Source organism: Accipiter gentilis, chromosome 23 (genome assembly GCF_929443795.1).
Source record: "Accipiter gentilis chromosome 23, bAccGen1.1, whole genome shotgun sequence".
NCBI lineage: Eukaryota > Metazoa > Chordata > Aves > Accipitriformes > Accipitridae > Astur > Astur gentilis.
In genome coordinates, this window is record NC_064902.1 from 376193 (window position 1) to 664550 (window position 288358).

The 288358-nt window shown below is 42.2% G+C and overlaps 4 protein-coding genes and 1 long non-coding RNA gene across 43 annotated transcripts; 3 read left to right on the forward strand and 2 right to left on the reverse strand.

Moving 5' to 3' along the window:
- Window positions 1-8227: 8227 nt before the first annotated feature.
- FGD3 (FYVE, RhoGEF and PH domain containing 3) lies at window positions 8228-122278 on the forward strand. Of its 8 annotated transcripts, none has more exons than XM_049826279.1 (19): window positions 8228-8559; window positions 68623-68793; window positions 76545-76713; window positions 77864-78461; window positions 86010-86099; window positions 87322-87458; window positions 89211-89367; window positions 93381-93519; window positions 94355-94413; window positions 97359-97505; window positions 98076-98168; window positions 98635-98714; window positions 99128-99158; window positions 99660-99761; window positions 103751-103813; window positions 109834-109956; window positions 111923-112075; window positions 114509-114649; window positions 120871-122278. In XM_049826279.1, exons 1-19 carry the CDS (start codon window positions 8412-8414, stop codon window positions 121093-121095), a joined length of 2826 nt encoding a protein of 941 aa, XP_049682236.1. In that variant the 5' UTR covers window positions 8228-8411; the 3' UTR covers window positions 121096-122278. The 8 variants fall into 8 exon arrangements, with proteins under 8 accessions (XP_049682236.1, XP_049682238.1, XP_049682242.1 ...); XM_049826281.1 differs by lacking the exon at window positions 120871-122278 and adding an exon at window positions 116186-116338; XM_049826284.1 differs by lacking the exon at window positions 8228-8559 and adding an exon at window positions 34344-34358.
- Window positions 122279-163043: 40765 nt separating this feature from the next.
- Window positions 163044-198554, forward strand: SUSD3 (sushi domain containing 3). 8 transcript variants are annotated; one of them, XM_049826300.1, is made up of 10 exons: window positions 163448-166275; window positions 172768-173320; window positions 174375-174492; window positions 175498-175808; window positions 180970-181158; window positions 182685-182832; window positions 184653-184700; window positions 185743-185910; window positions 186425-186573; window positions 197603-197792. In XM_049826300.1, the coding sequence occupies exons 2-10, from the start codon at window positions 173317-173319 to the stop codon at window positions 197674-197676; spliced, it is 1209 nt and encodes a 402-aa protein (XP_049682257.1). In that variant the 5' UTR covers window positions 163448-166275; window positions 172768-173316; the 3' UTR covers window positions 197677-197792. The 8 variants fall into 8 exon arrangements, with proteins under 8 accessions (XP_049682252.1, XP_049682254.1, XP_049682253.1 ...); XM_049826299.1 differs by lacking the exon at window positions 163448-166275 and adding an exon at window positions 166285-167248; XM_049826295.1 differs by lacking the exons at window positions 163448-166275; window positions 172768-173320 and adding an exon at window positions 163044-163372.
- A 686-nt stretch (window positions 198555-199240) lies between these two features.
- Window positions 199241-205579, reverse strand: LOC126049621 (uncharacterized). Its single transcript, XR_007509276.1, has 4 exons — window positions 205430-205579; window positions 200858-200914; window positions 200165-200310; window positions 199241-199704 (listed from the first exon to the last, which is right to left on the reverse strand). It is a non-coding gene; the product is annotated as an uncharacterized LOC126049621 (long non-coding RNA).
- A 373-nt stretch (window positions 205580-205952) lies between these two features.
- Window positions 205953-232476, forward strand: CARD19 (caspase recruitment domain family member 19). 11 transcript variants are annotated; one of them, XM_049826306.1, is made up of 9 exons: window positions 212731-213586; window positions 213957-214057; window positions 214442-214705; window positions 215617-215715; window positions 216442-216584; window positions 218558-218711; window positions 223074-223133; window positions 224928-224999; window positions 226691-232476. In XM_049826306.1, coding segments are annotated over exons 3-9 (642 nt in total). In that variant the 5' UTR covers window positions 212731-213586; window positions 213957-214057; window positions 214442-214704; the 3' UTR covers window positions 226804-232476. The 11 variants fall into 11 exon arrangements, with proteins under 11 accessions (XP_049682267.1, XP_049682268.1, XP_049682264.1 ...); XM_049826307.1 differs by lacking the exons at window positions 212731-213586; window positions 213957-214057 and adding an exon at window positions 209637-209686 and having other exon boundaries at window positions 214449-214705; XM_049826305.1 differs by lacking the exon at window positions 213957-214057.
- On the reverse strand, window positions 216602-259773 carry NINJ1 (ninjurin 1). 15 transcript variants are annotated; one of them, XR_007509274.1, is made up of 8 exons: window positions 243451-243737; window positions 241799-242092; window positions 241143-241189; window positions 234140-235238; window positions 233238-233316; window positions 232471-232605; window positions 229602-229725; window positions 223140-224126 (listed from the first exon to the last, which is right to left on the reverse strand). XR_007509274.1 is itself a non-coding variant. In XM_049826316.1 (4 exons), the coding sequence occupies exons 1-4, from the start codon at window positions 259688-259690 to the stop codon at window positions 242071-242073; spliced, it is 483 nt and encodes a 160-aa protein (XP_049682273.1). In that variant the 5' UTR covers window positions 259691-259773; the 3' UTR covers window positions 239122-242070. The 15 variants fall into 15 exon arrangements, 2 of the variants coding, with proteins under 2 accessions (XP_049682273.1, XP_049682274.1); XR_007509273.1 differs by having other exon boundaries at window positions 234140-239596; XR_007509267.1 differs by adding an exon at window positions 216602-218611 and having other exon boundaries at window positions 223957-224126; window positions 234140-242092.
- Between the last annotated feature and the right edge of the window lie 28585 nt (window positions 259774-288358).

The window sequence follows — 288358 nt, forward strand, 5'->3', positions numbered from 1 at the left end:
CCTCTGGTAACTCAGCCTGGTTCTTGAGTGTATGCCATTTGTCAGTATACCACATAATCAACTATTTTGGGCTTGCACTGGACCTGCCATGACCAGGAACCTGCCCTGCCTGCTATTTTTAATGTGTAGTAGGAGTGGGTTGGAGGCCAGCAAAAGCTATGCTTCCAGCTGCACATTAGGTCAACAGGCTTGATAGAGTGGTTGTCAACCAGCAAGAGCTCAGCCTGCACCTTCCACTTTGCCTGTCCTTAATCCAGAGTTTGAGAGCACTGTTTCAAAACAGCATGGCCAAGATTTCATCACAGGTGAGTACAGCAGACTGTGGCCAGTTCTGGGGAAGGTGGTTGCAAAGAAGTGAGTACTTCTACATATTTTCACCTTACTGCTTACTGGCATTACCAGTTTGTGCAGGGCCTTTATGAAAGGTAAGAAGCTAGGCAAGCACTGTAGAGGGTCTTGCAGCAGACCCATTGAGTGCCATTGTACAGAGAGCAACAAAGCTAAAACTATTGAAATAAATCATAAATCTCATTACCTAATGGATAGCCTGGCCACACATGCATGGCAGATAGAAGGAACTTAAATGTGGAATTTTATAGAAGCTGTCATGCTTTGGCTCTCTTCCTTGTCATGCCATCACTGTTTGGGATCTCACGCTATTTTTAGGAGTCAGAGAACTAGGAATCTGCTCGTGCTTTGCAACTGATCAGGATTAGAGCTAATGGGAGAAGTACATTGGGCTTCCTGTCACCCCCAAGCTACTTTCCATTAAGAAGCGGTGGTGAATTCCTGCGTCTCTGGTCTCCTCATTGGTCGTTTTTTGATGTTTCTGTTCTAGCTTGCTTCAACATACATTTTGGGAAAGGTGTACCTGTCAAGTCAGGACTCTGCCATGCACTGAATCATTCAGAGATAGGATAGCTTTGCTTATGGGATGTTATGTGCTTTGGTGCTTTGGTTTTGGTTGTGTGTCCTACTCATTATGCTTTCAATGGCAATTTCCTTACACAACTTTTTTTCCCCTTTTTCAATGACTGCAGGAAAATCCAGTGTCTGGTCGCAACATGATCAACTAGCCTGAAAAGTTATGAAGAAAGATGTATCTAGCCAATTGCTCTCCTCTGTACTGGACCTGAAATCATGGTGTACCTTTTTGGTTACTATCACTCTTCACAAAAGAGAAATAATGCCGTACATGCTTTTACCATCTAGTTAAAAAACAACCCCCAGTGCCAAACAGCCTGTCTCTGTGATAAGACTGAATGAAATCTAGACTTCAGTGGGGAGCATTAAGGTATGAAGGCAAGAAAAAAGGGGATGGAACTTTGCTACTGAATCATGGTAAGATGTGGATGCCCAGAGATGTGGGCAAAAATTGGCCCAAGATTGTTCCAAGGGAATTTGATAAATACACAGAAAAGACCTAAATTCAATGGCTTGCACTGATGCTGCCATGCTTTCTTTTTTTAATGGTTCAGTCTTCACAGAGGCGGAGTCTTCCTCTCTTTTGCAGAAAGGATTTACACACAGACAGGTTTTGTTCCTTTCTGGATACTGGTAGAGAAAAGTCTGAGATGGGTTACTCAGTTAATAATAATGGGAAGAAAAAACAAAGTTGAGCAAACTGAGGTCTAGGTGACTGAATTCTAAGTACCAAAATAAAAAGCCTATTTTCATTAGTTTATGAAGTTTTGCTGCCTACTGCTAATGTAGAAACTACAGTAATTAATTCCAGTGGCATATCTGCTAAAATTGGTGTCATTTCTCAACAGGAGATGGACCTGTTATATCAAAAGTAGTAAATAATTCTATTATTTAATCCACAATTAAAGGCTAACAGAGCTCCAGGAAAGACTTGATTTTTCTCAGAGATTTAAAGAAACTCCACCAGAAACTCCACTCTTGGGTCTGTAGTTCATCTTCCATTGTATTTTTTCCCTCGCGAGTAAAGTCATGTGGTAGAATAGTTGGTGTATTTAGGCCTCGCAAAGTCATTTGGCTAAGAAGTCGCTTGCAGATTCTTACTTTCAAGGAAGTAGAGGCTTTATACAAGTATATAAATCGGATTAGATTTTAAAAACTGTTGTTGAAGAGGTCACATAACATGCTTATGCTAATTCAGTCTACCCGATAAATTCCATGAGAGGGTTGGCTATCCGACTTCTTGAAGACAGGAGATGCAAACTGACTGTGCTTTAATAAATCAGATTTACCTGCTTTCCTGGGGACATATGCGGCACAAGATCTTCTGTGTGACAGAGCATAGGCACATCATTGCAAGGCAGGAGCTATACGTAGACCTTTCTCTCCTCCTCTGCTTTATGACTTAGCTAAGCCCAATCATGGGCTGAGCAGAACTGTAATTATCGCCATATTAAGATGTGGTTGTAAGGCCAGCTTTGAGGGCTGCAGGAGTAAGTTGTGGGTAATTCTTGATACTGTTGCATTCATCAAGATCCTGATAACACATAGACTAACTCTGTGAGAAGAGCAATCGACGATGGCTGGTTTGAAACTTTTATAAATGATCATTCAAGAATGTTATTGTACGAGAACCTTTTAGTAGTTTCATGAAGGGTCAAAGATAATCTATTTTTAAAGGATATATGTTTGTATCCTGGATGATTTAGTAATAGATTACATAAATATTGTACTAACCATTTTGGTGATTTATTTTTTTCAGAGTAAAGAGGTTTACTAAATATTTTGGCTTCAACTGATTTGCAGGGCCACCCATAAGTCACGGAATAATTACATAACTGCTATGATGTATTTAGAGTAAAAAAGATATGAGAATGCCTTTATCAAAATTCAAAATAAGTCAGTGTTTGTTTCTGAACCCAGACTAACAGTGACCAGGATGACAAAAATAAAGTGCCGTAATTGTCTCTTCCTGTGTGAAAGCTAAACCTTATTGTCTGCTAGACCATTGTGGTGTGTCTTAAAAGTCAACGTTTCTAGCCTCTTTCAGGCCGGAGCTGGAGTAAATTTCTAATCTGATGGTGCCCAGAAAAATAGTATTTCCCTCTCTTGTTTGACAGAGATTCCAGTTTTAGTACCTCTCTAATCAAAGCAACAAACTGACAGAATCTCAGTTTGGCTGATTTTAGGTTACTGAAAACTTTGGGTTAAGATCTACAATGCCCTTTAGATTATTTAAATATGTAACTAATAATTTCTGAAAAAGCTTAACCTAAATCCCGCTTAATGCTAAGAGCATTTAGGTACCTGTGTTCTTTTCCTTTTGAATAATGGAGCTTATGTTCCTGAAAGACACTGTTTTTGAAAAATATCACCCTCAATGCATCTGTGCCATGTCAGATGATTCAACTCATAAAGCATATCTTGGTTTTGAGGGTAGTATGGAAGTCAGTGTTGTTTGGAAATGTTTAGTTGAATGGTGACAACCTATAACTCCTCATTTACTTTATAATGTGATAGAAAATAAATTACGAAGATGTGAGTTGAAAGGACCTTCTGGGTCACTGAGTTCATCCCCAGTTCTGCAGATGAATATACACATCTGACAAGCCTACAGCTTTCAGTAATCTAAAAATATAAATGCAAACCCACAGTAAACAGAATCTAATATATGCACAGAGGTCTCTGTAACACTACTGTGTTCTGTCGTAAGTTTAGCCATGGTATTCTGGTTGTGGCTAGCAAACAGACACTCTCTAAGAGATCAAGAGACTGCTGGCTGCCACGCATGTTAGCTTTTAGCTAAAGAGGTCAGTAACACCTCCTCGTTCTCATCACCCTCTCCTGTAAGTGTGGATAGTAACACATTAAGTGTAGCTTTTCTGGTTGGGATATTAGGAGTCCCCTAATGATCTAGGGTACTACCCTCATTTTACACCAGAGAGACAGAAGAAAGCAAGTGGATCCACTGTCCTTGTAGCTCATTGTTGTTAGTCAAGTACAAGCAACAGCATTATTGTTTTCCCCAGCCCAGCATTTAAAAGATGAAGAATGGCTCTGTTGCCCTCCTTGGGGACTCCAAGATGAACATTTTTAGTTGTGAAGATCTGGCTCTGGAAAGAGGTGACACACTCTGTTGATTCATTATCTGCTATATAAACCTACTTCTGCTTTCAGAAAGTCAAGATAACAACTTTGATGTATACTACCTTAAGAAGATCTGAATCAATTTATATGGAAAAACTGTTAAGCCAGTGTATAAAGAACACCAGTGAAATTAGAAAGTCCAGGATTTGAAATGCCTCAGTGTTAAGGAGAATTAACATTGATTCAGAATATAAGCCCTAGTAAATATTTAACTCCTTTATGAAGTGGGGATAAAATACAGACTATTCCACTCTGCTATAAAAATCTTATGCCAGAGCATAAAAGCTGCTACAGGACTTGTGTCCTGAATGGAGGACTGCTTTACTTCTATCTGCAGTTCCTTATTTTTGTCTCTCTGTTGTTCTGTGTTATTTTCCCTCTGGATTCCTGGCTGCTCTGGTAACTGGTGTTGGTGAATATGGAATAAACTTGCTTTTGCCTAAGGTATCATTAAAAAAACCCAAACCCTACCTCAGCAGGGTTTCAGCTTAAAAATATTTCCCCTTAAAAGCTACCTTTGATGAATCATTTTTTCCCACTTTTTTGCAAATTTAAAGTGCAAGCAACAGAATCGGTTTCAGTGCTGCCATAAATTTTAATTTTTTTTATTGCAATTGCTAGTTTAATTTCATTGTGAGTGAGAAATAAAGCAGTACTTCTTTCTCTGCAATTGAAAAGGCTCGGTTTCAAATTCACGAAAATGACATTGCATAAATACTCAAAAGACATGTTACAGAAATCTTCATCTTCAAATGAAGAGTAGTCTCTTCAAAGGAAAAAAAAAAAAAAGCTCTGATCAAAATTCTGAGAGTTATAAATAAGGACTCCGTACACAAAGGAACTTTGTATATTCAGTAGAGTGTCATATGATGGCAAAAGCACATGAGGGTCACCCTGAGGATTACATCATCCGGAAGAGAACACAACATGCATCTCTTACATGAAAAGCATGTCAGACAAAACCCATGTATTTGCAAAGCCTTAGCTTCTTGGTCTCCAATGTCTCATTAAATCTATAAGAGGTTATTTTTACCCTCTTTAGATTTATCTTTCCTGGACATGCAATGGTAATCCTTATTTAACTGCAAAGCCTACCATGAGGGAGAATTAATTTGTGTTGAGAGAGCTCTTCTTGTAAAAGAATTTTAATGTGATATGACAGGCAACTTTTTTCTTTTGGGGGGAGAAAGAATGAGTTATTTGTGTGAGCTTTACTAACTGCTTACACTGCATTTATTGACCCTTTTCTCTTACCCTTGTATACATGTGCATTAGACATCAAAGGTTTGAAAACAATAAAAAATATCCCACGATAAAGACCACATTCAATGGACATTGCCCAATGCTTCAAAGCTTAAGGGACAGAAGTATATTGTACTGGGTACAAAGTGCAATTTGCATTTGCAAATAAGATTTAATAAAACTAAGACCTTAAGGTTCTCAGAAGGATCCAGTTCAACGCAGAAGACTGCCAATCAGTTTCTGTTCTATTTAATAGAAGCTTTGACTTCTTTGCGATTAAGCCTGAGAACAGCAGAAGTGACAGAAATGTTGACAAGGTGGACTTGTTCCTATTATGACTTCCTTCATGAGACAGTGAAGGGAAACAGCTTGGGTGCGTGAGATAGTCAGGTTAGAAGGAAAGGGCTTAACAGAGATGGATATGGATCTAGAGCCTGCAACTCAATTACAGGTTAAGTCCTATGCTTTTACTCAGGAGTCATAAACCATGCCACAAAGCACAATCCCAGGTGGTGTTCCTCACGCTTTTGAAGGATTGGATGCCACTCAGTTCAGGGGGAGAAAAGTTACAATATTCAGAGGAAGTGTCCCAGCAAACACCTTCCTGTTCTAAAACCAAATCTGTACTGTTCTGTTTTTTTGCTGGTAGTGTCAGCCTACCTTCTCACTAGATTTTATTCCTTCAAATGCCTAGTAGAACTGCAAAAAAAGAGCCCTTCTTCTCTTTGTTGCTTATCTACCGAAACTGCTCTCTGACTCCAGATTACTTACTTGGTTGAAGAAATGTCTTATTCTTAGATGTGAAGAAACTTATACTGGCCCTTTGTTATGATCTTAGCTGGCCAAAAGTAATAACTGCAATTTAATGTTTACTTAAATTGTAAACTCCCTCCAGAATTACTCAACTCATTCTGGTCAAAGATACAAATTAAATACTGCAAATGCCCAGACTGTAAGAGTTGAGAGCACCTATGATGAAAAATGTTCTAATGTTCTAGAAGAAAAACAAATGAAACCAAAATGCTGTCTAGGGTGGGGAAAGAATTGGACGGGAAATAAAACAATCCTTTTAGAGAATGCTGGTTATTTGGTGTTCTGGTGCTACATCAAATATGCTTAAATGCTTAAAATAAACAGTTGTTTGTCTTAGCTTTATACTTTATAGCCTAGACCTTGCCTTCTTGAAAGCAAAGAACCCCAGGTAATTTTCAACAATCTTTAAGTTTGTTTCTGCTGCTGAACACCCATTACATCTATCTGATAACCATGTAGCAATAGTTGCTAAGCTCAGATCTGGCCTGGTGAAAGTACTTTACAGATGATCTGCCTCATTGTCCTAAAGGATACAACCGATTTCAGGGAGCTATAACCATTTTGTACAGCAATAAATACAGGGAGTCTAATCTCTGAAATAGTTACTTGTATATTAAACTTTTAATGCTTTGAGGTAGGATTTTGAAAGTAACAGGATTTAAAAAGTAACATCAAGAAATTCAGGTAGGTTCATTACTGATAAATCTGCTTTCTTACTCTGGTTTAACTAGACCCTATTCATAGAGTTACTCTAGAACAGCTACTCCTTTTATTCTGGAATAACTAGTCCAAATAAATCCATTTTATGAATTTCATTACAAAAATATTCTTCCCTTCCACCACACTATTGAAGTTACCCATAAGTGTATTTCCATAATGGGGTCTACATCAAAGCTGGACGTTTCAGGGGAAAGATAAGGAGCAATGACCAATTACTGGGTAATGAAAAATAGGCTAAAGCCCAACGTAGTTAACTTTTGAATTTAGTGGTGTGCATCTTTTCCTGAAGGTAAATGCCTTTGTGAAGACAGTTTTACACGGTTTTGTTCTTCCAGAGCTAGATTGCTTGATACACGCTTTTCAGCTTAATACATTTGTTTTGCTCAGTATTATTTAATCCTGGTGATGAGGAACCGAAGATCTTAACTCTCAGAAAGCCCTCCTTTAACATGTACCTTGCCTGAAAAGGCAGGGTTTTACCTTGGCTGCAGCACACCCTCTGCGGAAGGAGCCCTTCACCGGTGCCACGCCAACGGCTGCCGCCCGACACGGAGAGCATCGCCCTTCGGCTCAGCTGCGGTCGCTCCCGGCGAGTCCTGCTGTCTGAGGCACCGAGCAGTGAGTCGGGAGGCACCTCCTGGTCTGACTTTTCAAGAAGCCCTGAAAGACCTTGTGGCTTGGGGTGGGTTTCTGGGAGGTGGGGAGAGGTTGGTTGCCTGAGGGGACCAAACAACGGGCCTTGCATCCGACTTGCTCTCGTCTCTGTCAAGGAGGACAGAAGGCTGCTCTGGGGAGCGATCCACCGCCCTGGGACACGCGGTCTCGGCCGGGCCTCACCACGTGCCCTACAGCCACCCCCCAGCAGCTGCACCCAGGAGCTTGTGGCTCCAAAGGCAACAGCTGGCGTGGGAGCTTTTAGCCTTTTGAAGCCTCCCTTTCTGTTGCTTTTGACGTGATTTCGGGCTTTGCCCGGGGGACGCCTCCCCGTCCTTGACGAACGAAACAGGGAGAGCCCCCTCTGTGGCGCAGGCGGGTGTCCCCGTGGGCCTGTGCGCCCCTTTCTCCCCGCTGGCTGTGTCCAGCGGGCCAGGCCTCCGGTGGAACCCACCCGGTTTGCCTGAGGGGAGCGGGACGCGGCCCTCTGTCAGCACGGGGCTTTTTTGGCGCAGCGGGAGCCCCCCCCAGCGCTGGCCCCGGGGGCTACGCAAGCGGTGGCCGTTGCTTTCCCCGGAGCCGCTCGGCAGGCCGGGCGGGAAGGAGGCAGGGAAGGGGAAGGGGAGGGGGGGGTCTTCCCCTCCCCGCCACCGCGGCCTGCAGCGCGGCCCCCGCCTCCCGGCCGTAACCAAGTGCTAGGCCGGGCGGGTGCTCTCCTCCTCCCCCACCGGGCCGGCAGCGGCACCTGGTCCCCCGGCAGCCGGCGCGGTCCCTCCGGGCGGGTCCCGCTGGCCGCCTGGGCCGGGCCGAGCCGAGCCGGGGCGGGCGGCGCGGGGCCGAGGGGCGGCGGGAGCGTCTCCCGCCTCCGCCGCCTTTGGGGGCGCCTTGTCCCGCTCGCGGCGCCTCATGGCGCGATGCAGCTGCAGTGGGAGGGAGAGGAAACCCACCCCCCTCGCTCGGCGGCCGCCTTTGTAACCGCTCAGCCCGGCGCGCCGCCCGGCCCAACTCGCGGCAGTTCGGCGAGCGCCGGAGCGCGGCGGCGGGACCAGATGGAGCCGGAGGGTAAGGCTGCGCTGCGCCGCGCCGCGCCGGGCCCCGCTGCCTGCCCGGGGGGCTGCCCCGGCGGCGGCACGCCTGCTGCCCCTGGCCCCCCCGCCTCGCGCCCCCGGGGAGAGGTTTCCGTGCGCGCTCCGCGCCCGCCCGCCGAGTTTTGTCCTCAGCGGAGGCTGGGGGCGACCGGGGGCCGCGGGGAGCCCGGGCGGGGGTGCTGGCGGCGCGGCGATCCGCGGGGTCTCTGCGGCGGGAGGCCGGTCCCGGGGCCGGCCCGGCTCCAGGTGTGCGAGGGCCGGAGGGGCAGCGCGGCCCGCCCGGGCGCCGCGCTCCCCCCGTCCGTCCGCCCCCTCCCCTCGCCGATCGACGGGCGCTGCCCCGCGCGGTCTCGGCGGCTGCGCCCGGCGCCAGGGCCCTCCTCTGCCCGCTCCTCCCCGCCCGCCCTCGCCCCGCCGCGGGGAGCCGGGCGCGGCGGCGGCACGGGCCGGAGCGGAGCGGCGGGGCCGCGGGGGTCGGGCTACCGCCCGTGAGGTGGGGGCCCGGCCTGGAGCGGAGCAGCCCGGACAGATCCGGGGCGACGCTCAGCTCTCTGTGTGTGTGTGTGTGTAGTGTTTCTCTTTTTTTTTTTTTCTTTTTTTCTTTTCCCTACCCCCTTGAGCGGGCTGGCGTGTTTCTCAGGCAGACGCCTTGTCAGCGGGGTCCAGACCAGCCCTCCCGAGGCCTGAGCGCTTCAGCTGGGGCTGGCAAAGGCTGCTGCCCTGGTCTTCCACCTTCGTGGAGGCGAAGCGTTGGCTGCGGGCAGTTACAGCGCGGTGCTTCCCCTGCGAACTTCGTGGTTGTCTGCAGGCACCTCGTAGAGCCTTGTCCCTGCACGGCTGACAATGCTCAGAGATCGCGCGTTTGAGTAAATATAGCACTAGCTGCGTAAATACATTTTTAGTTCTCCTAAAACCACATAAAACCAGTTCTGTTAAACACTTATTTTGGTAAGACTATTATTAACTGCATAGATCAAATTTGTTTTCTGCCAGTCCATATTTAGGCACTTATGAAATGCTAAGGTTTTTCTCCACTTTTTCCTTTTTAAATACCTTTTGGAGCTGTTAGTACTTATAATGTAAACCATTTCTAGTTGCAAATTGGAAACCTCTGAGCCATAATGGTCTGTTGCATTTAGCTGGCTGTTTCTTGCAAGCCCTACATTCTCATGCAAAAAAAGAAAGAAAGAAAAAAAAAGCTCTAAAAAACCTTATGAGATTCATGTTTAGAAAATTGGCTGCATACATCGTAGCTGTTTTTTAAACCTCAGTATCTAAGTCACATTTTCCATTCCAAATATTAAGAATGGTTGAACTATGTTAAAGGGATATGCTCTACCTTAGTTCCCTTGCAAGCTTTAGGGAATTTTAACACAAAGGAAAATGGCTCTACAATTTAAAGGAATCTGGGACTAACCACTACTTGCAGTGCCTGATACGCAGCAGCACCAAAGAGTGGAAGAGACTATTGGCGATTGTTAATGACCAGAATTGGTGTTGTTGTCCAAGCAGAGAAGTATGCAGAATGTAAATGGGATATGTATGGTGACAAATACATTGATAAAAGGATTCTTGCATTCTTTAGAATAACTTTATTTTTAATAGGAGGCTAGTTTTCACAATGCTATTAGGATGTTTTAGTTCTACAGTTCATATTCAAACTAGCAGAGCTATGTTTATAAAATCATACCCTGAAATAAGCAAGCTGGTTTTGTTCCTGATTTAGCTCATTTATGACCCAGTTCTTTATATTGTATATCTCCTAAAATTAATAAAGCTAGGAAAAAATGATAAAAATGAAATTTAGTTTAAAGGAATTCCTTCGTTTGAAGAAATAAATCCTTATTTTTAAAAAATGGAAGTTCTCTGCCCTGCTTCTTGGGTAGGTGAAGGCTGGATCAACCCAAGAAATATTACGGTGAGTTGCAGACCTCCTGAGGTTCCCTATCCGCCCTGAATCCAGGCATATTGAGACAATCTGACTTCTGGCACCTCCGGAACTACTCAGGTACCAATCTTCAGTACATTAAGTTTGGAGACAGATCCTCCCGCATGGATTGGAGCCTGCAGGAGCAGGAATACCTATGTTAGCAGCCTCTCTCTCCATTAGTTATAGAAGGAGCTGGGGCTGTCATGTTAGATGCTTGTGGATAGGTGCTGTACATATCCCACCGTACGGGTGAACATGTAGTTTTGTTGGCACTGGTTGTCTTCAGTGAGTTATTTCTGTTTTCATACTTATGGCACCTAGAGTGGTGATCTAACAGAAGTCTGTAGAGGCTAAGCTTGCTTGCTGTTGTGACTTTGATCAAATGTGTCCCGCTTGCATAGTCCTGGCTTGAATCGTTCTTGAATGGAGCTGGAATTGCCATTGTCCAGTCCCCTTTGGTGCAGCTCCTTGCATTTAAATATATGTCTAAAACTCTTGCTGAAAATGAAGCCAGGACTCTCTTCCCGGAGGAGCTCTGCCTCTTTTCCAAATGTGCAGATGCAAGCCCTGTCAGGTATCTTCCACAGAGATGGGGAAGAAAGACAGGGGGTTGATGCTAGGTTGCCCTTTTCTTAAGGAAATCGAGTGAGGTGTAGTAATGCCACAGGAAATACTGACCCGCGGAGTTCTTGTGGATGTCCCCCAAGCTCCAAACGTCGACTGAGGTGATAATGTGCGAGGAGGTTGGGACTTCAGAGCTTGTTTGGTCTTGAGGTGTCTCAAGAGAGGATGTTTTGTTCAAACCAATAAAAATAGTGGAATCAAAATACAGTGGTGATGGTCCTCGTGCCTTTTTGTTTGGGATGAGCTTCTGTAGCCTGATCCAGAACGAGGAAGACCATCTTAGGTCAGCAGCAGTGAAAGTGGGTTGTCAAGACCCTGGGACACCAGGAGGGAAAGACTTGGGAAGTCGGAATCCAAGGTGGAGATTTTTTACTTGCGTGTTGTTTGCATTGCAGTGTTTTCAAGACAAGCTTTGTGGCTGGGTTTTTCAAAGCATCCCAAGTTTTGTACACTGAGCTCCCTGGTCAGGTTGCTATGTGGTTTGGTTTTGGGGCAGCCTTGTTCTCAAACTAGGTGTGGGAGGTGGGGTGATTTGGGGACCAGTGCCCTCTGCAATGCTATCTCAAATCCATGTGCTTCCCACTGATTTTCAATGAAAAACGAACAACTGACTGTTGTAGGAGGTCTTTTGGAACAGCTTTGTCTTCCCATGTGTCTGTAAAGTGTCCAACTCAATGGACAGCGGATGTTCATGACTGAAGCTTGTCTGTTGCCACAGACCCAACTCAATAATAATGAATGGATTTTTTTTTCAAATTGTTTGTACCTTTTTTTGGTTTAGGGATCTTGTTAAGATTATTGGACATCAGTAATATTGGTGCAAATGGTCCTGCTTTGGTTGGTGAGTGTGACCAAATGGTCTGTATGAGAATTGAAAGGGCAGAGAGTGTAAATGCAACAATGATGTGATGAATGCTTTGTTTCCTCTTGGACTGTACACAGGTTTCTACTAAAGCTATAAACTTGTAAAATGCTTTTGAGTAAGATTAATTTTCTTCTTCAAGCTGTTTTGTAAACATTTTTCATTTACTAAATACTGAAAACTCAAACAATTTGAAACTATTTAAAAGAGGTGGCTGGTAAAACCTAAGTAATAAATACTTCTAGTTCCCAGGACTGGATACAGATACTGTGTGAGAGATTTGAGCTGTTGATTATGTAGATGTTAACTTGTCTGAGTGGACAAAATAGTGTGGCAGATTAAAAGTAGTAATAACTATTCCAGTGTTCATTTTTGTCAACATTATCAAACTTTAATGTGAAAATGAACATTTCGCTTGAGAGACCTTGGTTTATGATTCTTGCATAAAGATGAATATTGATACCATTTGCAAAAAATGTCTCTTGTTACGAATTCTCTGAACTAGTTGAAAGTTCCTTTTAAGTAAAAAAATAACTTCATTTATTTTTCAGATGTGGAAACAGAGAATTTGAGATAGCCTGAGATAAGGTGGACTAAGGTACAAGTGAGAGAGAGGAGAGAGAAATTATGAGGGAGTATCATTGAATTCCTCAGCTAGTTCTTTCCACGATGTGGCAGCTCTCAAGCCATGCTGTGTACCCACCAGCAGCTCTCAGGTCTCTCATTTTCTTGTCCTGTGCCAATCCCTTTGAACTCCCCACTGAGCACCGAGCCTGGTTCCCCTGAGCACAGGACCCCAGACCTCCACTGTGAAAATCCATGTGAAATTGGGAATAGATGTTTGCAGATCAGTGTTGCATTCTCTGGAGCATACGGTAATTGGAAGGCAGTCAGTCACCGCATGAAACTCTGGCTGGTTTGGACGTTACGAGTAGTGAAATTTGAGAAGGCCTTTGTTGGTGGAACAATAGTAGAGGTACACTGGAAAGTGCTTCCAGTGAAACTTTTTGCCCCTCCCTCTACTCTCCCCCTCCTATTCCCCAGCCATCTCCTAAAAGCGAGGTTTAGTATAACTATGTTTGCATTTTACACTTTGCAATGTCTTAAAATTTTATGGGTCTTTGAATTTTATTTCATGTTTTGTGGCTTTTCACTGTATCTGCACTGGCTGTCATTAGGAGTTTCTGGTACTAAAGTACTGTGTGTTTGCTTTACCTTGATTCTGGGCAAATGCTATACCAGCCAGCGCAGAGAAGAAATGCTAATGCATGGTGTCGTCTCCTGCATTGCTAATGGAGGGAAAGACAGCCTGATGTTCATCTCCATTCCCTCAATGGTATGGCCATTACTTTTTCTGGCAGTAGTTACATGTACTTCTATGAGAAATACCTAGGGTGTGCAGTTGTGACCTGGATTCTCAGGGTTAAGTTACTGAGTTTAAATGGCATTATTTAAAGCACGTTGCCTCTGTGGTCCCTGACTGCTACCTCTCAAAACTCTGTTCTCCCTACTTTTTCTTCTGGTGTCAGTGACTTTTGTTGCTGTTTTTGTCTTTCTGCGAAATGCAATTGTATTTCAGAGTTTATTGGTATTGCCTGCTTCCTTCTTTTCTGGGTTGCACTTTTCTTATTATTTGGCAAGGCATAGATCCTGGTGTGGGACAGAAAGCCTCCCATGCTGTGGGAGGACTGCGTGGGGAATTGTGCAGGCAGGTTGGGGAGAGGAGGTTGTTTACATAGTATAACCTCAGTCATCTCATGCAGGATTCCCTGCAGGGTCCTTGGGAGGCTGGGAAAGGTGATTTCATCAACTCGCCACCTCCAGAAGCTCCATTAACAACAGAGGGTCAAGGTTCCTACCTCAGAGCCGTGCTGTCGGAATAACCCTTCGGATATCGTCAGAATACTTTTCTCCCTCTGTCTTTCTTCTGTCCCTCTTAGTATGATTAGTGTTTCGGTTATGAACTCTAAAAACCCATGGCTCTTTGATAGTCAACTGTCAGCATAAAAAAGATGCAGAAGTGCTAACATGGGATTTTTCTTCTGCTTTAAGACACTTGGTACTGCCTGAATGATGTAATGTGCATTGGTGGTGGGACTGGGAAGTCTGGGCTTACTGTCACATGGCATCCCTGAGAGGCTGGTCAGACAGACCTTCATGAGTCCCACTCTGTGCTTGTGTTGGGCAGTAATAGCCTGGAGAAAGAGCTTTTTTGTCTGGAAGAAATGTGTCAAGCGTTACCAACTTCTGTGTCTTTCTTAAATGCTTAAATTCTTAAAAATCTTGGAAGTATTGATTGCTGTTCTGAAGCAAGCTCCTGACGTTGGGTAAGAAGGTGTCATCAGACAGTGAATGGAGTAATGTACAATTCATGGTCTTCAAATCTGTTGTTAGTAGTAGGAAAAGGCATCTCTTGGGATGACAGAATCTTCAAGGTGTTAACAGAGAGGGACAGAGCAGACCACTGGCAACTGCTGTGAGAGGTGAGGAACTGCTAAACATTGTAGGTATGGCCATGAATAATTATATTAGTGAAATTATATGTTAAAATGCTGAAGCATTGCCTTTTGAAAGATAATTCTGGTTCTTGAATTTCTTCAGAGATTGATTTGATGCTGCTGCTTAGAAATTCTTTGGCTTAATGAAGATTCAAGGAGATAATATTTTTATGCTGGACTGCTGAATGAATCAATTTTGCATTATATTTACCATTTTTCTCTCTTCAAGCCTTTTGGATATTCTGTTGCTGAACTATACAGAGCCACTGCTTTAAGTGTAGCTACCTCTACTGTTAATTCATGGTACTCATTGAGCTGTTTAATTAATGTGAAAGGCTAAAATACTGACACTTTGGACTCTGGTTAGATGTCAGCCTGTTATTGGAAGCCCAACCTCTATCCTTTGGATGGAGTGTTTGGGTACAGTGTCTGCATGCAGCATACACATCTGTACATGTCATTGTGACAATCCAGATGGAGATTTTTGGAGGCTATCAGCCTTCATATTAAAGAATCTGATTTCTAAAAGTCCAAAGAGCCCAGTAGTACCAGTATTTTTTGGAAGGCAGGGAGACATCTAAATATCACTTGGATATCAGAGGTTTCTCCTGTTTATTTTAAGACTTCTGAAAAGCAGGCAGGTATCTGACTGTAATGAAGGAATTTAACACTGGGCTCTAGTTTTCTTAAACTTTTGGCCTCTTTTTATTCATTCTTTTGAGCTTGCGGGCTCTGAGCAGAAATTCTCTCTTGGTAACTTAACCCTGAGCAAATATTTACATTCATGAGATTCTTGCTACTTCAGCAATCATTTTGGGCCTTGAGGTTGGAGCAGGGTGAAAGTTACTGCACCAAACATTGGGGCTGGGGAAGGAGCAGGGAAAGGAAGCCTGAAGAAGCCTTCAAATATTCTTTTACCATGTTTGGTAGCAATCACCTGTTCAGCATATTTTGGTTACGGCTCCACAAACATTGCTGTATTCCAGAATGAGATACCGTATTTCCTGCCACTGGCCCTATCCATATGATGGGTGCTTGTGATTTGAATTTCACCCACGTCTTCAAAATGCTGAATAAAAATGTTTGTGTAAAAACTGAAGTGAATGGAGCAGTAGAAGGGAAGACTGAAATGGAAGAAAAGGAATAAGCAGTGAGTACAATGCAAAAAACATTGAAAGGGGTGTAGGATGAGATTTTGAAGAAAGAGGGTTTTAAAGTCAAAATTAGTTAAGAAATATGAAATTTGTAAAAGAGGAAACCTGTACAAAACACTGTTTGAATTTAAGCTGTGCACACTGCAGAAATAAAGGGAAGGTTCTGCAGGGTACAGAACAACAGAAATCTGAATAAGGCAAAGGAGGGAGTGATCTCCCTCAAAACCAATGGACGAAACCACCACCAGATCTCAGCCTCCTGTGTTTTTACTTTATAGATTTTACCATTGTCATCCAACAGCGTGCCCTGTGCTGGCTGCACCGTTTCTGGAAAAGAAAGAGGATGACAGTAAACTCCATTCTCACACAATTTGTGGGAGAAATAGGCAGGTTTCTCATGACGGTTCTCAGCAGAGGCTGAACACTGATGTAGCTTCCTCTCCCAGGCCGCCTCTGACGCACTGCTCGGGGCTATGTTTGGAGCCCCACACTAGTGGTCTGGCCCTGGGGCTAAATGCTGCAGCTGCGATGGTGCTGATGGCAAGCTGCTGGGAGCACGGGAGAGCACACGCTCGCGTAGGAGACCTGAACGCAAAAGCTAGTGCAAACTGTGTATTGTGTTCCCTCTTATATTTGACAGAAAAAGGGGTTGTGCCCCTGCAGCTAAATTTGTACTGTTGGTTGACACGGTTCTACTGGAGCTGTGGCTGAATCTACAATAACTTATGCTGATTAAAGGTCTAGCCCCCAGGCTGTAACAGCATATAGCTACATGTTGGAACTGTTACGGTTTGCATTGAAGTAGTATATATGTTTTTTCTACTTAATTTTTTCCCCCTTTTTTCCCCTGTTTGTTGAATATCTGCAAAGCCCCGGATTGGGGGTGGATGAATTTTGCCTGGAGGAAAATCTCAGACGTTCCAATTTCCTGTTGGAGCCAGGTGTGCCACCTCCATGCATTGCTCCCACGGCTGCTGTAGTCGTTCACTGGGGGTGAAATTTCCCATGGAGGAACAAAACTGCTGCTTGCTGAGCCCTCCTGGATCTGTTTTACTAATTGCTATTGAAATCCTTACAGCCTGTTTCTCGGCTGTAAAAGTGCAGAGCCAAATATCAAAGTTGGGGGGAACAATCCCCCCTAGTTATTATGCAGTTCAGGAATTAATTTCTTAAAATTTTTTTCAACTCGAGCAAGTAAATGTCTTGCCTTGCCATTCCTAGGGGATGCTCTCTAATGGAGGTGCAAGTGTTCACAGCTAGGGAAGAGTAAGTTTTCCTCCAAATAGTAAAATTTAAAAAAAATCATTAAAAAAGCCTGTCTCATCCACACTGCCTGGAGTTGTTGGTATGGGGTTGTTGGTCTGAGTTACGGCTGCTTGATTTTGATGGTTGCGCAGTAGAAAAAGTTGCTTCACTTGGAATGCAGAACAGATGCTTTACTTATTCACTTGAAAGGATACTCTAAGGGGTTTTTTGTATTTCCCAGACCATGCAAGTCCAAAAGTTATTTCAAAAATTGCTAATCCTCTTGTTTCGACAAAGAAACTGTGGAAGTGAATTTTGAGGGTAAAGGAACTGTGGTGTTAATTGTCCGTCTAGTCCAGGGTTCAAGCTCTGCCCTGGCCACAGCCTCTGCTTCAGCCATGAAAAACTTTGTAGCAAATGGTTATGGAACAGCTGGCACAAAGTAATAGGTTGGTTGTTTTTTTTTCCTTCCCCAGTCTTCACCCCATGCCCAATTGTTTAAAAATTGGGTTTTGTCTTAAAGCAGGAGTGTTCATAAACTCACAGAACTCATGTCCTCCAATGAAATAGAAATTATCTTATGGCTGGTAACAGATTTAGTACATATTATAAAAAAAAAAAAAGAGTTCATTTCTAGTTGTTGCATAAATATATAGAGTGGTGCCACTGTTTTACTTGTATGTTCACAGTGTTAAAACATTGTATTTTGACAATAAACTGAGGGAGGTGGGGGATGTTCAGCCATTCTGCTGTGTGCACAGGCAAAATGTTGCATTTTGCATTTAAGCTGACTCTCCTAAAGCAGCAAGAAACCTGCAGATAAGTTGCCTCCAGCTGGAGCACAGTGTGCACCATTTTGATGCTCCCTTTTCTCTCCTCCCTCCTTGTTAAATTAGGTTTCAAACAAAACCACTTTTGAAAACTGAGCAGGATCTTGCTTAATTGATTATCTATGGCAGCGGAGCCTCCACTTGGTCATACTGTGTTTTCTGTTCGACGGTCAGAAACCCAGGACCTGTAGGTGGTGCCTGTAATTTGGGAATGGCTTGGTGAACTGCTTTTAAAGATCTTAAACCTTGAGAGCACAGGTTTTAAACTTGGCTATGTGATTTCCACTACATCTGGTTTTGCACCTGCATTGCTTGGGTCTCCCAACCACACAGGCATCAGTTGCTAAGAGTATATTCTAAATCTGCCAAACACATTAGATTATCCCATCTCCTGTTTCCTGATTTATTCTGTCAGCTTCATTGGATGAACCTCAAACTCCTGTTGAGTCCTGGTCACTTGTTTGTCCCACACCAGGATGACTGAGGAACCCTTGTGTGCTATTGCTGAGGCCCAGCATCAGCCTCCCAATTGCTTTTTCCATTTCCCACTGTTCTTGGTCTCTTACCTCTCCTGACATCTTGCAGTTCTGTGGTACCTTCAGGATATTCCTGACGACATCTCTTTGCAAGATATGTTTCTATTGTGGCAACTGCTTGGCTGACAGTCTGTAATAAAAATTAATAAAAACTGAGTTGCTACAGTTATAGGCTAATTTAGCAATGATCTTCAGATCCTTCTGGTGGCCAGATTGCAAAAATGCACTTTTGTACTTTCAGCCCTCTGAAACTTCTGGTTTTAAATCCAAACCCTTGAGGTTTAGATAGATCATGTGCATGCAGTTTTTATAACTGCGTAATTGTGCTGCTGTTTCCCTGTTGGGGTTTTTTCCCCCAAAATTCATGTTCCTCTACCGTGCGATGGAAAAACCGATCTTATGTATTAAATCAAACTTTTGAGCATGTAGACTCTGGGTGTAGCTTGCGGAATTCTGGGTGTGGTGATATGATAAAAAAGGAAATTGATCGTCATTGTCATTCCCTAGAACTGTGCATCCTATAGGGAATCCCTTAGGCACCCTACCAAGGAGGCGCTTCACACTGAAAACTGGTTATTTTTTTTTATTTCATCAGGTGGTGGGGGAAAAAAAAAGGCGAGGCTTCATCTAATATCCATTTGATTAGTAAATCAATATCTCATACTGATCCATCTTTTGAAATGTGTTAAAAGATATCTAAACATCATGTGCTTTAGTTTCTAAAAATATTGCAAAATCATCATTTGGACTGAAGACCTTAAAATACTTTTCTGTGGAATGTAATTGAAGTTTTGCTTTTTAAAATGTTGATTAGGATTTTCAAAGGGAGCACAGCTATGAAAGGGGAGCAGTTCAAATGTGACTTGATTCTGTAACTTCCATTTTGGTTTTGTTTGGTTTTTGTCTTTTTAAGACTTGAAAATCTGGTGGTGGTTTAAGTTTGGGTTTTTTTAAGTTGATGATCGTGACTGCAGTGGTGTCCCCTTGCTGAAAAGGCACATGGCAGACCTTAAAATCAAAATTGTTATTCTTCAGTCTGGCTTAATAATGCAAAAGAGAAGACTGTCATTTATTTCACTTAGAAGCAGAGTATGCTGAGTGCTCTGGTTTTTAGTTTTTCAGCAACTTTGGTGTTAAAAGACATGAGCCAAAAGAATTTTACATTTTTACCCCTGGCGCTTCTGCTGCCAGATATTGAGGGGAGGTCACACTTAAAGGGATTAACAGTGGATGGAGCAAGACAAAGCCTTGTCTGAACAGCCTGAGTAGGCAATACTTTGCATGGGTGTTGATTCTTCTTGGATGTCTTACAATGTCAGTGGATGAACAGTACAGGACTAGAGTTGATCAGCCATATTACATGCCTAGAGATTCCTAGAGAAAGGGAACCAGTTTGAAAAATGCATATCCAAAAGGGAGCCTGGACTGAAAACATTAGATTTATATGCAGAGTTCTGCTTAAAATGATGCTTCTTTATTATATCTATTTTCAGGTGGTGTTACAGCTGGGTAATAGACTCATGGAAATGTGTCTGTTGAATGAATGTGTAATTAATGCTGTATATTATGTCCAGAATAAAAGAAATGTAGTTCACAAGATTTTTCTTCATAAGGACTGCATTTAGCAAAGAGGTTTGATTTTTCTAGGTTAGGAAACTGGATGTAGATTGTTAGGCTTTCTTGTTTTGGCTCTTTTACTGGTTTTGGTTTTTAGTGATGATTTTTGGTTGCCATGTCTTTAGCTGACTCTTCAACTGACTCTGAATTTGTCCCCACTCCCTGTATGCAGCTGGCCTATTCAAAATGGTGTGTAGAGACTTCATTTAAACTTGCTGGTATTGATTGTACTGTTGTGTCTGATCTTTTTTTTTTTTTTTCTTTCTTTTCCTCCTCTCTTAAAAATACGTTAAATGTATTTTTAAGAGCTCCATGCTGGATCTCACAATTGCAGGATTTGAGCTAGTTTGTTTAAACAAAAAAAACAACAAAAACTGGAAGTCAGTATTTTTTCTGCATTGTTATTTTTACGTTTATTTAATGGCAGTCACGATAAAGTCTGATTTATGTAGGTTGTAGCATAGACTCAGCTGTAGATTTATGCAAGCAGAATTTTAGAGAGCTTAGAAGTGTTTGTAGAAGTTAGATAGTGACAGTATTTGGTGCTGTGCCCTGGCTGAAATATGTATCATATTAAGTAAATATATCGACATATCTGGTCTCTTATTTGGAGCTGGTCTAAATGAATCAGTGTCACTGCTTTCTCTTCAGGCCCACCCATTAAATCTATTCTCCATGTAGTCCAAATATAAGGGCTAAAATCAAGTTAAATGCATTTTCAGTTTTTGTTGACTATTGAAGTTAAATCTCGTGTGGTTTTTGGTTTGGGTTTTGTAGTTTTGTTTTGGGTGTTTGGGGGTTTTTTTCATATTAACTGCAGCACAATCCCTTCTTGAGAGCCATCAGGAATATGACTTCCTTCCTTCCGGGCTGTTTTTCAGTGCTGACACTTGTCTTCTAAATATTTGGTCAAAACCAGCAGATTCACACTCCATCAGGCAGACCTGTTTCCGAATCCATTCCCAGGGAAGTAACTTTTCCAGAAGGTTAATTGGAACGCTTACAGTTTCTTCCTTTCCTCAACTTCTGTCATACTGACCATGTAAAAATAACTATATGTGTTTAAATTTGAATTGTTTCCTTTTGCTAGTCTGCAAATTTAGGAGCGCTCCTTAAGCTCTGCTAAACCAACTGGTAGGTAGTCAGGACCTGGCTCTGGGGCTGAACATGTATGGCTGGGGTAGCTGAGGGTCTGGTGGCTGGCACGATAGCAAAATCTTTGTTACAAGTAGTGGGGTTTGGGGGGTTTTTGTTAGGTTGTTTTGGTTTGTTTTTTTTTTTTGGGGGGGGGGGGGGTGTTTTTTAAGAAAGCCTTCAAAGTTAACATCATCCGTTATACACATGATGAAATACTCCATCCCAGTTGAGGCAAACAGCAGATCCTTGGCAATATGAGCTCAGCTTTAGTTTGCATTATATGTTGCCAGATCCTTGGATGGATTTGCTGCTAGAAAAGGAACATGATCTTCTGAATTCAGGTTGGCTAACCCACTATTAAAAGTGGGCTTGCAATGTTTGTAAGCTAGGGCATGCTATAGTCTTAAATCATGTAACCAGGATTATTATAAACAGTGAAATGCTTTCTACTCTCTGCACAGTCATGTTTAGTTTCATGGGTTTGGGAATGATGCTTCAAAAACAAGCACTGATACTCCCATTTTTAGTGCTGTAGGCGGCCTACAATACTAAGCAGACCCAATAGAGCAGAAGATAAAACATTTACCAGTATCTTTTCACGGAGAAAAAGGATTCTTGTGAGTTCATGGGGATTCAGTATATTCCCTTGCAATTATATCCAGCTTTGTAAGAAAATTGGTATTATTTTTTATTATTGCTATTTATTTTTCTCAGGTTTAGGTCATAAGTATGCTCAGAGATCTGAACCAAATGAATTCCCTGCAAGTCATGGCATGGGTTTTCTCTCCTTCATGTTCAAATGTTGGGTAATCCTTAGATTATTTTAAAAAGTGTTTGAGCATACAGCTTGTAAAGTAGTGTCACTGTTTAAGATCTAGGGTGCTTAACAGTTAATTATTTTTTTCAACATATCAATAACATTAGGAAAAAAACCCAGGCTATTATAAGTTGGTTTTCTACTATCTTTTCCACTCTCTAATTACAGGTTTAATACATGTTTTATCGTTTTGGTGGTGTGACGGACTTTGGTCAATAAGAGCAGGAAATGACAGGGACAAATGTTTACTGTCTGCTACACCCCTTTGTTCCAATGGGAAAATAAAAGTAGGAACAAAACTTCCCCCCCCCCCCCCCTTCATTTTCCTATTTGTCAGATGGGGATGCGTTCATTACAATGGAAATTAGTTGGAAGAGGCACCATTTGCAGTTCTGCTTATGAAGAACATGGGCACATCTAGAAAGACTAGATTTCTTTGAACTTGGGAGATGAGGAGAAATTGCAGCAGTCAAAGGTATCTGTCATTCTTGTAGTGAGCATAAGATGTTTTGTGATCAGTGGCTTGGGGGTTACATATATGCTTATGAGGGCAGAAGGAAAAGTAAGATGCTGGATGCTGAAAAGTGGGGGGATTGGGGTTCTGTCAAAGAAAGGAGCTTTGCAATGATCACATTCAATGGGGAACACTCCAAACTGTTGACTCTGCAGCAATTCTGGGTGTCTTGCAGGGAGTCACAGTGGTAGCAGAGATTGTCTTGGCATCTTATAATGGATAATAAGTCTAAGAGAAGAAAAGCATTTTCTGCATTTCTGCAGCTGTTCACCGGTGCTCCACTGATGTTGCAGGAAACTCCTAGTTGTTAATATTAGTAGGAAAGCTTCCCCTCCACCCCGCCACATGGCAAGCCTGAGTTACTACTGTGCTGTCAGACAGCATACTTGGCACCAACAATAAAGGCAACACTAGGAAGATGTGTATTTAAGGAATCTGTAAGATATATGTCAGGAGAAGATTTCTTTAGCTGGAAGCTAATGCCACGGTGGAGTTACGTCTGTTTGTATTGAATAAACTGGCATTTAATTGAGTTTTCAGAAGACCACAGATCTCCTCTACTGGAAAAAAGTGGGTGTTGTAGGAAACTAGATATAGCCATGCTAATTCTCGTAAATCTCTCAGCTTCTTTCCATGCCCCTAAACATAGGGTTTGTAATCCCTAATGGGGTATGAAGACACTGCATTGAAGTGGCTTTACTTGGCGCTGCCTTAAGACATTCTGGTGCCTTGAGCCGTAACACAACTTGATTCTGGCACCGTGGCTGCACTGCAGTTCATGGAGGAGGGCTCCTCTTATCATATATGCCGAGTTAGGAGCTTTTTATCCTCCTAGGGCTAATAACAAGACCATATCTTCACCTTGGAGCACCAGGGGGGTACATGCATGGGGCAGTATACTGATTATTATTACCTTTTTTTTTAAAAATAAATATTTTAACCTCCTTAGTTACCTTCTGTATTTTTAGATTTCACCCAAAACAACTGGGCATGGAATTAAGAGGTTACTGGGAGGTAAGGTGCTGCTTGAGTGACTACTCTTTCAGCTTTTTCTGCAGTTAGACCATGTTTTGAACTTAGTTGCTTGACAGTTTTTAATCAGGAGAACCAGAAACTTCTCCTGTTTGAAGTACTGACTTACACTGTCTAAGACTGAACCTTCAGGTGTTAGTATACAGTACTTGCACTTTAATCTGACTGTGAATCAGTTACCTTTGAATTGAGCCTTGAGGTAATGCTTTTTGGTCCTTGTCAGCTCAGCTGGACTTCTGACAGCTATTGAGAAAGTTGAGAAGAGGATTGACTTTGTTTGCCCTGATCTACTGAAGCTTTTTGTCTCTTCCTTACCTCATCTTGAGGACTTTATTTGGAGTCTGAAAAAAAGAGGATTAGGTTATTTGAACTGACTGGAAAACACAGCTGGACTTGAGAGGTTCAGCTTTAAGGCTGCCCAAAAGTTTGGGTCAGATCTAGGCCAGCTTGTTACCAGCAAGGCAGCTCTTTCCACGAAGAACTGGGGCTGTTGGTGTTTTGGATAACCTTAAGGTTTCAACTTGATGCAGGGTGTGTAAACACATAGTCTCCCTTGCAGCCGGATGGATCAGATCCATGGCATTGGCTGTACCAACAGCAGCTGTGACTTGGGATGCGGAGGTGAGCAGTCCCTAACAAATGTTTTTCCAGTGGGTGCTGCCTGTTAGAAATCCTGCTGAGAAGCTTGTTCTCACCTCCTCCTGAACAGCCTGGACTTTGTTTAGAAAAAACACTGCAGTGGTTGTCTTCTCTCTTGTGTCAGGTTTGGGGGAAGACTGGATTTGGCTAGTAGGGGAGACATATAAACAATTCTTGGAGTATTTTTGTTCCTGATTCAGGAGTGGGAAGCAGTTCCAGTTGGTATTGTCCCTGTTAGGATGTATTCTTAGTTTTTAATGTTTAGCAGTAGGTTTTGCTTAAGTAAAACGTTTACTTTTTAGGTTAAAAATACCAAAGAAAGGTACGCATAGCCAACATAAGCTATTTTTCATCAGCAATAAATGCAACCTATAGAAGTGGATCTGTGGAAGGAAGTTTGTTGCTAAGGGCCCTACATCTGCCCTGTGTGTGTGTTTGAAGGGCTTTTACCTTTTTTTAGGTAGGCCCAGTGGACCGAATGCCTGTTAGCTGCTGTTTTGTGCTAGATGTACTCATTGAATGCCTCTTCCAATTTCATTTCCTCTGAAGGGAGTCCAGGTCATATGCTCTGAGACTGTGCTGAGCTACAAACCAAAACGCAGAAGGGTGAGGTGAGTTGGGAGACTGGCTTCAAAGGACCTCTCTGGTCAGAACTAAAATGGGGATGGTGGCACATCCATCATCAGCCTTGCTGAAACCTTGCACAGTGGAGTTGGACAGCCGGCTTGGCAGGGCCATGCTCCAAGGCTTAAATTGAGTCTTGGCCAGTATTCTCTGTCCAAACCTTTGATCCCACACAGTGGATTGATTCTGCATCCAAAAGGTGTACTTTGCTCAAGGTAGCTTTGGATTAATACTTGAACTTGATGGAGTGTAACTTCTGTAGATGTTGACAAACGGAGCCATGTTGTGGAGGCTAGGTTGCCTTCTCCGGCAGTCAGATTTTGCAGTGGTTTCAAACAGTTAAAGGTTGTTTTAGTACCATCAATAGCCATGATCTTCCACAGCAAGTGATGAAATTGTTTGAAAGGCCAGGAAGATACTGCTGATTCGTCTACCTTGTAACTTGATTAACGCTCTTCTTCTTTCTAAAAACTTGAGTGTTTCCCGAAGATAGCTGCCCCATGGTTTGCTTATCAAGTTCGCTAAATAAAGTGTTTCAAAATCAATGTCTTTCAAGTCATACATTCCTTGTGGGGGAGTTACTTTTAGAGCTGAAGCATTAAAACTGATAGAACCACCATATTTTGGTGGTGATCCTCACAAAGGCTTTTTTTTCAGGGTTTTTTTTTCTCTGTAGCTTTGTTAGGAGTTTGTTGTACTTTCTCTTCTTGGCTCGGTCTTTTACTTCTCTTCAGTGATAAGAAAGGAGATGTATATTTTTTAAAATCGTGATGTCAGACATAGTTAATACTGGTTTAGAGAGAGAAGACCAGAATGTGTTTTGAAAAGGCACAGAAAGAAATAGGAAGTTTGGTTTCTAGTTAAGTATTTGCTCTTTTAGTTAAAGAATTGCAGCATGCTTGTTGGCCTGATTTTTTTAATGTTTTTTTTTTTTCCCCACTATGAGGGAAAACAGTGTGACATATCATGAAAGGTGACTGTTTTCCTTTAAAGCTCTAGTTCCAGATTCAGATAGTTACTTATAGATCTCAGATTACATTTTAAAGAAAAAAAAAAAGTAATTTGACTACAACTTTTTTTATGTCTTTGCTGGAGACATACAGGTTTTTAGTAGCTTTCTGAATGCTTTTTAGTAGCTTTTGGACAGTAGGTCATAAATAACTCAAGTTGCCTGGTTTTCAGTGAGGTAAATCCATCAAATCCCCAGATGTGTTATGAGAGTCTTACGGCTCATCCTCTTGTAAACACCTGCACCTGATAGAGGTTTGTATGTCTATTATTTGCATCTCTGAGGTCATAGGTAAATATTATCTCAGCTTTGTTTATTTTCACTTCCCTAGTAAAATCTGCTCTAAGGAAAGGTTAGTTTCCGTGCAGTTCTGTGTCAATCCACCAGATGACACTTGATGCTTAAAGATGAAAAGATGAGTGGTCTTGCATTAAAAATTCTGTATTCCTTTGTTGATTTAGAAAGGAGGAAAATTCAGAACATTTTATTTCCAAAATGTTTTCATATGGTACTTGTAAATTTTAGGGGGGGGGTGTATCAGAAATGCTTTTATGCTCTATTTGGGCATTTCGTATGTACCCATAAGAAAAAAAAAATGAGGGGAGATGTTTTTACAAAGGCTTTGAACAAAAGTGTGCAGAAGATAAAACCACAATCATCATTGCCTTCGGATGAACTGTTATTAGAAATGATACTCTTGTTGAATGGTGGGAGCAAAGACACTCAGAGGAATGTATTCTTACACTGTTAAGCTCATCAGAAGGGGAGTGTTTTTGTGATCCATTTGTGGCATGGAGTCCTGGTGCCTTTGCAGGCTTTACTACAACATTGACAGTAATTACAAATATGTAAATGGTTCAGACACAGCTTTGTCAATGCAAAATGTTCTTGAACACATACCTGTCTGTGCAAGCCAAGCTGTGATGTAAAACCAAGGGAAGGTTGTTCTGTTTTGAACCAAGGCAGAGCTGAACTCACTGTACAGCAATGGTGTGATAAAACAGAGGATTAAAGTCTGGTGTTAGCATACATCTCCTTTGTGTATTTTTGTGTGTCTAGAAAACAGAGTAGACAAATGAGCCGGAAAATTTTGGTGTAGCAATATTTCTTTTCTTCAGTCATTAAAATAGTATGTTTTAAAGGGTTCTGGGTGATGTTTTTTATCAACCTGGACTCACAACATCAGATACCGAACTTGGGGTGAGCACCAGAAGGCTTGCAAGTGATGAGAGAAGTGGGGCTCAGTCCCTCTGCAGCAGAGCCTGGAAGCGTGTACATCCGCAGCTTCGCGGTCGTACCATATTTATCTCGGCAATACTTTTGTACACGTGTAACAGTTTCTCACTGCTGTTCATCCTAAGAAGCAATTCATAATTAGAGAGAGGGAAGTACAAGATGGGTCGCATTTAGCTGCTCCAGTTCAAACGGTGTGGTATTTGGCAGGCTTATAGATGTGTAAAAAGGGTTGATGGCTGGTTTGTGAGTAAAATGCATCATTTTATATGAAGTAATCCCCCTCCCGCCGAATAGCTTGCTTTGTTGCAGCTTTTGCTCTTTTCATGTCTTTTTCTTTACCCTCTGCTGAAGATACTAATAAGGTACTGTGCCTAAGCAATGTGATCAATTACACCACGATTTTTGAAGTAACGTGCCTCACTTAAGGCTTTACAGCTTTAAGATTAGTTTAACATTTTATTGATACTATCTTTGAAATAATACAACTTAAGTAGCTAGCACACGAACTATGTTTCTTCTCCCAATGGAAAACATAAATCCGCAGCTGTGCCTTACTTGTTTTCCAAGGTAACTTATTTGTATTTCCTTTTTTATTTATTAAGCAGCTGGTTTGCCTTGCTCAGCAAAGTGTCTGCTTTGAGGCCCTCAGTCCCGTGAAGCACTTCTGCTTTATGTGGCTGTGACCAGGCATTAGCGGTTCAAGGGACTTTCTCCCAGACACTTGACATTCTTGTCTCTTGATGCCATTCGTGGTGATTAAAGGAGCCACAGTGTGCACAGACATTTAACAGAGGCATTTTCAATCTGTCAACATCGGGGTATGGTCCCAGGATTTGGGAATTGTACTGGATTGAATGAAGTAAAAACTGGGCATTTCCTGATGGGTTCCTCCCCCGCCCCGGTTGGAAAATACCAAATCATGGCACCTGACATAATTCCTCCAAAATGCTTTGCACTTAAATGTGCTCAGCATCCAGGGTGCAGGCAAGGGGGTGGTGGCAGCACCCATGGAGGTCTCTGCAGACCCACCAGGCAGGGTGACCTCCAGCACCCCCCGGCTGCTGGCTTCGCTGCTGGAGCTGGGAGAGTGTGGACTGTAGGGTATCCTTGCAATCTTGAACACTCAGTGCTGGTTTTTGCTCTTTGAAATCGCCTTTTCTGATGAGCAGTATAAAGTCTGAAGAACTTAGTTTTATGTGGAAATTTTGAAATCTCAAATTCAGTGCCAATATTTTTGTTTGTTTTATTTTTTAGTAAAAATAAATCAACACCACCCCACCCCACACCCCCACACCTGATAAACCTAGTCTACCTTGTCTGTTTTAATGCAGTATAACCTATTACTCTCTCTCTGGACAACTAGTAAAGGGCAAAAAAATCTGTAGAACAGAAGTGAAGGGGAATGATATTTCTTGCTGAAGACCTGGGAATCATCTGCCTAGCAGATGTTTAAAATAAGTCTTGCAACTATTCTGCTTATAGATGTGTGTGTGTAGCTCATGGATTTATGCACATTCTTGATATAATGACTGAGTTCCCCTGATAAAATCCGTGGTCAGTTAGTGACATTGCAGTATATATGTTGGCAAGTCCAACTGTGTTTGAAATCTGTCCTAACTTAATCTTGGGAAAATTGGGAATGGGTCATTTTCATTAGTGGACCCTTGCTCAGGAATTTTGTTCAGTCTGCACAGTTGGAAAGATTGGGTTGCTTGTCTGTTCACGACTGCTAATTTTAAGGAGCTGCAGATTTATGCTATGTGGCCCACCCTGTAGGTTTCCACTGCCTCCCCCCAGCCCTTAAATTGAAGAGAGTACAGAGAAGGCTTGGAGAATTGCTTATGGATATTGAGCTGACCTAGTGATAGGTTTCTTTCTAAATGATTGGGGGGGGGCGGGAAGAGGAGGAAGGACTGGACACATGGAACTGCAGGCACCTCCTTAGGGCAGACCAGAGTGGCAGGATGGGTGTCTTCTGGAGAGTTGCTTCTTAGAGCTGGATTAAGAGCTGCTGGAGCTGAAGGGAGGTGTGCATGGGTAGCAGCACTGTCTGTCAGCCTAGCAATTCCTTGAGCTAAGGTCCAGGTTTGTCATGTTCAACATAAATGAACAATATTTTATTTATGGTTGCAGGATTTAAGCTGACTTTTGCAAGTCTACAATTCTACATTTTTCAGGTGATATACATTGTCTTCGGCCCAGGCAGAAGTACAAATGTTGTCTAATACAGTCAAAGGGTCAATCTGGCATCAATTTGGAAATACAGTTAAGAACGGGTCACTTGTAGAGCTCTGTGACCTATCTGGGTGAGATGCTACAAGACCTGACTGTCAGGGTACCTCCATTTAGATGAGAGGTGGACGGCCCTAAACACAGCTTGGAAAGCTCTTAAATGACAGGAGGAACATTAAATTTGTGTTTGGAGGGTTAGCAAAATTGAATTAAATGTTCGGTACCCTTTGTAATTTAAATCTGAGTTTCCCTTTGTCTTTTATCCTGTGCACAGACTAAAAACACATCCTCATCTCTTCCCGTTTTGCTTCTTCCACCACTCATACCTGGGTAGTACATTAAAACAGAGGAATTCCACATCTGATTGCACAAAAGCTCAGCTGGGATGAAATAGTTTACAGTCCATGGTATGCATTTGTCATGCTCCCTGCTGCCCTCCATCTTCCCTTTCCATCTGTTATCCAAATCCTTTGTTTTTCACTTTCACTCTTTTTTCCTTTCTTTTCTTGTAATGTTTATGATCAACTCTTTTGTTACTCTTTTCTTCAGTTTTGTCTCAAAACCCTATAAAAGAATTATACCAAAAACATGAAGCAGTTCTCAGAGAAGCCAAACTTCTAAACTGTGTGTTCAAAGGAGGTTTGAAATTAGGCAATGGGAGTTTATGCATCCCTAATTAGAAGCAAAGCTAAGCAAGCATGACAAATTTATTGATGATAAACCTCAGGTCTGATTAAACATCTGTTGAAGCTCAACTTAATAAATTACAGCAGATTATTGCTGCCTGAGATGCAGTTACTGGGTGTTTGTGGGGGTCTGGAGGAGCCACATCACAATGTGTTTGTGGGACCAGCAATGGTAATCCTGGAGTTCTGTCCACTGTGCAAGGCTTGCTGCAAGAGTTAAGAAAGCCCCTTGTCCTTCTTAAAATCAAAGCAACTTGTTTCACTTAAAAAAACACAAACAAAAACCCACAAACAAAAAAGCCCCCTCAACCTTCCCCCCCCCCCCAATCTTCTCAAGGTGAAGGGGACAAAAGATAGCGCATAAAACTTAATTTTCTTTTTGATTAAAGAGGATCTGAACAGATCCTGAATGCAGACAGAAGGCTGTAAAGTTCCAAGGGCAACAAATTGTTTAGCTTAATACGAACTTGATCTTACTTGTGTGGAAAATCGTGTTTTACAGGTTGGAGAAGAGTACAGCAGGACAACAGTCACAAGGTGTTTCAGTGAAGCTCTGGTTTAGTACCATTGGAAATAACCCAGGGGCATGGGTAATTTGTTTGACTCCATAGTGCTCACTGTGGGAAACCTGGGTATTTCTTGAATATGGTGTTTTGCCTTTCCTTGCTTCACTTGTGCCCTACTTTTTTTTTCCAGTAGTCCAACAGGTTCAATTTGCATTTTGCTTTGTTTGTAACCAGTACAGTAGTTTTCCACCTTTTCCATAAAGGGATCCTCTTTTTTCATATTCATTTAGCAATATGGAAAGATATTTCCTCGAGAAAATGGGTTTCTTGAGCCAAGAATGCATTGCCAAATGTTTGTCTAAAGCATGTCATTAGTATGGATGAAACAAACGATAACCAGCCCAAATCCAAACCTCTTGGCAGCAAGCTAGAACAAAGAACTCTTTCGACTGTCTTGTGCCAGACATTTAAACCCATGCAAGAGACACTGCTTAAAAGAACAACATTCAAAATAGAAACCCTGGGTGCCATAAAATAGGCAAGTTAGTGCAAGACAAGCGGGCCTGGTAATTTTACTCCTCAAGCCAGGATGTAGTTTTATGGCTATTTGAAAAATAAGAGAACAAAAGTAAATCCTTCTGCAAATACTGAGCTTGTTCTGGGCCCAAAGCATCTCAGGCCAGGCTCTGGTCATGGAGCAGCGCTCTTCCAAACAGTTGTGCTCAGCACCCCATAAGGATGCTGTGACATAGCAGCTGACAAAAATTAAAGAATTCAGTCTGTTGATTTATATTTCATTGTCTGTTTCCCTTAAGCAAAAACCTGCTAAATCTCAGCTGGGAGGTGATTGATTTTCTGTAATTGATATATTATTCCATGTCAATAGAAATGTTACTTCATGAAGTGCTTTGGGATTTTTTTTTTTTAAAGTCTTTTGTATAATAAGATTATCATTAAACCTGATTAATTATGATTGAACGCATTCCAGAATCCAAGATGAAGGCTGTAGAAACTACAGGCTTGAGTTAATGCTAATTTTACAGATCTTTGTACAGACGCTGATTTTTGATTGCTGCAATACAGAAATTACTAGGAATGCCCAGATTTTTTTATTTTTTTTAATTTGTGTCAATACAGTTTTAACTTTTCCCTTGGTGTAGCAAGATGCACTGATTTGCCATGCCAGGCAAGTGTGCTGCTGCTGGTTCCTGGCAAGGAAACTAGGTCATTTGTACCTCTTAAGCCTCATAGAAATGAGCAATTGAGTGAATTGTAACCTTTCTTTTTACAGCAAAGGATAAAATGAAGGGGAAAATTAAAAAAAGACTTTTGCTTTGTTTTACGTGAAAGCATACACATGTACAGATAATTGCAAAAGCTGCAGAATAAAGCTTTGAATGCAAAAGCTTTTTTCATACATCAGATGTAGAGTAATAGTCCATACTAAAATTTCTAATATAATCGTGGTCTCTTTGTTACTGAGCAAATTTCCACAGAGTAATTTGTCTAACACCATTTTTGTTGTTCCTGAATCAATTTGTAAACAGAGTTAGAGAAAGCAGAAGACCTCTGGGTCCGGTTGGGTATTTCATTAGAGGAAAGCAGTGTAATGTTCTGCCTGCCCCAGCAGGAGATGCTTGTGCCGAGCCTGAAACCAGCGCAGAAGAGAAGACTCTCCTGTTGCGGGGTTCTGTCACCTTTACTAGTGAAAAATAGCTGTTAATTCAATTAAACCTTTCAATTTCTTTGGCTAAAACTGCTGTATTTTGGCATGTGGGTGAGAATCGGTCCCTGTTTAGGGCATCCCATATTTACATATAGATCCTTATAAAAATACGATTTCTGTTCTGTATAATACTACTTTGATATAAATCTGTATATGAGCCCACCTGCCTCTTTCCAGGTGCCAATGGATACCTTTAAAAGAAATTTTTAATAGAGTTGTGAAAGTAAATCCATGCGCTTCCACTTCTGGAGAACAAGACCTTTCAAATGTTAAATCTTGTAATGGCAGCTGTGGAATGACCCTGCTTCAGCGTAGCATGAAGAGGAAGCATGTTCTTTGCAAGACTTGAAGTTTTGCTAGGAAGCACTAATTTAAATCTTTTAAGAGAATGATTTCTTTGCAAATATACTTACTGCTCAGTGCAAATGAATCTGTATGGTAGAGTACTATGTTCTTTTTATTACTTCTTGCATGCAATGCTATTATGGTACTAACTTCTTTGCACGGTGTCTATTCTCTGCATGCCCCTTTACTTTTTTTTTCCTTCAGAATTGCATATTCTGTTTGCGTTGGACCATGACTAATGTACGGATTTGCTTTCTGTAGTGCCAGTGATGTTCTGCCAGTGTTTTAGCAGGGGATTCCCACAAGAGTTTCCCTGCCTCTCCTATGTGCCAGTGAGAAGTTGCGTGCATCAAGAATACACGTACATCATTTATTTGCTTTGGGGAGTGGGAAAACAAAGGCTCCCATTTACTTTTTCTTTTTCCTGAAACGGTACTACCAGCTCAATAGCTGGTGCTGGAGGGGGAGGCAATCCTGTCACGGGAGCCGGATAGGATGACCACTGGCCAGGAGTCCATGCTACAGTTCTGTTCCTGCTGTGAAACCTTGGCAACACTTTCCTTTTTCTTTTTTTTTTTATTTCTTTTCTTTCATTTTCAAGCATTCTTTGTTTGGACTGTGAACAAAGACTGTTTTTAGTAAGTATTTGTACACTGCCTATCTTGCTGTGCTCTGCTTTCCTTTGGGATTGTTAGGTGCTTTTGTAGTAATCATAAAATTAAAACTAGACACTGGTCAAACAAGCTGCTCTCAAAGTGCTCTCACCAAGAGCAAGGGCTGCCATTCCCCATCCCAGATCTTCCAAAAAATGTATGAAATCCACAGAAATGCAGACAACGGGTTACCTACACCATACGTATACACGTATTTAGCTAGTGGCAGAGATTCGTTCTCTCCACTACCCCTTCCCTCCCTTCGCCTCCCCACACCCTCCTGCACCCCTTGAAGCACATCCACCACCACGTCCAGCTGCAGCGCTGCGAGGAGGAGACCAGCCGCCCACCGGTGCAGAAGGCTCAGGGGAGACTACCTCTGCGTTCTGTGGGTGGGGGGTTATCTTCCTTTTTTTTTTCTGTGGGGAGGATGATATGCCCGTGAGATCCTGCAGGACCGTGTCAAGCATTTGGCAGGAGGATGAGTAAAAGTAGCTTTAGAAAATGCAGCCTCTAATGGAGGTGTCTGCTTGCAGTTTGCCCCATGAGCTGTTTTGGGAAGGACCCATGGATTAACTACCCCTCTTCTTACTTGGCAAAATATGTAAATGTAAGTGTTTTTCAGCTTGTCTTTACTGCTGGACTTTTTTTCTAGTTCCAGGATGATTTCAGAACTTCACAGACGTGAGCACTAACAGTGTGCTGCTGTCTCGCACTATCTGCTATGGCAGTAGAGATTCAAGTTTTTGGAAGAAAATTGTTCATTGATGTGTTTTTGCGAAAGTTTTTATTCCTATTGCTCTTAAAGAGATGATGCATAAAATTAATCATGAAAAATTACTGTAACAGCAGTAAACTAAACTACCTCTTTGTAGTTATTAAAGGGAATGATTGTCAAGGTTTGTATATATATAGACATATGTATAATACATGCATGCATGTGTGTATATATATAAAATTAAGAATTATATGTATAAAAATTTAAAAAGAATTGGCCTGGCTCATGCTCTTCTAAAGATGTTCAGTGTTATGCACCATTCAAAGTACACAACTGTGGTTCCCCTTCTACAAAGGCTATCTTTGTTTTTCCTGTGAAGTCATGATCTATTTAAACCTCTGTGTTTTAATAATTAATTTTGCTGGAAACTGGAGGAAATGAGTCCATGGGCTTTTGTCCTGATAAAAACCAAATTGGAAATTGCAAAGTCAACTGTGAATAAATATGCATTTCATGTTTTACTGTTTCTGCTTTCCAGTTTTGTTCCTCTTTTCTAAATGTTTTGGAAGAAATTATAAAGCTCATATCAGTGACTTCATACAAGTAAGTTCTACTTACTTTCAAAGCATATGCTGACCACGGAAATAAAAGGAGAATGGAAAAAGACACTTCACATCTTTTGTATTTGTTTCTGATAGATTTCATTTAATTGTACTTCCAGGACTAACCATGCTCCCCCCTTTCCCCACTTCTTGCTGGCTCCATTCTTGGTTTTTTCCTGACACTCCCTGACATGGTTCTAGAGTAGAGCGCTCTGGTGACATGCCACCCTAGGCTTGAAGTCTGTCATAAGTGTTTGTTGCTTAAGGTAATTATTAGCACTGCCTGTCAGTTGTTGTTGATGATGACGATAATAACAATAATAACTTATTACTAGTACAACGAAATTTAATACACTTACTGAATATGTGATGTGAAATGGATGTATCAAACATTTCTTATATAAAGACCCGTTCATCTAGTTTTATTGCTGAAAAATTGTTTTCATTTTAGAAGAAAGATTAGCAAACTTAAGTAGCTGAAGTTATTTGGGTATTTAACCTTGTTTTAACACCAGTTACACCCTACAAGTGATTGAAACTTCTCTTTTTCTTTTTCCTGCAGGATCTTAAGGGGAAGTGTCTAAAATAAGTTGCAGAAATGCGTATGATCAGGGCAAAATTTTCTGTCTAGTTTGTTTAAGCCTAAAAAAGTAAAGATGCTGAGTTCTCAGAGGAATGTATTTTGGCAGCAGAGGTGACTGACAGCAAAGCTAGTTCCATTTTCTCAAAATTTATTCGCTTTTCAAAAATTTATCTTGCAACTGAACAGTGATAAAACCCCATTGCTGGCTTAGTGCCACCAAGGAAACTGCAAGTGGATTGGAACAATCATGCTTTAAAGTTGCAATGCCCCTGTAGTAATTGCAGATTCAGGGAGGGGAAAAAAAAGATAAACACTGTTTCATAATTATTTTTTTATTGACATTTTAAACCAGCCTTCGTTTTTACAGTAACGTCTGTAAGCCTTATTAGTGCATATGAGGAATTTTTCTGCTGTTGTATGAGAAGGAAATGCTGGCCATCAGCAGAGATGGGTTTTAAAATGTTGAAAACTTAAGGAGGGCTTTGAAAAGTAATCTTTTAAAAAATCACTTCAGCTTCCTTTTTAGTGACTTGGACTAGGTTAGAATATGTGGAAAACCTGTATGGTTCACAAAAAGCATCCTGAATTGTCTGTCTGCCCACACAGTGAGCTTTACGCAGGAGAAAATTGTAAAAATACATTCCGCAAATCCCTGTATATAACAGATATCTCTATAAATCTCCATTTTCATGAGCTGGTGTACCATTTCAGTTCTAGTTATTTCACTTGGGAAGCTGTAATGTATTCACACAGTAAGCTTGTATAGCTCTTGGACAAATTAATAATTGTGTAAAATTTTTGTTGGTTGTTTAAAAGTTATTACTCCATTCAAAAAAATGGCTCTTTTGCATAGTGTTATCATATGGCTTGAGCGATTATTTGCATCTGCTGGGGTTTTTGGTGATTTTTTGCTGCATGCAACTACTGATACTATTAATACACAGCAGTTCAAGTGTCTGCATCAGATATATAGGTGTAGCAGTTAGGCGAGCTGACTGTTTTCCTTCATTTCATTCGCAGGTGAATGTAGTTGTCAGAGTATTAAATGAAGGGTAAACAAATAACAGGTATCTCCTTGTTCCCTGTCTTGCTGTGTACATGATTTGAAGTGTTAGTTTATCCTTAACGATGGCCTCTTTTTTTTTTTTAATTATATCTCTATTTTCTTCTTCCAGCAAGAGGTTATCAGTAATCTAAAAGCTACCAGCAACCAAGAGATTAATTCTTCATTTCTTTGAGTGTGAACAATTCTAATAAAAAGCTTCAAGAAGATTACAGGAGGATCACATAGTAATACATAGCCATTCACTTGCCATTTTTGTTCTATTTATTCTTTCTCAAGACTAAAGTCTGTTTTTTTCCTTCAGCTTTGCACATCTGATATCTTGCCTTGTTACTAGGAGACGTGGTATGATATGTATGTTACTTTCCTCAAGCACAGTGGTGTTAGCCACTTAATCACAGGAATGCAGGCTGGTAAGGGTCTATTGCTATTTAGCTGTTAGAAAGTCTAAACCAGTAATGCTTTTTTATTTGTTCAGGGAGTCTTTGAAGAAACCTCCTGGCTATGCTTTCCAGACATACTTGGATATGTGTGAGTTTTATATACCTATAAAAACATATATATTCTTTTTGGTAGTCAATATGTGCTACGCCTGCAATTTCTTGGCCTTCTGCTGTGCCTCAGTTGTTACCTTTGTCTCCCCCTGGCAGGCCACCTTTTAAACAAAAGAATAATACATCTGAGCTGCTCCCATGTGAATTCCCCTGGTCTTGCTGAGCTTCCTTGGTAGTCAACAGTGTGGCTTTTTAATCTGGTTTCCTGCGGAAGTGAGGTTTACGCAATGGTGTTGTCTGTCCCTCGCTGCTCTTGAGACTACAGGCTCATTTCAGAGCAGGTTGATAAAAGGGTAAAGAGCTCCAGAATAAATTTTCAATCTTTTTTTCCTTTCAGTTTTTCCAAAATTCATTAGCAAAATAGGTCCCTAGAGAGGAGGAGACGAGTGGGCAAAAGTGAGGTTGGCAGCTGCCAGCTGGGCAATGGGCACGTGGGTTGCTCCAGACTAGGCCCATCCTGCGCTGCGCTGTGCTTGCTGGGGCTGTGAGCGGGGCGCAGTGGAAAGCTGGCATCAGCGTAAGGGAGCATGGCCAGAAACGTGTAAGATTAGGCTAGGTGAGCCGTGCAGAGCTGCTCCTTGGCTTTTGGCTGCAGCTGTAGCTGGGCTACTCTGGTTTCTGGCTGTTGGGATTTTTAAGCATTTTTAGCCCTTCCCCATTGCTTGTTGTAGCAGTTGGTGTTTTATGGTGTTTTGCTGTGTTTGCACTGGCAGATTTAGTTGTGCTTTTCCTCGAGTTTGCATAGGAATTGGGATTTTGCTATGAGTGAAACTTTGCTATTAGTGGTTATAAAGACGTGACGGTGGGGGCAGCTGTAGGAGCACAGGAAAGCATGTTGAATCACGGTCTGTGTAATCTGGGTACCATTTAATCAGCAAAACTTATTTTTAATGTGATGCCATAAAATAAATAAGATTTGCATTTTATTTGTATTAGGCTTTTTGATTTGTGGCCTAGTAAAGAAACGTTGAAATCCTGTTTGGCTGGGGAGGAAAACAGGTAAAAATATGTGGATTAGGCTGTTTGCTCTCTGCTTCACAGGAAGATGGGACTACCTTCTTTCTGGGGTTTCTCCACTCCTGTACCAGCAGTATGTCTTCTACAGATGGTGTATGTATAAATGTAATGCTACTTCATCTTCCTGCTGCAAGATGTTGTTCGGGAAAACATTTGTTTGTACTTTTTTTTTTTTCCTTCTCTCAAAGAAAGGGTGCTCTTGCACAAGCTGCATATTGTCAACTCAAACTGAGGCAGAAATCGCTGCAAGTGAGAGGGGAGTTAGAAAGGGACCCCGTTTAGGATATTGCTGTCACCAGTTCTCCCCTGGCCCCACACGGGTGGGATCTATCAGCCACCTCTTCAGCGGCGCTGGGACCCTGGTGGTGTCTCCTTGTCCCCCACGTGGGAAGCGGGGGGATGAGGAGGGGGCTCCAGGGAGAAGGCAGCTGCTGCTGGGGCTCCGGGAGCAGCTGTGGGAGCAGCCACTGCTGGGGTTTTCTGCAGAGAGACTCTTCAGCTGGACGGGTCTTGCCAGCCCTGTGCCCAGCTGGCTTGTAGCTGTTCTCACAGTGCTTTCACCTCAGCTTGACTCCATGTCTGTCCTTTTGTATGGCCCACAGCTCTGTTCCCTGCTCTCTTCTTGGCTTAACTTTTTAAACAAGCCTGCTGGAAATGATAAGTAAACATGTAGAATCTGGAGTGGATCGCCTTTAGCTGCGCTGCTTGCAAACCCAGAATGGTCTGTTGTGGAACGTGGGCTTCTTGGTGTCCTCTGAGAAGAGAGGAGGTCTGGCTAGTGTGCCAAGGTGGAGCTCTCTATTTAATAACTATTATTAAAAAACCTTTAGCAATTCCTGTGTTCAGAGACAGTGCATGGGGACTTTTTTCACATGCAACATTTAAATTCATTTAAATACATTAGTAGTAGTTAATGGTAAACTGATGACTGTGGAAGTTGCTGTTGCTTTGTGGCAAATACTGGACAGTGAATATTGTGCTTCGGTCAGAAGCATTGCGTTAATGTCACTGTACCTAGCAGCTCTTGAATTGATGCAAACTAAATTTGTATCAAATTTAATCAGTTTGATGAAATTGTACTGATCGTCCTCGGCAGGATTTTGGTGCCAGTCTTCAGCCTACCGTGGTATTTTGGTTGACTTTTAATGGGAAGTCTGACAAGACCCAAGGAGGGGGAGCGCGGTGTTGGCGTGAAGTCAGGGTCTTGCTGGAGGAGCAGCCATGGAGCGGTGTGTCGCAGTGCCCGCCCTGCTTTTGCTGATGGGCTTTTCTCAGTTCTGCAAACAACAGCAAAATCATTGAGGTGATGTGTTTCATACTGTGCATGATAATTGTCCATAAGAGACATGCTACCCTGCATTTTAACGATAAGCTGATGCTCCTTATCAAGCCTTCCTGAAACTAGTCATCCTTGCTACAGCTTCAGCTGTGCAACAGGCTCATCCTTGTCAACCAATTTTTAAATGCAATTGAGCATTAATTCCCATCTGTGCAAATTCCAGTATGTAAATAAAGTTCCAGTTCTCCGGCTCCTCTTTGGAGGGCTCTTACAGCGCACTTGTTTGAAACGGCAGCCCCCCAGTGTCTTGGAGAAGTTTCATGCTTTTCACCTATGTGAAATTTGGTGGAAATGAAAGTAAGTGCAGGCAAAATTAAAGTGGTAGTAGTAAACCCCATTTTCTTCTCCTGGTTTAGAGTCCCGTGCAGCCTGGCTTTAAAGCATCTCCACTGTGTAGCAGCATTACCATCAGCGAAGCCCCCTCCCCTTCCCACATTTATTTCCATGGTAACCTGGGGAGGGCATTCTGCAGCCTCAAAACTACTTTTGCTCTTTCATCATGCAAGCTGGCATTGTCAAGGGCTGAGTGTATTCCTACAGCTTTGAATGAATATAAAAAAAAAAAAAGGCAAAAAAAAAAAAGGCTGAATTTGGATGGGCAGTTGTTATTTGGGAGGCCCTACATCAGGAAAGAACGGGCAACCTTCAAGTGACCTAGTGTCCGTACGTTGCTATAGTAAGGAAAAAACAGTCTTGCTTCATTAATTGATTAACTTGGAGGGTGGGGGTTATCAGACTTATCCTTCTGTGAAGCGAATGTGGCGATTTCCTGAAACAGCTTCGAGGTGGGGGGGACAGGGGCAGATGGCTGGCCAGGCTGTGCTGGCGAGCTGCTGGTAAGCTTGCATGCTGTGATCTGTTGCAAATCTTGCTTTCTCATGGAGTCTTTAATGTCTTTTCAGGTATCGTTTAGAAAATGGTGTCTTAACAGATGCCTGCTTTTTGACTGTATTATGCATTTGCCTTTTATTGGTGTAGAAGTGGGGATCTTTAGCGGCATTTGGCAATGCGTGCTCTGTGTGAGCAATTTAGAAGCTGGTAGTGAAGCGTTTGCTGTGTTTCCGGCCGTAATGAGCTGGATTGATTTTGTGATCTCTACGGTGCATGCTTTCTAACATCCATATTTATGCAGCATTTGCGTGTAGATGTTGAGAGGATTTTATTATATTTGAGCAGGCTAAGGCTATTTGATTGCTATGTGTGATAAGAGTAGCATGTGGAACTGGTAGTACTTGGTAAAAGAAAACCAATTGCTTGCAAACCATGTCTGCAGACGGGGAAGAATGAAATGATGTTGTAAGTAATTATTTTTTAAATATTCTGAAAACAGAAACCTGTCTGATACAAGCATGGTCAGAAACGTTTCAAAGGTATCCTCATCTTGTATGATAAATGAATTGGACAGATTATTTTTAATTTTCTGCTTATGTCTGTTTACATGTTGTCTGAGTACATGAATCACAGTGCAGTAATAGTATTGATTGAAATATTTCAGGGGTGCTGCCTGATCAAAGGATTGGATTGCCATTTGATTGGCTTGTGACAAGCTGGCAGGATTATTTTTTTTCCCTTCCTTGCATTATTTGGTTGGGGAGGGGTAAAAACGTAGCTTGCTTCTAAATGTGTCTGAAGTACATAATGGCTGTGAAGTCACCATGACAACACTGGGACCTGGATCAGATTTTTCCCTCCATCCCTTTTCTGTTTTGTTGTTTTCTAAATATTTGTTATTTATGCATTCTCTGAGACGTTTGAGGGAGTATCTTACAGCTTCTGTTGGTATGGGACTTATAATGATACCCAGCTCTTAAAGTAAATTACGTTTGCATGGTTTTCTTTGATTAAGCACAGGCCGACGTATACAATTTGCTGTACAACTAAGGTGGGATCTAAACAAGGACATGAGCACCTCCACCACGAGATAAGAGTCTACCTTCCCCGCGATTCTGGTGTTGCAGTCCTGAAAACTTCTGCTGAGCTCTTGCATGGTCCCGGGGATTCTTGTATTCTTGTGGCATTGCCTTGTGGGATGTGGAGCCTGGGGACTTCTGCAAGTTATGTATGAGCTAAGGTGTAACAGCATCTTCATTCAGGCATGTCTGGAGTTTGGGGCAAGCTTGGGGACAGCGAGAAAAAAGTCTGATCACGGTCAAGAAACAAGCAGTTCTTCTACCCTTCTTTGCTAAGGGGTGCTGAATGCACCTCCCAGTTAGGAAGACGGTGGAAGTTTTTGCAAGATATGGTGCTAGCCGTTCCTTCCCACTCATTGGGATTTACTAAAAACACACTGCCTGGGGTGGATCAAGATCTGTGTTTAGTTCCCCTCTCAGTCTGAGGCACTCAAATATCACCACTCACAAATTTTTCCAGACTGCCAAGGGTTAGACCATACAGGGTGCTTCAAGCTCTTCTGAAATGCTGACACTGTTTAGAAGGGAATGAAAGACTCACCGGGTTAGAGAGGGTGTGCACGAAAGGCAGTGGCTGCAGCAGAGTGGTTAAGAGGCTTTGTTGGGAAGTGCTGGTGGGAGAGCATCTGGCTTTTGGTCTCCACTGCCACAGCTGCAGGCACATGCATGGAGTTAGGCAGGTGCTTACTTTGTGGTTAGTGTCTCGGGGTGATGCGACTCAGGAATCTTCTAGGTGAGTATTTACTTTGGGGAGTAGACATCTTACCTGGAGATCTATCCCTAGTGCTATCTTCTGCCTCCTCTCCGCAAGGTTTGTAGGATGGTAGGGAAGGTGTTTGTTTCATACTTGTAACAGCAACCTGTGTAATTTATAGTGAACTTAGTGGAATAATGAGTAGTGTTAGATGTTCTGTGGAGGTGACGTTTCAATGTCAGCAGAGGAAGGTAATTACATACTTCTAAGCTATCATCATACTTCTTGACAGAAAAAAACCATTGTAATTTGGGTAAGTGGAAGTAAAAATCATTGCAGTTGTCACTTGTGCCTCTGTAAACCTGGAGGAGAAGTGTAGTATCTGTGACATTTTCTGAGAACATATGGATTTACTTGCCCTTGTGGCAAAGTTGTGAGCATGTTTCAGTATTGAGGCAATTGAAAAGCAACTACAACATGCCAGTGACTTTTGTTTTTGTCTTATTACCCTACATGCTTGACATGAGAAAGTGAAGAACCAGACATTTCCCTCTCCACTCCCATCAACCTGAAGTTTTACTTGCTGCCACATGAATAATATAATGACTTCTTTTTAATTTGGAAAAGTGTTGAGTTCTGTCTAATGCTGGGGCTGAAGTTCCAAGTAATGTTTAACAGGAATTATCCAGAGCTGGGTAGGATTGTGTCCTTTGAAGAACTGCATGTCTACACGACAACAGCTATTTCCCCTTCTCCTTAATGTTACCTGATGTTATCATTTCGAATATAGCAACTGTGCAGAAAATCCAGTCCTTTGGAAATTCATGTCAGATATCTGAGAAAAGATTTCATTTGAGCCAGAGGCTCAAAACAATGAGATAAATCAGTGATGAGCATAACAAGTAAGAGCAAAAGTCTGATGGAGTTAGGTTATACAGATTTTTGTGGTTACATGCCTTGCTTTCAAGATCCTTAAAGTTAGGAAACATACCATAAATGCTAGAGGCAAAAACTTGAGAGTCATGAATTTAGGAGAAGTTAAAAAACCAAAACAAACCTAAACCCACCCCCCATGTGCTGGTTTTCGCTGAGATAGAGTTAATTTTCTTCATAGTAGCTTGTATGGGGCTATGTTTCAGATTTGTGCTGGAAACAGTGTTGATAGTTGAGGGATGTCTTCCTTACTGCTCAGCAGTACTTATACAGAGTCAGGGCCTTTTCTGCTGCTCCCCCCACCCCACCAGTGAGCAGGCTGCGGGGGGCACAAGATGCTGGGAGGGGACACAGCCGGGACAGCTGACGCCAACTGACCCCAGGAATATTCTAGACCATAGGATGTCATGCTCAGCCTATACAGCTGGGGCAAGAAGAAGGAATGGGGGGGACATTTGGAGTGATGGCGTTTGTCTTCCCAAGTCACCATGACACGTGCTGGAGCCCTGCTGTCCTGGAGATGGGTGAACACCCGCCTGCCCATGGGGAGTGGGGAATGAATTCCTGGGTTTGCTTTGCTTGCGTGCACAGCTTTTGCTTTACCTATTAAACTGTCTTTACCTCAGCCCACAAGTTTTTCTCACTTTTACCCTTCTGATTCTCTCCCCCTTCCCACTGTGAGGGAGGTGAGTGAACGGCTGCATGGTGCTTATTTGCTGGCTGGGGTTAAACCACGACACCCCCAGAAAAACCCCAACCACAAACAAGAAAACAAACCCCCACTGACACTCACCTGAAATCAAGACATTTGTATTTATTTTTTTCCTATTAATTTTGTCCATTTCTAAGTGGGGAAAGACTTGGTTTCAGTCCTACAGAATAGGATCATATTCATTTGCAGTATTTTATTAGGAACCACCTGGTTTTGCTCTGTGTCAGAGACTGGCACTAGCTTGCAGTATAATCGTTCTTCTTCATCTTTCCAAGTCCATGGGGAGTATTGGCTTATGGACCGCCATGAAGGTCCACATTCAAGGTCCAAAAGTTCTTTCCAACATATAGGGTCCCTTCCCCAACCCCTCCAAAAAGGTTCATTGTAGTGGTTAAATTAATTGTTAAAATTGAATCCTGTTTTTTACAGAGCTATTATTCTTTGCCTCCCCACAAAAAAAACCCCAGAAGCTTCTGCATTTGCAAGTTCCAATGGGAAACCAAAATTGAGCATTTTCACTTAAGCATGGGTTCAGTTGAAGTTTCATTTCCCCTAAAAATGCACATGTGGCATTAAAAAACCCTTGCCACAAAAATGATAGAGGTCTGGAAAAAACGCTTCACTGAAAAAGCTAAAGGTTTCAACCTCTTTGGTTATCAAAGACAAGCTGGTTTTAACTTGGGTTAAATTTATTGAATGACTGGCCAAAATGCCATGGTCTTAGAAGGTGGGAAGATGAAACTGTGGTTACTTTGCTTGTAAAGGTGACTTTGTTTTTAAGAAGATAGAAAAGTATCAGGTTTTGGATTTGATTCCCAGTGAAACTATTTTGTTGCAGAGCAAGAGGTTTCTATATTTTTTCCATGCCATTAGGCAAAAATAATTGAGACCCACTGCTTCTGCATACTGGCCAGCTGAGTTGCTGTAAACCGTCTCATTCCCAGGGTTCTGCAGAGCACAGGACCTGTCAGGATAGCTGCCCTGTCTCTTGTACCGTGGTAGGAGCCGTCTCAGAGACCAGTTCTGCTTCCTGCTGCCTCTGATCTTGCTGGCTTCCACCCAAAGCACAGCCTGCTTTCACACCACTTCCCCAGGCATGGGATGAGCTGAACCAATTCAGAGTTGGGTCAATTTATTGACCTGACAAAAGCCTTCTAACCAAGAATAATATAGTGTCTGTGGTTGAGGGAGCAGGGCCGGAGGACTCCTTCAGTTGGAGGAGGTTAGGTGTAGTATAAAACTGCACCATTAGTCCCACCATCTGTATCTTGCACCCCTGTTAAGTTCTGTCCTTCAGCACAGGATTTACCATTTCTTTCTGCTATTGAGTGTTTGGTCTGGTTTGCTAAATTGTCCTTTTTGGGAAATGTTGCTGTGAGAAGCAGAATGAATGGCAACGGCCATTAACTTGATACACTAGCATGGAAATAGATATGATGCACAGAGCTGATCCTGTGAGATGTTGAGTTTCCCTTCCAAAGGAGCTGCCCAGTGCTCTTGTCTTCCCTCTGAGCAGTCTGGATGGAGAAATACGAAGGGCTTCAGGACTGGCGCCTTAAAGAGTTAAATGCACAGAAGTACTAATCGGTGAACATTTAGGTCATGGAGGACTGAGACTGGAGAAAGACTGAACATTACTGACAGCTGGTGGGTTTTAAGTTGGTAATAGAGAGACTGGAGAATATCTTCTGTCTAGTATTTTGAGTTTCTAATTGTACTTTCTGTTGCGTTCGTGTTCTTCGTTGCATTTCTGTTGCTTTGCAAGAGGTAAGGTGTGCAATGTGTCTCTAAATGGGCTTTCTAGAACCGTTACTTGTGTCTTTCATCATGTCTTACAGCCCTAGTTGGAGCTGACTTCCTAATAATAGTAGAAGTTTTGAAGATTAAACACGGGTAATTTGTCGTCTTTTCTGAGGCAATGCTTACAAAATTCAGTGTCTTACTGACTTTCTGCAGGGCTCTGACCCATAAACCACTTCTCAACCGTATGGGTAGTCCCAGCTTTGAAAACTGTGGATGAGTGTTTGCACAGTATGTGCTGTAACTGTAGTCCAGTGAGAAGTCCCCCTGAAGTCCATGGGATTGCTCACATGCCTGGCCATGTCCACATTCAGGCTTGAAAAACTTTAATTTAGCATCCTGGGTAAGGTCTGCAAGAGTCAGGTCTGGTCCGCCGTGTCCTCTCCCTGCTCTGGGCCAGACGCACCCTAGAAGCTCGGTCTGACTGTGCTTGCGTGCAGCTGTACCTGTGTGACGCAGTTCTTCTCAGGGGGACTTTCATCCAAGCACAGCTATGCTAATATGGCTGGAAAAGAAAAGAAGGTGGATTAGCACAGGATTTTTAATAGTGTTGTGAGAAGGGCTGGGAGTCAGTGTTTTGGAGAAGAATCCACTGAATGAAGCTTACTGAAAACGCTATGTTAATAGGACTTCTTTTCTGTTATGGTCAGTGTCTGTATTTACATGGGAAAAGGAGAGTGGGAATGAGTAAGGGAACACTGAAACACTTGCTGCTGTGGCAAAAATGTGACCATGTTTGCGAAAGGGTAAGATTCGGGTTTGGAAATAGGTTTATTTCATGCCTTTGGTCATGGTGCTAGAATTTGTAAATTCTCAGTCAGCAGAAATAACTCTCAGTAATTAATATTTTTTTTCTTATCACTGGACTTGGTGTTTCTGGTTAGTTTTTTGTCTGCTTTAGGAGTGGATTATCTGTATTTTGGAATGAATTGGGGTTTTTGCTTGGCATTGCTGAGAATTGCTCAAACTACACTATTATCAACGTTTGTAGGAAATGAAAAGCAACTTTGTTGTAGGTATAAACCTTGAGTAGCCCCCACACCCCTGCACTCATGATATGAAGGTAACTTTAAAATGTCAAGGAAAGACAGGCAAATGTTCCCATTAATATGGTATTTTCTCCTTGTTTTTTTTATTTCCAGGCAAGTGGAACTATATGCTTTTTTCAACTTTAAGATAAAAATAGATAGCATATACTTTGCTGTATGCAATGGAACTGTCATGTTTTCCTACTTTCATAATAATTTTGTTTGGCAATGATTTTTAGCATGGGTAGATCAAGGCAGGGACATTGCTGGTTAGATTAAATGGTAGCATCTTTGCAATTGAGAGAGACAAAATGTTCACAAGATTCAAATGTAGCTGTATCTAGTGCTCTTGAAACAAAGAGATTTGAGAGAGTATCTGTAACCTTGATTTGAAAGATTGTTCTCTCTTTTACATGAAAATAAGTCATTTCTACCATATGCATTTTCTGAGCATCAGTGTCTTGTGCCTGTTCTGAGCAGGGTATTCTGATGGCAACGTTTCATTAACTTTTTCTTATTACTATTTAAAAAAAAGTAGAAATTGAATCTGACAGTCAGGCACCCTGATGTATTCAGCTGACAGCTAAATTACCCAACTGATACATCCTCATTTATTCCTGCACTTGTCCCATGTTGTGTGCCCAAAGTAGAGCAATTTGGGCGAATGTTCGTTTTTATGATGAGGTAAGGTGAGAGAAGACTTAAGAGAATATTTCAAAGGAGGGAAAATCCTGGGTTTTCTTCTTCATCCTTATGTACTTGGAAACTGACTGAAGAGCTCTCTCAAATAGTACATGAATCTGTTTATTAAATTAATGTGAAATGGGTTTATTTCTAATCCACTTAATTAAACCTAGGGGGACATATAAGTCTTTCAGGCTACGCATTTGCTGCCAGTTTGAAGCATGCCCAGAGAGAAGGGATGAACTCTGCGGTCAGGCAGCAATGTGGTACACTGGGTGGTTTGGGTCAGAGTGCTAGCAGGTAAGTGGGGGGGAGAAAGTTGTCTTGACCTTAAAGAAAAAAAATAATTGAAAAAGGTCAGAAGAAAAGCATTGAAGAAAATGAAGCTATGCATACCAGGAACTTTCTATAGACACATTTTCTGCTTAAAACAGTGGTGTCCAACATTGGTTTACCTGTTACTGAATGGGGCAAATAGAGGAAAAACAGTACAACATGCTCATTGACTGCAGCTTCATTTAAAAAAAATTTTTTTTACTACATCATGTTGTCTCCATGGTGCTGCTTGTGGTTTTAAGGAATTATTAAGAATAAGTGATTGAGAACCTACATTTAAAGTTTCCATCCTTGCATAATTTGTATTGTGTTTATGCATCAAAAACCACAGTTCCATGGACAAAAAGATAGTTGTGCTGTCCAAATTAACAGTTGTCCTGCTGAAAGCAATGGCAACTGCCCTCCTACCCCCATTCCCATGATCTATGGCGTGTGCCCGTATGGTGTGTTTGGAGCTCAACTGAGGAAAGCAGAGAAAAGGAAAGTCAGGACCAAGAACACAAGCTTAACATGTTGCAGATTTACCAACATGGTATCAATGGCTTCAGCGGTGAGGCAAAAAGTAGACATTACATCTACTGGTGGGAGAACAATTCCTCTGATGGGTATGGACAGATCCATTGCTACATGTAAAGTAGCTCCCAGTAATACTGTAAATCAGTAATTAGGGGAAAAAATAGGAGTATATTCAATATGTGAAATGCAGTAGATGTGACCATCGGCTCTCTTTAATGTAGAGGAAGTTTGCTATCAACAAAAGGAGTATCTTAGACAGGACCTGCAGTAGTTGAAGTGTTTTTCCACCAGCAGGGCTAGCTAGTAGTTATTACAGGGCTACTGGCTGCAAATTGCATGATTGCATTAGCCCCAAAAGGCTTCTGTGCTGCCAGATCTGCTGAGTTGATGGGTTAAAATTTTGACGAGGGAAGTCAAACCATAGGAAGAATTCAGATTTATCTTTTGGAAAGATGAGTTAGAAATACCTTTGCTGCAGGTTTACTAGTACTAATAATAATAACAATGAGAATTCAACTGATATGAGTGAATGGCCTAATGATAGCTGCCTAAGGATACCAGATTTCATATGGTTTCATTAAGCCCTGGGGGATCCAGCTCCCTTCATAATGAGTTTTCCACGTTACTCAACACAGCTATACATAATGTAGGCAACTGGGTTTTGCAAATCAGTACTGTTGTTTCATGCAATGATAAAATATTGGTTTCTTGTTCCTCCTTCACCGATCATACCACTATTAATACTTTCTTTGGTAGTATAGATTACATTCCTTTCAAGCTTGGTAATTACATCGTCTTCAATGTGCAGCAAAATTTAAGCCATTGTCCACCCGGTGTGGACTGTCTGCTGATGAATAGCTGCATTCTCTGGTACTCAAACTCACTCCAATTCATCTGTGAAGAATTGGATTTTGGATGTTAATTATCCAGACAAATCAGCAATTGGTTTAAAGCATTGTTGAGGACAAAGCGAAGAATAAATAGCTTCTGCAAAATATGGCATTGTGAATGGTACTGATACTATCTGCTATAGTTTGTCTTTCTACCTTTGAAAGCACTGTGCAGAAAGATGAGCTTAGCTTTTTGGGATAATTACCCAGTGAATATGAATACTAGCCTATTTCTTCCTTGATATTAAAAGACAAAAGAAAAATTCATCATGTGCTTCTGTAAAAATAAACAAACAAAACCAAGCTAATTAAAACTTGGCCTGAATCTTGCAGTCCTCAAAAGTGTCACTGATTTCAGTATTTGTGTTCATGGTTTTGTGCTATACAAGGAAATGTTGGCAAGGTGGGAAGTGGGTGCTCAGAACTGTGCTGAAGTAAACTGCATGTTGGAACAAGTTTGGGAGTTGATTGTCAGATTGGGGGGACAGCTGTGTATATATACATATGCACACACAATATTTAAGCTACAGTAACAACAGCAATGAATACAGCACACAGATTTATTCTGACTGTGAGAAAGGACATGAATGCACATATAAAATAGGGTTTTGACCTTATAAATGCCATGTTTTGCTGCTTCATAGCTAATAAATAAAGTCTCACTTGAGACATTTTCTACATCATAAATTCAAAAGTTTGTTCATCTAAGAAATGCATGTTGAACATTTGTGTGACACATGCAAGATCTTTCAACCAATTTTACCATTACCCTTTATTGTTTATTAGCCAAAGATCAGGCCTGAATTACTTAGGAATACCTTTCTTTCAAGCCATCTTGCTGCCCACGTTGTCTTGCTTAATCTGATCTGTTCCCTTATCCAAGTACCTACAAAGTGAAGTGGATTTAGAAATAGTGACGTGTTGATTCTCTTTTGATTGTGGATGAGTGCTGCTTGTGGGAGTTTTATTTTTCCTTAATGAGACTTCCCTCTGTTAAGTTCTTAAAAGAAATTCTCATTTTTATTGAAAAACAGAACATTTGAAAAATCTCCAAGAATTACTTCCACCCCTCCCTCCCAATTTTAACTTCTTAGTCTAGGGAGGAAAGAGGATTAAACGTGGCTTCTGCAGTGCAAGATACAGAATCCTTTTGTGCTGTTAGACCTTAGATCTGTTCTCAGGTAGCCTGAAAATGTTAATTGAATTGAAGTAGTTAAGGGAACAGTACTGGCCTTTGATATGCTCCTATTGAAGTTTGGGGGTTTGGGGTTTTTTTCTGTTCTTTTTCATTTCTCCTCAGTTAAGAAATGTGCTAAATCAAAATAAGAATTTTAACCTTTTAAGTATCCGGGAATGCAACTGTTTGTGATCAAATTATGACAGAATAGTAAGTAGTGACCTATCAGCTCAGATCCTCAGTGGTTAATGTGGGAGCTCTTAGCCTGCCCCAAATTTGAGATAAAATGTGTCAGTTTGAGGTTTCTTGTTCTCTGTGATCACACAGGCGATGAGGGCAGGTCTTCTGAGGAGGCAATAGTTAAGTTACTGCTAAGTGGCAGTAGCTGGGGCTGCCGAGTTAATCTGAGTTATGCTGGTGCTGCGTCCCTCCCGCCTAGAGTCTGCGACGGAGGGGGAAGGCAGACAGTTGTTTTTCTTGGTATTAAATGTTTACAGGCATGTCTTCCCATTGCTTGCCGACTTCTGGAGTGCTTATAGCTGATCCATGTTATGATGCAATGTCGGATGGAATATGGACTTGAACCTAATGAAAATGGAATGAAAAAATTATCTTTACTGCTCAATAGCTGGTACCACACTGGGGTGACTGTCTGCATCTCTGTGAAATGGTGCAAAGTGCCACCCATAGCCAAATTAAAATACTAATTTCTACAGCCATCTTGCAAGGGAAAATAAAGGCCATCAAGGAAGGTTAAATGGGAGCAGAGTATTTCATATTGCTGCTGCTTCTTACCTATTCGTGCCCCTCAGTCACAAGTTGACTTTCCTTCTCCTCAATGTGATAACCTGTTATAAATTGCCATTATTAACTGTTTGACCTCGTGGCTGCCATTGTAGTGTCTGAGTGTTTCCAACGCATCATCTGCTTATTCCAGAGAGTGCCCAACTTTGTGGTCTCTTTCCTTCATCAAACAAGGAAAAATTAGACATGGGGAGGGGGGATTGACCTTCAATTCAAGGTAGAATAAATTTGTAGACCTCTTCACTCCAAATTCTCCCTGCCATTACTCCTGATGACAAGGAGGACCACACAGCTGAGTGCTTTCTCTGTGGATCCCTTCTTCCCTCCCCAGCACAGCCCAAGCTCTTTGTGTTGCACAGTGAGTCAAATACGGTAGGAATGAGTGCCCTGACTGTGTCCTCTCTGCTTGCTGGTGCAAATGTCCTGAAGGGATGGGCTGCAATGTGTACGTAGTGTGTTTGGGCTTGCTCAAAAAGGCTTATGCAAGTTCTGCTCATACAGCTTTGCTCTGTCCTAGCAGATTTTAATTCCCAAGGGCAAGGCTTTCCAGTTTTTTATGTCTGTAAAATGTCATTGAACATCTATATATAGATGTGTGGTATAAATAATAATAGTAATGATGGTCTTGCAATGTGGTATATTTCCCTGGGGAGAGCAGAGACTCCTGCCCCACTGTTCCTCGTCCCTGACGCCCAGATGGTGGTGGCTCTTAATAGACTTGTTTGCATCCTCTTTGAACGCTGAAACTACTTGATTTGGCAGCCTTTGCCACTTCATGTGCAGTCATTATGAATGCTGCAATCTGCCTTTCAGGTGATTTTTTTTGTGTTTAAAAATGATTATTTTTTTTCAAATGCCAAAGCCCAGTAATTTTAATTTAATATTATTGTCTGTATTTCCAACAGATCACTGAGTGGATTGGAATTCTATGCTGTTAAATATAATTACTATTTAAGTTCTGTGTTCAAAGAAACTAATGTATTGTTATGGCTCTAGCTTTTATATTTGTAATTCTGAAAGTATTTTGAAATTAAATATATCTTACTGTGTAGAAGAATGAGGAACCCCAGCATATAATATAGTGTAGAATATGTGATAAATTGAATTTTAGTTGATATGAAAAATTTTATATAGTTTTCATGGCCAGAATGAATTATTTGATTTAACTGTAATCTAACCATTGTAATTCCATTGTCAAATGTGAACTGAAATATTTGGGGAACATCTCTGGTTGGGTCACTTATTTTGAAAACTGCACATACTTTGTGCGTGCTATGCGCTCTGACATTCAAATATTATTTAATGGTTTTAAATGCCATGTACAGAATTCTAAGATTAAAATATGTATAGGGTGTCCACTAATTAAACTTGTCAATGCAAAAAGAACCAATCATTAACACACTTAATGTTTGTTACACTTAAGCCAGTCACGCTTTTCTTTTATAAGATGCATCTATTTGTTTCAGGAAATGGAAGATTAATGTAGTATTCCTCAGCTGTACATCTTGTGCTCTATGCCCTTGTTTTAACATAAACCTGTTGCAAGGCACATTGCCTTTTTGTGCATCTGAGATTCCAAAATTGGCTGCTTTGTGGGGAGGAAGAAGTATCTGTTCAGTCAAGGAATGCTTTTCCTAGATACCTGGTTAGGAAAATAAGGCCGTAGAAGTTGCATTCTCGTATCTAGCCAGGCGGAGAAGGTGCACCACAGTTAGAAAGAAGAAACCCGCTCTGATCTGCAACCAGGAAATCAGAGAGATTAACTAGAATTTTTTCCATTTGTCTTTAGGTTTGTTTTGTCTGCAATCATGCACCTTGGAGTGAACGAAATATAGGATTCTTCCTGATCATTAGGGAAAATGAGCTTTTAAATTAAAAACCACCTCTAAGCAATTATTTTGCTTGACAGTTATGGTCCTTCCTCTGCCACAGTCCATAATATCCAAAATCTGACCAGAGTTTTTTCCATCTTGAGAGCACAGCTTCAGCTAAGGGAACCTGGAGATGAGGGTTGGTCACCCTGAGCTTGTTCGTTTCTGCGGCGTGTCCGCAGGACGGCCAAGGACAGAGGCAGGCGCGCCGAGGAGGGATGGCCAAGCGGCACAGCGTCCCGGTGGCCCTGGCAGAAGGAGGAGCAGTGGGGAGCGCTGGGCTGCGTGTGCTGGCAGTGCCTTGGCTGAACCCCAGAAATCGCCTGCGGCTGCAGTATCCTCTTGGGGTTTTTCCGAAGAGAGCTGTCACTGCCTAACAAGAGAGGTGGCTAATGCACTTTGCATATACTTATGAATACCAGATTTGGATGGAGGGGGTGATGCCTAAGCTCTGAGTATCTCCTAATTAGCCCCAGTTTATTTATGAGCAGGGTAACATGACTTTTAAAGCACCTTCTGAGCGCTGACTTTGTTTGGTATCATGTATTTTTTGGGGGGGAGGGGTGTGTGTGCTGATCGTATGCAAAAGCAGACCTCTCGTGCCACAAGTCAGTGGTGGGTAAGCTACTCTGCATGGCGAGTCAATGTCAGTCACTTGCGAAGTGGAGCAAGGTGGGCTGGAGCAAGCAAAAGGGCATAATCAGACTTTATTGCAATTTGTGTATGCATGTGCTTTGTCTTTTTGTTTGGAAGGGCTTGCAGTGCTTGCTGACACTGAGCAGTGTGCTGTCAAGGAAGCAGAAGAGTGTACTAGGGAATCTGGAGGTGTACTTGATTGATACTTGATTGATGCTAACTCAGGTGCTCTCTTCAGGTGTAAAGGTATCCCTCTAAAAGGTGTCTCATTCTTCTCCTTGTGATGTGACATTTGCAGCAGTTAAGGCTAGCTGAAGCCAATATGCAATAATAGATCTGAAAAAACTCAAACCAAACCAAAAATCATTTCTCCATAACCCATTCTACAAAACTGATGCAATTGTGATGATATAAATTATACTTTCACCGTTGATGATTGTAAGAGCTCAGAATTATTAGTTCATTACAAGAGTCATTCATTATCTGAAATAATCTTGTAATGATCTTTTTTTTTTTTTTTTACTGTTTTTCTTCTACAATGCAAATTCTTTGTATTTTTCTTAATAGCTTCTAAATTTCTGTGGTCACTTTTATTTTTAAAACCCTCCATTATTTCCAGTCGTCCTTTCTCCTTAATAATGCAGCTTTGCCAGCAAACATATAGTGTATGCATTAAGTATTCTCCATCAATAAAAGGACAATATGGAATAATGATGCAGAAATTTTATGAAAAACAGTAATTATTGAAACAGTGACTGCCAAACAGTACATGCTATTTTATGCAATATAATTTTAAACACAAATATTCAGATATGTCCTGTGCAAGTAACATGGTTTATTATTATCCTTATTAGCTATACATTTATATTTGAAAATGCTAGTTGCCAGTTACATTTCATGTAATGATAGACCAAACTCTTTCTTAGTTTATTTCAAGATTGAAAGCTCACACCTAAGCAAGAGAAAACGTATACTATTTTCATATATTGTATTTCATAATATGTATTAATTCAAATACATATTTTGGGTTAATGATCTGATTCTGAAATTGTTACCTGTTTATATTCATCTTGAGCTTCAGATTTCTTCAAAATTTCTTTAAAGTCATTACTGGCAGAGTTGTAATGCAATTTTGAGATGAAGTATGATAGGTTGTTTTTCTTTAGAATGAAGATTTAACAGTCAGTCACAAGGATTTTATTGTTTGTGATTTGTAACTGTTGTCCCAAATAACCACCTAGGTGCTTACAAAATGTCCTTGTTTTCACATCTTGTAGTCACGGATTTGATGAAGGTGCAATTATAGATAACAGGAGAGATTAAATGGTTGCTACAGATACAATAAATTAACTGGAATTTTGTTGGGGAAACTAATAATAGTTCCTTTTACTGCAGCTTTTTTCTGTGGTCTGTGTTACAGGCCTTTGAGCTGGTGTTTCTTTCTTTGGAGCTTGCCAAGCTGAAATAAATATAAAGGATGCTTTATATTATCCTGTGTCCGCTCTGGGATCCAAAATGCTAGAGCTGGTTCAGTAGTTTTCAGTCTCTTCTAATTTATTTATCCGTGCGTTGTTTCTGCAGAACACCTTTAACCTTTCCAGGTTCTTTTTCTTGTTCTCGCTTTAGACCTTAGAGACTGTGGATCACAGAGTGAAGAAGCATTGATCTAGGCTAAGGAGATGTTAGGGCAAGGGAAACGATACTTTGCTCTCGGTTCCTCCGTCTGCAAAGCATAGAATATGCTTGCGTATCCCCTCGGAGTTGGAAGCGTGGAGTTTGACATTGGGAGCACCTGTGGAATAACCTGGCAGGTTTGTATCTGCTGCTTGAGTCCCTGGTGGAAGCAGCGTGCAGAGCCTGAGGCTGCATAGACGGTGGTAAGGATTGTGTTTTCTAGTTAGCTGAGAAACCAGCACAGTGTAGCATGGACCTTTGGTCATCACTGTAGGCTGCCCAGAGGCTCCAAAAAGTGGTATCTGCGCTCTCAGTGCCTGGACCACTCTGAGGCTTCTCCTGCAATGGCTTTGCAGTAGCCACGTGGGATTGCTTTGTTAGAAGTACAGGCATGAGGAAGTGGCATAGAACTAAGGATGCTTTTGCTTTTAGCGTCTCAGTGCTGTACAGGCTTTTAAGGGCTTGTCTGAGCTGCGACTATTGTTGTGGCCCCATGCAGTGCTCGATCTTCCAGTATGCAGCAGAGCGTACCTCAGGGACCTGTCTGCTCCTCTCCAGTTCCTGCCCATGTTCAACCTCAGCAGACAGAATTAAACTGTTTTCTTTTAACTCCTTTCTCAATAAGGTGCTTCTTTATTGAGAAAGAACAATTTACATTGTTCTTTCATTACTTTTGTATCAAATAGGAAAAAAAAAGTTTTCTTTTATCATTACATATGTCATAACGTTCGTTATATATGTGTCCATCCCTGGAGATAGTCAAACAAGATCCTGAGCAACCTGCTCTGCGTGACCTTGCTTTGAGCAGAGGGGTTGGACTGGACAATCACCAGAAGCCCCTTCCACCCTCAAACACTCTGCAGCTTGGTCATTTTCTGCAAAGGCAGTAAACTGCAAGGAGGGAGTTACCAAGCAGCACCAAGAGCTGAAATATGTTCTCCTTTAATGATTATTGTGAACTGCTGGAAATACGCTATTGTGAAATTGTTCTGTATTTTGTAATGTGCAGCTCTGCTACCAAAATAGTGCATCAGTGTAAAAATTACTCATTACACTTTTCAATAATGGAGTTGAATTTTCTTAACTTCTGCAGTATGGAGTGACAGGACATTGGGGTAATACAGAAGCTAGTCCTCTCCTGCAAAGCTCAGTTCCATAGCAAAAAAAATGAGCTTAGTTTTACCTACTTTTATTTAGTACATAAATAGACTTTTAAATGAGCAGAGGCTAATTATTGGTTTATTAAAACTAATAAAACAATTCAAGATTAGGAAAGAATGTCAGTTGTTGGGGATGCTGTTGGAGATGCATGGTATTGTCATAAAATCTTAAGCGAAGGATAATTTTTACTCTCCTTACTGGTTAAATGAGAATTTACTCATTGTAGTATGTGCCATTAAGAAGATTCAGAAGCATGTCAACTGAGCAGTGTGAGAGTCTTGCATGGTGCTTTTGTCATTACCAAACAAATTTAATAAGCTTCTAGTAAAAGGAGGAGTGAAGCACATGAAGCCTTTTTTTCTGACACAGTTTTAAATGAAGGCTGGAATCTTGCTTTTAGGGACTAGCATCTGTCTGTTTCTCACCTTTGTGTAGAATAGTCTTTTAAATCACTGGAAGGTGGGCAATGTAATGCTTTTCCCTCTTTTTTTTTTTTTTCTTCCCCCCCCCCCCGCCACCATATAAACAATTCTGGGAATTGCAGACCTGCCATCTTCCTCTTTGTTCTTGGGAGAAAATCCCCAAGACAGTAAATCACCCAGATGCAGGTAATCTGAAAAAAACAAATTGAAATGGCTTTGCCTGGGATAATTTGTTTGTGTCTAACCGGTATAAAATCTCTTTAGGTTTTTGCAGTAATGGATTGCTCTGGTGTTACAATTCCTGTGTTAAAGCAGTACAGATGTGAAGTCCCAGGAGTGTTATTAGCTTGAAATATGTTCTTTGATTTGCATAATCAGTGTAATTATAAATCAGGACTCTTTCATCATAATGAAAAACCTGTTACCTGTCAAGGGAAAAAAGAAAAAAAAAAAGAAAAAAAAAAAAGAAAAAAGCAAGCTCTGTGCTTATCTAAGAGGAAAGTTTCAGGAATCATGAATAATGGTTCAGCCTGCATCTCTTCATCGGGGGTCCAGCGTGTACATCTTCTCAGAGGAGAGGCCGCGTTGCAGGCATCTGGCATCAGTGAGGGCTCTGAGGTTGTCCAATAGTCAAAATAATAGCTTTAACTTAGGAAATCTGTGGTGCAAATGCATTTATAGTTGCAGCTACGTACTGCACTTCACCCTCAGTGGCCTTGCAGCTGGTATCTGAGGACACCTGTGTATAGGAATCAAAGACGGTTTTGTACAGTGTGTTCCCTTCTGGGGGACCAGGGGTGGTCCCCAGGTAAGCATCCTCATGTTGTGCAAGAAACATCCAGGCTAAATCTGGAGAGCAGAGCTAAACTGAGTTAATAACCAGAAAAAGATGGGATGAGAAGCAAGTTTGGACTGTGAAGAGAGAGGGAAAGGTAAGTTGAAACACGGCTGCTCTGTGGCAGGACACCGCAGTGGTGGTATGCAGGACTCAGCTGTGCGGCAGAGAAATGCCCCTTCTTGTCGCCTTGCTAGAACGAGAAGTATGATGGTAAAATTATGATGAGAAATGCTCATCTGTCAATAAGACTTCCTTATAGAGTGTTCTAGTCTGTGTCAAGCGCTTACCTTAATTTTTTTCTTCAGGCATGTTGTCTGCCCAATACTGTGTAATACCACTACCTTTTTTCATAATAAGAAATCAGGAATAAATTAAGGAGAACGGAGCATTATCGCCCATCTTCAATTAATCTTTTTGCAAAAAAGAGAAAAACAAAGCAAAACAAGGTTTTATGAATTAATGTATTCTGGGGTTTGCTATAATTGTGGTGAAATATTTGAATGAAAATCTAGTTCTTCCCTCTTCTAAATTAGTCATCTGCAAAAACTTAAGCTGGATTTTTGATATCTGGACCTTGCCTGCTGCAGGAATGTCCTGGTTTCAGTTGGGATGGAGTTAATTTTCTTCCTAGTAGCTGGTATAATGTTATGTTTTGCATGTAGTATGAGAAGAATGTTGATAACCCACTGGTGCTTTTAGTTGTTGCTAAGTAGTGTTCATACCGAATCAAGGATTTTTCAGCTTCTCACTTCCAGCCAGCAAGAAGGCTGGAAGGGGCACAAGAAGTTGGGAGGGGACACAGCCAGGGCAGCTGACCCAAACTGGCCAAAGGGATATTCCAGACCATGTGATGTCATGCCCAGTATACAAACTGGGGGGAGTTGGCTGGGGGGGATCACTGCTTGGGAACTAACTGGGCATCGGTCGGCGAGTGGTGAGCAATTGCATTGTGCATCACTTGTCTTTCTTGGGTTACATTTCACTCTCTTTTTGTTATCTTCATTATTATTATTATATTTTAATTTTTATTTCAATTATTAAACTGTTCTTACGTCAACCCATGAGTTTTACTTGTTTTCGAGTGAGCAGCTGCGTGGTGCTTAGTTGCTGGCTGGGATTAAACCACAACAAGGAATTAAGTCTGAAATCTAGGGCTGAAGTTAAACAGGTTGCTTTGCACTTCCAAACACAAAAACAAGGCAAGACTTGTATGCACCACAGAGATGCGTCTGGCTGCTCTTCTCTTCTCACCTACCTTTCTGTAGTAGAGGAATGCCGTTTGACATCCCTGCGTGATGGCCGAATCTCCTGATGTGCGCTGTGAGCAGTGTTACTGGCAGGGCTTTTGTCACCTGCAATGTCAGGCTGGCTGACAGCTGCCCCAGGCTACTTCTCCTTTACTTTGTCACTCATTATGCCACAATCTTTATACATCATTTAACCTGATTTCCTTACTAGATGGAAGAGTCTCGGGTTTGTTTTTTTTCCTTGTACCTTTGATCTTGGTGTCACAGAAAGTTACTGTGCTTATTATTTTAGCCTAGACTAATTCAATTATGCCATTTGGGGGGAAAAGTCAGCTAAATGCTTCCTCCAGGAGAATGAGTTTTTCATAGCCCGTCCACTTTACCTTGTTAAATCATAAAAGTTCATAACTCTGTTTTCCAGTGATGGAGATTCAATGTTCAGTATCCCCCAACGTCTACTCTCTATATGCCTATATGAAAAGTAGGCTGAGTGTAAATTTCGAGAAGACTATAGCTAAGCTACGTTCAAGAATTGACTTGCCTGTGAATAGTCTCCGACACTAGAGTGAGAGATTAACATGTTTTTTTAGATTGAAAATCTGTTTCCTGCATCCCTTGCATGAATGTCACTGGAGGCTTGAAATTATATTGTCAAAGTTTGGGACCAGATCTGGTAAGACGCATCCAGATTCTGAGATGTGATAGAAATGCTGTTGCATTGGAAAGGTTACTGGCGGGCACCTGTGTTGGAGTCAGCTGGGGAGATGAAAGCTAAGGGCAGACTGATATTCCGTGGAGGGGTACAAAATACAAGCAAAATAGGAAAGATTTACTTTGGTACAGGTTTGTCAGAAAATAGCATGAAACAGCTTAAGAGTTGCCGTTTGGATAATGCAGAGAAGCACACATTGTAAGGTTGGCATTGGTCGGGTCATTGTGTAGTTCGTTGTTATAGCTCAGATAGCAGTGTTATGGGTGCAGGAACAGAAATCAGAGCTAGAAATTAAAATATTTGTATGAAGCCACAAGAAACAGCACACATAAAAAAGCCCCCAAACCCCCCAAAATCCAGCAGCCCCCACCTAAACTCCAGCCGAGTTTAAATTAAATTCACTTACAAGTTTATTAGCCAAGCGATAATTACATGTGGAGTTTTCCACTCTCGGGACTTGCATCCATCCAGTGCTTGGGTAACGGTGGTGCACAGTCAGGAGCTGCTTCCTCACGGTCCCTCGTCCTCTGAATGAGATGGGGTGAGGCTGGACGGTGTCCCTAGGGTGCTAGCCTGGAAGAGCCAGGTGCCTTCCCATGGAGAGGTTTTGGTTCGACACTGATGTTTGGGGCTGACTCTTGTGGCCGAAGGGAGGTTGGGGAGGCTGGAGGCTGGCACAGCCAGCCATGTCCTCAGCGTCCATGCGGATGTTAACAGAGGGCTCAGTTTGGTTTAAAAAGACAACAGCTTTTTTTTTCATGTCGCTAATATCCTCAGGAGACTAAGGTAAGCGATTGCTGACTGCCATACCGCATCCTGTTTCATACAGGAAAAGAAAATATTTTTGTTTCCGGGCTTTAATGTGCCTATTGTTAGTTCTGATGGAGAATGTATTCTGTGGTGCTTTACTTTGGCTTCTTTCTCACTTTCCTTTTAAGTAAGCATATTTTTATTCTGTTCTCAGTATGGTTTTTCTGGTCGCTACTGCCACTCCTACAGCTCCCTTGGAATCGCCAGGGTCAGGAGCTGGTCCTTACTCCCTTTAGCTGCTTTTTTTTTCCCTTTGCCTCATTTTTGGTGAGAATTGGCTTGGCAGCCTGCTATAAATTAATAATAAAATGATAAATACCACTTTTTTGCTAAATGACCTTCCATACAGCATTAAGCTAGATTGTGCCTTTTGTCCTGGAAATTAGTTTACATTTTCTCTGTCGGCGGCGAGTTGAGTTGATCCTGTATTACACCTCAGCAGATACTGTCCTTCCCGTTTGGTGGGAATATGGAATATCTGAACGGTCTTTTAAGAGTCCTTCTTTGTGTTGCCTGTGGGTGGTGTGGTGGCCAGTTGTATTGGGAACAATGTAAAAAGCCTAAAACTGGAAGTGAGTGCCTGCTTGCTTTTTTGTCTCTTTTTCTTTTTTTCCTTGCCACAGTGAGAGGTTGTGTGTAATGACTTTCTAGCAGCAGGATTTCTAAGACGTGCTTGTGTTTCAGCCTTTTCTTTACCTTGTCATGTAATAAGTATAAAGATCTCAGGAGGAATTTGGTTTACACACTTATGTTGAGTAGTGCCGTAATACAGAATTACACGTGAAGCCCCTCATTTCTGTTGCTCAGAGACTTTCTCCTGACTGTTGTACATTACATAAATGTATATACATTATATACATACAAATGTAGAGCAAACATTTAAGAATCACTTTTATAGCTGATTTTTTAATAGCAGTTTGCCAGCTAACCCATGTCTAAGGGAGAAGCCGTAGTGACCAAGCTGCACTCAGCGATCCTGCGAGGTAAGAGAGCCCGTGCTGACGCCTGCAGTCCTGCCTGCTGCCTTGAACTAACACTAGCAGCAGTGTTTCTTACTGGACAGATGTGGGTCTGGAGTGTGAGGTTTTTTAATTTACACGCAGGATAGAAAATGAGGACTGTGCCTTAGTACCCTGTCCAGGCAGCACTGAGTGGGACAAGAAGCGTGCTTTAGTATTGTGAGGAAGGGGCTGATGTAGGTCTGTTGAAAAGCTAACTCGTCAAATGAAATTCAATCAGATTAAAAGAATCATTAAAATTCTCTAATGATTTCTTTAAAGCAGTTACGGAGTAATCCCAGGCTGTGTGATCCAGTGTGCAATGTCCCAGAGGCAGAGGAGGGTTGAGTGGCATTGCACAGTCACCTGGATTAGATGCTGTTCTGGATAGGATGGGGCAATAAAAACAGGACTGTAATGAGAGATATGGAGACTGCACTGAAATAAGCATGTTAAAACAGAACAGCACTAGAAAGAGTTACAGATCAACAGTGAAACCTCAGCCCCCTCTAAAGATAGCAGTGAAATAGTCAGTGGTTAGACAAATATCCTTAATTTCAGTGAAAGCTGTGTAGCTACCTCTGTTTGCAGCTCTCCAGCATGAGCGTGCGGTATGGCTGTACTTGGGAGCTCACGACTAGGAGCAATACTCAGTAGAGGGACCGGCCTTTAGGACTGGTTTCAAGAAGAACAGAAAAAGTTAGAGCTGAAAACTGATTTCTCAAGAATATGTCTGTTGTGATTCAGATGATGAGAGGCGTAAGGTGTGTACCAGTGCCAGTAAAGCATAGTCTTAAATTATTTGGATTAGCATGCAGGAACTTGCTTTTAAAGAATCTGATGAGGTTAAAGGTGGGAAACCTTGATGCAAGTTTATGAAAGATACTAGGGTAATGATGATCAATAGTGACCCTCAGGACACTATAGAAATGTCTGTTAAAGGAAGCATTGTCACCTAAGGCATTTAAAGGTAGTCAGAACAGAATAAAAGTACAGCACATCCCCAAATCCCGAATCCTAGCACTACAGGTCTGGGGAAGCTACCGATCCTTCTTGTGCTTTATATGCACAAATTGTCTAAAAATAGCTAAAAAGCTATTTGGTTCTTTCTGTGAAAAATCATCTTTTACTCTGGATGTATTTCTGTGTTGCTGTAAGTGCGTTAAACTGAATTTACCAAATTTCTCACAGCCCTCCTCAGACTAAACGGTTTGGCATGATTTGCAGACTTTGTGTTTTTGCCATAAGGACATAAACCAGCAGCCCTTCTGCAGGTCCCCGGGGACAGTGCTTGCTCTGAAATGAAGCATTTTATTCAAAAATTTTACATTTTGTTTCTTCCTTTATCATTTGCCATGGGAGGATTCTGCTGGGAGAACAGGAGGAGGGGGAGAAGGAGCATTGAAAATAATCAGGACTTCTGATGGAAATCTTTTAACCAGCTGCATTCCATGCCTGCTGAATTGTTGTCACTTCTGCGGGTTATTTCATAGCAGATTCGGTGCCTTTACCTTCAGAAAGCTCTTTAGACACCCTGATCCAATCCTGTGGGGAAGAAGAGTACGTGTGGTTGCACTGGGACCCTTCATTTCCCAGAGGAGCTGTGAAGCAGTCTGAGAGATTGAGTGCTGAGATCTGGGATTTTTTTGGTTTCCATGGCATGTCACTGCTGTTACTGACCAGTCTTGCATTAATATTGAACTGTATCTAAGCAGAAAGCTTTTTTAAAGATAACTAGCTTTCTCTTCTACTTCAGAAAGGTTCAGGCATCTAAATCATCTGCATCCTGTGTATTGCATTTCAAATGCGTATGAAACTTAAAACCAAAGAGCTTTTTTCTGCAGACTTGCAGCAATCTCCTGTAACTTCTGCTCAGTAAAGCTCCTCCGCTCGTGTTTGCCATGTTTGTATTCTTTGAGTCACCTAACCACACTGGTGGTAGGAAGTGGGATGGGGGAGGTCAGTTCCTGTGAGCATGGCATTTTAAGCCATGAAATGAGAGCTGCAGCAGGAGCTGGTCTCCCTTATTTTTGGTTGTCTGATAGCTTAATCAAATAAGAAAAAATGTGGGAATCTCTGCTCGAACACAAGTAAGTGATACACATCTCTTTTGATTTAGAGTTGCAATCCATGCCAGATTCTCTCTTGCTTTCGAACATAATGTTTTCTTGATTGTATCTGTTTCTGAAAGGTTATGGTGATAACTTTGCTGTCACTTTTTTACTGAAGCTGACATTTTGGAATGCCAGGAAAATCGATGTCATGTGAAATAACTGTTGCCAGTGTCATTGAACTGGGTTTGATAGAAGGGCATGTGTCCAGCCCCAACGCACGCTGCTTTACACCCCTGCTAGGGGGTCTTATGGGCCATGGGCAGGAGGAAGAGGTGAGTTTTTAAGTGGGTTAAAGGAAAATGCTGGAGCTAATGAAGCAGTGTAAGAGGGAAAAGAAGGCTTTGCTCCCTCCTGCTCAGCAGGAGAGGGTCGGGAGCTAGTCTAGTGCAGGGCAACGTGTGAAACTGGAGAGATGAGGAGAAACACAGGCTCTGGAACTGCCAGTCGGGGACCACTCTAAGGGATGGTGTTGGGTGCTTTGTAACTAACTGTAACAAGCAGGATGATGTTGTGCCATTACTAGAGCTGACACCATGAGATAAATTTCATTGCAGTGCGTGACAGGTATCGACACTGGGTTTTCCTACAGGGTAGTGAGTGCTATAGCTTCTTTAAAGACGTCCTTACCCAGCTGTGTCTGTAACACAGCCTGAGCATGAAGGACAGGGTATTAGACCACTCGCCAGTTTCCTGCTGACACAAGGAAGACATAATCAGTGCCTTTTAATTTGTGTCAAGAGTTCCTCCTAGCAGCGGGGTTTTTTTGATTCAGATACATGTATTAACTCTGACCTTGAAACCCTTTGCTTTCTAGCAGTAGGTTTCTGCCTTAAGAGCAGCTTCTTCTCCTTGAAAGGCTTTTACTAAGGAGGAAGGGATGAAGAGAGAGAACTTTACAATCAGTGACAGCATTAGGGAATGCCCAAGTGGATGTTTCAGTTGAAAATACAGGGATGCTTGAACTGGGCATCATGAAACCTGTTAGCAGAGGTTAGAGGTACATGGCGCATGCTCGGTTTGTAGCCAGACTTTGGGAAGAGCTAAGTTCCTGTTAAGATGTTTATTAAGATGATTAGGCATGGAAAAGTTTTCAAAATAAGCTTTACATGTTAACAGCTGAAGGTGGTGTTGGTGTTATTTTTAAATCTGGTCAGTTCTGGGCACGTGCTTAGCTGTCCAGACTCCTGTTAGCTGCAAAAATGTCTTTTACCATTGTATAGATTCTATTTCATCTATCTTTGTGTATTTTCCTGCAGACAGGTTTTTAATCAGACTGGCGATGGTTGCTTATCCATTTGATGCACATGATGCATATTTCAAACCAGCATTAGAAATGGAGACACCACTACTGCATGCATTTCTGGATGCAACAGCCAGTTTCCGTCTGGAATAATTTCACTTTTAGATGATTGAAGAAAGATTAGAGGATTATACCCATGCTTAGTGTTGGACCTTGTGGGTCACATTACACTGAGTTGCCTTTTGGGGCTGTTGACTTCACTGATGTTGCAGAGAGCCTAAATCAGCAAAGAATTAGGAAACTGGAAGCTCCCTGAGCTTGTTTAACTTGTAGGCAACAGCAGTGGGTGATAGCAGTGTTGGCAGGAGTAGGAAAGCCCTTCCACTGGTCACTAAGTCTATTTTCTCTTCTCTGGAGATGGCAGGAAAGGTTGCCCGGAGGAGGAGCAGTGGGGGGGCTCCATGGCCGGGGTCCTGCTGCTGCGGGGCAGCCAGGAGCCCTGGGGAGAGCCTCCCCTCTCCTGGGCGTCCCACGATTGGGCATGGCAAAGGGCTTGAGAACTGCCCCTGAGCAAGTCTCCCTTGAGCAGGCATTCAAAGTCATGGCTGTCATTCTGGATGGATGGAGAAATCCCGCAATGGTATTAATTCTCGGTGAAAGTAAACTTCTGAAGTAGGTGTTGCAAACAAGCCATGAAGTGCTTGAGCTTAAATACGTTAGAGACACAAGGACTGTGCATAGCAAAGCTGAGTTTTATAGCAGAGGTTTCTATGTTGGGAAGTGCACGCTCAGATTTTTAGAGCTCTGTCTGTTGTGCCTGCTTGGGAGGCGCTGGCACGCTCCACGTCCAGACAGGCTGTAACTTCCCACGCGGAGCTGTCACAGTAACCAGGGATCAGATGTGAAGTCAGTGTCAGCCAGGCTCTCTGGAATAACAGTTTATTACTAGTAGCCTTTTATAAACTTTGGACACAAATAACCATTTTTTTGTCAATTCACACATACCGGTACACTTCCCAAGTGCTTCCGTGGCAGTTACAGCGAATCTAGTCTGGGGGGGGTTGCACAGTCCAGTGCTGGACTGGAGAGCAAAGAGGAGGTGGTTTCTGCGTTGGGTCCTGCAGGTTTGGTGGGTGTGGGAGGGCAGGCAATGGGGGGCTCGTCACCCGCTCCCGTCTCTGGAAGCGTCTGGCAGAACCACAGACCTCTTGGGGGTGGCTACCTGGGCTACGCCTGGACCTTCTATTGTCCCTCTTGTTTGCCATTCCCAGGAGCAGCCTGGAGTGCACTCAGCAGACAGTGGGTTTTACTTTCAGAGAATTCCATGTGAAATAATCCAGTAAATCGTGTTTTCACAGATCATTTTATAGCACTTGAAAAAATATGTCAGGAAAGTGGATTTTTGTCTTGTGTGCAAAAAGCAGCCCTTAGGGGCCACATCAGAGATGAATAGAGAGAACCATCTTGGCTTAAATTAAATAAAAAAGAATGAAAGCCACTTCTGTGGTTTCACCCATGCATATTTTTGTTGATTTAGGGCCAGCACTACATTTGGTGTTTAAGGCACTTGTGGCTTTCCAAGTTCCTCTTCTTTCCAATTACTTATCAATTTTATTTTCTGCTTTGTGCCCACTTGCTCTTTGGATGTACCATCAATAAACGCGTGGGTTAAGTGCAGGCAGTACAGCAATAACCTATATATGCAACATACAAGATGATATAAAATACTTTATTTTCAGAGGACAGTAGATATTTTTATTTTTATTTTTTAATATCAGATCTTATTTAATGGGAAGTAGCATAAGGCTTTGCTAAGTATTTACTCTGCAAATGCATCTGAGCACAAGTCCTGGAACATTTGGAACTGAGTTCAGAGCTTGTTTCGGGCAAGATGGACACATTTATTGAGTATTTACCAGTGGAGGATCTTGTGCCTTTGATTGACAGGATTTTCCAGTAGAAGAGAAAAACTTCTATGTGGATTTATAAAATAAGGGTCAAAGCACTTTAATTTTCAGTAACACAAGCAGGTCTTAAGACCTTTTAGCCTAGACATAAAAGAGGTATCTGGTGGTGCCATGCACTTGAAAGCAAGCAAGTAACCACTAGCTCTTATTTTTATCAGTAAAGAAAGAAAGGTGGTCAGACCTGCTTTCACAACAATGAGTCTCAGTAGGAAAGAAAAAGGATTTGGATTTTATTTCCTTTTGAAACTTTACAAAATGGTACCAACAAGACAGTCCGTTTTTTGTGGCAGTGATTGAAGAGGAATAGGGAGTGCTTAGAGCAACTGGTACCTTATCCCGAATCAGCAGAGGGATAGCTGGGCTCAGCTTAAGCTGCCCAGCGGAGGATACCCCAGGGATGCAGTACCTGAGGACAGGAGGAGCTGTGGCTCTCCTCCTTCAGCTGCTGTGGGGGACTGTGGTCACATCCAGCATCTCCTGGGAGCTTCAGCGCTTGCCAGAGATGAGGCTGGTGCCATGCTTGTATGATCAAACGACAGCGTGGTTAAAGGTGGGTTTGGAAAGCTGTTGTAGGTACAGAGATTTTTCCGCTAAGAATTGGATCATTGAAGTAATTTTTAGGAAAGTACAGCACTGCTGGATTGTCTTCCAGTTGTGGGCACTGGTGAATACCTGGTGAAACACTGTCTTCTGTATGCTGCCCTTTTTATTTTCTTGAATTAGAGCTCTTTGCTTGTGCAGTATTTCAATTTCTTGCTGTGCTGAGCTACTGTTAATAAGGAAGAAGTCCCAGTCCTTTCCCTAAAAAGCTGGCCTGTTGCAGCACTGCTGTTGCTGTCACAGGGAGCTCTCAGTACCCACAGCTGAGGCATCTGCGTAAGCTCTTTCTGTGATGATGTGTCTGCAATAATCTATTAATCTGCTCTAATAATCTACTCTACTTTCACTGCATTTTCCTGATAAGTGAAATTATATTTGAATAAAACCTAGTACTTATAAATTCCTGGTTTCAGCTGGAAGGATGTTTTAATAGCTGGTCTCAAATCTGCTGAAAAGCAGATTTTATGGTAGAAATGCTAATGAAGCTTCAACAGGAGCAACCGGCAGCCATACCAGGGAATTGTATATTTGGGTGGCAGAGATCACTAAATAGATTTGTGCCATCTGAATCTTTTTTTTGTCAGCAAAATTGACTTTAATATTTTATGCTTATTTTTAAAAAAATAAATACGTGTCACTGTGAAAGTTTCTGCATTTTGAGGCCAGCTCTCAGCTAATCTTCCCAAGCAGTCTGTACAGCTCAGATTTCAAAGTCTTTATTCAAAAGGTCACATCCTGATTTAATACCATTAGTATAAACCCAGGATAATTTAGTTGATGTGGATAGAGGTGCTTGTTGTTTCAGTTTTTTGATCTTAATATAAATCTGGCCAAGAGTAGGTTGCATTTGTGAAGCTAGTGCCATGTTCTTGAACACATCACAGGAAGGCAAAGTTTGATTTTTCACATTTAGATTAATCCTTTCTACATGATGCAGGTCACCTCTTGCTCCAGTAAGATGCTGGTAATTTCAGCTAGTCTACTTTAAAACAGGAATATGGAAAGAATGTTTGTCATGTTTTCTTTGCCTTTTTTTTTTTTTTTTTTTTTATGGATTAACGTTCAAATTTCTACATTTGATACATTTTCAGCTTCTCAGTATTGCCGGAAGTATATATATTCATGTGTTCATATGCAGCAATGTTAAACCGCAATCCTTTTTAAACTCTTTTTAATTTGCCTTCTTATGACACACTAGTAAAGCTGGTGTGAGGATTTCATGTAGCTGTAGGCTTGCTACAAGTCCAAAAAAATCCCAAATCAAAAAATGCAGTATCCACTATGTGAAAGTGGATATATGGGTTTATTTCCACAGTGCCCACAAAAATGAATCAAGAATGTTACATTAAAAGACAAACAAACATATTAATCACTTCTTTCTCTGTTTTCCCACTGGATCATATCTTAATGGCATCTTCTAGACCAGAGCCTTTTGAAGGAATGTTAATATTTTATGTAAGAAGGAATAATAAATAGCAGTAAAATGCAGCTTGAATGATCAAATCTCCTGAAGGAATGGTGCTTGTACTGTTCCTCCCACGCAGGGGACATTTCTAATCCACCGTAACTTAGGTGTATTGTACCAAGTAACATGATGTTGTATCCTTAGGCGCTTGTATTTCTGTTTGGAGAAATCCTTTTGAAATGGTTTTTATGTTTTATATTTACTCTTTTCAGTGTCCCTAGTAAAGAAGTAATTAATCAATTAAAGATAGGATTACCAAAATTCCATCTGTCTTATCAGTCAGCTAGTCTGATGTGATTATTAAGGCTGGATATATTGGTTGTAATAACTTGTGAGTGAATGGCTCACCCCTCTTCTACCCCTCTCCCTTTCCTCAGGAGCTTGGATGAGTGATATGCTTCTAGAAGTAGAAAAATTTTCTTCAGGATTAATAGAATGAAATAAATACTGACTTTTTTCCCCTCCCTCAGGTTTCCCTTGTTCTCCTTTTCAAATCAAATGTCACATTGACTCAAATCCAGCGTTGGAAGCATGTGGGGAACTGCAGCACATCAGCCCGGCGCAATGTATCCATCAAGCTGGAAGGAAGCCCAAAACCAAAACTCCACTGGCCAAAATGCATCCTCTGCAGAAACCCCAAGGCAAGTAGCTTTGTCTTTCTAGCAATTGTACAAGCTTCTACCACACATGAAGTGTAATATTTTTCAATGAATTGTTTTAATTTTATGTCACAGCAAAATAGTTATTTTTATGTTCTAAGGTTTAAGTACAGCTGGTAGGGTTTTATTATCTTCATTTTTTCCAATGTTAGATAACCTCTTAGGGTAGCCTTCAAGAAGGAATTGATTCAGGAATAACAGACTGCTTAACTTGTCAATTTATATTTCCTGTACTGTTGTTATACCTCATGCAGCTGTAAAGTGTAAGTTTAATTTAGCAATATTGTTTTCATTCTTTATTAATTATTTTGAAAAAAGTATTTAGGTAAGAATAGCTTATTGTTTAAACCTGGTCTGTGTTCCATTTATTGTAAGAACTCCGCATAACAACAGGAAATGCCTGAATGGAATGAATATATTTTAAAAATCAGAAATAGGAGCTAAACCAGTCATGGTGCAAGCATAGCACGCAGGCTGTGGTAATTCCACAGACCTGCCAGAGTCATAGTCAAATAGGTGGCAATCCCAAAGTATGGTAGAAGAGAAGCCATGCAGAAGCATGTTCCAGCTGGTCTCCAGGCAGGTCTTCTGGTCTCCCCAGGCTTTTCTTCCCTAAAACTTCGGGGTGCTAAAAAAGACTGCAGTAAATTTCTTGAAAGAGGATAAAGTGTTTTCATGTTTTGCCATCAGTGAAATGATATGTGTTCTCTCTTTGTAATGTCAAGTTGTCAAGCGCCTCCACTGCCACCACCCCCTGCTTTGTAGAATTGGTTAAAATATTGTATATAATGTATGCTTGCCTTAAGGTAATTGCAGATGCAGAAAGCATGTAGTTTGAGAGGCATTTGGAACAAGGGAAGGTGAGCACAAAGAAGATACTAAGTTCATAAACCAGAATTTTTTTAAGAAGCATGTCCATGTGATGGACAGTCATTGTCATCTGAGAAAGAGAGAAAAGATATTTTGGTCACCATTAGGGTGTGTTATACAAACTAAGCCCCTGCACCACCACCTCCTCCCAACTCAGGTGACTATACAAAAGTGTTTTGCGTTTGTGTGGCAGGGTTTTGGTAGCAGGGGAGGGTCCGCAGGGGTGTCTCCTGTGAGAAGCTGCTCAAAGCTCCTCCGGCTCCAAGCCGGACTCACCTCTGGCCAAGGCCGAGCCCATCCATGACAGTGGTGGTGCCTCTGGGAGAACAGATGTCAGAAGGGGAACCAGGAGGAGGAGGGGGATTGGGATGTGAGAGGAACCCCTCTGCGGATACCAAGGTCAGTGAAGAAGGAGGCGGAGGAGGTGTGCTGGAGGAGGGGATGCCCCCCCAGCCCATGGAGGGGAGCGGAGGCCGCCCAAGATGGCCGTGACTCCATGGGAAAGCCCGTGCTGGAGCAGTTTGTGACTGAAGATCAGCCCTTGGAAAGGACCCACGGCAGGGAAGTTTGTGAGGAACTGCAGCCCGCAGAAAAGACTCACCCTGGAGAAGTTCGTGGAGGACTGTCTCCCGCAGGAGGGACCCCCCGGTGGAGCAGGGGAGGAATGCGGAGTCCTCCTCCCCCTGAGGAGGAAGGAGCGGCAGAGACAAGGGGTGAGGAACCGACCCCAGCCCCCGTCCCCTGTTCCCCAGGGGGAGAGAACCGGGAGTGGGGCTGAGGCGGGAAGGCGGGTGTTCTCACGTTGGGTTTTGCTTCCTAATATCCCTGTTTCGATTTGATTGGTAGCAAATGAAATTGATTTTGTTTCTTCCCAAGTTGAGCCTGTCTTTTGCCCATGACTGTAAGTGGTGAGTGATCCCTCCCTGTCCTTGTGTCGACCCACGAGCCTGCCTTTACATCTTCTGCTCATCCCACCGGGGCCGGGGGGAGTGAGCAAGCCGCTGTGTGGTGCCTTGTTACCGGCTGGGCTGAAACCACAACGCTATATGAAAGCAATTTTCTGATACGCATTTAGCCTTAAACAACTACAAAGAAAGTATTGTATTTTCTGATTCTGGAAATAGACCTTAAATATTAAATTAGTATACTAGTTCATGCTTGAAACATCTCACGAAGTCTGTGTATTTATGGGGCTTTCAGCTTCAGGTCTTGGTTGTGCAGGTTTCATGGAACACACAGTGGGTGTTCCATGAATGTGGTTAATACTAACAATAAAAAGGAATAGCAGAAGTGTCTGTTCAGTAAGTGGAATGAATTCAGCTGGTGTAGATCCTTTGCTGTTGTACTGATTACACTGATTTCCAATCACTGAGGACATAGCCTGTTTTTAATATGTTAGTGTTTCAGAAAAAAATGGAGGCAGCCTACTCTAGCTTGCTTCAAATCATGCTTAAAAGTTACCCAAGGAGATTAGTATAATCTGTTTCCATTATTGAGATAGGTACTACTTCTTTCTGCTGCTCACACACATCCAAGCACTCTCTCCCATTACAGCCATAAACTTAGAACCAAGGAAGTCAGTATATCTTACTGGCTGGTTAATGCTCTGAAAAGGGTGGAAATTTGTTAATGAGGTGAAATAGACACCCAGAGGTAACACGCTTTCTTGACTAGTTACTCTTGCTAATACTTTTTTTGACAGAACTTGGTTGGTCTTCTTGATGTCACTGTAAAATAGTCCAAGAAGAAACAAGAGTCCCAGTGAAAAATCCCATGGGAGACTGTTGCATGGTACCCAATACTCAAAAATCAGATCACCTAATGTTCCTTCAGACTGAGCCAGGTGTGGTGGGTTGACCCTGGCTGGATGCCAAGTGCCCACCAAAGCCACTCTATCGCTCCCCTCCTTAGCTGGACAGGGGAGAGAAAAAATATGACAAAAGGCTCATGGGCTGAGATAAGGACAGGGAGATCACTCACCAATTACCACCATGGGCAAAACAGACTGAACCTGGGGAAGTCAGTTTAATTTATTACCAATCAAATCAGAGTAGGGTAATGAGAAATAAAACCAAATCTTAAAACACCTTCCCCTCCACCCCTCCCTTCTTCCCAGGCTTACCTTCACTCCCAATTTCTCTACCTCCTCCACCTGCGCAGTGCAGGGGGATGGGGAGTGGAGGTTGCAGTCAGATCGTCACACGTTGTCTCTGCTGCTCCTTCCTCCTTAGGGAGACTCCTCCTCACTCTTCTCCTACTCCAGCGTGGGTCCCTTCCACAGGCTGCAGTCCTTCAGGAACAGACTGCTCCAGCGTGGGTCCCCCGCAGGGTCACAAGTCCTGCCAGAAAACCTGCTCCAGCGTGGTCTCCTCTCTCCATGGGGCCACAGGTCCTGCCAGGAGCCTGCTCCAGCACGGGGTTCCCACAGGGTCAGACCCTCCTTCGGGCATCCACCTGCTCTGGCGTGGGGTCCTCCATGGGCTGCAGGTGGAGATCTGCTCCCCCGTGGACCTGCCTGGGCTGCAGGTGGACAGCCTGCCTCACCGTGGTCTTTCCCATGGGCTGCAGGGGAATCTCTGCTCCGGCACCAGGAGCATCTCCTCCCCTTCCTCTTTCACTGAACTTGGGGTCTGCAGGGTCGTTTCTCGCACGTTCTCACTCCTCTCTCCTGGCTGCTGTTGTGCACCAGTTTTTTTCCCCACTTCTTAAATATGCTATCGCAGAGGCGCTACCACTGTTGCTAATTGGGTTGGCCGTGGCCAGTGGTGGGTCCGTCTTGGAGCCAGCTGGCACTGGCTCTAACAGACATAGGAGAAGCTTCTAGCAACTTCTCACAGAAGACACCCCTGTAGCCCCCCCCACCATCGCTACCAAAACCTTCCCACCACAAACCCAATAAACCAGGTTATCCAAAGCTATAAATCCATGTTACAGGTGTTGGTCATGAATGTGCCAGTCATCTTCCTGAAAGACATTTCTTTATCATAATTTTTAAATAACAGTTTTGTTATTTCATTTCACTTCTTTATAATAAAACTACTTTTAAAAAGTATCTGCAATTAGCTTACATATGACAGTAGAGAACAATACATAATGATACCTTGCAAGGAAGGGAAGATGGTACAGGGGTTTTTTTCTCTTCACTTTTATTGACTTTGTAAATTTGAAATGGCTTTTCTCTCTTGATAGTTCACTGGTCCCCTGTTACTGTGTGGGTTGTATACCCAGTAAAGAAAGGAGAACACTTCATGTCTCTCCAGGAAAATGAAATCATCAAAATAAATAATAAAAAAAAATTGTTTTTATTAAATTGACTGTACTCCAGTTGACATTTTTCCTGTAAGCCATCCTTGCTTCCTCTTGGTGGCCATGTCCAAAAAAAGTAGTTGTGACAATGTTGTGCATTTCCTTGCAGCAGTCATAAATCTTACCTCATTTTTTTGTTGGTATTTTTATGCAAGAACCTTTCTTCCCGGGGCTTTCTCCCTAGAGCTGGATGCCTCATTAAGGTCTGTTTCTTGTTGATTTGTTGGGTGGAATATGCTGGCATCACCACCTGAGCCTCTAGGAGCTGTGCTCTACCCCTAACCAAGGCTGTGCTGTTGTGTCATTTATTCTGTTTTTGAGTGTATTCGCTCCCCAGGGGTTAACCCTTTATAATCTGCTTCATCATGTATATTATTTTAGGTCTCTTCTTGTCAAGGGGCCTTACCTGAAGTAAGTAAATTTGCAAGTGCAACACATGCCACTTGAATTTCTCTTTATTAGGTCTTCCCAGCTTTCCCAGCGAGTCATGACAGACCCACCGCTGCTGGGTTGATTGATGGGTATGCCTCCATCAAGTTGCTACAACGTCAAGCATGTTGACTGTTTGCGTTACTGTAGAGGAGGCAGTTGTGAGAGAAATTCACGGGCTGGGGGGACTGAAGTAATGCAGAAGTTGAGGTGCACATTTTGCAGTGAGGGAATGGTCCTTACTCCCCGCTATTTGACAGACCGAGGGCCAAGCCCAGGCTGCACCTTCTCCCACATATTTAACCTTACCTTTCCCTTTTCTAATTCTGTCCTGCTGCTTCTCATTATTTCACTTGTTCCTTCTGCAACAAGCATTTTGTGTCTTGGTTTCTGCCTCCTGCAAATAGCCGTGGGCCTCTATGTAAAACCTTCAGGAGGAGGAGGACTGGGGAAATACCATTCCAGCACGTGGCTTCAGCCTTCAGGCACCACCTGAAACGTGCTCATTAATACTAATATCTCTTCCATGCAGCTGGCTTGCTTTCTTTTCTCCACCAGTTTATCTGTCTGTGTGCAGGACAGGCACTGGAAGCTGCTGCATCCACGGTCGTGCTGCTTTGTGGCTGGGACCCAGAGCGAGAAAGTAGCAGCACTGGTTCCTGCATGGGCTGGGACTCGTGAAAGGTGGCTTCAGAGCATGGGCAGGAGTTTTGCCTGGGCTCCCACTATGACTCCTGCATCCCTACCTAAAAGCAGTACCTGCTTGTTTTCTGGGGCTGGCTGTGTTCATTTAGTACTGACGACAATGGTGCACGTACAGATGAGCTCATCTAGTGTTGTTTGGTTTTAGTGTGCGGATCTTTCTTTCACTCTTTTGTAGAAGTCTGAAATGGTTTTGAGTTTAAAAGTCTTTGTTGTGATATGTAACGCCCCTTCCTTGTAAATTCTGAATGTAGGCTTTTTGTGTCAACTCAGGAGTAGGCATCTTGTGTGGTTTAAATTTCGCTTCGTAAGTAGTGCTTGAAAAGGTCAGTGGCTTTCCCTCCGTGCTGACATCTCCATTTCTCAATATTATTTCAGTAAATAAAAATTCAGAACTAACAGAAGTGTTTTCCTCCTTCCTTTTTGTCCAGTGCAGAGTGTGTTGTCTCAGGTGATTCAGGTGGAGTCCACCAACAGGAAAGACGTAAGATGTTTACATGGACAGCAGTGACACCCATTGCTATTAGTGTAAATGCTTTGGCAATGAACTTCAGCTTTTGAGTGTTGTGGACCAGCTTGAAACTATGAAGGGCCTGATGGGGGATGTGGGGTAGGTTCTGGCCTGTCTGCCCTGCTGCATTATGCACCTTCTGTAAAGAGCGTAGAGCTTGCCTTTTCTGTCTAGACAAGTCAGATGGCTGCTTGGATACTTTTTTTTAGGTTGTTTTGTTTTGTTATTACAAGGAGAAATGTGACTGGGCACTCACTGATCACATGGTGTGCAAGTGAAAACCTGGTGAACAAAACATAGAGCTCCACCATCCCATTTGTATGCAAGATTATTTTCTTTTCTTGCTTACCTGTTACTCCTGCGTGAGATGGGTTTTGTGGTAGTGTTTTCAAAATTGAGCTATGACACCTTTATTTTAAGACAGGAATTCCAGATGTTTTTGGAGACTGGGTAAATCAGTCCTTTTATAGGAAGTGTCTCATTAAAGCTCAAATCCTTAGAAGATTTGATTTTATTCTTTGGTGCTGAAATAAACTCAGTAATGTAGATAGTTTAAAATCTGACCTATACTCAGAGCTCAAAAACTCTTTGACAGTCCTTCATCACTGACCTCAGACAATGACCATCCACACCAGCTCCCCATCCACTGTAGCAGGGAGGACATCTGGGCTGATTTGGAGCTGAGAACAGATGCAGAGCCTTCTGCATGGTAGAGACAACAAGAATTGGCTTTTTGGGTGCATATGCCTCCATTTAGCCTCCTAAAGAAAGTAACCCTGAAATTACATTCAGAACATTTGCTAATTAAAGCTCCTGACAATGTTAATCACATTATGCTGATGTGCCATATGGACCATTTAAAAATTGGAAATGCTTGAAATAAATTGTTATTAAAAATGTTGTTTAATAAAACATGTCTTCAGAGTTTCTTTATTTAGTATGTTAACTCTCTGGATAGTCTAGACGGGAGGGGGGATACTTGGCAGCACCGTTCCAAGTACCGTGCACTTTGGGAGTAATCGCACAATTGGTTTTCCTGCATTCTAGTGTCAGGTCTGCCTATGTGAGGTTGCTTTCACCGTATGAAACTATAACAGCACATGAACCTGTTGCCATGGGTTACTGCTTGCGTATTTCCAAAATCATTTACTCTGCAATCAATATAAGGTCTGAATAATTTTTTAAAAATTACATTACATATAAATTACATTGTTTTTTTAAAATACTGTATTGAACTATGTACCTTCACCTCCTAGTGAGTCCTTAAGCAGAATGTATATGTTCTTACAGCATGTGTTTTATTTATATCGTATATAACTCAATGTAGAACCAAAAGAGGAAGGAAATTTATGAAGACTACACCACAGAAGAGTTGGGGGAGGGAGAATGAAAGGAAGAAAAGCTATTATCTTCTGCCTGTGGCGTTTTTGATCAAGCAAATACAAGGCACTGAAATCCATGGTGGGATTGGGTTTTGGTGGTTTGTTTAGGGTTGGGGGCTTTTTTTCCCCCTTTTCTCTCAGTATAAGAGGTTCAATAGAGTGCCTGAGTTTTGAAAAGTCATGGAGGGGAAACTCGTTAGTGTGATTGAGATGATGAGCACATTTGCAAAAACGAAGTGTGAGCTGTGCATCCTGTTTGGTAACAAGGAAGCGGTAAAGTTCTGCCAGCCACTTGCTTCGTTGACACGTCTGATACAGCTGTAGAAATACAAAATAGAAGCCCATCGTTTTTCATTAGTGTACACCAGCTTGCTTTGTTGTAAGAAATACTTCGGACTGCACCTGTGCGGTTTATAAAGGATGGTGAAAGAATGGATACCCCTTATTCTGCATTGAGCACTTGGATTTTGTTCCCAGTTTAGGATAAGAAGATGGAGATTTATCCTCCTGTTTTTTCCCTTTTCTTTTACTAGTACCTCCTAAGCCTGTCCATCTCAAACCTGGGCAGGAAAGAATTCCTCCTGCACCTTCTCGGCCTTTGCCAGCTGATCCCAAGTCATCGAGGAGCTTAGCACCTGGAGAGGAGGAAATACCAATATCAGCAGGAGTCAACACGCTCATTGAGAAATTTGAAAGTATTAGGTAAATATGGCTTTGCGAGATCTGCTCTACTCTCCCTTTTCTGCATTTTTAATTTAGAATATAACAATAGAAAACTTTAATTGTAATTGTCACGTTAGAAACTTCTCAGGATGTTTTCTACTGAAAGTGCAAAACTTGACTGACTACACAATGATTTTTTTTTTATATATATATATATAAAAGCATGTATTTAAGTGACTTTTATTTTGTAGCATACAGTTGTTCTTTAAGAGCTTAAGACCTGCTGAATTTGGTAAGTGTTCTACCAGAAACAAGTGGCACAGAGTCTGCTTTCAGTAAGTTGATTTGATGTCAGGATTGGGTTTTGCATTATAGGAACTTGATTATTGTGATATAAAATAATTGAGTTTTCTGTCTAAGATTCAGTAAATGTCACACGTACTGTTAGCTTGCTTCTTGGAGGCAGGGGAGAGTTAAATCACAATGTACTGTGAAACAACATCATGTAGAACAGCATTTCCTCTGAAACTTTATATATGAGAGACATTAAATAGGATGAAATATGTGTATTTTGCTGTAAAACCAGCTTGTTTTACAAACACATGAAAACTCTCTCTGAAGATCAAATCTGCCTGATGGAGCTAAGTGATTTCTTCAGTAAAGAGGGAGATGGAGACAGAGATGCCATACTGTGCCTTGGAGTGTTTTATCACCTGGGTGAATCTGGTAGAGTGTCTTTTGAAAAGAAAAAGTAGTACCTTGTGCTTCAAAAACATCCTCTCTCTGGCAGAAAATGCCTTGCCCCAAAGGCTTTGTTCTGTTGAAGAACGTGAGTTCCTGTTCAATTGAACCCACAACCAAATGCTTCTTTTAAAAGATGATTCCTCCCTCCCCAAACCTTCAGACCAAATTGTTCCTGAACGTGGGGCAACGTGGGGAGTATTAAAGGCCCAGGATTCTAGCGATGCCATTTCAGTAAAACCTATGGCTAAGGATGGTGTGTTTTTATCAGAAATTGTTGGGTGAATATTATTATAGCAAAATGCACACACTTGCCTCCTAGGATTGTCAGGGGCTGCAAGAAATACAGCTTGAATCAAATGATAATCAGGCCCTCTCCCTTTTGGGGCACTCTTGAAACCTCTGAATGTTAATATGAATGACAGTGGTGCTTTCTCTTCACCTGCAGGCAACCTGTACATATTCTTCAAAGAAATCAGCTAAATTTAGCTCTTAAGATGGAACCTGGCCTGGACTCATCCAAACAACTGAGCTCATGTGACTGTGACATGGTGGCTTCCAGTGGCTCTTCCACAAACGAAAAAAGTGAACCAGATGAAAACGAGCCAGACATACCATGCAGTGCAGATCTATCTACCACAGACATAATGAAAATTAAAGAGCTAAGCATAGGTGATAACAAAAGCCATGGTGACTGTACTCCTGTGACTGTGAGCAAAGAGCCCTCTGGAGAGCTTGGCAATAAAGACTCAACTGCAGAACTGAACGGTAATGGTAAAATTCCCAACAGAGACAGTGGCATTGACAGTCCTTCTTGTAGCGTTGCAGGGGAAACTTTCCCCAGTGAAGAAGGTGCAGAGCAGAAGAAGCCCAGCGTGGCTGGGAACCCAGGGGAGATGGAACCTGACAAAAAGGGTACCAAACCTTCCTCTGCGGAGCAGAAGAGAGACTCCACACAGGATGAAGACAGTGACATTGATGAAGGAAGCAGCGAGGAGCAAGAGACAGCAGAAGTGCCGAAGTTAGAGTATTTGGATGTAAACAAGGTAAGGTAGTTTGTTCATTGCTATTAAGTGCTCTGAAACCAGTTCCTGACTCTGGCCGGAGAACCCTTGCATCACTTTCATATGTTGTTTGGGCTTTTTGTTTGTTTGGTTTTACGTCAAAGGATCATAACAGCCATTGTAATTTCCTGCTTGATGCAGGTCATAACTTGTTCCTGACCTAGATAGTATCTTCTAGAAAGGTTCCCAATCTTGGTTTAAAAGGTTTCATGTAAGATAATCCATCACAGCCAGAGGTAAGTTGTTAACAGTTAAGTGCTTTTGTAGGTAAAGACCCACACCTTGTGTTTCTCATTTAGGTTTGTCTAGGTTCAGCTTCTAGTTTTTAGATCACGTTGTTTTCAGTGGAGCTCAATGATATGTGGAGGGCTAATTGGATAGTGCATCTTTCAGGGTCAGGGTCTTGCATCCTAGTAGGACATGGCTGATGGAAATCTCTTCTTACAGTAACGTTGGTTTGTGGGGTTTTGGAGTTGGGGTTTTTTTGTTTTTTTCACAAAGCCTGTGGTTCTATTGGTGTGACTACTTCTTCAGTGCAAAGAAGTTGTTCTGAGGGTAGTTATATCAAATTACACTTCAGGAAACTGTAGCTAGAAGAGATTTTCCTTCAGTCCAGAGTAATGTAGTCCAGGCTGTTGTGTATTTGCTGCAGCTGTATGAGATTAATGACAGATTCCTTTGATTAGTTGTTTATCAAGGCAGTTATTTTTAGAAATAGTGATGATAGAAGGGGTTACATTTTTCCAGAAAAAGAAAACAGAAGATGCTTTGAGCAAAATGTCTGCAAAATATTCCACTTTTGGTTGGGTGGAGATTTTGTTTGTGTTTGGGGGTGGTTTTGTTTGTTTGTTTTTTTCTTCCCTGCTCAGCCATTGTGACAGTAAAGTTAATATACTAGATTTTTGTTTTTTTAAAGAATATGATGAGCACTAGCAACTAATGAATGGTAGCTAGTGAACTGCAGCATTAGCACCTCAGTTTGTGCAAATCAGGTGGTTCTGTTGAAATCACCAACTGTATCCCAGTTTATGTATGTCAAGAGCTCTTGTCCCTTAGGAAGCGTGGCAGTTAAAACTCATTCAGTAGCTTCTGGATCAAATTGGCCAGTGACCGTTGAAGAGCGATAAAAATTGCATGCAGGTCTGTGGTGTGCAAGAAGTTCTGTCTCTCAGAGCTGGCAAATTTCAGAGTACAGTTAATGATCTGGGGTGTCTCCTTTTTTCCCAAGAATAGAAGACAGTCTGATGAGGCAAACATACCTACAGGAAGGCATGAAAAAGCCCCAGACTTTCTCTCATGAGTACCGTTCTTCGTGCTGCTTTATCTCAAGCTGGTGTGACGGGACTCGCCTTCCATTCAAGTCATTCAGATGCTGCCCTTGTAGTCTGGGACTTTCCAATACTTCGTTGCCATGCTGCTCCTTCTGCAAATTCAGTGAATGTCAAACCTGCCAGGTGCTAGCGCGAGGTTAGTCAGAGGGCAGTAGAAAGGACCCAGCAGAGTAGGAAGCGGTAAGGGCTGTGTGAACCAGGTCTGCTTCTGTAGATGGGGAGGATGTGATCTCGTTTGCCTCCCTGCGAGTCTGCAGTCCCACCTGGCAGCTGGTGCGGATTCAGGAGGAGGAACCCGTTGGCCTGTCCCACCTCCATGAGGGCCAGGGAGGACACCTTTGCCTTGGCACTGCATACGTCAGACGTGACTGCCTGGGCATGGAAGGCTGCGGTGCAGATTGCCTTGGGCTTGCACAGGAGGCATGGCCGTATGAGCCAGGGGCTCCAGCAGGACTGCAGGGTCTGTACTGCCAAAGGAGACCTCTGTCTTTCATCTTGTATGCAAGAATTTACTGTGGGGATCCACAGGAAACATCTTGGAGATAGAGACTCCAATTAACATCTATCTATTAGCACCTATTAACACAACATCTAATGCATCCATTGACATCTGGTATCTCCTCAGCAGTCTGCAGTGAAAGCTTGTTTACATCTCACATGGGCAGTGTCACCATCATGGTGCAAGGCTTCTCACCTGCTGCTGTTGGTTTTCCCTCGTGTGTGTTTATGCATACATGCACACACTGTGAAATACTTTAATTATTTTGTATTCATAATATATATGTATATGCATGTGTGCAACTGAAATGTTATTTAAAAGTTTGTTCATTAGTTGCAACATGCCAGCAAGAAAATAATGCATTAAATTAAAAAACCTTTAATCCGGTAATTAAATTTACTGTTTGGACTAGGAATGCAGTATCAAACCAATTGTGGCAAACCCAAGTGGAAGACTTTACCACATGATTAAGAAGTGCTTTGCTGACAAATATCAATGTTTTGTAAGACGTAAGAGTTTTGATGGCTGTTTTTAAGTCTTGTTCCTTAGGTTAAGTATCCATATAGTAGGAAATAATGCTGATAAAACACAGAGTTATGAGGTCATAGTTCTTTGTAGCATGCTTGGTGAATTTATAAGAGAGAGATCTCTAGAGGAAGATTTTTTTTTTCTGTTTTCTTGTGTTACTCTTCTTCCTGAAGTGCATTTATGTGATGCGCTTCAGGTTCTCCCTTGCATTTTGAGTTGATTTCACTTTCTAAAAGGCAGTTTTGATGCTGACCAAGCTACACCAAGTTAGCTTGTTTTTACAGCCACATCCAGAGGGAAGGCTTAGAGAGATGCTGCCTCTTCTGTAGTGTAAGGATTGTGCCCTCTTCTGGAGATGTGGTGTGTGAAGCCAACTTGTATTAGGTGACCACATCATCCTCCCACTCTCCCCTTTCATTCTGTTGCAGATTTGGGGCACTGTGGACTAAAGGTTAGGGTAAAGGGCCATAGCTTCCAGAAGGGAGAGCCAGTGTAATTCGAAGTTGACTTGTTCAGTGTTTATTCTTAGGCTGGAAGTTCACATCACCTTGACAAAACTGGTAATTTACCAGAAAACAAGGTACCTGCCCCACTGGAAGGAAGAAAGGAGAGTTCAGTCGGCACCAGCTGCTGGCTTGATTGCGGGGGAGACCCCAACTCCTCCAGAAAGCTTTGTGTCAGGAGCCAGTGTCTTTTTCCTGCTTCCCCCTTCCTACCCTTAGTACCAGGCTTTGCAGCTGCAAGACAGAGGTAATCGGCACTCTCACTGAATATGCAAGTTTCCAGAAAGCTTTGTTATAGCTGGAGGAGGATGCGTAAGAAGTACAGCCGCAGGATGATTTAATGATGGCTCAGTAACTCCTAGGATATCAAGTTAAGTGAAGCTCATGAATAAACATAACTGGGGGGGGGGGGAGTGGGGAAGATATTTGCTTTTTTCTCATCTAATTTTCTACTTCAGATATCTCTCCATCCACCACCTGAGCTTTCACACATCCCATGGCTGGTGAAGTAACATTGCCTGATATATGACTCGTATTGTTTTATTTAGTCTAGGTTTAGCTCTGCAGTGTGGTGTGGCTTCTTTTGGGAGTCTGCAGCACAGCCTAACAGGCCTCGCTATTAGCACAAAATTATTGGAATATGTTTTAAAATCTCAGGAGTGACTTACTGGGATTTCCAGTTATTCTTTATCAAAATGAAAATGAACAAGGGGAGCTTATTAGTTTTGATAATCTCTCAGAAAACATCAGGAGCTCCAGGAACTGAAGCATGTTAGCCTTGATGTTTATGAAAAAATGAAATTACATAAAAGTGAGACTGAAGGGCTGTCATGCTCTGTAGTCATATACCCAAGGCTTCTGCCGACTGCCTGGGAGCAGCGGAGTAATGCTTCTAAGATGGCTAACACTACGTCATATCTCTTTGTTTAGATATTTTTCACTAAGAGTTATATGTGCTCATTAGTAATCACCAAAAAATGCCTTTCTCCATCTGTCCTGCTTCCTGCTGTGTAAAATAGTAATAATGAAGTCCCACGTGGGCCTCATACACACTGACACACACTTCCATTCTGCCTGTACGTGGCTGGAGTTTCATTTCGGATTTCATTGTACAGTTTGTATTGGAAAATTTGGCCTGCAGTCCTGCAAGTCAGACCTTTGCATAAGATTATCTCCATGGATATTCTGAAAAAAATTTGCATAGGTCAATGTTTTAGTTACAATGCTGGTTAAGAAATATCAGATACGTTCTCATCATCTTTTTTTTTTTTTTTTTTTATTCTAAGGAAAGTGAGATCTCAATACAACAAAGAAGACGACCAAGCATAGGATAAGTTTTCCGTATTGTTTTCAGCATTTTTGAGTAGGAAGTTGTCTATAATCTTTCTGGGACTTTCTGTGTTCTTTGTAGGGGTGACTGGTGGGGTTTTAAAGCATAACCATATATGATTTTAACCTAAGCCACTCCCAGGAGCTTTCTTGCAAGATTGACTGAAAGCCCCTTGTGGTAGGGATGCTAACTGAATATGGTTGCACGCAACCAGTTGTATGAAAAAGGGTTGCTGCGGGATATTGGCCAAGTTTTCTCATATCAAGCCTTTTTTTTTTTTTTTTACTTTAAATTTTCATTTAAACAGTCTTTGCATCCGTGAATTTGTGGCCCAAGTGTGCTCAGCGGGTGCCCAACTGGGTCGGTGAGTGGGTTCGCAGGAAGCAGTGATGCACTTGTGGCCACTTCATTGCACAAATCAGCTCAGCACGTGCCGTTCCCCAATTTGTATGTGTGATTGGGGTATTTGAGGTGCAAATGCATTCAGGCGTGAATCTGACCTTTATGAGAAGCTGGTTCTGTTTGGTTTTAGGCTGGTGTTTCCTTTTTTTTTAATAAGTTTTATGGACAGTTACAGCTGGAAATGAATTTTTGAACCTTCCACAAAGAAGTGAAAGAGCATCATGTGACTGCTGCTTCAAACACTGGAGTGAGCTTCCTGTGTCATGAAGTCAACACCTACTGCTTCTCTTTTCTCCTCTTTCTTGTCACACACACACCCACACACACACCCCCATGCTGTTTTAATGAGACTCTGCAGTAGATGTACAGTTGTAATGTATGACTGTGGAGGACAGTCGTAACATGCCCTGGCCACACCAAGCAGTCAGTCAGCAAGCGCGTTGGGCAAAGCAAAATACAATCCGCAAATTTGCAAATTTGTTTTACTTTTCCTTTAGAAACATAGACTGTGAAATATCTCCTTCATAGTGAAATGAAGTATGGCTCAGGCTGTGTTAAAGCTGTCCTGCCATGGCACAACATAAGGTTAGAAGAACAGGACTGCCTCAAGTTTAATTAATCTACTTTTTCATTTTAAATGTTACATCCTTTGAAAAGCAAATATGTTGCAAATTAGTCTGAAAAACATGCCTATCTGCCTGTAGCAGAGACAGCAACTGAAGATAGAGTTGTTCTTTAAAACTGAGCTCAAGCTGAGTCTGTTCAGCCGTTGTTTGGTATTTAAGCAGATGTCAGCAAGTTTTTTGGAAATATAAACTGAATTGCAGATGGTGAAGGTCAGGAGGTTAAAAAGTGCCTGCGCTATGTAAAGATTCACTTCTGAGAACAAATGTATTTGGTTGGAAATAATTATTTTTCAAATTCTGAATTCAAACAAATCGAAGGATGCTCTTTGGCAACTAGTGTGCCAACTTATTGTGTCAGTGTCTTTCATTAGGGTGCTCTTCTGTGCCCAGCAAAACTGGCAGATAAATTCTTTCTCAGTGAGAGGTCCTCGTAGTTACTGGATTTGAATGGCCAGCAATACATTTCATTATAAGCTGTAATATGTTGTATTTTCTTGTAACAAGTTCAACCTTTGTTGTGCTGTGATTTTTTTTCTCTCTCCCCCTAAATATTAATATATATCACATGAATGAATGGAGCAGGATGTTGTGTAGCCTGTTAGAATAGCTTAAAAGAGTATTTGAGTAGTGGGGTAGGCAGAGTACATGTCAAAACTTTATTCATGGCGTGGTTGCCCATTTCCAGGTTTGTGCCTAGAAAGAGAGGGATTGCTTTAAAGCAAGACTGATGCTGTTTCAAATCCAGAAAAGCTGGATTCACATTCCTTCAGTAAATACTTATATCACGGAACTGTGGGCACTTCATGCTATGTGGTACCTCATTTCATGTAGGATAACTGTGGGTCTGGTTTGTTTGAATTCATGGCTAGGTTTGAAAAGTCTCTGAGGTCTTTCACCTGTATTGCAGTTTGCCTAAATGTGTGCGGGGGGAGTTATTTAAATTTTTCTTGTCAACTCTGTTTGGAAACAAAATAAGGTAATGTTGAAGAAGCTTAAAGGAAGCATTTAATTGATGTTTTCTAACAATTTGATGGTGGCCCACAGGGTTATATCTAGAAATGCCGGTGCCAAATGCTAGCGAGCACACAGAGATAGGTATTTGGGATGGAAAGCGCTGTTGCTGGTGAGGGGCCCAGGTGCTTCTTGAACTGGAAACAGCCCTGCATGTTTAATAGACTTCAGCTGGACTTTTACTCCATGGATTTGTCCGGTCCTTTTGTGAACCTGCGTGAAGGTTTACCGTCTGCAGTGATGTGTTGCTTGAGGAAGCAGCTCTTGGTCTTGAAGCAGCACCTCAGTAATTTTATTTGATGACCTTTCGTTTTCTTATGGAAGAAATAGTGAATGACTGCACCCAGCTGATGCTCTCTGTTCTGTTAATCATTTAGACATCTTTCTAATTTCAGTTGTCTTTTTTTCCCTGGATCCAGCCCAGTAAAATTTCCCTACATTTGATCATCCTTGCTGCCCCTTTTGGACGTTTGTATTCCCAAACACAAAACAGCCAACCCTCAGTTCTGGACTGGTTTGGTTATATGTAAGCATGGTGTTTAAAGTCTAGACCCTTAACAAGGTATCTAGAGTTTGTCAGAAAGCTAAAGCCTGTATCCTAATAATTCAATTATTTTTAAGCACTTAGAAAGCAAAGAGTCTATGTAGCTTTTGGCTAAGCAGTAAATAAAGTCGGCACTTCATAAATGCATTCAGGTTTTTCATTGAGTCCTTTCTCATTTTATTTTTTTAAATGAGCTTAATGAAAGACTTCACTGAGTGACTTGGGTTATATTGCTGAAAATTTTTTCCAGGGAATTGGCTGGTGTTTAAAGCTGCACAGAAATCTTAGAAATATGCCATAGAGAGTAATGCTGTGCTGGCCAGGGAGAGAAATCTGTGGCCAAACAGGTCTGGTTTCTAGTTTTCTTTTTAGTCACAGGACCTGAATCCAAAAAGAAGAACAGTTGATTTACGGTCTAGTGCCTTAGTTAGCAAATAGACTAGACTTATTTCCAGATTTGCAGGATGTTTCTGGTTCTTTACAGAATACCATAATGAACTAAAGTGATGTCCTGGCCAGCCATTGACTGCATTACTGATTGCTCTTTCAGAAAATAGCTTTAAAAATGTCTGCGGAGCAAACTGATCCTTTGATGAGGGACACGGAGCAGATTCTGAAATGTGTTAACCTCCTTCACTCCAGGCTTCTCTACTGGCAGGGAATTTGGCCCACTGAGAAAAACGGAAAAGAGAACAGTTGATGCAACTTAGCTTTGTAGGTGCAGATGGATTGTATTATTTGTAACTTTTTTTTCAGTGTACAGAGCCCCAAAAGCTATTCAACATCGCAAATGAACTGCTCCATACAGAAGAAGCGTATGTTAAAAGACTCCATCTGTTGGACCAGGTAATTTGATTTTGCATAAACTCTGCTTTCTTTTCTGTGAGTAGCAGTGGTGTCTCCTGTTCATCCCCTAACCTATAGCCCAGTAGTGTGAAAACACTGTTTATTGGTGGGAGATAGAGTTTGCTTGCCGGGCTGTGTGTCATGGGTCCCAGAGGTGAGCTTTTGGCAAGAGGGTTCCCTGAGCTGGAACCCGAGAATGTTGGAAATGTTAGAATGTTGGAAAGAGGAACGGGAAAGCAGCGGCCCAAGATACAGACAGACACAATCAGCATTTGCTTCCTCCCTGAGTGTACGTGGAGAGGAAATCACAGGGACACTGAAGGCACTGAGAAATGATGAAATCTGTGATTGCTTTGTAATGTGCAAGAGGTTTGAGTTTTACTAAAATCAGGCCACATGGGTCAGCCCCGTGTTCACAGGGGATTATTTTTTTTACCCACTGTGTTTTGTAATTGTTGTCCATCATGTTTACATGTGGGGATAAAGTAAAACTGGTGTGATGAGTCTCAACTTTCTTCCACATTAACATTGAAGTGAGTCTACACAGTTCAGGCATTTCCATAATTATCTCAAAGGAAAAAAACCCCATGAATGTGCAGGAAAGTAGAAAAACCGAGGATGAGTCACATTGCTAATGAAATGCTTTTTAAAAACAAGGGGGGGAGAGACAATTGTCAGCATGCTAGAAATCTTGTTAGAAGCTGTAACGTGCAGAGCCCTCTACCCTCCGACTCTAGGACCTCTGTGGAAGACTTTCCAATGTTTGCTTTGGATAAGCAGAGACTGTTTCAAGACCTTAGAAATCTAGGGTGTGTCTTTCCCTTTTGTTCAGTACAGTGTAACTTTTCCCACAGAGAAACAAAATAATCACATGGTTTATTTTGCTTCACATAAATAGGAGTAAGTGCTCTTCAGGGACTGGTTATTCTTTGCAACTTGCACTCCCAAATAAGAGATGTCTGATCTTCTCAGTAGTTTCAATCTTTTTTGACATACCCCTAAGATTTTTCTAATTTATTACTTTGGCCCATAGTCATAAATCTAACCCTAACTGACAGTGGACTTACGTTTTGGGAACCTCCTGAAAGACCCCAAGGACTGACTACAGGAAGTCAAAAATTGTAGCTCAGTTCTAAGGCAGTTAGCTTTGTAATACTGCAATCTAAAGCCAGTGTGTCTAGGATTGTTTTTTGTAAATATATGTCGGTATTGTCTTATGCAGGTTTTTTGCACTAAGTTGTCAGAAGCAGGTATTTCATCTGAAGTGATAACGGGCATCTTTTCAAATATTTCTTCCATCTATTGTTTCCATGGACAATTTCTTCTTCCTGAGCTCAAAACAAGAATTACACAAGAATGGTGGGTAACTGTCATTACAATTATTTTAAAAATACATTTTCAAGAAACTAGAACAACCCTAAGGCCTAGTCTAATTCCAAATTTTTCATTGTTTAATACAGTAATTCACTTGTTATTTAATACATTAGTATGGAGTCTCTTAAGCATTTCTGACTACAGGAATAGACTTGAGCACTCAAAATTTCCAGAGTACATTGTGACAATTTTTTCAGTCCAAAGTATTGCCAGAGCTGTTTTCCTTACTGTATTTCCACTCTCCTGTTATTGCAGTACTGTGAAATTGCAGTACTAGAAAGGAAGGAAATTGCTTATTTTGGCCCAATAGATGAAGTATTTTGGCCCCACTGTGAAGTGTTACAAAAATGCAGTACTTCTCAAAGAAGGAAAATGCATCATCATGTCGTAGTCTAGACTTTGCATGCCATGTTGGAGACTTCATGAGAAACATCCATTTTATATTTTCTTTAATGAATTTTGTTACGGTTATATAAAATGTAATTTAATGTTAAAATGAGCATTATATCAGGCAACAAATGGAAAATCTAGACAGATAAGATAGATGACTTCCTATCTATAAATCTTCTTATGTCTGTTATGCAACTACTTCTGTTGTTGAGCACCACAGTGTTGCACAAGTTTTTACCCCAGAATTTGTTGGCCTTCTATTCTAGGAGTTAATAAATATTATTAGCTACAGTGTATTTGTACATTCTTTAAGAAAATAAGTGTAGTTTTGGGGGCTTTTTTTGGTTTGGTTTTTTTCAGTGAGTAATAAAGGTCAAATACCAATTAAAAATTTGGCAGCTGTAATAAGTTGTAGATGAGGCAGAAATACTGCAATAGGTAGAAGGATTAATTGTAAGGCAGAGCTAGGAACTTGATTTGAGATGACACACTGGCCACGAAGAGTGTCCTGCAGTGAAAAGCACAGAGAGTACTGACACTGCACCTTTCCAAGTACCCTAAATGACAAATAAAGGCCAGAGTTCACACCTCTCTTGGCTGAGTTCAGCCTTCACATAGTTCATCAATGATCAGAAGCAATAAATGAGTCTCAGCACCTTTGCACCTGACTTGCATTTGCAGGGACAGCTGTAATAAAAGGGGAGGAAGACTGGAGAGTCTGAAAGTCAGAACAGGGCAGAAGCCTATTAAATGGCTAAAGAGGGTCTAGTGCAGTCAGACTGCAAGTCACAAGTTTAGCAGGAGAGAAAAGCTGGGGGAAAAATGGCTGGCGCTCTGCCTGGCCATGAATTTGGAGGAGACAAAGATGCATGGGTACCGCCTCTCCCAGCCTATGGGGGGGTCTCTAGGCGAATGTGTGTCTGGCCCCCTGGGAATACCCAGCTGAACTGAGTGATCCCTTTGCACTAAAGTGTCTTCAGATGTTTGGCTGTGGTGGAAAAGATGATTTTTAAAAAGTAAAAGTTTCCCATGAGACTTTGGGCTGGACGGCAGAGATATATAGATGTTTCTTTAACAATGTGTAGTCAGTTTGAATCTGATCTTCACTTAAGAGAGTGGCAGTGGGGGCAGAATTATTAGCCTTTGGACGTCTAGATTAATGTTTAAGGTTTTATCTAGGGTACCGTATAGAATACTTTAAACTTAGCCTGAAATATCTTGATTGCTTATGTGTGTAAGTGCTTGTGCATGTGGAAGACAACTGTGAAAGTCTTACAGTTGTGTTTTCTCCCTGAAGATAGTGTTGATTTCCAGAGATTTCAGTACTTACCTGTGTCTTTCCCATAGGAACATCAACCCACGGCTAGGAGATATCCTACAGAAACTTGCTCCTTTTCTGAAGATGTATGGAGAATATGTAAAGAACTTCGACAGGGCAATGGACATGGTGAACACATGTATGCAGAGGTCCTCTCCATTCAAAGATGTTGTTCAGAACATACAGGTATGTTGTTAATTGACATCATGTGGCTTGGAGATGCTAATTTATTTGTGTAACTTTATTTTTTTTCCAGTGCGTGACACACAGTGTCTAGCTACAAGGTAATAGTGCTCTAATACTAAACATATACAACTGTAGTGGCAGTCCTTTCTTCTCTCTTGCTATGACACAGATTTTTCACATAGGTAGCTTTTCTCCACTCATGTATTTAAGAGGATTATCAGAAGTCACAGCAATTCTGACTGCAAACATGTCCATTTATAAACTTCTTTATTTCTCTTCCTCATTACTAATTTTAATTGCTTTTTAATAAATACATTTTCAGTCTGAGGTGGGTGTGTTTGAGTTTGGCCATGTCACTGACAGCATCTGCTGTTGGTCTGATTTTTCTGAGGCTGACGAAGTGGCACGCAGCTCCCAAGGATCACAGCTCTGCAGGAGGATGCTCAGCGTGGGTTTTCATGTGTTTTCTCTTAATTATAGAAAAAGCTGTGTGAGGAGGGGGGAAGAGCTCTGCTTATGCTAGTGTATCAGTAAGACTTCTCTCTCCCCCTCAGGCCCTGGGCCAGCTAAAGGGATGCACCAGGCTCCAGCACACTTGCAAGCATCCCTCCACTGGTGCTGGGAAAGCAGATACCGTCCTTTGGGAGGGGAGAGCTGGCAGGGAGTGGGTTAAGCTGAGGAGGGAGCTCAGCTGCCTGCCCTAAATGGGAGGATTGTGGCTGGGCCAGCTGTTGGAATCAAGTAATCCCCCAGCAAGCTGGGAAGGGAGAGGCCCTTTTCAGAGAGTCAGGGCTGTGGGCTGCCCAGTGACTCAGACAGAAGCTTGGAGAAACAGGAACTGGGGAATGTCCTCTCCTACCAGGCTGTCACTCCACGTGGCCTTTTCTTAACCTTTTTCTGTCTGAACGCAGCCTGCTCTCACCAAGGTTCTGTGCAGCAAACACTGTAAAAAAAAAAAGCACACAGGCGTTTTGCTGTCCTCCGTTTGTGCCAAGGCACTGACATGGATATCTGAAGTGAAAATCAGTTTGTGACTGTTTTCCCTGCAGTACAGGCATCTGCCCACCCTAAAATTCATCTGTCTCTTCTTACCACCAAGCTACCAACACAAACAATTTGTGTTAGCTGTCAGTCTGCAAAACTGGTCTGCAGCTGTCCGAGACCATGAGTATTTCTGCTGAGCAGAACTTTGACAGGCACTATGAACACAGGCAATGCATATATGAGAATTCTGAAGTCTATTGATAACAGTAGGTTATTTTAGCGGCAACATCACAGCACCTTTTGTTTCTGTCGATGACCATAGCTGCAGTAGGCAAAGATTTGACCCAGTATACTTAGTCCACTCATCTGAGCTCTCTCTGTGCTATCAAAAGCCACAGTTACTTTACAAAACACCAGTCTGTTGTGATCCTGCAGTAACGCACTGTCCACCTGACAGCTGTTAATGGAATAGTTATATAGCTTAAGGCATTAACAATTATTAATTATGCTAAACTATGGAAAACAGAAAACAAAAATCAAATGGTACTTATATCTGAATGACTGTGACTTACCAAGTTTACTTTAGCTGACCTTGAAGATCAACATACTTTCTGTACAGTTCACATGCACCTACTGGGGCCAACACTTGATAGCTGGTGAGTTTATTATGACTTTTGTTTTGTCAGCTTTCTCCTTATGCCATCACATAAGTGCTTTTTAATATATATTTCTGTGGTTTGAATTGCCACATGAATTAAACACAGAATAAACATTTATCCGTCCTCTAGTAAAGTAATTTGAATTGCAGTGTAAACTCTGTAAACTTCTAAAATTGCATAACATTAAATTTTCCCTATTTGGAACCATTTGTCACTGCTGACTTTTTAGAGAGGATACACTTGGCAAGTGAAGATAACTTACGTGAGCCTTGAAGTGACTTCCTCCTCTGCTTCCCTATTGCTGTTCAGTGTTAAGGTTCATCCTATTGCAGGAATAAAAAGACAATGGAGATGGTTATAATAAGTGGATTTGGGATTATAAACCAAGCACTAATATGCAGCAGTGTAGTTTTGTGCTCCTTTTAGTTCTTCCTGGAATCTCTGATTCTTTCCATCCCAGTTGTATTTTCTGGGAGATGTGGTGCTGTAAAACTCTTGAGAGATAATAAATTCACTTCATCTCCTATAAACAGAGATATTGTTCATCCTGCTACACTATGACAAGATATTTTTTAAAGCAAATTTAGGTCTTTGAATTTCTGGAAGGATAGATAATATTTTTCTATCAGACATTCATCTCATTATCTCCAGGCTTTGCTTTAGTAATCAGGTGAGTCAGCAGTGTGTGGTGGGCTGTAATAGTTGTGAAGAAAATTACAAGTACCTGAAACAAGCACCTTTCTCTGAGAAAAGCATACTGAAATTAATGTGGGTTTTGAGGGGTTGTTTACACTAGAACAGACCAAGATGTGGCATTGGTGAGCTGATGTAAAAATAATGCTACGGAGAAGAGCACGTGTGTGTATATGTGGTTAACATGCTGATGTGGGGATTCAGGAGTCAGATTACATCGCTAACAGAAACTTCCTGTGTGCTTTAAAACAAGTTACTTAATCTTACTGTGTTTCTCATTTCTCCTCCCCTCTTTTAAATAGAAATATCCCTTCACTTGATAGGGATCCTATGAAAATAAGTACACTGCAACACTCAGTACCATTGCAAGCAGAGCAGATCAGTGCCTTATTGCGTAATATTTACTGTATTCAGTCTCAAACCTACCCCCTTCCTTGGACAAGTCAAAAAAAAAAAGAAGAGAATTTGAGGCAGCTCCTTCTTCAGAGGTGGTGTGTAGGCAGTGTATCTGCTGCTCGTACAGTAAGCTCTAGCAAGCAATATATCCCTGTGGGGTTTCTGATTTTATATAGTCTTTGGGGGAAGCATGCTGCACAGGGCCGCGGATGGGAAGATCTTTTCTGAGCCTGTGAAGAAACACGCAAAATCTAAAAGAAGATTGCTGCGTATCTGCAGAAAATGCCAGACATGGGACAAAGGTTCAAGTGAAACCTGTCAGCTCCCACACCTGCTTGAGGGTAGGAAGGCTCTACGGAGGGATCTGGACAGGCTGGATTGACAGGCCGAGGCCAATTGTATGAGGTTCAACAAGGCTCAGCGCTGGGTCTTGCACTTGGGTCACAACAACCCCATGCAGCGCTACAGGCTTGGGGAAGAACGGCTGGAAAGCTGCCCGGCACAAAAGGACCTGGGGGTGTTGGTCAACAGCCGGCCGAATATGAGCCAGCAGTGTGCCCAGGTGGCCAGGAAGGCCAACGGCACCCTGGCCTGTATCAGAGCTAGTGTGGCCAGCAGGACTAGGGCAGTGATCGTCCCCCTGTACTCGGCACTGGTGAGGCCGCACCTCGAGTCCCGTGTTCAGTTTTGGGCCCCTCGCTACAGGAAAGAATTGAGGTGCTGGAGCGTGTCCAGACAAGGGCAAGGAAGCTGGTGAAGGACCTAGAGAACAAGTCCTGTGAGGAGCAGCTGAGGGAACTGGCGTTGTTCAGCCTGGAGAAAAGGAGGCTGAGGGGAGACCTTATCGCTCTCTACAACTACCTGAAAGGAGGCTGTAGTGAGGGGAGGGTCAGTCTCTTCTCCCAAGTGACAGTGAGAGGCCTCAATTTGTGCCAGATTGGATATTAGGAAAAATTTCTTCACCGAAAGCGTTGTCAAAGCATTGGAACAGGCTGCCCAGAGAAGTGGTTAAGTCGCCATCCCTGGAGGCATTTCAAAGATGTGTAAATGTGGTGCTTAGGGACATGGTTTAGTGGTGGGCTTGGCAGTGTTGGATTTACAGTTGGACTCGATGATCCTAAGGGTCTTTTCCAACCTAAATGAGTCTATAATTCTGTGATAGCTTGAGAAGTTGTTTTATGCACCCCTAATTGTATGCGAATGCTCATTTTTCATTGCTGTTTAACACCAAAGGCAGGAACAAAATCAAACCCTTCTGTGCTTGTTTTCTCTCCATTATAGAAACAGGAGGTGTGTGGAAACCTGACATTACAGCATCACATGCTTGAACCAGTGCAAAGGATTCCTCGTTATGAGCTTCTCCTAAAGGACTATTTAAAGAAACTTCCAGAAGAGTCTCCAGACAGGAAAGATGCTGAAAGTACATGTAAACTCCTCTCTGTCTAATGAGCACAATAAGATCTTGTACAGTTTTTTCTTCACATGTTCAAATACTTTCAACTAGGGCTATGGAGATTTGAATCAAATTATTGCATAGCACAAAGGGATTTTGAATGCTCTTAGAGTAGGGAAGAAAAGGGTTGATACATCAGCTCTAGGAATGAAGAGAGCTTTGGCAAATGAACAATAGCAAAATGTTGAAGTTTGTAATGGTAGAACATCTGGCATTTTAATTTAATCCATTGTATGGCCAAGGACAAATACAGGAGGACATCCTTGCAATAGCCAGAGGAAGAAAGTAAGAATGGTCTTAAATGTGCATGCTTCCCTAAGAAATCAGGTTAGGCTCCGTTAACACAAAGAAACAGGAGACATGGACTTCTGTTGGTTTCTAGGAGTTTGTGATCCTGACCAAAACTGGATTCATGTTACCATAAGCACACAAGCCCTGTTTTAGGAGAACACTGTTACAAACATGCTTGTGAAGGCTTAAGTGAGACTTAAGTTAACCTTTAGTAGGTTGATTCCTAGAAAGTGAGGTTTTTTGTCACTATGTGCTTTGACTCACCTAGACTTTCAGGAGAGAAAGATTAAACATTTAGATGCCCATGGACCAGCTGAACATGCAGAAGTGCTTGTGTCTATAACTGCTTAGAAGCATTCCTTTTACTTTATGGAAGGAAAAAGTACAGTCCTTTCGTTTGCAACAACAATTTTGCAGGAAAAACACTAATCAGGGAGGTGAAAAAAAACCCCAAAGTGCTATTAACAGATACAATCCAGAGAATGCGTAACTGTTGCTACCTTTATTGCAGAATCACTGGAGCTCATATCTACAGCAGCAAACCATTCAAATGCAGCCATCCGAAAGATGGTGAGTAGAAATTGCATAATGGAATTGTAATCTGACTGAAACACTTGGTTGAACCAGTGGTCCCCCATTGCAGTAGGCTCAGGAAAGTGGGCTGGGGAGAAATTTCAAATACAGTGAGTCAGGCTTTAAATATCAGTTGGATATCTGAGTTCTCTTTATCATAAATGATCCTATTGCAGTTACCATGGGTTGTTGGGCCTAAATTTCACTTTCCTTGTTCTTAAGGACCCAATGAGTTGAAAAAGGAGGTCTTCATAAAACTCATTATTTGCTTTTCATTGAAAATTGTTGAACGTATTCCAACTAGGTCCATTCATAAGGGGTCTTTGCAGATTTTCACGCTGTTTTTTAGTCCTACAGGTCTTTACCAGACTGGAGGTTGTTTTGGTTTGATTTTGGCTCATCTTAAATGCACAGAGTATGCATTTAGCATGTGTCAGTAGCTTTGGTAAGCTATACTTCTAAATCTGGGCAGTTTGAGACCATGGAGATTTTGAGCATTAACACATGCTTTACATACAGAACAGCCAGTGCATTACCATTAAAGTAAATGGACTTTATAGTTACAGATGTTATCCCTTCTGTGCACCCAAGTCCCTCAGGAGCTTTTGTATCTAATAGATCTGAAATGCTGTGTATCCAGCCTAGCACTCATTGACCATTTGTGGGCACAAGGTTTACGTCTCCTTCCGTATCAGACCCTTACTTCCTTCTAGCTGGTAGGGACACCGTGAGACCATGTTTCCTGTGGCTGCTACAGGGAAGTAACCAACTGATGTCTGTGTATTTTCAGTACGTCTCAGTGAAAACCAGTTTTGAAACCATCTGTTTCTATTTGAGTCTAGTGTATTCTCTTGATAAGGATATATTTTGGTGGAAATCTTTCTGGTTTGAGCCTTGAAAAAGCCTTGAGCCAACTGTTTTGCTGGGGACTGTGTACAGTATCTCCACAGACAGCAGGAGTATGAAGCCACCATCTAGTTGCTTTGTGTTGGGTGCTTTTTCTGTTGGTACACAACAACATGTTAGAAAAGGCTGCTATAATAATTTTGCACCCACTGTTTATTGCTGATAAGAACCTGAAGCCTCTAATCAGGCCTTCTTATTGCACTGAATTCTTCTGTAATTAATAGGTTTTGCCTGAGCAGATACTCGAAGGAAAAATATCCGAGTAAGAATTTCAGGTTTGACCTCGTGGTTTCCCAACTCGGACGTCCCAGCAGAAAGTGCCTTGGGTGTGCTGGGGCAGTCGGTGAGGGTCGGTGGGGAGCAATGCAGTGCGAGAGCAGCACTGTCCTGCATGTGCGCCTCTGCAGAGCCCTGTGGGATGGCGCAAATGGCTGGGTGAGGTCAGAGCCAAGCCGAAAGAAAAGCAAGGGCTGTAGCAGTATCTCCAAAAGTTAGTGGAGGTTTGAATTAATTGTTGGATGCTTCCTCCTGTTGTGATGTAGTAGAAGAAATAGATCAGGCTTCCAAAGCTGGCTTTTCCTAGAAGTGCAGATGTCCCTCAGGTTTTGGATCTGCTCTTAGTGTTCTAGTTTCTCTACTAAAAAAAAATAGCTTGATGAGTTCACTGGTTTTTGTTTGGTTTTACATTAGTGGGATCTCTTGCTCATCTTCCCATTTGCTGGAAAAAATGTGCTGTCTTTTGGGGCTTAGGTGATTTGCTCATTTATTTTTAGTCCACAGCCTGACACCTTGCATTTTGTTTTGCAGTGTGTTTATTTTAAAGGTTTGGTTTTGTTTGGGGTTTTTTATTGGGGTTTTTTGGTTGGTTGTTTAATCATTGGTCAGAAGAATAGATTAGGACAGGGACTGATGTGATGTATATTTGTGGTGAAAATTCTCAAGTCAAATGGGGGTAAACAAAGTGTGTAAAGACCTGAAATTCCAGCTTAATCTATATAAAGGTAGAGGTATGATTTAGAGATGTGTTTGGACATATATTTGGGTGTAACTGCATAAATCTTTGTCCTCACTTTCTGACCCTTTGCTGACAGCGCCATTTGGAGCACATCAGTCCAGCTTGTGGTTGAAAGCCAAAGCTTTCCACATGCTATAACGCAGTAGCAAGATTTACACACCTTTCTTATTTTGACTAGTTAAAGCTGCTGCAGTGCTTAATATGGCAGCTGCAAATAGGTGAACTAGTTACTTTATCCATTTGAATACTGTGTAGAGGGACTTTTAATGTTTGGTTGACTTAATATAAAGTAGAAACAGTGTTTTGCTGAAAAGGAAGAAAGTAATCCCTTCATAAAGAATTTTGACAAAGACATAAGGATGCCTGAATGACATTAAAACTATATTTTAAGCATTTTGTCCTGGTCTATTTCAGAGGTACTTTTTGCCATGGAGGCCCCTGCATAGGACTGCAGCATTCCCCATACATGTGAGGTTTTATATGTAGCTTAGAAATACAGAATAGGACCATCCTTCCTGATGGAGACCTACGTACCATTTTATCAGCAACAATACAAGAGGCGAAATGTCTCAAGCTGAGAAACAATCATAGTGCAGCAGAAATCTTGGTCTGAGTTGTGGGGTGGAAGCTGAGTTAATAAATTCAAACTTGGAAACAATTTGATAACATACTAGTCTCCGACTTGGCCACTAATTTTACTGGACCTGATGCCATTGCTTCCAAAGATATGTATTTATTGTTGAATAGGAATATCTAAAAATATCAAATAGATTGATCTCAAAATGTCATTAAAATGGTACATTCCAGGTATGACTCATGAGTGACTAATACAGAGTGGGGAAGAGTACTAAAAGGTATGGAAGAAGTATTCATTAATTTTTGAAAATGCAAAGCTATAGCCAAAGTGAAAGACTATATTCTTTCCTACTTATTTACACTTACCACAGAAATGATACTATGGGTAATAGACCAAGTGGAATAATTTTTTTAAATTAAACTGCTGGGGTTTCTGTACTTGCAGGAAAAGATGCACAAGCTTTTAGAAGTCTACGAGCGACTTGGTGGTGAAGAGGATATTGTTAACCCAGCCAATGAGCTCATTAAAGAAGGACATATTCAGAAACTTTCAGCAAAGAACGGCACAGCGCAGGATAGGTATTTATTCCTGGTGAGTTTTTTTGTTGCATGCTTATTTTCAGAGTTGTGCTATGAAATGGTACGCTTACATCTTCCTAATCTCAAATACAAAAAGCATTCACCAACTGAGCCCAGCTACTCCTTCCTCTGAGCAGCAGTTTTCTCTTGATGCTTTTTCCTTGAGGATTTCCTTCCTTGTACACTTGTACCTTTGCTGATGGCTTGTCAGGCCCAAAGGGGTCCTTCCCATCTCTCTCCTCAGAGGCTGCGTTTTTTGTAAAGTGCCTGAGGAGGTGTGTTTCCAGCTGTAGCACCTTGCTGCATAAGATGGCCAACTCTCACTGACACTGAGGGAATAGCTCTTGTTTTCTTTCAGGGCAGTCAAATGGGTACTAGGGAGAGGGAGAGAAGGGGGAAGTGACTGGCTGACATGCTTCTGTCTGTCCACTTCTTTCAAGTATGGTATGTGAGCCTAGCTTGCTCTTTACATCTCTTCTTGGGAACTGCATCTTAGAGTAAAACACACCAGAGTCCTAAACTGTCAAAATGCAGGCTTTTTCTAGTGTGTAATCCCTTAACCTAAAATATTCCCTTGTTACAGTTTAACAGCATGGTGCTATACTGTGTGCCAAAACTAAGGCTGATAGGCCAGAAGTTCAGTGTTCGAGAGAAGATGGACATTGCAGGACTGCAGGTTTGCCTCTCTTCTTTTCCCCCATTTTAATGCTTCCCCACTCGATAGCGTTAGACCCCCTCTGAATCGAAAAATGTAACAATAGATGTATGTAGAAATACAATAAAATTCTGAAATCTAGCTTTAGATATTTTTTTTTTAATTATTATGAAGTAATCATCCAAAGGTGGGTAAGAAAATGGTGACTCTGCACATGCTTTGATTGAAAGCCTTCCCTTGTCACCTAGCTGACACAGGAGCCACCTTTTCCCCCTACTGCTCTAGGGGCTGGTTGGTGATAACGGATTCAGAAGTTTTGTAGCAACACGAGTAATTATGGAAACAATCCTTTGTTTTTTCTACCCCGTACTATATTCTGAGTGATCCTTTCAACTAAGTATTTCAGAGAATGAATATATTTGTAAGTCATTAAAAATGATTGAAAGACAATGGAGACTAGTAAGAAGATGACATGTTCTTTTTACAGGTCCAAGAAATTGCCAAGCAAAATGTGACTCATACATTTTCAATAACAGGAAAAAAGAGATCACTGGAACTACAAGCCAGGTATGGTGCTTGTTCTGTCTTTCGAGGTTTGTGAATATTTATGTAGAAATTTACCATCTAGGGGATATGGCTGTGCTAGTATGACACAGCTTTACACCAGGAGATGGGCATCAGAGATGTGTAACTTGCATATGCAAGAGAATATGTTGTTCCTAAGTCAGAGTGTGTTAAAGTGCTATGTTGATTTGCTTTACCGAATGCCAACAGTGTTTACAGTAGTGCTTGTAGGTTCCACTGTATTAATAATTCAAACATTTGTTTGGTAATAACTGAGGTCAACAATTATTAATAATGTTTATATAGCAAAGCTAAAATCTACATGGATATAAAGCTGTGAAGATGTGAATCGAATTCACTGAAAATACTGCAAGTGCATTTATGATGTTTTCCGTATTTTTCTTTTGTTTTAACAGGACAGAAGAGGAGAAGAGGGAATGGATTCAGGTTAATACAAAAGTGTTATGATATGGGTGGAAATCACAGTGCAGTCAGCACATTCTGTTTTAAAATTATCTTTTTGGGTTTCTGAATGAATGAGGCTGTGTGAGGAAGCTGGGTAGTCCAGTCTGGCAAAGCTGCTTATGTGGAGTCCCAGTCAGGGTCCCACTGCTGACCTGCTGTGTCCAGGCAGTGGAGGGGGGCTTTAAATGGGTTCCCATTTCCTGCAGTCCTCAAGCCCAGTGAGAGAAGGGATTGAGGTGTCAGAGATTAGCCTTGTATATTCTTGCAGTCTGACTTGTACAGACACTGTCTGATAGCAGTCTTAGTTTTTGACTTAACAGACACCAACCACTCATAGTTATTAAGGTATTTAAGTTTCCATTTCATTTATGCAAGTGTAAGGGTTTTTCCCTAAAATGATAATCCTAACCATCTTCCTATGAGAGAATTTTGCCAAGGCTCTTTTTGTGACACTTCTCATCTTTGTTGGAATTTTTGTCTCAGGTCATTCAAGCAACAATTGAAAAGCACAAACAGAACAGTGAGACATTTAGAGCTTTCAATAGCTCTTTTTCTCAAGAGGAGGAGCATCTTCCTGATTCCTCAGTAAGTACTAGTGCTTAATTTTCCTTCTTTGCTCTAAGTTTTACCAACAGTTAAAGTAGACCTACACAACTAACTTTAAAATACTGTAGTCTTGTTCTTGATTTTTTTTATTACATTATGGTACAGTCAGCTCCATTTCTCTGGCTCTCAAATGCATATCAGTCATAGTTACTCAACCATGGAGGTATGGAATAATTTACCCAGGGTAATTCAGTGCAAGAGACCTATCAGTCACGTTTTCCAGACTAGTGTCTCATTTACCATAACAGGTATAATTCCTCAATGTTATGAGTGGTTGGCTGTCTGGAATGATGTTTGTGTGCCTGGGAGATTTTCTTCATTATCTTTCCCCATCTCCTCACAGATGCATTCTGTGATTATTTCTTTTTTCTTATTTATTATTATTTTAAAAGCTTTAAAGAGTTGAAAGGAAATTGATGCATTTTAAAATTTTCTATAAAATACTGTCTTAAGGATAATAAATATATTTCAGAAAGAATACTCTTCAGCTAAATATGCAAAATAGTCTTGAAAGTTTATTCTGTTTCTCTACAACTGCAGTGTATTACTCTATGTTGGTTTTGCTAGGAATTTTGGTTTGGAAGTATTCCCATGAGGATGATAATATCTCTTCATTAGACTTGAAAATGATGGTGATAACCTTAGCCTCAGTCATTTGCTACAAGCTAAAGAGGAGAGGGCCTGGGAGAGGGAAATTATTAGGAATTTTGTGCCAAGCTGCCTGTGTGTTGATGATGTTAGTGGTCATACATGATAGATCTTGGACGTCCATCTGCAGAGAGAGGAGGTCCATCTGCAGAGACTAAACTTGGGGAACTTATCTTCCCCCTCCCCTGCCCTCCTAAACATTTGGCGGGGGGTGGGGGTGGGGTGGGGATACCTAACCATTTTTGACACCTCTCCTTTCCCATATCTGATTCAGTGACTCAGTAATGCTGGATTTTTATCTGACTGATTTCCCAGGGGGCTCGGAAGGGATGTTAGGTATTCCTTTCATCCCAGTATTAATCAGTCTGACAGCAGAGATCTTTGCAAACCTTCACAGAGTCTAGGATCCTGTTGCTGATAGCAGGCAGCAATGAGCCATTTTCAGAATATGGCATAGCTTACCGATCATGAACTATTCATCAGCTAAAAATACTTTGAAAAAATTGGAAAATAATCAATTCATGCCTATATTTTTAAGTTAACTCATGGCTGCCTTCAGAACCAGGATGCGCTGATGGAAAAAAAATCTTTTGCTAATAAACTAATAAGCACACTTATTTCTATCCATTAAGACACAGTGTCTGTTCAACTTCATTATTATATGGCTTTGTAATTTCCATTTTATTTTGCTTCTATCTTAATGGTGTAGCCACATGTTTATACTCTACTGGTTCATAAAAGTCAAGCAGAGCAGAAGTCTGGTTTATCTCCAGGCTGTGATATTAATGCAGTATGCACCTTAATTTCTATTATGCCAGAATGCTAACCTGCATTCTTAGGACATTGGCTTATCTAGATAGTCAGCTTTGAAAACTGATGTCATGGCTAAATGTAGCAGAAATTGCTGTCAGTTAAAAAGAGCTGAAGGTGGTTCTCTAAGGAAAACTGGACAAATACTGACAGCATTCATAGTAGCAATATGCTGCTGTAGGCAGCATCCACCATACATATCTCATTATCTTTATGGAATATTGGGCAGAATGCTTTAGAAGGAAAAATGACAATAATCTTCCTTTTTTGCTCTCATGAGTCAAGAAATAAATATGCAGTCGTGGATTCCGGGCTGGATCTCTAACAGCTACTAGAAATTGGACTCTGGTTCTAATAAGCCTGGAGAAAAACAGCCAAATTGCTTTTCTCCCCTCCTTGGCCATACATTGGATATGTTACAGTGCTTATGATTGATTTTATTTGCGTGACCAGTGCATGCCTTTGCACACAATTCTTTACCATGCTCTTGTTTTCCCTGCTGACTTACATAAGCTCATACAAGCATTAGGAGTTGATCTTCAGCCTGTAATTTCCCTACAGGAGACTTGCAGTTCCTTGGAGGTGCAGAGATCTGACATTTGACCTGACTCTTAAGATTATGCCTGTGCAATAATCTACAGCAATTAATTAACTCCCACCTTTCAGGAGGTGAATATTCAGAGTCATTGCCAGTCAGCCCCCTGCAGGGTGACTGTAGCAGTGGTCTTCTCAAGAATTATTTTCAGAAAGCTTCAGGGTCCCTTTTTGGGCTAGTTCCTGCAGAAGGAGGACACTTGTTTCCTTGTTTACCGTTTTCATCTGCAGCATTTCAGGGCTATGTGAAGTTTTTTCTTAAAGCCATCTAAAAATGTTCCCAAGGAAAAGGACCTCTTTTATTATGGCTTGATCTCAGAAGAGTTGGAAGCTCGTGATGTGGGGGAAGGACCCAGTTTCTGCATCGTTAGAAGGCTGGCAAGGAAAAGTGCCACAAAGAGCTGAGCTCTGTGGAAGTGGCATCCCTAAGATTTGAGACCTGGGAGTGCTTCTCTGAGTTAAATTATGATTTTTAGATCCTGTTAAATCATTATTATTTCCCACCCCCATTTCTGTTCCTCCCCATAGCTCTGGGGTAGTTCTGGCAAACACGTGAATAACTGTCCTTCTCATACCAAATGGTAGTGGTACCAAAAGGGGGAGAAGCCCTTTTGAAATCTTTTCCAGGTTAAGTAAAAGTAGAGGGTACCTGATTTTTAGCACATTATTCCAAATAAATATTAAAAGAGCATAGGGATCAGAACAGGCAACTAGAGGAATTTACTCTTTTCCCTAAACTTGCTGGGGGTTTTCTCAATCTCTCTTTCAGACCCCATTTTTTTTCCACATTTTCCATTTCCCTTCCCAAGTCCTGTTTCCCAGTACACAGATGTCCTTTTACTGGGCAGAGGGATCTAAACACGGGTTGATTAGGATTCAAGTGGAAAAAAGCCCCTTTCCACAGGACTAGGGAATAGATGATGTGAAGACCCTAGGGTTGCTGGTTTTTTGGGGGAGGCAGAAATAGTTCGCTGTAGTTGAGTACGTGATGCTTCCCTTTAATTAAATTGCATTCCCTGAGGAACTGCTCGGGCAGCGGCACAGCCCTAGCCCCAGGGGATGCATTTGCTTATTTGCTTGTTCTCAAGAGTCAATTGATTGTATTAGTATATAAATAGATACAACTAGGTATCAGAATGAATAGCTCGTCAATTGGGCCACTTACTCAAAGCTACAGTTCGGGTTGTTTCTAATAACAGAGATTAAATCTTTTTGCTTTCAAGTGGAATGAAGCTGCAGTGGCACTGGAGATTTGGATAACCTCGAAACATGAGATGTTGTCTAATTGGCAAAGGAAGAAAGATCTATGGGAATAACAGGAGAATTTATCATAAAGAGTCTAATATTTTGAGAATCCCCTGTAAACTAGAAAACTCCTTGTAAATTAAAGGCAGATGAGATGCTTTTCCTTTTAGGATGTAGCCTATGATTTTGGTGTACATAAGCTTGTTATTTGCCCTTTATATGTATTGAATATATATAGATGCCAGTTTGCATTTATTAAGAGATGTATTGCAATTAAGAAAAACTTAACTGAGTACTATTTGCATGAAGCAAATATTCTTCCTCCTCAGAATCCACTGACTACACAAAGCACTTGCTTGTTTGGCTTGCAGGGCTCAAAGGGAGCGGTTTAATATAAAACATGGCTGTTTGCTTTCTGTAGTGCTTATGGGGATAGGCACACGCTGCAGCAAAAAGCAGGCTTGGTAATTCAGTGCCATCTGTAAAGTCACCCAATTCATAGTCAACCCAGTATTTGAGGGTGGCTGAGCATGTGTGCAACTGAAGCATATTCACAAGCAAATAGCTAAGGGGCTAAAAGCAAATGATGCCGTGGTTTCTTTTTCAGTGTTTAATATGTTTTAGGAAGAATGTCCATGTTGAAATTGTTCTGTGTCATTCTGTGCCCTTAGATAGCAAGCACCAGCTCAGTGGAATCAATGCCAGGAGCAGATAGTGGTGGTGCATTTGGAGGGGTAAGTAATTTGAAGCTAATGTTTGGTAGAGCAAGGTGGGGGGCGGGGACTGGTTATGTCTCTTTTGTAGCAGAAAAAAAATCAGAGGTACTTCAGTATATGGGTTTATATTCTGCTGTCTGTTGCTGCAGCTGTGCTGTCCTTAGCTTCTTGGCTAAGTTACAGCCACAGCTACTTGTAGAGTTGCACCATCAGTGAATTTAAATCCTCCTGTTCCAGATACAGCTGCACATGTGTGCGAACCTAGTTATGGGGAACCTAGCTGGAGGGAAGTTGATTGTTAAATTTGTAGCACTGGGGGGGGGGCGGGGGGAGGGGTTGTTTGTTTTTAAATTCTGATAGGGAGCTACACTGAATGCTTGGGGGGAGGGGTGGCAAAGAGAGACAAGGAAATCTGGCTGGTTAATACTGTCATCTTGTGTAACTCAGGATTTCATCTCCAGAACCAAACTTTGCTTAACACTTCTTTCATAGTGTGCTTTTCATGTTTCTGCCAATAGAGGAGGAGATGGTAGTACTTTCATACAGCTCTGGCTTGTAAGTGATTGGCTGCTGCAAAAGCAAAGTATACTTTTAAAGGTATTTTTCATTTTGTTCTGTACAACGTTTGTGGCTGCTGCTGAGTCAAACCAGAGGTTTTGAGTCCTTAATAAGGTCTATTTTTTAGCATTCTTATTTCTCCTTTCTAAAATGTCTTCTGAGAATAACAGACTTTCAGGAAATGCCTTAGGGTCAGCTGAGTTTACTGAAAAAAGCCCCAACAGAAAGAAGTGACAACAACCAAAAAAACCCTTATCTGCTGAGACATACTATAGGATATTATGTATTAGCATGACCTCTTTAGTAACAAAGGATCCACTTAGCAGGCTATTCCAGACCTCTGGCCAAACTTGTAGCCTACTGGTAGAATTTACAGAGTATCAATGAAAAGCTGTTAAACAAGCCAGCAACCTGACCTATACAAGCAGGAGCCTATTAAAAATAAGTGCTTGTAATTAGTGTACTCCTTGCTGTTTATTGTTTGTTCACACTTCGTTTTTTCCCTAAGTAATTTTTTATTTATATGTAGCCAGTTTTGCAATTACTGCCCCTGTTCCTTGAGTTACATACAGATGCTATAGTGAGCTAGCTATTTAATGAAAAAGATGTTTTATACAGTATTAAAAACAAACAGATAAAAATTTCTGTTGGTCTTAAGTTTCTTAGGGAAATGTAAATTTTAGTTGTAATTATATTTTAAAAAATTAAATCTTTTTAGTTAATTATAACTAGTTGTCAGTGATTTTCATAGTATATCTTGACACATTAAGTAATTTTCCTGAAGTTGTGTATCTAAAGAAAAATTTAATTCCTGAGATAGAAATAAAAATGGAGTTGATAAAAAACACAAAGCTAAAGATATGCAAAATTGTGTAGTATTGATTCTGGGATCTCATTCTGTTGTATTGTAGCAAATGGATAACATCAGCATGAGCAATGAATTCAGATGTTAGTTGCAGCTTTAGAAAATATTTATTTTTGATGATGACATCCCTTTAGAAACATCTCAGTGAGTGCATGAGCAAGTAAATTCTGTGCTTAACAGCTTCCACATGCAAACCACTTGGTGGTAGTGGTGGTCAGCAAACTACTGTCTCCTTCCTGTGGTTCTGCTGAGTCTACTGAAGAGTCTGCTGGGTTTTTCTTCAGTGTTACACACTAGCATAACCAGACAGTGAAAACCTACTGCAGGAAGTAAAATCTGCTTGCTGTACAGCATTGTGGTAACTGTTTGCTGCACTGCACTGCTAGCACATTTTATGCTCAACCTTCTGCTTGCATGAGGAAAGTACAAGCCAGTGGAAGATTGTCTTGCATGTAACCTGGCATGTATGACATTGACATATAGAGAAACAAACAAAATAATTTTGCTGCATTACAAAGTACAAAATATACAATATCATTTAAATTAATTTCTCACATATATTAAGCATTTCCAGAAGCACCTGCTGATGTTCTGCCCCATTGCGGGTGTCTCCAAATATGTAATTTGTAAATGGAAAATATGCAGCTGTATAAGCATAATGAGAAGAAAAAGATTTAAAACCCCTATATTGCTCATGCTCTGCCCATGTAAGCGTCTCATCAAACTGTATATTGCATGTACAGCATTGAGACTTAACTAATACCTACTGGCCCAGACAGCATGAAATATATAGCAAGTAATAAATAACAGAACAACAGTCTCCTGAGCCCATTGGTTTTCATGTTGTTCCTACCAGCTCTTCAGTGTTTCTTCCCTGCTTTTCTGAAGCAAATGGAGGCTCCAGTAGTTCACAAATGATGTGATGTCTGCTTTCCTAAGCAGTCCAGCCACAGACCTTCACCTTGAAGTCACTTAGCTCTAGGCATGAGTTGTACCTCTTGCTGGGGTATACACTCTTCTTCCACCAAAATTTTAAAGTTGGAGGAAACTGTCAAGATTTAGAGACTTAAATGCAGCTGTAGAGTAAAAGTAAATCAGTGGTCAAAACAGCCCAGTCTGAAAGAAGTTATTGTAGATACTAGCTCTGAATAAATTTTATGCAAGTGTTTTTTCCTGTTGGACTCACCAGCTTCAAAACAGAGCTGGGTACACCAAGAAAGATAAGAAATATGACAATTATTCAAGTGCATTAGTATCAAGATATTCCAGTTGAAGCTAGCCCAGCTTCATATTAGCCTCCCTCTTAACATACATCAACAGTAAACAACATAGCTTGTGTAATAAAGGATACAGTTGCAAAGTGACTTATTTATCCTGGATGAACAAGGTTTGTGAATTACAATGCACGTCCTTGTTTTCTACAAAACCGTCTCTGTTCAGACGGTGTGCAGTTACGAGTATGTGGCAAGGTCAGCTTCCTGAGCCATCGCTGGGTGGGATGGGGGGACTGCCCGTGCAGCATCGTCTCATGGCTTTCACAGGGATGGAAAGCAAAGGGCTGCTTAATTCTTTCCCAGTGTCAGCAGTTAAATAACATAATATTGAATAAGTCCTTCTTCTATAATTGCCCTTTGGAATTTGCCAAGTCGTAAAGAAAATACATTTTCATTTCTATTATCTTTTTTACAGCTGCAATAGCGATGTTTCAAACTCTTGTGTTCTCACTGTATTCTTATAATGTTGAGAAATATTATGAAACATGGCTGGTATTCATCAAACACTTAAAGACCTCTTTATACAGGGCCTTTTTTGGTTAGTGAAGTTAGTATTAAATGCTTGTTGTATGCTACAGCACAAGTTAAGATATAATGGTCTAAAATAAAAGCTCAGGCGTAACTGTCATAACAAATCTTGCCCAATATAATACCCTTTCTGCTTCCTTTCTCTTGTCAAATATATGGGTCATGTATTTCTGAAAGTGAACACTGTCCAGACTGTTTCACATTGAGGAGGAAGTCAAATATGAATCCATTAGAGGAAGTATTCAACTTGAGTCTTATCTGTGTTATAGAAACATGAATGTGGGTGATGATGGATATTCCTTTTGAAGTACATATCAAATTAACCAATCTCCACATGAAGCAGTCCATTCAATTCATGTTAGGGGAACTTCAGCATTTTTCCTATGCAGGCACGTGTAGGTATCAATTAAAAGCCAAAAACCGGTTTTGTTTAGCATTCGTCAAGATTATCTTCCAGTCACATTTCACAAGGCTAAATGGTGCCTTGATTTATGCTCTTGCCATTGCAGTAACACTAGTGAAATTGTTGTTAACATGAGAATCAAAAGGCTTGTTATGCTAGATGCAAATTTTAACTATTAAGAAAAGAAAAATGAAGTTGACCAGTGAGGAAATGTTCTGATCTAATGACTTAAGGGGAACCCATCCCTAGCCAGTGGAAGGAAAATCAGTCTCCTAAAAAATTAAATAGAATTAGCATCAAAATCAGAGTGAGAAATCGCTGACTTTAGCCAATATATGTGATACAAATAAAAAAGTTACTCTGTAAATTGCTGCTGATCAGTAAAAGCTTTTCGAATCTCCTTAATTGTACGCCTTACTTGGAGGGGTCTAATAGAGCCTGAAATGAACATTTTTGCCAATGATTCATCCGAGGCATTGTTCAGTTGGTGTAATTCAATGTCATACTGGTTACATCTGGTTCTTCACAAGAAAAGTGAAATACTGCACTCTGCTTATGTGTGGGGGAGGACTTGAATTTGCAGTCATTCTGTTTTGCTGAGCAATTAGTACGTACGTATATGGGGGTATAGTGATTTTCCTGAATGAACAAATCCATATGACTGTGCTTCACCAAGCTGAATTGCAAAATGTCCTATGTACCTGTATACAAGTTGAAACATTGCTATTGCAACTATAGAAAAGATAATAAAAATTAGAAGATCCAATCCAATTAGAAGTCATTAGTTGTGGTTTTGTTGTGTAATGCCGTTACAAGCCAGGGTGGTTTCAGTAGCTCTGCTGAAAGACAATGTGCCCTCCTCTGTAACCAGGGAATGGCAGGGCAGAGACTCAAGGAGGCTGAAAGATGAAAGACTGGTGTCAGCTTATAAAATATGATTATTTTTTTTTTAATTGGCCTGAAAACCTGTATTAGTGACTTCTGCAAGTTAGTCGTAAAGTGAAAGCTTAGGGCGAAAGGCAGGATTTCCCTAGTGCTGGTGACACCTGCCTGGTGATCTGTGGGCAGCCACTGCTAATTGTAATTGCTGCTGCCTTTCCTTCCACCCCCACATGCCCCCATCTTTGTGTTAAATAGATGCTTTGAAGAAGGGGAAATTTGTTAAGCCAGTTGTTCTCTCTCAAGTGGACTGAAGTTGTGACTTAGTAGGCACATGTGGTTTAAGAGGAAGGGGGGGGTTGTCAAGGAGTCCAGAATCTGTGTAACCGACAATGGGCCTGGTCTTCACCTGGTTGCTTTTCAGAAAAAATGTAAAATACCTCTGCTCTTTTGATTTAGAGGAAATGTTTCTTCTCCCAGTAGTTTGTTAAATGATTGTGTCAAGCAAACGAAAATGAAGAGAGATATCAAACCTCTTCTCATGAAAGAGCTGTGCTGGAGGAACATGATGCAACCACATCCTTCGGGCTTGCATCTCCATGCAGATGCTGCCTGGCTGGGGGTGCCTGAGGCTTACCCCCAGGGAGCTGCTGTTCCCTTGCACATAGCCATCCTGACTGGGAAGGAGGAATAGTATTTATTAAAAAAGAAAACAAAACAGGGGGTCCACTTGAAGTTCTATGTGAAGCTGTATTTTCTGAACTGCACGTTGTCATGTTAATGCTCTTCCGTTTATCAGGAAATTGTACAATTGGGTTCACTTATACCGGTGTGCCAGCTTAGGTGCTTAGCTTAAGAGGCTAAACTTGCTTGGCTATCAAGACAGCTGATAGAAAGTGTCTTCTGCCAAGAGCAGTTGATAGCAGGTCCCTGGTGTAGGTGTCCCTGTCTTCCTGAGGAGCTTTATGTTTCATCATGGGCTGGGAGGGAGCCTAAGTAAACTCCTAATTTAAGGATTTGAAGTTGGGTGGTGTAAAAATCCACTGCCAGCACCATTCACTTCTTCAGTCAAGCCATTTTTCCCAAAACCTTCTCATCTCCTCCCCACAAACCAAAGAGTTTATAACTCACTCATGAAGTCAACAACATTTATCTTAACCAAGAGATGTTACAGCAGGAAGGAGGAGATGAGTGCTGGAAGGAAAGTTCTTCCTGAGAAGCCCATGTTGCCAATTCTTCTTCCTCCTTACCAACAAATGGTGAGATGAGGTCGCTCAGTGGCAGTAAGGGCACAAGTGGGCAGAGAGTGACTTGAGGAATTGACTTAGTGATCTCAGATCACATGTTGCCACACCAGAAACACCCAATGGCTGAGCCAGCCATCGGTCATCAGCAGAGTTGATGTGAATTCTTTTCTAAAATGGTGTGAAACCCAAAGAGCATCTTTGTCAGTAGGAGAACTCCATGAATTGTTTTACGATTTTTTTTATTTTTTTTTTAAACTATCACATAATTGTACTTTTCATTTCAGAGTGATTCCTGTAGGAAATCTTCCAAATCTAAGCGAGACAAGGAGAAACAGGCTTGCAAGAGCTGCAGCGAAAGCTTTAACTCCATTACTAAAAGGCGGCACCACTGTAAGCAGTGTGGGGCAGTAAGTATCAGAATGTACTGAGCTTTTTCGTTTCTTCTGCAGAGACCATTGAAGAGAATTTTTTATTTTTTCAGTGCAGGAACTAAAAGATGTTCTCGCTCATGGCAGGTCATTGGCAGAGCAGATCTTCCCACTTGCTTTACTCCCTGGGAATCGGGGAAAAAAGAGCAAAACTCTGGTGCAAGGGGCCTAGTCTGTGCTGGTTTAAAGGCAAATACAGTGCCTCAGTGGATGAAAAGAAAGGTAGTGCCTTCCCTGGGGATGTGCATGTATCAGGGAAGGGAGTTGTCCCCTATATTTTATTTGCAGAAACAGAATGGCCTTCTGACAGCCTTACTTCACACAGCAGCTCTTTCCAGGATGAACAACTGAACATGCTATATTAAAGATAGATGGGTTCTTCTTTCCCTAAAGCAGATGTCAAGAATTGCTTGTGCCAAAGTGGTTTCCTCCTGCTTGAAAAGTCAAATAAAATCAGTCCTGGAGATTCAAGGCCGAGTTACTGAAGGCACTTAGCCACCCTTCCCCAGCGCCATTCAATGACAGCTTAATTCTCAGGGTTTTTTTCCGAAAATCACAACCACAGCCAAGATGAGATTGATTTCTGTAATATGACTTGAAACCTGCCTTCTGCAACTTGAGTTTCATGGTTCAGTGTTCCTAATGTAACTAGGAGAGAATAATGTTATTTAAATACCATTATTCATTTGAAGTGGAGATAAATTTTCAGCTGAAGAGAGACCTAAATGTATAGTTAAGATGTTTAAAGAAACCTCAGTCTCAGCAATTGAAATAAAATTACTGTGGAGGAGACACTTTTGCACTTGAGTTGGGGTTTTCAACCTTCTGGGTTTGTTTTCATTAATAATTACTAAAATAGTGAAAAACATTTCTGGAGGTTTAAAATGTTCCGTTGCAAAGCTCAGGAATATTAAAGAAATTAAATAATAGGTTTCCCCCATGCACAGAGAGATAACAACAATCACATTATTAATAATTTATTGTTAAACAGTTGTCGGTTATGTGATGTTTTGTGATGTGGCAATAGCATTCAAGTTAAAGACATCTCAAGGAAAGACTGTCATGTTTCTAAAAATGCTAGCTTGTTTTTTGTTTATATAACTTGGCAGAATGGTGCTTCACTTGCTGAATTAAGGCAGTTACCTCCATACAGTAATTAACATCTTGCAGTGAAGCATATGATAACATATACTTGCACCTGAAGGGTGTTTGTGGTGTATTATTGTACAGTAGATTCAGAAGGATGTTGAATCGGGCTGACTGTCCCTGCCTTGCACCCCAGGGGACAGTTTCTCTTCCTGGAGCAGCTGTGCAACAGCAAGTGGTAGAGTCAGTTTTTAAGCGTGAAAACAGGTTCCAGAGCTGCAGATCCATCACTCTTCACAAGCGCCGGTTTCATGGGACTGACATGTCATTGTGTGCTCCTGGCAGCTGAGGAAAGGAATCAAAAGTTGTTAATTTGGCAATTAGTTTTTAATGGATAATATATTGGACTATGGTCTTAAAATGGTTAGTGATTTTTAGATTCCTCAGTTCTATCATGCTGAACTGCCTAATTGATGAGGAAGCATCAGCCACCTTTACTGTGAAAATCAGACCTTCTTAGACTATTTTGTGATTGGCATTAAAAAGCACTAATTGCTTTGTCAGCCCAAGTCCTTTTTGACTCATAAAGGCTTAAAAGAAAAGCAAACTTGCATGATGTTAATCATAAAGTGTTTCCCAAAAGGCATATGTTTTCCTTAATTAGGTATATTGGTACACAGCATGGGATCACAAAAATGTTAATAATTAATGGAGGTAAATAAAGTAAATATTATATTGGTCACTCTATCTTACATTAGTTTTCCGGATTTTACTTTAATAACAACCGTTCTGTAAGTCACTCTTTGGAGAAGGGTTATGTTTTAATGATGGCTAATAAAGCACCGTCTTTCTGATACAGGTGATCTGTGCAAAATGCTCTGAGTTTAAACCACTTGCAGATAACAGCCGTCATAATCGAGTGTGTAAAGAGTGTTTTCTGCAGTTACCAGCAAGCCCATGCAGCCCTGGAGTGGAAGCAGTCGGAGAACAAAAGAAAAGACTAGCTGCAGAGGTACAGTATTTAGCTAAGAAACTTTTGGGGTGTTAGCTGCCATTGTGAGTCCTTTTTCTTTTTTTAAAAATGTATTTATTGAAAACAATTAAAATTGTTTGGTTACCTTTTTTTCCCCTGCCATGATATTTGACCCTCTGGCCTAAAACTTGTATTGAATGTGCATGCAGCATGAGCGTTCATCGTAGGATGCTGATCATACAGGGATGCACACAGGTTTTGCAACTAAGCTTCAGCTTTCAAAGTAACAAAAAAGAGGAAAAACTTCTGGTTTCTTTTTATGATGATGCATTTCCGGTTCTGAGTTGTGCACAGTAACTATTGACAAAACAAGATTTGTTTTTTCTCTTTTAACTCCATATAGAAGATACTTTAGCACTCCTTATTTCACATCCTGTCAAAATATCACTGAAACAATTTTTTTTCTTAGTTGATCATTCAAAAGCATGGCATCCTTCTGAAAGACTTATCAGGATTCACTGAAACTTTCTCAAACCTGCTATAATGCAAACTCTTTTCTCCAAGATGTGACTTCCACACATTATACCGTGTAAACTACTGCTTCACAATTGCCACAGATGTCACCAAGCTTTATACCATAATAGCGGCACATCCTACCCTTATGTTTTACAAGAACAAGAAACATGTTGGCAAACTGATTTGTTTTATCCTCACCCACAACAGCTGAACCTTCTCTTACCAATGCTTTTTTTAGACTATGGGCAGAGCTGTGAGTACCATTACATGCCACGCTTTTCATGGGCCACCCTGAAGAAAAGTTTTTTATTTATTTTACCTGTGAAACACAGCCAGAAGTCACTGCATATGTAAAAGAGGACATTCATCTCAATTGAAAGTGGACCCACGGGGACATCAGATTCTTGAAAGACCCACTAACACACTGAGAACTTAACTTCATTGGAAACCATCCTTCCCCCTGATGTGCTGACCTACACCATCCTGCTTTGAACACTGCATGGAAAATTGGGGAACAATTGCAGCCTATACTGGAAAACATCTTACCTTGAAAAACATCTTTCTGGAAGCCACCTCTCAGAGCCATCAGACTGCTTCCCAGCCTTGTTATACTCCTCATCAGAACCAAACTACATGGAAAAGAGCTAGACTCTGAGCAAGAAACATATCCAGAGCTCCTGTGACAAATGCTTCCTCAAATAGTCGTCTTAGACCCTGCCCCGCTCTGCTTCCCAGCATGTCATATTTCTTTCCAGGCTACTAAATGTAGCTATACGAGTAAAATTATACCAGCACAGTGTCCCAGAGTGAACTCTACTGCTCAGGTTCTTTGTCAGCTTTGTACCCAAATGCATCCAGAGTCTCAGATGTACAAAGTGGGGTAAAGCTACAAATGTACACTGCCCTTCCCTGAACTACCACACCTCAGACTGCAGAGAAGATTCTGGATTCAGAGCCTGATACCATCAAAATCTTCACATATACACTACAGCTATGCCTACAGATGATGAGCGCTTAAATATGCATCAGTATAGTCTGTGGTATCTCATGATAAACTTTCTAGCACTGTTTCAGCAGAACTGTTTGCCAGTAAAGTGAAAACCTACACCTACCCAGCTGAGAGCTCCATTAATCTGAAAAGCTAAAAAGCAAACCAGTGAAATGTGACCTATGGCTTTACTTTAGAAAGGAGATTACAGCAGAAAGCTGTAAAAACCCAAGGAAAAGAGTCATTTTTCCCTCATATGCTCAGGTTCCTAGCCTTCTGCTAAATCTTCAAAGAATCTGGTAAAATGCAAGAAAGTAGGTTTATAAAAAGAAAGATCAGAGCCGGTCTTTTTCTTTCCCTCCTATTTACATTAAACTTTCTTAACCAGCTTAATAGCAGCTGAGGAGATTGCCACTTTACAGATGTTATTAGCAGATGCCAGAAAACCCCTGGAGACTTTGGTGCAAAGTCTAACGTGAACAGGAATTTTGTTTTTGTTTGCTTTCTATCAGAAGACAAAAATTTCTTTGAATCTTTTTTTGCCCTAGTGCTCTCTTGATCTGGCTCACATCTCTCTGCATCTGTGCACAAGAGTGTCTGATAATACACCTTTTGCATTAATTTGAAATCATCTCCCAGCCTACTTTGCTAAGCAAGAAACTAGCTGCATCATCTTAATTACCATTCTCAGGGTTTTTTGGTGGAAGTGGAATTTAACTTCATGTCTGCTGGGAACAGTAGTTCAGCATCTGCCTCTATTACATGGAATTGTGCTATTTCTTGATGGTATATAATAATGATTAAACTTTTGTTCAGTTATGGGCTATCCAGCATTTACCCTACAGTATTATTGGACTCTGGACCATTTACATTAAGTATGTTTTATACTTAATTCTAAGTATTTTGCCTGTGTAAGCATCAATGGAAACAGCTCTTTTTTTCTTTTTTTTTTTTTTTCCTTCATCCAGAAGCAAAGCATCTTAGCAGCTGAAAACAGCCTCTTCAGCAGCTACCTCCAGTTCCTTGAAAAAGGGAAGACTTGGTACAAAATGTGGGTGACCATCCCCAAGACTGAACCTCTTGTTCTGTATCTGCAAGGAAGTAGCCAGGTAAAATGGCATTCATGAGGGTTAACACACCACAAAAAAAAAAAGAAAAAAAAAATGTAAGTTTAAATATGTCAAGCTGAGAAATAGGTCAAAGGATTTGGCTTGGTTTCAACAACAAAAATGAACTTTGTCTTCTGAATATAGCACAAAGCCTCAGAGATTTCAGATTTCCTTGTTATCTGTAGTTACTGCTGATATGGTTCTGAGCAAATGTTTAAGCTCGTAGCTTTTCTTTTCCATTTTTTAACAAAAAAAGACAAAACAAGAATAACTTGGGTTTGTTTTGCTTTTTTTAGAGGTTTCAGACAGGTATATTCAAAGGTTTTTTTACGCCATCATTAGGGAAAACACTTCCTTGTAAAATGCATAGAGCTGTGAGGCAGTCTGAATATTGCAATTGCTGGTTCAAGCGTTTGGGTATTTTTAAACCTAGTTCTGGGTTGAGAGGGTGGAGAATTTGTAGAGATGTAGATGTTCTTCATCCTGAAAAATGGACTGTGTTTGGTAAAGCCCCTTGTCGTAGCATGTGATTTTATCTTTACTTGAAATAATTACTGTGGTAAGTTTTGGGGGTTTTTTTAAAAGTATGCTGTTGAAGCATTTGTGTGTAATGAAAGTCAAGCGATAGAAATATCTATATCCAAGATACAATATCCAAAATAGAAATATCAGTTATGCTTCCAGACTACTGAAGATAAAGAATGACAATTCTAAAATGACATCCCCTAAATCTGGGTTTGTATATGGCATTTGACACGTTTATATAGAGCTTTGTTTTATCTCCTGGGTGGAATGGAAGAAGAAATGGGTCCAAATTCAGCCTACCATTACCCTGCTATAATTGTAGTGTTATGAGGGGTTTGCTTTTTATTAGTGTCAGTTTGTACGGCTGTAGCTAGGAACAGTCTGGGAACTAAATATTACCCATGGTTTTATAAAGCTATTCAAAGTAAAGCTTACCCCATAGCAAATGTTCAATAAGAAGTACGTGCTGTCCTTAGAAGTGTGTTTGGTTTGCTGCTTGTCAGCAAGAACACCTCTGATTTTAAACAACTGTGTGTAATGTTTGAAGCATAGTGCTTGAGAGACTGAAAGCTTGAATTTGGAGCTCCAGACACAGCCCACTTGGCTTTGTCTGGGATTCAAACCCCACACTGGGTAAGCTTCCAATTCGTCCCACGGGCAGCTAGCTGCCTCGCTTCCCTCCTAGTCAACAGGAGATGCATGACTGAAATTACAAGTTCAAAAAGCAAATGGCCTCAGACAAAGCACTAAAATGAATGCAACAAACCCAATCTTTAGATCTCTCTGGAGCCAGAGTCTGGGAAAAGGAATAAAGCTTTAAAAAGCAAAGCAGAAAGAATGGCTTCGCTGCCTAACTTTTCAACTGATGTGAAAGCTATGCCTCAGCGAAGGACCAGCGCAAGCTGTGTATCCCGTACAAACCAAGCCAGAGTGTCTCACACAGGCAAGCTTGGGGAAGGAGAGTGGGAATAGAGGGAGAGAGGTCTAAATTCTGTGGCCTTTCTCACCCAGGAGCAACATATGTCGCCTAAAAGATGACTGGAATGAGGAGTTGAGAGGAAGCAACGTCCTTTACATGGTATGACCTAGAAAGAGAATTTCTCCTAGTGCCCAACTGACTGTTGCAGAGCAGTGCAAATAATAACTCATGGGACGTAAATCAGCTGTATCTAGTGCACAGCAGAATGATGCTCAATTGTCCAGGCCCACTCCTGACAGTCGTGCAAAGCCAGGGTTGGGTTGGAAGCTGAAGGAGCTTCTGTGCTTCAGATGCTACATTCTTTGCTCCATGCCCTGCCAAATTTGATCTTGAGCCTCTATTGATATCATTAGTAAGATCCTACTTTTTAGGGGAAAAGGGTGCCTTTGACACTGATTGTCGATTTTATGACAGTTAAATTTAGTGATTAGTGTCCTCAACTATTTCAGGTGTGAGATAAATCTCCAAATAAAGTGGCGAGAAAGCATACAGGACAAGGTTGATCTATCTTACATTCAATAACCAAGCCAGGATTTACTATCAGGAATTACCAGTTGCAGGCTGAGACTATAAACAACAGAAATGAGTCCCTTCTTCAAGGGCCTACCATTCCCACTCGTATACTTTCTTCAATTTGCATCCAACTGAATGAAAAAATTACGAAGCAAATCCCATTCCTTGATATTAACCCAACGTTCTTGTTAGTTCTGGTTTACACAGTATACACTAGACTTCTGAGAAAAATCTTTTCCAGAGCTGCTTTTGTGGTGGCTGAGTGTCTGGAACCAGTTGGGAACCACTCACATGCTTGAGTGTTGTTTTCCCAGGTGTTGTTTCATTTTGTACAACAACCTCAATGCATCTCACAAACCTCTTTAAGCCTGCAAAGAAGCATTTCAGTGCCTAAAAAAAGAGCTGCCTTTTGGGAATAATATTGCCAATGATGGTATTAAAGGTCTTGAAACACAGACCAAGTGAAGCAGGAGTTTGAAAGTTAGGGGATTATTTTTAAAAAGAACAGAAAGAATAGCGCCTCTTGGGAAGAATCTGGAGCTTCTGATACTTTAAAAGCCCTGACAGCTTTTGTCCTCTGCACCCCCAGCCCTCACACCGAAGAAGGGATGCCAGTGCAGATGGAAATACGACTCACAGACCTTAAAATAGCAATAAAACTGCTCTTTTGCTTTAGATCCTTGTTCCAGGAGAATGAATTAATCCCCTGAGTGTTCACGGTTTAAGTCTTGCATGAGGTTTTATGCATGAGGATAAAATTCACAGCTTACTTAGGTATGGAAATCATGCCAATTTTGTCTGTCCTCAAACTGAGACAGAATTTGTGCAGCTGTTTGTCATGTTTATCTGAGTGGAATTATAGGAGTTTACTTATAAGCAAAGACCACCTCAAGCTTAAGGATCAGCAGTTTTATAGAAATTATTAGTCTGTCTTTCCAAGGGCTCCACCCAGACCTTCTGCCCCCATTGGCCTTGTAAAATGTGCAACTACCTCCACAGCTCTGACATTAACATACAGCTGATTAAGAAATACAGAATTAAGGAGTCCCAGCTAGCTGCAGAAGTGTTGAATTTTGGAGAAATACAGAAGGTAAATCTAGTGTAGTGAGAGCTAGTGTATATAATAATTACCAGGTTTGATCCAAGAGAAAATTTTGCTTTATAAATTCTGAAGAAAAATCTTTTATTCATCATGTAAATGCATTTTACTCCTAGAAAATAAGGGAGTAGCTGAGTTTGGAGTTGAGCTCAGGGTTTTAGAGAAGTACTTTTGTGGCTTGTCTGTTGACCCTGTTTGGGTAAAGCTTTAATTGGGTCTGCACAAAACTCTGCCTGTCCTTTTTCATGGTCCTTGCATCTGGCACTCCATCATATCACGGGAGTCTCTCAATGATTTGTGCACGGTTGGGATTAGATCATAAGCGGGCAGAGAGTGGAGTTTGGGTGGAAAAACAGGGATTTTCTAAGCCTACTCAAAAGTAGGAGGGGAAAATGATAGTGGTCCATCAGTGGGTAACTTGTTCTGTGTAATTGTGAAAGAGAGCTTGAACACTGCCAAGAGATGTGCAGTGCAAGAGAGATGTCTGTATGGAGGGGTGCATGAAATAGAACTGCCTGTATGGTGGAACTGAGCTATCCGTTCCCAAATCTTAAACCCTTGGTGTGGTAAAGGCTGTAATAGAGCAATAAATAAATGCTTCTGTAATTACCTAGATAAATAATGCATTAGTATTATGCTGCTTAGAGTCAGGATGAGTACACAATGCTTATGATTACTGACAGCATTACACATCCGGTAGATTTTTGTGTATCACTCACTATTTCACGAAAATGATTGAAATCAAGCAAAGCTCTTCTCAGCACTGGGTAGTTTGGTTTGATGAACTGCTGATATCAAGCAACCCTAGTATGTTGCATACAGAAATATTTTAAAATAACAAACAATTCAACCAGCCAAATCCAGTAGGCTCTTAAAAACAGAATATTAAATTTATCTCTCTGTGAGGCCTGTAAATCCTACTTACGTGCGCAGTGTAGGGCCCAAATTCCTTGTGTGTGCAGAATAGGCCCTGAGTTTGCTGGACTCCAGGTAGGAGGGGAAGGGCTCAGTGCGGAGGAAATGCAGAGATGCTCGTGGCCCCGCAGAACGATCCGTTTCTGGTGTGCGGTATGACTCGAGGATGAATGCTTCACCTTTATCTGTTAGTAGCACAGCTTTTCAGAGATAATTTAAATCCCTTCCTTTTGGATCAGGCAGGTACAGAGAAAGTGGCAAAGGCATCATATTAAGAAAAGGGAGGAAGCAAGACCAAAGGCAGTCTGCTTAATTTGTCTGTGTCTGCATATGTTGGGTAGGTGTAACATGTACAATTCAAACATCAATTTGCTCTTACGCTGCACTTCTTGGCTACAAACAATACCATTTTTCATTGTCATGGGCAACCTCCAATTTTACATGTGACAAGTCTTAGTGTCTATTTTTCTAAAACAAGATCAGTGAAGCAGGCATGGTTGAACTTGCATGTGCTGTTGTGCATTTTGTGTTCATCAGTCCCATATTTGCTTGCTTTAGCACTGCCTCCTATGCAGGTCTAGAGCTACTCTGTACGTGCCAGTTCGAACTTCTGCATGTGCAAGACCTCCCTGTTTATATGGATGTGGCTCTGGTGTCAGGATCTGGAAATTGTGTGCTGCTTTTAAGACAACTACTTACACTCAAATAGGAGCTGAATTCTTTAGTGTTTGACCTAAAGCTCCTTGAATAGTCCTTGGTCCTCTTGAGTAGTGCTGACATTTTTGCATAACAATAACAAGTTTAATAAATCAGGAAGCCTGTATTGATTTAGTAAAACGTCTAGACACCTTTTTGACTGTGTATTTTTTGCCCCTTTAGTTAATGTATTTGTTTGCATTGATGTGAGGCACTTCTGAAACTTGAATTACTTTAGTCTAAGTGTTAGAAAAATAATTTTTTTGCCATTGTTCTCAGAGGTGCGGTCCCCTTGCAGATTTACTAAGTCATCTGCATTCAGTATGGGGTGACAAAAGAATGACTTTGCCACGTCTTTGTGGGATGCCTTGTTACCTTTGGTATGAGGCCGCTACACAAGTAGCTGCTACAAGAGGCAACAGCTTCTTACAGGTGCCTGTGTGGTTTAGACTTCAGTTTGAAAATGCTTTGCTGGCATCAGTTGAAATGAGTTGCTTGGTCATGGCACACCCTGCCTTGCCAAAGTACACCTTTCCTGGAGAGCTTAGTAGAGGAGTTGGTTGGTGCTCAAGATGTGACTGTTGGAGAGCTGTATCACTCCTTAGATGTGTGAGTTAATCTGGCTTTTAAAGGAAGTTCAAAAATCTGAGCTTCGACTTCCTTGACAACTCTGAAAGGCATCATAAATAACCCAAGACCTTCTGAGAAGATTCACTGATTGATTTAAAGTCTGAAGTTCTCTTTTATTTCAAACTGGTCTTCCCTGGTAGTTAGTTATCTCAGTGCCCAGCTCTGCTTATTTGTCTGCTTTTAACCAATCTTACAAATATCCCATGAGGTTCAAGAGAGGCTACACCAGACTGTTCTCACCTGGATCTGATTGCCTGTACCTAATGCAAAGGGTTTTTTTGTAAAAGACAACATGCATTAAGTTATGTGAAATTATATGAAAATCCCCAGCCATGCCACTGCTGGATCTGTATTCTTACTGTGAAGGGGAATCTGTTGAAGAATAAAGCACCAATAAGTCATTGCCTTTTATTGTTTTAAGTTAAGCAGTTGATATTGCCTCTTCTCTTTTTTCTATGCTACAGTACTGAATGAGGAGCCGAATGCACGTGTACTCTGGAACCGTGTTCAGATGCTTATTTAAGAGTGTGTGTGTGTGCTTGCTCTGTGGGCAGGGATGGCAGGCTGTGTCTCTAGCACGGAGGGGTTGTCAGCCAGCAGCATATACTGAGACACTCCAGTTTGGTGGGAGTTGAGGCGTAGCTGCCCAGCCTAAGCGTGTGCCTGGTGACCACGTCTCGGGTGTAGGGTAATGCATCTCCAGTCGCATCTTACTACTTCAAAGTGAGTTTTAAACTCTTTGAAGCAGGCATCTCTTTAATCCCACTGAGAGAAAATCTTTCTTCTCTACGCAGTATACCCCCACTCCTCCCATTTCAAATACCATTTGTTGCTGAATTTTTACATTTGTTCTTTCTTCTTTAGGATGGACGGAGCCCACGTCCTATTCCTCTACCTGGATATGAAGTCAGTTTACCAGGTTCTGGTGAGAAGTTTGAAGTGAAGCATGTTTTTAAGCTTTGCCAGTCCCAGCAAACTCTATATTTCAGTGCAGAAGATGAAGAACTGCAGATGAAATGGATGGAAATTCTCACCAAAGCAGCCAAAGGGGAAACTGAAGATACAGCTGAAGGGCTCAGCAACCCATAGAGCAAGTTCCATTTAGTTTCTTTCCTACATGCTATAAATCATCACTTGAATTTGGTATTCATGGCACTTTGGAATCTGTATGGCTTTATATTTTCATGTGTCTGCATAGGAAATTCAGTGGTTTCTCTCCTTTTATTGTACATTTCTCACGTACAGTAGTTACCTGGCATATATTATGTTAAAGGCAAAGGTAGTTGTAGTTGGTGGTGGTGTCGATGCTGGTTTTAAAACAAAAGACAAGGAGAAAAGCATTAATTATAACAAAGGTAATGGAAAACCATACGTCTCTTGTTTTCCTAAATGTATATTTTCCAGTCCTTTTGATTGCTGTTCAGTGCAGGATGTGTATAGTCTGTGATTAGTTCTATAAATGCTGCCTTTTAAGTTAAATGTTGTAAAGGCTTGTGCTGGCCACTGACATTCCATTCTCTGTCCTCTCCTTCCTGGTAAAAGGTCTTTGTGAAGTGTGAGCGATGTACTGAGTATTTTCCCTTTGCTAAAACTATGTCTCTGCTATTTTGAGATGACCTGTTCACAAGACAAATACTGTAGAAGGGACTTCTAAAAATGACTGCAAACTGCAGAAAATAACATTAAGAAGCCTCATTGATTTTAAGCATTTATAATATTCTTTTGTTTTCTTTTGAAACCAATACCTTCCTTCCTTCTATTTGAACCCATTTTGATGTAAGTGAACAAATGTTTTATACTGCAAACTGGGTTATGATCAATAAACAAGAACATTTTTAGTACACACAGTACAAAAAGGTGACTTTTTTGTTGTATTGGTTAATTTAAAAGTGACCTAGGATTTATTTATATAATTTGTAAATAATGTTTCATAAGTATTTTAAGAATTTTTAAAGGATCTCAGCTAATTAACAGGATTTAGCACATAGAATAAGAGATATTTGTATGAACTGAATTTGTAATTTAATTTTCCTGTTCACCTGTATTTGTCTTATTTTCAAACTTAAGTGCTTATCTATTTAAATAAAAATTCATGCAGCTAACTCCTGAGCCAGATTTCCAAGGCACAGCAAGCTTTAGGTCAACATTTAATATAGGTTTAAAAAAAACCAAACAAAAAACCAGAACAAACAAAAAAAAGGCATGTCTGTTCCTAGTGGTAGTAAGCATGTAGTACTGATAAAAATGAAATAAAATCTGTCACAGTACTGTATTTTTAAATGGTTTGGTTTAACTTTTGTTTCCTCTTCAGCCTTCTACATTTTCTGATATTGGTAGAAAGAAAGAGCTACTCCATACAGCCAGAGTTTGTTAGGATTGTTGAAAATTAGTGATCTGCATCAGTGAGTATTTTTCTTACCTACAGAAAAGGATTTGGTTTTTTCCTTGTTTGGGGTTTGTTGGGTGTTTTTTACTTTGGTATAATAAATCATATACCTGAAGTCCATGATGCTAAAAATTAGAAACCGTGTATTTAAGCAGCTACTGGTAAAATTTCATGAGACTTGCATCTTCCCTCTTCTCCCTACCCACCCCCTCCAATCAGTTAGCATGAAAACAGGTTTCTTGCAGAGTAATTTTTATCAATAGTTCATGAAAAGGAATTGTTTTCCGTACATCTTATTTCCTCTCTCAAGCTTCCCTGAAAAAGTGATGATGTAGAATGCTTGCCTTGAAAATTTACTTATTTTGTAATATTTCTGGTTGGAGGTTTGGGTTTTTTTGGTTGTGGGTTTGGGTTTTGGGGTGTTGGAGGTTTTTTTTGTTTGGGTTGTTTTTTCCTTTATTATTCCGTTTGCTTTGTTCTTTTTGTTACCCAAAGAGTAATGGGAAGGGAGAATGGTAAACCAAAACAAAATCAATGCATCTTAATACATTTTTCATTTGCTATTTTTATTAACAAAAAAAAAAAAATTAGCACGTTTTTTGCAATTTTTCTCCCATTTTGTTCTTTTTTTATAACTAAGTATGTCAAAATACACATCTAATGATTTTATATTCCTCAGTTCACCTTCTTTAAAAAAAAAATAAAATAAATATTTGTAGTGTACCTGCAATGTTAACATCCCAGAGCTCTGCTCTTATTTGATACACCGTGAAAATGCTCAGCCTAGAGACTAAAATGAAACAGCTGATGGTGTTACAGATTGGGATCTCATTCCCTCAGTCATCGTCAGCAATATGACTGTTGTCCAGATCAGTGGTACTTCTCCAATAGACAGTATTATCTTCTTTCAAAGCCTGATTTAGCTCTTGGTGAAGCTGTAGGAACAGTCTCTGTGGACCACAGTTGGAGCTGCATTGTACTGGACTGAGCTAACTCTCATCGTTTTTGAGACGTTATTCAGGCTTTGGATTATTCTTTTCCTGTTCTTGGGACACATGTGTGTCATTTACATAAATGAATTCAGTGGTATGAAGGTTGAGAACATGATCCTGGGAGACGAATCTTTGAAAGCATCTGAACGCACATCTTTTAAGAATACAGGGAATAATCACTCCAGACTTCCCTGAATACTGGTTAATTCATGTATCCTGCCACGCCAAGGAAATAAGCTGCTTTTTTCTTCCTTTTTTTTTTCTTTTTTTTTTTAACCTTATGAACACAAAAGGTGGCCTGAGATGATGGCATCTAGTTCACATGATGATGAACAGACATGCCAAAATTGCAGTCAGCTGAGCCAAACAGGGGTCCCTGAGCTTCCAAAATCTGCATTCTCCCCATTTAGTTTTATAGCTGTGCAGTCAAATTCTAAACCTCAGTCTGTCCCTGGCTGGCAAATTGATGGGGCTTGGGTGCTCTGGGGAAAGCATCAGTAACTGTTTCCTCTCATGCAATGCTCTTCTCTGGGCACGTGGGTTTGATTACTGTCAGAATCAGGAGGGCGAGATAAATGTCAGGATTTTTTTTGAATGGTTTAGGAAAGGAGAAGGAGATCTCTTGCTTCTTGTACAGGACACTGGATTTCCAGCATTTTGGCTGTTAATGGAAAAGAACTTATGTCAAATGATAAAGCTAAAAGTGTTACTTTATTCTGAAAGAACTATGTTATATTGGTTTTCGATCCAGCTCTGAAATTACTAGAATATCTTCCTTCATTTATTTGGTTTGTTCAAAAAAAGACAATCAAGTCATCAGTTTAACAGGCATTTATAAAGGCACACAGTGAGCTCCAAGACATGAAGAGATAAATATTACTTTTTAGTAGATCTTATTCATACGAAAGGCAGCAATACTTTTTTCTTGTTCTTTGGGATGAGGAAACAAACGATTAGGGGTTTTCTTGCCTATTTTGCATCCTGGCATAGTTTCCCAGAAATGGCTGCCCACCAATACTGAAACTGTAGATTAAAGTTGGCGGTTAACCTATCTGACAGCCGCTTTGCTTCCCTCATTGTCTTTCACCAGCAGCATGGAACATTTAGCTGCTAAATATAAATGACTGCATATCCTGTAAACAAGCACCTTCCCTTTTTACATACCTACCATTTCTCTTTTTCTGTTCTTCAATCCATATGGGGCATGGCAAGGTTCTTCACTGGGCTTGCGCTTTTGTCTGGGTTTTCACTTGGCTCGGCGCTCTACAGGCCCAGGGAAGCTTGGCGGAGTTGGGTGATTGCATTTTGCTGTAAAATGAAATAGTGATAAAACAGGCTTTTCAGAAAGCAGTTGCTGGCTGTCCTCGCAGATACTGTGTGATCTATGATCACCGGAGATTAGACTAGAGAAAGAATTCTGTTTGGTGCCTCTGAAATAGAGTTTTGGGGAGCTATAACCAGCTTATGTGGATGACTTGCTCAAATGCAGCAAAATAAACAGCCTTCTTAGAATTGCTGCTAGCATCAACAGTGTAAAAGACTGTTACTTAGACATGTCTTATCAAAGTGGTTCAAAATTCAGACAACAAATCCTCACCTGGAATAAATTATATTAACTTCACCAATGCATTTAAATGAGCCTAGGATCTGGCCTGCAATGTTGATCTGGTTTTGACTGATAGTAGATTTCAGAAAAGCCTTCCCTCTTCTCAGTATTTTTGCCCCCCCTACACTATCTACGCTGTCCCGCCCTAAAGAAAGCTTATTTAAAAGCTAGTTTCAGAGCAGCGTGTGCGTGCACTGATCAATGATAAGTCACGTTCAGCTTGATAAGGAAAAGAATGGAAATCCCAACAATTTAAAGAGACTCCATGTTCCTGTGTCTAGACTACACATGCTGCATTGGGAAGCTCTAATTTCCAAGTCCAAAATTTGTTAGTCAGGTGGACCTGTTTTCCTTGCAATCTTGAATAACTTCCCTATGTTTCAGGAAGATGCTCTGCAGACATGGGAGTTTCTTAGTTCCGTAGTCAGATCAAAGGGATTTCATATGGTATGTAGCTAGTGTATTTAAGTCTGAAAAGGAAGAATCATTTATCCCAGCATTGCAGATTGGGCAAGAATCTGGCAAGACTTTTACACTGTGATATAAGAATTAGCCATTTGCTCTGTAAGGTCTTGCACCGTAGTGGTCTGTAACTTGCAAGAAGAGCTTAAACTGGAAAATACAATGTTATTCCACTTCTAGTGCTGAAGATGCTTTCAAATTCCAAGCTGAAGATGGCAATGTTTGGTGCGAAACTGGTGACAGCAAGTACTAGCTGACTTCTAAATTGGGTAAGAATAATTAAACACTGTATATTGGCCTTGTACATGCATTATTAATTTCACTCCCGCATTGGGCAGCACATTTTTGGTTTGATAAAGGGCCCAGTATTGACTCAGATTATACTGAAGCTGTAAAGGGATCTCAGGAAGTTTTAATTTTCAGTACTTTGAAGTTGCCTGTGGTACTAAGTTATAGTAGTCTGGGTGCTTTGGACAAATCTGGAAGTGTTGGGATGTGTCCACAGGCAGCCATGGATAGGAAGGTGTCTTCGGAGCTCCAGTGCCATTGTGCTGTTCATAGGGTGGACAGTCCATTTAATTTTTTCACAGGGAAAATTGCATATGGGGTTTTTAAAAGGCTTTTTTAATTACAATAAATGCTGTTGAAACCACATCATAGAGAAAGGGAACAACTCAGCCACAGAATTAAAATAGGAAAAACTTTGTACTGAAAACAATGTGAAAGGGAAATAAATTCAATGCCTGTGTCGTACAACTCCACTTCAGGGGTATCAACACCTGGGGAGAGGGAGCAAAAATGTACTGGTTCGGGCAGTAAAATTGTGTATTCCAGGAGAGAAAATCTGAAGCCTATTCCTTAGGCTGTGCCAGAGACACCCATTGCTAAAATAATGCCTGGTCCTGCACACATCTAATTCCTCTAGAAAGAGCTAGACCTATTTGCAGAATTTGTGTGCCCAGAGAGAGGGTATGGACCACGTGCTAGTCAATTCATCTGAGGAAATCCCTTTTGATAATCAAGCTCCAAATCCCTCTGTTAACGAGTGTCAAGAAGCATCAAATTCTTGGAGTTCATTGGCAAAAGGTCTCCTTAAAGTTATGTTAAGTGATGGTGTGAGATTGGATTGATTTAATCAACCATAACAGGCGTGTCTGTTTGGGTTTGTCAGTAGTGTATGACATACTGATGTGTCCAGTGTGCCGTTGTGTATCAATAGGGAGGGGACTTGACATACTGCTCTTGTTCATAAAAGCAATGCTTAAAGGTAAGTGGATGGTGCTCTCCTGGGAGCAAGCGAGGTGGGGGGGGGGACGGGACGACGGGACTTAGACTGCATTTTACACAAAAGAAAGCAGCCTGTGTTGTCTCTGTTAATGGAAAGGTTTCTGGCAAAAGGGAGATGGGGCATACCTGTAATCATCTTATCATCATTGCACAAAATGAGACAGTGGAGAATAACTTCCTCAGTTATGTGGATCTGAAACTTCCTTGGAGCGGTTTCATCCTGTGCACTGAGTATGTATTGCAATGCTTGTAGAGAAGGAGATCAAATTAAACATCTGCAGACAATGGATATTCTGAACATGGCCCAATTTTTAAGTCTTCAGTTTTGCAGTGTAATGTTTTTCAAGTAATTTCGGGAGAGGGGGAGAGGGTTGAATGCGTTTTGCTTAAAAAGGTAATTTCATTTTAAAAAAAAAAGTATGGTCTTGCTCCTACTTCGGTTATCTAAAGAGTTACAACAGCAAACACTTCTGCCGTAACGTAATAAAATGGAATCATTATAGGATGTTATCAAATACGTTACAGGTAGGAATTTGAGAGAGGGGAGTAGTGCAAGTGCTTTTGCTGAATTAACGGTTGTGTTCTTGTGCGTGACTCTGGAACCGAGGAGTGATTGGGCCCTGGTAACACACAGACTGTGGAGGAATTCCCAAATTCATGCCTGTGCAGGACCATAGCTACAATTCACAGGGCACCAGCAGGAGTAGGGTTGCTTTGATAACTCTGCACTAGCAGCCCTCCTTCTCCTGTCCTTACTTTTTCCAGTTGTCATGCTGTGTCCAGAGCTATTGCAGTAGCTGGAGACTGTATAAATAGACAGCCAGAAGGGAAGAGCCCTCGTGGAGCCGTTGTGTCCATAGTGAGGGCTTCAGGCAGTCAAAGGAGGGGGAGTACTAGAGCTGGTGATAACGCATGACCCCAGATACACGTTTTAGGCTAACATTAGGGAATATATTGCAAGGTAAGAAACCACAACGTGACTGTTGTTTTCTGTAGTCTTGTGATCACCTGCAATTACTAGAAGCTTGCATGATTATTTTTTTTAAAGCAGCAAGTCCCGGGGGATGTGAAAGGAAGGTCAATAAATAATACAAAGAGAAATGGCTAGGGAAGAGCTGCTGTTAAGTTAAACAGGAAAAAAAAAAAAAAAAAAAGAGATCCTGAGGACAGATGCTTACTGAAAAAAAAAAAAAAAAAGCACAGTGTATTTGCCTTTGTGAAGAAGCTTTTCCCCTTTGTTACAGCCATTGAAAAAAGCCATTTCAGCCCAGTCGTGCCCTGGGGGGAGGTGGGTAATTCTGGCCCCGAGCAAGTTGTAAATCTCAGAGCAATTTCATAAGAAGGTGTGTTTTACTAGCTGTTTTCATGCAAGGGGCACTGAGGTGGTAGGCACCAATTAATGTAGTAGAAGGTTAATTAGACACACAAAACCATTTAGAGGAACATGGCATTTCCTGAAGAATTTCCATTTTCATGCCACCTGCTTTCCTGTCCTATCCTTTGGATGTACCTAATAGCTTTTGTGTTTTTCAAGCTCATCCTTTTTCCTATGTCTGTGGATCACGTTTCCTCCCTTCGAAATTCTACTTTAAAGGAAATATGTTGTATAGCCTTGTTTGCATGTTTGGTTGAAGGGAAAAATACCAGCTGGAAGCGGGAGCAGGACATACTTACTCTGAGCTGGGGCTGAATGTAAGTCTTCAGAAGCATACCACGTTAAAACACTCATTTTCTTACAAAGTAGCATTTGATGTGCAGTGGGTACACAAAGTCACATTAAAGTGTGCTTAGGCTCTGTGACTGCAGTATAATGCAGGGAGATGCAACCTCTCTTCTGGTGGAGCAGCATAATTTTAATCAACTCATTAAATACAGTGCCATTGTCTCAGGTGTGTTTTGCAGCTGGTCCTACGATCTGTTTGATTGCTATGCCTAGGGGCCAAGTTTCGGGGACTGGTGCTCCCTGGGTTCCTCAAAAGCAGCCTCTGATCTTGCTCCTTCTTCACCTTTCCCCATCTGCCTTTTCTTGTTCATCCTTCACGGTCCTTTGCTATTGTTGCTTAAATAGGGGCCACATCTGGTGATGGTGACTGACTTTTAAAACTCTTTCTAAATATAAAAAGAAGGCAAAAGGGGAAGATGGTGCCTTGCTGAGCTAAGAGCTGAAGCCCTCTCCGAGAAGGGAAAGATTTTCTGGGCAGGGACTGATAAAACCATGGTGCTCCCCTAGGCAAAACTTGGTTCCTTTAAAAATAAGTAAGTCCCAGCAATCTGAACAAATATGAAAAAATGTAAATTTGCTGATGAGACAAATCTAGAAACAAAGATGATGACAAAGGTCTCTAAAACATGCCACATTCTTGCTAGGCTGCCAAGTAGGGAAGAAAATGGCATTCTAGCAACAGAACAGTGGAGAACATGCAATAAACACTTTCAGGATAAGCAGGAGCACACAGAAGAATGCTTCCATCCCCTTTGGGCCACCCACCTTTCTTTGTTTTTATTTTCCCTCTGCTTCATCTTAGTTCTTTCCCCCATCACAGCAAATGGTTTACTTCCCAAACCTCCTTTCCTGTCATTTGCCCTCTCCCTGTTCCGCTCCTGTGCTTGCTGACAAGGGAATGTCCTCACAGGTCTTCCAAAGCTCCCTTCCACCCGGTAGTGTTTGCTCCTCAGGTTGACTGATTCAAGTGATATGTGGTGCTGGTTTAGAGTCTGTTAAGAAATGAGCCCCTGTTCATTAAGCATGCCCTGTCATTGCTAATGAGGTCTCAAATCAACATCTTGGTGACAAATACCTGATGCTGGTCCCTGCCTCATGCCAACACAAGTGCTTAACCACGCTGTGAAACAGGAACCCTTCCTGCTGAAAAATAACTTTTTTCTCCTTTAACCTTTACTTTATGCCTGATGCTGCCACCAAGTATTCTTCTATTTACTCCTACTCTCCCAGCAACACTAAGTAGGAAAGAGGAATATATGGCTGACCTCTGCAGGGTGTTAATATTTTATGGGCTATAATCAGCTGAGCTTTTGTGGCTCACAGTGCAATGTCTTAAAGTTTTACTTTCCAGCAGGGGACTATTAACCACAGTGATGCAAAAGCCAGTAGTTCAGATAAAACCTGCACCCATCCCTGCTCCAGCTGAGGCACCGCACTTTGTAGACACTGGCTGAAATGAGGGCAGAATGGTTTGGGGTTTGTATTTGGGGGCTTTTTTCCCTACTCCCCTGAAGAGGCTGTGGAGATGGTAACCTTCCACTCTGATGGGCAGTTGCACAAACTTCATCCACCTGCATCATCAACTGCAACCATATGCACCTTCCTGAGGTCTAGGTCTCTGGAGACTTAAATTCAATGCCAGTTCCCTTCCCACATCTTTTGTGTCTATGCCCACAAAATTATGGCTTGCAAATTAGTGTGAGCTTGGTAATGAGCTCGCCCTGGAAGGCTGAGCTGCTGAGCAGCACCTGGCTGAAGGAAGAGCCTTGACAGTGCTGTGACTTGAGTGCCTGTGGCCAAAAGCAAGATGTGCTCGCAAAGCTGGCAGCTTCTAAATGATGCTAACTGGTACTCTCCATCTCAGTACTGTGATATTCACACCCGTAATTACAATAACTCTGAAGAATTTCCACTGGATGCCTATAAATCATTTATTATTCAGCAGTGTCATCCTTGAAAATGAGTAGTTGCTGGATTTTGGGGGTTGTGTTTTGACAGTGGATTTATTTTTTCAAATTTATGGATTTATTCTACTTTGATCTAGTGAGAACCAACAACATCCTGTTTGGATATTAATCACAACCAGCCCACCATGCAAACTGTGACAGGCTGTTTAATCTCAATCTCTTTTATTTTTATGTTTCAATCACCAAAGTCTATAAAAATATATCAGAGGCATGCCAGTTCTGCATAGTAAAGCTGAAAGTAACTGGCTGCAGTTCAGGCTCCTGGTGGGGGCCCAAGGGACCATGAATGAAGAGAAAATGAGAAGTCCTGGCTGCAACTGGGAATAGTGTGGGAGACAAATGAGATGTGTGGGGGTGAGGGTGCGCATCTCCCGTCTGTCTGCCTGGAGCGTTTCCTGTGGCTCCTGCGAATTCACACTCCTGATCAGTGACATTTACCTAACACTGTTTATTTACGCCCACTTGCCTCAGCTTGTGTCCTAAAACTGTATCCAATTTGGTCCACTAATTAAACCTGCATTTGATGCAGCCTGTGATGCTGTGGCTGGGTACCGAGAGCACCGCCGGCCGAGGGCGGCCCATTGTGGGGAGGTTGCGCGGCCGTCCTTGCCTTGTCCCTTGGCCACCACTTCTGTCCTGTTGGCTAGAGAGGGTCATAGAGCAACTGTGCTCCCTCAACAGGGGTTTTGATGCTCACCTGCAGCATGCTGTTCTAGGGAAAGGAGAATCATCACAAAAGTGAGTAATAAATGAAAAATTGTAGGATTTCCAGCCTATTACTCATTTATGAGTCATAGAGTTGTTTCAGGTGCTGGTATTTTCTTTGTTTTGCACCAGACTATGTTCTTGAGTGTTGTTGTCTCATGAGCTCACTGATCATGGTATCTCAGTCCAGGAATTGCCAATAATCTAAACAAGTGATTTCTAGTAACTGTCAACAATCTTTAGGTTTAATTACAGCCATTAGCACTTTCTTTAGTGGCAGACTTAGTAGAGAGTTCTGCACAAGTATAGGATAAATTGAAAAGAAAAGAAAAAAAAGAAAAGGAGCTGGCAGTGGGAAGGATAATAGCTATAATTAAAAAGTGTGAAGCTTTGTTTTGCATTCTCTTTCTAAAAGAGTTGTCTGTATACACTGTACATAATGAAACACTAATTCAGAATGCAATTTAGGTTGAATTTATTTCCAGTGGACTAGAAGAAATTAATACCATCTTTTCATAAACAGAGCTAGACTTCAGTCTGTAGTTTAGCCTCACCAGTTTTGTAGCAGTTTTGCATTTACACAAAGAACATGCTAAGCCTGTCCACAGTAAGTCCTTGAATTTGCCACTCCAGTGGCTCTCTTCAAGCTTCCCTTTGTGCATCAAGGTTGTTGCAGAGAACCTGTTTTGGTTTGTGTGGATTAACTCACAGCTACAGTAAAGTTCGAATAAGATCTGTAAAGGCTGCTTTAATCACAAACAGTCTGTATCCTTCTGGAGAATGCTGCAAACGGTATGTTTAATAACATTTGTAATAGACCCAATTGCCCATTATTAAGAAATGCATCAATATAATGCTGCTTTTGGTTAATGCACAATGCAGGGAGTAGTGCAGGCTGCTCACAGTGATAACAGACTGGACTAGGAGAGGAAACAGTTGTTCTGAACCCTGTGGTTCAGGTTAAAATAATGGGTTTGTTTTCTGAAATAGGGGGGAGTATCTCCATTTCCCTTACTTATGTTTTCACAGTTTGAAACCATATCCTGGCTGCTTAGAAATCCAGCAGCAAAATTCCCATTGACCTCTCTTCAGACCTGTTTTTCCTTTGTCAAATACAATTTTTTTCTTCCCTAGATTTGTAGAGTTGGGTTTTGGGGGTTATTTTTGCATATTATTCATTGCACCTTTTAAATTCCCCAGCCTAGCAAAGTGAACGCTTAACTGTAAGGATAAATATTCTCAGTCAATAGAATTACTAACCTGCATAGGGTTAAACACACACTTCAGAGTATCTGTGGAGCAGTCCGAGTGCCAGTGTTGCCTATGAGCAAGCCTTAAGAGCAGCCCAAACCTCTCTCTGCCCTTTTCAATCTCTCATATAATTTTGGACTAAATTTCGTATTTACTTGTTGCCTTGCAAGCCCAGTGAATTGGCATGGGGAGAGCAAATGCAGCGTGCTCAGTCCCCCAGCTGCTCCTGCCACCTTCCCTGGCCCCAGGGAGTGAGGGGAGAGTCTGCCTGGGGATGGTCAGAGCCAGGTGGAGGAGTGAGGTGTGGTTTAAATAAATCCAAAACCTCCAAATATCTCTCCCTCTTCTTCATTTCCGAATTTCTGTTCTGATGGGATAAGCTGGGAGCACTTTTTTTTTTTTTTTTTTCCTTTTAAAAAGATAAAAAAACACCTCACTTTCCTCATTGGCAAGTTCTGGTGTTTTTTCTCCCTGCTGGGGAAACTAAAAACGTAAAATAAAAGCTAATAGATGTTTTCCCAGACAGTCTTTCAGAGCCTGAAAAGAAATGTAGAGCCAGCCATGTACTCAGCTGGTTGCCTACAATTCTAGAAAATTCACAGTTGCAGTAAGAGCAGCCCAAATAATCCTGCAAATTCTGTACATGCCTGTAATAAGCTGCGAGGTGTATGAAATTTAGTCTGAGGTTGAAGCTGAGCTCCTTGGACAATTTCTCTTTCAAGTTCCTTTCACATATAAAGCAAGAGCCCTGTTCTGAGCATTGTACATCCCACAGATTTACACCACCCTTAGGGATGGAATTTATTACCAGTTCAAACAAAAATACAGAAACAAGAACTCAGAGATATTCTCTCTCCAGTGCCTATCTTGCAGCCCCTCATTGCAGCTGTCTGCAGGAGACACCCAGCTGCCGCTTTCCCTCTTACCTCTGCTGGAAATAACAAGGTGCGTTCACAGGAGCGAGGCCGTCGGCGTTACGGGATCAGAGTGAAGCAGACCCTGCAGTCGTGAAGCAGGGGAGGAACCAGCGTACATCTTTCATGCCTTCATCTGGTACAGCTCTGGGACATGTGATTTGGGTTTGGATCAGCAGCCTTCCTCAGCACACGGCCTGCCAAGTGTGCTTCTGAGTTGCTCAGTAAGGAAGAAAGTCCTTTTTTTCCCCTGGGGAATATAAGTTTATTTTACTGAACAAGCCCAAGGGGAAGCAAATGATCAAAAGGAGAAAAAAGGCTAATGGGTAAATGAATAATATAATTCATTGTTTTATGAAGATGCTTCTGTGCAACTCTGGATTTAAAACTCTGAAATGACCAGTAAGAACTTATCACCAGTGTCTTTCTGTAAGTGTGTGGGTTTTATGGATTTTAGGTTTTTATTTCTAATTCCCTGCAGCACAAAAATTGGCATTTTGTCATCTCCTCGCCAGCACTCGCAGTAGACATTTGCTGGCCAGGTTTGTTTGAATGATAATGCCAGGTTTTTTCAGGAACAAAAGTGGGTCAGCCAGAAGTAGAAAAATGCACGGAAATAAACCTTGTCAACTCGCTACCTCTCTGTGTTGCACATGACAGCCTTGTGCCGGCAATGCCTACCTTGCTTGCCTTGTTGTGCAGCGTCATCCCACCGTGGAGGTGCAGAAAGTCCCGTGAACTGCCTGCCAGAGGTTGCCCCTGGTATGTGTATTATTTGGCTCGAGCCCTATGAACCTTCTTCTTCAGGTACCTCTGGAGGGGTTTTTGAGGTTCCTCACACCCACTCAGGTGGCGAGTGGCAGAGCACCACACCACGATCTCTGCCCGAATTCACCCTGCCTCTCTTTCCAGTACAACCAAGCAATGGGAATGGTCCTGCCTCATCCAGTCTACGTGGCAAACCAGACTTGATGAGCAACTTGGTTAACTCATCACACATCTCAGACCTTTAGCAGCTGAGCAGATGTTGTAGTGGAGGGCTCAACAAAAGTTGGGTTCTTTTTCATGTCATTTTTCTTTCCTTGACTGCAGCTGTGCTCTGAAAAATGAAGGATTGTGGGGGGGAGTTGCCCCCTCTTGCTCAGTAGGTCTGCTCCCCGTGTGTGAACCCAAACTTCTGGCTTTAGCAACTCAAATACGATTTTACTGCATGTACTCCTCATTCCCTCTCCTCAGCAGAGCCGGTGCTGCAGCACTGGCAGGAGGGGGCTGCAGCACAGCAGAGCTCAGGGGGATCCAGTCCTCCCACCTGTACATGCCGCTTGGTAACACTCTCTGTCTTTCTTTAAATTAATTTTTGTTTCAACACCACTGCGGAAGGAAGAAGATCTTGCTCTGTCCTCTAGCCAAGTAAAGACCAGTTCCTCCTAACAGCATCTGCTACATTTAGACATGCAGGAAAACCCAGATTCATCTACCATTTGTACTATGTGCAAGTGTGGAAGACTGTGAAGTGATTACGTTAGGACAAATATGATAGGAACAATATTGCTGAGGTTTTCTTCACATAAATACAAGTTCTAGACTGCAGAACTCTTACAAATACTTTATTTGTATTTTTTATGACTGTTTTATTTTTATAGCTGGCTCTAAGCAGACATCTACATTTAAAATTCCAGGATTAAAGCAATTCTTTTCCTTGGGGTAAACTTGAACTGAAGCAATGCATTCATATTTAAAATACTAAATATTCAGAACCTTGTGGCAAACTGTTAGACAAGAGATTTGGTTTCCCTTATGTTATTATCTTCACCACTGTTAATAATGCCTCTTCTTATCTCTTCTCAAAGCCATGCTACTGAAATTGAATTGTATCGCCAAATATATCTGATGTCAGTATGAGTCAAGCTAGGAAGCACAGGCAGTGCCTTTTTCATTAAGCTTTCCTATAATCTACTACATTGTTGGGTCTTTTTTTTGTAAGGGTAGTTGTATCTTTTCAGAAAACTACTGCAAAGAAAGCAGATGAGTTTCACCAGTGTTCACAGGAGCTGACCAAGGTAGAGCATTATTTGTGCTGCTTTCCTGACACAGAAAACCCATTCATTTTATAATTACAAGCTAGAAGAAACAGCTTTTTTTTATATGTAGATTTTTCACTTATTCCAAGTATTCAAAGCATTTTGGAGATGGAAGTGCTTGATTATGACTTAACTTTGTTTTAGGCAATGTCTCTGGAAACAAATTCTGGGAAATCATCACAAAGGCTTAAGGTGGGTCTAAGCAGGTCTTGCTCAACTGGAGGCTTGGCATGGTGTGGTGGAGTACGTTGGAGAAAGAGGCCAGAGAGTGCCAGTTTCTCTACCTGTTTCCAGCCTGGTCAGTGACTTGTGACAACTCTTCTGGTCTTTACTTACTCTTCCTCCTTTTACCTCTTTGTTTTTGAACACGGACCCTCTGGTTTGCCTCTGTCTCTAGGTTGTCTACCGTTAGGTGCCTCAACAGCACCAAGCATGAATGGTCTTGTAAATTCAAATCTAACCACAAATCCAAGTTAGGTCATTAATGTAGGGGATGTCTAATACACTAGATTTCCTACTGAGTGCTGACAGTCCGTTTAAAGGTGGGAGAAAAGCTTTGCTCTATGTTTACAGAAAGAAGACTGAGAATTGTTTGCTTATCTGATTGAAGAACTTGTGGAAACCATGTCAGTTCACTCTGAAAATATCCAAATGACAAACCTTACCTTACAAAAACCTTTTATGGCTTCTTTTGTTTTTCTTTTAATCTTATAATGAACTGCTCCCATTGCTTGCTAGTAGGCAAAACCTATTCCCTATGAGGTTTTCTTGTTTAGTGTTCCTGTTATTGCAACCAAATGCACTGAGAAATGCAGCAGGAGACCTGGATCTCATTTACTGTGACTTCGTTAATAAAATCCTTTGGGGATGTGCATTCTAAACAAATTGAGGGAAATATGCTTAATGATAATGAACATATTAACAAAGCAACATACAATAATGCAATAGCAAAGCACCTTCAGGGAAAGGTCACAGGCTACGCTTTTGTAGTAGAGTCTGTCTTGGTCTGCATTGATTTCCTGTACCAAAGAAACCAGCACAAGGGGCCCAGAGCACAGTGCTGCCGCCTTCTTCTGAGAACATCACTGCAGTTCTCTGGAGGCTTGTCATAAATCTACAGCAGCATCTAATTTTGTCCAGATAAAAGGGTGTAGGGTCAGGACCTTAGTTTCATTCTTTCTTCATCTTCTGTCATTTGGAAGGAAGCGGGAGCTTCCAAAGCTGAAGAAATAGGAGTCACTGGCAGTATTTGCCATAAAATCTGTAAGCTTAAGACTTTCCTTTGTCCTAAAATGTGTTCTTCTGAGAACAGCTTGCTTCTGTGCAGAGGGCTGGCACAGGGATTAAGCATCACATAAGTCCTACTTATGCCTTCATATTAGTGCATAAATAAGAGTTAAGCTGCTAATAGCCCCTTTCCAGCTCTCTGCATAGAGCTGAATTTTATATTCTGGCCGTGATAAGACTAGAGAAAAAAATATAGTTGTGGCAGCAGCAGTCAAGTTTAAACAGGGGACTGAATTTAAATGAAGTGGGGATTAAAAAGTGCGATAGCCATAGCTGAGATGTCCTGACATCAAGTACGCTTCAGAAATGATGCCCAAAACAGGCAATAAGTCAACAACCTTCTCTATGTGTGAGGTACATGGTCTGTTGAGCTGCACCAACAAACCATTTCCACTTTGCTGGTTACAACTGTGAAGTAAAATACATCAGGTCTTTGTGATACGGGCTGACAGATCAAGGGCATCAGGCCCTACCTGCCTCAGAGTCACAAAATACCTTTTCTGAGCGTGGTTGGTGCAGAATTAAACCAAGCCATGGTGTTCTGAGTGCTCAAGTACTGCTGGATCCCAAAATACTGCTGTGTCTGGGAGCTAAACATCTTGGATTTGTGATGGCTTGCTCAGTTCTTCCCAGCAGTGGTTAGGTGAGGCTCTCCTTTGACTAGCTGCTTATCCAGGAGTTGCTGTCTCTTTCTGAGGTGCCCATCATCCCCCTCCTGCACTTAATTAAACTGATGTTGGTCTTTTTTTTTTCTTCTTTTTTTTTAAATTGAGAATCACAGATTAAGAGGTTGGAACAAAACTGGTTTTGTTTCAGGAGGCATTCATTAACAAATCAATTAGGTTTACTTAACATCATTCCAGTGCAATTTTCAGTCTGAGTGCTTTTCTATTAATTTTCCTATTCTGCTAAAATGAAGTCTTATGCCGGCAGAAAGAAGAGTTGGCAAAGGCAAAAACACAAACAAGGGAGCTGCCAAGTGCAAGGGGAGAAGGATGTGACAATGCAAGCAGACATGGTGAGTCTTCAATTATTTATTCCCTTCCCTAGACGTGGGATGGACTTTGGCAGGTGTCTAATTCAGGACATGATGACAAGCACGGTGATGAGCCTGAAAAGTAACATGCACTCACGGCTCGGAGAGTCAACAGCGCTCCAGGAATGAGCCAGCTCCAACTGGATTCTCTCTTCTCCACCTGCATTTGGGCCTTTAGTACTTTGCAAGTGATAACCGAGCTCTTCATACCCATGCTGTGATCTCTGTGGCTTGGACAAGACCTGCTGTCAGCACCGAGACTGCAGAAAATCAAATCAGTCACTGAAGAGGGTTTTTTTCCAAATCACTGTCACCACTTAAAATGATGAAGGAGGAATGAGAAATGGTCAGTGCAGAAGTTACTTTTTTGCTAAATGGCCTTTGCTAAGTGACCTTTTAATACCTCTGGCCCCCAATTATTTGAGGGTATCCACACAATCTGATATAGTGGGGGGGGGGGTGTCCAGCGGGGCTTGGGCAGGTACAAATCTTACAAGAAATGGGAAACAGTCAGATGGAGGGTCCTTATCTGCTGTGCCCCCTGGGGACCATCAGCACAGGGTAACCTAGGCCAGGTTTTGACAGACGCCAATGGGACTCATCTATTCAGCTGGATTATTTAGTATGCACCTTAATCTGTTACAAAATGCCTGGATTTCAGTGTGCTCATTTGGTTTATTCGTTCTCCAGCCTCTGTGTTGGCTACTACGGGGGTACACAAGGCTCATTTGACTTTTTTTTCAAAAAGAGAAGAACGAATCTGAGGTTTTAGGAGAACTAGTGCCACCATTTCAGAGCTTCATTGTGAGGGAGTGCGGGCTTCTGCTAAATCTGAGCAACACAAGGCCCCACGAGGTGAGCACAGTCATGTAACTGTAATAGCCCCTGTATGTAACACTGCTTCTAAAGACAGCGTGTAGCAGGGGGGAATGTGAGTCCCAAATCTTTTTTCCTGTGCTCACAAATTGCCTTGTTACCGATGGATGCTTACAGCTGCTTCAGAGAAGACGACAAAGCTCTGAATTTCTTGTTTGATGCTGGAGCTGTTTGGAGAGAGAAAATACAGTAGGGCAGTGAAAACGAGGAACATGTCTTTATTTTCATTATAAACATCTTTACAGATGGAACAAAGTAATTACTGTACAGGAGCACACTGGAGCTGTGTTTGTGCCAGTCCCCTTTCTCTGACAGTAATGTGCAGATGAATCCCATGGATTTGGGAGGCAAGCCCCGGTATCAGCCCAGGGCGCAAAGCACAGCCAGGTGAGGAACCTGTCTCCAGCTGTGGCCAAGAGCAGATGTGAAGGAGCACTAGGGATGTGCTCTAGTGCAACTGCAGCTGCCTGACGCTCAAAGACATCCCATGCTAGAGGTTGTACCTGGCCTCTAGTAGCCCCTTAGAGCATTTTTGTCCTAGAACCTAGCTGATGGGGGTTTTTTCATGGTATAATTGTAATTTTTTTTATATGCACAATATCCTGTGTCAAAGAATCTTACAGCTAAGCTCCACTTTAGGTAGAACGTACTTCCTTCTTCTTGAGGTGTCCACTGGCACCTTCTAGGCCTTGCCTGGGGAGCAGCACTGAGCAGCACCCCCTTAACCTTCCCCAGCCCCCAGGGTTGTACAGAGCTCCCGTGGGACGTCCCGGGTGTCTCTCGTTGGGACTGAAGAGCCTGGCCTGCTTACTCATCCCTTGCTGGGAAGCTCTGACCACATTTGCTTCCTCTCTTTGAATCTCCTTTCTTTGAAGCTGCTGCAGTTGAACAGTGTTCTTTTTGGAACCACGTGGGGCAGGGGCCGGGACAGGGGCTGGGGCTGGGGCTGCCACATGCTGTTGCAGGTGGCTCATCACTGGTTTATACTGTGGCGTGATGCCCGTTTCTGGGTTTTCTCCTCCTTTCCAGGGGATTTCTTGTATCCTATTTGTAAATATAACCTCCCCAACATTTGTTAACATTTCCAGCCTGACCTCAGTTACTCCATTTAAAACGGGCACCAGTGTTTGTTGGGGGGGTGGAGGGGGAAATGTTCATATACCTTCATGACCCCTGCATGCAGACTGCTGGGTGAGAGCTCAGGGGGTACAACAGTCTGTTGATATGAGGAAAGAGAGTATAAAAAAAAAATCGCTCCTTTTGATGTTCTGCAGTCTACGAAGTGTGGGAAGTATTTTAGAAGTCACTGGCTGACTGCTGCGATGGCCTGGGTGACTTTCTATTTTTGCTTTTCTGTCCCAGACTGCTTGTGTCTGGGGCAAAGAGTATTTTCCCTCTTCAGCGTCTTGTGCCATTTTGACTATCTTGATCAATAGTGATATCTCAGCACTTTGCTGGTTGGCCTTATTTCCTTTGTTCAGTCCCTTTAACAAGCTACATTATGAGCTTCAGGCTTTTTTGAAGTTGATACTAGGCTTCTGCTTGTGTATCCTTCAAGTGCTGCCCTTTGCTAAATGAACAAATTGATGATGTTGCAAAGCATCTGTGCAATTATATTTGAATACACCACTCAGAGGCTGTGACAAATCCATTGCATGAAGTGAAAAGGGCAAGAGGTTAAAATAAAAATCACTTAATAAAATGAATCATTGCAATAATCCATCTAAAACTGCAGAAGGGGAAATGCAGCACTGTGAAAAACACTGAGAATTCACCATAAAAGAAAAATCTTTATTTGTAAAAATGGACAGTGGGCAGCTCCTTGGCTGGTACAAATAGATGGATTTAGTTACAACTCCATCTGTTAAATTAGCTGAGGATCTGACTATATACTTTTGTTTGATCTTTAAGCATGAGATCATTTCTGCCTTCTGCCAAGCTTTAGATAATCAGGGATTTACATCACAGATTTTACTGACCCTAGATGTACAGGAGACTTGTGCAGTTGCTCAGTTTCATGATACTGTTTCCCTAAGTGAAGCTTATGAGGCTTTATAATTTCAGATTTTATTTTTTTTTCCCCCGAAAACAAATGTCAAACTCCTCCCACACTTCTGGCTACAGGCAAGCCCGCTTTCTGAGAGCGGCTGGCGGTGAGCTGGTACGAGCGGCTCAGAGCAGGGACCCCGGCTGGGGCCCGTCATAGCTGGAGTCAGTAGGCATGCACAGCTTGAAGCAGGGCTTTGTCCCGCTCTGTACGACCTCTGAGTTGGACAGTCATATTCCCACCAGCTTCAGTTAAAAGCACACCGCCGCAGTCATGCTGTGGGCTGTGTCTCAGTATCCCAAACCCTGTGCCCTGAGCCTTCCAGCAGCAGAGAGGCGGTGAGCTGGCTCCGTGGTGGGCAGAGGAGGCAGGTGGGTTGCTGCTGAGATCAGCCTTCTCATGGACTAAGGAGAACGGGGTGGGTGGGATGCACTCTCTGGGTTCGTCTTCTCAGCCCCCGGGATAGTCTTTGAAGAAAAAAAAAAAAATACTCATCTATGTTGCCAAATGCAGCTACCAACACTGAAGACTTCCAAGCTGGGGCTCGAAATTTTGTCCTTGTTTTTTTATTCATAAGTAGCCATGAAGCGATTGCCTGTGCCGGCACCTGCAGTGCCTGTAGCATCGGCACGAGCTGCGCTTGGGCAGCCGGGGCCGGGGCCTTGCTGGTCCCTCAGCCCCTGTGATGGCCATGGGAGGATGGGAGGCTGAGCCTGCCCACAGCCAGGTGGAAAATGAGAGAAAGGGGCCTTCCAACAGAAAAAAACCCAACTATGTAACCTAATAGAAATTGCTAGCTGATGTGATAGTTTTGCATATTTTTAATCTCTATGGATGTTGGTTTTATCTTGCTCAAACTCATGCCTGCCAAATTATCGTAAGGCAAGGGAAGAGTGTGTTACATACCCTATACAGTGAAATCATGGCTATTTGCATTTCACTTCTTGTGTTGAGGGCAATGGTGTGCTAAGTAAAGCTTTGAGTGGAAGCAATAGTATCTGGGTACAAATAAAAATATATTTTAAAAAATTATTGCTTTATTAAATTTTTTTTTAAAGGTTAGTGATTGAGTTGTGGTATTTGTGGCAGTCATATCAGAAAGATGTAGTTAAAAAAGAAATGATGCTCTGTTTGTCAGGTCATTAGATACTGGTAAAGGCTCGAGAGAACTACCTTGCTGTGACTGGGTGTGAATGTGAATTAGACTATTCACAGCATGTGCAGCCCAGGAAGGTGGCAAAAAATGTTGCCAAGAAAAGAATTGTTTTAGTTCAAGTTGGCACCTGGGACAGGAGAAGTCATTATTTCTCTTCAGTTAAGTTTGAGGACTGCCAGAATGAGAAATTGAGGCAGCTTCAGGGTCTGTCATCAATTTCAGATAAAAGCGTGTTAAGGACGTGGTTACCCACAGGAGGATGTCATTCAGCCAGCTGACTGAGTCCTTAGAAGTGGAGCTTTTGGGACTAAGCCAAGCTGAAGTCAAGCTGAGCTTAAACACTGCAGCAATGTGCTTGTCGGGCCAAGTGAATTTTGTAGCTGCAGCAACAAAAAAAGCCAACCTTGTGATTGAGTTGTTCATCTTCTCAAAGAGACCTTTAGTTTTACATTGGGAATAATGACTGAAAAGAAAAATATACTTGTGGCCCGTAGGGTTTTCACTGGATGGAGACAAGGGGTCACTTCAGTTGTGTCTTACTCTCCAAATGGGAGAAGGCACATGGGACCTGGTTGTGGAGGTGCCCCCCAGGCAGGAGCAGACGTCACTCCTCTTCCCAGCCTCCTCGGCACAGGGGGGGACTTCCAGCAGCCACAGCTGCCCCTCGGGAAGGGGGATGCCCAGTCCCCATGGAGTCATTTGGAGACCAAGTGTCATTAGATTTCCATTGGTCTTTGCCTGCAAATAGCTCTTCAGTTAATTTTCTTCCTCTTCAGTGAATTTTCCCCAATTTCCATTAGCACAGAGACAACCAGACACTACAGTACTATTGCAATAGCTGCTATTTTTTTTTTTGCCTCAGGCATCCTTTTTGTGTCAAATTTGTGGCATATTAGCACTTCTTCCCTGATTTCCAAAGTGAGCACTAGGCTTAGGCTAATAATGCATTACTATAAGTCTGTAATGGAGCCATCACTTAGGAACAGTACACTAATGCTTTACTCTATTTCTTGCAGATTACTTCCTGTTGCTGTTTTGAAGGGATAAAGCAAATTCAACGTGCATCGCATGAAAGTTTCTAAAGCAGGCGCTGGTATCACATGGGTTCAATCCTCTTCTGAGTTACGCAGATCAAAATCCCCAGGACTCATTTGACCTAGGGACTTGGCAGTTGCACATGTGCCAGCTTCGCTACACAAACGTTATCCCGGTGCTGTGGTTTGGGACAGATTTGGCCAGGGATGAAGCACCAAGTGAATGGCATTTCTTTGAATTCAGGATGACTTACCTGATATTGGAGCAAGTTGCCCATGTGTCATCTTTGGCTCCCCCAAAAACCTCCCCAAAGCAGAGTAAAATTTGTAAAAAATTAATGATTCTTACATAAAAGACAGGATGTAAAAAAAATCTGGTTTCTGTATCCTAACATTGGAACAATATGTTGGTTAAGAATTTCTGAGACTAGTTTTCACCCAGAGGAGAAACTTCAGCCAGACACTGTAGTTGGACAAGTTTTAGGTAGATAAAACCAGAGTCTAACAACAGCAAGTGTCAGGGCCAGTAACCTTTGCCTGCAAAAGCCAAAACATAGACTCGGGCAGTAAATGCCGTGGCTCTTCCAAAGTAAGATGCTCTGAAGTTTTTTCCAGAAGTATGAACAAGATATGGTGACTCTTGGAGACTTTCACTGACCCAGGCCAAGAATGAACTTAATGGGAGTGAAGTGGAAATGCCAGCATGTGGAGGCAATATGACACTATCATAAATATAGCGCTTTTTTCCTTATGGCCAATCCATCCAATTATTATATGTAGAAACTCAGGCTGGATATACAAAATATTAGGTGCATTTGTCCAAGAGACAAGATAGCCAATCTATTCTAAAAATAATAATAAAAAAAATTTACATTTCTTGTCAGCCAGTGTCAAAATGGTTTTTAAAGTGATGGACCATGGCTCTTGAGATGATAAAATGACAGCTTGCCTATATATTACCATTATAAAAGTCCTCTGCAACTGAATTTCAAGTGGAAGACTGAGGTTGCTTGAGGTTATCTGCATTTGCTCTAGCAATATAGTACTGTTTTAAAAGGTGCCTACATTAATATGAAGGCTGCATTTATGGAGGAGAATATTGTCACCATGCTGTTAAGGGTTCATGGTGTCCTCATTCCTTATTGAAGGCAACGCAGAAAGCTATTTTTGATTTTAGTAGCAAACATGTATGAAAACTGTCATTAACGCTTTTAAAGTGGTACTCAAAACACATAGAAATTGGAATCTAGGAAAGCAAACAATGAATAATATGGTTTAGCAAGGTAGCAGTGACCTATGTCACAGCACTACAGGACCACAGCAGCAAGCAACTGTAAATATCTCAGTTGGGGTATGAGCACCCTAGCCCAGTTAGCCCAGGGCAGGATCGATATTCCCAATAAAATACTGAGCAAGAGAGAGAAGTGATTATTTTAGTAGTAAAACTGTAACACCTAGGTGACCATTTGTGTAAGGATTCTCCTGGACTATGTTTAAAACAATAAGTCTTCAGCTCTTTCAGTGCCGTCACCACCGTCACAATGTCGTTTACAGGGAGTGTTTTAAATAGGGAAATACAGAAGCGCGGTCTCGCAGTTTTATAAGGCCGGAAGGGAGAATTATTGTCATCTGCTTAGGCATACACTAACATCACTAGACTTCCCTTAGTTAATTTCTTTTAGGAAACATCCACTCCTGATGAAAAGATTGCTAGGGGTTGCAAATTCACAGCCACATTTGGCAAATCCTCACTTGATGGGCCCCATCGCTGAGGACACGCGTGCAGGCTTGCTAACATCCCTCCATGCGAGCTCAGCTTGGGCCATGCTATGATGTAGTTTGGTAGACCAGCGAGCCAAATAAATGTTTTGTCCCTGACCTTAGGTATTTATAAACATCCATGAAGTAATCCCCTTACTCTTCCCTCCAGCAAATCTATGAGATCTTATTTTCTGGTATTCCTGCTGCACTGCCCCGAGTCCTTTCCACACCGGCTGTCTGCCTCTCACATTGACACCAGCACTAGGCACGATACTTCAGAAGCTGGCAAACTTGTGCCAGTTACAGAAATAGGATTTTCTGTCCTTCTGTCATTCCTTCCAGTCATAGGCAGTGTTGATCTTTTGGGCCAAACACAGAGCTGGGAACACAAGGTCAGGCGTTTCTTGTTTGGATGCTCCACCTGCCTCCAGCCATGGCTTCCTGGAGCCCCCATCCTGCGATGCTCTTCGGTCACAGAGGTGACACTCCACATTTTACTAGTTTAAAATGCATGTTGTTAGCCTACATCCAACTTACTTAACAAATGAACTGGATTTCTCTGCACCTCTTACAGGTTTTCTTCTATCTTCGTACCATTAGCAAACTTAACCATGATGATTTTGTATTTTGTCATCAGTAAAATTATTAAATGGTTCTGAGTCTGGCATGACAGGAATGCACTGGCAATAGTGATGTGACACTGATGATCCCCCAGTTGCGGTTGCATTTTGAGGGCTGTCCGTCTGCCAGTCATTAATCCATGTTAATCCTCCTGAAAGGAGGATTGCGATTCAGGAGTAGTGCTCGCTCTGAGAGGGGTCACATGGGAATTCAGCGTGCTTTCACTTCTGCACCCTGACTTCATGCCTTTAATGGGTTTGTCTTCGGTTTTGAGTGTCTCTACAGAAGTGGACTCCTCTGTGAAATATCCTCTTTCTGGGGTGGCTGGAATAGACTGAGTCTTAGAGGCCAAACCGGGGCGGGGGGGATGAATGAAGCTGAACAGAGGGGTGTTTGGATAAACTTTTGCTTTTGCCTTTGTTTCTGTTTAACTAGTGAAGCACTGGATTAACTCTAAAGGATCGATTTTCCAGAAAAACTAAGCTTATACAAAATTAACTATACTTTCCAGAAGTACTGTTACCCTTGTTTCACAGATGGAGAGGTGTAAAGCTCAAATATTCAATCCCAGATTTGTGGAGGTGTTTGCATATGTAGCTCCTATGTAATAAGTGTTAGATATTTAAATAGGAATAAGGCATCCAAATACCTCTGTAGAGCTAAGCCAAAATTCTCGCCCTTGACTAGAGAAGGAAAGCTTTAGAATGATAAAAAAGTCAAACCTGTCCGTTCCCATATCCTGAGCTGTTACCCCAATCATTCGATCTATGCTAAGGACTCTTCAGAGTCAGACTATTACCAGTATGAGACATTGTCACACTGACTGACAACAAGAGCTCCAAGAGTTTAAAACTAAAAACAGAAAAAAAAGAAAAAAGAAGACAATCTATAATCAACAAATCTTTCTGGTGTTTAAAAATGAACCCTAGAACTGCATCCCATAGCAAATTAGAAAAGACCAAAGAACGTATCTCTCATTTTCTTTTTTTTCTTTTTTTTTTTTTCCATTTAATGTTGGTTTTTACATAATCTCAAACTCCTGGAAGCATTATGTCTTCGTGTTGACTTCAGTGGCATTTAGGAGCTATTGAGTTCTCTATGCTGGTGTACCAGCTGTAGCGTGGCACACTTCTTTGATTTCTAACTTCTTCACTTGACCAGAAATCCGAGTTTTGTTTGAGGTGAAATGTGAAACTTTAATATTTGGACTATATACCAACCCTTGAGTGTTTCTGGGACCCACTAGATGCCTCTCAAACATTGTCCTGAAAGATCTCTGCCTTAGTGAAATATTTAGGATGTGTTATAGATGTAGTTCACTGCCCACTCATTTGCCCACATTAACTGAAATGATTGTTTCAGTTTACGTGAAAAGTATTGCCTTCTCACAAGGGGAAAAAAAGTGCATATGTATGTGTGTATATATATAAAAATATATATACACACATAAATACATATATATACACATATATATACACATAAAAAATATATACATATGTATGTATGTGTCTGGTGCTCTGTGTGTCCATATATATTATATATATAAGTGTGTATATTATGTGTGTATATATAATATATATATAAAATACACATGCACAAACTCACAGAGCACCAGATAGAGCTGATGCACTAAAGTGTTTTTGAAAGATTAGCAAGCTCCTGAGCACGGTGCTCTAATGTCTGGTATAAATCAACCCTGTGCTGAGCAGATGCAGCCATCTGGAAAAAAAAAAAAAAAAAGGGAGTTAAATTGTTCAGCATCTATTGGGAGGGAAGGGAACCTGAAAGGTTCCAGTTCTTATCTGAACTCCCTTATGTTCTCCAAGTGCAAGGAGGATGGAGATTTGTAAAATGGAAACTGGTTTTAAAATGCATTACAAGGTAGTTCTGCTCTTTTATGAGCCCTTTTCCAAATTCCTACGTTAAAAACACAAATGCAAAAGTCAATAACCCCCAGGATGACATGTTGTATAATACAAATATATTAGGGAAACATCTGTAGGCATGAGTTAGGGTGCCACTGTATTACACACTGTGTGGGAATGCATAGCCTATGCCTGGAAGGGTTTGTATTCTACATAGACAAGCTAGCGAATGAGAAGCCTAATGGGGACAAAAGGAAGCACATTAGTCTTTGTCTCTGCCATTTCCCTGATATTACCACGATATGTAAGGCCTGGAAGCCTGAGAAGCTACTGGAGCATCTGCAGCTCCATTTGACTGGTACTTTACCAAGTGATCCTGCTTCTTGCAGCTCTGAGGGCAACGCACTTCGGATTAGACAGGGGCTTCTGACTGAGTCAGTGGTGTCTCGAGAAGAACATTTTCCTGCTGGCCCAGGTAAAAACCTGGAGTTTGAGGCAAGTGAAAATGTAAAGCACAACAGTACATGTGTATACACTATGGCTATATAAACTCTGAAATTTTTTTCTTTTTTAAGAAAAAAAGTCTTTTTTAAAGAAAAATGTTTGGTTTTTTAAAAGTCCCCAAATGAAGGTTTGTTTGAGATGCATGCAGGCCAGTCCTTAGCTGAATGATCTCTTTGCTCCAGCTTTGCCTTATCACTTGTGTTTGGTGCAGACTGCACCCGTATCTGAAAGCATTGCACATTGTGTGCTCTGTTAGGGAAGATAAGATAAGCTACACCCAAGCACTTCTCCAATAGTCAATGTATTAATGGACAAGTGGACTTCCTAACTCCTGCTATTAAAAGCCAACCATACGGGGCCAAAGGAAGGTGCCTGGTTTCCAGGCCTCCATCACAAGGACCTTAAAGCGTGTCTGACCTGGGGAGGGGACCCAGAGGGGTCCCTGCTACCTGAACGTCCCCAGCGCGAGGCCCCTGTGAGTTTCCCATGGGTTCTTGCTCTTCCGTGGGGGATACAGGGCCATCCCTAAGAAGAACAGAGGGGGTGGATCGGAGGAGATGACGACAGGACACTTATTTATAGTTTAACTAAAGCAGTGAGAAGGAGCTGCTTGGTGTGTGAAAGGGGAGTGAAATCGCACTCCCCCTCCTCAGCCCCTTCTTGCAGACCAACTCGGGTTTGGCTCTGCAGAACTTACCTGTCACCTTAACCGCTCCTGATTGCCTTAGGAGACAGTTCCTACAATTCTTCCAAGGAAAACACACAGCCAAGCCCCATGCCTTGCTTCAAAAGTGCAATTTTCTCCTTCAGCCTGCTACTCGCACTGGGTTTTTTTTTTTATTCTCATCCTCACCCTGCCTGCCAATTGTGTTTTATTGCAGCGATTTGGAAATGGAGTCCTTAATCTTTCACATTGTTAAGAGAATGATGGTAACTTCACTTCCCACTTCACAGAGAGCAAGGGGAAAATGATTATCGCACTATAATGTGATACTTGCTAAATAGGGACCAGCTCAAACCCCTGTCAGCTCACACTTCTTTTTGAGCTGAGGGGGTTGGGGAGACCCAGGCTTTCTGAGCTGCTTTGTTACTTTCTGATCAGATTGCTAATACCTGAAACTATCACTGGTAAAATGCTCAGAGTAAAAACCACAGATTACGATTGCTATTCATAAGGTGACCCAGTATGCAGAGCAACCAGTGCATAAAGAAAACCTGTATCTGCTGATGGACTATGCAGAGCTCCTCAAGAAAAGTGGCATAAAATTTAAATAATTGGATCCCCTGTAATTCAGATATATCAGTTGCTGGAGTGGTGACATACCCAGTTGTAAGGAAAGGTAGTGATTTTGTAAGATACAACTCCACCTCCAACTTAATCTACTGCCAATTGAGATTCCTGACCTGGAACTATAGATAGGTTCCCCAATAACTATCTCAGGTAGTAGGGGAATAGAGATGAATCTTAAGCAACTAATAAGGGCAAATGACATGTTTGGTAAGAAATTTTGTCATTAGTGTTTTCATCCCATGCAGCTGGAAGTAGCTGAGTGCATCTTGATGCCCTTGTGGATATTATTCTCTTTGGGAGGCAGTCAAATGCCTGCCTTCATCATCAGTAATTTCTTTTGTTGTTTTCTCAGGGATCTGCTGGAGCACATAAGCACCTCCGTAGTGTGTTTTCAGATTCATTAGCAGAGTTAAAACAAGGCTGCCTTTTAAGGCAGAGAGGAGGTTCATGACTGTGTGAGATCAGGAAAAAAGTAGGGCCATTTACACCAGTTGCAAGCACTCTGGCTGTGGGATGTATTGGTGAAACGATGCTGGTTTTAGCAGCTGTAGTATGTGATACTTAAAGTTTGGGTTGGTTGCATTTCTCCTGGCTTCTGTACATCCTTGCACTCTTCTTAGTTTTCTGTAGCACCTCATCCAGGTTTGGATGAAGGGAGTGTCAGGGAGATGCTGATGAATGGGAGCAAGGCCATTGGAGGACAAATGAGATGGCAAGGAAATTAGAGGAGGCAGCCGAGGGAACTGGACTTGCTTAGAGGGGACCTGATATCCACTTTCTGGCACCAATGAGGAAGAGCCAGGCTCTTTACTGAGGTGCACAGCAGAAGAATAAGAGACAGTGACCTCAAATTGAAGCAAAGGACCAGCAATAAGGGAAAAATAGTTTTCATTTAGAGAATAATTAATCACAAGAGCAGAAGCCCACAGGACTCCAAAGACATCACTGACCTTGGAGGTCTCTAGCTCTCGTCTGGACGAAGCGCTGAGGAACATGGTCTGAAATCAGTGTTCGCCCTGCTCTGAAAGCAGGAGGACTGGTGATCTCTCAAGGCTTCTTGCAAGCTGAAAGAGTTGCTGGTTCTACAATGGTTTATATTTAAACTTGGCTCTGTTCAGCATCACTCAGGTTTAATTAGGACTGGCATCAGAGTTAGAGCAGAAGGGAAGGCTGCTTCATGCTGCTTCATGCTGGATCTCCTAGGGCTTGGACTGTTAGGTATAGGTTGTTTTTTGATGCTAGTATTATGTGTCTGCCAAAATAAGACAACTTAGGCCACTTTGCTTTAAAAACCTTATGTGAGAGAGTCCCTAGCTGAGGTTCCCACATCAGAATCATCATCTTTGTTTTGCTAGTGGGTAACTGAAATGGCAGGATGGAAATGTCATTGCTGACTGCAAGCAAAGTTGTCTTGCTTTTAGAATAATAATACAAATTAAAACCTACATATGAAATGTAGAATCAAGATAACACACTGTGGGTGGAGCAGGGTCAGTCCAGTGAGTTGTCTTGGCAGAATTTATCTGAATCTCTCAATGGAAGTAAAGAAGCTGGCAAAGTTCACCTGCAGCAATTTGGACAGAAGGTCTACTCCTGACCTTGCAACCGTTTTGCTAAGTAAGAGGCTTGGGTTATTCCCACAGAGCCACACTGCCAGCTTCGGGAACAGCAACGTGCAGAAACAAGCTCTAGTTTGGGACTTCATCTTTTTATTTCCTATCTTCTCCAAGGGTAAGAGTCTCTTTCCCATGAACTCAGGGAAGCAGACATACAAGAGTTATCTTCAAAGAACAAACCTACAGGGAAGTAAGTTTCCCTTCTCATTGATTTAAATAAGGAATAAGAAGCAGGTCCTGTATGTAGCTAGAGCTCAGATCTCTTCTGTCACATGCTGTACTACATACCTCATCAATATTACGTATGTCAAAGTTTGATTCTAAAATACCAGATCTAGAAGAAATTTTATGACCACAAAAGCTGGAGTTGACTCTAGTCAACAGAGAAACTTATGTTTACGGTACCTAAATTCTGGAAAATCCTCAGACTTTGGGACACGGCAGAGAATGTTTTCTGCAGGACTGAATCTGTACCTGTGTAGAAAACAGTGCTCTGGGATATTGCCCTGAGGGAATTCTCTGCAAAAAGCACTCTAGAGCAGTATCATATGGAGTCTCCTTTAAATCCCATTTCTTTTAATTTTTCAAGTAAATACAGTAAACGAGTGCTGCAGAGCTGCGTTGGTGTGTGCAGAGGGCCTGCAGTGCTCTTCCCTTCTGCGAGCAAGGAAAATGATACTAAACATCGGTTTTAAAATAAAATATGAATTCATCTCTTAGTTCCCTCCAGTTTATTGTTTCTTACAGGTATAGAACAGTGTCTTAGAGAACATTCATGCCAGAGTGAGAGGGAATTTGCTTTTACGCTATTTAAAAACCTATCGAGCACAAACTGCCACCACACTTACACACTTCATCTAGATGTGAAGTTTGTATATAGGGATGCTATGTGAAAATGTATTTGTGTCTATGTGTGTGCATCTGTCTTTATAGAGAATTAATACTTATCCATTTATAATTTTAGTAGTTCAAGCATACGGGAGTGAAACTGATATAAAAGTTAAAATTACAAAAAAGAAACAGCCTGCTTAGATTTGGGATATAGATTGAACCTCCTGGTCTAGACAGACTTTGCTGATAAGGACTCTGATTTTGCTGTTACAGAAGCAACATGATTTCTAGCCCAGGCTGACAGTCTGGTACAGTGAGCAAAGACTCTCTGTTTCTGTCTATAAGGAGAACCTAAGGTTTGTAATTTGGACATTTTTGCTGCACTAAATTTTATGCCAAATATTGAATAGGTTAAAACAATGGCAGAAACTCCTAGGGACAGCATTATTGTCAGACACAAGGAGACAGACCGGCTGCAGGCTGGAGGCAGCCTGGTTCTGTTGAAATGTTTGCGAAGTCAGTCTCCTGCTTGTACTCGCTACTCCAGTGTTTGCAGACGGTGGTGAAGCTGTATCATCTTGAAGGTTAAATGCTTCACTGGCCAATAAAATGTTAATATTTCCAGAGTTCATTTACATCCATCGATCGTTTGTGTAATTGTCTCGGACATTAAGGTGCTTGGGTGGCAGCAATGGGTGACAAATGCACCTGTACAGTATAAGAAAATGAATATATTCTTGTGTTTTCTTGGGAATACTGTCAGTCCCTTTTATACCTTATTTTAGCAATGATTCCCTACAAAGGCAGACCTCTCTGACTTCTGATTTGAGAAGTCAAGTTTCTGATTTGAAATGAGCACTGTCAGGGCTCATTTTTTCTCAGCTGTTTTCGGGCATTGTACTCCCCAGTGCTGCCAGCTCTGGCCTGCTGGTGTTGAGGAGCTGAAGACTTTGGTGACAGCTCTGCACAAACCATGGCTATTAAGGGCTGCATACATTGAGGTGGCTGAAGTTTACTTCTGTTACAGCTGAAGGAGGTCTTTCAGAGAAAACAATGACAACAACAAAAAAATATTTGCCCAAAGCATAAATGAATAAAGGTTTCTTCCATCACTTTTTCAATACAAGGAGGAGAGATGTTCTGCAAATCCTCTGTGGACTTTCTCATTTGGTAAAATGTTCCCTTCCCTGATTTTTTTTATTTGATCATATGTATCTTTTCTATTTTTAGGTTATGTTTTACTTTCATTACTCTGCAGATCCCCATCTTTTCTTTTCCTAAATTGGAAGGCTAATTTAAAAGAGTGAGGCATCATTAAACTCCATTGGGTCTAGAGTTTTGATCAAGTAATTTTGGATTTGTAGGGAATAATGTTCTCAGCTTTAACTTGCTAAGTTCAGTGACAGCAACAAGTCAAATACTTCTCACAACTCTTCAGATTATGTTTATTTCCTTTTATGCAGTTATTTTAAAGATAAGCTAATTTAGCAGATAGGGATCTCAGTCTGTGATCATAATCCATCCAAAGACAAAGCCACTGTGTCAGTCAGTAGTTCTTTCCCTTCCAATTTCTGTTGGGCCAGCACCTGAGGAGATAACATATGGTAGCATGAGGTACCCTCTATTTTGCTGGCTAAAGAATACACAGGGTTTTTTTCTGTGTCCAGCAGCTACAACACAATTTTTCTTCCAGCTGCTTTGCTCATGTGATAGGCCATTGTGGTATTTGTGGCAATGGTGTTACGATGGGACACCATGGTGAACTAACTCCTACACAGATCAATGCACATGGGGGTAAATTTTAGCAGAACACAACCCACAGTACAACACAACTTGGTAAACAGATGCAGAAATTAGAAAGTGGGCTTTGGATTCTCAAAGATTTGTGATCTTGGCATCAGCAATTTTAGGCACTATTTTTTGGATTTAAGTCCTCATTCTCTGCTGATTTGGAGTCAGGTTTCTGAATTCCGACAGGCTTGATTATTTATAATTTTTTTTCCAGCTTCTTACTTGCTAGATTCTTGATTTAGGAGAATCATGATTTATGGTTCATCCATGTGAACCCAAATGCTTAATTTGTAGGAAAGTATGAACACGTAGGGTGTTTCCACATATACTTCACTGCCATAACGGCTCAGTCTATAGACAGCAAGTACTTGGTGACAAGAAACTCTGTCTGTGGTGGGAATTGTGCCATCACCTTTACTGAGTGCAGGATCTCAGTACATAAAACTTCAGCTTTGTCATTCTTGTGTCTGCAGAAGGAAAGAAAGATGAATGTGCTACTTCAGCTGTACAAGGCTTTTAAATGGAAAGTTTGTCGTTTTGACGGGTAGCCTGAAATGTGTCCAGTTCATGGTATTTTTAGGACATATTCACTTACTGCTCAGCTGTGAACACAGTCTCCAAAGATGTGACAGAATTGTATTGCTTTTCAACTTAATGCTGGATATTAAATACTAAAGCAAAACAGACAACCAAGAAATGATGTGTTCTAGTAACCAGAGAGCTGACTGTGCTTAGAAAGCTCTCTTGCAATTTTAATATATCATAGGGTAAAAGCTATTTGTAATTAATTTAAACTGATGTAAGTAATTTCCATTAAAGATCACAAATTGTACATGGGCATGTTTCTCTCCCTTTCTCATCTTTTTCTCCCTCCTTTCAAGAGTTACTAGAGCTAGTCTCATTAGTTGCTAATAAGATACCCTTTTTGACAGTTAAGCTGCAATGACTTTTAATAGCATACTCTGGATTACAATTTTTACTGGAAAAGCTTTTGTACAACTTCAAGAACACCGCGCATATTTACAGGCACCATCACAAAGCTCTGCTGTCTGGGGAAACCCTCGCCATCAGGAGTAGGAGCATTCTGCATGCTTCAGCCAGCTGAAGTCTGTGCTCTTCATATTCAGGTAAATATTTTTATATTTGTTTGTATACTTTGTTACTCAACCAGCTCCAGCTGGCATTGACGTCTATAGCAGAGTGTGGTTGGCCTGACCCCAGTGTAGGAAAGGAAATGGCAAACCGTGCATAATTTCACATCTTCATTTCTCCTTTTCTCTGTCTTTGTGGCCACGTGACTGGGATCCTCCACTCTATGGGACTGGAGCAGTTTTACACATCTGTGTACTAGATAGCTGTGTTGTCTGTTTTCCTGAATTACTGTGGAGCACTGTGCTCAGTAACTTGTGCATTGACACTCATTTTCTTCATTACTGCTGTCATCTGAAATTAAACTTTTCCTCCTTCCTGCCAATTCTGTCATTTTGACAACAGCAGCATTATTTCTTAACTGTTTCAGAGCCCTGAGAGATGCCCAGCTGGAATTAGTCATTTCTTCTGGCTAACCAGTTTAACAGGAAGGCCTGGCTGCCTTCTGTGGGGAAAAAAAGTTCAGCACACGAGTTCCATTTTCATTTTATTATTTGATTTTCTTAACTTACTTTTTATGTATTATCTAATTCTGTTCACTCTTTTCTCTCTTATGTGCTGCTATCCTTCCAATGTTTAGGTTGGAAGCATCTGAGATCCTGTGGGTGTCTGGCAGGGGACTGCAGCCACGAAGACCACACTGGATAAAAGTGAGTCTTCTAACACTGCTTCCCTTGAAGCTCAAGAACAATCTCCTGGAGGCTATGGGCAAGTTTTTTCCAGAGGCCTTTTTTTCCTTTTTCAGCTTTTAACATTTCATTCATGCCTATGATATAACTGGCAGATCCACTCCTGGTATTGCTCTGGTATTAGCACATTCCTGTCTGACTGCTGGGGTAGCAGGGATCGGTTTCGTCAGCTGTGATCAGAGGGCAAAAGGACCCAGCTGACCATGCACAGGGAGTCTTGTGGTGCTGCTAAGGAGTGAATAACTTGAGCTGTCTCCTCTCAAACAGGTTAGATCTCCTAGCAGTGCCTCCACACACTTATTTGAGAATGGAGCTGTTGGAGGGCTGTAGCCAAAGCCCAGCCATTCTCCATAAACTCAAGTAAGCCATGATCACTTACAGCATGAAACATTTTCTCTAAACTGCACACCTGGCAGACTTGGGTCAGAAAGACTGCTGTTCTTGTCTTTTTTATTAGGGGGAAGTTATTTCTTGCTTGAATCAGATGGTCTTGAGACCACCTCACCTAATAGCCCTTGTTAATATAATTCAATATGCAGGTAATTCTAACAACAATGCACATCAGTAATAGCACAGGTTTCTGCTTCAGGCCAAATATTTAAGCTATAGTTCTTCTGTTCATGCTATTACAGGGTAGTCTCTAACAAACAGTTATTACAGAAAACTGCCTGCATAAAGCTGCCTGCATAAAGCGTAACTATTTTATACAGAGTAATAAACAGAGCGCAAGTAGATCCACTTGACTTACTCTAGCCACCAGCAAATGTATAGCTTGCACTTTCAGAAGTTGCTGATGTCTCTCTTCATAACTCCTGTCAGGAATGTATTTTCTCCGTTGCTGTACTCATTAAAAATAAGCACCTGAGGTTTCACGGAGACTCAAAGACTAAGTGGATACAATGAAGTAAAAGGTACTAATTACAGGAGGGAAGTCAGCAGGGTTTGGAGTGCTGCCAGATCACACAATGTGTTTCCGATGACTGTAACTCCAGGGGTTAGTTTGTGGTGGGAAAATAAAATTAACATAAATATCCTAATAATTACTTTCTTTGTCTGTGAAATCAGATTGACAAGTCCTGTGGGGGGAAGCAACTCCTTTAACGAGCCTTTGCAGAGGTGATGACTGCTGTGCTTGTTCTTGTTGGTATAAATTGGAACTTTCGGGAGTACATTGTGTCTGTCCTGGCTACTTCTTGTTTTCAAGAGAAAAAACAGGACATAGAAGTGTGCATTTATTTTCAGTTTAAGCAAAATAAGAACATTCAGGGATATACTTCATGCCTTTGCTCAGAATCCATCTCAGTGGAAAATGTCACACATGGGTAAGATGCACAGCCTCAAACTCAACTGCAGTCGGAACCCAAGCTCTTGCTGGCTTCAATATTTTTTCATTCATGCGTGATAGGAATGAACTTTGCCCATCTCCTTGGGGATAATTTAAAAATTATCACTTGAACCTTGAGTTTATTTGTGGACCTGTCAGCATTCTCCTCTTTATATGCTTTAAAACAGGCCGTCCCACTGCTGCTGCTGCTAACATTATGAACCTATATAACTCCTGTCTGTGGCATCGGACTCAGTATCCTGTCACCCTCATGTAATGTGTCCCATAACTCCTCCACCTGAAACTCTCTACATTTGCCCACTCTGTTGCAGCCCTGAGGCTGGACTTGCAGCTCTGAGGCAGAAGGGCCCTGGTGATGGGGGCTGGAAATGCAGAAACCCAAGCTCAATTCTGAATGCTGAGTACAAGGTGTCATTGAGCATGGTCACTGTGATTTTTCTGCCTCTTTTTGGGTAGTCCACAAGGAAGGAAGGGTCATCCTCTCTGAAAAACGAATTCCTCCCCCCCAACATCGTGAATTCTGCTACTTGTTGATAATGCCCAGAGACATGCTTCTGCAGAAAGCTGCTTCTGTCTAAAACCAGTGGAGCTCTGATTTTCACAGCAGATCTGCTTTCCAAGAGCTCTAGGTGTTAAGCGGAGAGGAAAGTCCCCCTGCTTACTCACATTTTTATTCTGCCATGCTGTCCTTGTACTTAATGCCTCACAGCATCTTTTCTTTGAAAGTGGCTCCTGATTTTTGGAACTGTTTTCACATTCAGATCTTAACTATAAGAGTAAAAAAAAAAAGAACAACCACCTTATTTGTTAGAGCAAGGCTCAGTCTGAACAGCACCAATAATATTTGGGGGCATTCATATCAAGGACACCTAATGTGAACCTAGCTCAGTTCCAAATCCGGCGGGAACGCAAACAGTTTTCTGCTTTGAAATGTCCATCTTCCAGGGGGTGGGGGAATCTGAAATTTATCCTTTTCTTCTTCAGGTTCTCTCTGCTGGATTCCTCCCCGGCCTTGGTGTCCCTGGGTCTCCTCTCTATTCTCCAGGTATTGCCCTCCTCGGCTTTGCGGTTTAGCTCTTCCTCAGATAACGGCCATCGGCTCCCAGCAGGCGTAACCCACTGGTTGGGAGCCTTTGCTGTTTTCGTATCCCTCGTTGAGGCACCATCCCATTCCCTGCAACCTGCTGTCAGACACTTTTTCATGGACTGTCCTCTGACTTCTCTGTCCTTCTGGAAGCCTGGAAGTGTCACACATGCACACTTTTTACTTTTTTTTTCAATGAGCCACTTGCTTTCTGTCTCTCCTTTCCCAGTTCCTCCCATAATTCTTTATTACTTTTTCCCGTTAGTTTATGTGTATTAATTCTGATACTGTGCCTCTTAAAAACATCTCTACCAGCTCAAAAGCTGGTATTTGAGCTTAAACGGGGATTGCGAAAGCTCAGCAAACCCGAGGCTGCTTTGCAGCACGCTCTCGCGCATGTGTAGCAGGGCCCAGGGCTGTCAAACCCCATGGTGCGATGCAGTGTGCATGTTTGTAATGTAGGGATTTGCATGTTTTTACCATTTATTTTGTTTTCTTATTCCTACAATCAGCACAAACAATTTAAATGGGGAAACAGAATTATCATTGTTTGCTTTCCATTACGATGCTAAGAAATTAAGCTGGAGAAGAAAGTGTGACATATGCCAGATTACCACAGGCACCAAATCCCAAACCAAACATGAATTTGTAAGGCCATGTCTGCTTAACTGTAACCATGCTGATTAGCTCCGAACAATGCTGAAGGAGATAGTTTGCGTGCGAGTGTACACAGCAACATTTTATCTTGTATTGAAGACATAAATGGTTGTTCTCAGAATGTTTGTTTTTCCAGGCTATTGGCAAAATGGTATGTATATTGATGCCACTTGGCCTGTTGCACTGTATTTACTCATTTCTATTACAGAGGGAACAAAAGTGTTCCCACTTCAAATTAGCTTAACATTTTCAGACTCTGATGGGGTAAAGATAGCTGCGTCTTGCTGTATTTTTCTATATTGTGGCACTGCACTATACTTAATAGTAGTACAAGAAAATAGTTCCTGAGCTATGACCCCATGCTGAATCCACCACCTCCCTAACATCTGGCCACATCTCTTGGGGGAAAAAGTGTAGGGTCACTAGACAAAAGGAAAATACACTGGGTTTTCTGCAGCATGTGAGCTGGTCAGTTGTTATCAGCCACGAGCTGTCACTGCACGAGCACAGCAGAGCTCTGCATCACTGGTAGCCCAAGAGAGCTGGTGGAGGAGCTGAAATGGAGTTTGGCATGAGCATGCAGTTTGCCCCTGGCAGAAATGACTCTCTGGGTCCCTGTGTGCAGTATTCCTCACACCAGACCAGACGATTGGTTTCCCCCGATCTGTGGAGTTCCCATCATCGCTCCTCTCTGCTGTGCAAAGCAGCCCTTTATTCCCACCTTTAATCACTTTTTTTCGTTTGTGCAAGGTCCTTTCCTGTTGTGCCATAGCTGTTCGAGATCTTTTGAGAAGAGATTTTGCTGAAAGCCCTTTTATGAGAAGTCATGTAGAAAATACCAACTAGATTCTCCCTATCTTCTGGCCTGTTGACTCCTTTAAACATATCCAGAGGATTTTTGATATAACTTACTTCTGTTCATAAAACCCATGTTGACTTTTCCTTAGTATATTAAATGTATTCATGTGTTCACTGACCTTATTTGCTAAAACATTTTCTGTTAGCGTGGCTGGTACACATTTCAGGCTTACCAACCAGTAGTTTCTGAGGTCTCATCTGAAAGAAATCCTTTTAAAAGAGCTGGTGTCACATTTCCTCTATTTCAGACCTTGGGTAATCAATAAGATTTTACATGAGAGGTTATGCACCATCATTAAAAATTAATTTGGTGATTTCTTCTTGAGTTTCTTTTGCACTCTTGCTGAATGCCACCTGCTCTTGTTCTTTGTCTGCGTGTTCCCCAGCATCCTCTACCAACACACAGACCATCTTGTGCATCCCCTCAAAGAGGGACTCTGGCTTTCCTGTCTACTTTCCTCCAGGGTAAGCAAAGAATTAAATTAGCCTTTCCGATATGACCTTATCTTCTCTAAGTGTTTCTTTCAGATCCTGATCAAGGACCCCAGCGGTTCTCTGACAGACAGGCTTCCTGCCTGTAGGGCATCCAAGGACAAATTTACAGTTCGTTTTGATGCTTTTTGCAAACTGCTCTTCCACTCTTTGCCCTGCTTCTTGTGCCTTTCACGTTTAATCTGCCAGATTTTCTACTTTCCTCATTTGGGCGCATCTTCAGATTATTTCCAGAGGGATACATGCTTGCTTCTAACAACCTTTTCTCTCTGCTGCTCGGTCCCGCCAGCTTTTCCCTTCTGATCCTTCTCAAGTCCTTGCTGACAAGCAGGTGTGTCCTGTGTCTCCAGCCCGCTGGCCACCAACAGTCTCTGGTCTATCTGGGAGGATTTGACTCTTCAGCTCTTCCTTGGGGGCTGTTTGCTAACACGGTTCTTTTACCCAGTTCCCCTTTCTGAGTACAATGTACAATGGTGGTGAGTTGTCTGGCTCTTGCTGCTCTTGCAAAGAGGTTGAATCTAGAGTATGTCTGTAACCCAGAGGCTCAAAGGTGACGGTCTGAGGCCGATGGGGTGCTCTGGGCCATTTCTCCTCTGGAAGGTTCCTTCAACAGCTGCTCCATGCAGCAGTCCTTGATTGCCTCTGAAAACGCCGTCTCCCAGGCAGACCTTGAGCCACACGGGGGGCGGGGTGGCTGAATCTGTCAGTAACTGTTGTAGCTGAAAGAAAAGGTGAGGAGGGCTTCAGGCTGCAGTTTCACAAAGCCTGGGTTGGGCTAACAGGCCCCTGCCAAGGCAAGGGGAAAGACGCCGCTTTCCCCCTCCGGTTTTGCTGGGTTAGGAGGTTTTGCTGGCACACTTTGCTGTCAGAGCCAGGCACTGATGTTGGAGAAAGGTGGGGGTGAAACCTATTGCTGGGAGGAGGATGAGGACAAGCCGGGGGGCAGAGTGAAACCACCTCCTTTGGGCAGCAGCACAGCATTGATTCAGGAGCATCCTGGGGATGGGAACAGTTTCTTAAAACCCAACAGGTTATTTCACTGTCACTTCTAAGGGTCTAGTTTTTCTTTCAGGAATCTAATTGCTGAGCCTGAGGACTTTTAGCAATAGCACCTATGCATGTGTTATCTGATTAAACAGAAACCTGTGGCTGAGAGCTCCGATTCTTCTTCTCAAGAGTTATTAATAAGCAACACGGCCCGCTCAAGGCGTCTAGGTGATGTAGGCAAAAGCAAGTTTCGCTGCCTGGGGGCTGAGGGGCTGATGCTCAGCCGGAGCCAGAGATCTCCTGCAGCTCAAGGGGAGAAGGGGGGTAAGGAGGAGGTGGTGGCGGGGCTGGCTGCGGGGAGGGAGAGGGCCAGAGATCAGCTTGCTGCTGCCAGGGGCTGGAAAGCTGCCACGGCCGGGCTCGGGAGCGTGTCCCTGCCCTGCAGCCAGCCCGCTGAGCAGGCGGCACTGCCACAGGGACTGCCGCTTCAGCAGTCTTGTGCCCTTGGCATGCCTTGAGCCAGCCCTAATAGCTGGGATTAGAAGAAAGACGGTGCCTTAGGGCAGCTTAGCGAAATCCAACAGTTAAACAATCCCTACGCAAAAGGCAACAAGCATCTAGTTGGGGTTGCACAGCTTCCCCTGATGCTGAAGGTGAAATAAGAGGTCTAGCAGGGGAAAACTGGGCTGCAGCATGGAAACTTTCATTTTTAAGATGCACTCTCCGTTCTCTCCCTTCTATCTCAACTTTTTTTCCTTGTGTTTGTTCCCACTATACAGATAGGATTTTTTTTTTCTAAATTCAAAGCGTATTTGTGTGGGAGGGAGGGGTGGCTTTAAAAACTAAATCGTGTCGCCATTGCTTATGATGGCAGCTGACAGCATCTTACCTGTGTAAAGTTCCCTTTTATTACAGCTGGATTTTAAGTAAGGATTGTAGCCTTTGGGTGAATGGAATTGGCCACCTTCTCCATTACAATTGTCAGGCAGACTTCCACAGCTTCCCCACACAAGCACTCGCCCAGAAGCCAGGGAGATGAGTTACCCCCGGGAGGTTACAGCCAGCGCCAGGGCTACCCTTTGCCCATGGTGCTCCAGGGCAGGCTAAGCGAAACTACCTCTGTCGGGTTGTGCTTCCCATTACAAAGAAAAACTAAATGTTGACATGAAGTGATTGGGATTCAGATGCTGCTTCTGAACTTGCTTCTGTAAGTGCCTGTAAGAAGAGATTTGACATGCCACACAGTTGTGTTCAACTTTAATTGTATAATGACAGTTGCAGTAACAATGGCTTAAGGAAACAATCACTTATCTGTCTTTGGTATTCCTCTGGCTTCACAGACATGAGGGACTTGATTGCCGGAGCTGTAGTTCCTCATTGACTTAAATTAGATTTGTGAGTATTTGGCATTACTGGAAATACAGACCTAATTTGTAAGCTGCAGCATTTTCAAAAATGCCATTCTTTTCCTCTAATGTGACCAAGTATTATTTTTAAATTGTGTTTTTAGTTGTAGGGATGGAAATCGCAGTCCTTTATATCTGCACTATCTCTATGGACTCCCTGCCAAATAAGCTCACAGGAAAGAGTGCTATGTGCAGTAGCACAGAGTAGCTGTGTCACCACTACCCATGGGTGCCACCCTGCTCCATTTGATGCTGCCAGAAGAGCCTTAGGAGATTTTTTTCAGTTTATTTGTCTTTGGCGCATCTTGGAATTTCATCCCTCCAATCTGCTCCTGCAGCCTTTTTTTCTTCTAATTCCGTATGAAAAAAATAATGAGGGGGTAAAACAAGCAGAGTGAGTGTTAATAGCCGCAGTGCTCAGTGTGGGCCCCAGCCCATATGCTCAGCACCAACAAGCAGAGTTCCTTCAGAAGAGCCTGCTGTTCCTCCTCTTGCTTTTCCTGGACACACAGTGCAAACCACTGAAGTACTTTTCTGAACCCACCGCCAGCATCAGCAAATCAATGATCTCACCGAACACCGCTGAGACCCAAACTCATTTGTTTGAGGTAATGCTGGGAGGGTAGTAAGTGACCATGGGTGATACGGCCGGGATGTTGTAGGCACAATATTACACTGGAACTGCGGGTAAGGCGCTTGAGTTTCACGGAATAGCCCGTGCGGGTTGGTGTGTGCCGTCCAGCTCCCAGGTAGGAAGGTGATGGATCTCGGCACTCTCCAGTGAGTTTAGTTTCCGTTCCCAGTGAAAATAAACGCGACTTCGAAGACCATAACGCTGCATGTGTACGAGAGATGCGGCTCCGGGCGTACAACGGCACGGTGAGCAGCAGGCAGCGTGTCTGGGATGAGAACCCCAGACCCGTGAGACCAGCCCGCCCCACCGGCGGCTCTCCGGGCTGCCAGCGGCAGGCGGCACGGGCAGGCAGCGGGGGGGGCAGCAGGCAGGGCAGGCAGGGCGGGGGGGGGGACGGGGACGGCGGTGGGGGCAGCGGGGGGGGGCGGGCAGCCCCCCTGCCCGGCACCGCGGGGCGGTGCCGCATCCCTGCCAGGCCGCGCCGGGGCCGGGCCGTGCGGCTCGGAGAGGACGGGCCGAGCCGCGGGTGCCGGTGGGGGCAGTCCCCGGGGGGCCGTTGTGGCAGCAGGGCGCTGCCCGGTGCCCCGCGGCCGCAGCGGGCCGGGGAGCGGCTCCGGCGGCGCCCCGGCTCCCGCCGGCCCCGAGCAGCGGCCGCCTGCCGCCTTCCGCCTCCCGCCCCTGCTCCGCGGGCGCCGGCGGAGGGCCCGCGGCTCCCGCGGGACGGCGGGGGTGTGGGTGTGGGGGTGTGTGTGTGTGGGTGTGTGTGTCGTCGTCGCCCCCCCGGCCCGGCCCCGGCGGCGGAGGGCGGGCGGAGGCGGGCGCGGGCTGCACCTGCCGGGGAGGCGCGGGGCGGCGCGGCCGGGCTCGGCGCGGCTGGGCTCGGCGGAGCCATGCCGGCAGCCACGGCGCCGGAGCTGGACGTGCCGCGGACCGCCGCGCCCGGGCGGGACGGCGGCGGCCCCCGCGGATACACAGGTACGAGCGCGGCCCCGGCTCCGCGGCGTCCCGCGGCGTCCCTCGCACAAGTTCCGCCCTGCGCCTCGCCGGGAGGGGAGGGGGGGGGGGGGGGGAGGATGCCAGCGGGGGCAGCGCCGGACCCCGGGCAGGGTGCGGGACCCCCAACCCACGTAGGGATGCGGGATACGCGGAGCAGAGATGTCGCGGCCAGGGTTGCGTTACCCCCCCCTCCCCCCCCATCTCCAGGCAGGGCACCCTCCCCGTCACCCTCTGTGCCGGCTCCGGGGCCGGTCCCTGCCGCCGCGGAGGGCGGGGGGGGGCACCTCGGCCTCACCCTCAAGTTCTCGGGGGCACGACGCCGCCGCGGGGCGAGCGTCCCAGAGCCGCCCCCGGCACGGGAGGGGGCTCGGCGGGGTCCCGGCGGCCCTGAAACGGCTCCGCCGGGGCTGCGTTCTGGGCGGCGAGCGGGGAACGACGGCTCCTGCGGGGAGAGGCTGCGGTGCCGGCCCCGGGGCTGCGGGGTCAGGCAGGCCGAGGGCCGCCCCGGGCACCCCCGGGGACGGGTGTCCGAGCAGGGCTTCATCCAGCGGCCCCCAGCGCAGAGCCACCCCGGCGGTCACCCCGGCTGCCTCCCGAGGTGGCTGCTGGAGCCCCGGGAGCGACTGAGGGAAGAGCCCCGCCGGGGGTGTCCCGCGCCGGAGGGCCTGGCCGGGCGGCAGCTCGCTGCCCGGGCCTCGGCGGGGCTTTAATCGCTCTTAAATGGGAAGCACGGGGCTTCGGGGGTGGGAGTGGGGAGTCGGCTCGCTTGGGGGAACGCGGGGTGCTGCGGGGGCGGGCGGCTGCGAGGGCTGGGCAAAGGGGAACCGAGGGGACTCCTCGGGGGGAAGGGGACTGGTCCTCCGAGAGACTTTCATCTCTGGGCAGATGTAAATTGCTGTCCGTGTGATGAGGGAATAGGCTAATACACTGAGGAGTGGGACGAGAAACCAATCGAAGCTTTTCTGCTTTTCTCTCTCTTCCCCCTCGGTTTTGTGCCTCAGTTTGATCGCGTAGATCATGCCATCCTTTGCAAACCTCTTTGGAGTGGCCCCGCTTAGCAGGATGGTAACGGGCGTCCGGCCCTGGCCCGGGGGGCTGTGCCCACCGCGGGGGGGGCTGGAGCCCCTGCGGGCGCCTGGGGCCGCGCCGGCGAGCTCGGAAGCCTGGGGGCCCGGGGGGGGGGGGGGAGGGGAAGGAGCCCGCGGGGGCTGCGCTGGGGCTGCGCACCCAGGGTCCTCCCTGCCGCGCTGCCGATCGCAGGGCCGGCAGGGCTCTTCCTGGCGCCGGTGCGAGCAGAGCCGAGCACTCCCGAAACTCGGGGACCTCCTTCGCAGCCTGTCCCCACGTATCCCCGCGATTTCATTTGCTCGCGCGGTTCCAACAGCCTTTGTCAATTACTTGATTTTGTTTGGGCTGATAGCAATGAGCAAACGTGTTTGGGCTAACAGGGTAGCAATGCTTTTAATTGCATGTGCTGAATGTGCTTAACTGTGCATTTGATTTGACTTTAATAGAGCGGTTCATTTTAACAATGTGAAATAAGCTCTGGGAAACCCACTTAGAGAATTAACGCAAACACAAGTGTAGACCCTGTTGCTGAGGTTTGATGCTAATGTTACTAATTATTGACTTTTTTCTTTTGTAAAATCAAGTATACTTGGCTGCTCTTATTTGTTGTGTTAAATTGTCTTCTGGGGCTGGATTTGCCCACAATTAAGGCGAGGTTTGGAAGTGGCCTGTCCCGTGTTGGACTCAGCCTTTCTGTCCCTGCCTAGGCTAATCTTGCCCTATGTAGATCTGTGGCAAAACTCCCAGAAATGTGGGATCCACCAAAAAAAATTTGGCACTGAGACAAGAAATCCACCCTCAGTTAATCCCTCAGGTATCTACAAACCTCACTTCTGTCAGCCATGTCTCCAACCAGAACAACAAACACCATTTTTTCCAAACCAACTACACCAAAACCATGGAGCAGGAGTTCTCAGTAAGGTGCTGAAGTAGGGTAAAAAGGGACTCTGCAGGATCAGAGCGTGGCTGTCTCTGCACATAGCTGCTCCATCTGTTGTAGGACCAGCAGAGATGCTCGCGGCACACGGAGCTTTGCTGGACCTCTGCTGGGTGTCGTGCTCCCTCGTCCCCGCTCCTCTCATTGCCCTGCTACTTTATGGAGGTTTGTCTTGGCCTTCACCATCTGTGCAGATCTCACCTTTGTTGAATATCCATTTGTTACTACAAATGTATTGAGTTAGGTGGATGTGCTGCTGTTAAAGCTGGATGGCTTAGATATAGCTAAAATTATGACTACTTGTTGTATAATATTAAATTAAACTCTTGTTTGGGATGCTTAATTTAAGTGCAACTGTGTTATTTATGCAGCAGTATTTGCTGGAGAGGTGACCTCTGGAGAAAGCTGATGACAACTGTTTTACAGTATCCTTCATTGTATCATGTTATTATTGGTGATCATTTTTCATGCTGCTTTGATGGAGTGCCCCTCTTGTAAAATTTCAGGCCATGAGCAATAGGGTGATAATAAAGATTTGCACGGACAAACTCCCTCGCACATTTGTTTTGCAGAGGATGAAAAAAAAATGTGGCAAGATTTCCATTTGAATTAACGTGTGAATGAGAGAGAAGTTAAAGGAAATTCCTTACTGCAGCCTGATGCCTGTAGCACTTAGAGGGTCTTACAGCTTCCTGAAATGCAGCTGTGAAATTCAAACACCCTCTGCTTTTCCTGGTCTTGCCTACTTTTTGAGGACTGGTTTCTCCCTCTGACAGTCTCGCCTTGAGCAAGGAGAATGATACTACCCTGTGCTTGAAGAGGTTCAGCAGTGCACTTGCAAAAGGAGCTGGGGCAGCCTGACATACAGCTTGGGAAGGTCAGCGTGTTGCTTGTATATTCGGTGTATCAGAAGGGCAAATGTGCAGAGCAGGAGCATGGGGTGGGGGAAGAGTGCAGTGAATGTCTCGAAGCTGAGAAGAAGCCTTCTTCAATTCAGCCGCTTACATTTTCAAATGATACAGATGCTTTTATGTGTTCCGTATCGTACTGTGGTTGTTTTGCTGTCACAGCAGCATTACAGTATTATTGCCTTTCTGCAGTAGTTTACTATGGACAGATACTCATCGACCATCTCTTGCCAGGCTCGTTATATTAGCTGGAAAAGCCTCTGAAATGCTTATGTCAGTGGTGACCCCCGCGCTTTCCTGCCCTCTGGAAATTGCCATGAAGCGGGGTGCTGTCATCAGCCCAGCTGCTGCATTGCCACTGAGTTGTTGTTGCCTCTAAAGCTGCTCAAGTTATATTGGGGCCTCTTTGGGTGAAATAGGAAAAAGAGGAAAGAGTGTCAAAGGTGTATCATTATTTTTAGTCTCCATGTTGCCGAAGCTGGGGGCTCTGGCCCTCTGTTTTTCCAGGGTAGTACCTTGGGTTTTGCTGTGATTCCTCTCTCATTCCTCAATGCAATCCTGTAGCTCTTTCAGACCAGGGCCGCACGTACTTCTGTAAACATATAGATGCATCTACAAACACGTCAGTGCAGCCACAGACAAAGGGAATGTGGGAAATAAATACAGGACATGACAGAAACAATCGTTATGCCGGGCTATAATTAGGTCTCTTGCTGCTGGGTTGTTGTCTGTGGTTGCTGTTCTGCTTCGTCACTCTGCCCTCCCAAACTAGGGAAGAAAAGAGACTGCCTAAGGTAAGGTGGAACGTGCTGCAGGACGCTGTGAAAGCTACCTCCAGACCCAGTCATGGAAGAAATTATCTAGCAGACACCATTTAAAAGAAGAGACATGATGTCTAGCTCAGGACAGAGACAAGCTGCGGTTTGCTGGAGGATGGAAGAGGTATCCCCACGCATTTGCTCGGTTATACTCTGGATGACTGTTAGTGGCTATGGTGGGATGTAGGTACCAGGCTGGATGTATCTTGGGCATGACTCAAGGTGCCGTTCTTCTGTTTTGAGCCACTTTTTTTTTCTGAAGTGAGTTTCCTTGTCAGTGCAGAAACTGTGAAATCATGTCACTGAGAACTTACAGTTGCTCTTCCAGGAAAGCAAAAGCAAAGTTGTTCTTCAAAGCCAAGAGCACTGCTGCTTTGCAGAAGGGCTGCAAGGAGGTTTCTCGCTCTGTCCCTGCAATCCTGAGATGCAGCTCAGTTTTTAGACTGGGGAAGAAAACACCAATCCTGAATTTCCATTTCCACAGGGCAGAAAGTGGCACAACTTGTTATTTCTTCAGGGTTATTTCTCTTTCCTTTTTCTCCCTTGAGATCGAAGTGAAACCTTTTATTAAGTAAGGTGAAAGAAGTGACAGTTGCAGAATTTCAGCTAATTGGTTTTATCTCCTGTACTGCAAGGTGCTAATCTTAGTGGTTAGGCATTTGCACCAGGCATTGTTACTGCTTTGAGGGAATGATTTTTGTGCTTGTCATAAAAACTCTAGAACGGTACAAAATAGAGAAGGAAAAGAGTTATTAGGTGTTCTGGCACAGTCCTCCACGGTGCAAGATTGTTCCCTGCGGTATTATCCAATACTTGGTCCTAGTCACTCTTAAATTACCTGGGTTATAGAGATTAATTTTGTCTAGACTTCTGAATTTTAGCTAGGGACTTAAGTGAGCTGAATGTTTTGGACCCAAAACATTGGTATTTCAAAAATCAGAAGTCAGCCTCAAAACATGGAAACAAACCCACCCAAATGACAACAGATAACCCAGCACTTTGTGGGTTAGTTGTGACCAGAAATGTGGTCCATCTTAAATGGCCAAAATGCTGCTGGTTTGGCTGTTCCCACTATGGCAGAGCCGGGAGGTCTTTGGACCTTTCCCATGAGAAAGTGGAGCCTCCCAACACACGTCTGCAACTCTACATCAAAGAGAATTTTAAATGTGCTGAAATTAGCACTACTTAGCTTATTTAGTCACGATTGCCACTGACTTTTCATGTGCCTGGCACTAACACAGTCTTGCCTTCAATAATTTGACGGGGACAAGCCAACATGTAGGACAGGTGCTAGTTTTCATTTAGGTGCTTCATTGGCATGCTGTCTTTCAAATGCAGTTGCAGATAAGCAAGCGTGTTATTCTGAGGAGCAGTTTTGACTAGCTCAGTGGATCAAAAGATTGACAGACGATTTTGCAGTCTTGGTGGAAGTCTGCCTCCCTCGCATTTTGTTTTGGTTTAAGATGACAGCGAGAAATGCAGAAGTTGCAGAATGAGCAACCGCTCACCAAAACAAATCAATTCCTGTATCTGTTGAGGGTCTCGGAGATGGGGTTGAGCTGGTGCCTGGTTTACGTACAAGCTTTTGCCAGCAGAGCCGAGCCGGTGCGGCAGCTGCAGACATGCTGGCCCAAGAGCCCCCAGGCTGCTCGGGGAGGCAGCGCTCGCAGCTGTGTCGGCGTGAACTGGAGCAGCAGCGGCTGGTAGAAACACTCGTAGGCCAAGAGGATGGGTTAACTGCTTGCTTCTCCTCTAACGGAGTTGGAAGTGATTATTAAGTTATTATTTCTGGGGTGACTGCTCACATGTACCAGTCTGCTAAGCAGAGGGTCTTTGATTGGGAATGATTCTGAGGAGGGGTGAAAATGGGGCGGAAGCCGGGTTAGGTGAAGGGAGGAGATGGTGTACAAAAACCTGAGTGCATGCGTGGGTTGGGAAACAGTGTTTGAGAAGACGTTTTGGGCTGGGGTGGCTGAAGGAGGTACGAGGGGTGAGTTTTGGTGTTCGATCCCTCCTGTTCAGGAGAGTAGAAATTGGTGCCTTCATGTAAAAGAGCAGACTTATACCCAGGAGAGCTGCTGCTCACAACTGCATTAATCTCCAAGGCTATGACCTTTGCTAGTTGGTTGGGTCAAAAAAGGCATCTGGACTGGACACCCAGATTTTGCCTTGCTCTAAGAAGAGGTGCCCCGCAAAGCTAGGTGTGGTTTTGCATAGCCAAGAGAGAGCACTGGTGTGTGGCCCGTTATCATTAATAGATAACAAAACTATAGATTGGGACTAAGTTTTTTACTCATTTTAAATATGAATCAGGGACTATCCTTGCCCCGTATTCTGGCTGTCTAAAAGCTGCCAGTGATTTAGCTGGATTATCTGATGCGGATCTTAGTTTCTGAGACATGTGCAGTACAAAAAGGGAAGAAGGGCATGGGGCTGGTGTCCTTTCAGCTACTTGCTTAAGCTACTTGTCATTCTGCGTGTAACTCCCCTGCAATCATTGACTTTTTTAACAGGAAAAAGTAAACACAATGGACTGGTTCCCTGTCCTTATACTGGCATCCCTGTCAATCTTCACGCCATCTTTTACTAATTCCTGTGGCCAGGGAGGCTGAAAGCAGATGTGCTTATTGACTCGTACTGCTAATCATTGCCGTGCTTGAATGGTTTCTGGCAGGATGCTGCATGACTTTCACACGTTGCAGTTTTGCAGGTTGCTTTTGTGTCCGCTCCTGGCTGCGTACACCTCTGCCGTCATGGGTGAAGCCCAGGAACAGGAAAGCCAAACCCAGCAGCAAAAAAAAAAAAAAAAAAAAAAAAAAAAAAAAAAAGGAGAAGAAAAATAAAAAGTGATAAAACCACAGAGAAGGTTTTTAAATCTGGCTGTTCATTTCTCAGTCCATGAATGACTTCTATCACCATAATAAATTGCATGCTATTGCTAACTCTTTCAGACTGGTGTCTAAAAAAATCAATTATTCACAGAAATTCTTGCTGACAGTTGCGAATGCCGGGTCACATCTCTGTGGCACACATTTAGCAGCTTAACACAGCAAACCAAGTACAGGAACAGCTTCAGTTTGCTGTTGGGAAGCAAAAAAGACTTGCAGAAGCCAAAACAGGCCAGCCAGGGGGACCAAATGCAGGCCAGGTCTCTAGCATTCAGGTTGGTTTTGCTTAACAGGGTGGTTGGAAATTCCCCCAGAAAACTAACAAACCTGCATTCAATAGTCCCGTTTTAAAACAGGAAAGTAGTTTCAAAGAGAAAAGGTTGAAAAGTTTCTATATTCTTTACAAATAAGTGCTTTGTGCAAATGCAATTCCTACATTTGGGGGCTTTTTGGACAAAAATGAGCGTGTAACCATCAAGTAGCAAGCATTTCTGGCCCACCTGAAATTTCACGGTGGGGGTGAATTTTCAAATGCCTGAAGCAGTTTTTGGCCAGCTCTGGACCCTTCCAGAGCATTTTTCAGTCAAGGTAGTGCCGGTGCAGTGCTCACCCCGTGTCCCCACCGCCGGCAGGGATTTCTGCCATCCACGGAGGTTGTGCCCAGTCTGGCAAAGTCACATAGAAGCAAGAGGCCACCAGGCGCATCATCGGGGGACATCTGCTCTTATCAGTGATGGTCATTACCCCGAGCATGTTTGCACTCTGCTGCACACAAACCAGACCCAACAGTTGCTGCAGGCAGATAACCCGGAGCTGTCGTTGTACAGGGGCCAAACACAGCCGGGCCGAGCTCCATTCCTCCGTAGTGCCAGGCTTAGCGGTGAGGAGTGGGAGCACGTCAGAGTACGGGCGGTGGATGCGCAGGGATGGTGCCCGCTGTCCTGGGGGACGTTGCAGGAGAGCTCCCCGACCGGGGGCTCTGCGGGGGCACGAGCAGCAGCCGCTGCCCTGTCGAACTGTCTGGTAGGGCATCCTTCATCCCTCCGCCATCCATGGCTCCTAACAGACACGTGCGTTCCCTGTGAAAATAGGTGTGAGGTTTTCTTTTGGCTTCTCCAGTGGCTAGCTTTTCTGTGCAGCACTGGATTTCTACCTTGTCTATTGCAAATTAAATGGACTATTGAAAACCATGTTAAAAGCTGGAGATGTCTGATGTTGCTAGGGCATCATAGTCAGACTCATTTTTTTGTCAGGTGTGTTCAGATAATAATCTTCTATCCTTTTCCCTTTAATTCCTGAGATTCTTAGCTTAGTTCTGCCCAGCTCTCCTGCTTGTTGCTGCAGCCCACTGGGGCTCACCAGAAGCACCAGTGATTTATATATGGAATCTGTAGATCCAGAGCTTAACGGGCAACATTGCTGCTGGTTTCTCTATTTTAGTTTCCTCATCTGCAAGAAGCAATACAATCTGAATCTTGCTCAGTTTACCAAGGATCTATTAAAATGTTTAATTTTGGCAACAAAACTTCGATAATTATCAAGGAAAGCCAGAAAATGTTGCATTTGTTACTAGCTGGCTTCCAGGTTAAGTATAAAATTGATACACTTAGGTGTTAAAAAACCCTGTCTGCTCTACAGGGAAAAAGCCAAAGGGTTTTGCAGAGGTCCTTAGAGGTGCTAGGCCATTTTGTAGGTGAAAAGCCACAGAGCTGAAGCTTTTCTGACAGCGAGCCCTTCTTGGGCCCATTGATCAGATGAGCGCTGATAAGGTATTTGTATTAGAATTGGCCGGACAAGGAGGTTTTGACATTTTTCTTCTTCCTGTGTTTTAAAGGGAACAAAAGCAAGAGAGCGGGTTCTGTCAGAGCATCCCCTTTCAGACAAAAGGGTCAGGTTTTCCAATTCAGGTTCCTACAAGCAAGTGCCCGCAGCCTTCTCCAGACCCCAGAAATGCCCATCATCATCTCTATGTGAAGGCAGAGTGCTGAAATAGTTTTGCTCTCGTAAGCAGTTGTTGGTTCTCTCTCACATCGGGCTCCCATACGAGGACGAAGAAGGGCTCGCCAAAGACAGACTGCTAGTAAAACTTGTCTCTTTTCCTCTTGGTACCTGATCCATGTTAGCAAGGTGCTAAATATTGAGTTTGATGCTGAAATCTGAATTTCCCCAAATCACTGGCTGGCTGTAGCAGATTCGTTTAACTTTTATTTCGTTTGCGGTGATTGTTTTCTTGCAGTTATTGTGGTGATGAAAAATGCTTTGAGCATTGGTCCAAGATAATCTTTTATCTCAGCTATGGACAAGGGAAAATTTTAACATTTCTGGTCATCATAGTTTCCATTGGAAAAGATACAGGGTCTGGCTAATGGAGCCCATGTATCACTTTGCACCATCTGCAGAAATGTTACAGTTGGCTGCACAGGTTTAACGAATGAGAGGTTATTCATGAGCACTGGGGAAAAATAATGGTGAAAGTTGAAAATACAAACCTACAGACTTCACTGGTCTGCTGTTTCATGAAGGAGACTTCCACCAGCTAGGATGTGCCTCTCAAAACCTGGCTGAGGACGGGGGACCTGGTGGGAGAGTGAAGGTGTGGGGGTGCTTCTAGTCTTTGTTTTTCCCTGGAGAGGAGGAAAATGATACAGAAACAGATTCCTGGCCTGCAAATTTCAAATTCAGAGTTGAGCTGATAGATTCATTTGTCTTGCTTCATGTTTCTGACACCCCTGATTCTGCTTGGCTTTCCCTAAAGATGGGGTGACAGATCCTGGGGTAACACTCACATCTTGCTTTGGATTTGAACCTCTCTGGAGACTGCAGATGTAGAGATGCGTGGAGGAGGCTGAGGACCATCTGTAGAAGACCGTGGTATTGTGTAACCAGTTACTTCTGTCCTCCTTCTTGTAAATATTATGCAAGAAGCAGTGCTAACAGACTTTGCAGGCAAGCAGAGCAAGGGCTGGATCCCTCACTGCCTTTTGGGGATGGCGTGCTGGGACTCAGCTCTCTGGAGCAGTGGATTTCGGTTGCATCCTGGGGAGATCACCTGCCCATTGGTCTGTCTGCTCCAGGACATTTGATACACTCAAGGTCTCCAGGTGAAAAGCTCATTTCAAGTTATTCTTCTTAATTTTAGTCTTTTTAGGATCTTCGTTTTAGAAACTAGGCCACAAACTCTGTATTGTGCAATATGTAATTTATTTATTATCTGCTTTAGAATGACAAAGAGAGGGGACCATCAGCAATATTGGCTCCATTCACTAAACAATCAGTCACAAAAGTAACTGTTGGCATCACTTCCATGGGTAATTTTTAATTTGTAACAGTTTGAATTAAGGCATAATTCTAGTGTGCTCCGTAGTGGAGAGATAGATAGATAGATAGATAAATAGATATAGATATAAAATTACTTTTTTTTTCTTAATATGGAAGTAATGGTGAAGAGAGAAATAGATAAGCACTTCCAAATTGGTTTAGGTTTAACAGATCCTTCCTGTTCTCAAAGGTTGCACTATTATTAACTTTTCAGAAGTGTCATAGCCTATTTTTTCAATTCTGTTTGTAAACAGACTAATAAAGCACAGAAAACCCATCTGTTCTTGCTTTAGTGGAGACTTCATCAAATACCTAATTTTTCAGTTAGTTCTTATTTCTCATTTAATTGTTCCCGTAAGAAGAGAAATACTCAGTATTGCCCTCCTTGCTAGATATAAAAGTAAAATCTACAGATGAGAGTAACCTGACTTTGATGTAAATTGGCAAAAAAATCAATCATGGAGGTGGCAGTATGGTGATTGGAACAAATCCCTTCTTAAAAGAGTAACATAAAATACATGAATAAGAATCATTTTACAGCAATTCTGCACATTATTTTTGTTTGAAATAGGAGTGGATTGCACATGTCATCAAACCCTAATCTAGCACTTGCATGATATGTAGCTTGGATTTTACATGGATTAAAATTGCTTGCAGCCCTCTACTGTTTCACAGTAGAGTTGGGAAGTGCTTAGCGCTGACTCCTAAACCTTGCTGCATGTCGTTCACTACACTGAGCAGCTCAAAAGCCAGATGAAAATGCTGGAAGAGAGAAAAGAAAAAGGCTCAGTATCGTAAAGAGAGATGAATTAAATTTGTCTGCTTCAGATTTGGATGTAAGATTTTGCAGCAGGCATAGCACAAGGGTTTCTTTTGGAGGTGGAAGCCAAGAATTTGCTGCTATCTGATAATCCACTGCCTTTCCACGCATGAAAAGATCTTGAAGTAGGTTTTGCTATCCGTCATCCACCAAAGGGCACCCTGAGTTGTCAAGGACCGTGCGGTGGTCAATACATTACTGTGTATTTTCCCATCTGGATGTAGGGATCGCAGCTCGACAGAGTAACCGCCAGCCCCGCATGAGGTGGGTACGGCCACCCAGCAGCTCTGGATTGCGCAGGGGACAGCACCGCTACCGGCTCTGCTTCACCCACGTTGACAGGTTTGTTTAATGCCTTGCCCACGACTTCTCTTCTCGCTGGCTTCACGTCAGTTTTGTCCAGTCGGAGGATGAGGCTCGGGTGGATCAGATTCCCACTGAAGCGTCCCCGGCATCCAGCAGCGGTTGGGTCTGGGTTTTTGCTCACTGATCTGAAAAGGCTGTGTTGGCGAGCGCTCCTGCCTCTCTCATGTTTCAGAGCTGCGTGGCATTTGACGCTGTGCTGTTTCTTTCTTTTCTCTGGATGCATTTGCTTCTCTGTTCTTCCGTGTGCGCACTGAACCTGCTCCAAGCCAGGAAGGATCCTGCTCTGTCCGAGAGCAGCTGCTGCCGTGGCCGAACTGAAATGGCAGAAGTGCTGCTGATGGAAACTAGCCGCTCACGGGGAAGCACGCGGGGTGCTGAGATCTGCTCGCTTGTCCTGGGGGCTCCCGCCTCGCCAGTGACCTTGAGCGTGGTGAGACAGAAAGCAATGCTGCCCGAAACGTGACCGGCGGGACTCAGCCTGGTGTGGGAGTCCCAGCAGCCCTTCATGCTGCGGAACTGTCGCATGTTGTTAATTATGTTGCAAACAGTGTGTTGAAAAATCAGTTTTACCTACAAAACAGACCACAGAAGAAAAATTAGGGAAGTCGGTAGGAGCAGGCCTAAGGTGTAACTGAGGTGTGAGCAGAGAACTCATTTGAGTATGGATGTGTAAACACAGAAGAAACTTGCTTCAGATACCTTTTTTCTCTCCTTTCTTCTTTCCTTTTGTCTTTCCTTCTCTTAATTGCACGGAAATTTCTTATCAATGGGAGAAAAGGCTTTTTTGAAAAAGCATTTCCACGAGTGTTTAATGGTGCCCTGTAAGAATGATCAGAAATTGGTTTCCATTTTTCACAATTTTAAAATTTATTTTCAGTAGAAACCCAGAATATTTTATAGGGATTATTTTCATTTGGGAATGCTGAAATCAGGCAGATGCAAGACCCACGTATCGTTAACAAGCTGTGTTTCTTTTTTCAGACTACGTGCTCTGACAGATGTCTTCTGTAGGTACCTTCAAGTTTCACTGTCTGCAGTTGTCCAGATGGTTCTTCCATGGGAGCGATGCGGGAGACCCGCTGCCTGCATGGCTGCTGCTGCAGTTCTTGCAGGTCTCCATCGGACTCTGGAGCGCGAAGCTCCCCTGGGCCCACCAAAGGTGGTCCTTATAGTCATATGTGTGCAGAGGGCTGTGTTTTGGTGCATGTGGTTTGGGCCACACCTGGACCTCCAAAACCTCCCCCAGGGGAATAACATCGTAGGGCCATACCTGTGTGTTGGATGGCAGACAGGTCAGTAAGAGCTTTCCAGCATCTCAGCTTTATAAGTGACTCTTGGAAACCAGTGAAATAGGTAGGAAAGGTCAAATCGTGTCATTGCTGACATGTACTTCTGTTAGAAAAGGTTGAAGCAGGTCATTACCTGGTGCCACCAAGCAGTAGGAGGTCTCGGTAACACACCTCCCCGTGGCTGCGGCACGGCTGGGGACCTTGTTCAAGCTCTGCAGCTTCAAGAGCCTGGACCTCCCCCCATCTCGTTTACTGCTGGGGTGGTGGTCATGTTTAACACTAATTTATTAAAAAGCCGTGCCAGTGTCTGAGTTTTCTAGTGGGAGGATAAGCTGCTCCTGCAGCCATTTGTTGTTGCAGCACTTCATGCAGTTAAGAGCTCGGTCCTGGCAGGACTTGTGGCCAGCTCTGCGAGGGAGCGAAGGCAAGGTTGCGAGGGGACCGATGCCAGGGCCAGGCAGTTTCACTCACACAAGATGCTTTACTACACCTGCTTTATTTCATATTTCACTTCTAGCTGCTTTTCTTTTGCTTTTTGACAGAGCGAGCTCTTCCAAGAGCTCTTCTGTGGATGTTCAACATTATGCCTGTGACTTCAGGGACACTAATTTCTAAGATGTGCTTCTGTAGGAAAACAGACTTACAGAAATATCAGAATGTTTCTTTTCTGCAGGGTTTGTAGAACCTAATGTTCTGTCTCTTTCTGACATCTGGTTATTCCAGTGGGGTTTAGTTGCATTAAATAGTCAACAATAAGCAATGCAAAGGCTTGAGTTATGTGTGTATGGGCAATAATGAGGTGAAGTCATGGATTGCTTCCTTTCTCCACAAACAGCAAGTGGCAATCTTGATAACATGCTTTCAGGTAATTATTGGTGTGTTTTAGATCATTTTGGTATATACTTATGCGATGTATTTGATTTTTAGTCTCTATGTTTCGCTATGGAAGGAGCACAGGAAATGTTTAATGGACAAGCATGCCTAGGCTGCTCTCTCATTTCTGTTGTCTTATCAGCAAAACATAAATCTGCAGCTTGCTGACAATGAAACCATATGGTAACTCATTCTGACAAATCAATTTTGCAATACAGATAATCCTGGCTGTGCGTGAGAAGAGATATTTTGGATTATTTTCTCTTAATTCTTGCATTACTCTTTATTTTTCAGTGGCTGGAAATTATGTACGTGGCTATTTCTGAACGCAGATGTTGAGGTGAATTAAGAATTTATGGAGTATGCTACACTTTAGTGTCTTTACTTTGAGGATCGTTATTTGTCATACGAAATAATCTGTTTATTTGCTGTAGCCAATGCCCTTCTTCTGTGTTGGCAGACAGTAACAGCAGATTCAGATACTTTTTGAACACTGGATATCCTCTTAGTGTGAAGCCAAGCTAAGAAATACATTTATATAAATCAGCTTTTGCTTTACAAGAGGCTGCAGAAGTAGCTGCAGGAACTTGAAGGTGTTTGGCTCTTTGAGCCCTGAAGCAAACTGGCCAGCTGATGGCTGATGATCATCTCAGTTCACCAGAGCTGATGCTATATGTTGGCATGGTATGCAGAGAAGACAAGGTGGTTTGTTAATCCTTTTCAATGAGTAAGATGAGCAAGCTAGAGTCCTCACAACTTCTGTTGGACTTCAAAAAAAAAAAAAAATTTCCAGCCTTTGCTTCATAGGGATGTATCAGCAAGTGAGTTTTCTTCTTCAGCTTGGAAGTAGTAGTCAGTATCTGGAAGTGTAAGCAGAGCACGAGCCTGGGAGTGGAGAACAGCAGTGAGGAGTAATGTGAACTAGGTGCTGGAGACATGTATCAAGTCTAGGAATGATGCCATGAAGCTGATCAAAGCTAAACAACACATAATGAGTTTTCATTTTTATTGCAAACTATGTAGAAATGGCTGATAGGCTTTTAGTTCCTCAAGCGTTCCTCCTAGCTTTAGGTGCTGGCTCTCGGGCATGAATCTGTAGGGTTGGAGATGCAGCTACAAAAGCTACGCGAGCAATAATTGGGGTTTTTATTCAGTTTTACATTTTGGGGTGCTAACAGTTACTGTTAAAACCAAGTTTAAACCAAGACCTGAATGTGATATTTTCTAGATATTCAGAAAAGAAATATAAATCAAGATGTAAATCTCATCAGCACAAATGTTTATGCAGTATTTGTGTTTTACTTCAGGAGGCAATGCAGCCTCAAACACCAGCCTCAGCTGAAACAAAAAATATAAAATATATTTGGAAAAAAAAAAAAAAAAGATTCTTGATTGTAGTAGATCTAGTCAGGTAGACATGCCTGAAGAGTATTCAAAGGATAAGTCTATATGGAACATCTGCTTATATAAATATGAGGGTGGAAGCTTATCTAAACAATGATTTTCTGGAGACGGAAGGGTGAAATTAACCTAGTAGAAAACTGATTGTAACAAGTAACCACAAAAACATTATAGATAGTTAATAGCAAAGGATGAGCTTACAGGAGACATTTTACAAGTGAGTTACTAGAAGACCATTGCTGATGAAAATTAGGGCAAATTTTATCCAGAGATAGTAAATCCGAACTTGGATGAAATTCACAAAGTCATACCAGCAAAAATCCATCTATGCATTTCAATAAGAGCATTTGTAAAAAGCAAGAAGTAGTGACACATTTAATGTTTTTACTTCAGTGGGAAGAAATTGTGTTGAAAAGCTCTTAGAAGATGAGGAAGAAGAAATGGTATTTCTATTCTGGCCAAATGCAGGTACATGAAATGCAGTGGATGAACTTTCAGCTCAGGATCTGTGGAAAGCCAGGCATAGAGGCTTTCAAAAGTTTAGCTCTCGTTAGCTGTCATTAAGATGAACCTCTGGGGTTCCTGCCCCAATTACATTCATACGGGAATGATGCTCTGGAGATGACATAATGCTGTCAGAGCCCCGGCCAAGGCGAGGAAAATCCACATTTTCATGGTACACTGGCTCTTAGAAATCTTTGTAGTGCTCAAGTGAAGAAAAATATTTTAAAGTCCACAGCTGAGGAATAATGCTGACAAGGTCACTGACATTCAGAGATTCTAATCACTCAGCATATACTGTCATGGGCAAGGACAGTGCGGGAAAGGGTCAAGAGCACCTGAACCAGGTACAGCTGCACTTATTATTCAGGATGGTCAATGCTGGATTAAATGAAGTATGTCTTGAAAGAAAGGATCCAGTGCCAAATGATCTGTTCTTTGGAGAGCAGAGGCTGAATAACAAGTCCAGGTAAACTGGCAAGTCAACTGAAAGCATCTCATGAGGGCTGTAATAGTGGCTAAGCAGATGTACTTTGAATCAAGTTTGGCTCTGAATTACTTTCTGCATCTCATGCAGCTAAAAGTGTCACCGATGTGAACTCTAAGTATGTGATCTGGTATCTAAAAATAGCCTTGAAAGTGCAAAATGCAAAAAGGTAGATATTTTGCAGCTTAGGACAAAGGGTTTTCATGGTAAATCTCTGAGTGATTAAGGTAAAAAGAAAAGCCCAGACTCATAAGGCTGGTCTGGAGTCAGGAGGAAGATTGTCTGATGCACACATCCCATGTGTTCCAGTAATGGAATGTTGGAGGAAGAACAAGAGATGAAGGGAAATGACCCTCTAGAAGATATTTGTTCTCGTTGAGGCAAATTGCTGCTGTAGTAAGAGACTGAAAGAAGTGGCAAAACAGAAATAATCTGCATGGAATTAAAACAGGCATGTTTTTAAAAGCTAGTCCTCAGTACATGTTTACTTAGTAGATTTGACCAGTAATTGTCACTGTGGCTTTTGTTTGGTCTTTTGCTGAGATTTCTTTGGGTTTGTTTTCTAGGGGTCTGAGGTTTTTAAGAGTGTAAATTTAAGATAGGTAGTAAGCCTGTCTGCTGTGGTTTGATCACAGGAACTTAACATTAGTTAATAACCAGGGGGGAGTTTTAGTATTAAAAATAAAATAGATTTGCTATCAACATGTGATTCTGTCAAGGAGGCTATTAAAATTCTACATGTCTTTTTGCTTGTAAGTGTGGGAAGCATGTTTTCCCCCTTTTAATTTAATAGTGCTTGCAACTCTGGTCTTGCAACTGCAACACAGTTGCCTCTGAGTCTGCTGCAGTCATTTGGAAATCCAGTGAAAGACAGGAAACTTGGGCTCTGAGGCAGAAGCAGTGCTGATATTTAGCAAATGTTAAAAAAAAAAGATTATGTAAAACAGTTTCCTGATTCTGTCAGCGCACATGTACAAAACCAGAAAATGTATTTATTGTTGTTGTCTTTGAAGTATATCTGGATATTATATGTTGTCCTAATGACTGATCATTAAAATTTGTGTTTAAAATGAGTGTGAAACAAGGAATGTTGTGACAGTAAAACTCAATGTATAAAGATAGTGGCTGACATTAGGTGGCCAAGAGAAGAGCTCTGTGACTCAAAGAACAGCTGTATGAACAACAAAGAAATAAAAAGAACAACAAAGAAAGAGAAAAGCTGAATGAAGGAAAATGTACTTTGAATGATATACTATAAAGCAGAGTTTGTCACTTGAAAATGGAGATAAGTTGAATGTAGTTGTGCTGTATGTGTATGTCTCTGTCCCCTCCCTGTGGCTTTTGAACCCACTGGCTCATTTCAGCCAAGACTAACAGAGGTACAGTGCTCTTGAAAGATAGGAAGTTTCTGTAGGATCTTGAAAAGATGCTACCAAGTAGACTGACATGCTAAAATATGTGATCAATCCATTAGATCTTGAAAAATTTGCATGGGGGAATGAATACTCCCAGCATGGAAGATGCTAGCCTGAATACTTTATTAAACACACAAAGTCCAACAAGACAGGAATCCGTAGGAGACCACACCACTCACAGAATGACTTTTTTTTTTTTTCCCCAAAAAAATGATTAATATGTACCAGTCTAAGCAGATAATGTTGCAACATGAGTAAAACCCCCCTTTATGCCGGAGGTCAGGGCACTGGAGCTGTTGAATGGCACTGAAGGGGGTTTGGCCTTGGGCTGGTACTTGGCAGAGCAGTCAGCATCACCCACCCCAAGGTCTGTTATTTGTTTTGACCATTAACTTGGACTGATTTACAATCTGTTCGCAATAAAACTAAGTGGACCTTTGCTTTTGGCTCTGGCACTGCATTGTCTTGCTTTGTTTTTGTTCTGCAGGGCAGTGCAACCGTGTCTTCCCTCCCCAGCTCGGCATGCTACAGATCATTCATGGCAATGGCACAGCCGTGGGGACGGTGATAACGTTCCAGTGCTCAGCCGAGCACCAGCTGGAGGGACCAGGCGTTATCACCTGCATTTGGAAAGGGAACGGTACCCAGTGGACAGCCGGAGTGCCCTCCTGCAAGCGTAAGGTTCTTTCCAAACCATTCCCAGTCCTTTGGGCTGCATTGTGTTTATTTTGCCCTGCCTATCTCCTACAATGTTAGGATTAATTCTAGACATCTGTGCAAGGAAAAAGACAAATTCAATTTCCTTCAAAGTTGCCCCCACTGACTGTAATTGCGCTCCATATGTGTTCTGACATCATTCATTATCATGACACAGAAAAGACTCGGTCAAATTTATGCCTGATCTCAGATCACTGGCCCTGGTAGTGTTGTACTTGGAATAACTGTGGCTCTGTAGCTACAGGCTGTACCCTTCTTTAGAAAATGTATAGATATGACCAACTAATGTGCAAGCATATTTGCAAACCCTCTAATCTCCTGGCATTCTTTTCTGAAGATATTTTTGCTGTAAAAGAAACACAGTGATATTTTTTGAACAATTGTAGGTTGTTGCCTGTGGGCAGCCACATGGGAAGGTTACCATATTGACAAATCGTGTTTGAATGGCAACAACATTAACTACCTTTCATGCTGTGTTCCTTCTTATTTATTATAAGGTTGTTAGTAATTTGACGAGAAGTAGGCCCAAGCAAAATATGGTACCTCTGAGCTTTGAGAATTTCAGCCTGTGTCTCAATCTCAGTCTGTGTCTCAGACCTTGTGTAATTTTAAATCGTCAGTAGAGGGATGGCTCTTTTAGACACTTATCGTGCTCTCACAAACTCAGCTATTCTTATCTCTCATTTGAGACATTCTATTAAAGAAAAATGAGAGAAATCCTTCCCTCCAGAGGCTGCAGACATACAATGCTTTGTGTGGTGCTCAGCTGAACCATTTCTGATGCTGGTCATCATGGTGTTGGAAGAACTAGATGAGTTTTGAAGCAAGGCGTGCTTAGTGCTCCAAATGAGTTGGCAGAGATCTGTGTTAGCTGTGCCATACCACATTCCCCCTCCTCCTTTTGTCTGGATAATTCGCTTCCAGCATCAGATCACTGTGATCACTCAGCCCTGGAGATACTGTCCCTTCTTCCATCCTGCGTCTTTCCCCAAACAGAGGAAGACCTGTTGTTCACTGCCTGCCAAATAGGATGTAATTATATGGAACTGTCCTTGCTCTAAAGGGCTTCTTTAAACGCATTTACCCTGTCAGTATTTGGTTTTGCAGCTCCAGTCCTTGTTAACAATTGCTCATAAGAGTCTGCTAGCTCATCTGCATTTGATATGCCGACAAAGTTGTGCTTTTTAGCTACTGCAGCGCCAAAGGCATTGTGTTTAATTAATTGCAGTGGTGAAATACTTGAGAACAATTCATTAGTAGCTTATAAACAGGAGATTTTTAAATAGCCCAATTTGAAGCTTGCATAGCTCTAAGCTGAAGCCAAGATACTCTGGTATCTTGACACATACTAACGTGAAAGTCCTCACTGAGCTATTATTAGCAGAACTGTGAAGCAGGTAGGTTTTGGCATGCTTTAATGAAAATGTGAGTGATAAATTCATGGGTTGACCTTAGAAACATTCTTCTGTGTTTGCTTTCCTGCAGCCATATCAAAATATGAGACTTTTGGATTTAAGGTTGCAGTGATTGCCTCCATTGTGAGCTGTGCCATCATTCTGCTGATGTCCATGGCTTTTTTAACTTGTTGTCTTATCAAGTGTGTGAAGAAAAGTGAAAGGAGGAGGACTCAAAGGTATGTCAAGAAAAGATTTTTGAAACTGGAGTAAGACTGTACGTTGTATGGACCCCATTGCTGTGATAGCAGAGAGCTTCAAAGGACTTGGTGCTCGCAACACTGCAATGATGTTAATTACTTAAAATCCTTAATTTGTAGGTCAGGCTTTAGGCACAGAAAGACTTGGAATTCAAGAGTATTTAGGCACCAAATGCCTGTTAATATCAGATGCCCTTGGTGGGCCTGGGCAGATCTGGATTTACCCAGGATTATGCAGAAGCTGAACATACCAGTCTTATTTGCTGGCCAGTCTTTTTCTCCTTGAATTATTTAAGATTGGCTGCATTTTCCCTTCTTCTCTCTCTCTTTCCTTTTTTCCTTTGCTTTCCTTGGACACTGTTGGGAAAGTGAATCTACCCATGTCAAAACCATCAAAGCCCTCACCATCTGCAAAGCATACTTAAAGCTGTCACAATGCTGTGCTGGAAGGACATAGGATTTTGTCTTCTGGCTTTAAGCGCAAGTCAGCAGGCAGGATTATAAACAGGCATGGGAAGAAGTAAAATTTACCAACCCAGTCCATTAGAAAAACTCAGTGCGAAGAGTGGCTGCATGACCAAATCTGGCTGTATGCTAAAGCCGAGCCACTGTTGTTCATGAGAGCGTCCATCCAGAGTCACCTGCTGCAGAAGGCTTTCCCTTGGCACCTCTTCTTCGCTTCCCTCTTGCTTTTCCTGCTCTTTGTTCCCACTGCTGCACGTAGCTCGGTGGGGTGGCTGCACCCCGTCCCACTGATGCCTGCTGTGCAGACAGTAAGCTGCACTTCTGGTTGATTTTAAGCCTCTTTTTGCTTCAGAGAAGTGTTTGGAGTGAGGCGGGGTAGTGGTGGAGTAGAGGGAGACTGGGGAGGACGTGAGTGAAGGTCTCTCTGCTCTGAGCTGTGTTTTCTCTAGAGCTGCATGGGAACCAGCTCAGGGGGGAAATTCTGTCATTTCGAAATCTGATTGTAACCAAAATACAGATTTTCTATTTCCCTTGAAAGGATTTTGTGAGGCAAAAAAGAAAGTCTTTGGTGTCATTCGTAATATTAGGTTTTCACTGATAGCATGAAATTTTTTGAAATGAAGGAGTTGATTGGCATTTTTGGAATCACTGCTTTTCTTTTGATAAGACTATTCATATCAAAGTCCTTGTTTTTCATTTATTTTAAATGAAGTTTTGTCAAAATTAGCCATTCACATGACTTTGATGACTTGATATTTTTCTCTTACAAAAGAAAAGCCCTTCACACCGGACGTTTTGACCTGGTTCTGTCATCAGAACATAAAATTATTCCCTTTGCTGGGAGCTTCTCAGTTCCCTGCTGTCCTCTGTCCTCCCTTCACTGCCTCCTGAAGGAGCTGCCCCAATGCAGCCCGTCCACGACTGACACCCACTCCTGGGGTTACTACAGGCATTGTGTGGCTTGGCCCGGCTGTCAGAAAGCAACTGAGACGATGTAGAAACTGTCACGTCATGCAAGAAAGAGTAACGCATCTCTGTATGAAACTGGCTCAACCCGTGCTACAGAGTGCCAGAGCCAGTGGTAGCATCTCTTTTGTTGATGTTGGTGGAAAATGTGGATTGACTTTTGGATGCACAGAGCATTAATCTGAAAAGAAGCTGCAGGCTTGATAACCTAATACAAAATGAGAATACTCAGTAGGGGATTAGTTAAATAAGTGTGTCTTAGACCATCTCTGAAAGAAAAGGAAGCCTGTACCTGTGGAGTAAGGAGGATGTCCTCATCTTGCCTTTAGCTTTGAAGTCTGCCTGTCTACTTTTTTTGGCTCTTTTAGTTGGTCTACTAGAAGAGATCACCTCTGCCTACAAACCTGTCTTGCAAGGTACCTGTTTGATGATATTTGAAGTGCCATCTGATGTTTTATCCCTGCATTTGGAGAGAAAAAGGACAAAGGCTGCTGAAGATCCTCACGTATTTTAGCCTCCTTGCAGACCTTGTCCACTGTGTGAGCGTAGCTGCCAATGTCTTTGGTAGCAGCAGGATTGCATCCTGAGAGGACAGAAATGACACCAAAATCAGCATCGCCAACCCTCACAATTTAATCTTGTCCCATCAGCTAGTGTGAATGTCTGTGATTGTGTGAATCTTAGACTTCTTTTTAAAAGAAGAAAAGAAATTGTCTTTTTTTTTTTGCCCCAGAGTTGTAGAGAGCAGCATGAATAATGCCTTGAGCATTTCCGAAAGGAAATCCTGAAGGCAACCGAATAAGCCCTGCTCTTAACAAAGGCAACATTACCTGTCTCCTCCATTTTAAGTAAATTCATCTTTTCAACCTGCCTGATGATTTCTGAAACCTTAGGAATGGCAGTGCTGCAAAAATTCACAGTAAATATTTTTTTTCTGAAATAATTTATTCCATGAAATGCGGGTGGTCTGTAGTCTTTTCACATACAACAGGATCTGGCCTGCCGTGTGTCACTGATGAAGGTCGCTGAGAACATTGACACAACATCACACCTTAAGTGACTTTCCCAATTATCTGTACTTTCAAAATCCACTGAATCAAATTAACATAATTATTGGGGTTTTGTTCCTTTGAACTATCCACAGGTGCTCATAAGAAAATTGCTCTTTTTGTTTGTTTGCTTGTTTTCTGAGGAGTGCTGGATAATACTTAAAATAACACTATTTTACAGAAAAACATTTATGCTTTTTAAGAACCCCCCACCTTAAGGTATTTAAGCGGGTATTTAGGTCTCTGGAAATTTTTCTTACACTTGAAGTTCAGCATGTGTTTAAGTGCTGTCTTCAGTAAACCTGGATTTAGATTTAAACTCTAGGGAGTCAGGGCTGTGGTCAGATAAAAGCTCAGATATGCAGCCATTTATCACAGTAATGTATTTTACCCCTTGCTTTATTCACAGAGATATGCAGCTGTGGTACCAGCTCAGAACTGAAGAACTAGAGCACATGCAAGCTGCTTACTTTGGTTTTAAGGGAAGAAACAATAACAACAACAATAAGAAACTCAGGAATAAACCTGTATTTGATGATGTGACTAACATGGCATATGATAACCAAGGCTTCTACAGGTAAGGCCATTAAAATACAGTGGGATGGAATGAGTTTGTTGAACAAACTTTGGAAAGAGGTTTCCTTGAAAATGCATTTTAAAGGGATGCCCCTGAAGAGGACATGATGCCAGTGGGTTGTTAGGGCTTTTCCTTGAACTTGCCCGTCTTTTGGGGAATTAATGTTCCCAAAAGGTGAGACAGCAGAGAAGCTGAGCGTGACCTCCCTTCTTGCAGCTTCTTTCATCTATCCCCAGTAGTGCTTTGTTGAGCTTGGTCTGCAGAGAAGGTTGCATGAGATTAACTGGAGAGAGGTTTTTAATTGGCTTTGTTAAATTGATGCTAAACTGCAGCAGGAAGTCACTACTCTGTATTGGTTAGTGGTGTCAAGGTGCCAGCTTGCCTGAAAGCCTTAGGGGAGGAGGCAGCCAGGGACACCTGGGGCTGCAGTACGGCTCAAGGTGAGCATCAAGCATCACTGTTTATCCCTCGGTGACTGTGAAAGCTGTCTTGAGAAGTATTGTTTCGTTACCAGGGTGTGCAGGGCAAACACAGTGGGATCCTCATCTGAAAGGCAGCGTGAATGCCCACAGTGTGGGAACCCTGAGCCTGGGGTAGTCCAAAGAAACGTCCACGCTGAAAGAAGTGCATCATGTACTGTGGATGCATGGATGGTGGGCATAGGTATTTTTTGTGTCAGTTCAAAATTGTCTCTAAAAGTGTCCGATGTGTTACACTGGCTGTGTTGCTGCCAACAAAAGAAAAACAGAAAAATGAATATGTGTTAAATTCTAATGCTGTTTTGCTATTACCATTCATATAAACACATGTCATTGTGTCTTACATATCCTTTGGGTTCTGCTTTGTCGTCATAGCACAATCCTTGTTTGCTTCTAATTCACTGCTCACTTGTACAGCTTTTATGTACAGCAGTATCTGTGATTTGTAGTGGTTACCTGCAGAAAACAATTTTATGCAGATTATAAACCTACTTCCATGTCACAGTGCAGCTGGAAATTATATTCATATGGAGCACTTGCACAGAAGTCTGATGGCTGCTTAATCAATTCCTAGCTTTGGGTGATTTCAGAAAGATGTATAAACCTAATTAAATGCTGATTATAACCTAAACAGTTTTTAGAAGACTCAGAATGCAATTTTTAATTTTGGGAAACTTCAATCTGCTATGATATTAATGTTTTGTATAAGTGTAATCTGCTTTTAAAATAACAGATAAACTTATAAAGGGCTGTAAACAGAGATTAGTGCTCTGCTGGATCCTTGAGCTCCTTCTGGGTTCTTATCTGCACCAGTCCATGGAGCAGAAGCTCCTGTATTATGTTTACCAAATTCTGTACACTTAACTGAAAGTAGCAGGGAACATACAATTCCTCTGGATAAGCAGCTTTTCTGGGGCCGGAAATCAACAAGTTTATTATTTCTGTAGAAAACTGGAGAATGTATAAACTTCAGTGGGGAATTGAAGAGGGCAGGAGGAAGGAATCCTGTGAACTCTTTTTTTCCTACATAGAACAATACACATGCTGTGTTGAAGAGGGCAGGAGGAAGGAATCCTGTGAACTCTTTTTTTCCTACATAGAACAATACACATGCTGTGTTAAATACTGGTGCATGTACCCACCTCCTGATGCATCAGGTCCACTGTTAATCAAGGTCTATTTTATTTCCACCATGCAGAGGTGATGTGAGCCTGGCTAATAACTAGCCAGAGCAAAAATCAGCTAGGAGAGCAGATGTATTAATCTGTGCACCCCAGAGCCAAAAGTCTAGCCGTTTCACACGTGGAGAACAGGCACTGCTTCTAATCAGAGATGGAAATGGCATTGAAGCTGTGACAGACTCTGAATGAAACTGTCTTGGAATTGCTCTATGAACAGGTGTGACCCTTCATCAATTCGTACCCTGCTCCCTTTCTTCACTCAAATAAAATCTATTTAATCAAAGTTAGTGAAAGATACTAATTTCTACTGTTTAATTCTGTTGAATGGATATATGCACAGGATGAGATGTGGGAATTCTGCTAATGTATTTCATGCCATCTCTTGAAGACAACAAATGATCTGTCAGCTTTGTGTTTCACTTGCAAGACTTACTTTTTGTGTGTGGCAAATTAGGCTAAGTTTCATCATCGTGTGCGCATCCAGTTACCAGGATCAGCAGGACAGTGTAGGCAAATCCCTGGGCAGGTGCAAACATGAAGCTGGGAAGACCAGCAGGAAAGGACATGTTCACTACGTGGGTTATTTCTGCGGTACCTTTCTCTGTTTAACATGAAGCAGATGTGTTGGCAGCTTATGCTTGGAGGACATCTCTAACCATGTGGCTGTTGCTGTAGGGGCGGAGCTGTTATAGCACTAATTGTCCAAGGAAATAAATAAAGGCATGCAGTGTGGTTGGAAAAGAGCAGCAAAACTGAGGGCGAGCAAGCCCAAAGGAAAAAGATTTCTGTATATTGCTGCATGCATGTGAACCAAAGTGTGTGTCCATGGTCACAAACACGCCAAAAGATAATTTAACCAAGGCTCCTCAAGGAATGTTCAGACTTGACATAAGGAAGTATTTCTTTACCGAGAGGGTGGTCAAACCCTGGAACAGGCTTCCTGGAGAGGTGGTCGATGCTCCAAGCCTGTCAGTGTTTAAGAGGCAATTGGACAATGCCCTTAATAATTTGCTTTAACTTTTGGTCAGCCTTAAAGTGTTCAGGCAGTTGGATGAGATGATCGTTGTAGGTCCCTTCCAACTGAAATAGTCTAGTCTATTCTGTTCTTTTCTGTCCTTTCCTGTCCTATCCTATCCTATCTTAGTCTTGTGTTAATGTTTCAGACATTTGGAGGAATTTGTGCAATGCATCGCTAGACCTCTGAGCAAATCTGAAATCTTAGGAACTGTCCTAAGAAGCACAGGAGGCTGATCATTTTCTCCCTGCCTTTTTCAAGGCTGCAATATGTGTTGTTCTTTGTGTTACAGCCATGGGAAGTGGCTCTGCAACCTGCTTAGAAGGGCAAGGCTGGAAGATGAGTGGTACCCTTGTCTGAGAAAAGAGTGGGTGGAGGCTTGGCAATTTAAGTTGTTTTTACGATAGCATTTCCTTTTCTTAAAGAAAATTGTTCTGCTGCTTCTTCATGTAAGATATGAAGTATCTGGAAGAGTGAGAACTCCTCCACCCTTGAAAAAGACCCTCTTGAATATATCTTAGCCTGTTTTTGACTAGGAAAGGATGTAGGTCATGCTGCTTTTCAGACTTAATTGAAATAGGTTTAGAGATTAACTAGAGGTTAACATTTTGATTCACATACTTTCACAATCAAAAATACTGTAAGAAAAAGAAAATGAAAAGTCAATTCTTTCAGGTAAGCCAATATAAAATAAAACAAAAAGCCAGTTCTTTCAGACAGGTAAGATACTTGTTATGGTTTACAGAGTAATTTAGGATTAAAAAACTATCACCTGTTAAAGTAGTGCCTTAGTATGCCAATGAGATAATTTTGGCTGTAATGACGTGACATAACATGGGTGGAGAATGCTGATGTATAGAAGTTATAAATAATGTAGAAGCCCAGCTGTTGGACAGGAGACGCTCCAGTGTGCTATTCTGGACCTGTCTGCCACAAAATGAGATCGTTTTCCCCTCGTGTTAGAAGCATGGAACAAATGTGATTAATGTATAGTTTTGCAGGGAAATGTTGAATTTTAGTGGCAACTATTCTAATTATAGTGAGCTCCATTCTGGCTTCTTGGCTGCTTGAACAAATTGCTTTAAAATCCTGAAAAATATGTCTACAAATACCTGGGATCGTTAACTACAGAGTGCAGTCACTATTGACACCACCTCTTTAATTTGGATCTAAGGAAACCTAATGAGGGTAAAAATACCAATTTTTAGCAGAAAGTCTTATATGCAGGAGTTGCAAGCATTGGCAGCATCTTTGCTCTTTTATAATATTTGAAGAGCTAACTAATGCTGAGCAGGGAAAGACAAGTTACAAGGCATGGGGCCACTGGGTGGGACATATTTTGCCCAGCATTGCTTCTCAGAAGTTTAGAGCATAGAGCAGAGATAGCAGGTTTCTGCATGATGCAGAGGTTTGAGACAGATTAGCTGAAGAAAAGGGTCTGCCGTCTATGGGAGGGAGATTAGCTGCAGCTCTGGGCCATGTAGTTAGAGGAGAACAATGTGCATGAACCTCCAAAACGGCCCCCCTGGGAGGATTGCGGGGCAGAGGCAGGACTTGTCAACATGGGGCTATATTGGGAATAGCTCTCGCAGCCTGACTGCAGCATGTGTCAGGAGAAAATCAGTAAATTATATTCTGCTCTCTTTAACATTTTAAAATTTAAAAGTCTTGCCAGTTCAGCACAAGAATGAAGCCAGGACTGTTGCCATCATTCATCCAAAGTGAGAGACCTTCCTCAAAGCAGCCGAGAGCACCGCGCCTGCTTGGGGTTAGACAAGGAACTGTGGCTCTCGCCGGGACGAGCCCTGAGCACCAGGGACATTTGGTATTGCAGAGGAACTAGCATTTGAAATGCCGTGCTGCGTTTAAGAGTTTTGTTGAAAATGGGTACCTTCCTGAGCAGGATATGGGGTTTTTTAGTCAGTTATTTTATGATGAACAATAATACCTGCCCCTGCAGTAATCCTCCTCTGGAACAATTGCTTCGGCAACCACCACCCGAGATGAACAGTCCTCTTCCATCGCCAGCAAACAGCCATGTGGGAGAGCTTGGACTTAGTCAGCTGCCTGAGCAGGCAGGTTGCCCTCTGCCCCATGACAAGCACAGCGTAACATATCAGCAAAGAGAAGCTTAATGACATCTGTCCTTCCTCTGGGCCAGCTACCGGTAATGTTTGAGAGATGGAAGTGAATGTCAGTAAGAAATTATACTAAAGAAACTGGTGTCAAAAAGAAGAGTGGGGTCACCCTAACAGGGGTGCAGGGGCACACTCACCCACTGCCGTGGGTCAGCAGTAGCTGTTCCCCAGGTGAAGGGTTGGTACAGGTGGGCTGAGGCCAGTTTGGCCTTGGGATCTCCTGCCTGGAGTAAGGCAGAGAAACTCCAGCAGCTTGCTTGTAACTCCCAAACTGAAATAGCAGCCTCTTCTTTTCCATTAAGTAGTCCTAGCCAAGCCTTTAGGAGAAATCATAAAAATATAGAAACATAGAATCCTAGAATCATTTAGGTTGGAAAAGACCTTTAAGATCATCGAGTCCAACTGTCAACCATGCCCACTATACCATGTCTTGAAATGCCTTGTCTATGCATTTTTTTAATATCTCCAGGGATGGTGACACCACCACTTCCCTGGGCAGCCTGTTCCAATGCTTGACAACCCTTTCAGTAAAGAATTTTTTCCTAATATCCTATCTAAACCTCCCCTGGCACAACTTAGGCCATTTCCTCTCATCCTATCACTAGTGACTTGATAGAAGAGACCAGCACCCACCTCACTACACCCTCATTTCAGGTAGTTGTAGAGAGCGATAAGGTCTCCCCTCAGCCTCCTCTTCTCCAGACTAAACAACCCCAGCTCCCTCAGCCGCTCCTCATAAGACTTGTGCTCCAGGCCCCTCACCAACTTGGTTGCCCTTTTCTGGACACGCTCCAGCACCTCCATGTTTTGTAGTGAGGGGCCCAAAACTGAACACAGCACTCAAGGTGCGGCCTCACCAGTGCCAAGTACAGGGGGACGATCACTTCCCTGCTCCTGCTGGCCACACTATTTCTGATACAGGCCAGGATGCCATTGGCCTTCTTGCCCACCTGGGCACACTGCTGGCTCATACTCAGCTGGCTGTCAACTAGCACCCCCAGGTCTTTTTCTGCCGGGCAGCTCCAAGCCTGTAGCGCTGCATGGGGTTGTTGTGACCCAAGTGCAGGACACGGCACTTGGCCTTGTTGAACCTCATACAATTGGCCTCGGCCTGTCAATCCAGCCTGTCCAGATCCCTCTGTAGAGCCTTCCTACCCTCAAGCAGACCAACACTCCCACCCAGCCTGGTGTCATCTGCAAACTTACTGAGGTTGCACTTGATCCCCTTGTCCAGATCATTGATAAAGATATTAAACAGAACTGGCCCCAATACTGAGCCCTGGGGAACACCACTTGTGACCCGCTGCCAACTGGATTTAACTCCATTCACCACAACCCTCTGGGCTCTTCCATCCAGCCAGTTTTTCACCCAGTGAAGAGTACACTTGTCTAAGCCATGAGCCGCCAGCTTCTCAAGGAGTATGCCATGAGAGACAGTGTCAAAGGCCTTGCTGAAGTCAAGGTAGACAACATCCACAGCCTTCCCCTCATCCACTAGGTGGGTCACCTGGTCGTAGAAGGAGATCAGGTTGGTCAAGCAGGACCTGCCTTTCATGAACCCATGCTGACTGGGCCTGATCTCCTGGTTGTCACAGTCTAGGGTATCCATTGTGAGAGCAAACAGCAAACCCTTTTTGGCATGCAAAGACATTAAAGAACTGGGCACTCCGCTGCTTGAGCCGTGGCATATTTATACATCAGCATGCCCAGAAAGATAGCTGTCCCAGGAGAAATACAGATAGCTAGTAATAAGAAAAAGCTGAGAGCGCTCTTTTCAGTTTGCATCAACTGCCTAATTATGAAAGAAATAGCCACACCTAGGGAAGCCTCTATTTTCTTTGCTGCTTCAGCATGATAGTCTTGTAACCTGTCCTGGAATAGATACTCCCTTGACTCAGGGATGTGCTATTATTTTGCAAGGGAGAATTGATGGTGGAGTATTTTCCACACTCAGGGAGAACTGAATTTAGCTGTGGACTACCTTCTTTTCATCCTCTGTCAGCTAAGACGACAACCAGAAAGAAACTAGTCCAGCTCAAAAATACATCTAAAGAGCAGCAAAGAAATTTGGTGATTTTTTTTTTCCCCTGGTGTGGAAGCATTTGGAAGAAGTTGTGCATTCCAAATTTGGACTGTTTTGAGGTGAATTATTTTACACAGTTCTAGGCCAAGTTATAAAACATTCTCTATGAAGTAGCTGATCTGACTGCAGGAGTGAGTCAAATGGAAAAGCCCATGTCTCAGTAGGTTTAAAGTCCACCTTTCAGATATCCACTACAGCTGGAGCATATTATCAAGAAGAAAAAATCTCTTCTGCAGAGAAACAGACTAGTATATTCTCCCACAGAAGATATTTTTAGTACCTGAAGTTTTTGTACTGGAGCCCTTTCTGACTACGAAATGCATTACCAGTGTACCTGGCAAAAAGCAAATAAGGACAATTCAACAACAAAGATGTCCAAGTGAAAAGGTTTTGCAAAAAAAACAAAGCCAGCATGCTCTTAGGAGAGGCAACTAAGTGTTTTCAGTCAGCCCAAGAAGTCATGTGCAAGTTTGGTGAAATTAGCTCATAGCTTTGTCTTCCACAGTCAGATGAAATGTGTTTTCTTTTTCTGTTTGATTTAGTGGCTATTATGGTTGAAGTTTTCCACTACCTTGTGTAAGGGGTTGCAAGGAAGGCACAAATCAGAAACTCGTGTTGCTCTAAAAAATGTTCATGTCTGCCCAGGCTTGCTGAGGATCATGCCTGTGAGCCAAAGGACCTGCTAGAAGTATGGACAAGATGGGATGGGACACTTATCCACATTCCTACCTTGGCCCCTGCCCCCTTGACGCACTTGCCCAGCCTCTTTTCCCCTCTGAACACCTGAGTAGGAGAGCTGAAAAAGCTGAAAGATCTGAAGGAAGCAGGATAGTGTGGTGTAGATTTACCACAGTGAAAGGGGACAACACTTGAAAAAATACCCATGTTGGGAGACTGGCAGCTGCAAAGCTCCATGGAAAACCTAAGTAGAACAAGAAAAACCCCCTAGGATACCTAGAATGACTGTCGGGAGGTGCATCAGTGGGAGAATTAAGGGGGCAGAACATCTTCTACAACAGTGTAAGACTGTTAGTGGGCCTGGGGAAACCGATTTATCTGGGTGGTTTTGAAGGTCAGCAGTCTCACCAGAGAGCTGGACCCTTCACTCCCTCCAAAAGATCCATGCATTTTCCTTTATGATCGGCCTCACTTTCAGTAATTGCTCTTATTTGTCTGAAAGCTCAGGCATGCAGAGCTCAGCCCTGCTAGCTCCTGCTGCCCAAGGCTGTGGTACATGTGCGGCGGCGTTTGCACAGCGTACTTGAATGCCTGCGTGGGTGTGAACGTGTCACCCCTGCTCAGCTACAAGGCTTAAATTGCAGAGAGCCACTAGTGGGCAGCTCCCAGGGCTGCAGGAAGAGATGTAGGACCGATCATCACTGTGGTGTTTAATACTTCACTGCATAAAGCATCCAGTGAAATGGCTGCAAAGAGCAAATGACGTGTTTGATACAATTGTACGTAATTTATAGTTCCCTACACATGCGATGTTTGATTGTGTGGCACTTAGGACTGGAGAGGAGGAAACCCAATGCAGGAGAGGGGCAGATTTCCTTTCCAAGCTTTTACACAGATTGTCCCACTCTGCAAGTTGTCCCACCTTGAGCTTCTCTATTCATGGAGGGGGTTTTTTTCCTCCAGTTTGTTATTACTGTGCTCTGTGTTCCCCACCACCACCTTTCAGAGACTAAAATCTTCTAGTAGCTCTTGACACGTTTCAAAGAAAGATCAGGCAGGGGAAGTGAGCTGTGGTTTCATCTTGGGGCCCTGTCACAAAGGGTAGGATAGCTGGCTGCTAAATTATACCAATTTCTGAATTTCAATCTTAATTGTCATCGCAACAAGCATGGAGGGTGTGTGCACAGCAACATGTGCTTTCAATAAAGCTGCTATTATTGTTTTCATAATGCTTCCATGATTACCCCAGGGTCTTGTACAAAGTCACCAGACATACAGCAACAAAAAAATCCCCTCCCGTCCTCCAGTATCAAAATGTCTTTGCAGAGCCAGTGCCAGCACCAGGCAGCATTGTGGTAGCCCCACCGCTCTGAGTTCTCACACTTCTCAGATGTCCCCTTAACAGCATTTTCCCCTCCAGCTAGGAACAGCACTCAAGTCACACAAAGCAAAATTCTTGTGAATCCTCTAAAACCCATTGACAAATGCTATGGTGGCTGTTCTCCCCAGATGGGACCTCTGACTTTATATGTCAAATGAAGTCTGCCCTTGTCTAATGTATTGTGCATGTAGGTAGGCTGTTCAGCACCTAGCATCCTTGGGTGGGTTTGCATTTCCAGGTAAGAGGAAAGGGAGGTCTTCTAATCCTCTTACCATGATGTTTTGAAGTAGCCCAGCTGGAAACTGGAGTTAAGGAAAGCTGAAGCACTTGAAAAAAAGTCACACTTATTCGGGATAAAGTACAGACCTCCCAAGGATGAAAGTGCAAACCGAAGACTGTGTGTGCAGAGGAGAGCCCACTGCGTGCACATTTATCTGTCCCTTGTCACCACTGCAACACTCTCAATAGCTCTTCTCAGCCTCTGCTTAGGTGGAACTCCACTGACTTCACTGTTCCTCTGACATCCACAGGGTTCAATGTACTGCAGTGAATGGAGGGTGCCTACTGTTACCTCATCCTAGAATTATTTCAGTCAATGGAAGCTTAATAGTTCCTGAAATGGGAGGAAGAGGTTGCTTAGCCAGGGGTATAGTTGTCTTCCAGGTACAGTTTTAGACAGTTTGGCTTTCTGAGTTGGTGGTGGACTGTGGGTAATTGCAGAGTTTCACAATGCAGAGCTTTATAGGAGAAGACATCAGAATGGGATGAATTCTGCCCAGGTAAGCTATATTTATTGCACAATAACCAGAATACCTAGATTTGAACTACAATCCTGGCACGTGTATTTGCAAAGGCTGTGGCTACCCCAAGCAAAACTTTATCCCAGTTCTTCTTCCTGTACATACTCTTTTGATTTGATTTTTATTTTGTAACTATTGACTACCACCTCAAGGAGACAGAACTGAGTTCCTCCTACTATAAAAAAAACTAAAACACAGTAGCAAGTATCTCAGAAGACTTTCTTTCAGCAGTGAGATCTGCAGCTTTACTCCATGTAGCTTCTGGTCCCTGATGGCAAGCCACAGGGATACTCAGATGGGTGTTCTGGTGTCCAACACAAAGATACTTGAGGGCTTGTTGATGCACCAAGATTAAAAGGCACAGTTAGAACAGTACAGGTCAATACAGAGTGGGTAAAGTTACCAGGCTGTATTTTTGAGAAATCGATGGGTTTGTTGTTGTCCAAATTCCTGGTGGGTAAGTTCTGCTCATCTGAGCACCTCCTTGATGAGTATATTCTGACTACACTGATACAGCACCTTCTCGCATTGAGTGCAGAGGTGTTTTAAGACACCTTTACACTGACGCCCCAAATAGTTTTGTAATACAGCTTTCCAGTGAAGAGCAAGATTTATTCTCCTTTACAGGAAAGATGCATCTGCAGTATACCTACTCTGTACCAGAACAGCAAGACCTTGGTTATTTGGTTTTATTTTCTCTTCTTCCCCTGCGGTTCCTACATGTATGCACATTTCATGTATGAGCATTTCTGCTGGCTTTCTGCAACTGATAATTGCAGAATGCAGCTTCTGTTTCCTGACCAGCTTTTCATGTACAAAAGGGTAAGACCACGTTGTCCTGGATGTGGGTGTGCAGGCTGCTGCGTTCAGTGGCCAACACCGCCGGCTACAGAGGAAACTAGAGGAGCCACGTGAGCTAGCTCACCTGCAGTGAATGTGGGCAGGCAACCTCAGCATCTGCCCTGTGTGCAAGCAGCTGCTGCGGAATAGTTGATGTTTTACAAAAGCCCACATGCTCAGACTACAGTAATTTGGCACAAACCCAAAAGGGCTGTGTCTTACCTGCTGGTTCACAGAGCCGTGTCCTTAAAGCCCGCTGGATCCATCATGCCTCTTGCAGCAGAGTTCAAGAACAAGCTGATCCCATCCCCTCGTTTTCCTGAACGAGTTGTGTGTAGTTTACTGAGCATCTTTTCAGCAACTCTGCCATTTCTGTCTGCCACTGCTGCTACTCTGCCCACACCATCCACTGCTGGGTTATTTGCTGCCTGGGTCAGTAAACTGTGCTGCCTTACCCCACAGCTGGGAAAATCCTCCTTTCCCGGTGTGAAAAGGTGGGGTGCAGGATGGATCGGTGACCGCCAGCGCTGCATATGCACACAGCTGGCAAATGCAGAGTCCCAGCCTGCGGTCCCTTCTGGGAGGGCCAGGCAGTAGCCAAGTTGGGCTTCACAGGCTAGCACAAGCCACGACACGACTGCGCTGCAGTGGCATCGCTGGCAGCTCTGCAAATAACACCTCAGATCTCATGGAGCACAACTGGCTCTTGTGCTCCCAACAGTGCTCTGCTAACCAAGCAAGGACTTTCCTTCTGCACCGGTCTCAGCATTCAAGTGTTCTTAGTAATACTCTCCAGATAGCGCAGCATTAAATTGAAACTGGGGACTCATTTGATGGAAAACAAACAAGTAACATCTGCCCCAACCTCAAATAAAACCAACCTCACAAGTCTTTTCAAGGTCTGCATCAGCTTTTACAGAGACACAATTATTTGCCCCACTACTGCCAACTGGTTTCCATGCTTGGAGAAGTGAGTCCGTATGTTAGAGCACAAGTTGTTTGCAAAACGCCTGATGTGCAAATAAAATGGATTAGAAAGTTCCGTACCCTCACCAGAGCAAATGAAACAGAAATAACTTTTTCCTTCATGCTTACAGGTTCCAGGAGGAGTGGATTCGGGACATCATGGCTCCTGGGTGTTGCAAAGGCAACGATCATCTGCCTGTGTTAACCAAGAGCAGTAGCGCACCTGTGAGACACGCCGTACCAGGACACAACACTGCAGTACGGACAGTGAATTCAATACATGTCGTTGAAGTCTATGGACATAAAGATAGTTATAACAAACCAAGCTGTCAGATACCTGGATAGCTGATGGCTGAAATACAATTGCTCCTCTGGACCAAAATGAAATTTGCATAGAAATACGTGCCTTAAAGACAACATAGAAAGTTAATTATTCATTTGAATTTGAAAGTTTTCTATATTCCAAGATGGTTATTTAACAGAAATGCTTCAAGGTCTGATACAAATAAAAAAAATGGACGTTGAGGCTGGCAGTCCATAGCCATTCTCTACGGTGTGCTATGTATTGTGACCATGGCAAAAGCATAATATCATTCTTCTGTACCTCTAGAGAGAAATGGTAGCCAGTTTGTATAGTTGCTTCATACAAAGTCACTGATGATAATTAGACATGCATAAGATTGCAACTTTCTTTTAACCAGTGTTTTTTGTAAGCATTTCAGAATGAAAAATCCCCCATATTTTTACACAGTAGTATGTTAGAACTACAATAAAATTTTGTTTTTAATTAAAAGCCCCTGTTGTTTTGTATCAGGAAGGCCTTTTTGTTTAATTCATCTGCTCCGCATTTAGAGACAATGTGAGACTGGGTGCAGTAGAGGCACATCTCCAGATCCACCAGCCCGTCGGAAAGGGGAGAGCAGACGGAGGGATGTGCAGCCTTGCTGTGGCCCACTTTGCCCTGCGAGGGAGCAAACCGTTGACCACCTAGAGCTGGCGTATCTGTCGCAGCACAAGAGAGCAGCCAGTGTGCTGGGTTGCAGCTGGGGAAGGCGGCGCAGCCTTCCTGGAGCAGCAGCCCTGTGAGAATGCTCCATATAAAGGGGTGATGTCATTTTTTGGAAACCTGCCTTCTTTTCCTGTTATCAATCTGTTCGCTGTGTGAGGAAACAAGGAGGGGGTGGGTCTTATTTTGTCCATTTTGAATAGTTAAGTAACTGATATGGCTCTTATTCTGCTGTTTATATGCACGCACATGTATATCTTAGAGTTACAGTGTAGTTATTTTTGTTCAAGTTGAAGCCTTATTTATTCTCCGGTCATCAGCTGTCTAATGGGTATTGTCGCATTCCTGTCATCATGGAGATATGATCTTATAGCAAGCTCCAGTAATTGTTTTATTGTATATGCCGCTTGTTATGAATCAGGTATCCTCTTAAGACCTTCAGTTCTGAGGTTTCGGGTTTGAAATTCAAATTATTGTAGCTTGCTGGCAGGCCTAGAAATGCCCTGTTCATCCTGGCCATACTCACCAGAGATCAAAAACACATGCTTGAACTTCAGCTATGTGGAAGTTGCAGCAAAGGAGCCTTTTTTGTTGTTCCTAATAAGCTCGGTTCTTCTATACATGACAGCAGGCTGCAGCCCTGCAATGCACTTCGTAATATGTGCTGCAAAAAGGAGAATGGATATACTTCTCAACATTCATTCCAATTAAGTTGTCAATTCATTAAATTAATACTAGGCAATGTTTATCAGGACACATTTGTGCTGCGAACCATTTTGCCTGCAGTTTTTCGGTACCCTGCCAGACCCAGCCAGCTTCTGTACCCAGATGCACTCTTGCATCCGATGTGCAATGTTTGCTTCTGGCTGCGTGTGGGGCTGGCACCGGTGCCGTTGCCTGTCCCATGCCACCAGCCCAGCTGCTGCCGAGCCAGGCAGCTCACAGGGTTGCTGGTGATGTTTGGGAGGATGCAAAGGGGTCAGAAAGATTTTGAGAAAACGTGTTCTAAAGTCTTGGCGCAAGGCAGTCCCTAAGAGGGGCCAGCTGGAAGCCCTAGCAGGGTGCCCTCAAGTGGAAAATGAGATGCAAGGATGTGAAATCTCTGCACAAAGCTATGCACTCCAGCCATCAAAGCAGCAGCTCTTCCTCACTGCTGGCGCAGGGTTTTCTGGCAGGACGGCTGGGAATGGCTGGGCTTCATTTGCCAGAGGAAAGCACTCCCGGGTCCTGTTTGAGAGAGAAGGCTTGAATAGCATCAGTGGTGAAAGTCCACAGGTGGATGAGAATAAAATCAAAATGTGTGAAAGGAGCATAGAGACAAACAAAGGCTGGGAAAACCAGCCAAGCATCCGAGATGCTCCTGTACATATGGCTGGTACATTAAAATTAAATGCAAAGAAGTTAAAGACTCTCCACATAATAAAAGGTAAAACTGAATTAAGAATTACTAGTGCTTGTGGGACAAATGGTAGGACTAGGATCTTGGCATGGTAAATGATAGCTTGTTCCAAGTAGGACACATGAGAAGAAAGGTCTATACATTCTCTGAAGTTCAGCATGAGGTGAAATGCTCATTAATTAATGCCTGTGGTTGGAGAACGAAGGGTGAAGGAGCGTGGATCATGGGCTACTGGGTGTTCAGCGCTGTTTCTGCAGTTAGGAGGAGGAGCTGGGAGAAGAAGTTTACCTGGGGAAACCATCTTTAATACTGGGTGACGTTATTTGTCTCATTCTCTGCTGGAAGAGTGTACAACCATGAGGAGATTGAATGTATGTCTTGGTGACTGCTTTATTTCTGAAGGTGATGGGAAGTGGGGTGGCAGTTGCTTCTGCCTATAGCAGGGAAAAACTTGTTAAAAATCAAAAGTGACATTTGGGTGAACGTGAAAATAAGTGACATTACATTTTTAAGAAAAAGAGGAAGAGCAGCAGAGTAAGGAAAAATGGGCTTCAAAAAGGCAAATTTTGACATACTGAAATAACAAGTATAAAGGATCTATGCTGAAACAATCTGATAGATGGAGCGCAGGAGAGCTGGCATTCACTAGCAGAGACTGTTTAAAGGCATGCCAGACAAACCTGATGCAGAGGACAGCAAAAAGTCTGATACAGCTGCTTCAGGAACTCTGAGGACATGAAAATCAGAGTGGAAAAACTCAAAAAATGGAAATGTGGCAGATGACTGAGGAGCACCACAAAAAGAGGTGAGTGGAGTTGTTCAGAAAGGTAAGAGGTAATGTGAGTTACAGCAAACAAGGGAAATGAAAGAAGAGAACACAGTGGAAGAAACAGAGTAAAACTACAGGTAAGGTATTGCTTGGGAAAAGCAAAAACAGACCAAGAGATGACAACCACTTAATGACTACTTTGGATCACGCACCATTGAAATGTTCACTGGTTAATGCAATTAATTTCAACACAGGACTGGGACAGCAGCCTAGAATAAAGCAAGAAAAAGATCACAATATTAAGATAAGTTTAATTCCATGATGAAATTCTTCCTAAAGCACTAAGGAATCAGCTAAGCAATCATTGATGCGACTTCAGGAAACTGTGAAGGGACAAGGGAGGTCTTAGAAGATAGGAAAGGGCAAATTAACCTTAATAAGGGGCAAGTAGAAAACGTCAAGAAGTAGCAGAATGAAGGTGCATCTCCAATATTAAGAAAGAGTGTAGGACAAATGATTAAACAATCAGTTTGCAAAGAAGGCACATCTCAGCCTAGGATTAAACAGAGTTGTAGGCATGGGAGGGAACTGTTCTGTACTAGTAGTATCATGCCTGACTTTTCAAAAGCAGATAAGGTACATGTGTGAAGGGTGGCCCAGTTATGCTTCATCCTGCCTCTCTGCAGCTCTTCTGAATTTTCTTCCTGTTCCACATCTTTGTGATTATGTTAATTGGATTTCATGATTTAGCTCCCTGGCATTTTAATTTTATCACATGACTTTAAAATGCAATAATATGATTGCAAGTCACTGAGTCAAATAAATTCACTTCTTGGGATGTCTGGGTGAACACACTGTGTGAGAAGGGAGCCCAGTTACCCTGTTCTACAGATGAGGCCAATCCGAGTAATGTTTGATGGGGGAAAGGAAAACCTTGAGATGGGAAGGACATTGATAGCCATGGGAAGCAACAGAGAACGTAGGTAAATTTACCATCTTTGTGCCAGAGCATTGGATTACTATCATTTATTTAGGCGTCTAACACAAGAGGCAGCAAAGTTACAACAAGATAAGGAAACAACACCCATACTGTTTTTGTAAGATTTGTGCCTCGGTTCCCTCTGGGACTGTGCTTAGTTTATGACGGCTGCACCCCCTGGAGTTAGCTTTATTGCTCATGTAAACATTATTTATTGTCAGAAGAAAAATAAGTGCTGTGCAGGAAGGAGATGAAAGCAGCTGAGAATCTCAAATAGACATTTAAAAACTCATATTTATTAAGTTAACCCTTAAATATTTGCCAGCCAGTGGTTTCAAATGGATTCAGGCTCCCACTTCTGCTACAGAAGACTTGCATTTCCTTGTATTTTTATGGAGCTGATGGCTTGCACTTAAAGAACAAGTTAAAATGCTACAATCTACATAAACAAGCACAAGACAGCCCCCTTCCTGCATGGATGCTTATAAATTAATTGATGTACATTACAGTATGACAGGCTAATTCTTCACAGATTTAAAAACTGGCAACAGTGTTTATCAGAGCAATTGCTTATTTGCATTCCCTCACCCTGTATTTTAAAACTGTTTTCCTAGAGCAGGTAACTCTGCTAAGGCTGTTGCACTCGTCTGTTGTTAAGCTTTGACTGCTTGCAGAAAACCAGAAGACAGTTTTTAAGATCCTATGCTAAATACTAAACAGGGAATGGTTTTGAAGGCAGCTTACTACTATTTGCTAGAGGGTATCTGATCCTTACTTCCTTTTAAATGAAAATTCATTCTTTGAGACAAAGGAAAGAATGCATTTGCCATGCTGGAAGCCTGCAGTGCCTGAACCTGGGAAGTGCTGAGTGCTCTGCATGGGAACCCACTGAACCCCGTACCTGCAGCAGTAAGTCCTTACAGAAATACCTCCTGTGGGGAACACGTACTTGTATTTGTGGGATATCACAGCGTACAGTGTTGCCAGATCCTGTGATTTTTGTCACAAGTCTCGTGATATTTTCTTAAGCCACAAATGGTAGAATCGGATGAATATGTGAAAATCACAGCTTCTATTTGAAAGGAAAAGTGTCTCACCTTGAGTTTAAAGGGAGAAGTTTCGGTCCTGAAGTGTCAAACAACAGAAAAAACACACAAATCTCTTAAGTTTCTTTGATGGTAGTGACATGATTTGGGGGAAGCCTGACTCATGCATGATTCATGAATACTTAAGCTATCAATGTATGTATGTATGACCTTGACATGTCTTGAAATAAAGGGAGCGACTACATTATGATCTGGATGGAGCAATGGAGCTTGGGATGGACACTAGAGTATCTACCATAGAGTTAACATTGCTTTCATGGAGACTTCCACATGGATTTTTGGCCATGCAGGCTTTCTCCGGGACACCTGCCCCTTGGGTATTATCCTGGAAGTCTCTAAAGATGTTGTTTTCCTCAGCATGCTCTGCCACTGACAGTCTAACTTTTGGTTATGGGCTAGTATTGTTTAAAGTTTCCATGAGAAACCCAGAGAAGAGGCAGGACTGTGAAACTGATGGCATGTGACAACCTGCAGGAGGTGGCTGATACCACTGGTCTGAAACAGCATGGCATGGAAAAGCAGGAGTCCTCTGGTTATACCAGACATTGGCTGTAAGAACAGGATATAAATGACTGATGATCAGGCAGAGATCTCTAACAATTTTGCTTCCAAAACACCCCAGTCATCAGTGATGTCTTGGAAGCAGAGTAACTAAATGAATCTGCTCTAACTTACTGTCAGATGCAAATGGCTTTTGCAACTGTTTACTTTCTTTTAACAATATCACGCAGCACAACTTTTAATAACTTTAATTAAAGGGTAGATGTAATTGAATCTTCCGCTTGGAAGGACCAAGAAGAAAATTTGGCAACATGCCAGCTGGTAGCTTTTGAGATGACTTACAATTGTACCCTTTCATAACATTGATAGCTCAGCATGAAGCTGTTGAACTGTGATATGTGTTTTATTTTGTTTAGGGATTTCTTAAGTGTTCTGTGGAAGTTTCAGGGAAGATCCACATAAATGCTACCTGATGACATCTGACACAGTTTACAAGTTATCTGCAGAATTTACACTACTTTAAATACCGCAGTGCAGTACTTCTTATGCCCAGAAAAAACACCTGAGGCAAGAGTAGAAAGCAATGTCACCATGAGCACCTTGCAGGTGGAGGACCTCCAGCCAGAGCTCAGACCTGCACACTCCTCTGGCTTGCTTCAGAAAGGTGGCTACACTTGATTGCGTTTATAGGCCTGTTTCATCTTCAGCACATTTAGTAACTGTTGAGAAGTTTAAGATCTTTTTTTGGGGGGGGGGGGGCAGTAGGGTAGGGTAACCCACAAATGATCAGAAGTCCAGAAAAGCTAGTGATATATGTTCAAAATATCCTTGGGACTTGTTTCCCCTCATCTTGGGCTTGTTTCCCCACAAGAAACAGCTTGACAAGTCAGCCCAAAGGCAAGAGCCAGATAACAACCTCCAACAGGGGTAAAGCAAGGTTCCTCTATGACATTTTAATGAACTCTTGCTATGGGGTGGAACAGTACCTTTCAGATTTCAGGTGGTATTTTGAGCTACACCTCGTAACACATGACTATGTAAAATCTGATCAACTCCTGTCTCCCTAAAAGTGATAACAAGGAACCTCATTTGTTTCTTCCTTCAGTAACCTGAGCAGGTGACCTTTTCTACTTATTTTTTAAGGACTATTATGAAGAAAGAGATTATTGAGAGAGCCCATGTTGAAAGGCTCTTGTATAATTATTCCACAACCAATAGCCGTTTCTATTGTCACTGCACCCAGAACGTATCAGCTGGTGGGAACACTGTGTAGTCCCCAGCACCCTGCACATCAAGATGTTTCAAAAGCCAGTCTCCATTCCTAGTAGCTAATGCTAATGCAATGATGGAAACACGAAACTCCTCTGGCACAGCAGCAAGCGAGGCAGTGAAAGTTCATCTGGTGTAAAGCAGAGCAGAAGCAGCTTGTTCCCTGATGCTATACTTAAGCATGTGTGTGTTCAGACTGCTCATGTGTTTCAAGGTCAAGGTCAAGGTCATGCAGTCTGCAGTGGCTTCTAATCCATGCCCAGATGCTGGCCTTTAATTCATAAATCCTGTGTGTTGCACGTTGGCTGCATACCATCCTTTCTGTCCTTCCTGGCCTGTGGTGTCAGGTGAGGCACTGAGCTGGCAGGGTGATGATTTCCATGTGAGGAGACCATAGACAAAGTGGCTTTGTTCTCTCCCTGGAGCTCTGCTGAATGTCAGTTGCCAAACCTGTCAGCTGTTTATTTATACACCTATTTTAAGGGGAGGATGCTCAAATGGCTTTATTTGCTTCCTGCCTTCAAAGAATTTCAATGTTTTGGGTTTTTTTAGAAAAAAAAATTTAGTTGAGTATTTTTTCTCATGTGTATAATTTGATTTGTATTTTATAAGGGAGCAGATATTGAGCTAAGTGCGGTTTTGAACATGTATGTGAAGCTGGCTGTTCATTATCCCATGTACAACCTAACAGCCAACACAGTAACTTCTGTAATATTTTCAAGATGATTTATGATCAGTATACAAGGGCTTATTCTATATACTGACTTTTTCATTGTGCCAGGAATAAAGAGGTACTTAAGTTTTCCATTATCTGCATCATCTTCTTGTTTTACTAATGCCACCAAAATTTCCAAGGATAGGGTGTCATACAGCAGAATCGAGGTGCATGTAATTCACTCATGTAATGAATACAAGAAGTTAAAACTGACCAGGAATTTCCAGACCTGTGGATGCTCCAGGCTGTGATTTCACCTGTCAGTTCTGTTCACATCTAATACTTTGGCTTTGCTGGTCAGGAATAAGGAGCTGAGAACTTGCGGCACAGCTTCTGCCTTTGCGTTTGGAGTCAGAATCGTTTTTTTCGTCTCCTTCTAACCAACAAAGAAATAAAAGGTGATTATCCCAATAAAAATACTATGACTATATGAATAAGACTGGAAAATTACCCATTCTATATGCAAAGCAATCCTAGAAATTATTAGCACAAAAAAATATATAAACCCCATAACTCTGAGTAAACAAACATCTTGGTTTTCAGAGCTGATTACACGTCCCCTAAAATCAACAGGAAACTGCTGCCGGCCCCCAGGAGCAAAGGAGCAGCCCCACGTTTGCACTGCCGGGGTCTGTGCTCCCAGCAGCCGTGACCCACAGACATCCGGGAGGTCTCGGCCAGCTGTACACAGCCGGACCCGCTCCTTCCCAGTGTACTTTCACTTCTCCAGCTTGCCAGTGACCTCTGCTTGTCCAGGCAAGGAGGACAACGCTCCAGCTGCCCCGCTGCTGCATGTGTACTGGGCACAGCACAAACCTGTGAAACCTATGGATGATGCTCTACAAGACATGTAAGTGCCTATTTTTAATGAGGAAATTGGGCAAAATGACTGGTCTGAAAAGTCCGAATCTGCAGGAACAAAAGTGCGGAGCCAGGAAGGGCAGCAGCTCTGACGGGAGTGGCCAGCCGGTTGCTGTCTTCCCTTTTTTTTTTTCCTTCTTAGAGTCTGTTTTTATAAATGATCAGCTAAAACTTGCTGAAGGGAGCTTAGTGTGTAATTTGAGCTTTTAAGAAATATTTCATTGTATTTTCTTAAACACAAAGAAAGACTTTGTTAAAGGAACTGCCTGCACTGTCTGGATTTAATTTGCTCCTAAAGAGATCCAGTCCTCTTCAGCTGTGGGAAAATAAGAAACCATATTGTGATTTAACAATTAACAGATAAAACAAGAAAACAGTACATGCCGATGCTGCCAGGACAAGGGTAATATTTAGTAAATCAAATAATTCACTCAAATAAACAAATCAGTCTGTTTAGCAGGGGGGAAACAGCAATGGCTTTTGAGATTAGCTAACCAGGAAATACATCTGCTGTCCTTTAGACGCTGGGAAGTAAAACATTGTTGGGCTGGTCACTTAGCTTAGCCACTAAATTAGGAGATAGAAATCTGAAATGAATCACGGAGGTTCAGAAAGGAGTTGGGCTCTGTCAATGCGGCATGCCAGCCGTCGGCAGGAAGCGAGGGCTTTGCACAGTGCCACTCGGTCTCTGAGCGGTTTGAAAATCGGCGTTACTCGCCTCAAAGAGCGTAAGGGTTTTGCAGCACTGTTTGCGTACGGCTCATTGCTCTAGTACCGAGAGCGCGTGTCCTTCCAATCCGGCTGTGCTCTTTGAATGTCACAGATCATACCGTGGGAGGGGGTTCGGTGGCCCAGCTCCGGCCAAGTATGTGCCTCCCCGGGGACGTGCCCTGTGCATGCGGACGGGTGTCCCTCCATGGCCATGCAACTCCCTGAGGACCTGTTTTTCCAAGGCAAACCTAACAGTGATACAGCTGCAGAAGTCTTGCGTGCCATGGGCATGAGGAGGAGATATATTTAACCCTTGATTCTTGTTTCATTATCTGTGTCTGTAGGACAAAAATATCTCCAGGCAATGTGGCACTGTATGTAGCAGCACTTCTGAATGACTGATTTTCACTTCCATTTCACTCCCAGTGTTCAGAAACAGTTTGCTAAAAAGCATTTAAGATTTGGATTAGAGATTTCAGTCTATGTCACATTAAGACATTAAGGTTTTCAGTTTTGTGGTTTAGGTTCTGGTAGCAATTCCAGGGAAACTTTTTAGCAGAGCACAAAATGCAGTGAATTCACAAGAGTATAAAATGGTCATAAAAACAAATCCTTAGCATGCCCATACTACCACTGCTTCTTAGTACTAGGCAACACCTCTTGCTGTAATATTTTAATATACATATGAAATAGTCTTAAAAATATGATGAAAGGATTATAAAATGACAATTTCCTTTCCACAAGGTGCCTGTTTCTGTCACTACAATACATTGCCGAAAATCACTGATACAGGCATGATGAAGGTCTCCATATGCAATAATAATAATAATTAAAAAAACTATTTTCATGCTATTCAGAAGATCCGGATTCCTGAGGGTAAATGGAATAAACTCAGGATGTTTATACTCTATTCTTCTTCCCACAGACACGCACCATAAATGTCACAGCATTTGACAGCACTAAAAATATTTCAATGAGGTTTTTTTCCCATGTTCTTACACTTTCTGGATAAAGAAGCTGCTTTCATTTGTAGCACGGAGGTATAGACCAACATTTTCAAGAGTAAACGTGGGGGTGCAGGTATCTCGTTTGTTAATGAAGATGCATATAATCGTGTGAGTTTCAGCAGTTCTTGCTGTGCTCACCAGGAAGGTCTCCGCGATGAGCCCCTCAGAGCCGCAGCACAGAGAGCGCAGGGCTGTGCGATACGGTGCTGGGGTGGGACACCGCTAGAAACTCCACCCTGGCAGGCAAGGTCAGGCACCAAAACCAAAGGCGAGAGTATCAGAGAAAGAAATTATCCGGAAGAAAGCTTCAGGACTGTGTGGCTAACCCTGCTAGCTGGAATGCTGCCCCAGGACATGCTAGAAATGCCCCAGTACACCCCAAGCACAATCTCTGGGGTTGTGCTGGGTATGACACTTCCTCCGTGAGACCACCAAGTGGCAGCACTTGCAAACTTCCAGCAAATTCTATTTTTTCATTTTATTTAACTCCGGCTAGCTGGAGCTGTGTCCCATAAGAGGGTGTACAGCATGTATCCAAGCGCAAAGTCAAGTCCTTGGTAAATCCTTTCTTACCTCCTGGTTGGCAACTCGTGCCTACCCTGCAGGCTTCAGAAGTCCCGGCCTGTCAGTTAGCACATGCTGACTTCCAGCTTCAGCGCTACAAATTCCCAAGTCGCCACACCACTCCAAGCAAGGGGCCGTACCTTTTGTTATCTCTCTGTTTAACCAGTCCTGGTATATTGGTCTAGCTTTTACACGCTTGGGTTAAGATGGCACAGAGGCAAAACAGGGCAAACCTTTCAGGATCTTGTGGACTAGTGGCCATCCACCCAATGGTCATGTTTCCTGGGTAAGGCTGTGTCTTGTTGCCTGGGGACTTGCTACTTAAGAGAAGCTGTTTCAGTAGGAGGCACCTGTGCGAGCGCAGTTGTGGGGTTGAAGCATTTTATGTACCAGTCTGGAGGCAGCTTTGCCTCCTGTGATTTTAATTCCTCTGGAAGATTTCTGTCCCTCTTCAACATAAACATCTTCTTCATGGTTTCAACACAAGTCATGATTACAAATCACCCTGTGCCTTTGCCATGCTAGAAATCCGCCTTTTCCAATGCATTATAGAACCACCAGATTTTGCAGTAAAAAAAAAAAAAAAAAATCTGCAGTAATAAATAATATATCCCTTCCTTTATCGTGATTTGCAAAGCTAAGGTTCAGCCTCGCTCCTCTGCAGCATTGATACCTAGGAGGGCATATTGTCCTCCATACCTCGCTGGGTAATCAAATGCTGATGAAATTTTGCTCTAGCGGGAGCTTTCAGAATGCACAGATTTCCTTGCACTTCTTGCCTCACGAAGTTGATCTATCCGAATTAATTAGATGCTTCACTGCAAGCTTTTCTCTGCTTGAGAGAAGTCGTCCCTGCTCCTTGGCCTTGAACAACTACCTGGCAAATTTGCCTTCCGCATCAGCGCTGCGTTTAAACAAACGCGCACAGCACTGCAGCACGAGAAAAACCACAGCCTGCGTAGGGGCGTAACGACAAGGCAGACGGGGCGCCTCCACCACTTAAGTGACTTGTGGAATGACTGACTGTGCCCTAGACGGTCTCCGGCCCGCCAGCTCTGCAGGCCTCGATCGCGCCGTCCAGCTGCACCGCCGCCCCGGCTGACCGGCTGAGCGCAGCCGGCACAAGCGGCGGCCTCCGACCCCGCCGGGCTCTCAGGGCGACGGCAGAGCCGCCGCGAAGCGCCGCGGGCCCGCTCGCCGGCCGCCAGCGCCTCCCCCGGGCCCGCCCGGCGCCGCCCCGCCCGCCCCGGCCCGGCCCCGCCGCCGTCCGCAGCAGGAAGGCCGGCAGCCCGCCGGCGGGCCGGGCAGGGCCGCGGCCGCCATGGCCGGTGAGTGCGGGGCGGGGGGCGGCGGGGCGAGCCCGGGGGCTCGGCCGGCGGGGCCGCCTCGGGCGGCAGGCGGTCGCTGTGCCGAGGCGGCGCCGCCGCTTCGCTCCGGGGGTCCGTGAGTGGAGGCGGCGGGGCGGTGCCGCGCCTTTCGCGAGGGCGGGTGTTTTGGCGCCTTCGGCGCCCCGTCCTCGGGCCGCCGTCGGCGGCCAGGGCGGCCGTGGCTGCCTGATGGCGGCTCGCCCGTGGGCCCCCGGGACGCCGCACCGGCCTCCGCGGGCGGTGGCGCGGCGTGCGTCCCGTCCCGTGTCCCCCCGGCCCTGGGGAGCGGGCGCCGCCCGGCCGTGCCGCCCCTGGCCTGGGCGCCGGCTCTGGGCAGCCTCCCGGCGGCGGCGGGGAAGGGTGTCTTACAGGGGCGGGTCGGAGCCGGCGCCGGCGCCGGCTTTTGCGGCCCCAGCCAGGCCCGTGTCCGAACCGGGGCGCTTGCCTTGCCCCGCCGAGGGCGGTGGTGTGCCGTGCCGTGCAGTGCCGTGCCGTGCCCGCCTCCAGGCGTAGCCGGTGCCGGATTTCGCACCTCGGCACGCCGGGCCCTCGCTGCGTGCGGGTGAAGAGAGAGCCGCCGCTGCGGCCCAGCCTCCATCTTCTGCTTGTCAGGAGCGTGCCTCCGCAGCCCCGCTACTGATGGCTGCCTTGTTTTAGCCGTTGCACGAAGCGGCTCGGAGGACTGGGAGTGCGTCAGGAGTGCCACGCCCGAGTATCAGGAGCATTTTAATATATTGCTCACTGGTTTACCATTTTTTCCTCTTCTGTTTTTAAAAGATATCTCAGGTAAAGATGAGACACTGAACTTGCTGGCAGAGTCTCTTGACTCCTGGTTACTAACTTGCCAGTAGCAGCAGCAGGTGGCAGTGGGTGAGGGCGGCACGTCGTCTTTCACCTCTGTGTCGCCACTTCCAGCTCAGAGGAGCAGAGCAGTTGCTCTTCATGGGGGTGCATTTGGTAACCAGTGCAATCTGATCATCTCAGACCATTTCTCTACAGCCAGATCCCTTAAATCCTCAGCAGACCTTTCTTGGGCTCTTGAAAGGGAAAAGCCAAAACCTAAATTAGCGTTAAGCTAACATTTTGTTGAGAGACTTTTTCAGCTCTTTGCTGAGGTGCTTCAGCAGGGCCTTTGTATGGACGCGTACAAATGGCAGGTCACGTTCCTTCAGGTTTTGGCTGTCAGCTTGCCTTTACAAAGTTTATGAAAATCATCCGGGAGTTTTACAGGAAGTTGTTACCTGTGTTTGCACTGCACAGCAGCAGATACCATTGAGGTTTTTGGAATGGATGTTTACAGATTATGTGTGTTGTTACAGAGAATGTCAGAGGGATGTGGTGGGTGTTGTGTCTGTTGTATTTAAATTTATCTGCTTGGGACAATCCTGTCTGTTTGGTTGGTAAATTGAAGGAGGCTTTTAAGGGAAAAACAAACAGAAGATGAAACCATAATAAAGATGCAGTGGTGTCAGAGATGGTGTCAAGAGTCCTTACGTAAATATTGGTGGAGTTATTAATTGGAAAGGTCTACCTGCCTGACTTAAGGCAGTTAGCAGCATTTATGCTCTTGGGGCCCAAGCGTGGATGAGGGTGCTTACGTGTCACAGCCACAATGAGGAGAGGCTGATCGCAGCCTACAGATTTGAAATGCAGCTGTATTTATTTATTTACTGTGATAAACATGAGGTGGCAATGCAGACCCCAGCCTAAGGTGGCAGGTCCCTAGGGCCATGTGGTTTTATCCAGAAGGGCAGCACAAGTAGACCATAGAGGAGCATATGCAGGGGACTGCGAGAGACAATATCCCATTTGACATTCCTTGTATAGAAAACAACGTGGGGTCTTTTATGGTAAGAATAATTAAGCAGAATCAAAATTACAAAGGGGTTTTTGACAGCCATTCTAACCTGAAGGTTAGGTTTTGTGTTATCAGTGTGTTGTGCCAGTGGCTAGTACCACCTTTCAGGGACCAGACACCTCACCACAGGCGTATGGAGCAAGAGTGCCAACGCCACAGCGCTTGTCTGATGTCCTGGCTGCTGCCAGGGTCTGGCATGCTGGTGCCTAGGTCAGGAGTTGTGTCTGAAAAACTCTCGGTGAACACACTCTGCTGTTAAATTAGGAAGAGCTTTGGGACGGGTGGCTGTGTTGCCCTTGACATTTTTTCTGCAGGAGTGTAGAAGACAGTCTGGCATGTTACGATCACATACGATCAGATTTTTGATGAGCCTTGTTACTTCCAAGAGCAGAGTATATTTCAACAGCCTTAAAATGCCAGCACTTGGTATAATGGCTGGGTCATTCTGCAGCTATTGCCAAAAACCTGATTGCCCATTTGGAAGGAAGAACAGAGATGTGTCATTTTATGAAGGGTTGCAATGGGGGGAGATTTTTACCTGCAGGTGAAAAATTATGTGTGTTGCTTTGTTACTGTCATTTGCTGCTTGCGCATTTATCATCACTGTTTTTATGTATTTTATTCTCTGTTTGAGGAGCTGCTGGCTACAAGTAACCAGTAATCTCTTGGTTTTCTCTGATATCTTTTAATTATTCATGTATTTCCTTTCCTTCTGTGTGTGCGGTCAGGTGCAGGCTGTGTATGTTAGCATGGCATGCATATGCTGTATGCCAGAGGCCTTTTGTACTTTGACTAAGAGAAAAAAGCAGTTGTGTATGATGTGTAATGGGCTTATAGTAATTATAAGTCAATAACATGAATCTTGTTTTCTTCTCAACTGTAAAAAAACAGTTCCTGGGTTTCCTGTCTGTGTCTTTGACAAGTTTACATTTCCTCTCAATAAGGAAAATACCGACCTTTTTTTAAGCAAACTTTAGGTCAGCTTCAGTGACGTGGTATCCAGTCTTAGCTGTATTTGCTGCCTCTCTTCAGTGAGGCTGAGCTCAGTACACTGCCAACCCTCCAGCTACGTCGAAGCCTGCAGACTCCTCCGCTGCAGCTGCATGCTTGAGCAAACCTGCAGCTGGGTCCAAAGCCTGTGGACAGGATTAAGCCCAGTTAGATTAATGTTCTGGTGGAGGAGAAGGTGTAACTGCCGTAACATCACATTACAAATTCGGAGTTAGATGCAATCCTTGTGCAGTCTGAGGGCATTAAAATACCTGGCAATGCCATGCCTGTGCTGTAAGCTGTGGTTAATTGACCTGGTCTCCTGATTTTGCTGCTCTGAACTTTCTAGGCAAGTACTGGCTAATGGCATGACTGTCCTCTTAATGCTGGGGTGACTCCTGCTTAAAACCAAAATCTTAGCAAGAAGATTTTAAATTTTCCTTGCAATAATTGTCATCTCTTTGAGGCAGGAGATAAAAGGTGGATAGACAAAATATCCCAAACCGCTGCTCCCTAAATGCTTGAGACCTTGACAGCACATCAGTAGGTTGGTACCGTTGCGAGGTTACCTGGTTTGGGGTTTCTGTTACTTGAAAACATAAATAATGGGCATGTTCAGTACTATGTTCAATGCTGCTTGTGAACAGTGATTATAAAACTTCATAGCACAGACATGTTTGTACACCCATAACTGGGCCGTGACTGGCAGGGCATGGGAGCAGGTCCATGCCATAACAAAGCTGCCAGAGCTGCTGGGGCAAGCTGAGCATCGTGTGGTAGCTTCAAATGCACACGTGTGCTTTCCAGATATCCTTATCGCTCCAAAGCAGGGTGCCATGTTCCAGCCGCTAGGATTGGTGGGGCTTTTTTTGTTTGTTTTCTTTAAATTTAGTAGCTGGAGCACAGTTCTGCATTGGTGGGTGGTGTTGGTGGGAAGTTTCACTTCTCTGGTCTACCAGAAGCCTGAAGGCAGTTCCTTGTGTGCTTTGGGCAGGGATTTCTCAGAGTTAGAGGTGAGATGAAACATTTCGGAAGAGGGAAGTGAGATGCTGGAAATTACTTCTGCTCTGCTTTTATTGAGCTAGTGTTGAGCTTGATAACCTCTCTTCAGGAAATTTTGAACCTTGCACCACATCCTAAATACTGAACTGAAGTCATTTGGAGGAGGTGAAGGTGCAGGCAGGTGAAATGTCTCTGTTGGGATGGGGAGGAAGCAGACTGCTTCATGGGTGCTTCTTAAAAATGGAGCATCCCATAGGATGGGAGAAGTGTCTTGCAGATGCCTGAGCCAGGTGTAAGACCTGTCCTTGGTAGGCACAGTTTAGCAGTAGCCAGAGAGGCCAAGAGCATTGTCTCATTCTCTTCTCCTGCCTTTTGGCTTAGATGGGAAGAAGACATAGCCACCCCTGAAATCTCAGAGAGGCTTATGCCCCATAATACAGTGCACCAGCATGCAGGTTTCAGGTGGCAGCAAAAAGCCCTCGGTAAGACTGGTGATGGTTTAATGAGCGTGTGTAAATGAAAAGCGCCGCAAGGACTTGGAGTGCTCGTGATTGCTCAGAAAATGATCTTGACTTAAATGCGATCTTCACTTGGTCACAGTTAACTTCACTGGTGTAATTGGTGGTAATAGACTTCTGCGTGCTGCCTGTGCAGGTATCGGTAATGACAAGGCAGCAGCAGAGCAAGAAGCAGGGAAGGAGATGACACTTTGAGCCTGCTTTTATTTTACTTTGTATACTCATTCTGCCAGATCCTTGTCATGCTTTTAGCACTTGCTGTGGTTCGTTGTTTGAATGTCAGTGGTATTTGAAGTTTAATTGCTTTGTGAGCTGTAAGAGCCTGGTTTAATGCATGTTTTTTGTAAGTTTGCAGAAGGTACAGAGTTGTTGGTGACACTGAGAGTCACTACAAATAATGTAGTTGAGGCAGAAGGAGAAGGAAGCTGCAGGGGTTGTGGCACTTCATTCCCCAAAAAGTATTTACATGAACAGACGCAACTTCACAGTCTCCTGGTCCTTGCCTCAACCTTTTGTGCACACCAATGAGTTGATTTGAAGAGGAGAAGTTTGATCTCAGCCCTGAATCAGATAACAGGGAGCTTCGTGCAACAAAAAGGACTTGCACAGCAAGTATGTCAGGGCAGTATGTTTCTGACAGTACACGAAAAAGCTGCCTTAAGAACAAGCCATGGAAAATTGAGGCATTAGAAACACATGGAAATAATAAGGTGTTCTTATAAAAAAGTAAGAATGTAACTGAAATCCTGTTGTGCCTGTAGAATCACAGCTCTCCATGCAGTATGAATAGCTGTGCATTCTTTTTTGAACAGGAGTGACACTGGCACTGGAGAAGTTACTAGCGTGTGATGGCCACACGGGCAGGTTTTCCTGAACCCTTTACTGCAAATGCTCTTAGTCCTATAGAGATACAGAAAAAGGACAATGTAATACAAAAAAACCCAAACATGATATAGAAGGGAAGGGCAAGGGCTGCGTGTAGGTGCAGTGCATCATGCCAGAGTTTTCTGGCTCATTTCCTTCATTCTTTTGTTTATCTTCTCTAAATCGCAGGGAACAAAGGGCTGATGGCTATGTATTTTCTGGTAGCCAAAATACCATAAAACCTATGCATTTGCTCTAAACGGGGAATGTGGTGGGGGTGGCAGTGTTTTGTTTTTGTTTTCTATGCTGCTCAGTTATGAAGTCCTGTAGTGACATTTTAACACTTATTTCAGACACAGTCATAAACATTCTCTTTCTGAATCTGATAAGGGCACAATAGCCCATAGAACCAGTCTGTGCCTGTATCTTAATCTAGGGACTATAGACAAGCAGCTATAGGGAAAGCTATGCTCCTGCAAAATCCATTGCTGTCAAACTGGAATTGGTGCCTAAGCCAAGAGCAAGTCTGGTTTTGTGTATTTGCAGAAGTTGGGGTTAATAGAAAAAGATGTGGTTTATTCGTATGTGTATTTGAGTGTACCTCCGTGTTAAAAACATACTGCTTTGTGAATGCCCTTTCTCCCCACTCCTGTGTGAAGTGAAGGCAGAAGTCCTTCCCTTAAAAACTTCATGGCTCTTTGGCAGTGATGCTGTTCCTGGTGTTCCAGTTCTGTTTCAGTCTGGGCAGTTTCTGCTGGGTGAGTTGCTGAAGTCTCCCGTTAGACCAAAGGCAGCAACAAACTGGAGTGTTGGGTGATGTTAGGGCCAAATCGCTCCGGCTCAGTCAGCCCCTGGCTTTGCCTGGCTGTGTGAGCTTCTCTGTATCCCCTCCCACCCCATGCTGTGCTGCAATTGTCAGGTGCTAAGCAGCAGGCAAAGACCAGCCCTGTACTGTACACCAGTATCAGTAAAATACGTAATCTGAAGCCAAATTTATATCCTTTTACCATTCTACATCAGAGATAATCTCTCTCTATGAAATACATATTTACATCAAAAAATTATAAAACAAACGCGTTAGATTCAAACTCCATTATAATCTGACTTCATAAATGATAGAAAATTTGTCTTCAGTGATTTAACAACTTTAGGACTGTATTTGATTAAATATCCATCAGTGCTTGACATCTAAATAATTTAGAACCTTCTCCCTTTGGAAAGAGAGAGGCAGCATGAGAGAGAGAGGAAAGAGAGAGAGTGACCAGCCAGGAGTTCAGAAGTATGTGATTTTAAGTGGATGGGTCTTTGAAAGCATGTGGCTATGTTGTGTTTCCCTAACAGATAGTCAGCTTTCCAAAATTACATGATGGTGGTAATTTTATTTTAGCTATTTAACCACTGTTAGGAAGACAAAATTTAGAGAATTTAAAAATGGCTTGCTAATTATCTGGTGTGGTTTGTTCTTTGTATTATTTTATCTCTAGATCAGTCGTATTGTCATCGGCTGCAGCACGACATGTATTTTCTTACAAGCAACAGCCGACTGAATGAGCAAGTGGTTGATAAAATTATTCTTCAGCTTAACAGAGTCTACCCCCAAATTCTTAGCAATGCAGAAGCAGAAAAGGTAATTTGATTAATTTTACCATATCTCTGAATGTTGCATGGTTTTTTTGCAGGTCAGTAGCACGGCTGCCCTCTTCCTGACTTGACTCTTGGTGCCACATGCAGCCAATCTTCCTCACCTCTTACTTGCTGACCATTTGTATCTGGGATCTCGTATCAGAGGAGAAGTCACAGGGCTTGCACATTCCCTGTGCCCCGTGGTTATGAGAGAGGGCACTCTCTTCAGCAGCAGCTTAATGCCACAGTCCCTGCCATGACGTCTGATGCCGTGCATGCAGAAACGCACTCTCTCTCTCTCTCTCTCTCTAAAACTGCTTATATATGGTCATATATATATATAACCACTCCTTGGGAAGGATTGCACCCATCGTGACCAAATGCCCTGCATGCCTGCCTCCTCACATGAGTCGGTGTGGAGTGTCGTGTCAGATGATCTGTGCTGCATCCAGCTGTGTCCACAAAATCATCTATATTAGCTTAATCAGTTTTAGTTGCTGATTAATGTGATGAATAACTCTGAGTATTGGTAGAGAAGGGGGGCATTAGTCCTACTTATAAGTGTGGGAGCTCTGGGAAGTGGGTGGAATTAGTAAATCTTCCAGTGGTGCCACTATGTATGGAGGAAGGCTGCCTGCTCTGGCGTGAAGCTTTCAAAGATGGGTAGCCATTTTTAGGAAGAAAGATTTTTTTAAACTTGTGTGGAGTGAAAGTTAAAGCCAGTTAAGAGCTTCCTAGATCCTACTTATAACAGTTTGTACATGCCCTCTGCTGACTTAATTGTCTGCACAAGGCTTGGGGTTTTGGCAGACCAGTATTTTAAGATTAGGCAAAATAGGTCTAATTCTGTCATAATCAAAATCCATGGGGATGAATAGCATTTTGGTGATGTAGAGCAGTGCTAGATCATCAGCTGAGCCAGTCCAGCCACTCAGTTATGATAAACAGTGTGACATGTGCAATTAAAGATCATCTCATTCCCTCAAGAGCTTCAAAATAAATGCATAAAGAATCTTTGAAATTTAATTTGTGACTTCTGCACTTAGCAGACAGAAATGAACTGCTTTTATGTAGGTCCAGGCAAGTTTCTGTCAACTCTATTGAGTGTTTAGGTAGCTTACAATCTCAGCTATATCTGGTAGACCTTTTGTTAGAATAAGGAGTATTGTATAAGGTATGTTGCATTCCTGTCCCCCTAGAGCAGGAATTGATCCTAACTAAGTATAGTACAAAGGTTTTCTACTGTACTGGTCTGAAATATGCTTTACTGTGAATGGCTTTGGATGTTTTCCAAATAAGCTGAATTTGGTTTGATGTGTGTAAGACTTCATTCTCTTTGTAAGCTCTCCTAATATTCATCACATTTTGGACTACAGAAAAAAAGTGCTTTCTTCTGCAGCTGCTTACCCTGTTGTCTGAGTAATGAGAATTTGTACATGTTGCGCTGGGTATGCAGCAGTTAATTGTGCTGCAAACAATGAAACATGTAATCTCGGGGTGATGAACACTCAATATTGGGACTAACATAAGTAGTATAAAGTACCTTTTTGGGTGATCATTACTAGGCAACTAAGGGAAAACTTAAGAAATAAAACTTTATAATAAGATTTGTTGATATTTTCTATCAACAGCTGTCAGAATCAAATTGTAGGATACTAAGTACCATGTTAGTTTGAATGCAGAGAAAACATCAAATGCAGAGTAGCTGTCACTTTATCGGGACAGAAAAAAGAATGAGGGAAGGCAGAGGCAATATGCTCTCCATCAAGCAGTGCTGACCAGGTGGAGCTCAGTGTCTTGAAGACAGCTGTGCAGTGCATGTATATCCTTTTTAGGTACCCCTCATTTTTTTGGCCCATTCTTTTAGCAAATGTAAAACATGCTGTATATCTTCACTCCCTGGCATATTGTAAAGTGATGTAAAATTGATCTTCAGCTGTTGTAAGCTCTCTTCTGATAAGTGCTTTTCTCTTACAGTTCAGGAATCCAAAGGCATCACTCCATACCAGACTTTCAGATCTGATAAAGCACCTTCAAAAGAAAGGAGACAGACACTGTCAAGAGTTTTACAGGGCTCTGCAGATCAATGCTGAGGAGCTGTATAATGACCTGCCAAGCAGGAAAATCTTGAGTAAGTTGATTTGTCAGTTGATTGAGTTGTGGATTTCCTCATCAGTGTATTACAAAACCTCATTTCAGATAAAGTTTAGGGTATTTAAATAACCTAAGCAGGTTATTTAAATAATTTTTGGGGTATACCTTAATTCCTTCTGACTGGAATTTTCCAAAAGCTGTAAGGGGTTCTTGTTATTTGTTGACTAGCGTGAGCAGTCTAAAACTCTTTGGTTGTTTTGAAATATGAAATATGTCTTAAAACAGTTTAAGTGCAACATTTAAGTCAGCAATATAAGTCGTATGAAGTACAATTTCTCTTTTCATAACCATTGCTTCTTAATGGCTTGTTTGTTTCCTCTGTGATTATTCTTTGTAGCATGTAAGAATATTACAAACCTCAAGTTTGTTAAGCTCAAAACTCTGGTGGCCCAGAAGCTTGGTTTTCCCTCAATCCATAAATCTCCAAGTTGTGTCTAGTTTAACGTGAAGCAAACATTCATAGGTCCTTGCAATGATGAACTGTGGTATTAATCATTTAGGATGTGTTTTGTGCAGCTGACAGGCCTGACTGGCGGCCATAAAGCTGCCCCCCAAATATACATGTATGAACTTAAGGACTGAGGCTCAAACAGATTTGATTCTATACTGCAAAGGAGCTCATTTCTTTAAGGGAAAGTATCAAGCCTGACTTGCCAACGTGGGATAATGCTTGCTATGTGTTGGGGGTGGTGGTGGTGTTGTTTTGGGGTTTTTTTTTTCCCCTACCTAATGAACTGGAGAAAAGAACAATATTCCAAATGGATGGGAAATATGTTCAGGCATCCCGCATACTGAAATGACTTGAGGAGCTTGAGGGAAAGCTCTCACGTTTAAGTTAATGAAGCTGCAAAGGGACTGCAGTTTAAGAAATCCCTGTAAAGTATCTAACAGCCCTAATGCTTCACCAGTCAATTGATTTCTAATTGTAAGAAACTCCACAGTTAGGTGCTGGGGAAGTTTTACACATGTGGGTCAAATTCCAGTGAGATTCAAACCATTACACTGAAAGTCCATAGGTTTAAAAAAGCCAATTAGGCCTCTTTTATCTCTGGAGTGAAAATAGCATGTAAAATTGTAATTACCTTTGAAGATACTGTGTTGTCTAGGTTCATTTCACTTTTCATTTTGAAGGAAAGTGTTTGTATCTCCTCAGCACAAATACATACCAGTGGAAGACAGCACCATTTGCCTGCCTACACAGGGAGGCTGCAAAATTACCCCAGGTCTCCACATCCATACCTGAACCTTCTTGAACTGGGAAAGTCTGGGCCCATCCCTTCCTCAGAATCTCAGATGAGCATGAATCCCTATTGATTCAGCCTCGCAGCAACTTTAAGGCAGTGATTTACATCTGATCTTCACCTTGCAGAAGTCATGCCCTTTGAGGGAACAGGCTTTTAAATCAAATAGTCTTGAATCTATCATTTTCACCTAGGTAGAGCTTGAGCAATACATTTTTCAGCCGGGCTGACTGGAAGGCAGCAGACAGCCTTTATTAATTAAAAGCAACTTAAGAAGTCTTAGTGTAGTCACTAAGATTAAAATTTCAAGTGTGTTGATGGTTTAAGAGTTTAAGCTCTGTTAATGTTCAGTAACACCTTCTACAAGCCATTTCTGAAAGTGTAGCTTAACATACGCATACACAGTAGCCAAGGCCTGACTACATCTCATATAGACAGTCTGAATTCAGTTGAGTACTAGAAATAGCATAGCTGTGACCGAGTTCATCCATACCCATAAAACTGACATTGAAAGTTGTGCAGATATTGCGAAGATGAACTCTCACACTACCTCATGCTGTTGTCATGCCTGGACAAACCAGCTGAAAGGGGGGTCTGCATTATGTTTTCACTTTTAGCTAGAGCAAAAACAAGCTTATCCCTGCATCTGATTTATGTGGTTACTTCTGAGAGCTTTTACTCAGGTAGCCACATGAGTTGGCAGGGTTAGGGCTTCTCATGTTCAGACTGCACATAACAAGTACATGTTCTAGAAGTGCTTCACAGATAAAATAGAGCTCTTTGTGGTGCCCTGAAACTGTTTTGCTGCTGTTGCATTATGCAAAGGGACTCCAGTAACCATAAGTCATTAAATTCTCTGTATCTTGGTATACTCTCTTTATGTTACCATCCTCAGAACCATGAGAATAATTTAAATAACTGAGTTACAATGCTACAACACGCTGAGACTCTGCAGTTTCCTTACATTGACCTGAGAAGGAAATAATGAGATTATTGTGTTAATATGTTTGCTGCTTCTTAGGAGTTCTGTAACTAAAACAAATGTCTGCATTCTGGGTGGAATGGTCGATAAACTTCTGTGCAGGATTTTAAGCTAAAACCACAAACAATTCTGTTCTTCAGGAAAATCTTCTTTTTCAGTATGAGGCATTATTTCTCATTTAAGTGAACTTGGACATTTTGAATATTAAAAGCATTATCCTTCAGACCTCTAACATGTACAATTTTTATGTTACTCAAATGTTAGTCATAGCAGTAGTTGTTAAATTTGTCAAATTTAGCACAGAGCATTTACCTAATTGACACTAGAGTTTCTAAATGTGAGGAAAAAAGGGAATCCCTAACATGGGGACTTTGTTCTAAGTGCAGATTGAATTGAAACAAGCAGCATTATAAACACCTGGAAAAATCATTGGTGAGGACACTGATGAACTATGTCCAGGACAGAGTTCTGTAATAGATTACATGCAGCTGTAGATATGAAAAATGTTTTCTACAGAGGAAATCCTTTCAAAGATTTCTTTCTCATTTTTAAAACAACTTTAAAATTCGTGCTAGAACAAAATTTCTTTGCCTCAAGTATAATATTGCAAGTGAAATGTTTAGTAATGTCTCAGAATTCCCACTAGAGGGTGGGTAAGGCACACGGCATGGGCAACTTCAGAGCTATTGAAGCCAAACAGGATCTTCCAAGTGACTCAGAAAATGTTTTTATTTCTCTCAATGCTGACATGGACTAGAAAGATAAAGGATCAGATCAGCCCCACACAGAGATAGCCTGACAAAAGGGCAGAGATTTTGCTGTGCTCTCCTGTGAAGTGTGAGGATTTCTTAGCTAGAGTATATAGGGAGGACATCCTTCAAAATGGGCAGGCTGTGTAAGGTTGCCATTGATACAGAGTGCACCATGGAGGCTTTGCAGCAATCCTTTCTGCTTCAGTGACTCTCAAGCTTTGCAGCAAAGTGCTTTAGATGTTTCTGTTCTGCTTGAATGCTACGCCCTGTCACCCCACCGAGGGGGATGTGTTTAGCATGGGAGACAGATATTCGCTGTCTAATGTTGGCTGACAACAAGTCCCCTTTGCTGACTTGGTGAGCAGGGCAGTTTCCCAAGGCATGTCACCTAGCTCCAGATTGTCACGTAGAAGAAGGAAATCAGTTGAAACCAAACAGTCTCAAATTCTTCCCTATTGACAGCCAGATTTGGAGCTCTTGCTTTTTTCTGCTTTTGTTTTCTTTTAACCCTTTTGATCACAAAGAGGTTTGGCTATAAAAAGTTGTTTTGCAGATTCGTGATGCATTAAAGGAAAGTAATTCCTCTGCCATTTATGGTGACGGTGGTGGTGTTTGGTGTTGCACACACATTCTGCAGACAATGTTATCTCCACATCTGTATGGCAAAGGCACCTCTAAAACAACTGCAGGTGTTTCTGCCCAAAGCAGAAACAGCTTTATTACTACTAACTACCTTGTCTTAAGGTGAACCTCTTTTTCTACTCGAATTTGCAGAAAGGTAGAGGCAAAAATTATGTGCACCAAATGTTAGCACATAGTACCTACAGACTTTCAAAGAAGCTGTACATGTCTTTAGCTGAGAACAGAATTTAGATAAATAATCTGCGCCAAGCAGTTTGTTCCAAGTGCTTCATCTGCCAGATACATTTATGCCCAGAGATTTACTTAAGAACAGAAAGAAGGTTGATGCCTATAAGGGGTGTTTTCAGATTAGCACATATATTAGCAAATAGTGTGTATTTTATTACAATGACAATTTCTGGCATTATGGAAGGATTAGCTCCTGCTTTCCTCACTTGGGAAACAAGTGTAGTTACTTATATGGTTAGTGCTTAACCAGATCAGAGGTGTTGCTGCAGCTGTTTCTAGTTGAATTTCACATGACTATGTGCCTATGTCTTTTGATCAACATATATCCAGATTTAACTATAGCGATGATTTATGTTTGGAGGGGTTAATAGTTTATGTCAAAATTGGATATTTTTCTGAAATGTCTTGTTTTGCACAATTTTGCATGTGCTGATTGTGTTCATTTGTTTGCTTGAGCTGAGTACTAACTTTTCATGTGTTGCTTTTGTTTCTAGAAACCACAGATTCCACAGAGATAGACACTGACAAGGAGAAATATATGCTAAATGACAGGGGTAAATAAATGCATACAGTGTCACTGGATGGAATGGCTTTTCAGATTATGATGCAATTTATTTTATCATGTAATTTGCATTTCATGTAACAAATTGTTTTATGATGTCTTTACTGTCACAAGTTAAGTGGAATTAATGGAGGAAAACATACTGGGCTGCTGTTGAGGAAACCAGTGCCAGGAAATTCAAGAGACTCTAGAGTTTAATCAATATTTACAATGGTATTTTTACTTACACTGTTATAGCTAAAGTCTTAATTTCCTATGATTTCTTCAGTGCTTGAATAGTAAGGTCTATTCAGCTGCTGCTGCTGTCATTTTGCATAAGGCCATCAATAATTTTTTTATATAACTTTCAAATTTTTTCATGTCTTTTTAAGTTTTCAATTTAAGTACAAATCATTTGGAAACAAAGACAGAAAAGAAGATGGTATGCCTGTGCATTTATTCACTGAAAGATATTTTGAAAAGGAATTGAAGATCTGAAAGCAAGCTGAAGAATTTTCAAAATTTATAATGAACTATTTTATCATTTAGGTTTCATTGACATTTTGTTGAGAAATTTGGATACAATTATGAGAGAATAAAAGCACCTTCTATGAACTGAGCCTTTTGCCAGTTTTCCCCTGAGAGAAAACTGAAACGAGAAGCAGAAACACAGTTTAACTCAATGTATTTTTTTGCCTGTGGTGGTGTTACTTTGAATATTGAACCAAATTGCTATTCAGGTTTTTCACATCGCTATTGCTGACTGCAGCATAACAGTACAGGAAGAACTGAGAAAACACTTGGAAATAAGAAAATTAAATAATTTCTATTCTTACTCTGCTGATGAAAGAGCTGGCCTCAGACAGGAGATTGTCTGGCTGCTAGCCACTCTCGTTGGGAGATTACATCCGAAGGAGCAATCAAGTCCTTGCTCCTTTGCTGTTTCTCCAGTGTCCTTGTCCGCTTGGTCAGCTCCACTAATTTGTTGGTCTGCAGTGCGTTTGTCCTTAAATTGACAGGTGCAGTTTAATTGTAGCTATGTTCATAGTGAAGTAGTAAATACAAATAGAATATTAGATAATAAAGAAGCAGATGTAAATCTTTATGAGGTTTTGTCTGTGGATAAGTACGAATTAGAAAGGTTTTACTGAACATCAATACTGAACATCAACGTTAAACTGCATGTAGTTCTAGGCAGGCACATGTTCCAGTGCGAGATTTGTTTTAGGGGTGTGTGTGTGTCTCTGCATTTCAGGTTCCAGCAGAATTGTAAACAAGAACAAGAATATTTGCTCTTGTCATGAAAGTGGAATTTGTGGAACATCTGTGGGGAAAAACCAAAACCCTAAAAATCTGCTTCCAAGGGACTGTAGTCTCACAATGTACTCTTACCCACAGGCAGTGCATTGGCCCAGTGGGGGCTCTTTATAGAGTAAAATGCTACACTGTGTGGTGAGGTCCCAGCAGTCTGGCTAGTATGTTGTTGTAGTGTTTAATGGGGTTTTTGCACAAAGTTTTAGAGTTAGAAGACATCTAAGGAAGTTTTCACTTAAATTTCGTAGGATGTAGCTAGCTGAAGAGAGGCAAATGGTGAATGGTGTCAAAGCAACTGTAGTAAAAATTAATTACAGTATAGTAAATGTGCTTCATAGTACATTAGCTACAGAACATACATAATTGTGAATGTTAGCTTCATCTGAATACACTTAATTATGCATATTAATAGCAATTGATGATTTATGAACTGAGCTAAACTTCCACTGCTCTGTTCTGTCTTAATGTGTGTTTCCTTTTTTGTTTTCTTTAGGTCCAGTGTTCTTCCTCGCTTGTTTTAGCGTTGCTGCAGGATTTGCATTATTTTGGTATTGCTGTAACTCAGGTAATCTACTTCGGTGTTTTTTCTCTTGGTTGCCTTACTTTAGCACAGGTTGGAAGAGCAGTGTGCCTCTTGATCTACCATGGCTTACTTAATAGAGCAGGTCAAGGTTGAGGCTAGAATACAAACTGCACTTCAGACATGCCAAGATATAAATAATGGATAGTTTGCCTACAGAGGATGCCACAAACAGGGGCTCTTTTTAAAGACAGTAGTCATGTGAGCTCCTGTTGCTATAGCAATGGGTCATGATTCCCAGCAGTCATGAGACAGACCCAAACCTTCTGGCTTCCACGTCCCTTGGGAGCTGGTTGAAGCATGACCAGTGCCAGGGCCAGAGGACGCTGGCTCGATTTGCTGAGCCTGAGCAGCTACAACCATTGCCCCTGTTGCTGGCTCTGGGTGTTAGCTGTGCCTGGAAGCCACCTGCTTCACAGCAGCCAGCAGAGCAGAGCTCCTGCTCCTCTTCGCAGTCCTACCTTCCATTCACCCAACGTTGCTGTGAGAGCGCCAGCTCTTAGCAAAAAGTGCATCGATGTGTCCACATGGATCAACTTCAGCGAAGCAGTGAGTCAGTGCTAGTGGGAGAGATCCAGGGAGAGAGAGTAGCTGATTCAGAGGTGTCACTTGCTCTTGAGTCTTCATACAGTGCTGTGGGAAGTACCAGTCTTCATGTGGTAGATGGGGAGCAGAATCCAAACTCCGTTTTGGTTTAGTGCCTTCTGCTCCTTATACCTGGGTCACAGCAGTTACAGTTGGACATTGTTCTTTACTATTTTTTTCCCAGAGCTGTAGGCTACAGTAGCACCAGTTCATGGACATTTCAGGTGATGTGGGAGTCTGGGCTGTGTTACCCTTCATTCCCAGATGAGAGTCCCTCAGCTGGACTGTCCGTGGAGTCAGGGTTTAAGGCTAAAAGGGAACCATTAGACCTTCAAGGCTAACCTGTGTGTTTCCTTAGCTGCCGTCAGTTCCCTTCATCATATTCAGTAACCAGCTTTCAATAGAAGCATTTTCAGAAAAGCATTCAGGGGCTGATACCAAAAAATCAGAGAATCCATCCCTTCCCTTGATCCATTAATTGTCCATAGCATTAGAAGTGTGTGTGTTATTCTCAGTTTGAACCGGTTTCAGCTCCAGCCTGTCATTTTTATTAAGCTTTTCTCTACCAGATTGCAGAGTCCTTTAGCCCCTTGTTTCTGTGCCAGCTGACATTTCATATTTTCTCCCTGTGGAGGTCCTTGTGCCTCAAGTCGGCTCTCTGTCTTTATTTTTGCTAAAATTACCAACTAATCTCCCCAAGTCTTTTGTTCCAAGGCTCTTTTTTCCAGTTTTTGAGGCTCTTCCCTGTGCCTATGCAGTATCTCAATGCCCCACGTGTAACAGGGCCACCAGACCAGGATGTGGTATTCCAGGCTTGCACCATCCAGTGCTGTGCTCAGGTGTAAAGCTGCCCCCTTACCTAACTCAGTAATCTCCTTTTCCTGTGTCTGAACTTGCAGCAATGAATCCTAACAGATTCATTGTTATGCCGTCTTGGCAGCTGATGTATACAATATTGAAGGAAATGGACTTTCTTCTAGAGTCGTCTTTTTATTGATTTTTATTTTTTGTAAATGCTGCTTACTAGCTACTAGAATGAAACTTAACTGTGTTCTCTTTCTCTTTTTCCTCCCATCTTCATTCTATTTTAGATACCAAAGTCGTAGGAAGAGCCAGGAGAATCTTGGGCTTTTCTCCTATTATCATAGGAAGACATGTTAGAAATATTTGTATGTTGTATTTGGAAGACATATCAAGAAACTAAGGAAAAGCTGCCTCTTCACTTGTCTGTACAGTATACCTGCCAAGGGAAGACAACAGTGCATGAATATTAATGTACTATACTCATACCAAAGATTTTTATTAACTAGCTTCATCAATAATTGTATTGCCTCAAGATGTATTCAGAATTTCAGCTATATATGTCCTTCCTTATGGGAATGGACCATTTATTTTTGTAAATGCTTATTTTAGAATATTTATCATTTGGATAAAAAATATTTTTAATACAAACTTTAAAATGATATCCTAAGTGATCATGGGTCTTAAGCCATGTTTGCATATGTGTTTTATACTGGAATGAAGGATCACAGCTGTTTTAAGGAATGCTAGCCTGTCTTTTGTGATAATTAATTTAAGAAAAGCACTTAAAAAACACATGTACTCAAAGCCTTACTAAGAAAAGGATCTCCATCTCAGGATTGTCTGTTTTGTCTAGAGCCTTTATACTTACTGCCTGAGCTCAGGTGGGCACTAGCACCTAGTAGCACCTATCAGTGCCAGTTACCTTTGTGTATGCCAAATACTTGCTGTGTTTTCTAATTCTCCTCTTCGTGCCTCATCCCAGCTTGCCTTGTTCATGTTCACACTCAGCTGTTGGGCATGTTTTGAATGCATTGGAGCTGGTGCAGACTGGTTCTCAGCCCGCTGAGGGTCCTAGGAACTAGAATGTCTGATCTGAAGCACTTGAAACTACCAAGATTTTTCAGATTTATTCAGCTTTTCCTTTTCCAGTGAAGTGTTTTGCCTTCTGTATATCTAAGAAACTGAAGTAATCCAAGACACTTTACAGGGACTTAAGTGCCATGACATGGGGCTTTTTTTATGGCCAAGAATATGTATACTTACTTGAAGAGCCTGAGGTTGTTCTTAATGTCATTTGATGATGTTATGTTTTTCTTTGTGAGTTGAAACCTGAAAAACTTGCAGAAACCATTGTAAGACTAAAATTCTTGAGGGAAATGCAGGGAGTCAGGGCTGCAAGTGAAGCAGCTTGGGCTTTCTTAGCTTGCTCCTTTCTAGCTCAATACAAATGGCTTTCCTCTTCCAGGTGGAGGTGCAGTAGTTCTGAGAAATGACATTTTCAGTGGATAGTTCTTCGATTACCCGCTCAAGATTGTAAGGAGCTTGGGTAGACCATGTCCCTTTGCTTGGTGAGAAAGATACTTTGTGGCTTTTCATTCACTGACTGAATGAAGAGATTTCCAGATCAAATCAAATGTTACCTGAACAAAAGTTGCAGCTACATCACAAGTTACCATGCACTGGAGGATCCCATGTGAAGTTTTCAGTTATTTGGAGTGGTTTTCTTGAAACAGACTAAAAATTGTCTTCCAGCTTTAAACTTTATTCACTCTATAAAGATGTCATCATCTTCTACAATGCAGATGGTCTTCTAATAACTGTATTTCCTTCCAGGACAACACTCAACCTGATACAGTAGCAAACATATAGTGTAGAGGATGAATTGGGTACAGGGCTAAATTTTAAAATAAAAGACCCAAAGAGTATTTGTGGGAAATGTCTTGAGAGATGAAAAAGGGCTCAGAGGACCCTGATTTTACTCTTCTGATAAAGTGTTTTTACCTACAGCACTGCAGTGTGGTTGAGACATGAGCCAACCCTGTGTAGAGGTAGCCACAGTCTTCATTAGGTCAAATCTCAAGAACAGATGGTGCGTCTTCGTGGCCATTGCTGGTGTGAGCACAGGTCATCTTGAAACTCCCAAGTGAAATCAGACGGGCTACAGGGGTAACACTACAGCCACACTGTAAGTCAGCACAAGCTGTTTGGTTTAAGCGCTTATTCTGACTCTGCCGAGCTCCAGGTTGCTGGGTTTACACTGCAAGCGGTGCCTCCACCAGCCACGTTAAAGCTGGCTTGGCTATTTTTACACAGCTGCAGCGGCTCCTTTGACTGCGGAGCTGGTGTTTCCCTAACAGCTCCCCCGGTGTAACTGTGCAGCACTCAACAGAAGAGTTTTCTGCATAGACAGGCAGACATACCCCAAGATCATCAGTGGGCTGAGGGATATTATAAACACTTAATAGCCTGATTGCTGCAGTGTAAAACGTGGAATGAGAAAAATGCCATGCGAACAAAATAACACCCAGCAGAGCAGTTTATTTAGACTTCTTTTCCCCTGCCTCTACCCCACCAGCTCTTGCATCTCTTCGATCTAATCTCCATGGGGACTCTTATTAGGGAGAAAACAGTGACGGAGCTGAGCACATTTCCTACAGAATTGGCTAACTGCGAGGCTCTGCTGCCCTTGTTACACAACGATCTGCTGTTACGCTGCCTTCCGTCTTGGGAAGTGCTTTAATTATATTCTGTTTTCTCTCTGCCTTGCCTTGTGTTTAAGGTGACAACAGGTTGGGTTTTTTTCTCCAGCAAACCAGCTGTAATTTACAACATTTGAAATGAAGTCTTCCTTTCCCTACTGCTGCTTACTTCCTATAGCAGCCCCTTTTTAAGGCACTGGAAAAAATGCCTCTGAAATCTGAAGGGGTTTTAAATCTTTGCCTTGAAGCCAACTTTGAAACCTCATTAGAGGAACGGTATTCTATTTTACACAAAAACCCATTATTCAAAGTAATTGCAACAGTCACATGTCATTTTAAAGCAGAAATGGAGGCCTTACTGCTGCTAGGCAGATTCTTTCTGTTTAGATTATCCACCATGTTACCTTTGAATAACAGGTTGCAAATTGTTCTGTTACTGAAACCTACAGAAATTACCGGTGCCTTATTTAATCTGAAGGTGAGAATCTGCTATACTTACTGGTTCAAGGATGCATTGCAGTGCCAGGAGGCCTCTCGGGTCAATCAGGCTGCTCCAGGAGCATGCTGGGTGTGTGGTAGGACACGGTCCTCTCAGTTCCTTAAACTGAGTGGCTTTCTTGAGCCTTGAAAACCATACAGAATAGGAAAGTTTACTAAAGGCTATGGCTATATTTCTTCCCTTTCTGAGGTTGCTTGAGATGAGGATGCCTCTCAGGGAAAAAAAATAAATATCCAGGATGAGCTATCCCCAGGTTAGGGCTGGGAGGAGAGAGGACAAATGAGTCTTGGTTCGCCCCAGTGTTGTTCATTAAAGGACCTGACAGCAAAGAATAGAAAGTAATCTGTTCCTTTATTAGTGCTAGGTATTAACTTAAAAAGTAAAAGTGAGGCTAGCTATAAAATTGGCATGTGTGTAGGTTCGGAGACATTCTTTTTTTTTGGAAGAGTTTTCTTTCAGGCGCAAATACTGAGGTTTACTACACTACTCTGCAAGCAGATGAAGTGATAATTCCATCGTCAGTTCCTGGAGGAAGCCCGTATGTACCTGCATGGGAGTCAGGTCCTTCTAGTCCATCTAGGCAAAGCAGCGTTATTGGAAATAAATGAAGCAGGGTCTTGGATGAGCCTGTCTAGATGCAGAATTCTAACTTCCCTGTCAAGTCAAGAATAGCTTGGCATTTGCTGCTGAAACTGTACTGGTATTTAGGAATGTGCTTTACTTTATGTGCAGGGAAGTTGTCCTGGCTGTGTAAAATTCAGTTGGTGGTTACATGTGCAGGGGTTAGAGGCTATTCTTGTGAATGCCATGGTTCTTGTGCTGCAGACAGTAAATGTATGGGAGCTAATGAAAAGCAGCCGTGTTTTCTACATACCCTCTCTCACTCTGTGCAACTCTCATTGAAGAAGTGAAATATTTGCCTTTCCCTGCAGCATAAGGCGCATTGTGCCTGTAGCAGCATTATGGGCTAAGGAGCCAAACAGCTGTTGGGTAGGTGATGCTGACTTGGAGGGCTGAACGTGGTTCTCGGGAAAGAGAGGAGCAAGGAGAAGCTGTGGTCTCTAGAGGGTGGGAGTGTGCAGGTTATCAAGCAGTTGGCTCCCCTGCCAGCTTAGACTGTGCTCTGCAGCGAGTGCCTTGCACGCGGACTTACTGCAGCTCCCACCAGGGACCATCCCATCCCTCTTCGCTGCTGTGCGACTTACGCATGAATCCCGAGGGGAGGGAGGGAGGGATGAGCTCTGCGCTGTTCAGCCTGGAGGCCTCCTGATACCTAGCCAAAAATAATTTTCCTTCCCTGTTTTTTTGTTATGAATGGGCTTTTTGATTTAAAGTGAAGCTGAGCAGCCTCTGATTGGCTCGGTGGTAACGTTGGGGCTATCTAAATTCAAGGACAAGAGTTAGGCGGTGTGATAGCCCCCTAAGCAGAGTGTGCAGGCGACTGGCCCGAGCCATGTAAATAGTTAAGGCAGAGTGACAGGGCCGCCTGCATGGCATGCAGAGAGCGCTGGAAGCAAAGTGACAGATCATACAATGAATTTGCACAATTCCATTTAAAGATAGACTGCTATTTAAAGTAATTCAGTGAATATGATGTGCCTGCAAGATAGAGCTGGAATAAAGTGATGATTCATTCTGGGACATACTGGGCTACTTCATAGCTGCTGGCTGGAGTTTTCAAAGCTGCCAGGGCAAAGTTACTCTTTGTTTCTTTCACTTGTGATTTTTTTTTTCTCATACTGTAATAAATTGGAAACATATTTGGTCAAAATGTGCAGTTGTGGATGCTTTTCACTGTTCTGTATGCAGAAATGTTGTTCCAGAGAGATGCCATGCCATGGCTGTGTAATCAGCATTGCTGTTGCACTAACAGACAGTTTGGTGTACTTCACAGGTCCTGTTTTGTAATCATTTCTCCTAATGTACATCTTCTTGAATTCTGTAGAAATTAATGGAAATTTTTTTTTTAATGGGGTGAAGCTGGCAATTAAATTGAAATAAAATCTGTACTGAGAAAAAAATGCTGCTGTTTTTCTTGTAGTTAATGCTTTGCGCTTCTTTCCAGAAGCACCCCTTGGCGTGTTGTCCTCCTGTGGCTGCTGTCTGCTGACTGGCTCCCTCCTGGTCTCTGCTCTGTGATAGTCAAATTTTTGTTTTGGGTATTTCTGGCAAGATTTTTAATGTTTTCATCTGGTTTCAGAAAGTCTTTGCAGTTTTTCTGCTTAACTTGTTTAGTGATCTGAAGTTAACAGGACACATCAGTGCAAAGACTGGATGCCTTTTGGTTAAGCCTTGACTTTGTGTCATTTTGGTAGTCCAATGAATCATTGCTCATCAAGACATGGGTGGAGGCCTACCTCTTGGTATAAAGTGACTTTGACACAAGATTGATTTTAAAGGCTACTTTGACCACCCAAAAAGGGACTTCAGGTAAGAACACACAGACGAATTTGTTACTGGCCTGTTCTTTTGGGTAAGCTTTGAAGGGGGAACTGCTGGCCCAGGTGCTCCTGTGGGCAGTGTTAAAGGATCCTACCAAAGCAATGCTGTAGCAGGAGAAGCTTCAGGGGGAAGTCGCTGACCCGCAGCCTGGATTGCATCCCCTGCTGCAACACGTTCTTTGGGGGCCAAGAGGAACCCCAGAGCCTCAGCACCTTCCCATAGCATGTGAAATGCTGTTAAACAGGAGCTGGGTTGTCAGTGCAAATGGAGGATGATCTCTTGTGATCAGCAAGAGAGATCCTCTTCATCCTTTGCCCTCCCTTGGAGTGTCTCTGCCTGATGAGTTGAAAGGAGGGTATCTCCCCAACTTTCCTACTGCCTGGCATGCAGCTTTTCGGGGGAGGAGGAAGAGGAGCAGCTTTATTACCAGGAGGCCGCACTTGCATCTGTGCTGGGCAGGCATGTGGTGGCCTGACCCTCTGCCACTGCAGCAAAGGTCTTGTGCCTGGTGCCAGGAGAAGGGACCGGCGCAGAGCTTTTCTCCATGGGCATCACCAAGGTTCTGATGTGAGTGAAAAAAAAGCCCGATTAAGCTATGAAACTGTAGGATTTGGGGGAAGGGGTAATTCTCACTATAGCTTCAACTCGTCCTCTTCATAGGGACATTATTAATGTCAAATGCAAAAGAAACCTGTGGCTGGAGATGAGATGGGTATGCAGCAGCATCGCTCTCTTTAATTCAGTGTAGCTGCTTCAGCATAAAAGAGCATTTCAGGTGAATCCTGGCCTGCTCTTTCTATTTTGGAGCACAGACCACTATGCACTGCGGTTGCAAGGAAAAGCTGTCTGCCATGTTGTTGTTGATAAATCTTTAATAACATTGTGCCTAGTAAAGCAAAAACCATTCAGACTTGGTCTGCGCTTCATGAGCTGGTAACAGGGGAAGTCAGATGCCAGCAGCCGGAACGCCACGGCATCTGAAGCCTCAATAACCAGCAAGATGTGTCCTTGCGGTGCAACTTACATCAAGTCCTCTCTTTCCAGTAGCAAAATCTTTCATCACACTCAGGTGGGCTTTTTTCCCATTTGTTTTAAGCCCTGGGCTTTAGCTACCCTGGGGGTTTCGCAGGACCGAGCCCCGCAGCCCCTGTCCGGAGGATGCTCCGTGCCCTCCAGTGGCTGTCTCACACTCACCAGTGCCAGCTCCAGCAATGGCCTTGGATGGTAGCGCTGCCTGGTCCCTGCGGCTGCCTCCCTGCTGAATGCCACAGCTCTGCATTAACAGAAGGGGAGAGATCTAAGATTATTTTCCACTGTCTGCACTGGCCTAATTAATTTTAAAATTTCCTAGCCGAGGTTGAAAATAGGATGCCTGTGCCTCTTAAATATTCCTGATCCATAATGGTTGTGGACAGCTGTATTACGTTTCTCATCTCTTTGTGAAGGAAAAAAATAACACCCACTGAGGCTGAGATTTCCAAATCTACCCGGGGCTGAGAAGCACACTGGAAATCTTTGGAAGAGGTGTGTTACCATGCTCCCATGGCTGCCCAGGGAGAGCTCAGCCCTCTGTCCCTCTCCCACCCTTCCCGTGTCCTGGGATGACCTTTCCACTTGCCTGAGTGTTTCATTTTCAATAAAGATTTGTTAACAGGTTTCCCAAGCACAAAATGGATTCCAGGTATTTTCAGAGAGGAAGAGGCAAAAAAATCTGCGCTCTCCATCCTACCAATTCCAGAATGTTCTTGCTCTGAAGGACAACGCATTTTTAAAATTCACAGGTATCAAAACCAAAAGGTTGCTCCTGAGCAGAGCTGGTGCTTCCTGCCCCTTTCTCCAGCAGGAGGGCACGGGGCTGCCTGCCCTCTGCTACAGTGGGGTATGGTAACCCCGGCCCTGGGCTGGTGCTTGGGACGCTGGCAGGGAGGAAACAAGGGGTAGCACAAGGGAGACAGGCGCCGTGCCACAATAACCAGGAGTGATCAGCTATAGCTCTACTCTCACACTTTTTCCTCTACACCAAGAGAGGAAAATCCAGAATTCATCATTACTTTCAAATGCAAAATTGAGCCCATTATGCACAGATGAGCACTGACCAGTCAGAAGCTGTGCTGGATGCTTCTAGATGTGCTTTAGACTCCAAAGGGTACCTTCATATGCTGTTGGTAGCTTTTGTTCTCTGCCCCACACCTTACACAAGCTGGCTGCATTCTGGTGGATTAAGGGTCCTGCAGAGGGGATGTTCTTGTCCCATTGCTGTGCGCATGGGGTCGGACCAGCTTCTGAATCTCTCACCTGGAGGGTTTATAAGGCAAGTACAGGAGCTTGTTCTCCCATCCCATATCATACACCACTCCATACCTGCTTTGCTTTAGTTTTATGCTGGTTTATGGTTGTGCAGCTAGAGCCTCCGGCGGTAAGAAGAGGCTCATCCTTCACTCTAAGGTCTTGCATATGCTTCTTGGAGGTGGCTCAAGTCACCCTGATTTATCACTGCTGCTTTTCGCTGCTCTGGAAGACCTGTACCGTACCAGGAGGCAGGAAGATAGTTTATGGTAGGTAGGAACCAAGTTCAAAGTCCAGGTATAACAGGTAAAATGATAGCAGAAAATAATAATAATTATTAATAATAATAATTTAGATGATAGCAGCTTTCTATGAGAGTTGCAAAGGCATCTTTCAGGGTATTCCCAGGCAGGGACCACTGTGAGGCACAGGTGAAACTTGTCTTGACTAGCATGGAGTTGTTAAAAAACCAAACAAGTAGGAAGGAAATTCCTCATTCAGAGCTGGATGAAATTCAGCCCTGGATGAGTCTAGGCTGGTCCTGACTCTGGAAACAGAAACGAGAAGACTCATTATTCCATTACACCCTGTCTGTGCAAGTGAAGGGGACGTGCAAATTAAACAAAATAGTAACAGTTTAAAGATGCCGGCATCGCTATTTGATAACCATGGTCCCTTCAAGATGTTGTGATGACACCTATCAGGGTGGCTGTGGGATGCAGGACTTTCAAACCTGGGTTTTTATCAGCATGGAGAAAAAAGAGCTTTTACAGAGTGTGAAGGAGAATACTGACCAACACAGGCCCGTCGTGGCTTGCTCTCACACTCCTCCATTTAGTGCACTTCTTACAGTTTGATTTCATTTAGTCATGTTCCCAGAATTTGAATGTCCACGAGCGATGGAGAGGCCTGAGGGGAAATACAGTCATTTCTTACCTGAACAATGCCTATCCCTGGCATGCTTGATGAATCATATTTTCTGATGCAGAAAAAAATTAATCCTGTTTCAGGGTAAAGATACATAGCTGTCCCCCTTCATAGCTTCCACAAGTCCAACACAAATGTGAAACATAAGGCCTTTCCAACGCTTTAAATTATTTTCATCCTCGATGCCAGGAAACTGGGGTAATGTTGGGTGGTGATGAAACTATTTATTCTCAAATATTTTTGGCACCAGTGAAAATGGTTGGCAATGTTTCAGGAGTCCTGGTGTGGCTCTTTGTACATGGCACCAGATTTATCACTCACCCCCTAACTAATTAAAACCTGTACTGTAGAAAGGGGTTGGGGCTACCTCTGAACTGGAAGATTGGTAAGCAGAGGAGGGGGAGTGGAAAGCATCGTGAAGGAGGCTGGAAGAAAAAGTAACCAGAGTTTTTGCTGTCTCTGTTTCTGACAAAGCCCAACTTGCCTGATGAGCAGGCATTGGGAAATCTCTGTTCCCAGTTGGGGAACTGTGGCACTCTCCTTGGGAAGGCAGCTAGGTTATTAAATAGTTCTCGTTATTAAATAATCGGGGGGGGGGGGGGGGGGGGCGGGGTTTAACCACGAAAACAGTTCTTCACTTCAATAAACTGTGGAGAAGAGGAAAGCGAGTTCAAAATAATTCATTTCATCCAATAACAGGGAAGGTAATTTTTTGTCACTACCTTTGGATAATAATTGGTTAGATATTATTCTTGTAAAGATTGTTTTCTGTGTCTTCCACTATTTATTATAATGTATCCTGCAATGACAGGAAGGCAATCCTTCCAATGTCACAGCCAAGGGCCATTAGAAAAGTGGGGCCGAGGTTGAGTGTGTGCATTTAATACAGAGAAAAGTGTCCAATCAGTGTGAAAATGTGAAATTCCTCCTTGCAGAAGAAGCAGCCTTTAAACACCACATTTATTCATGTCAGGTTTTTTGCTTTGTATGTAGCTAACATGGCCGGTGTTTGCTCCCTGACACAGCCAAGAGCCACCTGCTAACAGTGTGCGTGTTCCACAGAATCATAGAATCATTTAGGTTGGAAAAGACCTTTAAGATCATCAAGTCCAATCATAAACCTAACACAGCCAAGTCCACCACTAAACCATGTCCCTAAGTGCCATGTCTACACATTTCTATTACTTCTGCCCATGCTCCTGCCTCCTCTGCTCTCCTGCTGCTGTTGAATGTGTTTAAATGTAAGGATATGAATAAATGACAGTGGGGTTAAGGGTAAAACACCGGGTACAGCTGGCACATCACCCCTGCAGTGTTTGGACTTAAACCAGCCTCTGATGAAAAACCTCCTCTAAGAGCCTGCTGTGGCCATGCAGTTATTTATCTCTTCCTCAAATGCTTTCTCTCATTTATTTTAATTTATTTCTTGCTCTAGTAATGTCTTGGCTTAGCTTTTGACTGTGGTCCAGCCTTGTTGATCACCTGCAACCATTAAAAGGCTGCAGCAAGACCCACGCATGACACCAGGGTGAATGGGCTCCTCTCATGCTCCTTAAATATTTCAGCTGTAAGGCAGCAACCTCTCCTTTCTCCAGGGGAAAAAGATAGCCTGCTCCTCGGACATGTAGCTTTCTGAGATAAAGGCGGTGGGAGTATAAGGTACAGCAAACTTTCTTCTCTTTTGCATACTTCCAAGTGGGTAGTTAGCTCAAGCTGAGTAGTAGTCCTGAAACAGTTTGCTTACTTTTCAAGACTTTTGACCATGGTGCCTTGCGCTGTTGTATGTGAAAGCTGCTAAAATCAAAATGACACGTTGAAATGTTATTTCATAAAGGAGAACATTATCTCATTTCCCATCACTGTGGGAGGCTTCTTCCAAGATACATACTGTCCTCTAGGGTAGTTCCTTGGGGCAAAATCTGCATCTGAACATACTGGTGGTGTGGTCTTTGTAATGCGTGAACTTCACTTTAAGGTCATTAAATTTGTGTATGTTTAAGTGATGTTAGCCATGTTCATTTCTACTAGGAAAAAAGTAATTTATAAAGAGCTACCATCTGGTGATATCTGGGGTACCAGTTGTTTCCTGACTTATTCTAAGGGAAATGTGGTATCTACACCATTCTTTTGCAGTATGCTTTCCTGGATATTGGTTTAATAGTGATAATACTGAATGTGTTGTCTGAAACACTAAACAGGAGTGCTTCTGCTTTGCTAGATCATTTCCCTACAGACAGCGTAGCAAAACTGCTGGGAGTATTCAGAAGGTCTTGGTTTATTATAATTTCTTAATGGAAGTATAGGGTTTGTGGGCATGGCCGTGCAAAGATGGAAGGCTCCATCTCCCACATTGGGATATTGTGCTTATGTATATGACCTGTAAATAATTTCTTTAAAAGCAAAACACTGTCATTTAGCAGCAATGTGGCTTTTTCTTGTAAACACTGTCATTTAGCAGTGATGTGGCTTTTTCTTGTATGCAAACAACTAAGGAGATGGCGAGCCTGCTTCTTTTCAGTCTCAGTACTTCTGTATGCCAGATGCTGCCTCTAACCTTATGGAAGAACTAATGAACTATTTTTCTTTAAATGTGCAGGTTATCAAAGATACGAGTTCATACATATGAAAATATATAATAAGTTTTCTTCTAAGTATTCCTACTGCCCTGCAGTAAGTAAACACACTTTCAGTAGAGCCAGTTCTCCTGTGGTTTGACAAAATTATATTGTAGAACAAGGACCAGCTTTTGACATTGGGGGGGGGGGGGGGAGGGGCTTGAAAACAAACTGTAAAACAGTGCATAAATTGGTACCACATGTAGCATTTCCTGAACCAGATAGAACTTACAATGGCAACACCTTTGGTAAGCTAGAAAATAAGCAGAGCTTAGCATTTGGATTCTGTCACTCATTTCTGAGAACTCTTTTGTACATATTTGAATGATCGAGATTATCATGTTTCTTCTTCCTCTTAATACCAAAAGAGCATCCAAGCTTTTAGGGTAACAGAAAGTAACAAGCCTGTGCCCTGGTCGAAGGAGATGAGCACAGCACACCAGCACCTCTGGTACAGGGCAGAGTGCCCCAGTCATCTAGTACCTACACCAAAGCATGGTTGGCAGGGCTCAGTGCAACTTGTGGGAAGACGTGCCAGAACACAGGATAAAGCATTTGTTAGAATAAATTAAAATGAGTGACCAAAACCTTACAAATTATAGTTGAGGGGAAAACAGTAACCAGGATTCTGCTTTCTAGTTCAGCCCATTTTATGTAATACTCAGCTCCAGAATAAGCTTCAGGAGTGACCTGGTTTAGAAGACAAATACTTAAAAGTCAGTTCCAGTAAATATAGTTGTTGTCACCTGCTTCAGTAAGTACAGCTACACCAAAAATTTCAATGCAGGCAGTCCTAGATGCTGAAGGGACTAATGAGAATGACCAGAGCGGCATGTGTAATTCTTACTCTGCTCAGAAGCTTATGAAACAGAAGTAAACGGATGACCTGGCATGAACCGTTTCCCGAGACAGCCTGTAAAAATTCATCTCGCTTCATTATTGATGACCTCTTTTTAAGTGAAATGTTTGCCTACAACCAAGAATGCTGGAGAAGCACAGCAAACCAAAGAACTATTTAAACCCCAGCATTTGCTTGCTGCCCCTAGGAGATATTTGCTAGGATTTTAAATAAGCACCTGACTTAAAAGAATAATAATCATGTGATTAAATTATTTATACTTGAAACCAACTTGCAGATGCCTTTTTCTGCTAAAAAATACATGATCTCTGAAGACTTCAGAGACTTGAAACATGGATTGCGTGTTTGAGGATGTTTTGCAAATCTTACTTAATCACCTTAAAAGACATGGTAATAAACCAGCATCCTTTTTATTTAAAAAAAGACATCCAGTTGCAAGTTGAAACCTCCTGATGCCCAGCAGTCTTGTAGTCAGATGGATGGCTTTCAGATCAGGTTTTCATATATTTAGAACCAAAAGAAGAGACCAGGCCCTCTGAAGTTGCAAGTATCTCTGTTGTGATGCTTCAGCCACACTTTCAGGAGCTCAGGAGGCAGAAGGATTCATGACAGTTTTTTGTTGTTCAGTTGTTCTTGTTTTGTTCTGCCCAGCTCTGGCAGACTTCAAGTGAAGACACCTACCCCCTTAATGCTGATCTCCACAGCCAGCTCTTGGCACCCAAAAAGCTTGAAGTATTTTTTCTTTCCCTCCTGTATGTCCCAAAACCTGTGTCTTGCAAAGTCCACTGGAATCTGTAGTTGACAAGTCATTGCCTCGTGACTGTTCCCTGCTCTACGGCGCTGGATCCAGGTAGTTCCACAAGACGCTGGGAGATGGGATATACAAGCCTTGGTAGTTTCTGTTGGACAACAGCTTAGCAGCAAAGCTGCTATAAGAACAGCTATTATGTTTTTCAGGAGAAACCTGCTGTAACAGCTTGTTTGCTTGAGTGACCTCAAAAATTACACTCCAATAAAAAAGGGAATAAAATGGGAAAAGACCTGGTATGTCTGTACTGCACCCCCCTCTGACTGCTGTTTCAGTGCAAGACAAACATGATCATGCTCATAAGAGAGGGCCATGGCAATTAAGTAGCACAGGAACGGAAAGCTACATTCAAAACTGAGCCAAATCACACCACCAAGTGTAAAGATGGTAAACATCAGTACAGCCTGGGCATCTGTTTGCATTTGCCTTTACGGTATTACGGACAAGCCAAAAAGTGAGTGGATTAGCAAAGTGCCAGAAACACATTTCTTCTTATTTTAATGTCTTGCTAAAAAAAAAAACAGAGATGCAAATCTGGCAATGAAAAATATCTAATATTCATAACTAAGTTAAAAGTAACTATCTTTTGGACAGGTTATGTATTTAGGATGATACAAAGCAACTACACCTAGCTTAGGTACAGTTTGCTGTACAGAAGAGAGGTACGTGCCTCTAGAGAGCCTCTCCAGACTGAACCAGATGGACAGATTGGCAAATATTCCAGTGAGTAAAAAAGGTGAAGGTAACAAAGGTGGTACATTCAAGGATCTTATCAAAATTACTGCCCAATGTTGAGCCACAGATAAATTTGATGCTTGGAAGAGCTCTGCTTATAGTTGCCTATTTTCTCTGAAAGAAAGGTTTTTAAGGTTTTCAGCCCTGCTATTTGGCCAGTCAATTCACCACACTACAGCATTGAAACTGCAATAGCACAAGTCTGTATGAATAGTCCTTCAACAGTTCACTGGTTTGTAAAAAATAAGAAAAATTGTCCTGAGTGCTTCATTCAGAACTTGCTCTGAGCTACGTTTAAATTAGTACAACACGCACAATTAAAACCATTGCTTGGTAGATACTGGTTACATACATGTTAAGTTGGAAATGAAGCAACAGAAGATGAATTAAAAAATGAAAAAGAGTGTCTATTCCATTACTAATCACACAAGTTTCTGATTTGTTTTCTGTTAGTAATTCTACAGAACATGTAAAAGAAGATATGGTACATTGATGGGCCTTGAGACATAACTAACAAGAAATGTGATCAATAAAGACTGTAAATGAGATGAAACACATGGAAGTCAAACTTCTATTAACATGTGCAAGGGAACATTTAAAAATTAACGGTAAGGAAATGTATTAGTACAAATCTGCATCTACAAGTAAGCACAATCTAGAAAACTAGGATTTTTCTGATTGCAGATGTCATACTTCGGAAATAAAAAATGACTGAAATGTTTTTGTTGCAGATATTTTTATAACCTACACCATTACTAGCAATACTGTATTTAGAAAAAGTGTCAGTCCCTGAGCCAGCAGGCAAGAACCTAGAAGATATAAATATCTCTCTCTATATGTTTAAAAATAAAAATTAAAAAATTACTTACGCTTTTAGCCATAAACTCATAAGAGTAACACAACTGCAGCAATCAATCTTGGGAAGAGAAGAGGGAAAAGTAAGTTATAGAGGGATGAACTTCTTTCAATTTGCTACTTGAATTGCTGACAGGCACTCAGTACCAGTTTAGCAGGTAAAGTTCACCCTGTATCCTCTAGTTTTCCAGTTTGGCCTAGAAAAGGTAGCGCTTCTAACGGGGTTTCCAGAAATATATTAAAACCCACAGAATGAAAGTATAGCAGTTAGTAGTAAGAAACTATTAGCAATTAGGTTATTTGTGTGTCTGGGCACAAAGGAGAGGAAATTTTAAGTGTGGTCCAGAGATGAAGAAACAGGACAAATGAGTACCTGTGAGCAAAACTAGACAAAAGATAGCCTGCTGTTTCTGTTTGTCTCGTCTTTGGTTTAGCTAGAGTGGACAAAAAAGAAAACAAGGCACAGGTCCCTTTGCGCACTGCAAAGAACGACCACTGCTGTGCTTTGGAGTACATAGGTTTGGTGCCAAGCGAGTGAAACAAAGGACAATGTGACCATGCCAGAACTGAAGGTCTGCCATTTCTTACCATGGTGGAAATGACAAATTGCCACAAAAACAAAAGGCATGGAAAATGGGAAGTCCTGTGAAGTGCCATGGATTGCTTTTACCTTGTTTGATGAGCTTATGCCACTTCTCTGAAAAACAGTGAGTTTCTACAGAAATTGAAACACCAATATTCCAGAAAAACGATGTCCTTGGATCAAAATCAACCTTTCCTTAGATGCCAAAGAGTTTAAATATTAACACATGGGAAAATTTAAGTACACAAATGTGTTGGTTGTTGGAAACTTGAGAAAGCTGCTCGGTACGTCCAGCTTCTTCAGATTATCTTTTTTTCCCCACTGTGTCCAAGTGTAACTGGCTCAAGTGCAAATGGCATCTAGAATGAATGATTCAGGTCTCTGAAATACAAAACAAAGATATTGAGATGTTAGTTAAACAGGAATTACAGTAAATGACAAGTTTGCCTTAAAGGGGGAATTAAGTTTTCTTTGGAAAAGTGTCCATAATAGTAAAAGTGAAGCCAGAAAATGGTGGCCGCTCATGTCTCTCAGGGCTTTGAGGAGGTTGTGGCAGCAGATTGAAAAAGAGTTATTTTCCAAGTTACATTAAGATGACCAGATGTTTTTAGCAAGGGCAATATACAAATGAGCAAACAACAGATGTAATGTTCCAAAGCAACAAAGAACTTCCACATTTAAGAAGTCTGGAGCAAAAAGACACAGGTCCCAGACACCACATTTGGCCATTTTATTAGGAAATTGCATGTGTGAGAAGCACAAAGGCAAGATCACACAGCTGCTGGTTTAGTACGGATGTAAACTTGCTTTAAACACCCTTTGGTCTTGCCTCTAACTGAGGTTACATAAACCAGCTACTGTTTCTCCTTTATTGAGGTACTGCAAGTTTACTAAAACAATTTCAGCAGTAGATACCGATCATGTTTATGTATGTGAGCAAATACTGTGCCTGTGCATAGCTGTATGTGATATATGATAGATAGCTGTATGAGCTAGTACCATCCACAAAGCAGAACCGTGTTGCATGCCTTCATGATGATTTCAGAAAAGTTATATGTGAAATGGTTCCTCATTTAAGACCTAGCTTTCTCACTAGGGATTCCACAATCCCAGTCATAATTAAGCCACAAAGCCCTTTGGGTTGACAGTTTATGGAGGACAGAAGGAATAGTAGAGGAGAAACTCCAACACAAATGCTGTGAAGAGCCCCTTCTTGCCAGATGGTGTCAGCTAAGCAGTAAGACATTGCACAAAACCACTGATGTTTCTGTAAGACTTAGCTACATACATGTGGGAAGGAAGGGGAAAGTAGACAAAGCCCATGGACAGGTGGGAGAAATTTGCAGGGGGATGCACTTCACGTGTTTAAAGAGCTAATGCACAGTAATGTTCAGAAGTCAGCCTGGCATGTTAGTGCTGTCCAAAGCTGAACTGGATTGTAACACAAAAAACAGATCTTCTGCAAATTCTGTAACAGCTGCAGGGTTCTTCAAAGCACTTCAGTATTGAGTTCTGCTGTAGAAAAATACAGCAGTTGTCTTTGGGAAATGCTGCAGAAGCAGCATCTCCTAAAAGCCAGTGAGAGATCAAAAAGGGAGCAGAGCTGGCACTGGTACTGGGGAGAACTAGTAGGGCACCTAATTAGAGAACGTGGTACTAGTAGAGAAATAGCGGAAGAAATGTGGGTGAGCTCACCCATCACTGCAGTATCCTGGTAAGGCAAGGTGTGTCATACCTACCTTCTGGATATTAGCTGACTTCTCAATATACCATCATATTAAGGCACTAACTGGCTTGGGATTGCTTTGTCAACTCATCTTCCTCTCTACTCAGCATACATGGGTGTGATAAGCAAAACCTGCTTCTCCTCTCTTCCCTCTTGAATCTTTCTTTCACTGTATCAAAAAGAGGCATGGTCGGGATTCTGGTATGCCACCTTGTCCATTATTTTAATTTCTTGATGCGTATTTCAGATTCTTGTCTCTGCCTCTGTTCCTGGCTGTTGTGCATGTTTGTTCCTGTGAAGACAGCTAAAATTCCAATAATCCTTCATTCAGTTCTCTTGGCTTTGCCAGAGCAATTTTGTGGTCAGTGTTTCAGTATTTTTCTAGCATGTAATACTGAGATGGACATTCTACCTACAATTCTGATAATATCTCAGATAATCTTTGTGCTCTTTGCTGCTAAAATTACATATTTATTAGTTTATTTGTAGAGACTGTGGCCAGAAAATACAACAAAACTATCTTGTTTCACTGCCAGAATTTCACAGGTTTTGGTTAAAGCAGACAATTCTGCCCGCACCCCAAAATAATTTCATTCTTCATCTTCCTAGTAATTTGTTGCACTGATTTCCCCCCATGCTGTTTAGAGTCCTGGTAAATTTTAGTCTGTTTTCCATTCTTGTTACAGATTTCTGCTGCACCATGCATCTTCAGATTAGGGGTTGAAAGGCCTCGTATCTTCTTTTTCTGGGAGAAAGGGTTTCATCTACAAGTTAACTCTAACTGATAATGTTATATGTATGGGCTGTCTGCCTTGTAGCCAGAGTACCATGGCTTGCCAGGAAAGTCAAGTGATTCCTTCTTCAGCAGGTCTTCTGAACGTGATTTGAGAATTGGAAGATAAAGAGCAGAGCAATGTTGGCACACACAGACTTAGCAGTGCTATTTTAAAGGCAGATGTTGGACTATATAGTGCTTCTTGGGCTACTAGCCTACAATTTAGGTTTATCTTCCCCCAAATTGTTCAGCATAGCTATGATGCTAGGAGGATACCCATTTTGATTCCCACAATTCCTATATTTATCCTTCTGTGTAAGTAAATAACAAACATTAAAATGCAGGTAGAGCAAACAATATTGTTCTAAATGACCGCATGTATCATGTAAAGTGATACTGCACATCTTTGCGGGCTGAGTCTCCCACAAAGCAAAAGCCCTGCAGCTTGGGAGGACAGAAAAGCCACACTGTCTGCATAGGATCTGAAGGGCTCCAATGATGTATAGTAGTATATGTTGGACTTAATAACCCTAGTTGCTTGGATAAAGATTAAGTCTTCAGTGTTCATAACAGAGTGGATGTAGTATACTTGAAACCTTTCTTAAAGAAGAGGCATTTGGAGGAAGCAAAACAATATTATTTCTCTTCTTGGTTTAGTCAGCAATGAGGAAAAGGAGTGGCCAAGTCAAAAGGACAACCTTTACACGTCCCGTGCATGACATGTGCAAGGGGCCCCTGACAAAGTTAGATGCCGTCATCAACTTTTGAAGTCCTACATTTACAAATACACTGTAATAACTTAGCAGTTCCTAGTCGCTTCAGCTTTTGCAGTAGACTGAAGTAAACTCCTTTGTCTGTGAAGGCTAGAACTGTATAGATAAGCTCGTGGCTATTTTTAAAGCTATGCCCTAGTGTGCACTGCATTCTTGTATGCTATGCCCTACTACCTCAGGGTGCAGAGACCACACTCACCTTGTACTTACTGTCTTGATGCTGACTCAGCAAGCGGCTTCTGCACTCCGAAGGCAGTGATAAAAATATTCACAACTACTATAATGAATACTAGTCCAGTTGCAAGGTTGTTGAGGAAATCCAGCTTTCCATGTTTTGCAGGGTTGTTAAGGTCATATTTTACTTCAAAGAGAAAGGAAAAAATATTTAATTATATGTATATTTCAAAATCCAGAATAAAAGTCTTCACTACTCATGTGGTTCAAGAATTTCTCTTACACTGAGCTATTTGCATCAGTCATACTCAAAAGGGAAATAAGATTCTGCAATGTCAGCAAAAGTGCTAAGGAGAAGATCTTTAACCACAAGGAGCCTATTAACTTCCAGTTATTAGCATCTAATCTCTGTGGATGCACATGGGAAGTAATGGATACACAAACATTACTAGAAATCTTCTGAGTTCTTGATCTTTTGAAATCTAGTTTTGTTGCAGATTTTAAGCATTTAAAAATTATTTCAGTCTTGATGACATGAAGCTTGAAGCTCTGACAGGGTGGAATGAAGTTAAATTTCCTATAGTTAAAATGCTACAGGTTCTTCGCAGGCAGCCCAATCTCTTTACCAGTGCTGGATTGGTTTTTGTACTGGTGCCCTTCCCCAGTTGTACTCCCTGCTTTTGCACTGATTCTGCTTTTAGAAAGCAAGGGCATTATATCTGTTAAACAGAGGAAGATTTCAAAGCAGTGTAGCTGCAAGTTCTTTTTACAGAGAGCATCAGCTGTGTAAACATTTTCTTTTGTTTCTTCCAGTTCTTTGGTTGAACTGCTATAGGGAGTGAGGGAGGAACACACAAGGGAGATGATAGTATTCATTTAGTTTAAGCTTTGATTCCAGGCCTTGTGAAAACATAAAAATGAGTTACATTGGACTGATAATAGACTTGATGACAGGGTAAAGCCTATGCTTGTACAGGACAGTAAGAGTCCGGGGGCGCTTGCCTGGCATCATGTGGAAACTCAAGATTTTCCTCTGTCTGTTGTTTTGCAGTGAAGGGTCTGCCACTCAGACCCTCTGCTGAATTTGTTTGATGCTGGTGGAATGAGAGCCGATGAATTCTGGAGTGTGTTCTGAGAATGGTTCTTGTCTGTTAAGACTCCTAATTCTCAAACGTGTAGACCATTGGAGCTTGCGTGTGCATGTACAGGACATATGAAGGAAAGTTCATACCTGACAAGGTTTTACAGCAACATAAATAAAACTTTGAGCTCCTTCTGATAGGCACATACATAGATGTGTAGCTTATGGCTGTACTGCATGAGGTAAACTTTGTTATACACTTTTAACATAATGACCCTGTCAATACTGCAGAACTTAACCACAGAACCAAGACTCGCTTGCTTGTTGAAGAAGTTAAGTAGAAGTGGTGGCAAACACTCATGATGCTGAAGTATCAAAAGCCAGGTTCACTTGGTGTCCCTAATTAGGAAGTCTAATGCTGTTTTGGTTTCAAAGAATTCTGGGCGCCTGTTCAAGTCCTGTTTGCTAAAGCAGTATAGTCAAACATCACAGGCCAGTTAAAGCACTGAAGAACAGCGTGGGGGAGCTCTCTGAAAAGCTTAAGCTACCGCACACCTGTGTAGGCATGAAATAATTTAAGCTCAGCAGTACTTAACCCTGAAAATGAGTTTATACATGTCTGTAAAGCATCTGGAGCTATGTGGATGCTTGCATCCCAGCAGTACCTGGAAGGACTCTAGTACCGTCATGTGAATGAAGGGGAATAAATGAAATGGAGTAATTAATCCTGAAGTATGGAAGAAAAGCATTTCAGGTGGTTGATTTTAAAAAAAAAAGGCAATAATGGGCTCACATGTTTTGTGAGTTAAAAGAAATCATGCTCAAAGGAGAACTGACACTTTCAGAGCTGTCCCCTTGTCCAAATAAGGGTCAGAGAAGACAACTACTTGCTGCTTGTCAGTTTAGGCGGTGCTCTAAATTTTGAAGTAGAATTGCAGTAATCCTATCTTTGTGATTATAGTACTTAAGATGAGGGTGTTTGTGAAAATATTCTTAAGAACAGTTATTCTTTAAGTATTTTATTATAGTGGGATTAGATTACTATGATTTCATGCCACTTAAACTATTTCAAGACATTCTTTGCTTTTCTTCCAAAAAGTTAAGATTACCAAATCACTTTCAAGGACAAGTTTGCTGAACATTTTTCAAAATGTTTTTGTGAAAGGCTCTTTTGAAGGAGGAAAATCTTTTAATCCCTAGTAGAGAACTGTGAGAATGGGTATCTCCTGGGATAAACCTCTGTCTCACGGAAAGAAATTGGATGGTTGCACAGACTTTTGTTTGGACTTGTGAGAGCTTCTAAAAGGCAGAATTTTGTGGCTGGACAGAAAGGCAAACTGTTCCTGCAGGCCAAAACTACCAAACACACATTGTGAAAAGCAAGTTCTTGCTATGGTGCCTCTATCTTTCAGCCTTCCTGTCCTGTTTCCTATCTTCAGTACTTCTGAGCTCAGCACGACAGCATTGCTCCAACAGCATACCGCTATAGGCTGAGGGCTTTGTCTTCCTCAGTAGGCTAAACCTACAGCCACTGCTGACTGCAGAATGCAGGCGGAACCCCTGATTAATCTCACTGTTTGCTAAGTAAGTGGTCTGTGAACGCTACCTCGGCTCAACTTTGGAATCTCCTCTGAGCCAGGACCTGGATTTTTCTCTTGTACGAACTCTATACCAAATGCAGAGGCAGCTGTATTCTGTCTCTTTTATAAGAAAGAAAAAAAAGCTGTGTCAGCTGCATATCAATATTACAAGCCTTATATATCCTGGTTTCCTTGGAACTTCCTCCTTGAACAGTTTTTTCAGTTGTGCTAAAAGATGGAACATTGAAAGACTAACAAAGGTGGCACCATTAACTTAGTAAATGCCATGTGTGAACTCTGTGTAAGATCTGTCATATGGTAGCCATTAATTTAAAGGGAAAGTTTTGAAAAAAGTTATGAGAATAAATTATCATATATCACCAACAAAAGAAGTGATCCTTAGCTGTTTCATACCAGTGAAGGCGTCATTTATCTCAGTCAATAACAGCGTTCAACTGATGCTGAAACCTAAACATTCCCTCTGATTTCCACACGTATCTTTGATCCACTCTCCAAAGTTATGGTCTAGGGTTTTGGGTGCTGCTAATGAATGTCACAGGTTTTCAGCAACTTTGCAAAGTGCCACTGGATTCTTTTTTGCATTTTGCCTTGCAAAAGCATGGGGGGAAATATCACAGTAGGTTAAGATAGCAAACAAAAGTACTGAAGACTTATTTAAGGTCAAAACAGAAAACTCAGATTTCTGGAAGAGTGCTGTCTCTCCACACTCTGTGGACTTTTAGTTGGGCTTTTTTGGGTAATCTATGCTCACTTAGTGATGATACTGTTTTAGAAATGAGCCTGGTTCTATAGCTACTTAGATCAATATTCTGCCTTACAGTGTAAGGCAGAGGGTGTAGGACATATGTGTGCTACTAATCTAGCAATACTAACTTAAAATACCTAATTTTTAGTGATAAGTACTGGTTCTTGTGCCTCATAGCATTGTGCCTATAAATACTGAATAGTAGAACCTCTACTTTTGAGAACAGCAAAGATGCTGCATTGAACTTCTAGGAATATGAAGGTCTGTAATTCAACAATTAAGACAGAAAGCGGGGGAGTGGGGGAGGCAGGGAGCAGGGAACTAATTCTACAGCTGTCTCATTAAATGTGTCCAAAGCATGCACTAACACAACTCCTGTCTGAACTCATTCTCTTGAAATGATTTCTAGCATACGTCAAATGTATCACATCACATTTCTTTGGTAGAAAGTAGAAAAGGTTTCCCTAGTGATAAGCAGAATTCAAGACAATCTATTTGTAGTCCCAGGATGCTGCCTGGACTGTGTTTTCACATTCTACATAACTTCAAAATTTTGACTGAAGTCGTAGTATATGGATAATAGATGAGGTATGTTCTTACATTGAAATCTTGCTCCAACTAGCCTATTTTTCTTTTTAGCTTTAATTTCAGTTTAACACAGGTTTGAAAATTAACAATAAGAAGTACTTTTCTACCACTCCCCACCTAGAGATTTAGGATGCTCTGAATAATTCCATAAATCTAAAACTAAGGGGTTTTTTTCATTATTGTCCAGCCTTTGCTATCAAACCTTTGATTTGATTGCAGAAACACAAACTGAAGACAATATGCACACCAACATGAAGATGGACATTTCAACTTCCACTACTGTTTGAGAGTTCTACGTTCGCAATATATTCTTATAGTATTACTTATGATATGACTGACACAGAACAAACACATTTCAGACATAAGATTAAGTAACAGGTCTTGCCAAAAACAGTATTATGAAACTGGGAAGGCTGCATGATTCTAGCTGGCCTATTAATGTTTCTTTTACAGTATTTCATCATTTTCCTTCCTCCTCAGGCCTTCTGAAACGAAAAATATTCATGATCTGGGCAAATGAGTATGAGGAAGTTGATCAAAACTGATGATTCCACACAAAGCTGCCCTTACTCCTTTTGTTGCGATATTTCTATGGTCTTAAGAGAAAACCGTAATCAATTCTGAGGTAAAGCCTTTCAAACATAACAGCCTTTTAAAAATAAAAGGGGAGTCTATATACCATCTTATAGGTATGAATATAAATATATATATATGTATGTCAATGGTTCTTGCTGTTGCCACATACCAAGGAATATCAGGAGCACTCCCACCATGACTTGCAATGTCAGCGACAGGCTGATAAGAATGATAAGTGGGATGTAGAAGGAAAAAGAAGGTCCTTGCTCCATCACGGCTTTCAGTTGGGAGGCATTGGCCATCAGCAGGGCAATGTCCAACATACTCTCCGCAGCGCTCTTCTTATTTGCATAGTGATTGATATTCATAGGTCCATTTCTTTGAAACCACTGTGACGTTCTGCGCTAAAATCGGGAGAGGGGAAAAAGGTTATTCACATCTCTTTTAATTGGTGCAGTGAGCGAGAGATGACTTTGCCCATCAACTGCTTTCTGTAATCATACTGATAGAGTAGTAGTGGTACTGAGACTATCAGTGCATCTTTTTCACTGTTACCACTGTCCTCCATCTGATAAGAGAGCAGCAAATAGCGTCTGTACTGGACTTTGACAGATACACTTTTTCCAGCTTGTAGGATCAGTCTAAACAGTCAGTATGTTTCTACTCTGAGAAAAGGAAAGAGTGAAAAACCTGAAAAGTTTGCACTGAGAAAAGTTGGGAGGGAAAAACCACTGCAAAACAATCAAGCAAACAACAAATTGTTGCAACTAACTTACTCCGAAAGGCATACTTAAAAATACAAATATTTATTAAATTCACTCTCTGTCAACACACATCTACATAGCTCCTTAATTACTCATGAGTCTTATTTTGAGGATTTATATGGAAGTTGGGCACTGTATGAGCTTTGCTTGACCTCTTTCCCTGCTGCTTCTTACTCCGTCATGCCACTGTCCAGGTCCATCCATACACAGTAAGCTGTTTTTCTGTTTAAATATCATATGATCTGTGGTTGCCAAGCACTGCCCAATTACAAGGAAACTTTTCTTTCAGTTTTTGCATCAGCAGTTGTTTTATTTTTTTTCAATTCCCCTGCAAACAAACAGGGCAATATAAACCAACTGCAGGGCAAAACCAGAGCTAGTTAACCCTGTGGAATGAATAAAATTAGTTTTTCCTGATGACGATTCATGTGACCCAACTTGGAATTTGACAGCTCGTCTCCCAGGGCTGCCCATTTCTCTGCTGATTAGATGCAGCTATGGGTAACTTGTTTAGGCTTAGATGTCTTACTCTGAGATGAAGAGTAGGTCACCCTCTTTTCTGCAGTCTCTGAACAGGTTAGGAACTTCACTCTCACTGCTCTTACTTCTAGACTTTGTTTTCAAAAATAATACACAAACACATTATGAGTAAGCTTATTCTAGCTGACTTCTTTAAACCTGCTTCTTAGAGACCTTTTTACTGCACAAATGTGTTCCCACTTGCCAGAAAATACTGTGAGGACAGTCTCTCTTTGAAGGTTAGTTCAAATGTAGAAAACACCCTCTAATTACTCTCCTCAGCAGCACTAGTAACTATCAAATTTCCAACTCCAAAGCCAGGTTTGCCACTGTCCAGACTTAGAAGTGTCCTTTTAAATAGGGCAGGTATTGATGCATACAGCAAAAACATCGCCAGTTTTTCCAGGGCATTCAACTACCGAACTTGACCTATTTTCACCAGACATGTTGTAATAATCAACCACAGTCAAAATATTTTACTGAGAGAAAAATATCATGGAGCAGTGGCAGACTTTTTTTCTGCAAAGGGGAGGAAGCCACATAATCATAGCTTCACGCAGACAGCTTCTTTACTGAGACCAAGGTCCCGGGAAGAAAATGGCTCCAAGACGGATACTGACTTCAGTCAGGAAGAACTCGACACTCATTTGGTTTTGTCTATATCCCACAATCTAAAAATGCAATTTGGCTGGGGAATCTGTCCCACATTTGTCACCTTTTCTCTCGTCAAGGAGAGTGTCCTCTTCCCACCCCCCCTGCCCCGTTAAACCGCTATAGCATTTGGATGCTTCAGAAAAAATAACTGTAATTCTACTATACCATCCACCAGAAGCACTAAACCAGGTGTAGATGTTCATTTCCTTATGGAAAGCAGCATGGAATATACACTGGCAGTACTCAGTAGAAAAATCCAGACTAACATTTTTCACTGTTTATTGTACAGTAAAAAGCCCAACACACACATTTAGCTCTTGGCTACCTAATGCTAGCAGTGTAAGAGGGGAGGGGGAACTACGCATGTAATAGCAGAATTCAATTTCTGGGTATGAATTTAAAAGAAACTTTTCTCAGTAGACTGTAGAATTAATATGATCTATTTTGTCATAAGTTCATAATAGAGGAAGTTTATTTCTATGTTTAGTAGCTAATTAACTCCTTCCTGCCAAAAATACTGACTTTGAAATATCTATTGGATCTACGAGGCTGCAGTGTATAATGCAAAAACTACACAGGTAGCTGTGACTGTTCTTAATCCTGATGGAAGGTGACTGCAGTGAAAACATGACGACCAGTTTCTTTGTTTTCACTTGATGTAGAAGTGTGATCATGTTTGACATGGCGCTTTTTTTTTTTTAAACTATACAAAAGAGTAAATAGTCTGGGCTACATCTTCCTTTCAGTTACATCTGTGACTACATGATGTAAGACAGTTTCTACATAAACAACAGAATATGATCTTTTCTTTTTCCTGGGGAAATGTACTGCTGCACTTTTAGGACCTCGGTGTTTGCTAATTTTCTGTATGGTCAAGTTGCAGGTGGAAATAGCAGGCTATGGCACTAGAACTATGGTGAAAGCAAAGGTTTAGAGTAATTTCTGAACTCCAATCAATGGAGAAGACTTTTAAGAGCAGGGTGCTGCTAAGGCAAACCAAGGCAAAACTTCTTATTCCTGGAATGACAGCTCAGCTATTTCCTACGTTTGGATTCTAAAAAATGGCATTCTACTCTGTTAAGAGGCTTTCGGCTACCACTCCTGAAAGCAGACCAATTCAGAATCTGAACTAGGCATATGGAGAACTGAAACATCGGTTCTACTGTACAGAGCTTTTTCTCAGCCTGTGATCTTGCCTTCTGCCAGGAAAAAGGATCTGTAATCATGAAAGCCCCAGAAACAATCATTTCCCATCTCTTGATTGAGAAATGGAGCCTCCTGACTCATGCTGGAAAACCATAAGACAAAACAAAGCAAAAAGCAAATTAGCCTTGCCTTCTGGAAGGAAGTTGAAGGCAACTGCCAAAAGTATTGAAACAAATGCAGTCAGTACTAAGGCAGCAGTTTTTAAGACCAGACTACGTGTTACACAGCAATATATAGACAGGCAATGAAAGAAGAGATGTTGCCTTAACCTCAGGATAATGACAGTCATGTACAACAGAAATTATATGGGAACTTTGTTATGTGGCTTTATGGTTTCAGGGAGATTCCAAGCATGTAGCAACACACCCAGCCCACAGCACCAATCTACACTTACTGTGCTGCTATCACCTGCAGAGCTGCAGAGAGGGAAAGTGAAACTTCTGGAGATTTTCTAGGATGCATGTAAAGTAAGGCTTTTCCTGCAGGTGTCACTTGGCAAGAGAACAGTATGTATTCCACGTGACCTGCTTCAGTCTCAATGTAATCAAAACACCTCATTACACACTTTCAATATTCAAATTACCTAGTACAGACAAGCTGATCCCTTCAGTTGAGGTCACCAAATGAGTCTGAGGAAAAACAGCGTGTGTGTTCACATGTGTGTGCATAAGGGCCAGGTATAGCTGGAACTGCTTGCTGTATCTTCCTTTCCCTGCCAGTAACAGCCTGCCTTCAGGTCTCCCATCACCTGCAAAGCATCAACCTCTGAGCAGAACAACCTGCCGTGCTAGTCTACATGCAGTTATAAAAAGGAGAGGCGTGAAAAGCCTCCCCGTCTTGCTCTGTCCATGACTAGAAGAATCCCCTGGGGAAGAGCCTATTTTCACAGTCACACGATGCTGTCCCCACAGACAGCACCGCTCCACGTCTCCACACGGCAGCAGGGTCCGTTTGCTTGCCCAGAGCACTGCACTTTGCAAGGATAAAGCTAAGATGCTACATCAGAAGCTGGCACTTTTTGCTTCTGTAAAACCAAACCTTCAGACTAGGATTGAATGGTATGGGATACATAGTCTTATTGACAACCATGTTGGTACAGATTTTGCTGCTGCTTTGCTTCACTCACCATTTTAACAGTACACCCAGAAGAACTGAGTCCCTTTGAAATACAGAAAGGATTTCTTAATTACATTTATTAAAAAATAAATAAAAGTGGCACTGAGGTGAATGTCCTTAGATGCTGAGTTTCATGAATCATGTCTAAGACCCACTTGGTGATTCAACAGGAAGGAAACAGCACTGAAAATGGAAACATTTGAAAACAAATAATAAAGTATCTTGGCTAAATACAGTAATTTGTTATAGTAAGGATTTCTGCTTCTATTACAGCATTAAATCACTACTTGTGACAAAATTTACGCAGCTGTTTGTTCAACAGAGTGTTTATCAAACACTAGTGACTGCTGAAGTAGTCAAATTAACATGCTAGAATTCTGACCAAAAAAAAGGAAGGCCCAAGAGTAAATTTTTTTTTCTCTTGTTCATCTTGACCTTACTGAGTTTCCCAAAATGGTACCAGTTAGTTGGTCCTGAGAAGACAGGTGGGGTTTCTGACATGCCAGTCATCTAATCCACAGAGAAAAAAAAAAAAAAGTGTGAAAATGATGTCTATTTTGCATTTGGATTTAGAACTTAGTTATGTTAGTTTCTGTCACTCTGCCCTATGAATGCAGGAGGAAAGAAATAATTTGGATTTTGAGTGCAAGTTTTTAGGATTCGTTCCTTCTTTTTTGGTATGTTCCTAGGTACTTTACTCAGGTTCTTAAATGTCTTCCACCATATATATGTTCCCCTAAAGAGATTATTTTAAGAAAATCTAAAAAAAAGCCAAAACAAAAACCCCACAAAAACCGTAAAAGACAAGCACTGCCTGAACCAATAGGACCTTGACATTTCCAAGTTAAGAGTCAGATCCTTTGTGAAGACTGAATTTACTGTTCTTGTAATGAAGTTAACAGATACTTGCAGTAGCGCAAGACTGGTTACTGTTTTCTTTTTAAATCCCACTAGAAAACCAGTATTTTGCAGTTAGCAAGGTGAAATTCCAATTTCCCAAATGAGCACTTAGAACCAGAAACTGCAAAGTATAAGCTAGAAGTACAGCCCGAGTTGCTTTAATTTTGATTTGCAATTTGTAGTTGCAGCTGCTTAATATCAGCTGGGACTGCAGGACCCAGAGCTCAATGTGTTTTGCTTGTCAGGCCCAGAGTATCATATCTGGGTTCTGAAAACACACAAATCTTTTATTATTCGTACAGTACTGGCACTAAACACTTTGACGGTATTCTAACTTTAATCATTATGCGGTAGAATGCCATTACTAAATAGAGGAGACCACAGTTTTGTATGGGTTAATTGGGAAAATAATGCTGATTATTATTTATATATCCTAAACAAGTTGTGCTTCTGATTAATAACACCTTCCTTAAGCTGTCAGAAGGATCTTTGCCTTCAAGTACATTTACTCTGAAACACAGTCTTCATAATCTTTGGCTTGCTCTAACTCTGCATACAGTTTACTTTCTATTTTAGGTTAGTAATTACTGGAGTTGTATGGCAGATTTTAGACATTTTAATAGCCAAAGAGCCTTGATTCAAAATGAGATTGGATGAGCCTGTTGACCAATATGACCTCTGGGTTTGTAATGTCATGAAGCAAGCTTCCTTAAATTCTTATGTTTAGGGACAGTCCTAAGTTTAAAATAATAGAAACATGGTACATAATAATGAGGCTGTGTAAATAAAAGGCTGAGTCATACTGATCTTACAGCAGACTGTTCTTCACTGTGTTTTGCAATAGTCTTTCCAATTCAATCATCTAAAAAGATGCTAAAAAGCCCTTCTGTTTAAAAAGTAATTTTCTAAGTTTTTTAAGTGTTCACCTTTAAGAAAAACACTGCACAGCAAACTTTCCCAGATCTTTTAGTGGTAATTTCATGTTCAGGAAAAATTCCAGTTATATCAAAAAAGAGAAGGATCAGACATAAGAGGAATAACACAGGACTAAAAGAGAACACAACTTCAGAACTTTACTTTTATTTTTTTCTAAGATCAACCCTACAGTTACAGAACTGAACTAGTAACTTTATACAATGATTTAATAATCCTCATAGATGTGGGATTTCTGCCCACATCTCCATCACCTACATACTGAAAATGGGCCATACATGACCACTCTGAAATCAGACTTCCCCTCTGCCTCAGAGATCTTGCTGATCTAATAAAATAGGCAAAATATTCTACAAGAAAAGAAATACTCTTCCAGCAAAAATACTTTAAGCTATATCAGTTATGTAATGGATGATTAGATCCGTTCTACACCTCCTCAGAAGATACTATTTCTTTTCCCCCAGTAAAACATTAGATCACTTATTCAGCTTAGCACTGATTCAGAGAGAAAAAAACCCTACATCTGGACTGAATCATCAGTTACATTTCCCGCAGGAATTTCATTTTGGTGGGGGGCGGGGGAATCTGTCCATTCAAGTACCAACCTAGTGTAACTCTGCAATCACATCTGGAGACAGTATGGTTGCAGGCAATTAAAAAAAAAAAAAAATTAAATACTCGGCCTGTGTTCATATTTCATAGACAGTGTCAATTTTCTAGCATCTTTAAAAGCCTATACTTAAAAGAGCCGCTTTCAATATAGATAGACAGAAAATGCCAGTATGACTACATTAAGGAAAAAAAAGTGGTAACCATGCTGATTCCTGAGAGCTAAAAAGTTAGTATGAAAAAAGGAAAAAGTATAGTCATGATAGTTCAGGGCAGAGCACTGTTTTCCTAAAGCCATTCTGGTTCCAGGACCAAGTTAGAATATTTTTACTCATTAAATGAGTTAAAAATAATCAGCACACCTGATGACTAACTTTGTGAAATGAAGTAACAACTTAAACTTGTTTGTACAGCTATTTAAATAGAAGCTTTCTCCTGTATGATTTTTTTTCTGTCTTGCACTACTACTGCTCATCGCAGTGATTTGTTCTTATAATACTGTTTCTCACAATTGGACTGTGGGCTGCCTATTTTGTGTTGTTAAAGCACTATTTATTTATTCTAGCTACTTAAAAAACAAGGAGACAAAAACTTATTACCAATAGTTTCAATATTTGGAGTATATCAAATACTCCAAATGCAATTTGATATAAGTAATGCTTCAGAACATACCATTTTATTCTATATGCAGTAAAATTCTTTCAAGTTCCCACAAATTTGAAATTTATTATTTGCAGTGTGATACCAAGAAACTGCCATGTCCCAAAATTATGAACTAATGAATGAATTAATGAATTAATTAGGAATTAATATACAATTTTGAATAAATTTTTAGTAATAACATGACTATAATAGAAGCCAACTATTCAAGAGCTGTTCTTTTCTACTATCCAATTCTTATTCACCTTTTTCACAGTTCTTTAACTCTTTCAACTAGCATTTCCTGTTGGAAACATTAAACTAGGTTTTACAACATGGTGAATGTAGACTGTTTCAATATGGACCATGAACAAAGAAAGCAAATAGAGAAAGATGAATAAAACAGTTACTACCTGCATGTGTATAAACAGATCCTTTGCACAAGTGGCCAGACACTTCTGCCAAGTGTAATTACTCACATTAGTGAGTGAGGTGTGCCAGACCAACCCAGTATTAGAAGCAAGGAATTTCTTGCTTCTAAAATCTTGACAGCTGCTAAAAACATTTATCCAAATTAATGATGGAGTTAAAATAAGCCACATTAAGCCAATATGTGACCACGCATTCAGAATTACACTGGGCTTAACTAGTCTTTTTAAAATTCGTGTGCTTTGAATGCTTTGAAGGTAAGACAACTATATCTGCATTTCATGTCAGCTCTTCTGCAAGAGAATGTAGCAGTCTATTGCTGAAGATGTGCAGGAGAATCTATTTTGAAGAGAGGGCAGACACTGGGATGGGCAGTAAGCAAAACAGGGTGGTCCAAGCTGTGATGCCTGCAAGCATCCCTAAAAGTAGACACTTCCACACTTTTGACTCCAATACCAAAGATTTAGGCACTTGCAGATTTGTGGTCTCTCCAGGTTTAGTTGGCTGCTGAGTTGGGACGTTCTTTTGTTTGTGTAAATTGTGAACTTGGTCAGATTTTTTTAAGGTATCTCCTATTCTCAGATTAGTTTTTAAGAAATCTCTTCCCATCTGTTTTACCTTGCATATACTTCTTTTTTGGGTTTTTTTTGGTGAGAAAATGAAAAAAAGTGTCTGTAAAGTTCTCTGAAGTGCTACTGTGTACGTATAATAGAATATAATAATAAGTTTCACTGCTTATTCTTCATATGGCACTCACATAGAACTTGCAGTTTCTATGGGAAAGATGTAACAAAATGATTGCTTGCAGCTGAAGATGAAGTAAAACAGGAAAATTGCAGAACAATTCTTGGAGCAGACCAAGTTAAAAAAAAAAAAAATCCCCCGACTAGTACTTGTGATGCAATCACAACTCTATGTTAATAAAAAAAGAAAATTGCTGAGAAGTCAGTGGCTTAAAGGAAGCCCCTTCAGGCCACCAGTTTGACCTGCGTATCCCAGCCTTGATTCTCTTTAGGTACTTTCCAGGATTTATTAAAACCAGATTTTTTCTTCTTGGTATGATATTCATCACTACAAGGGCTTGTCAGGAAGGGAGGGAGGAAGGACAGACTTGCTACACAATCAGTCCAATCTGTCTGTAACCAGAAAGGTTTACCAGTGACATAGAAGGTGGTTTAGTACAACTGTTGCTACGTGGCAGAGCCTTAGGTTGGAATAAGAGCTACTTTTTAGAGTCTAGTCCTTTCCAAAACAACATAAAAGATGCTCTTTTACCAGTCTGGCTTTTCAGCTAAGTGGCATGCTTGGAAAACATCCTTTATGTGTAAACGGAAGAATATGGGATGAAAAGCTTTCCAGTGAAGTTTTCTGGTCCTGCTTTGACTACATGGAGTAGTAAAAAGCTGGGTATTTCTCTTCTTGTTTTTGTTTGGGTTACTGTATGGAAAAACCCAAACCATACGGGCCCGACCCGTTAAGTAATTCCTCCCACTTTTGTGCTCACTTATCACCCGTGTAGGTATCCCCAAGCAACTTTTCCGTCCTCTCCCAAGTCACCCTCCCTGGTTCAGAGTGCCGGTGGGCTCCGAGCAGAGGTTCCTGGGTGGGAGGACACCTGAGGACCCTTCTGCTGACCTGGGTAGGAACTAAGGGGGCATCGCGCCAAGGACCAAAGAGGATTTTCTTTTCAGTCCCCCCTCGGCACTTGCCTATCTACGAAGTGAGACAAAGCGGGATGCTTGCCGCCGCATCCCTACAAAAAAAGTGCTGAAATAACGGGGGGCGTGTTAAAAACAAATGAATAAACAAAAAATACTCGAGAAGCGCCGGTTGCCGGGCCGCGGCAGCAGCCAGCAGACCGTCCCCTTCCCGGCATTTCCTCCCGCCCCGGCTCAGCGGGAGGGCGCCCGGGAACACCCGCAGCCGGCCGGGGCGGAGGCGGGCTCGCCGCTGCCGTGAGGAGTCCCGCCGCCCCGCTTCCCGGCGGGCTCCGCCGCCTCCTCACGCCCCGCTCCCGCCCGCCATGTCCGGCCGCCGCGGCAGCCGAGCCCGCTCCCGCCCGCCCGCAGCCGGCGGGAAGCGCCCCCGGCCCCTACCCGCTCGGCGGCCGCCGGCTCCGCGCCCTCCGCCAGCCCGTTGAGCTCGTGGGTCTCGCCGCCGCCGGAGTCCATCGCGGCGCAGGGCAGGCCGGGGCGGCCCCGGCCCCGGCTGCCCGCGGGGAGCCCTTTCGCGCCGGCCGGCCCCGGCTCCGCGGGTGAGGGGCGGGAAGGGCCGCTGGCCGCTGAGGAGAAAGTTTCCAGTGAGGCGGCGGGCTGGCGCGGCGGGCCACCCCCCCGTCCCGCTCCGCTCCGCTCCGGTCCCTCCCTCCCTCCCTCCCTCTCTCTCTCTCCCTCCCTCCCTCTCTCTCCCTCCTCACACAGGCCGCCCCGGGGGCTGTCGTTTCAGCCCGCCCCGGGGAGGTTCCCCGCCGGTGGAGGTTTCTGTGCGGGGCGGAGAGCTGGCCGGCGGGCAGCCGGGGCCCGCGGCCAGCCATTGCGGCGGCGGCGGCGGCCTCTTCCCCGCCACGGATTTGGTTCGGCGGGAGGTTTCTCCAGCTCTTGCTGGGCTTGGGGCTGAGCGGCTGCCTCACACCGTCAGCCTGGGTGTGAGACCGAACGGTTTGGTGTTAAGACCAAATTTCCAGTGTTGGCCAAGAATCATAGTTCGTGCTGTTCTGGGGAGCAGTACAGGTGGTTGGGACTGTAGGCAAATGTTTCATTTTAGAAAATGAACAAAATTAAAGTTGAAGGCTGGGGGGGGGGGAATGTATTTTAAGAGCGCTCTCAGCGGTGGTTTTAGGTTTTTAGGTTTTCTGTCCTGTTTTGTTTTGGTTTTTTTTCTCCCTAGACTTATTTTCCCACCTGTACCACGGCAAAGGACGCACATAAAAACAATTAACATACAGGTTTGATGGTGATGGAACCTCAGAGGAGCGCTCAGACGCACAGGAACAGCACAATTGGCAACAAGAACAATAAAGTAAGCCTAAAGTATGAAACAAAGCAAAATAATTTGAATTCGATTTTTAAATGTCGTTTTTGCAAGCGAACCTTCTGCTACTTAAATTTAACAGTTTTCAGAGTAAAAAATAAATAAAGATGTGGCTTATATGACCACATGTAATCTCTTTTAAGGCTAGGAAAGGACTGCTCATCTGTGCGGAAAATGTTCTTCAGTAGTTGTTCAGCGAACCTGTTCATATGTGTGGTGTCCAAACATGTATTCCTCAGGTTAACTCCTTCAAAATCTTCTATGTTAGGAATCACTTTTCTCACTCTCTAAACAGACTTAAAGGATATTCTATTTACAGAATGTAAATGAACATATAGAATATAAATAAATGGACAGAATGTAAATATAAATAAATATAAATTGAATTTTTTAAAAAAGGTATAAAGGCCTTTTGCTAGACCTTGCATAAAGAGACACAATGTAGAAGCATTACTAACGATTCCTTTATCACCAAGATAGGATTTTTACTTAAGCACCTCCTGTGGAGGAAAGCCCCAGTTGTATTGTTTAGTGCAATAAACACAAAACTGTTGGACCTACAATCATGAACAGGTTGCAAGAGGCCACTGCTGAAAGGAGGTCTAGACACTTGGCTGTCCTCCCTTTATAGCCATTGTGCATGGGAATTAGCCGTTAGCCTGAGTCTCACAGACACGCACCAAGACCAAGCCCTGTCTGCAGGGGGGGATCTGCAGTTCACTTCAGCAGGTCCCCCAGCCAGACTAGTCAGAAGGTTATATATGAAGTCTCGGACTGCAGCATACCCTACAAAGTGAGTCAGCCCAAAAATGCAGATTGAGGCTTCAGGATTGTGACACATCGAATAAAAAACTCTACCATATACTATATCGCTGCAGCTTTTTCCATGCAACAGATGGGCACGCCTCTCTAATATACAATAGCTACTGAGCGGATATGAGAGTGGAATTATGACAACCACCTTAGAATTTTATGAGTCTCTGACTATTTAGACCTTTGGAGTTTCTCCAGTGGGGTTTGCTGGAAATTCATATTCACCTCAGCATTAAACTGCACTGACTTCTTGTAGCTGACTTTTGGTTTTGAGTTCACAGTGATTTTTTGCTAAAGCAGACTTAGTTGGTGACTGAATCCAGTTTTAAAGTCCACGCAGAAGCATATGGACAACAAGATGTGGCTAAGCACAAATTAAGCACAAGTTAGGCTTCCATTTTTAATACTAAAGGTTACTGAAGATTACATTTCACTGTACTCAGGACTGGGTTGAATTGATCATTAACTTTGTCTCATAAAAACCCCTCGACACACTGTAGACTTGCAAGTTACTTGTCTTTACAAACTGCACAGCAAACATTTATTTAATTAGACCTTATAGGAAATCCTCATCTATCTTGATTCCTAGTGGCCTTCTCTGCCTCTCTTTAGTACAGTGGGCTATAAAGCACTTATTTAGAGAGAGAAATTCAGTTTTGTTGTTATAGTCCATAGAAAATGGAAGAAACAATGTGTCATGAGAGCAAAGATATATTTGTATCTTTTGTTCTTATGCTGAGGAGAGTATACAGTAAAAGGAGAAGAATGGATGTGAGCTGAAAAACAAGTTTGTTGCACTTTTTTGAACCAGTGGTATGCTGAACCCTCACCTGCCATGTTTCCAGTGGATGGTAATATCCTGTTAATTGCTCAGGTGGTTTTACAACCTGCCAGAGTGGGCACAATTTTGTCAAAGAGTAAGCAGAATAAGGTGACACTGGGGCAATTTGAAGCAAAGCTGTAAACTATGTTGTCAGTTCTTAACAAGTCTAAGGCTTGAAAAAGCACAATGCTTTCCTTAGTTTTTGGATTTTAGTAGCTGAACATCAGTAATGGACTCAACTAGGGTAGCCTTTATCAGACACATTACCAGTTAACACTCATTAAATATGCTTGGACCGTAATTGCCATGGTGTTTGGACCTAGAGAAAAGCTGGTCAGAATCCTCTCTGGCTGCAACGGTCAGTGACATTTTCAGAGATGCTGCTATATTTTTAGTTGCCCCTTTTTCATCTTCTGTAACTCTTCGCAAATGTATTTTGATAAACTTGTTTGGCAGTTGTAAAGGTTTTATTTGCTCTAGTGAAAATATTCTGCCCTTAATCCTAAAAATTAGAGATCTGCTTTCTACAGGTGACACTTTGGAGTGATAGTGCTGAGTTACTCCTTCTCTGTGCTAACTTACATTTGTACTGCACAGTCACATGCCAAAGAGATCTGTGAGAATAGGACCTGTTGTTAATCTTATGGGAATTGGCTGTAATTTCAGTGGAAATGAGAAATAGCTTAGTTTGAGCTTGTGAAATGGCCTGTGAGCCAGTATTCACATCTGAAACAGTCAATTCTCTGTTGCATCTTTATATTGTTGTGCTTGACAACCCAGTATCAATTTTTTAACAATAAATTTTCCTGTTATCCAAACTTTGAGTTAGTTCTGCTGGGTGAATCTGAAAAAAACCCTCACCAAACATATATATATGTATATATATTGCTGCTTATGAAAAGGACCTTGTGCTTCCTGTCGAAAAAACGGTGCAGACTCAAGAGATGTAATAGGCTGGTGGTGTGATCAGTCTGCAGCCATGTAATGAAGCAACAAGACAATACTGTGTGGTAGGTCATTCTTGTTTATGTGTGAATTTGAGCACAGTCATTATGGAATGAGAACTCTGCAAGTGTTATCACATGAGTCTGAGTCAGCATTTTTGGTGAGTGTTACGCAGAGCAGATACTGGAAAGTGCAGAGAGGGTCCTTTGGACCACTGTCAGAATAGCCACTGAAACCTGGCTGGAAATACTCAAGACAAAAAAGACCCATTGCACTGCCTCTTTGCATCTTAGCCATGAAATGAATTTGCAGTCTATATTAGATTTTTAAGCCAGTAATTTTTATTAAATGTTTTGTTGGTTTTTTCCTCAAAATTGCTGTGATGACTATGGGACAGGCACAGAATGACCCTAGAACACTAATGAAACCTAACTAGAAAGGACAATGTTTTGCATTTTCACTAAAATTTCAAGAGTGGTTTGGTTTGGGGGAGGGATTTTTTTGGTTTGGGGTTTTTTTTTTCTCCTAAAATCTAGGAATTCATTTTCTCCAAGTGAATACTATTTATGTAGCCAAAGAAACAATCTGAAGAAGCCCAAAATAACAAGTACATGGTACTACCTGGCATCTGTGGTCACTATAAAAACAAGTGATTATGCAAACTGGTACTTCCTAACTAGAGCACAAGTTTAAGTAAACAAAATGGCATTTGGTATAATCTCTCTATGGGAAAAACAGATGAGTCATTCAGAAATGTAGAATGAGGGAAGGATCTAAGGAGGAGGGTACTGGCGATGAAGAAAAGGGACTGCTTGAGCTATTTAACATGGATATAGAGGCTGCAATTCCAAAACTGGTACTTTATATCAGTTAACCACTGCATCACCTTTTGTAATCTCCTCCTACCTCCCTCAGCACACCTTACTATTTTTCTGCTGGCACCTAGATTTACATACCTGAAATTTTAGTTCCTTGCCCTGGCAGCTATTCTGAACAACCCACCATCACCACCACACCTTTCTATCTACTGTAAGATGTGTGTAGTTTGATTGTTTATTTGTTTTGGGAAGAGGTGAAAGTGTGTTGTGTCATTGAAACTACTTGGAGCAAAAGCGCATTGTTTTGTACTGTTTCTTCCTTTTTTTGGTTTCCTGTTATTCCTCCAAGCCTTGCATTATACCCTGCAGAAAATCATGGTGTTTTAGAAATAATTTTAATGGCAAATAGTTAATTTAGGCAGTTCTTGCTCCAAATGCCTGTCTGATTTTAATGAAAATATAATTTAAAAAAAATAGCTAGCTATTAGTATCTGGTATCTTCTTAGTTCATGACTACTGATAGCTGTGAACTCTAGGAAAGAAACTGACTTTTTTTCTTTATATTTTCACCTGAATTATGCATTTAGTTGTTTTCTTGTGGTCTCCTGTCATAATTTCCTGCCTGATGCTTGCTCTTTGTGTTTATGTAAACTACTCGGGAGTTGGGAGAAGACAGACAAAAAGGAATTTCCATGATGCTCTCTGTGAATGGCAGGATGGGATGCAGCAGAGAGATATTCTTCACCTAAGGGCAAGAGACCTGTCCCACTTTTCCTTTTCAAAGAAAAACTGTGTGGAGAAAAAGTAAAGGAGATTTGAAGGGCCTGACAAACATCTAGCCTAGCAGCAGCACTGCAATATTCCCTGCATCTTCCATTCATCTCTCTAAAATCAGTCTTTGCTTCATGTGCTTCTGTCTACTAGTTCCCAGCAAGGCAACCTGTTTACAGTAACTTCATAATGTGTATGAAAATGGTGCTTTTTTCTATTATGAATGGTGCCTGTATGGAATTACTTCTCTGCAGTTGGATATATCCAGTGATGTAACTGACACTGCAAGCTAATCTCCTGTAGTTCCTTTTGTGTCCAGGGGTCATGATACATAATTTAGATCTGACCTGTTGCACACACTGGCTCTTTAGTAGATCTATATTTAAATGATACTATTAATTTCACAGAGCCATAAGGTATTCTGCAATATTTATGTTACAAAATTAATGACTTCCCACAAACTGCTACTTAGGCTGGAGCCACATAGGGCGAGTAAAAATGGGAGGTCTGGTGTGATCATGGCTATCAAGCACGTACTCACTGCAAAGAAGATTAAACTGACTATCTGGACGAGGTTATGCGTTGGAGATAAAGAAGAAAAAACAGACTTAAAACTGGTTTGGGTTATGGCTACAGCCACCTCTAATAGTAGAGATGGTTGTGGGTGGAGGATTTGGTTGGACACACTCACTGAAAGATACTTAGAGAAGCTGAAACTTGTCAAAGTTTTGATTTGAGAATTAGTTGTAGCCATATATCTACTATGGCCACACAATCAGAGAAGCAGGCCATTAGAATATTTTTAGGGGCCGTAACAAGTGCCTGGGGAAGAGGGGTTTACATTTGTGTGTGTGTAATATTAGTATGACAGAGCAGCTTTCTGTATTGTAGGCAGGTAACTGATTCTCTGCTACTTCAGAAACCATTTCATGAACGATTGCCGTTGCATAACACAAGGGTAAGCAGATTTATTGAGCCCACTATATAATAGCCTACTTGCATTGCAAGTGGCTGGAGTTGCTCTGGAATAACTTAAATTGTAGGTCTGCCTGGTAGGCCCCAGGAATCAGGATACATGGATGATTATGACAATATCAAAATTCCAGAAGTGACCTGAAGGTTTGGATTTCCTATGAGCTTTCATGAAAAGCCAATGATCAAGGCAAGTGATGGTGCCTTTCACTTCTAGTCAGTAGGTTCTGGAAAGACATTTTGTCTATTCACATAGAACTGGTTGTGAGCTTAATGCATGAAGCACATACAGAAATCTCTGGCCTCTGTTATTCAGAGGATCTGATTCAGCGATCACAATTGTCCATTTTGGATTTAAAATCTGTGAAAGTAGTGATTAAAAATATTCTTTTGCTTAAGATGTGCTGGCTTGCTTGGCACATATAGGTCTAACAGACTTTCAGAAAAAGAGAAGGTTTCAAGCAGCATTAGACTCGTGCCAGAAGGAAATGAGTAAGCTTTTACCTAGAAATATGCAGAAACATCTATGCAAATGGTTTAGCATTAAAATAGGGACGTCTGGAGTTTGTGAAAAAGATCTGACCCAGGATATACAACTTAACAATACTCTTTTGGGTTCATTTTTTATACATTTGGAAGTGTAAGGCAGTTAATTTTCTCAGTAAAGAGGAAGTGCTACCCGTTACGTAAATGAATCTTCCATGCTGTAGTGCTTTTTTCCCCTGGGCTTGCTGTCCTTCACGCACTAACACATTTCTGTACAGTGCATTGTATTCACAGTACACACCAAATCAGCTGTGCACTCAAATAAACCTCTTAACTACTCTATTCTGCATTGTGCAAACAGATGTTCACATAGTATAAAGTGCTTTGTATTGTTTATTTAAGTAGCTAGCGTGACTGTAGTACAGAGGTTAGCTAGACCGTGCCTGACAGGATTGGCTTTAGGGAGAAGAGGGTCCCGGTGGCCTTGGCCTCCCATGGAAGGGAGGTGGCTGGGGTGCTATGCTGCACTGACAAAGCATCCAGAAGTGGCTGCGTCTCATACGAATGTAGAGTCCAAAGCAGTGGCACGGCCACACATCATCTGGAAACCAGAGAAATCTGCCTAGGGTTGACATCACATGTCAGCATGCTGTCTAATTACAAACCATGTGTATACACATAACTGTGCAGCCCCCTAGCCTGGCCCATGGAGCAAAAAACTCTGCTTTATAAAAATTACTGGCATTCCTCCCTGGAGAGTCTGTGGAGAGTATGTTGATCCTTTTTTTTTTTTTTTAGATGATGACAGCCAGCCAGGTTGTCACGTGGTTCTGCTGTTCTCTAATTCCGGAGTGCACTTCCTGAGGAGATCTGGCACTGTTGGCTTAAGCTTTCTATTAACTCCATCCTGGAAAGACTGCTTCAGTGTGTGCTTATGTTGCTGCATCTGTCTTTCCTGCAAGGGGACAGTATTCACTCTTCAAGAAGTGTTACCACACAGTGCTACCTGAGAAACTAGTTTCAACCTTTTACTTCAAGTAGGAAATACATGTCAAGAGTATGGATAGAAGAGACTCAATAGGAGGAAATAAAGCTCCTATTTTTATCCTCAGTCTTAGGGATTTCATAACTTTTACATTTTCAGGCTGAAATAGCTTAACTTAGTCTATTTCTATATATTAATTTCTCCTTCTTAAAGTCCCAGTAAAATCACTGCACCTTTTATTAAACACTGTGTGTGTGTGTATTTACACTCTTCAACAATCAGAGAACACGTGATTTTTATGCAAAAGTTGTGAAAAATTGTATAGCTGAAATAAGATGGGATATAAAGTTGCAAGTTTGGCATTGTCAGGCTGGTCTAAAAGTTCTGGTGAGCTTGAACAGTGTCTTTATTAAAACTGTTTGTGAAGTACTGTGCTATGCATTAATGATTTATCTTAGCTGGTAAAGTACCTAGCTAAGAACAGCGCATTTGCATGCGTCGGAAGCTGTGTAAATTAGCTGCATGCTGCAAAGTGTACAAATAACATACAGGTTTAAGAGGTGGTGGTGTGTTTTTAGAGGGTATACACGTAATTGACTTTACAGATGCCAAATCTACGTCTAGGTAATGAATGTGAGATCAGGAATCAGTTACATCTAAATTTCCAAACTGTGTTGTCATTGTTTTATTCTAGCCAACAGAATCTTATTATCAATAAATTATTTTTATAGGTTTTATTACATAAAATAGATGGACAATGATTTAAAAACCTTTATGTGCAAACTCTAGGAAATAATGTTTATTTTTGAAAGGTTAATTTTAACTTTTATCATCAAATGTATACTCAGTGGTAGGTCAGAGATGACACATTATCAATAATACTTTCCAGAACAATAAGTTTAAAGAAAAAGCAAGCCTAATGTATTTTCCAGATGTTGTCAGCAGAGGTGGTGCAGTGCTCTAGAAGAGAGTGGCAGGAGGTTATCTGTAAGCATGAATCAAGAACGCATCTGTTTAAAATGCCAGGTCTTTGTACAGGTGTGAATCTGAATTGTATGTCCTTACATAGCTTGTCAACGATGGGGTAAATAAGAGAAGAATCAGGCCCTGGAGCTACTACTGGCAAAGTGTGATTCAATGAAAGGAATAATCCAGTTAAATGAAAAGGCCTCTGTATATGGAATTACTCCAAAATGTAATTCATAGAACAATGCGTGCTATTGAAATGTAGTTTAAAAAAAAAAAAGAAACAAAAGAAAAAAAAGACCTGTTCAAAGGGTTCTTTTGTATCACAGACTCATGCTTTTAGGAGTAGTTCCCAGCTCACAAGATATATGGGGAGAGGAGGGCAGAAGGAAGGAAGGAGAAAAGAAAATTTTCCCACAAGGTAGAGCACCAGTTCCACAGGTGTTATAGCAGTGATAAGGTTCCCGAGGCTCTGAAGCACCTACCCGGCAATGGGCCAGAGGCAAGAAATGAAGAATAGAAAAGTAGACTCCATTGCCAGGGTCCAGCCCATCCCCATTCCTTACGTATTTTATTAATTTTACAGTCTTTAAAAAGAAAAAGTGATCCTTGTGAGATATCACAGTCTTGCAGCAGTCAAAGTTTTTAGAGCTCTTGTGTTGTAATGGGATTGTGACTGTGTGCAGGGCTGCACATGCCATAGGGTCTGAACCTGTTTGGTTTTATTTGGACTCTCCCAAGACTGAGTTCAAGTTCCACTGTGTTTATGTCAAGCTTATGTGCGTCACATGTGCACTGAAATACTGCAAAAGAAGCTTATTAGTGTGACTAATGTATGCAACAAGGGAGACCATCTGTCTTGAGTAGGCAAGTAGTGAGGCTGTTTTCATTGTCTAGTAAGAATGCCTACTTAAGGTTGTTTTTTCCAGAATTTCCAGAAGTTGTATATTCCTAGATTCTTAGGATAATTCAGGTTGAAAGAGACATCAGGAGGTCAGCTAGGCTATCCTTTTGCTCAAAGTAGGATCAGCTGTGGGGTCAGACCAGGTGACTTAGGGCTTTACCCCAACTTGATTTTGAAAACCTCCAAAGCTGGAGACTCTCTGGGCAACCTGTTCCATTGCTTGTCCTCATGGTGAAAAAGTTATTTCTGTTGTCTAGTCTGAATCTTTCTTGTTTCAGCTAATGTCTGTTTTCTCATATCGTCCCACAAGGCACCACTGTGAAGAGCCTGGCTCTGTCTCCTTGGTGGGCTCATTGTAGGTATCAGGAGGGGAGGCTACTACGAGGTCCTCTCAAGTCTTTGTGTTGAACAAGCCCAGTTTCCTTGGCCTCTCCCTCACGGGACAAGTGCCCCAGTCCTTTGACTATCTTGGTGGCACTGTGCTGAACTCATTCCAGGTTATTGATGTCTGGTTTGTAGTGGCCGCCCAAAACTGGATGCAGTTTTCAACACGTGGTCACTCATGAGTACTGAGTAGTACAGGGAGATAATCACTTCCCACTATCTACTGGCTGTGCTGCTGTTAACACAGCCCAGGAGGTTGTTGGCCACCTTTGCTGCCAGACCACACTGCTGGTTCATGCTCATCAGCTTTTAAGCATGTTTTTGGTAGTTTCTTTGTCATGATAACATTCCAATATATAAATTTACAAATACCAATTTACATCCTTTTCACATTGTCTTTTTGTCATGTTCATAGGCAGAAGTTTTTTGGAAAGCCAAGAATTTGACAGTATAATTGTTTGTTTGTTTGTTTCTTTGAGGAAACCACATGCCATTTTTAGGTCTGGATCATTTAAAATTACATCTGCACAATTTGATTGCTGTTCTTTAGTGAGACACAATTTAAAGTAGCAAGAGGAAATTCCAGCTCAAATGTATATTTTGAAGCCAGAAATCACTATTGTGATAATTTTGTTTAAATTTCACTCAGCACCACTTACAGTTTCCCCAGTAGCTTGTGGCTGAACCAGAGCATATATTTTAAAAAGACAGTTGGTTTTGTTTAAGTCCTCGGTGTTACTTTTAAAGCTGACATTGAAGGTACTTGACAGCTTTGGGATGTGGTAAACAATCAACCTATAGACTACACTGGACTGAAACGATTAAATATGATACATAAGGAATATTTTTAGTCATTTTAGACCTGAAAGTGTTCAGTGCCTTCAGCAGAACTTGTAGCCACTTTCATTCCACCTGTGATCTTCATTCCCCTCTGCAGTTACGCTGAGTGTTACTGGCTGTCTGTAGAAATACAGATTTATGTTGGTGTTTTACTGGCAGACTATCAGAAATACATTGCAAATGTTGTTTTCTTTTGGTTCCTATCTTCAAGAATACATACATATGTAAGCAATATATTCTTTAGAGACCTGTTGCCTAAAGAAAGGAGCGCCATCTGGCTTTTTGTTTCTTCTATGGGCTGAATATTTGATGCAGTATATAAAAAAAATTTCCAATGTAGCCAGTTTACTAGCACTGTGTTGCCATGTTTTCACTTCATTAGGTGCTTATGCTTGCAATTATTTGCCGTTGTTGGCTTTTCTTCTTTTATCTGCTGAGTGACTTTTATATTCTTATTAAATCTTGATGTTCGCAATAGTTGTGAGTAATCTTCTCTGACTTAGAATATAATAAACAGGGAATTAAACCATAAGCCATTAATAGGTCATAAAATAAAGAAAAAGGCTATCAAGAATATCATAAAGTCAGTTACATAGCCTAAATATATAAAAACATCTTTGTGTTTACAGGGTATTTGTTGTAATTCGTTCATATCTGCTTTTGTTGCAAGCTTTGTGAGGAACTTACATGGAATGTGAGTTTAGGGTGACTGCCCCATTAAGATGCATATTTTACTTTTTTAACTTTGTCTGCTGTGCCAGTTTCTGCCATCTGCTGAACTGCACTGCAAACATCTCTGTTTAATGCTGTCATTGTTCATATGAAGAAGTTGAGCATTGGTCCAGTGTTACAAACTGAAATACTGAGGTATGGAGGAAATGAACCAGAACTGATAAATAATTTTTAAAATTGGGCATAGATGGATGGGGGTTTAGATCAAAAAATGTGATTTTTTTAAAACCCCTGTCTCGTTGGAGATTAAAATCAATAGTTGTGCTTCTACCTAAAGTCAAGAACTGCTCGCACTGAGCATCTTAACGCTGAAGCCAGACTGAAATCTAAAGGCTGGTTAATTCATCTCCCTGAGGGCTCTGAGGATGGAGGTCTGTTGCCCATCTACCCCAGGGCATGTGCAGTTTGTATTGACATGACTGGGATCCCTCTAGAGTGCAGGGGTAAGATGCTAGTTTACTTTAAAACATGGTCCTTAGAGGAGGCAAGGTGGTAGTTCTAGATAAAGATTTGGAGTTGGGTCCAGAAGTGGGAGGTCCAAGGTCTCAGCCCAGCATGGAGCTGCTCAGTGGGTGCTTTGGGGAGCATAGGGAAAGCCAATCTGAAATCACATTTTCCCTGATCCAGCAAATTTTTCCAGGAGTGGTGGCATGACTTCAGCATCAGAGGTGCTGAGCACCCCGACTAGCATAGTGTGAAAGCCATTGTTACAGTCTTCAGGGCATTATAATTATATAATAAAAAATTATATAATAAAAAATAATAACCTGTGTATTTGGGGCAAAGGTTTGATCCTCTCTTATTGAGAAAGGAATTGAACATAACTAAGTAACAACTACACTGCCACAGTTTAAAAGGGAAACACTGTTGCTTCTTTATTTTAGAATAAAGAATTTCACCCATCTGGGGGGGGGGGGGGTGGGGGGGGTGGGCAGAAGTAATTCTGGTGTCTAGGCTATGGATCTTAAATGAAATCAAGTGACTTCTCACACTGTCTGTGGATAGAAGGAAGAAAAGTTGCTTGTTCAAAACATTTGCAAGCCAGGCATACTAATGAAGGTGGGCCCCAAGAGGAAATCCAGCATGTTGGCTACTTCAAATCCCATTTTGATAGACCAGTGAGGTACCAAACACAGAATCCCCAGATTTGCTTTGGGATCAGATGCTTCAGGAAGAAGTATTGCTGAATGTAAATTCTGTACTGGATCTGGTTCCTAAGGGACCTTCAAGTGACTAAACACAGGCTACATCTGTGCTTGAAGCAGAATCCAGGTGTCCTCATCTGCAGGCCCGTGCTCTTGTTCACTGCCAGCCTCCACAGTTCCGAGGAAGGCTGTTTTTAAGGCAGGGATGCAGGCAGAATTTAATCTTTTGGGCTAGAACTGTCTCTGTTGAAGGACTGTATGTGAATCACTTCTGCAGTGCAGCTGGTTGCCAGGAGGTCTAACTGTGAAACCCTAAATCTACTGGTCAGTGTGATGGATTGTAAAAGGGTTACAATAAAAGGGGAAGTCGTTAGTCCCTTCGGGGGATTTCCTTCTTGAGCACCACCAAATCATTTTTCTAACTTCCTAAGTACGCAGGAGTGAGATATGAATTTATCTTTCTCTCTGGCATTGCTTTTCTGCAGGATTGATATATAAACAAGAGGTAATCAATGACTGAGAGACAGGAAATGTTCTAATGCTGGGGCCAGGGCAACTGTGGTTTGGATATTGCTGCATGCTGCATTTCTAGGCACTTGTTTTTTATTTCAGAAGAGAAACTTTAATGGTAGTGTGTAAGAATAATGGATGCTTATACCAACACACTGGGCAATCTCAGAACCTTTATAAAGGCATTACTATTAGACACTCAAAAGTACAGAAGAGGAATTCTGAAATGCTTAAAAAAAGAAAAGTTTGACCAAGTAGGGGTTTCTGGATGAAAACAGAAATAACCACCTTCACATTTCTAGGAAAAGAAAACATAAGAGTCTCAGCCTAGCTTAGAAACACTGCATTTTTTCATATCTGTGGCCTACAAAGATCCGTCAGGAGGATGAGAAGGAAATTTGTATCTGGACTCTCTAGTCTGACTGTGTTCTAAAGCCCTAGTTTATAGTATAGTGTAAATATTTAAATTACCATCAGCAATTATAGTTAATCACTTTCTTGGTAAGTAATATCTCAAATTTGCTCAGCAAATGCTTCTGCAATGGTGCTGGCTATATGGGAAGTGAAACATTACTTATTAGTCTGTACATATACCTTCTTAAACATCTGCTGTCAGGATAAATACAAAATGTGAGAAATAAAACTGCTCTGATGTAGTTAATTGCTACTGCCACTTACCTACCTAAAAATGCACTACTCTAGAACCTAGAAAACATAGCATGAGGATGAAAAGCAAGTGCTTAAAACTGGTGCTGTTTTCCAAACCAATTGACTGGAAATATTGTAGGAAAACTAAGGATTCAAATTTATCCCCATTTGAGGGATGCCTATTTCTGATTACGTGTATGTTCCAAATAATTCTTGCCTTAATACACAAAAAAAGACCAGAATTCAAACTCCAGAAAGCTTCAGCTTTGAGACCTTTATGTCAGATCCATTTGAAGTATCAAAGCCCACGCAATCCAAACACCAAGAGGGACTTTAACATAGTTCAAAAAAGCACTACATTTTTAAGTGTTCTTAACTGTTTTTCAGACTAGACATATTCAAGTACATTTTTTTTATTTTGGTGGAGGCTTAAAAGTGGGTATATAATAGGATAAAATACAAGATGTATGTGTACAAGCTAGCATGTGAAGACATCCATATTGTTCTGTTTTTCCAGAACAACAAGGTCAGGAAACTAAATGAGATATTTATGTCCATTTTCACTGAGAGAGGTGGAACCAATGTGCTCTCAAAGTGGCTTTCCAGGAATTGAACATTCTTTGGTAACCTTAGGGCAAAGTCTGATGATGAGTTCACAATTTTAATCCTTCCAACAATCGCAACACCCTGCCGCCAGATGGTATTTATCCAAGTCATAAAGAAAACAATGCAAAATAGAGACTGCCACTATTGTGTGTGATGCATTATTGGAAACAAGCTTCTAGGATTTTATTGTTGTTATTGAAACAGCTCCATTTTATTAAAGGAAATTTAATCCAGTAAGTATATACAAAGCTTGTCTGTCAGTTTATCTGACTCTCTACTCCACAATATTTTTTTTTTTTTTTTTTTTTTTTTTTTTAATAAATCTGTTATAAGCAGAAAGGAAAGGGCATCTTTGGTCAGTGGTCTGAATAAGTTTGTCCCGATGCTGTTCAGGATACAAAATACATGCTTATATTACCATGTTATAGTAATGATCCCAAGAAATTATTTGCTTTGCTTTTAAGTGGTGTACCTCACTGTAGACAGTCCATTCAGGAAATTAATTGGAAGTATAATTAAGGACAGTTACACAAGGCTTGAAAAACATACAGCCACACAGAGCCAAACCAGCACAATTTAACTATGAGCATGTTGCAGTTCCTTAACCTGTTTTGATTCTTTGAAAGGATTTGGTAATGGTTGATGAGTTTAACTTAGATTTTTCACAAAAGAGTTTAGGAAAGATATCTCTTAAAGCTCTCATGTAATTGGGGGAAGGAGCCGAATGCATTGCCTGTTAAGCCCTGGTTAAGCAGCTGGAAACAAAGAAAGTCATAAAACTGTTTCTGTAAGTAACACTGCATCAGTGCTGAGGTCCTGGATGTTTGCAGTTTTGGGAAGGCTGTGGGGGAAGCTGCTGCCTCTCTGCCAGGAGAGCTTTTTCTGCATCCCTCAGCCTGGGAGCAGCAGCTGGCACAGAGCAGAGCAGGTGGCCGCAGCCCTCCTCTGGCTTTGAGACAAGGGGTGAGTGGTGCAGCAGCATGTGTAAGGCTTTCCCTCCTGCAGGACCTTTTGTGCCATCACTTCAGATGGGCTGTGGATAACAAGTACAATAAGCTGCTTGTATGCAGAGGCCTTTGGATACCTCAGTATTACTGCCCCTGCCAAAAAGTCTGGATCTGCACTGAAACATGAAAGCTACTCTCAGTGTTTCCAGTATGAGTTAGAAGCCAGAAATTCAGAGTATGGTGAAACCTGCCTTCAGAAATTACTCAAAGGATACAAAAGGCTTCTTAATAAAGGTAAACCAAGCCTGTAGACAGTACATTTGAGGATACTTCGGGTTAGTCTCTCAAAATATGATTCTAGCATACAATTGTAGGCTTTCAGACAGGTTTTCCTGTTATGCAAATGTAAAGCCAGCAACTGAATTAAAAAAAAGAAGAGTAAGATTTAAAAAGTATTCTATCTCTTCATGTATCTGTTCAGGTTTACAGATACAGCTTGCTTTGCTTTAGAAACTTAAGGGTATCTAGAGCCATTCTCTTCAAACACAGTTCAGTATAAATTTGCTGTGAAAAGCAGCTACACATTACTGGAAAGACCAACAGCCAGGCTAAGGAAAAGGTTCTGAGTAAGTGCAGGCATATTTAACTGTGATAACACTGTTTCTCACTTTGCTATTGTTTCATGGTGCCAGTGATTTGAGAAGCAACCAGGCACACGACTGTGTATTATCCACTAATATATATACTGAGACATACCAAGGAGAGAGACATAAACTGTCTCCCCCACCCAATATTTATATCCTAGCTAGATAATACTGTAGTACAGAAGGTAGCTGTGTATTCTGGCTGCTGGACAACATTCCTGGATCTGCTAATGCAATCCCACTGAAGTGGAGCAATCATTCTGATGCATCTTTAAAGAGACTTTTGATTTTTAAAGTGAAATAACTCATGGGGAGGGAGCTGCTACCAACATGATTTCCAAGTAGTAGATGTATGAGTGAGCATCCTGCTTATATTGCCTGTGTACTGTGCCTCTTTCATGATAATGGGAAGAGAACCTGTGTTTTTGTGGGCTGTTCCAAATCTTGCTGAAATTGAAGGAAATCCTGCAGTGAGCTTTTGCTGAGTGCATTGAACATGAACCAAGACTGCAGTAAAAGATACAAAAGGAAAATGTTTCTTTTAAATAAATAAAAAAGACATTTGATACCTGCTGAGTAGTTTGCATGTTTTATCTCCTTTGCCTTACTCTTTAATTGCCTTGCCTACTTTACCTTTTCTAGGTCTCTCTGTTATAGTTTATATGGAGTGTATAGCTGTGGGTTTCTCTTCTTAGCTGGTAGTCTTTTGTAGGAATAAAATACACTAGCAAGAGGGAGAACCAGGCTGCATCCAGAATAAAAGTATACTGCCTGTATCAAATGTTCCATCTACCTTCACAGTCTGATTGGAAAAAAAACATATTTAAAGTCTGTATTGCTGTGGGGTTTTGTTTTGTTGGGTTTGGGGTGCGGGTGGGGTAGTTTAGGGTGAAGGTACTTCAGTAGAGTATCTATCTTGTTTTCTCCATCTCCCTCCTTGCCACTCACTATATTGCCTGCTCTGTCTTCCTGTGATGTCTTTTCTGTCCCCAGTGGTTTAACTGCTTTTTAATCCTCTGGAGCATATTCAACAGTTTCTCTGTGTGTGCAGAGTGATCAACAATTCCTTTTGGTAGGCTCTGTGCAAATGTTTCTATCATGGCTCTTTGAGCACATGTGCTAGCTCACCATGGAGGGCAAAATTATTTATTCGTTACAAAGTACTTTAAGATTAGGGAGCTGTAGATTAAAATGGAAGTAGCAGATCTATGCTTGCATGGTATATGGTGACTGCGCTGCAGCCATGCATGAAGGCTTGGTTATGTTTGGCCCACCTGCTTTGGACAATAATGATTTTATAACTTTGTGGCAAGCAGCATAACCCTTTTCATTAGCACCATCAGTGATACCTTTTTTGTATCAACAGTCCTGTGGAAAAAAGATTCATTTTATTGAAATAGGGTATAAGGATGCTTAGTGTGGGAAGAGTTCAAATGCTGCAGCCAGTGTGTATATCATATTCTCTCTGCAGTTTGTAATACACTAATTTTAATATTCAAATGGAAAACAGAAGCGCATAAGCACAACCTGAAGCAATATAGTAGCTCTCTGTGATCTTCCCTATTTATTTATGTATAGCCTGAAATAGGAACACACAACGGAAGGCACAGATACTGTGGGTGGCAGGCAACAAATGAATGGTCGCATCTTCGATTCTGAAACGACTGTAGTCTATGGCTGTATCTGTGTTGAGATGGCTATATCCCCCACTTGGATAGCCACCAGAATGCGTTATAAGATGATAATGGCCAATTCTGTTAACCTTCATTTTTGTCTAACAGAATGTGGTTAGGATGGTTCATGGAGATAGTGCTTCAATATGGAAATGTGAAGCCCTAAGCGTCCTCCTAAGGGTGACATGGGCAACTCAGGAGGAGGTAGTGTCTGTGCAGAATGTAAATGCAGTTAAGTGAACACCTAGAGGGCCAGATACCTTGGTGTGTGCTCTCCTCTGCCAGTTCTTTCCTTCCCCCTTTGACAGGGGAATCTGCACAGGTTCCAACTCCAGCTGCAAAGGTGAGACTTGGTTCCAGCGGTGGTGGGTCTTTTTCTGCTGAGACATAGGCTGGAAGAGTAAAGATCTCCTCCTTGCAGAGCTTTTCAAAACCTTACCACTGAAGGACAAGGTCAGAGGCAACTGGTCAAGGGTTTTATCTGTTCAGAGTGGAGCTGTAGGAGGTGTTAGTGCAGGTGCACAGTGGATTGCTGGGAGCTCTACCCATGGGGAATGACCACCATCCTGCTCAGGAATTCTAACCCATCATATAAAAATGAAAGGCCTTTGATTCCGAAAAAGGTTAGGTGTGTTACTCATCATTCAAAACCCAGGGTTTGAATTAAGCTTGGCAAAAACCCTGATGCTCATGTGAGCACTTTTCAGCTCTGGGTGAGTGCAAGCTAGGTCCAGGGAACAACACCCTGCAAGTCCTTGGAAGAGATGAGGAAATATCTCTTGGGGCAGATTCAGGTTGTCAATTAAAATTTAACGATCACCTTTGGCAATATGAGAGCAAAGGTTGGGTCTAAAGCCTTTGTTCAGTCGTATAAATAACTTAAAGCTGTTAGGTGCATTGGTCTTCATTTAAAAGACAGCTTTTGCCAGTAAACACAATCACGTTCTATATTAGACTGTGGAATCATGAGTACAACTGTACAATGACAGAAAATTAAAAATTGGCTTCTACTGCAAGTTTAATACAGTAAATATGTATAGTGACTGAATAAACACAAGTAAGATGGCCGAATATAACTGGAAGTAGCTTATTACTTACCTGTACTGGTTATTGTTGTGCATAGGGGGTGGGGGTGGTGGCAAGGTGAGAGAGCCAGAACAGTGTTCTTTCGGGATCTCAATGAGAAAGGCCTGACAACAAATGGCCTAATATGACAACTGCTTTAATAAGATGGAATAATAAAAGGAGCATAGATAGCAAGTAAATCTTATGTCCCTTTAGAAGCTGGGTACCCCACGTTCATGCACATTGGGCAAAGCCCAGACTGATTTTCCCCTGGTGTGCTGCGTGGGGCAGAGCAGATGCTGTCCGTGGAGAGAAGCCCTCCCTGTTGGTCATTTGAGCTAAGATATGATTTCCTACAAGAAAAATATCTGTCCCTAACGGGGGTTCTCATGAGAACTTCTTGCTGGACTTTCAGATAAAGGCAAGGCTGGGTGGGTGGCGTAACCGTGGTCCGCAGCAGCAGGAGCTGTCTGCGGGCTCCCGTGTCGTACCCAGCTGGCTGAGTCTCTCCTGCAGCCAGGGCTCTGTGCGGTGCGACACAAGGCACGGAGCCGCACCGGCGTGCAGCACCACACGGGCCCCTGCCTGCTCGGGTTAAGCTGTCCTGTGGGTTGCCAACCCCTAAACGTGCAACCGTCTTGGTCAGCATCAGCCTTCCACCCCTTGATCTGCGTATATCTTGCCGTTCCCAAAGCTGTTATAAGCTACAGATGACATTAATAACATACGGGCTTCTCAAGCCCGAAGTAGGAGGTCCAGCAGAGCAGACACAGCCTGCTCAGGGTTGCAGCCTCCTCGAATACCATGTCCTCTGCAAGGCTCCCAGTATAGCCACAGCATCACACCCCAAGCTAAGAACACATCTCGCCACCTTTTGTTTAACATCAGCTGCACAGAGCTCCATAACCTACCCGCCTTACCCATCATTTCAGACAGAACAAGTGTGGAGAAAACCTGAAATAGGACTGCCTTACCCCCCAAAAACAGCTGAAGATGTAAAGAGATGGTATGTCTTGGTAATAAGAGTGTCACTCCCAAGAGCATCCAGCAGCAGAAGGCTTGTTGCTAGGCAAAAGCACAAAGGAGTGTATAATAATGTTCCAAAGAGGAGTCTGTAGATTTGAATTTCAGAAAGCAGCTGAATTTCAGTAGAGACATTTACATATTTAGTTTGTAGAGCTGGTGTTTGATATTAATTTTAAAAGAAGTCTGTAATTTGCCTTGCTGACTATTGTGTTTTAGCTGTGGCACTATTCTAATGCCGCCCATTAATTTTTTTCCCCACTGCAATTAACTTATGTAAAATCAGGTTTCCAGGGTTTTTTTCAAATTTTATGAAGAAAATTGCCTTGAATAAAATTCCTGTGCCATGGCTTTTCACAGTGTGTTTGTTCATTGTCTTATACAGTCAAAACGTGTTATTAAACTGCAGTAACAGCAAAATCATAGAGCTGCAATTACATAATGAAAACATTATCTTCATAGAATAATGGTACTTGAGGGACACAGTAAAGTACAGGTTTTCACAAAAGCATCTTGAGGTTATTTTACCGGCATGATGATGTCTTTCTAGGGATGTCATAAGACTTCTGCAATGCTTTTAAAGTGCATAATAATGCATAATAATAATAAAGAATCCTGAAAAGTAGCTCTTGCTTAAACTTTATGACTTAATTTAAGCTATTTGACTACCTTTTTGGAGTTGCTGTTAATAGCTGGAAGATTTTAACTGTTGAGGGAGTTAATATGTACACATATCTGTGTGTATGTACCCTGTATTTACATGTGTATACAGACAACATCTATGTGTATGTGGGTACCCATGGAAGTCCAGCTGGAATACAGACCTGTTAAGTGACTGGATATCAACTTTTTTTTTTTTCTTTCACTTTTCTCAGCAAAAGAGAGCCATGGTAAAATCTTAAAGCTGGCCTTACCTGTTGGCCTTGCTGGAGCTAGAATTTCAAACCAGGGTTTTTAATCCTCAGGCCAAGGGAAATATAAAAAAATCCAAACATTTGAAGTTTAAATAGGAGAATATTTTTTAAGATTTTGTGTGTGTGTGTGTGTGTGTTCCAAGTCCATCCTAGTACAACAGGGTAGTAAGAAGAGGGTAAAACTTTTGTAGCCTTTATGGCAAATTTTTCTCCTCTTTATAGCTGATCTGAAATGTAGAGGATGTGCCAGCGCATGCTAAATGTTCTACAGACACCAAGCAGTGTCTTATTTCCTTGATAATGGCTGGTTCGTTACTTGCTGTAGTACACCTTGAAACGGGCAGAAAGAATGACATTTCATTTAGGTAGAAAATTAACAGCAATAATTATGAAATCAATGTATAAACTTCTTTACATAAAAAAATTAAGTAATTGAAGACAAAATTAACTGCACATAATAGCATGAGTCATATTAATTCAGATATCTCTAGGCAATTCTATAAAGATGGCTTCAGCATTTATATTACTTATGATGTCTCAGCCAGTTCTGGCATGCAGCTAAGGAGGGAATAGATTATTCTGCAACAAAATGAAGTTATTTGGAGTAATGTTAATACCACTGCTTATTTATAAAAAAGTAGTCATCTGTGTTTGTGCAGAACTAGCTCAAAACTGATCTCAGCTACTAGGCAAAACAGGGCCACAGGGAAGCTTATGACAAAAGGACTTGCGAGTGAGTCCATGCCGTGCAAGCAGTTTTCACCTGGGGACCAGGTATGTTAGTGTTGCTGCTTCTTTTTCTTCCGTGAGTGTGGTTAAAGACTTGATTAGTGTCTCAGGCTGTGGTAGGGGGGAGGCTCTTTCCACAGCTCTGCCTCTGCCTCCCCTCCACGTCCATTTCCTTCATCCACCAGGTTATCCTTAGGTATGGGCAAAGCAGCCGGCCTGCCCCTTAAAGGGAATATTGTGCCTTTTTGCAATACGATGCCTTAGGTAACTGCCACCACTCACAGCTAAGGCTGCTTCTCTGTGTGTATTTATATGCAAGCGCACACATGTGCTCTCTTATCTTTAGCATACTTATACAAGTGTTGTCCACAGCTGTTTAACTTGAATAAAGTTTTTTTGTGTCTCCTTACTCTTTTGTATGTCACCTAAGATTTGAACTACTGAACTGCTGAAGGAAATATTTGATGTTTGATGGAGTTATATTTATGTGATGTGTTTGCTTGGTATCTTTGTATTTTTTCTGATAAATAAGCTTGTCAGTATATAAGCAGCAATCTGCTGCATTAAGCAGCTCTAACTCATGAAAGATGATGCTAAGAAAGTGTAGTTGGTTTATATTGCTATGTGATTTGCTTCTGAGGTGAAGTTTCAAACAATTAGTCTATTCAAATAGACAAAGGCAGGATGGAAAATTTTCTTTTGACGTAGTCTTGGACTCTTAAAAGTATGACAAAAAATATTGGCACTAACAAAAGAAGGAACAACTTAAGGTCTTTATGGGTGGAAAAGCAGGAAACCATTTACCATCTAATGAAATAACTGGTCTAAAAATGAAACATTTATTTATTCTACAGCTCTTTTAGAAAAGCCATTGCAAGGACATAGCCTAGCATCTATCAAAGGTTGTGAAGATTGGGTGGGGGGATCCCTGACTGCTGAAGAGATGCAGATGTCATACATATCCTCAAAAAGGGCAAGAAGGACAATCCAGGGAACTACAGGCTAGTCAGCATCACTTCTGCCTAGAAAAATCATGGAGCAAGTCTTCTTGGAAGCTATTTCTGGGCACGTGAAAGAGAAGGAGGTGATTGGTAATAGCCTGTTTACTAAGGGTAACTTATGCTTGACCAACTTGATTGCCTTCTGTGATGAAACTAGCTGTGTGAAAAGCCTTGCTAAAGTCAAGCTAGATGCTAAAGCTTGACTTTAGCAAGGCTTTTCACACAGCTTCTCACAGCATCCTTGTATCCAAGTTGAGACTTTAAGAGTTATTGTCTGGATGTGTGTTAGTCTAGTTATTTTCTAGTAACAGCCTAGACTAATAGGTAAGTGAAAGACTAGCTAGATCATTGGACTCAAAGAACAGTTCATGCTCAACCTGGAGACAGGTTACAAGTAGAGTTCCTTAGAGATTTGTGCTGGGACCTGTGCAGTTGAGTGTATTTATCAATGACCTGGAGGAGGAGGTGGTATGCACCTTCATCTAGTTTGCAGATGACACCAAACCAGGCAGTTCAGTTGATGTGCTTAAGGACAGGGCCACCTTCAGAGGGACCTAAGCAGGCCAGAAGAAAGGGCCAGCGGGAACTTCATGAATCCACCAAGGTCAAATACAAAGTATTTGCCTCTGGGATAGACTAACACTCTGTAACAGTGCACATTGAGGACCAAGTGCCTGGGTAGCAGCCTGTGGAAGAAGAATTGGGTGTTCTAACAACCAGTACGTTAAAAGTGAGTCAGCATCACAGCCTGGTACTCACGAAGACAGGCAATGTGCTGGCCTCTATCAACAGGACCATAATCAGTAGATCAAAGACAGTGATTTTTTTTCTCTTTACCTTGCACTCAATATACCACAGATGGAATTTTGCATCCAGGTTTGGGCCCCCCTGATGTTGATAAACTTGAGTTTAGTGGAGGGCCCCTGAGATGGTCAAGGACCTGTACCACATGAACCTCAAAGAGAGGCTGAGGGAACTGGGCTTGTTCAGCCTGGAGGAGAGAAGGGAATGTAACAGAAGTCTTTCCTCTGACGGGGTTACCAGGAACAACTTCCCTTAGGGGCATGATGGGAAAATGAGAGGCCATGGTCATAAATAGGTTTCAATTACATATAAGGAAAATATTTTTCATTATGAGGATAATTAACATTGGAATAAGGACCCAGCAGGGTTGTATAATCTCTGTCCTTGGAGATGTCTGGGTAATGCCCAGAGCAACCTCATCTGAACTAATTGTTGACCTTGCTTTGAGCAGGAGGTTGGACTAGAGACCTCCTGATGTGCATTTCAGCCCACAGAGTCTCTGGTTCTATAGAGTAACACAGCAGGTTCTCTGCTGGAGAAGACTCAGAGTTCCACTACAACCCATGAAACTATCTCACACTATGTGACTTCCCCTTTTGCTCCTGCAATATGGAAATAGAGAATTGTTCTAATTTCCCTTTTCTGAGCAGGTATGTGATACCCATGAAAGCGAAAATTTGCAGCACAGCTTGTAGGAAAAAGATATAATCCCAAGAAACTTCTCTGGTGTGATGGAGCCTCAGTGCATGGCTTGTAGGATAACTTTCAGGCCATGATGTAAGTTTACAGCAGATTGCATCAGACAGCATTACATACCAAAATAACCCCCAGCAGAAACCATCAGCAGAGATGCAAGCAATCTGGCAGCAACTGAATTGACGCAAAGTGAATATGTGGGGTAGGCCAACCTTGAGGGCTGGAGTAGTACACAGAATATAATATGTGTTCATCTCTTCTGCAATTTGTAAGGAAAAGGAGAAAAGAAATAGCGGCTGTAGTTTCCAGAGAAGCAAGAGCAAATGAGGAAAGATCAGTTTCTGCCTTCCAATGTGATGTTAGTGGTATTGCCTTCTAGGGAAACAACTCTGCATAAGACTTGAATGCACTGGGTGCATGTAAATGCCCTGAAGCTTTAACGGCTTTGCAACTTGCAGTATCCAAAGTCACTGCGCCACCAGGTAGATGCAAGGCAGACTGCCTTACTTTTTGTTATGAGCAGTGTCTTTCACAAGAAAAACCTCTTGCTCCTTGTCACGTGAAGTGTTTTTAGGCTTGTATTGTTTTCTTTTGCCTGTGGCTTTATGAGCTGTGATGCAGGAACACGCTACACAAGATGAGTGCAGCATCAGGGTTTCATTTTATAGCTGAGAGGATGTAAATTAGTTGTGCAGAAGTTTTGGTACAGGCAGAGCTTTCAGACATCTGTTTACTTCAGCCACAAGGCTTGTGACCTTGACTTCCACCTTCCCAACACATAATGTCATTTTTTGCTCTTCTTTCCCACTGTTAGGAGCTGAGGGGAAAAAAAAATATCTAAACCATGCTGCTGTTGTATACTTGCACTATCGCTTGCATGTCTGAAATAACACTATTCCTTGTAATCCTTGCAATATGTAGCTGATATCTCAGGCTAAACCCACTCCTGTAGTTGAACATATGACGTGCTATGACATACTGAGCTTACAATGATCTTGTATAGGTGCAGACAAGTGTACCATAGTTAAAAATGGCCTTTTCAAATCTGCTTTTATTGAAAGTACCTCTGCTGACTGCTGTTTAAGATTAAAAACACACTCAACGTTGCTGGGATATGAGGCTACTGACAGACGCCCAGCTTGATGGATTTTATGCACCACTTATATTTAAGCCGTATGTCCAACTTATTCATCTTTCTCACCATCCCTTGGGTTGGCAGGTATGTTTCATCTGAAGTCTATATGCTCTGCAGCTGTAGCAGCAGGTTCTCATCTGGGGTAAACTAGCACACCCTGCTACAATACCTGAGGATGTGGGCTTTTATTTGTATTTCTGGATTTAGGAATCAGAGGTATTCGAGCCCCGAAGTGTTTGGGGTTCTTTTTTTAAATTATTATTACTATCAGCTGAACAGCTGAATATATATGTTTAAAGCATTTTTTTAGTCTTCTGTAGTGACTCACACTTTCAATGAAACATGGTCTGTAATTATGTTCTCCCTTGGTTTTTACAGTGTCTAAGCATTCCTATTACATTTGTCTAATGCTTGTACTATTTCTTCCGCCTCTTTTTAATTTTTATTTTAAACCTATGACTAAGGGAAACAATTTAAAAACCCATTACAGTGTTGTCCTTGATGATGTGTTCATCAGAGAACAGCTCATAATGCTCTCCTAGGACTGAAATTATTGGGTATCTTCAAAGCTCAGCTGACAGAAACTAACCAAGCAAGGGAATTAGCCTGATCTACGAGATAGAAGAAATTCCTTTCAGCCTTTGCCAAAACATAACAGAAAGGACCATTGTTGGTGTGAGGGAAGCATCCTTCACTAGTGCCCTGGCCATCAGCCTGCATTGTGAAACGTGGATTATCCACCACTGGAGGTCTTTTAAGAACAGGCTGGAACAACATGTAACTTGGCAGGAGTATTATATGCTTTGACAAGCCTGCCTCAGAGCGTGGGGTTGGACTAGATGACCTCTCTTAAAGTGCTTTTTTATCCCTGCTACTCCAAGAGAGTTGTCTTTTTTCCCTGCTTGACAGGCAGTACAAATGTAAAAAGCTAAACAACGTCTCCAATTAGATCTAAAGTTTTGCCCCCAAAAGTAACTTTTTCCATTTTTGTCTTTGAGAAAACACAGAACTGGAGGCTGGCTCAGACCCCAGGGGAAAGCTGCAGAACTGATGAGGAGCGTATGTTTCCTATAGGAGTAGGGAGGGGAAACGACCATGTGCTGTTCTCGTGAAACCATGCTCTTACGGCCCTCAAACCCCAGTTTCAAAGCTTAGGGTTGGAGCCTGGTTCAACAGGTCAGTCAAGAGGCCTTAGCATGCAGAATACACAAAGAGAAGACAAAGGTATCTAGCTAGGTTCCAGGTGGATGCTCCAAAATCTATTTACATTTCTTTTGAGTCTGCCATTTAAAAACTTTGAAAGAGTTGGTCCAGATCAGGAAAATTAATCTGAATTCAGACTTCTGGGAAAACCTGGTGCCATTCTTCAAATCTGTCACATGCCTTCGTAATTTTTTGAGTGTGCGCTAAAGATGGAATGTATTTGGCTTTAAAAACATTGAGAAGGTACTTTCATTAAAATTTTCTCTAATTCAATTTAAGGCCTTTTGGATTCTTAAAATGACATATCCAGCTAAAGCCAGATGGGGCCTTATTTTGCTTGGGAAATGCAACCTCTGAAGTGGTTGATATTGTGCTGTTACCACAGCGGCTTATATAAAAACATTCTGACTGACTTGAATGAATCCTATTAAGTTATGATGCAGCAGTATTTATAATGCAAAAGCTTTTTCTTTTCCTTTTTGCTCTGTTAATCACAGTCCAAACAAGCATAGCGATCATTTAGAGCAAAATCAAGCATTGCCAGGTTCATAATGCAGTAACTTAAAGACAGTTAATATGGCTTTTTACCTGTTCCTTCCTATCTTCTAGTGCAAATCCTCGCTCTGTAAAACACCTGAGGAGGACAGCCAGAATGGAGGGTCCCTTGCTGCTCTGCCCAGCTGAGTGAGGTTTTTCCAAGCAGACTGATCGGATCCAGTCCTTGGCTGGTCCAGATGGGAATGTAGCAAAATCACTGCTCTCTTCTACCCTTCTGAGGCAACCTAACCCCCAAAAGGCTTCTCTCTTAAGCAATTTTCAGTTAGTAACTGTACAATAGTGGTTTTATCCAGAAGTGATTACATTCTTTGATTATTTGAATCATTCGGAGTACTCTGGAAATGTCACAGCATTCAGTGAAAAATGCTGACAGCTCTTCATATCCTTAATGGGGTATCCCATTGTTGTTAAAAATGTATTCAGTATAAAATAATTTAATGAAAATAGGCAGAAACTCTCTCTCTTGATCTAATCTAAATGTAACAAAAAAAAATCTTTGCTTAGTTTTTAATCAAGACAGCTTTGCTGTACTATCTTGTGCATACTAATACAGTCGTCTTTTAATAATAAAGAAGGGAATATTCTTAAAATGAACTTTATCAGCAGTTAACAGGTTAGTGCCCATAATACTTGGCTTGATATTGTTGGTTATGACTGTGACAAAAGACATCTTCCAGTTTTCAGGCCAAGAGTAACAGACCTGCACCGTCACTGCCATTAAACTTTTTTTTTTTTTTTTTACATGTTTGTATTTGGATATTCTTTTTCTATCATGTTTTTTTTAATAAAGTTTTTCAGGTCTGTCTCAGATTCTGTGTAAGTAGTGCAGCTCCCAGAAAAGGCAATGGACCAGATCAACCACTGATGCCATTTCACACATACAGCAACCTCCTCTAATTTGCACATATGTTATCCAGTTATTTTATAACTTGCATTCAGAAAATGTTGAAGGGAGTATGCAGGTAGAGGAAGCACAACTACTGGAAATTTCCTCAAACAAGACTTGCCTCACAGCTTGGCTGTGATATGCAATAGGGATTGTTCTCTGATAATCTGGTCTACTAACTCTTGCCATTGGGTTGGCAGGTGCAAGGAAGGAAGAATCTCTTTTTTATTGCAAAAAGAAGATATGAAGAAAGTTAATATGAGTTATGAATAGAGCTGCACACCAATATAAGCCATAATGAAAATATACAACAAACTGGAGAACTGCTGAAAGCAGAAGGGTGTTAAAAGTGGTGCACTATGTACTTTATTTATGTTTTTGGCATCACAAAGTGTTTTTGGATGGTGTGAATTCTTATCCATCTCTAGCAGAAAACAGCTCTCTGCAGTTGCACTCAAACTGTCTCTCTCTCTTTGGTAAGGTATGTCCTTTCTGGCAGCAGAAATAATGCCCCAGTAAAGGTTTTATTCCTCCACATGAGTGTTTCTCTGCTGGTTTTCCTTATTTTTCTGTATCTGAAGCTGTTCTTTCCTGCTGCTATGTTCATTAACTTCACCTCCAGAATGAGCATCTGAAATCAGCCCATGTTTCCCTATAAAATGACAATACTTGGCAGCAAGGTCGCAAGATCCTGCCGCATCTTCCTGTAGCTGCTGGTTCGTGGTAATTTTCCATGATAGTGAGGAACAGCTGACCAGCTAGTGATCTGGGGTCCGTGCATGCTTCAAACAGGCCAATTCCTGTGCACTGGGGTAGTAAGCCTAGATCAGTGAAGAATATAGCCATTGCATGAGTGACAGAAGTCTGTATAACATTTCCTTCCTGTTGTTTTGTGGTAAGAAACTTTGCAAGTTATTTCACAAGTGCACAGATATGACAGTGTTTGTTATCACGCTCATTTGTATTATAGCTGTTAAGGTCTTGGGTGTCTCAAAATATTACATGCTTTAGCAAGGAAAATGCCTCTGCTGTTCTGCTGAAAGCTTGCTCTGTGCAATATGTTTCCACCAGAGAAGATGCTTGAACCACCCAAGTGAAAGATGTAAAGAAAAAGCTTCTGACAAAACGAGAAGGCACCTTTGCAGGGTTTCAGCTGGTAGCCTGGATGGTAGGATCTGGGCAG

What these genes read in the sequence shown, in the direction of transcription:
- FGD3 (XM_049826279.1), top strand. Translation starts at nt 8,412, where the DNA reads ATGCAGCTGCAGTGGGAGGGAGAGGAAACCCACCCCCCTCGCTCGGCG. An exon ending in TCCTCTGCAGAAACCCCAAG is followed by an intron (nt 68,794 to 76,544) that starts GCAAGTAGCTTT and finishes TTCTTTTACTAG; the next exon opens with TACCTCCTAAGCCTGTCCAT. An exon ending in AGGATAGGTATTTATTCCTG is followed by an intron (nt 97,506 to 98,075) that starts GTGAGTTTTTTT and finishes CCCTTGTTACAG; the next exon opens with TTTAACAGCATGGTGCTATA.
- CARD19 (XM_049826307.1), top strand. An exon ending in GTCTGGGCAGTTTCTGCTGG is followed by an intron (nt 215,716 to 216,441) that starts GTGAGTTGCTGA and finishes TTTTATCTCTAG; the next exon opens with ATCAGTCGTATTGTCATCGG. An exon ending in GCCAAGCAGGAAAATCTTGA is followed by an intron (nt 218,712 to 223,073) that starts GTAAGTTGATTT and finishes TTTTGTTTCTAG; the next exon opens with AAACCACAGATTCCACAGAG.
- NINJ1 (XM_049826316.1), bottom strand. Translation starts at nt 259,690, where the DNA reads ATGGACTCCGGCGGCGGCGAGACCCACGAGCTCAACGGGCTGGCGGAG. An exon ending in AGTGCTCCTGATATTCCTTG is followed by an intron (nt 245,347 to 249,919) that starts GTATGTGGCAAC and finishes TTCTCTTTGAAG; the next exon opens with TAAAATATGACCTTAACAAC. An exon ending in GCTGAGTCAGCATCAAGACA is followed by an intron (nt 242,093 to 245,195) that starts GTAAGTACAAGG and finishes TTTGTATTTCAG; the next exon opens with AGACCTGAATCATTCATTCT.
- SUSD3 (XM_049826295.1), top strand. Translation starts at nt 163,288, where the DNA reads ATGCCGGCAGCCACGGCGCCGGAGCTGGACGTGCCGCGGACCGCCGCG. An exon ending in CGGAGTGCCCTCCTGCAAGC is followed by an intron (nt 181,159 to 182,684) that starts GTAAGGTTCTTT and finishes GCTTTCCTGCAG; the next exon opens with CCATATCAAAATATGAGACT. An exon ending in CTACAAACCTGTCTTGCAAG is followed by an intron (nt 184,701 to 185,742) that starts GTACCTGTTTGA and finishes CTTTATTCACAG; the next exon opens with AGATATGCAGCTGTGGTACC.